The sequence below is a fragment of the Carcharodon carcharias genome, chromosome 1 (genome assembly GCF_017639515.1).
Source record: "Carcharodon carcharias isolate sCarCar2 chromosome 1, sCarCar2.pri, whole genome shotgun sequence".
In the NCBI taxonomy this organism is placed as follows: Eukaryota; Metazoa; Chordata; class Chondrichthyes; order Lamniformes; family Lamnidae; genus Carcharodon; species Carcharodon carcharias.
Window position 1 is genome coordinate 86837588 of NC_054467.1, and position 288358 is coordinate 87125945.

The 288358-nt window shown below is 45.4% G+C and overlaps 2 protein-coding genes across 8 annotated transcripts; one reads left to right on the plus strand and one right to left on the minus strand.

Moving 5' to 3' along the window:
• Window positions 1–2649: 2649 nt before the first annotated feature.
• LOC121284649 (protein ZGRF1-like) lies at window positions 2650–130423 on the minus strand. Its single transcript, XM_041200211.1, has 31 exons — window positions 130304–130423; window positions 125196–125284; window positions 124503–124583; window positions 122894–122953; window positions 122561–122746; window positions 120928–122434; window positions 120751–120840; window positions 117474–117553; window positions 112246–112338; window positions 107361–107496; window positions 103128–103795; window positions 102787–102925; window positions 99840–100024; window positions 98518–98717; window positions 96446–96591; window positions 94609–94755; window positions 90392–90506; window positions 87920–88164; window positions 87096–87255; window positions 75719–75796; window positions 57923–58064; window positions 55757–55884; window positions 50933–51056; window positions 49144–49320; window positions 47801–47935; window positions 36832–37096; window positions 34403–34560; window positions 13590–13678; window positions 6829–6987; window positions 6155–6672; window positions 2650–3438 (listed from the first exon to the last, which is right to left on the minus strand). Exons 2-29 carry the CDS (start codon window positions 125214–125216, stop codon window positions 6855–6857), a joined length of 5688 nt encoding a protein of 1895 aa, XP_041056145.1. The 5' UTR covers window positions 125217–125284; window positions 130304–130423; the 3' UTR covers window positions 2650–3438; window positions 6155–6672; window positions 6829–6854.
• A 328-nt stretch (window positions 130424–130751) lies between these two features.
• On the plus strand, window positions 130752–165185 carry larp7 (La ribonucleoprotein 7, transcriptional regulator). Of its 7 annotated transcripts, none has more exons than XR_005943644.1 (13): window positions 130752–130858; window positions 135849–136073; window positions 136172–136272; window positions 138959–139042; window positions 139861–140025; window positions 140723–140828; window positions 140922–141269; window positions 141442–141580; window positions 149078–149232; window positions 157498–157622; window positions 159125–159331; window positions 163717–163808; window positions 163968–165185. XR_005943644.1 is itself a non-coding variant. In XM_041192707.1 (13 exons), exons 2-13 carry the CDS (start codon window positions 135872–135874, stop codon window positions 164046–164048), a joined length of 1758 nt encoding a protein of 585 aa, XP_041048641.1. In that variant the 5' UTR covers window positions 130752–130858; window positions 135849–135871; the 3' UTR covers window positions 164049–165185. The 7 variants fall into 7 exon arrangements, 6 of the variants coding, with proteins under 6 accessions (XP_041048641.1, XP_041048689.1, XP_041048649.1 ...); XM_041192707.1 differs by having other exon boundaries at window positions 159125–159284; XM_041192715.1 differs by having other exon boundaries at window positions 130835–130922; window positions 159125–159284.
• Window positions 165186–288358: the final 123173 nt, after the last annotated feature.

Here is a 288358-nt window from a genome sequence, read left to right on the forward strand (position 1 = left end):
AAACACCATTCCATGCCGTATAATCCCCTGGGTCATAATTTAAAAGGGGAAACTAAATTCTTAGTGCTTCTTCGCATAATAATGCTTTGAAATTTTGCAATATATATTCATTTCAGCTCCTACATCATTGTTCTTCTAGTCCTAGTGACAACCTAAGACTATTCGTTGGAAGAAAAATTAAATCCCCACCATTGCCCCCGTATTTTGTTGCTATGGATTTATACTTTTCAATTGGGAAGAGGAACCATGTGGCAGCATTATAGAATGTTTCACCCATGCAGCCTCATTCCAAAGAAACTGCTTAATAATAGATAGAACAGGAAATAAATAATGTTTTGAGCCAAATATTTATATAATAAATTTATGGGAATATATTAGAGCAGACAGCAGCATCCTAGAAATATGGAGTTTTAACATTAAACAACATTTACACTTTTTTCAACTTTTCTTTTTGCCAAAAGCACTGACCAATATTCAATTTAAGGAATTGTTTGCCTTGCTGACTTTTTTGAAGGTATTATAATTTAAAATGAGTTCAGTTGCAGAAATTAATAACATATCAAGGACATTACTTATGTATGGTGAGGGTCTTTTAGGATGAAATATTTTCTAGTTAAAAAAAGGTGGCAAAAGGCACTGTCTCGTGTTTTTGCAACTTCCAGGATTTAAATAATGTGAAAGTTGTCCCAGTTCAACTGTTACACAAAAGGGGGATTGCACAGCAACAGGGGGTTGAAGCGTGCAACCAACGTCCAGGGTATCAACTGTCCTCAGAGAGACAAATTGTTTCCCTAGAGCTTTTAAATGTTCACTTTTGCAGCAGACAGCACCTAGCGACATAAACATTAAATAGAAACTTTTTTTATTAAAAAAAGAAAAAAAATCAACGTTCTGACCTCTCCAGATTATTCAGGGTATCTTTCCTAGAAACGAGGAGCTGCAGAAATTCTTTGTTCTGTAAGTAGCTTGAACCCTAAGGTGACATGAAAAGTCCTAGAACTTTGGAGTAAGATGTTGCTATGAAACCTGGGATCAGGGATGAAATGAGGTTTTACGCTTGGACCCCACAAGTTGTGATCATGCATTAATGGGTCCTGGTGTAGGTGAAAAGATGAGACCAAACTGCAAACACGGAGCTGAAGAGTTAACTTCAGAGTGAAAGGGAACACAGACTCAATAAGTCGTGATTTGCTTCTACATTAAAACAGCATCATGTTACTGATACAAAGTAGAATTGTGTAGTTATTGTCAAGCATTTTGTACTATGTTGGTCCAGTATATTGATTGTCTTTCAAACCGTTTTGAAAAACCTTTGAGCTGTTTAGAAATAAATGTCCACGAACAGGGTGGCTCAATTCAGCACGGCCACTTTTCCGCGGAATGCTGGGGTGAGTCCATTCTGAGTAAACAATTCCTTCATCGTGTTTAACTTTAAATTGTATGACCGTCTTTCCTTTGCTATCCCTGACCTCTCGCAATGCTTGTTACAGAGGTGTATTTTCTTAAGTATTTGATTTTTTTTGCGAATCAGGAGTACTATCGGAGATTTGGGGGTGAATAGATAGCGCTCATGGTTAAACTAATCCCGGAACAATATAATCAAGATGTGTACCTGTTTATCTGGTTTGAACCTTTACACATGGACATACAAACTTCGATGTTGTTCTCTATTTATAAGAAAAAGACTAATTCTGATCACTCAGTGGCATGAGAAAGACAATTACATATCTCAAGGGTTTGAGAAACATGCCTAACGAAATTCATGGTGAACTATCCCATATCTTTCTTCTTTGGGCAGAAATGAATTCTCCTCCTCACATTGGCCATCTTAAGGTTTCGTGCATTCATATTCTTCCAATTTTGCATGACAGGTGTTGGAGTCACATTATGCCTTTTCGTAGCATACTTAATAAGAATTAAATTACTCCGAATTGTAGAAATACAGAGCATCAAAGAATGGAGTCACGTTTGATGTTAACTCCAGTCACGCCTTGAAACTGGAAACAAAAAAACCTGGTGCAGGAGCTTCTTTTGCCATTTGTTGTTAATATTCTGTTAATATACATTTGAGAATGAGACAGGGTTCGATTTTAATCGTGACAGTTTTTTAAAAACTGAGATTCCCTGCACACCAAGTGATGTGAAAGTAAATGACGGAGCCACTAATCGCTGAGCCGGGAAACAAATACGATTACTAGCAGAGAATCTTGAGTCAGAAAGTCTCATAGACTTTAAGATGTTAATCCTGAACGTAATCCTTCCTTTGCCGTGTAGAAATACTGCAGCCACAAGAGTTGTTTTGTTATTTATATTGGCGTTTAATAAAACTCAGCCAGGGTTGAATAGGACCCTTACTCTTTGGATGGTAATTAATTCCTTATTTCTGTGACCCAATTGTGCTGCTATAGAGCAGTGGACAGTACCAGTGCCCCCCTCTATCTTTGTCCAAAGACACAGCTCTCGTGCTTCAACAGCTATGGAAACCCATTCGTTTGATGTCATTCAAGAGTTTTTTCTTGGGCATCTTCTACTTCAAGGGCTCCTGTTTTTTTTTCTCTTTTCTGTTTTTTTTAATTCGTGAAAGCCTTCTAGCTTGGCCACCTCAGTAGAATTTAATGATTTGTTGAAAGCCTTTTGAGGAGTGTATGAGCATGATAGCTTGGCACTCAGCTGCCAAAAACCGGAGACCATCAAACTGCCAATGTTTTGCGCGATTACAGACTCCCAACTCTACGACTAAGCTTTAAATCTGGGCCATAACGCTCCAGACAACTGCCACATTTTCTACTCTCGAAGGTGTTTTTTCGAAAGAATCTTGTGCCTCCGTATAATGCACGGGCATTTGTTTTACGAATAATTATGTTGGTAGTTTAAAGGTCATTAAAGTAGCTCACATTGGCTACAGTGGTTTCGAGTAAATCGGTGCGGTTTTATGCAGCGCTCCGTCCCTGGCCCTGTCTTTGTTGGAAATCTCGCTACACAAATATCTGTATTTTGTTCAACTGTAATGAATCTTGTTTGCAGCATTTTTGGAAGAGAGACCCTCAAATGAACCATATGGCCAGGGTGACTCGAGCTGGCCGTGTTTCGCAAACAAAGAGGGGATTGAGAAGCTGAAGGAAGGCAGCAAACTTCTTTCCGGCTGATGAAGCTGTTGTCTGGAGCCAATGATCCCAAATCTACAGGCTTTATTCCCAGATCAGCCTGGGACGTGATGTGTCATATGATTAGAATCTTTCATATTTACTACAAGTGTGTAGACGGACAGTCTGCAGAGAGAAGGGCACATATGTGAGGTAGACTTAGCATCTGAAAAAAAAATCGGATAAATACACTTGAATGAGGATTTGTTAGCTCTTGCTGCAGCGAGGTTCTAATCGATTGTTGATTGAGGTTTTGGGGACAACAGCGAGGAGCTGACGTCTTGAGTTACAAAATCTGAAAGAAGTGAATAGATTTTTTAAAAAAATACAAAGCAGTGGGACCTCTAATTTAGATTTAATTGCGCACCGTCAAAGCACGAGCGCAAACACACATTATCAGTAAACATTTCCGTGCATGTGTATAGAAATTATATTTCAACACTGGTTGAACAGTGTATTTGAAAGTACGGATAAACAATTCAACGGCTCGGGAGAATTATTGTCTAGAATTCCAACTCGGGCTGCTGCGGAGAGCTATTGCATCTCACGCTTTCATGTATGCAGTAACATATTTTGGATGTTAACCCTTCCAGTAAAGTTCTTCCATAACTGGCATTCCGAGCTAAAATCCAGCCAAGTGCGGTCTATATTTTACGAACTTGCAAGGAGATAAAGCGACGCCTATTGGAACAAGGAAGTCATTCATTAATGTATGCGGACATCAAGTGAATTGTGATGTGCACCGGCCCCTAATATTCAGCCTGGAATGGAAACGTCTGCCCGACCAGGGCTACAATTAACGATCCCTGCTGCAACAATAATACATTTTATCGCGAATCACAGAGGCATTTGTTTAACATAGAAAATACAGTGCAGAAACAGGCCATTCGGCCCAACTGCTCTCTGCCAATGTTTGTGATCCACACGAGTTTGTTGTCGACATTAAAGTTTTCTATCTGCTGTTCATGTTTATTACTAAACCAGTGGAATGTTGGGAAAGATTAACTATCAGTTTTATTATCTAAAAATTCGTAAGATAATGTAGCCTTTCGTGACTGTGTTGGGGAGGCGGGGTTGTAGTGCGAGGAGGAGGTGAGCCTCAACTGCGTTTCGTATGTTTCTTGTCCTTTCATGAAACTAGTGTTGAGGGGAATACCCTGGAAAAAATAAAAATTGTCAGGAGCATAAACGGAAAAGTTTAAAAACTCCATCAAATGTTGCGTTTTAGTAGTCATCTAGCTGTTGTTACTGTGTTTCTTAAACCCTACTAGGAGTTCTGTGGAAAAGCAATCGAGAACAATATTTTTATTCATTTTTCATCTATGCATCACTCACGCAGAGTATATTGGCCTGGAATCAGTCCTAAACAATAAGGGCGAATGCTTGAATAAATGGAACAGCAACTCCCAGCATCCGCACATGCGCAATTTGACGTAGAAATCAAGAGCTTGCTTTCTGATTTATCTAGCCCTTCCACAAGTTTCACTACACCAGTACATAGTGGAGAGCTTCAGCATTAAAGGCGTGAAATTGCGATACTTGCCCACTAAGCATGCCGGAAAAAGTTAGTCCATCAATTATGAGTGATTTATTTAATGGCACCATAAGCATTCATAACCTCCCTGACACTGAAAATTAGCTTTGACAGATGTGGAGTCTCATTCCTTCAACTTTTAATTATTGTTGGAAACTTTTTCAACTTTATTTATTTTAGCTTTCCCTTAATCCCATCATCCGAAAATGGCAAAGATGGAAAATGTCAAGGTAGCAATATTTGATAACAAGAAATAATTGTATATTTTAGTTTATTAGAAAATACTTAAGGTAATATTTGGCCTCAATCTCAACAGAGGCAAGTTGCATAGATGGAATTTCAGACAGGAAATCTGGAAGTATGGGTTTCCCACATGCTGTGGAAATTTCACTCCTGAGGTGGGTAGGGCAAGTTGGGAAATTTCTCAGCTGGGTGAACCACCTCAGGAGAAACTCCCCCAAATGGAAGGATCTTCACTCTGGGACAGGTGTGTGCATGTGTGTGTGTGTGTGGGGGGGGGGGGGGGGGAGAGTTGGTATGGGGCAGGATAGAGTCAGGCCCACCACCCCCATATGCAGGTTGGAGGCTGCCACAGGGGCTGCTGAGGAGCTGTTTAAAAGCCCCACCTCAGTTCTCTAGGACCTTGCCTGTTATTTTGTTAAAATTTTAGGCACTCTAGTCCTCACCCTTCACTCCCCATCAACCATCCCCACCCACTCCCTGCCAAAAAAAACCTCCAAAAATTGCCACACCTATAAATAAATGCAGGGACAACCTCAGTAATGGGGTTAGGAGTCAGCTGTTGTGCCTCTATCAGAGGGGTCGCTGGGAAGGGTTGTGACCTTGGGCGCCTTGAGGAGATCCCTAACATCATCATCCCTGTATATTCCTTCCCCTCTCAAGGCTGACCAGTACCTTCCTCCTAAGTATGAGTGAGGACTTGGCTGAATTTGAATGTGGCCTTCAAGGTGACTATTTGTTCAATGCTTTTCAAGGTAGTTGCCATCATGTGGAGGCCATTGTTACAAACCTGCATTCACCCATTGGCCTAACATGTTTGACTATTCATGAGGTTGGACATTCTTTCAATAAAGGTGCATGCCAAAGACATAATGGCACTTTGGGCTGCGATAGAGTCCTCCTTTGTAAGCACAAGGGACTGCACTGTCTTTGGGAATTCTGACAGATGACCACACATTTACTCTTTTGAGCAGCCAATTAAACTAAGCTAAGAAAACGAGGGACAAAGAGGCAGCCCCTTAAAGGGGTATTGCAAAAAGAAAAACTAATCTTAAAGGAAAATTATAAACATCAAATTAAAATGTGGTTAAAAGGGTCAAATAAAATACTCGACCCCGTGGTGCCCAGTGGACACAGAAGGCCTCAAACAGCTGGCAGACGCCACGTGGTCCTGCCCTAGGGACACCCAGCCGCAAACGTAGCCACGGAAGGGGGCAGACAGTCAAGCTGGACTTACCCCCTCAATTGCTCGCTGCCAGGACTTGTTGATAGCCAACTTGGCCAGACACAGGAGCAGGTTCACAAGGCCTTTCTCCCTCCATGCTCCCTCCACACAGGGGGCCTGTAGATCAGGAGAGTGAGGCTGAAGTGCAAAAAAACAAAAGTAAAAGGTTTTTTAAAAAACTGAAAAGGGAATGCAACCTACAACACCCTCACACATTTACCTTTGCTGCTCCACAAGCGCACGGTTAGTATATGATCGCTGAAGCTCAACATCTGTGTCTAGCTGAGAATAGTTGAATGCTTCCTCAGGCCTCCAATGGGGATTTCCCATGGCTGTCTCTGCCTTCAGCACCTGTTCTTGTTTGCATGTGAAGTGCTCCTCACCATTTGCCACCCTATCAACCTGTGAACCCTCCTGGTCTGGTAGAGAGTGCACAAGTCATGTGACAGTGCTTCCTCAGAGTGCTGCTCCTCCTCTGAGGACTGAAATGCCTTCTCCCCTCAACTCTTACTGTGCCTCCAGCAATACCCCTGTGGGAGATGAAAGACAATAGTCAGAGGTACATGTAGGTGACAAGAGAGATCAAGCTCTTGCATTTTGCTAATCATTATATTTTTCGTATTAGTGAACAGAGTTCCGCAAGAGATGATGGAGCCAGCTACAAGTATCATATGTAATGCTTTCACCTGATTGCTGTGCCACTCCTATCTCTTCATTGGCAACAGCCTGCACCGATGCCATCCTGCCGACTTCCAGGATATCCTCCTCCATTGCTGAAGGATGGCCAAAAATGGAACTTCATCCTCACTTCTGCACCTGTCTGTGGAGTTGGCCACTCTCTTTTCCTGCAATGAAAAAATTTAGAGTATTCCAATGAGTTCAGTCCCTGCTTAGGATGTCGGCACAAAATTGAGGGGGTTAACTATTGGGTAGGGAGTGCTAGGTCAGCACATTGAGAGCGAATGCCATTGCCATATACGGAGATAATGAGTTAAAGTGGAGACTGGGCAGACATTCTTATGCGTGGTCACAAATAATAGTACTTCTAAGGATTTGTATGCTGGAAAAGACTACAGAGATGAGGGAGTGATGGCTGCCAGCTGCAAATTGCATGGCACTCACCTTGTCTGATCTCAAGCTGTCATTGAAGCATTTCCTGCATTGGATCCTCGTTCTCTGCACCATATTGTGACTGTTCACTCTCTCTATGATCTCCAGTCATTCTGTTCTTGAGGCTGGCTAACCTCCTCCGGAAAGAGCACCTGCCTGTGTGTTTTCACAGCTTTAAACAAAACCTCAAGTGCCCTCTCTGTGAATTGTGGGGCTGCCCTTCTTCTGGCATCCATTTTTCTCCTCACAATGCCATCTGTAAGTTTGCCGTCCACAACACTGTGCTGAGTGCTGCTCATATCGCTTGACATATTCAGCCCTCATTCGAGTTTAACTCTTCATCCTGCCCATGGCACCTAATTGGACACCAAGGCCTGGATTTTTGCTCCTGACGCAGGTAGCTCAAGTTGGGAAATCTCCCTGCTCGGCCCACCTGCCCCGAATGACATGATTATCACTCCAGGGTTGAGGGGGTAGGGGGTGGAATCAGGCCCGTTGCCCCTGGATGCAGATCAGAGATAGCCACAGGAGCTGCTGAGTGCCAAGGCAGCCTGTTTAAAATGCCCGCCTTGGTTCTCTGGTACTTTGCCCCAGTTATTTTATTAAATATTAGGCCCTCTAGCCCTCATCACCCCTCTCAGCCACTCCCTACACATCATCAATGCCAACTTATATCAGCCACCCACCCCCATGGCCCCTCATACCCTTCATGCCAACACATACACCCTACCCACCTCCCTTGGCCCCTTATAGCTCCTATGCTAATGCACTGCCAACTCAAGCCCATCACCCACCCCTTGGCCTCTTACAGTCCCATGCCAACTTAATACCAACTTATGCCTACCCATGTCAACCCACACACCACACTTTTCTCTTGCACTCTCCATGCCAACTCACTCAGTCTCTACCATGAACAGACCTCTGGAACCATGTTGAGATGAGACAAAATAAAGATCTAGATATCTATTTCAGCCTGGACTATAAAAAAAAATCCCATTCATGGAAGCTCAAAACTTTAAAAACCTCTCAAGTATTTAATCCCTTATCAAAACAGTGTTGCATTCATAACCCCACCTCCAAGACAGCTAATCCTTTAATAACTTCTTTGAGCTGTCAATCAAACTGCAAACTTAACACCCCCAGGATAATTAGAGTAGTGAATAGCAGCCAAGCATTAATTATGATATAATTGCAGCCTTTGGGGTCATGTCAACAAACAGGTATTTAAACTATTAGAACAATTTTTTTTCAACTCTGACATATGCAGGCTGTTTTTTCCCCAAGTAGTTTAAGTTGGGGATTTAAATAACTTTACAGTTTGCGTTTTTTAAAACTCTCACTGATACAGGCAGGCTTTCTTTATTTTAAAGGGTTGGGATTTAAATAACTTTACAGCTTGACAACTCTACATACCTTATCTACCAATTATGAGCATTTATGTCTCTTCCATAAATTTATGACTCCCACCTTGCGGGATAAAGCCCTTGCAACAGCAAAAATGGGGTATGTTTGAACTCAGCACTGAGTTTAAATGGCCCTGCTGAGTTTGGGTTTCCAATTGTGTGAATCATTTCCCAACGCCTTTCCATACAGGAAAAAATTGGATCTGTCAACAATGGGGACAGAACTTCTGGATCCTGTCTGTCATTTTTAAATGTCCATGGAGGCTCCACGACTCAGTGAGTATCCGGTTCCATGCCCAGAGATGTTCTCTTAATTGGCTGGCACTTGCAAAACTCACCTGGAAGGCTCGCAAAGTGGAGAGTCAGGTTGCTGACCTGGAAGTGCTCCGTCAAGTAAGATTCCCACCCACTATTTCTGGCAAACCCCATGATCTTCTTATCTCCCCTCCTTAGGATGAGTAAATGCCAGATATTGCTCTTCAGCTTGATACATATTATCTACCATCTTTCTGTGTACCATAATGTTTAAAACATGGTTGAGATAAAACTGATTTTTTTTAAAAAATTCATTCACAGGATGTGGGCTTCGCTGGCTGGGCCAGCATTTATTGCCCATCCATAGTTGCCCTTGAGAAGGTGGTGGTGAGCTGCCTTTTCTTGAACTGCTGCAGTTCATGTGGTGTAGGTACACCCACAGTGCTGCTCAGAAGGGAGTTCCAGGGTTTTGACTCAGTGACAGTGAAGGAACGGCGATATATTTCAAAGTCAGGATGGTGAGTGACTTGGAGGGGAACTTCCAGGTGGTGGTGTTCCCATCTATCTGCATATATAATACATTATACATATATAATGGAACGTAGGATAATAATCAAGACCACCGCTTTACAATTTTCATGGGAGAGGGACAGAATTGCAGAATTTGATGTAGAAAATACCAATTAAAATTCCAGAATACCATGTGATAATAAAATTATTTAACTTGCTCCATCTTGGTAAATCACTGGCACTAATATACATTATACATTAAATGACATAACTGCCCAAAATATAAAAGAGCATAATTGCCTGATTCACTGCGAGCAATGATATGTGAGATCCATCAGTTACATATTAGATATGTTGAACATATACTGATGTCATACTTTGTTATATCTGTACTAAGCTGGCATTTATAATTATTTTAGTGTGTCTTGTCTAAGTTAAACACCACTCAAAATAATTTGAGCACAAAATTTATCTTGGTACTTCAGCTCAGTGCAGAGTGTGGGGTTATTGGAGGTGAAGTCTTTTGAATAAGATGTTAAATCAAGGTCCTGTCCACCTGTTTACATGCATATAAAAGATGCCATGGTACTTGTCATAGAAAAGTAGGGGTTTTCTGTCCATCACATACCCATCAGTCAACCTCTCCAAAAACAGATCAACTAGTTATTTATCACGTTGCTGTTTGTGAGACTTTACTCTGTGCAGTTTAATGACTGTATCTGCCAATAAGGATCCCTGACCAACCAACAACCAAACCACAAATGATCTTACTTAACAAATAAGGTTTTGTGACTTAAAGGTACACAGTTCCACTTAGCAGAATAACACTTGAACATTACATGGTACAAAGAGCATCCTTAGAAAATAACATATCTTTCAATTTTCTCTGAGCAACACAAGAAATTAGTCTAAAATACATAACATCTAGTAGCTTTTTGCACGTTACACTTCACAAATTAAATGTCAGTTGCCTCACTTGATACGCAAAACATGCATCACACTTGGAAACAACTAAAGAAGTATGAAAACGATAAATGCTGAATGACCATAAGTGAAGGGTTTTATTTCAAACAAAACAAATGATTGAAAGTGATAACAGAAACAAATATTTAATCCATTTTTATTTCTTAATAAGTTCTGTACAACTCATATAATTTATCATTTTTGTTGATATATTTTAGAACATTTATTATACTTTATATCATAGTAAGTTTAGATCATTTTCTTAATCATTCTATACAATATGATCAAAGATATTCTGCTATTTAAACAAATAATAAAGAAAATGTGGAGGCAGAGGAGTGTGGGGGTTTGAAAAGATGGCAGTAAAATTGGGGAAAGGAGAATGAGTAATAATAAAGGCTTCACTTTCCAATACAAGTGAAAGATTGTTATGGGTACCAACTGCTTAAGTTACAAACCCCATATTGCCTTCTTTTTTCATTGTCTGGAGTGCTCTTGAGTTGTCAACATTTTTCCTGAAGCTGTTGGTCACTTTATTAATTTTCTAGATTAACAATTATGGCAAATCATTGGCAATGGTTTCTGTCATTCAGCCCGATTCAAATCTGATTTGAAGTTGTTTAGGACTGGATGATATTCACAGTGAACTGAGTAAGTTCTCTCACTAAGACAGTGTTTAGGCAATGTTATGTTCATTTTATATTATAAGCCCTGAAAGTTGAGCCTTTCCTGAATCCATCAATGTTATATATATTTTGTTACATATATATATATATATATTATATGAGTATTAGAAGGTTATTATTTGAGACTTCAGACTGCATAACTGTCTGCTCATCAAGTTGAATGTGTCTTGTGCTGGCTACCATATCTACCTGTTCTGCTGGGATAAAAACCTTTGCTCCAACAGAGACTCATACTTTCTTCTGTCAATGCAGTAATCTGAATCAATGCCTGAGTCAACACCTTCACAATCTGACCAACTGATGCTGAAGTTGCTAAACCCCTGCACCAACTCCAAAGCATCCATTTATTATTTTTACAAGACCCAAGCAGTGAATGGAAATGCCAAGGGAGGTACAAAGCTGTTGCTCTATAAAGATATCCGGAAAATGGAGTCTGTATCTCTTGACCCTGACAGTGTTTAATTATGGATAACCCCAATGCTGCATTGTGTGCCAAGTCATCTTTAGCAGCCTATTCATGGGGAAGGAGATCTTGAACAGAGTCTTGCATTGATTAATTACTGCAGGTTTCCCTGTTTCCAACTTTGAAATACTGCATAATGTTGAAAAATACATTGGAAAACATACTTCCATCATTTTAATATCATTACAATATATCTGTCCATATAAGGGCAGGTGCATCACCTATTATTGCCAGCAAAAAAATGGGACAACTGTAAAAATGTCTGGTGGAATGGGTTTCTGATCCATTTCCTATCTGTTCTGCCATGAACTCAGCTGAGGGAAGGGTAGAAAATCCAAGGCAGAATGACAATCAGGAGGCCACTGTCTTGAACTACTTTCTCAGAAGACAGTCCAAATAGCGTGCAGTACAGTGGTTGCATCCAGGGCCCAACTTGTTTATTCAGAAAGGCAACCTTTTGGTTAAATGCAGATAAACTGAAATATGTTTGAACATATTGTGTCCATTTCTGATCACCACACTATAGGAAGGTTGCGAGGGCCCTTGAGAGGGTGCAGAGGAGATTTACCAGAATGGTTCTAGGATGAGTGGTTACAAGTACAAGGTTAGGTTGGAGAAGCAGAGGTGGTTCTCCTTGGAGCAAAGGAGGTTAAGGGGAGATTTGACAGGTTTAAATTAGGTAGACAAAGAAAAACTGATGTCATTAGCTGGTGGCCTAAGGACTAGGAGACACAGATTTAAGGTTTTGGACAAGAGATGCAGTGGGGATGTGAGGAAGAACTTTTCTATGCAGTGAGTGCTAATGACCTGGAATTCAACACCTACAAGTGTGGTGGAAGCGGAGACCAAGAATGATTTTAAAAGAAAACTAGATGGGCACTTGAGGGAAATAAACTTGTGGGGTTATGGAAATGGGAATGGGACTAACTGGGTTTCTTTCCAGGGAGCTGACAGGTTTGATGTGCTGAAAGGCCTCTTTCTGTGCCACAATGACACTGAAAATGATTTAGAAATGAAATCATGCAGCATTCATTTTTCAGGCAAGCAACGGGCACTGAAGAGTCCAATGTGGCAGGCAGTATGCATGTGTTCACTTCGCGCTGCTCTCCATATTGCTGAGGTTGTGCAGTCATTACGCAAGAGCATCTGCCTGAAACCATTAAGCAATTTGAATATGCAAATCAAATATGCAGTTAACACCTATTTCAGGGTCCTTTACAAAACTGGATCCCGACTGACCATAACATGGGCTGTGAATGCTGCGGCTTGTTTTCTCAGTAAAAAGCTGTCCAATACACTCTTTAAAGGGACTGCCTAGAGGTTGCCAGCAAAACAGTTTTTTGTACTAATTTGCCTGTGGGAAGAAGAGGAGCTTGAATGCGCCTCCTGGCTTCACATTAAAGCTGTGGGTCACATGCAGACAGATGCTCTTGGTAACTACTGCATACCCCATGCAATATGAAGTACAGCACATATCCAGTGTGGAATAAGCATATACACACCATCTGCCACATTGAATCTTTCAATGCTTGTTTCTAACCTAGAAAATGAGCACTGTGAGATCTACGGCACAAAAAGAAGCCATTCAACCCATCAAGTCCATGTCGGCTCTCTGTAGAGCAATCCAGTCAGTCCCATTCCCCATTCTATCGGAGTAGCCCTGCAAGTTTATTTCTTTCAAATGCCCATCCAATTTTCTTTTGAAATCATTCATAGCCTACACCCAAAGCCTTCCCCACAACTCAACGAACGCACGGTGCTGGTATCCCTGCCCACAGATGTTCACCCTCTTTAGGACTGTCACATGGGCTCTTGGGGCACGACTGGCATCCCCAATATACACCCTGCAAACAGGGCTCTTTCACATGTTTCTATTGTGTATCCCTTTCAGCGCAGTGGTTCATGGGTCTCCATTAAGTTTACCCCTGACTTCAGAGGCAAACCAAATTTCCAAGCCAATAAGTTTGATCGACAAAAGATGGTATCTGCTCTCAACTGGAAAAGAAGTGATTGGGTGTATAGTGATGGTATACATGTGCAGTTATGAATTAAATCACCTTCCAGTAGCCTGTGGACTTGGATAATTTGTGCAATCCTGCACCCCAGGTGTTTTAATTCCTTCAGCCCTTTCTCTGGTATTAACAGCCTGTGAAGTAAAAAAAAAAACCTCTTAAATTAAAATAGAAGCTAGGTTGTACTTAAAAATATTAAATTGATAAGTATTGCATTTTAATAATGGTTTTAAGTTTAGATTAATCTGTCATAACTGTTCAAAGATAAAAGTTTACTGCACTGAGTTTAACGCTGCACGCCTCCAGAATTTTTACTGAAAAAGGCAGTAGTACTACACTTGTAGTTATGAGTTCCTGAACAAAATGTCAAGTGACAGTGCATTAATGTATAAACAGAAAAAGCTGGAAATACTTAGCAAGGCAGGCAGCATCTGTGGAGAGAAAGAGTTTATGGGCTGAATCTTAAATCAAAAGAAACGGACAGTTTGGTTCAGGTTAAAGTCTGAAAAATCTGTTTCCTGACCAAACCACCCATTTCCAGCTTTAACTGAGCCTGGAACTTGGGCAGGCAGCCAACCCTCTCCGAGGAGATGGGTTGGAATGTAAAATATGAAATAAGGCTTAGTATCTTATTGTCATTCAGATTTTAAACTTTAACGCTGGTTGGTCAGGTTTACCGAGTGGAAGAGAACCTGGCAGCTTCATTGAGGTGAGGACTTGGTGAATTTACTCCTCCCTCCTGGGCCCAGATGCCTGCTTGAGAAGCCTCCACAATCAGGCATCCCGACAGTATAGCGCCTTCCGCTTCCCACCTTCTCTGAACCTCTGCACACCCCATCCTGCTCCTCAGGCCTCTGATTTCACCATGAGGCACCCAATTCCCGCCCACCATCACCAGTACCACCACAAGGCCTCTTACCTCCACCCACAATCACTAGGTCTCTGATCCTGCCCCTCAGCTTGAGGATTCCAACCACCCCGCCCCATCCATCCCCCAACGGCCTCTGAACTCCCATTTCTCCCTGCTCCAAGGTCACCTCTTCCCCCAGGTGCCCAATTCCCAGCCCCCACCCCCAACACCACCAGGCCACTGATAACCCTGATCCAGACCTCAAGCCTGTAAATGAACTCATCGCGAGGCCTCCTGACCTTCCATTACAATGCGTCGCCCACCACCAACCAAACAGGCCCCCAACCCCATTCCCACCACCAGTATTTGTAGCCCAAATAATTGACACTTTATTTCCCTCCTAAAGAACCTCTCTTTACCCCCTCCAATCCAAGCCCTTCCCCTCTTATCAAGCCGCCAGTCTGATCAACAGCAATCCTTTCCCTCCAACTGAAAGTCATCTGATCAACTCCCCCACTCTCCCCAATTGGCCCTCCCCTTCTCACCCCACGGTCGATGAACCCCACACCCCGTCCCTGATTTAAAGAAGTGGCCCTAGAAATAGTGGATGCATTGGTGGTCATCTTCCAAGATTCGACAGACTCTGGAACAGTTCCTACAGATTAGAGGGTAGCTCACGTAACCCCACTATTTAAAAAGGGAGGTTGAGAGAAAACAGGGAACTATAGACCAGTCAGCCTGAAAACGGTAGTGCGGAAAATTTTGAGTCCATTATAAAAGATTTAATAGCTGAGCACTTGAAAAACTGGCAGAATCAGACAGAGTCAGTATGGATTTATAAAAGGGAAATCATGCTTGACAAATCTGCTGGAATTTTTTGAGGATGTAATTAGTAGAGTGGGTGAGGGGGAGCCAGTGGTTGTGGTTTATTTGGACTTTCAGAAGGCTTTCGACAAAGTCCCACAAAAGAGATTAACGTGTAAAATTAAAGCACATGGGATTGGGGGCAGTGTATTGAGATGGATAGAAAACTGATTGGCAGGCAGGGAACAAAGAGTAGGAATAAACGGGTCTTTTTCCGAATAGCAGACAGTGACTAGTGGGGTACCACAGGGATCAGTGCTGGGCCCCTAGCTACTCACAATATATATTAATGATTTAGATGAGGGAACTAAATGTAATATCTCAAATTTGCAGATGACACAAAGCTGGACGGGAGGGTGATCCGTGAGGAGGATGCTTCGGTGTGATTTGGACAAGCTGAGTGAGTGGGCAATTGCATGGCAGATGCAGGATAATGTGAGGTTATCCACTTTGGTAGCAAAAACAGGAAGGCAGATTATTATCTGAATGGCTATAAATTGAGAGAAGGGAATGTGCAACGAGACCTGGGTGTCCTCGTACATCAGTCGTTGAAGGTAAGCATGTAGGTGCAGCAGGCAGTAAATGGTATATTGGCCTTCGTAGCCAGAGGATTCGAGTACAGGAGTAGGGATGTCTTGCTGCAAGTATACAGGGCCTTGGTGAGCTCACACCTGGAATATTGTGTGCAGTTCTGATCTCCTTTTCTGAGGAAGGATGTTCTTGCTATAGAGGGAGTGCAGCAAACGTTTACCAGACTGATCCCTGGGATGGTGGGACTGACATATGAGGAGAGATTGAGTCGGTTAGGATTATATTCGCTAGAGTTCAAAAGAATTAAGGGGATCTCATAGAAACCTATAAAATTCAAACAGGACTAGACAGGGTAGATGCAGGAAGGATGTTCCCGATGGTGGGGGAGTCCAGAACCAAGGGGTCACAGTCTGAGGATACTGGGTAGACCATTTAGGAATGAGAGGAGGAGAAATTTCTTCACCCAGAGAGTGGTGAGCCTGTGGAATTCGTTACCACAGAAAGTAGTTGAGGCCAAAACATTTTATGTTTTCAAGAAGGAGCTAGATATAGCTCTTGGGGCAAAAGGGATCAAAGGATATGGGAAGAAAGCAGGAGCAGGCTTTGAGTTGGATGATCAGCCATGATCATAATGAATGGCAGACCAGGCTCGAAGGGCCGAATGGCCTACTCCTGCTCCTATTTTCTATGTTTCTATGATTTACCTGCTGCAGTAGCCTTCATCCACTGGTCCTCCATTCAAATGGATGTCGGAGAGGGTACCAATCATTGACATCATTCACACGCTGTGAAGTTAAAACCCCACAGCGTGTCAGAAAATCCTAGATTGCGGATTCTCTACAACTTCCTGACCAACCAATTCCCGGTGGATCAGTTAAGTAAAAAATGCCTTCCAATGTTTCCAGTCTGTGACCTTCTGTCAGAACTGGCAAATGTTACAAATGTTCCTGGTTTTAAACAAGTACAGGTGCAGGGCAAGTGGTGGATTGGGAAGAAAGATCAAAAATGAAGTTCTGTGATAGGGTGGAAGACAGGAATGATAAAATAAACAGCAGAATCATTAGCAGTACCTGCTGTGCATTATCACTGTTTTGCCACAGTGAATGAAATACATGACAGTCTAGCAATATTACCAAATAAAACTGACAGGCCAGGTGGATTAAGAAGCAGTAGCTACAACTACGTGCCCCATTTTAAAGACAAATACCTCTTGAAATAAACTGCGCTGGATAATCCATTAATATAGGAAGTTAATAAATTTCAATTTGAGTAACAATGTACTTCCCAATTCCTTCCAAGACATTTTAATACAACTGTAATTATGGACAGTGTAAGCCAAAGAATGAAAAAAAAAAACATGATCTAGATTAGAGAAAGTGGTGGCAGCCAATTTTCCACCTCAATTGTGGATAAACAAAGTTGTATGAAGTGAAAAAGTGGATCGGTATCTGTACATTGGGTTTCTGCACATTTTTGCCATGCAATTCCTGATGCTTGAAGTGTACAGGTGCTTCACTGTAATACTGAAATTGGGAGGTAATGAGATCATTTTATCTTGCATACTATATCCCAATGTCATGTGAGCACATCACAGAGTGATCTTCATACCCTTGTGTGACAGATGCAGCCATATGGGGAAGTTTTATTTAAACGGCAGAGTAAGAGGGTTCAGTGGTGGGAGGCAATGGGTCCTGACAATATTCCAGCAACAGTACTGAAGGCTTATGCTCCAGAACTTGCCGCACCCCTAGCCAAGCTGTTCCAGTAGAATTACAACACTGGCATCTACCCAGCTATGTGGAAAATTGTCCAGGTGTGTCCTGTACACAAAAAGCAGGACAAATCTAACACAGCCAATTACGGCCCCATCAGTCTACTCTCGATCATCAGTAAAGTAATGGAAGGGGTCATCAACAGTGCTACCAAGTGGCACTTGCTTAGCAATAATCTGCTCACTGATGCCCAGTTGGGTTCCGCCAGGGCCACTCAGCTCCTGACTTCATTACAGCCTTGGTTCAAACATGGACAAAAGAACTGAACTCCCGAGGTGAGGTGAGAGTGACTGCCCTTGACATCAAGGCATCATTTGACCAAGTGTGGCATCAAGGAGCCCTAACAAAACTGGAGTCAATGGGAATCAGGGGGGAAACTTTCCACTGGTTGTAGTCATACCTAGCACAAAGGAAAGTTATGGTTGTTGGAAGTCAGTCATCTCGGTCCTAGGACATCACTGCAGAAGTTCCTCAGGGTAAAGCCCTTGCCCAAACATTTTCAGTGCTTCATCAATGACCTTCCTTCCATCATAAGGTCAGAAGTGGGCATATTTGTTGATGACTGCATAATGTTCAGCACCATTTGCAACTCCACAGATACTGAAGCAGTCTATGTCCAAATGCAGTGAGGCCTGGACAATATCCAGGCTTGGGATGACAAGTGGCAAGTAACATTCACCCCACAAGTGCCAGGCAATGACCATCTCCAAAAAGAGAGAATCGCCCCTTGATGTCCAATGGCATTGCCATCACTGAATCCCTCATTATCAACATCCTGGGGGTTACCATTGACCAGAAAGTGAAGTGGACAAGCCATATAAATACTGTGGCTACAAGAGCAGGTCAGAGGTTAGGAATAGTACGACTAACCCACCTCCTGACTCCCCAAAGCCTGTCCACCATCAACAAGGCACAAGTTAGGAGTGTGATGGAATACTCCCCACTTGCCTGGATGAGTGCAGCTCCCACAACACTCAAGAAGCTTGACACTGTGCAGGACAAAGCAGCCCACTTGATTGGCATCACATCCACAAACATTCACTTGCTTCACCACTGATGCACAGTAGCAGCAGTGTGCACCAACTACAAAATGCACTGCAGGAATTCACCAAGGCTCCTTCGACAGCACCTTCCAAACCCACAACCACTACCATCTAGACAGACAAGCGCAGCAGATAGATGGGAACAGCACCACCTGGAAGTTCCCCTCCAAATCACTCACCATCCTGCTTCGAAATATATCGCCATTCCTTCACTGTCACTGGGTTAAAATCCTGGAACTCCCTTCCTAACAACAGTGTGGGTGTACCCACACCACATGGACTGCAGTGGTTCAAGAAGGCAGCTCACCACCTTCTCAAGGGCAACTAGGGATGGGCAATAAATGCTGGCCCAGCCAGCGAAGCCCACATCCTGTGAATGAATAAAAAAAAAAATCAGGCTGTTTTGGTACTTATTTTTTCTGCTGCCCCTTAGATTTTCAGCTGCATATTCAGTAATTGTTCTACCGCTGCCTCTTTTCACATACTATACCATTGAAGCAACAAGTTGTTCAGCAGGAAATCCCCAACACTTCAGGTTTCAGGAGGCAAAGGAGGATAGCATGAAGGAATAAAAGAAAAATACTGCAGATGCTGGAAATCTGAAATAAAAAGAGAAATGCTGGAAAAACTCAGCAGGTCTGATAGCATCTGTGGAGAGAGAAACAGAGTTAATGTTTCGAGTCCATATGACCCTTCTTCAGAGCTAAAGAGAAATGTGATGAAATTTATACTGTTTAAGTGGTCGGGGAGGGGGGCGGGGGGGTTGTGGAGCAGGTGAAGCAGGATAGGTCAGGGATAGGTGGGGGTTAAAGAGAGATTGACAAATAAGTCATGGGCACAAGACAAAGGGAGTGTTAATGGTAGAGGTAAGGGCTAAAGAAGGTGCTGATAGTGGCCTAAAGATAAGAAAGCAGAATGTGTGAACAGTAGAACAAGAGTTAGCACTATGAAAGAGCAACATGGAACAAGTAAATATGGCCCTTTTGGGGGTGGGGTGGGGGGAGAGGGCGGTGGTTAGGAAGAAAGGATAGAAAACGGGATAAAAAAAGGTAAAAAGGGGAATAAAACAATGAATAAATGAATAAAAATAAGTAAATAATAAGTAAAAATAAATTTTAAAAAAGGGTTAAAAGAGGGGTGAAGGTGGAGGAGACAGTTCATGATCTGAAGTGGTTGAACTCAATGGTAAGTCCGGAAGGCTGTGAAGTGCCTATTCGGAAGATGAGGTACTGTTCCTCCAGTTTGCATTGGGCTTCACTGAACAATTGCAGCAAGCCAAGGACAGACATGTGGGCATGAGAGCAGGGTGGTGTCTTTAAGTGGCAAGTGACAGGAAGATCTGGGTCATGCTTGCTGACAGACCGAAGGTGTTCCACAAAGCGGTCACCCAGTCTGCATTTGGTTTTACCAATGTAGAGGAGACCTCAATGGGAGCAGCGAATGCAGTAGACCAAATTGAAGGAGGTGCAAGTGAAGCACTGCTTCACCTGAAAGGACTGTTTGGGCCTTTGGATGGTGAGGAGGGAGAAGGTAAAAGGGCAGGTGTTGCACCTTTTGTGATTGGAAGGGCAGGTGCTGTGGGAAAGGGATGAGGTGTTGGGGGGGATGGAAGAGTGGACCAGGGTGTCACAGAGGGAATGGTCCCTATGGAATGCTGAAGGTGGGGGGGGGGTGAGGAAAAGGTGTGTTTGGTGGAGTTGGTGGAAGTGGTAGGGAATGATCCTTTCAATGTGGAGACTGGGTGGGTGAAAAGTGAGGACAAGGGCAGTTCTGGGAGGGAGGGGAAGTGTGAGGGCAGAGGCAAGGGAGATGGGTCAGACACGGTTGAGGGCTCTATCAACCACATTGGGTGGGAAACCCCGGTTAAGGAAGAAGGAAAACATTCAGAAGTGCTGTTTTGGAAAGTGGCATCATCAGAACAGATGCAGAGGAGGCGAAGGAACTGAGAGAATAGGATGGAGTCCTTACAGGAAGCGGGGTGTGAGGAGCTGTAACCGATGTAACTGTGAGGATCAGTGGGCTTGTAATGAATATTGGTGGATAGTGTAATGAATATTGGTGGATAGTCTATCACCAGAAATGGAGACAGAGAGGTCAAAGAAGGGAAGGGAGATGGATCATGTGAAGGTGATAGAGGAGTGGAAATTGGAAGCAAAATTGATAAATATTTCCAGGTCCAGGCAAGAGCACGAAGCAACACCAATACAGTCATCAATGTACTGGAGAAAGAGTTGTGGGAGGGGGCCTGAGTAGGACTGGAACAAGGAATGTTCCACATGCCCCATAAAGAGACAGGCATAACTGGGGCCCATGTGGGTACCCACAGCCACATCTTTTATTTATAGGAAGTGAGACAAGTTTAAGGAGAAATTATTCAGTGAAGGAACAAGTTCAGCCAGGTGGAGAGTGGTGGTGGATGGGGATTGTTTGGGCTTCTGATCAAGGAAGAAGCGAAGATCCTTCAGGCTATCCTGGTGAAGAATGCAGGTGTAGAAGGATTGGACATCCATGGTGAACAGGAGGCGGTTAGGGCCAGGGAACTGGAAATTATTGATCTGATGTAGGGCGTCAGAGGAAACATGGATGTAGGTGGGGAGAGGCTGGACAAGGGGAGAGAATGGAGTCAAGATAGGAAGAAATGTGTTCCTTGGGCAGGAACAGGCTGACATGATGGGTTGAACAGGACAGTTCTGTTTGTGGATTTTGGGAAGGATGTAGAAGTGGGCTTTGCAGGGTTGGAAGACTATGAGGCTGGAAGCTGTGGAGGGAAGATCTCCAGAGGAAGTGAGGTCAATCACTGTCCTAAAGACAATGGCTTGATGTTCGATGGTGGTGTCATGGTCCAGGGGGAGGTAGGAGGAAGTGTCTGAGAGTTGGCGCTCAGCCTCTGCGAGGTAGAGGTCAATACGTCAGACAACAACAGCACCGCCCATGTCGGCAGGTTTGATAACAAAGTCAGGGTAAGACTTGAGAGAATGGAGTGCGGCAAATTCAGAAGGACACAAATTAGAGTGGGTGAGAAGAGCAGAGAAATTGAGATGGCCGATGTCATGCCAACAGTTCTCAATGAAAAGATCAGGAGCAGGTAAGAGGCCAGAGGGAGGGAACCAGGTGGAGGGAGTATACTGGAGCTGGGTGAAAGGGTTGAACAGGGGGAGATTGCTGCCCAAAGAAGTGAGCACAGAGACAAAGGTGGCGGAAGAAGAGCTCAATATCATGCCAAGACCGAAATTCATTGAGGTGAGGGTGTCAGGGGATGAAACTGAGTCCTTTGCTGAGTACTAATCATTCAGCATCAGAGAGGGGAAGGTCAGAGGGTATGGTGAATTTACGGCAAGGGTCGGGATTAGAAGAAGGGATGGGGTCAGGCAGATGGGAAGGGGCGGAGAATCCTGGATGGGCATTGGTATCAATAAGTTGTTGAAGCTTGCATTCCTTAACACCTGAAAGGAAGAGAAAAAATATTCTTGTTAAGGCGTTGGATGGGACAAAGAATAAAATGAAACAGGGGACAAGGACAACTTTGAGATAGGGTGAGTCAGTGCTGCTGGAGGGAGAGGTCGAGTGTGTACATATGGTGACACATGGCACTGAGTGTGGATCTCAAAATGAGGCTAGAACAGCGGTCTGAGGATATACCTGTTATCCTGGGTGGATTTGAAACATGAGGGATGGAATTTCAATTGGAATCCACATGGGGTAACTGGGAGATGGAGACATTCGCTGTGGAAGGAAATATGGCTGTGAAAGCAAGTTTTGGTAAACACCTTGTCAAACACCAGGAGGGAAATGGAAAGCAATTAAGGTGGACAGGGCAAAAGAGACAGATGGAAATTCTGTCGGAGAGAAGAGCAGTACTTCTTCAAGGTAGACATTCCAGGAAGAGAAGTGGCAGTGAATTAAACAGTTCAGATAAAAGCAAAATAATGTGGATGCTGGAAATCTGAAATAAGAACAGAAATTGCTGGAAAAACTCAGCTGGTCTGATAGCCTCTGTGGAGAGAGACACAGAGTTAGCGTTTCAAGTCCGCATGACTCTTCTTCAAAGCTAACGAGAAGTAGAAATGTGATAGGTTTATACTTTTTAAGGGGGGTTGAAGCTGGTGAAGCTGGATAGGTCAGCAATAGGTGGGGGCTAAGGGGAGATTGACAAAGATGTCATGGACACAAGACAAAGGTCAATGGTAGTGGTAAGGGCTAAAGAGGGTGCTGATAGTGGCCTAAAGGTAAGAAATCAGAATAAACATATAACATAGAGGGATGTCAGGGCAGACAGGCTGCACCAGAAGTGTTCTGTGCCCATGCATTGATAGCCTCACACCCTTGACTACAAACAGAAGAGCACATACCTTCCTTGGGCATACATAAGCTCTAATTCCCCAGCCAAAGGAGGACCATGACAGAAAATGTGACGGAACAACTATAATATTTGAAGGACTAACTAACCTTAGTTCTGGATGGTTCGGTGAAAGTGTCGCAGTAATGCAGTGTAATTCTTAGTATACTGAGGATTGTTTAGCAAATGTTGTCCAATTGCAGAATCACATCTCATGTTGGACACTATGTTCTGAGTTTTTCAAGCACGGGCTGGTTGGGTACGGTCTGTACCTTGCCGACTGCAAACAGCGACTGGGACATGCTGTTTGATACAATCCACCAGTCTTTAGGACATACGGCCTACTTACCGAGCATCACACTGGCACTGATATACGCTAACAACCAATTTAAGATTGTCAGTCGGGCTCACGGTGTGGCGCATGTGTGTGTACTGGAAGATACATATATTAATACACAGGACCCTGTTCTTTGCAGACAAGAAAGAACAAGTACACACGTTGTGCCTGTTGCAGCTAAACAAAATAAGTGACAGCCATTTGCTGACTCATTCCTCAGGGCAATGCCTTGACCAATCAGGGTCAAGCTGCCTGGTTTAAATTTCAAACGTTTGGCAATTAACTGTCAGTCACCATCACTCCGCGCATTCTCCGTGGCAAGGCCTCTATCAGTCAGAGTCCACTTGCCAACCAATCAGCACACTCTTCTCATACAGTATAAATTGTTTTCTCCTTATATTGGTATTCTTGCGAAGTGTCCTGATAAGTGCAAGACAAAAAGCTTTGACATATCTCCTTTTTCAGCAATACTCAAGTTCTGTACTACCAAACAGATTAGAAATTATTAGAAATTCACTCAAAGGGTTGTGAATCTTTGAAATTCTCTATCCCACAAGGTCATGGATGCTCTATCATTGAATACATTTAAAGCTGGGACAGACAGATTTTTAGTCTCTCAGGGAACCAAGGGATTTGGGGAGGGGTTGGGAAAGTAGAGTTGAGGCCCAAGATCAGACATGTTTGTATTGAATGGCAGTGCAGGCTTGATAGGCCATAAGACCTACTCCTGCCCCTATTTCTTGCGTTCTTGTGGTCTTCTATTCCATTGAGAAAGAAAGATTCTACAAGATAGATGTACCATCTGAGGCTAACAAAAGAGGTTCAGGATGGTATCAAATTGAATGGGAAGGTACACAATGTTGTGAAGATTAGTGGTAGGCCTGAAGGTTGGGAAAATCTTAGAAAACAGCAAAGGATGACTAAAAGAAGAACAGTGGGAAAGCCAGTGCAAACACGACAGGCCAAATGGCCTCCTCCTGTACCATAATGATTCTGAATAACCAGCATATTCCAATTGGCTCCACCTACCAAGATGTCACCAATCATAACTGCAGTTTCTGGCACATCTACCTTGAACAAGATTGGAATGCTGACTTCACAGCATTTGGGCCAGCAGAGACCAGCAGTTTTGTCATCTGGTGCAAGGTCACCTGCAGCTAACATATAGCATAGGGCTGGCACAGTCAGTGACAGTAAGGGCCAACTGCAGGTTCAAACCTGCCTCCTTCACTTATGGAGATAGCACTTAGAGGGGCAAAAAAAAAGGGCAATCCTCTTATAACCACCTCCACTGCACTACCCATCAAAAAGAGGGGTAAGTGTTTGGTCATTTGCTCTCAGTATCTGGTTTGTTTCTCCAACTTTGTTGTTCCTTTCACTTCATCTTTTAGTGCTTAGCCCTTCCAGCCTTTTGAACCTTTTTAAAACATTATCACATTAAATGACCATTTCTCTTTAAATTACACATTCACCACAATTTCCTAGTTCATTAAGCTAGTTTCCTACAACAATCCTGAGGTGTACATGGAGCTAAAGAATAATTATGCAAATTAAATTACATAAGAAAAGCATACATGCTATTAACACATTAAGGGGCTACATTTCACAAGATTCTCTTGATCCTCTTCCATAAATACAATGGTGGACCCTGGAAACACAGAGAAATGGTGAAATGATAAAGAAGAATTACAAGGAGACAATACAGAGAAGAACCATGAGGCTAGTCCCTACTGTTAGAGGAAAGACTTCATTAACTTGGGCTTGAAAGAAGACAACTAAGAAGTGATCTTATTGAACTATTATAACAGCTAATGGTACAGAAAGATTAGCTTGGAAACTGTCTGGCCTGAATTGTGACAGTAGAGCAAATTCAAATATTGTAAAAGGCAAACTGAAGACTTATATCACAACATTAGCCTTTGTCAAAAAATGATCACTTTTTGATAGAATACTGCGTTAAAACTGAGTAACACAGAAATGGGTGTAGCGAATATTAATCTTTATAAAACATCCGTAATTGTGATAGTGATGTAATTTTTTTAAAAATTGAGATAAATGTTACGTTTGTAAATTTGTCATTTGCTCTAAATGTGCCAGGTTCAGTTCTCAAAGAAACCTATTAATCCTAGCAAGTAGCCTTGGCTATTATGTTGTCGTAAACAATTAGAAACTTATAAATTGTAATGTTGTCTTAAACAATTAGAAACTTATAAATTGACATTAAGCTACTCTTGGTAGTAAATGGAAAGAAATTTCCCTCTCCCACATTGATTATTGCATTTAAACAATACAATTTTATAATCCATAACAAATTAGCTTACCATGAATGGCAAATCAAACAGTCAAATCAGAATACATTTCCAATAGTTTTCTTTTAATTGCCTTAACAGGAATGCAACCTTTATCATACAAATTACCATGTAAAGTCATCAAAAATATATTGAACTGCAAAATGGCAACTAGCAAAAGAAAATACATATTGAAACCCCTGATTCACAAAAACAGAATTGTCTTTGTTAAGGAAGTAAATAAACAGTATGGACTATGGGGAAAATCTTACTGTTTTCAGTCTCTGGTGCAATGGTGGAACAATTTACAGCTCATGAACTGGATTAGTGGGCCACCCAGTTGCTCTTTATCAGAGCAAACCAATTAAGAGCCTGTTTTCAGGGTGCCCAACTAATTAGGGAGAGCGGGCAGATGATGTAGTAATTCTGTCAGAGGAAGGACTTCTGTTTAAAGGGACCATGGCGTGTTTCAGAAAAACTCAGCAGCACTTGGATTTTTCAGTCTGCAGCACACACAGGAATGGAGAGAAGACTGGGAAGACTCTCTCACTCTTACCTGGAGGTCCAGCTGAAGGGCTGCAGTGAGGTAAGCTCTCCCGAGGACCGGAGAAGCAGGACAACCTGTCCAATCAAGAAAGTGTGAATAGAAGTAGCCGAAGAGGTCTGCAGCTGGAGTACTGCATGTTCCCTCCAACCTGGAGATCAAGGAATCAGGATCAAGGGGAGGAAAGATGAATGTTTTAACACTCTGACATGCTCAGCATTTTCCTGCACAGCAAGCCTCAGGTCAACACATTTTGCAGCTCTACTCATTCCTCTTGCTGAAGGCATCTCACATCCCCATCTGAGCAGCCAACAATCACATTTTCCCTCAGCCTATTGCCCTCATGCCCCATGCCTCACAGCAACCCTGCACAAATGCCATCCTTCTCTCCTCTGCATACAAGCCATTACCAGTACTCACACATGCTTGCTTTCTCTCCTTGCAGGAGTAGACAGCTCGCATCTTGCTGAAAGGCAGAGACACAGGGCAGAGGAGGAAGCAGCAGCAGTTTGAGCCGTGAGTAACAGGGCCCTTGTCAGTTACTATGAACGTGTGCCCACCTGATTCACTGGGAAGGAGGTCTAGTTCCATGAAGATGCAGGTATCAGCAGTGACTTGCTGCGAGAGCTCAAGTCTCCTGAGGCAGTGGTGCTCAGACATGTCAAGAGAGCTGGTCTTCTGCCCGTAAGCACTGTGTTGGGGGCTTGCTCCCTTCCAGGTGGGTCTCATTATCCATCCCTTTTGTTCCGCGGTGGGGCATGGGGCTGAGGAGAAGGAAGCTGGTGCTTCTGCTGGTGTTGTTCCTGGTTCTGCTGGAGATGTTGCGGTTGTTGTGCCCCTGCCCTTCAGCTTCAGCACAGGTGGATGGTGGAACTGCATAGCCTGTTCATGTGCCGCTCTAAAGGCTGGCAGCGGGGAACAGCAGCTGAAGGTGAATGAAGTGCAAGACAGGTAAAGTGCCTTCAGAGCAGTTGGCAATCACCTACCGAAGTCTCTGCACTCTCTGACAGAAGGAATGCTTTGAGCAGCAGTCTCTCAATGGTCATGGTTGCAGCTGTTCAGTGTAACTGATCAAAGCATTCACAGTTTGTCAATTTCACTGAGGAGGTCCTTCGCACTGTGCAGTTGCCCGTTCCAACCTGCTGTGTCACAGACACAGTGTGAAACTCCTGTGCTGCTGGGAAAGGAGGAATCTATGTGCAAAATTGCTCTTAATTACTTTTTTAAGTACTGCAGCCATGGGGGTTGGCAGGAGAGGGGGGTGGGTTCCCCTGCTGTATTCCCAACCTGCCCCTGAGAAAGACAAAAGGGGGTGGGATCACATCAGGATTCCAACCCAATATCATTTTCTGCAGTGTTCCTGGTCACCCCATTTCCTGAACTCACCTTCACTGGCCTGGGAAAATGCCGCACTATAGGTGGAATTTTACGGCCCCCACCATGGCGGGGCAGGGACAGAGCCAGAAAACGCAGCAAGCCATTCAAAGCTCGACGGGACCGGAAGATCCCACTGGCGGGAGGGGCCGTAAAATTCCGCCCTATACTTTTGAAAGTTTCAATTCCTCAAGCCCCTAGTCACACAGACGTTAGGTGTTTGGATACTAGAAATTTACATGATGGAGGAATGAACGTGTGGAAATGTTTTAGCTATGAATAAAAGATGCACTAAAAAAAAGAGTTCAACCACCAAGAACAAAGAGTAAATGGAGCAGGAACCCAGCCTGTTGGATTCACTCAATAAACAGTTTTCACTGAAATTTTGAAGTAGTTGAAGATTTTGAGATTGCTGGCATGTTACAGATTGGGATGTTCCAGCCCATCCACTGATAGGCTTGCAGTATTGAATACTGTCCAAAGTGCACATACCTCCATTTGATACAGTGCATGTGGAGGTTCGATTTCCCAAGGAAAACCATGACATAAGACTCGATAGCACAATTTGAAGGCCCAACTAATTCTAGAATATTCTTTGAAAAGACAGTAATCAAAGTTTAAGTAATACTGTGTGGAATAAGGTATTCCATGGTGATCAACAACCAGCATATTTTGATTGGCTATACCTATATCTAACCACAGATCCCTGGGCTAAATACAGCCCGCACCACAGGCCAGAATCTTCGGGTTGGCGAGCGGGGCCTTTGCCACTCGCCGACACATAGAATGAAGCATGTCATGGCACGTCATTCAAATCTTCAGTTCAGTGGCATGCACCGGAGTCAGCTGCGCGCCTGCCGAACTATCAAAGGCCTATTAAGGCCATTTAAATACCAATTAAAATAATTTTAATTAATTAAAATAACTGAGCTGCCCGTTCAACCTTAAGGTTGGCGGTCAGGCGAAGAACCCAGGCGGCCTGCACATTTATCATGAAACCTCATCCACAGATGGGATGAGGTTTCATGAAGGCTTTTAAACTTTGAAGAAAATTTTTAAATAAAATTCATAGACATGCCCCAGCTCATGTGACACTGTCACATGAGGGGACATGGCTTAAAAATTTTATTTTTCCTTTACTTAAATTTAAAAAAAATCAAACTGATCTCTCTGAGACAACTCTGTGCCTCAAGGAGATTTCTGTGCTCTTTTGCGCGCGTGCCCATCCAACCCTCACCGACAGGGATTGGGCGGGCATGCGAGCGAAAGAGCGCAGAAAGGGAAAACCTAAGCTTTATTTGATAGAGGTGTTCAAAATCATGAGAGGCCTGGAAAAAGTAGATGGGGAGAAATTGTTACCATTGGCAGAAGGGTCAAGAACCAGAGGACACCAATCTAAAGTAATTGGCGAAAGAAGCAACAATAGCATGAGGAAAAAATAAGTTGTTCGGATCAGGAATATACTGTCTGAGAGTGTGATGGAGGAAGATTCAATCAAAGCCTTCAAAAGAGCATTAGATTATTATCTGAACCAAAAATATTTTCATGGGTGCGGGAAATAGTCAGGGGCGTGAGACTAGGTGAGTTGCTCATGGACAAAATGGGTCAAGCTGCCTCCCATTGTGCTGCAATCATTCTGTGATTCTATGTGCACCAATGAAAAATTACCATGGATTTATGACATTTTTCTACGCCAAAGCACCAACTAAAAATATAGTCAGCACAGCACTGTATCTGTATTTGTATTTAAATACAGGCATAGACCTCATTTAAAATCATCTGGTGCCAATTCATCAATTAATCAATGTATAGAATGGTTGGAAACACTTACAATTTCTTATGAGCTCCTTCCCATATCTATAATTTCCTCCAGCCTCACAACCCTCCAATGCATATGCATTCATCTAATTCTGATCTTTTCAACCTTCTGCCCAATTTTAATTGCTCCAAACTTCAGCTGACTAGGTCCTAAGGTCTGGAGATCAGTCCCCAAACCTCTCCACTTCTCTATCTCACTTTCCTCCTTTTTGATGCTCCTTAAAAGCTACCACTCCCACCCAGCTTTTCGCCATCTTGGTAGGAAGCAGAGTAATGGTTTATGGGTGTTTTTGCGATTGAAAGGCTGTTACCAGTGGGGTTCCACAGGGCTCAGTATTCGATCCCTTGCTTTTTGTAATTTATATGAATGACTTGGACTCAAAAGTAGGGCGCATGGTAAAGAAGTTTGCAGGTGATACAAAACTTGGCCATGTTGTTGACAGTGAGGAGGAAAGCTTTAGACAGCAGGAAGATATCAAAGATCTTGTCAGCTGGGCAGAAAATTGAGAAATGGAATTCAACTTGGAGAAGTGTGGACTAATGCATTATGGGAGGTGCAACACGGAAATACACAATAAAGGGAAATGAGTAATGTGAAGGTACAGAGGGACCTGGAAATGTATGTCCACAGAACATTAAAGGTAACAAGTCAGGTTGATAAGGTAGTTAAGAAGGCATATGGCATGCTTTCCTTTAATAGTCATGGTACAGAATACAAAAGCAGGGAGGTTATGCTAGAGCTGTATACAACACTAGTTAGACCACGGCTTAAGAACCATGTACAGTTCTGATCACCTCATTACAGGAAACGTGATCGAACTGGAGATGCTGCAGAGAAGATTTACGAGGATGTTGCCAGGACTAGAAAATTTTAGCAATGAGGAAAGATTGGATAGGCTGGGGCTGTTGTCCTTGGAACAGACGAGATTGAGGCATGACTTAACTGAAGTGTATAAAATTAAGAGGAGCCTAAAGAGAGTAAATTACCTTGGCAGAGGGGTCAAAAATCAGAAGGTACAGATTTAAAGTAATTGACAGAAGGATTAGAAAGGAGATGAGAACACATTTTTTTCACCCAGAAGGTGGTAGAGACCTGGGACTCACTGCCTGAAAAGTTGGTGGGTGCAGAAACTCTCCATATATTTAAAAAAAAACTTGGATGTCGACTTGAAGAGCCGTGACCTGTAGGGTTACAAACCAAGCGCAAGAAGGTGGGATGAGGGTGGGTGTTTTTTCTCAACTGGCCAAATGACCTCGGAAATTTTCTATGGCCAGAATTTTTCCCTCGTTGGATGGGAAGCGGACCCGGACCGCGATTTCACACTAGCGGGCCAATTACTGCCTTTCCAGCATGAAATGTGCACAGCAGCGCTCAGCGCTACCTGTGTGGCGTGGGTAGTGGGGGGGAAGGAGGGCGAGCGCGCAACTTCATGCTTGCGTGCGGGTGGGCACTGGAAAGGATCCCTGAGGCACAGAGCTGCTTCAGGGAGATGAAGAGTTCATGGATTAAAAATAAACAATTTTAAATTGTTAAAAAATATGTCCCATCATGTGACTCTGTCACATGAGCAGGGACATGGCCTTAATGAAATGTTAAAATTTATATTTTATTTTTAATTGCTGTTGGAAACCTCATCACACCCGTGGATGGAGGTTTCCTAAAAGTGCAAAGTCGCTCGGCCTTTCTGCCTGCCTGCTTAAGATTGGACGGGCAGTGAAAAATAACATTTAATTAAACCTTCAATGGCCTTAATAGGCCTTTCAATTGTCAGTGGGTGCGCTGCCAACTCCCGTGCACACCCGCCAGCCGAAATATCACGCTTTTTATGTCCATTTGGGTTAGGCGCACCCCCACCCGACAAGCATTATATTCTGGCCTGTAATCCTATGAACTGTCCTAATATTGCCTCATGTGGCTCAGTGTCAAATGTTGCTTTATAACATTCCTGTGAAACACCTTAGGATATTTCATTCTGTTAAAGGTGCCATATAAGTACAAGTTGTTGAAGCTGTTGTATATCATTTGCTGTTCTTAAGATAAGTTTTTGGAGATTCTGTTATCAGCAGAGGGTGTATGGATTTATAATCAAGCACAGACCCATTTTGTAGAGCACCATACTTGGCCATCTTTTGCAGAGTAGTCAGAAGTCGTCTCTTTTTGTTTCACTAAATGCAGCACACCAAACAACTTCCGATATACTTGTTCTGAATGCAAAATCCTCAGAGCCACTTCAAATGTTGCACAAGATAAAAAAAATGTCAACGAGATACATTTTAAAATAGCCTAATTGTTTCTTTTTTACCATCAGAGTATTTCAAAATAGGATAGAATTAAATACCCCTGTACAATTGGTTGGTATCTTATATTGCAAAACTGGAAGGAAGCCCGTTGACTTTTGACAGCTTGCAGTGCCACCACTAGGAATGTAATGAAACTGCAGCTCTTTCTGTAAACCAAATCCCTTCTTCAATGTGAAATACCTGGATATTTAAAGAATTTCATTACCTGATTTAAACAGCAGGCAATGACAACACAGAAGAGAGTCAGGAAATTTATCAAAAATCTATAACATTGCTTCATCATCAAAAAGAACCAACTTACATTTCTACCGCATTCCTCACATTTAGAAAATCAACTTTCTATGCTTTGATAAGTGGAACAAAGTGGATACCAAGCAGGAAAAACATGGTAACAAAAGATAAGGGTTAAGACCAAAGGTTTGGTGGATGAAGAGGAGTTTTAAGAGGCATTTGAAAACAGGGGAGGGAGGTAGGAACATAGGAACAGAAATAGCCCCTCAAGCCTGTTTCACCATTCAGTAAAATCATGGCAGATCTGCAACTTAGCTCCATGTACCTGCCTTTTCCCCATATCCCTCAATACCCTTGGCTAACAAAAATCTATCAATCTCCGTTTCATAATTAACAATTGATCTAGGATCAATTGCTGTTTGCGGAAGAGAGTTCTAAACTTCTACCACCTTTTGCATGAAGAAGTGTTTCCAAATTTCACTCTTGAAAAACCTGGCTCTAATATTTAGAATATGCTCCTTGGTCCTAAACTCCTCAAACAGTAGAAATAGTTTCTCTATCTACCCTTCCTTCTCTTCTTAATACCTTGAAAACTTCAATCAAATTGTCCCTTAACCTTTTAAATTCCAGAGAATTTGTTTGTGTAACCTCTCCTCATAATTTAACCCTTGAGTCCAGGTACCATTCTGGTAAATCTACGCTGCACTGCTTCAAGGCCAGTAAAACCTTCATAAGGTGTGGTGCCCAAAACTGAACACAGTATCCAGGTGTGGTCCAACCAGGGATTTGTATAGCTGAAGCACAACTTCAATCCCTTTGTACTTTAGTCCTCCAGATATAAATGTCAGCATTCTTTTAGCCTTTTGATTATTTTCTGTAGCTGTTCATGACATTTTAATGACCTGTGCACCTGAACATACAAGTCTTTTTGGACCTCCGCTGTTTCTAGCTTTTCACCATTTGACATCACCTTAGCATCAAGGCAGCATTTGACCATATATGGCATCAAGGAGGCCGAGCAATACTGTATTCAATGGGAATAAGAGGAACACTCTCCCCAGAGTCATACCTAGCACCAAGGAAGATGGTTGTGGTTGCTGGGAGCCAATCATGTCAGCTCCAGGACATCGCTGCAGGAGTTACTGTGGGTAGTGTTCCAGGCTGAATCATCTTCAGCTGCTTCACCAATGACCTTCTCTCCATCATAAGGTCATAAGTGGGAATATTTGCAGATGAGCTTTTAAAATTCATTTGCAGGATATGCACGTCACTGGCTTGGCCAGCATTTATTGTCCATTCTTAATTGCCCTTGAGAAAGTGGTGGTGAGCTACCTTCCTGAACCGCCACAGTTTCTGTGGTGTTGATCCACCCACTGTGTTGTTAGGGAGGGAGCTCCAGGATTTTGACCCAGCGACAGTGAAGGAACAGCAATATGTTTCCAAGTCAGGATGGTAGGTGGCTTGGAAGTGATCTTCCAGGTGGTGGTGTTCCCATACATCTGCTGCCCTTGACCTTCTAGGTGGTAGGAGTCGTGGGTTTGGAAGGTGCTGTCTAAGGAGCTTTGGTGAGTTTCTACAGTGCATTTTGCAGATGGTATACACTGCTGCCACTGTTCGTCGGTGTGGAGGGAGTGAACATTTGTAGAAAGGGTGCCAATAAAGCAGGCTGTATTGTCCTGAGTGGTGTTAAACTTCTTGAATGTTGTTGGAGCTGCACTCATCCAGGTAAGTGGGGAATATTCCATCACACTCATGGCTTGTGCAAATCCTGGATATTGCACGATGTCCAGCACTGTTCACGACTCCTAGATACTGACACAGTCCATGTCCAAATGCAGCAAACCTGGACAATATCCAGGCTTGGGCTGACAAGTGGCAAGTAACATTTGTGCCACACAAGTGCCAGGAATGACATTACCAACAAAAGAGAATCTAACCATCGCCTCATGACATTTAATGACATTACCATGAATTTTCTACTGTCAACATCCTGGGGGGGTTACCATTGACCAGAAACTGAACTGGACCAGCCATATGAGTACTGTGGCTACAAGAGCAGGTCGATTGTTTGATTGTTGTAAAAACCCATCTGGTTCACTAACGTCCTTTAGGGAAGGAAATCTGCTGTCCTTACCCAGCCTGGCCTACATGTGACTCCAGACCCACAGCAATGTGGTTGACTCTTAAATGCCCTCTGAACTAGGGCAATTAGGGATGGGTAATAAATGTTGGCTTGGTCAGCGACACCCACATACCATGAATGAATTAAAAAAAAGTCAGAGGCTAGGAATCCTGCAGTGAGTAACTCACCTCATGACTCCCCAAAGCCTGTCCATTTCTGAATTCAGAGTTGCATCTCAAACATACCAATTGAAAATATAGGTTATGACTGTTGTTTAAAATTTCCCTCTGGGATTTTAAATACCTCAGCCTTTACCAACTGCTGTGTCATAACACTTCTCTAAGCAACACTCATTGTGACAGAATAACAACGAGGAGCTTCAGAAAGGAATTCAGTCACTGGCCAATTCATCAGAAAAATGTAATGACATTACAGTAAATTACTTACTTTGTTGTCCTCTTCAGGAAGGTTAGACTTGCTTCTGGTGTTTGGAGTGTTTTGGCCTGTTTGACCCTTTTCTGCCAACTTCTGGTCACTATGAAATTTCATGATCTTTTCCAGTTCTGGCTCACACTGACATGCATGTTTCAAGCCATTTTCTCTCACTGGGAACAAATACATATTTCACTAATATCAGTTACCCGTCTGCACAGATCAGGATTTCCTTCTTTGAAAATATTGTTTTGATTCAAGAACTTGTAAAATTACCTCATTTTATTCCATAATAACAAATGATTACAGATATTTTCTGAGAAGAAATATCACACCATTTGCAGAGATTTTTACTTTTATACAGAACTCTGATTAAGAACAAATATTTTGTACACCCTAAGCTACAGGGGACATGATTAACAGGATTCCACAATGAACATAAGAAGCAGTGCAATTCACAAATATATCTTGTACATAAAAAGGCAAAACAAAAAAATTGTCCCACAATACTTCTATTGATGAACTTCAACTTGTTAATGTTACAATAGAGAGAAAAAGTGATCCTGTCAGTGCTGCATTAGAACCATGGCTGCTCTATAATGTGACATTAGCCTATTTGAATATTTTAGTAGCGCTGACCAGCTGACAACAACAGGCTTAAAAACAGTAAAACAAAATAGACAAGGTGATCCTGAAATTCCTTGAGAGTTTTGGTGGCCCCAGCTATAACTTTGGTAGAGACCAATTGAACCCTTAAGAAAAATTCATCAACAGCTGTTTCTCCAAGGATTCTGCCAGTCTCCCAACTAAGTTACAGCAGGAAGTCAGAAAAACCTGTGCAGAATTTTGCAGCATTTCAGGAGGTGGTAAGTTTAGGTGATGCTGAGATTGGATTTTAAAAGCCTTAAGGATATTAGATGGGAGAAAAGGCTGAGGGTGGTAAGGAGGTCCATGGTTTTGAGATCTGGGAAAGAATGAGCTTATGTCAGAGGCTATGTGAAGTCTATATAACTCTGGGGGGTGGCGAGAGTGGGGGGCATACAGAGAAGTAACATGCAGCCTGAAGCATTTGAACCTCAGAAGGAACAGAGGGGTCCATGATCACAATAGCATTGAAAAAGTACAACATGGGAAGGAAAGCCATGATTGTGAACGGTTGGAGATTCTTTTTGAGGAAATAAGATATAAAGTAGAGGGGAGGTTTTCAGAGGCCCCTGCCACTGTTGGACCTAGCACACATCAATTGTTCATCAGAAAATCACGGCAAGTGTTGTCTATGGTTTTCAAACCATTAATGAATTTCAATAAACAATGAAAAGCTGGATGACAAATATATTTTTAAGATTTCAATTAAAGCCTTTGATAAATGGTAACAGAAAAGCTGCAACTTAAAGTTAAAGCATTGTGCATTCACAGAATGGACAAGAAACTGGAAGGTTAGGATACAGTGGGTATACGTTAGGAAGTGATATCAAGGCCGGGGGAAGGAATTTGTGGATTGCCCTGGCAATCTTGGTTGAGGACTTCACTGTTGTGTTTTAACCAGTTGGATTAAGGAGCTCAATGCAAACTCATTAAATTCACATATAATACCAAACTAGGAGGGGCGCTTTAATTCTAGAAGGTTGCTTCAGAGCTTAAAAAATGGATTCAATAAAATATGTATCGGCAAGTTCAGTGGTGGATTAACTTTAATATAGGCAGGGCTTCCCAAACTGTGGGTCACGACCCCCAGTGGGGTCGCAAGACGAGATTTTAGAATTGTGAGCTCCAAGGCAGCAATTGCTGCCGCAGCGCTACGAGGGCCCTTTAAGTCCTCATGTTTATTTTAATGGTGGGCCTGGCCTAACTGACTGATCTTTGAGGCCTGCTCCAAAAAAAAGGGAAAGGGTAGATTTTTTTTAAAAAACCCTGCAGTTTAAACACTTTGTTCTCAAAAATCTCTCCCCCCTTAACTCTCACAGCTCAACCCCCCACCCGTCTCTCACTCTGGGACCAGGGCAACTTTCAAGCCTCAAAACAGGGTCACAGTGGAAAAAGATTTGGGAAGCACTGATACAGACAAAGTAAAAGCACCACACACAAGAATACTTTGTGAATTAAGATAAACAGTATTATCTGAATGGATTACCGAGGCAGTAGCTATAGTTAAGGGAAATTCCCCAACACGGCAGGTTGGCCTCAGTATAAAGGGCCCGGTCACAAGCAATTTTCCCTCTGCGGAGGTGGGATCAAGACGGGCCCATCAATCCCGGAAGAAGAGCAGAAGCAACCATGGGAGTGGACAAAAGCCAAAGTGGGCTAGTTAGAGGACTCACCTCAGTTCTCTGGAGCATCATCCCAGTTATCTTAAAAGTTGTTATGCCCTCTAGCCCACACCCCTCACACTCCCACCCGCTCCCCATGCCACCTCCGTGCCCCCTTGCCACATCCATGCATCTTACCTTCACAGTGATGAATAACTCTTTTCCACAGTCTGTTGTTTCTAAGGCAGGTCAGACTGCCTACTATCAGCAAATGTCTTTTCCCTCTGGTAAGTGCAACGTTCATCCGCTTCTCAGAATCTATAAACCCAACTTGACGAGTTCTCACACAAGACAATATAATAATCTCCTTCTCTGCTCCCTGGAAAGCATCCACTGTTGAAACCTGAACAGCTTTAATCTCGGCTAGGTCACATTGAGCAGCATGGTTAAGTAATCCACATAACTGTGAGCATTCAAAAAATAAAAAAAATTATGAACGAGTGCTTCTTTCATTGATATAGGCATTATTGTGCACAACTTCTTGCAAAGAATACATGCTTTCATGAAACAAACCTTTAAAACAAACAGAAACACATGCACTGAAACAAGCAAAGACGGTTGAGAGATGATAAAACCCTATTTCCAATGTCCATAATATTAACATTTAATGTTGATAGCTAAAAACCATTTTCTAAAAATCAAAATGTTCAGGGGAAGAAATGTGAAAAGTTTGCACATTCATTGCACTGATGCCACAAGAAATCCACAGGAGGAAATACAAAAAAATTACAATTATCACAAAAATAATAATCACATCCAACGATCCCTGTAATCATTTTTCTGTTGTGTGTGGCCTATTCATTAACGCGCACTTGGCCTTTAAATATTTTTGCGTGGCCATGCAGGGACATTAAAGGGTTGATTTGTACTGGGCTTGTGTGGGAACTTAAAAGTTACTGCACGGCTGTGGAGCTTAGAGGGAACATTGCTCACATCTTTCATGCAAAATATCATGCACAGTTATGCATGTTAATTGGCCAGAAATAAAACTCAGAAACAGAACTTAAAATCTAAAAGAGAACTAGGGTCTTCTGATTGCTCAATGGGTAAGTTGCATTTCCGACTCAGAGTCATGGGGGAGGCTAAATCTGATAGCACCCAAAAACAGGCAAGGGATCACAATGAATCACAATGGATCACACCTGTGCCCTTTTGATATAATGCAGGTAGCACAGCATCTTCGTGCTCATTGTTTTGATTTTTTGTATGCAGTCAGTACTAACCGTTAATTGTATGCACATACCAGCAGGGGGCTGAAAATCTTAACTTGCTGGCACCACTTAAAACTAGCCTGCGTCTCTTAAAGGATAAATGCAATATAGATGGAGAAGTTGCTGGGAGTCCACTGTGAGCTGAATCAGGCCTTAGACTGACAAACATAACGGTTAACCATGAAAGAGAATGGGCACAAAAATAAAAACAAAAAAACTGCGGATGCTGGAAATCCAAAACAAAGTTCTGTTGAAGGGTCATGAGGACTCGAAACGTCAACTCTTTTCTTCTCCACCGATGCTGCCAGACCTGCTGAGTTTTTCCAGGTAATTGTTTTTGTTAAAGAGAATGGGCACCCTTGGTTTTCTGAAGTTCCATTGAAGGTCTTGGTGGAGGAGGTGGAAAGGAGGAGATATCCTGTATCCACAGGAGGCCAGTTGGCCCTCCACACTATGGTGAGAAGGCAGTGAGAACAGATAACCACAAATGTCAATGCCCCCCAAGGACCTGGATGATGTATTACAAAAAGTGCAATGACCTTACAAAAGTGGTCAAGCTCAGTTAACACGTATTCAAACGCAATATCCAACCAACTGCATCACTAGCCTCAGGCTCAAATCGCTACACTCCTATCAATAACCTATGAACAATCTCTATAAATCAGAACCATTCATATGCTACACTGCATCCTCACACATTTACAACTGCTGCAAGCCACATACCCACATCTCAGTTTGCACATGCTACAAGCTTTTCAACAAAGTCTGCCATATCATCCAAGTACATTGCACCACACTCACTGATGTATTTCCCTCTCTCTTGCATGAGACTGCGGCATACAATTGGAGGCAACAGGAATTAACCAAGGGAAGAGGCATGCCCCCTACATGCTCTAACCCCATGGCTGACCATTACTAGAAAGGCCATGGCTGAGGCCATTGCCACCAGCAGGGATGAATCCATTGAAGATCATGGTACCCTCATCCTAATCATTCTTCTCACATCCCATAATCTCTTCTGATCTACAAGCTGCAGATGATGTAGTAATGCACCTTTTACTTCTTCCTTCCCTTCACCACAACCTTACCTATCTGCCTTTTCTTTCAGATACTCAAGAAGTGTAGCCTTCCAGTCACTGAAGGAAGACCAAGGAGTGAGTGATGTTGAAGACACACTGTCACTTGCTCTCAAACTCACAGCCATCAGCTCAGATACTGACATTGCTCATCTCTTACAGGAAAGCATAGAGGTGAGGTCTGCATGTGGTAAGACACAGAGTGGGCTGCAGCCACAACAGGGGCAAGGATAACAAGGGTATTAGGTTGCCAGTGGGTGAGGTAGTATATTGTTCTGTTGCAGAGAACTCAGATGAAGACTTTGATGGGCCAGGCTGCAGAAGAAGGCTGATGGTTGTACACCGGAAAATGCCTAGTTCTTTGGGTCATCTGTCAGAAAAACTGCATCCAATATCAAAGAGGATGGAGGAGTCTAGCATCAACTTGGTACTTTGCGCAGAGTTGGAGCTCATTCTTTGTGAGCATACATTTGGTGGCCAATTTCACCAAGACACTTGTGGATCAAGCATGATGCAGCATCCAACGGCCCATGTCGCCATTTCCATTACTGAACAATCAGCTCCCACCAAAAGACTGAGTGCTGCAGTGGAAGATCAGAATGAAGTCATGTAAGCTGAGCTGCTGCCATCATGGCTGTGGATACCAGTGTTCAAAGGGACATGCAGGAGCTCACAACAGTCCAGCAACCAACCTTCGAACAGGTTTCTAGGTTTGCGTTGGGGCTGTCCCGAGGGAATGGCACTGGCTCCATGTAGTGTAAGCTGGCATCCTTTCTGAATATGACAATATTTTTGCTCGCAATCCTGCCACTCCAGTCCAGGTTGCTGTTGCCCAAGCTGAGATGGTGCAGTCTAAAGCTGGGCTTTGTAAGCTAAGAGCTGCTTGAGGTTGACCTCCAAGGCCATCTGCAGTTTCTCCACTGAAAATCAATAGCCTTCCAGCAGCTAAGGGAATTCACAAGGGTAATTAGTTAATATTTGTATGCAATATGGTATAAATTCATTATAAACTTAGTTTGGAATGTTTATTTTGTGTTGGCTCTTATTTTTGCATTGCGGCCAAGAGGACGATATGATGTTCAGTGACGGGGGAAGCTATGATGAATGGAGAATTGGGGTTGAGGTTACTGATATCGCACCCAAAATAATTCTTCATATGCAGCATTAGACAGAAATGGAATGTCTGGGTTGGTGCTTCCCTTCCTCTTCCACAATCTCCTCTTCCTCCTAGTTCTCCTGTACCTCAGCTTCTCACATGACAGGTGGTGGGAGGAGCTGTTCCCTCATCATGGTAAGGCTGTGCAGCATTTCACCACAGATCTTGAGACCCTCTCAGCTGAGGATGTCGGCCTCCTCTGGAATCATTGGGCAGAATTCTCCCAAAACGAAACGAAGTGCGGTGGCGGGTGGTTTCGGCAGCGTCCAGCCCGCCGTCCGTAATAGCGGCAGCTCAGCTCGATTCTGCACTTGGGAGCCTCATTAATTATGCAGAGGCGCATTTCGCTGCGAATCCCCTGTTGGGTCGGAAATTGATTTGTCCGCCCGCCATCAGCTGGTGGGTTTGAAGGTCCGGGCACCATAGTTAAAGGCCAGTCCAACACACAATCTCTCTCCAGCCCACCAGAGATGTCTGCAATCCATAAGAGAAAGGCTGAGAGCCTCAAGACCAAGTCTGCATCCCGTTTCACCCACCAGGCTCTCCAGGCCTTGGCCAAAGGGGTACAGGAACAAAGGCATGTGCTCTGCCCAATAGGCAGGAAGCACAGCAGCCTCACCTCTCCGGCCTGGAACACCGTAGTAGAGTAGATCAGCGTGGCTGACACCCGGGCCCAAAGTGCCTCCCAGTGCAGGAAGAGGATGAATGATCTCATCCGCTTCTCCAGGATCAGTCATCCTTCAACACCCTCCAATATCAAACTCTCAGCGTTGCATCGTGCACTCAAACAGCTACTCTCTAGAGGGGTTTCATGCAACCATTAGCAGGGAATGCGTATCAACACTCGTTAGCTTACCGAGATGTACACAACACCACCATCCCATCTATCATGTTGTTCACACTCCATCCTCTGGCCCTTCTGGGGAGGGCTCACCACACACAGGGGACATACATCTCACCCAACCTCTGCTCCATCTCGTCTCATCACCTGCCTCTCTTTCTTCTTCATAAAGGCCAAGCTGAGGCACAATAGGCACGAGAGATCGCAGACCTGGGGAAGGGAAGCCGAACATTCTCGCCCTCAGTGAATTTGAAGAGGCTGCAGCCAAGCTGGCTGGGGAAGACAGGTTTCGCTCCTGTGGGGAAGGAGAGATTGGCCCCTCCATCTAACCTACTACAGATCACAGCTCCATCACCTCATCAAATCGTAACGTTCACAGAGTCATGTGAAGTCTTATCTAGCTCATGCTCATTAATTGAAACTCTATTTTCTATTTTCTAGGCACAAGTACATCAAATCCCCAAGCCATTCCAGCACTACCAGAACGAGCCCCCGGACCTCATCAGAGGAGGAAGCTCCAGAGGAACCTTCACAGCACTCACAAGCACCATTTTTCAGCTCAGAGTCACACACATCAGTGGGGCACAGAGGTACATTAGGCTCAGGCTCTCTTTCTGGGGCAAAATTCACTTACACATCTCTACAGCAGTCGGAGGCAGGGACAGCCCATCACTCGGAGGGGTCGAGTCGGATGATGAGGCGGCTGGCAAATCTATTCTGGAGATGCACTGACAGGTGGCAGAACATGAGGCAGAGATTCAGCAGTCACTCAACAGAGTAGAGCAAACGATGGAGGAGTCCGTCTGTATTCTGTCTGATGTCGTGGCTCTGATATGTGAGTGCCTCAAGGTCATCATGGGAAGGCTGGCAACTGCCATGGAGACCTTGGTCCAGCGGGCCTTGCCAGATCTGTGCTCGGCCCTGCACTCGATGGCCACACACCCTGGTAGGCACCATCAGGATGTAGACGACATGGCGATGAGGCACCTTGACCTCCTTCTAGTTGCACCATCTCCTGTAGGAGTCAAGGTGGAGCCCTTGGGCACCCACAGGGAGGATGAGCATCAGACGGACACCCCAGGGGTCTCCTCTCAGGGCGCTCCAAGGCTGTGCAGTCGCTCACAGCCCCCTCAGACCGTGAGCCACATCCACTCCAGCTTCTCAGGCCGCTGAGGATGCTTCTGCCCCAGAGCAGGTGACCCTTATCAGGCTGGGGCCCGTCAGACCAGGGGTCACCAGAGGACATCTGCCAAGGTCATCACAGACATCAGGATGTAGCATCAGCAGGCTGCCTCCGCTTCTGCTGCATATGTCGGGGCTGCACCCAGGCTAGAGTTAGGAAAGTTAAGAAAAACTGATGTCACTTTTGGGTCACAGGTGTGCTAGACATGTAACTAAATTGTACTTTTGTTAATACATTTGATGGTTACATGAATGTTCCTGTCAACTGAAGGCATTGTGATTTTGTACTTTGGAGTTCTCTTATTTTGAGGTTTAACCTTCCTCCCACTCGGTGATAGTGTCCCACTGTCAGATTCACATTCCTGTGATGTCAACCTCAGTTAAACTAGTATCTGCACCCCTTGTGTGATATCAGGGAGGTGTGTTTGAATCTTTATTTGAAGTGTATGATGTAAGTGTTTTTCACCCTCCTTCCTCAAGGAACACCATTGAGTGAGGGCAGCTCATCAGCATTGATAAGCTAGCGGCATGTGTGTCTCCTCGATGGTAGTGGCTGAAGAAACAACATGCACAGGAGAGGGAGATCCCTAGGCATGTCCACATCTCAGTCACAGCAGTGTTTACATCATTAGATGGCAGCAAAGGCTTCAAGTCTTCTCTTGCATTGCTCTTGTTCCTAAGTGGGCTCTCAGTTCCCAGAGTGAGCTCACCCACAGGGCCCCCCGGACCAAAGCAAAGATCATGGCCTGGTGATTCACGAGGCAAGTATGAATGTGGGACTTGTTCTCGCTGCATGTGGGTGGACATCCCCTAAGTTGAAAGAAAATGGCATTGGGGGCGAGGAGAGATGTGGCCATATTCCCGTACTTGTCTTTACTCTTCCTAGAACCTGTCAGCAATTAACATATCACAGGCACATCTCCCACATCTTCCTCCACGGTCATACTGACTCTCAGCAGCCTCCTGAGGTTCCTGGGCCTCCTGATCTTCATCCTCTAATGAGTTCTCATCCTCCTCCAGGTCATTCTCTGGCAGGAAGTCACCTCTTTGCATAGCCAGATTGTGAAGGGTGCAACACACTGCGATGATGCAGGGAACCTTTTGGGAGTGTATTGGAATGAGCCACCTGAGCGGTCCAAGGATCTGAAACACATCTTCAGTAGCTCTGTGGTCTGCTCTATAAGCGAGCATGTGGAGCTGTGAGTAGTGTTGTACCTCTCCTCAGAATGACTCTGAAGGCAACGCATCTGTGTCATCAGCCAGTGTTTCAGTGGGTACCCCTTATCCCCAAGCAGCCCCTCAAAAATCTCAGGCAACTGGGAGTGACTCAAGATGTAGGAGTCTCCCTGGCAACTCCCAGGGTACCGTGCACAAACATGCAGTATGTGTTTCCGGTGATCACATTGATGGAATGGTAGCCCTTGTGGCTTATAAACATTAGGGGCTGCTGCCATGGAGCCCATATAGCCACATAGGTGCCGTCTATTGCACCCTGCACTCTAGGGAAGCCCAAGATAACGGCAAAGCCGGTGAATCTTGCAATCTGGCTATCTTCATCCTGAGCAAACCTGACAATGATAGGTCTTCCTGTAAAAGGCATCTGTGACCTCCTTTACACATCGATTGTTGCAATCTGAGATGCTGCAAAGGTTGCCTGTTGATCCTTGGAAAGAACCAGAGGCCAAGAAATTGAGTGCTGCGGTCACCTTCAAAGCCACTGGCAGGGGATACCCTCCAACTCCACGTGGCGTCAGGTCTTCATGAAGAATGTGGCATATGTGATGTACCAGATCGCAGGACAAGTGCAGACATGCACAGCATTGCCTCTCGCTTATTTGTAAATAGGAGACTCTTGGACGATAAACCCTAGGTCTGGCAAGTCTCCCCCCACCCCCGTTGTCTAGGTCTCTCCTCCTGACCCTCCTAATCATTCTCTGGCTCCACTTGACCATGTCCCTCCTGCTGCAGCTACACGTGGAGTCACCTCCTCTTTTGCATTAGGACCATGACAAAGGCAGCATTGAGCCCTGGGTCCATATCTGCTTTTGCCTTCTCTCTGAAAAGGAAGATTGAGACATTAATGATTCAAGGGGCAAGAAAGCGAAGCTCAGAGGCTGAAACGTATGGAAACTGTAAGTGTCCATAGTTTTTCCTGCCTGACTTGCATGGTGGCTGATGCTGTCTTGTCCCTGAGACACTAGCACACACATCGAGGTGACCAAGATAGCATTGCAGATATGTAACATCTTGAGCCCTGCATGGGATACTAAACTAAGTGAGATGATTGACCCAATCTAGCTCTGCACTCCAATCTCTGATGTGGCATTTAATGACCAATCAGTTGCCCTTGATCAACGAGTGGATGCCTTTGGTCCGTTAGGAGTATCACATCTGGTAAACACATGACAGGTCTTCACTGATGGAATGCCATATATGATACAGCTGTGTCTCCTTCACTGTTGCCTGTATTCCCAAATTCTACATTCCTATGTGTTACTCTTAAGATACAGTGACTGTTACATGAAACCACTGAGTTCTGAGTAACCCTTTACCTGTGCTAATGAAGCCATTGGCTTTCATCGCAAGGAGGTCTTCCTCCTTTCTTTCTAAGCAGACTCCTGCTCACTCTGGCAGCTACAAGGTTAGAGGGCGACTCAAGAAAGATCCCCCTTGTGTTCACCCTTCGCCCTGACTGCCATTCCACAGCCTTCCCTCCCTGTTGCACCCCGCATATTCACCCTTCCTCCCTGGCTGCCATTCCACAGAACTTCCCTCCCAGTTACTCCCCTCAGGTTCGCCCTGCCCTCTCACTGCCATTCCACAGCCTTCCCTCCCCATTGCCACCCTCTTGTTTGTCAGCCTGAACCCTTGCCTCACAACCCGCCCCAGGTTGAAATGCTAGCCTCTGATAGTGAAGGCCTGCATGAGTACCACAGCACAGTGGTGTTCCTTGCAACAATGAAAGCAAACAGAAGGAACATTCCAACCCTACAGCCCCCATAGAGTGGTGTTGTTCGCAACAAGACCAACACAGCACTATGGCAGATATGTTCCACTCACCTCAAAGTTACCAGCGAACTGAAGTCCGACTTGGACATGCCACCCCTTTTCAAATGGGTTCGACACCGACTTACTTTCCCGCTGGTGTGACAGAAGATTGGAAGGCATGACAAGATTCCAGCGAGCAGCTGTTTTAATGAGCATTCAGGACATGCTAATTAATGCAAATGGCGTTCACGCCACTAGTCAGCGGGATAACCGACCTGCCATGGAAACACCGTCGGGAGAATTGTGACCTGTTTTTACAATGCAGGTTTCCGATTTTTTTGCCTCCCACAAAACCCGCTGCAGGCAGGATGGGAGAATTCTGCGCATTGTTTCAGTATGCCAATATTCTGCTCTATTACTTTTCTTGCAGCAGTATGGCTCTCTTTGTATGCTGCTGCGCACATGCAAGTGAGTTATGAACTCACGTGAGTTGAGTCATGAGCCATATCATCAGCCAGTAACCAACCTTTGGTTTGCTATGGTGGAACAATGAACTGCTGCAGAACGAAGGCATCATGACCACTGTCAAGGTACTAGCATTAACCTGCACGATTCTCAGCAAATGGTTACACACCAGCTGTACGTTAAGGGAGTGGAATCTTTTTCAGTTCCACTACATGTCAGAGTTGATGTGCAGTACCTATAAAGCAATGTACATGCAATCAATACCATTCTGCACAAGAGTGGCGGTGGGGGGAGTAGTATGCAAACATTGCACGCCCTTGTACTCATTCAGTCAGCTTGTCTTTTGCAAGGGGGAGCGGAATGAAGTTATCGTCCTTCAAATTAATGGTCCAAGTGACTTTGTGACCTTTCTTATGCAACACTGGACTGAAGACCACAAGATGATACTAATATCACCGGCACTGGACTGGAAGATGCCAGTTGCATGAAAGTTCATAATTCCATCACCTTCACAGCCACAGGCAATAAGGTCCTTGTCCTGCTCTGAGGTTGCATTATAGTTGCAGCAGCTTGCAGATTTCAGTGATGACATTAATAAAGGGCAGACGTCGCTAGCATTGGCCATCTCCTTCTCTGCACCCGTCAGTTACAACATACAAACATATGAACTGAAGGGTCACCTCCGGCTCTCTGGCTCTTCCTCCTGTTCTCTGTTCTCTGCTACTGTAAGGAGGGAAAGAGCAGACCTATAGCTGAGAGCAATGGCATGTATTGTACAAATGTTTGGACAGTGTTTGTTCAGGGTGACTATGAGGGAGAGGCATGACATTGCATAAAAACGAGGGTAAGTGTCAGTGGGGTTGGTCAGATTGGGATGTGAGGAAATGCATTGACAGAGACAGAATGGCATACCTGCAAAGAAAGTTGGTGCAATGTGTAATGTCCTGGAGTAGGCTTGAGAAGACAGGGCTGGGGCGGGGTTGGCATGATATTACAACAGGACCATACTGACCTTTCCTGCCTTCCTTAGGACATTGAACCACTTTTGGCATTGAACTCACAAGCATGATACCATATTCCTGCTGCTGAGCTTTTGGTCAGCCCCAGCCATGCCTTCTGGGTTTCACTGGCAGGCTTCTTCCTCCCATCAAGGAAGAGAATTTCCCTGTGGGACCTTACAGCCCCCCAGCATCATATCCAGGGAGGCATCACGAAAACAAAGCTCAGCCTTTGAATATTGTTATTATCCCCATAGAGGCCGATAAAAAGAGATTCAAACTTCCAGTTGATAGCTGAAAGAATGACATGACATGCATTTTATTCTGTCAATTCATTCTGTTCCCTTCCCAACTTCAGAATCCATCAAATTTCATTTTTCGAATGTCCCTTTAAATACTGGAGCTGAAATTGATTCATACAGGTCATCATCACACTCATGCAAGCTAACTGGTCAGGAAACTGGAAATAATGTTGTAAAAGCGACTGGGTTAAAGGCACTGAGAGATGCATTTTATTTACTTCTGGGTTTCCCATGCACCGCTGAAACCTCCTCCCCACCTCACCCCTGTGTCTTGGGAACTTAAAATCCAACCGTACTGAGGTGATCTTATTAAAACGTATAAGATTCTGAGGGGGCTTGACAGGATAGATGCTCAGAGAATGCTTCCCCTCATAGGGGTGAGTGGGGGTGATGTTCGAATCTACAATTCGGTGGGGGGGGGGGGGCACAGTTTAAAGCTAAGGGGTCTTCCATTTAAGACAGTGATGAGTAGGAATATCTTCTCCCAGAGGGTCATTAGTCTTTGGAATTCTCTTCCCCAGACAGCTGGGTCATTGAATATATTCACTGTTGAGTTAGACAGATTTTTGATCTACAAGGGAGTTAAGGGTAATGGTGGGCAGGCAGGAAAGTGGAGTTAAGCCACAATCAGATCAGCCATGATCTTATTGAATGGTGGAGCAGGCTCGATGGGCTGAATGGCCTACTCTTGCTCCTGTTTCTTATGATTCCTAAAACACTTAGGGCATTCATGTATATTCATGGCTTCTTATATATTTATCTCTGTTAGAAAAATCACAACCAAAAGATAAATTTACCAGGAACAATGCTGCAGAAGATTCATTGGTACAAGTGTAAACATAAAATACAAATTGTAAAAGAAAATGTGAAGAAAAATATCTTAAGCACCTTGTGCATCTGAGATTTGTATAATGTTATCACTCCAATCATAGATCCTTTAATTCCGCTGGCTATCAGGGACTGGATAAGTTTCATAGTGAATGTTGCTTCTTCTACATTATGGCAGCTGCCATCCATGTCCAGCTAGACAAATCAGAACATAAATTACATTATAATGAGATTATACAACATTTATATTCTGTAAACTCCATGTGAATTGTCAGTGCTTATGTCCTCTTTTTGTTTAGTAATATCATGATATATAGCTGGCATGTTACATTGATTTCTTTTAGTATTAAGTACTCATTCCTGGGAAGTAATTAATCGCCCACATATGGATTAACATGACAGCATCCAACTTGTGGAAAAAGTGTTAACACTGTCCCTTCACCACTGCATTCACTAGATGAGCTATGTTCATCTTGCACAGCAGTGAAGGCTTTATTTTAGAATTTTTTGACAGAGGAAACTGAAGAAGTGACCAAATAAACACAAAGTAACCACAAACCCAGGAATTGATGAGGCACCTAGCAATCTAAGTTGGAGAAAATGGAACTTTGATGTGAAAGGTTAACTAGTTTCAAAGAATGAAGAAACTCATAATTTATCCTCATTCCTTTAACCTTCACTGCTTTTCAGTAAAGTTTACCAATATATGACAACAAAGATAAATAACTTCATGGCTCAGTTTAACTTGGCCATTCTGGAGCAATGATATTCAACAGTTCTCAATACCATCAAACCATACAGTCAGAGCCGCGATGCTTAGTAAAGAATAATTCTATGTAACCCCTGTGTATTTAAAGTCGAGAGTAGGATATAACAGGATCTTTACTTTCTTAATAAATTTAAAATGATCAGAACTAAGAACTCCTTTCTCCTACCCATTTGGTCAAACTCTACTTGGTAAGAAATTTACCTAATGTTTTATTTCCAAATATTAAAAAAAGACAAATAAATAAATAAAGAGCATGTGTTGATAAATATCTTTGGTTGCCTATGTTGACGGACAGCAGTGGAAACATCAGCAAAATAACAATTCCACTTCAAAAAGGAAGCAGCTGTGGGTAAAATGTAGAAGCCACATTTTCCTGCAGCAAATAAATACCTCTAACAATATTCAGCAAATGCCACAGATGTAATGTTGGGAATGTCTGGAAGGGGAGGTCTGTTGCTGTAACAGCTCCCAGCAGAACTATCACAGTATCCACTGGTAGTAACAATGTCCATGGTCTTCAGAATGGGGAAAAAAACCGCTTCTGCTTGTATTTGCGTAGCATAAGTCTACTCAAAAAAACTTTGTTCAGTCAATAAAAATCATTAAAATTGCTGTGCCCTTTGTGGGTATTTACCTGGTCACGTCCTTTAACATTATAAAAGCAAAGAGTAGGCAACCAGTCCAACAGAGGATTTAGATTTGAAGCGGAAAGTCCATCTCTAAGATTCCCGTTGTAGAAGAGTTCATTTGTTATAGCACTTATAGTAGGATGGCATCTGTACTGAGTTCTAAGCATAATGGGATCATGGCCCTGGGGGACAAAAAAATCCAGAAGGATTATCAACACAAACAAAAGGCATTCATATGGATGGTTCATAGTTGCTTTCAAAGAAAAGTAAAACATTTCTGTCTGACCAATACTGAATAATAGTTTTACTTTCAGATGTTTGAATGTTAACAAAGAGCTTTTTTTAAAAATGAGCTTGGAAGGAGTACTTACCAAATAAAGTAAGGCAAAGCATGGATATCATTAATGCTGAACCTGTGCACCTTCTAAACAGAGTTCACATATTCCTTTTGTGCTTAATGTGCATTTGGCACAACTAGCATACATTACAAATACAATGTTGGGTGCAGCTGGTGTCGCTGCACAGATTCCACAGCTAAGACAGTTGGCACAGATGGCAGACTACATCGATAAAACTGTGAATCTGAACGGGAGTTGGTGCAGATTGCACAAAAAAACATAATTGGGATTGCAGAGACAATTGGGACAGTTTGCACAGATTGTAACACATGGGCAACTGTAGGACTCACAACTGTACTCATAACTGGTGGAAGTGAGTTTTATCATTTAATACAATAGGTGCAAGGAGCATGCAACTTTCTTTGAGTTATTTTACTAATTATTCATAACTGCAAACTTGATTAACTGGAAAATTTTCTTATGCAATATATTTATCAGAACATGCAGATCAGTGACTTCGGAATACTGTAAAATCCAGGGTAGGAATTGCACTTTCATGTAGGTTTTCATAAGTGGCTGAAGTGAAAAAACTTTACAGTTATAACCAATACACAGGATTTGACGGTATTAAGTTGTTTATGTGGTTCCCTAGCATTCTATAGGTTTTCCTATTTTTTTAAATTAAAATAAAGATCCACATTCTGTATCGTCTTTATTTGTATCATATTTAGGGGGATCTTCGAAAACATTAGTTTGCAAAACTACTTTAAAATATGGAATGATCAAATATGATAGTGATTCTAAGTGGACAATTCAATAATCAAAATACTCAATCAATATTTATAAATAACACGCTGATCAATATGAAACAGTAACCCCTACTACCTTGCCAGTAGCATTATGTTTGCAGTGGGTGGAAAGTACAGCTGCACAGTTCTGACCTGCTGGAGGGTGATTTTACCGCACGGACATCACACGGGTACAACGTAAAACACACCAGCCTCACTATTAAGAAAAAAGTAAAACATTGCTGATGCTGGAAGTTTGAAATAAAAAGGAGTGTTGGAAATACAAAGCAGGCCAGTCAGCATCTGTGAAGGGAACAGAAAAGTAAACATTTTGGGTGCAGACCGTTCTCATAACATCCTAAGAACTGACTTTTCTGTTCTCTCTACGCTTGCTGACTGACCCATCAAGTTCTCAGCATTTTCTGTTCTTGTTTTCACACATACAATGATAGTCGCCTGATCCTGTGGCACGACAGAGAGCTAGGAATGGCAGAGGCTGTATGTTGATAGAAATTAATCATATACTTTGCTGAAATGCTCTCCTCTGAAGGGGTTCATTAAAGTTAAAAAGATTAAGGATGAAATATGCTTTGCTACTTCTTTAACTTGCAGATAGCTACAGTTTACAGCTGTTTCCCTTAAACATGTCATTAAGATAACTGCTGTACCATCAGGCACATTCTGTCAAAGAGAGTTTGTTCTAGGCCAGCGTCATGAGCACTTTCGGAGCCTTGAATTGTAGGTGGCAATTGCTTAGGGTCTCCAACAAGAATCAACTTTTCACATCCAAACCTGCAATGAAAAAGCCAGCTTTAAAAGTTTAAAAGTTTAGAAGTTCAAAATTACTCATACTGTTAATATAATTCTTCTGGTTATTTTTCTCTCCCTGTCCCTGTCAGAGCACTTATATAGGATGGTATCTCTACTAACACATGAACTCTTCTACACTGAAAATCTTATAGATGGACCTTCTGCTTCAAATGTGCATTCATATATGCATAAATATGTTGCATATTTCTAACTCAGACAGTGAAGAAGTTTTGATTCCTAACATCTAATTCATCTACAGCAGGCCAGTTAGCCAAAACTTAGCAGTGGGTAAATTATTGGAAAATATTCTAAGGGACAGTATAAGTCGCCATTTAGAAAGGTAAGGTTGTGGACAGTCAGCATGGATTTTTTAAGAGAAGTTTGTTTCTGATTAATTTGATTTAATTTTTTGAGAAGGTAACAAGAAATGGCAATGATGGTAGCACAGCTGATGTATTCTATATGGATTTTTGTGAAGCTTTTGTCAAGATCCCACATGGCAGACTGGTCAGAAGAGTAAAGGCTCATGGGATCCAAGGGAAATTGGCAAGCTGGATCCATAATCAGCTCAGTGGCAGGATGCAAAGGGTAATAGTTGGTGTGTGTTTTGTGACGAGATGGTTGTTTGCAGCAGGGTTTTGCAGGGCTCAGTACTAGATCCTCTGCTTCTTGTTGTACATATATTAATTAGACTCAAATGTAACGGGTGTGATTAAGAAGTTTGCTGGTGATACAAAAATTGGCCCTGTGGTTGATAGTAAAGAAAAATAATATAGACTGCAAGATGATACCAATGGATTGATCAGGTAGGCAGGAAAGTGGCAAATTCAATTCAATCCTAGGAAGTGCAAGATAATGCATTTGGGGAGGGTAGAGACGGCAAAAGAATACATACTAAATGGTAGGATACTGAGAAGTATAGGGGGACAAAAAGATCTTGAAGATCATGTCTACAGATCCATGAAAGTAGAACAACAAGTAGATAAGGCAGTTATGAAGTCATACAGGATACCTTCCTTTATTAGCCAAGGCAATAAAAGCAGGGAGGTTATGCTAGAACTGTATAGAAATTAGTTGGGCCATTGCTAGAGTACTTTGTTCAGTTCTAGTCACCACATTACAGGAATGTGTGATTGCACTACAGAGGAGATTTACAAGAATATTACCAGAATGGAGAAGTTTAGCTATGAGGAAAGATTGGATAGGATGAGGCTGTTTTCTCTGGAACAGAGGAAGCTGAGAAGCCTAGACACAGTGAATAGGAAGGACCAATTTTGTCAATAACTAGGGGGATAGATTTAAAATAATCAGTAAAAGGATTAGAGCAGAGTTAAAGACTAATTTTTCACCCAGAGGGTGGTGGGGGTCTGGAACTCACTCTGTGAAAAGGTGGCCGAAGGAGAAACCCTCATAACATTAAAAAAAATACTTGGATGTGCACCTGAAGTGCTGTAACCCACAGGGCTACAGACCAAGGGTTGGAAAGTAGGATTAGGCTGGGTGGCTCTTTTTCTGCTGGTATGATGAGCTGAATGGCCTCTTCCTGTGCTATAAATTTCTATAATGCACTTGCTACTACAGGATAGTTTAATCACTAAGTTATCAACAAGATTGGAGAACATGCCCTGATCTGATAAATAAACAGGTCAGCATAATTTGTTACCAAGAAGGGGCTGTGTCAGTTTAAGTATCACAGAATCTTTACAGTGCAGAGGGAAGCCATTTGGCCCATCGAGTCTGCACTGGCTCTCTGAAAGAGCATTCTACCTGGTCCCACTCCCCTGCCTTATCCCTGTAACCTTGCACATTCTTTCTTTTTATAAAGTAATCCAATTCCCTTTTGGAGTTGTGTCTATAAGGGTCTAAAATTTTGTAATCATTGTTGGGCAATCAGGATATATATTTGGGAACAATGCTGATGATTCCTATTAAGAATTGTCCAACCTCATGATTTTTGTATCGTGAAAATAACGAGAATCTTCATCTGCACTGAGGATTGCATATCACAAAGGTTCAAATGTTAATGATCACTGTTTGTACTCCTCATCATAGTTGAAATCTTAGAATTTACATTATTTTATAAACTTCTCAATCTTCCTCTATGAACTTTTTGAGGTCCCAGAATCTCCCAATCATGCTGCTTCTTTGTAACACACTGAATGCTTTAAGGCTTACATGTGCATTTATTTAACATGAATGGAATGGAACTCAGTAACTACTTGCTCCACATGGAAAGAAATCATTACCCATGTTATGAGTTTTTCATGGAATCTGGAAAATCAGCTTGTTCAATTTTCCCCAGACCTAAATATTTTCTCCAGTGGATGTAAAACATCCCTTCTGGGTACGTTTGTCATATCATTTGTGCCCTCTCCTCTCGGCAATGACTATTACTAGGGCACAGATTCTCTATTATCTCTCTCAGCTGGAGTCTGGATTTTCTTTATGTGTTCTTTATTGCCCCTGTACTCATTCACCTACAGTGGTTCCTGGTCTTGTAAGCAGCTTTTGACCTGGATGACCATGAAGTTCTGCTCCAATGGCACTGCACCATTATCTGACTGGGTGGAAGTACACTTGCCTGGTTTAATTCTTATCTATCCAGTCATAGCCAGAGAATCACCTGCAATGATCCTCATTGTTTCTCATCTATCTGCTGCCCATCAGCAAAATCATCTGAAAATACAGCATCAATTTCCACAAGTACTCGAACAATGCCTAGCTCTTCCTCACCTCCACCTCTCTTGACTCCTCCAATGACTCTAAATTGACAGAAAGCAGCACTAGATCAACAGCAATTTCCTTCAATTAAAAATTGGCAAAACAGATGCCATTCTCGATGGACCCTGCCACAAACTCTGCTCCCTCCCCACCTCCACCTGGGCTGGATTTAATGCTCCTCTGCTGACTGGTTTGAAAGCAAAGGACTGGTTAAATCCAGCAAAAGGCTTGCCCACCACCTGCCTGCCCACCCCTGCTGCCACTGCAATTTTACCAGTGGTGGGTATGGCAAGTGGCTCGCTCACCAGTGGACCAACTGAGGCCATTAAGTGGGAAATTAATGCCCACTAAAGGGCCTCATCCCACGGTGCTTGAATTAAACTGGCAATGGGAGAGGTTCACACCAGGTGGCCAACCCAGCAGGTTTCACTGTGTGGGCTGGTGGTGGACAGTGGGCAGGGGGCAGCCCCCACCACCCCCAACCCATGGTGTACCCCCTGCAGGTTCCCCTCCCCCATGGCCTCTCAAACCTTAACCCCTACCTCTCACCCTGATCTCCAAGTACTTAGAAAGTTCCAATCCATCACAGCTCATCTCCTCATCACCCGGGTGCAGTACCAACAATGGCCACTGCTTCTGCTGGTGCTACGAGCCCTATAGAGAGCTGCTGGTCTCCAGTGGGGCTTCCTATTACTGAGCGACAGAAATCCCATCTCCTGCCTATTGCGGGCCATCGTTCTCCCCCCATCCCCATCCCTCTGACTTTTTAACCAGGGATTGTGGGGGGTAGGGTGGGGCAAGGACCACGGCACCCCAAATAATTCAGCTCCATCTCTCTCCCTGTCTACTGTCTGAGGCTGAACCAGACTGTTCGCAATCTTGGTGTTGCTTTTCACCCTGAGATGACCTTCCAACACACACCGACACCATAAGGAAGGCCATAACATCACCCGATTCCACCCTTGTTTCAGCTTATCTACTGCCATTAGCTCTTAAATTTGACAATTCCAACACACTCCTGGTCAGTGTCTCATGCTTTACCCTCCGTAAACTTAAGGTCATTCAAACTCTGCTGATCATGTCCTAACAAACACAAAGTCCAGTTCACACATCCCCCCTGTGATTAACATTGGTTCCCATTTAAGCAATGCCTCGATTTTAAAATTCTCATCCTTGCTCCTATAAGGTACCTTGAGACATTTTATGATGTTAAAGGTGTGATATAAATGCAAATTGGTGTTGCTGTTCCACTGCACTAAAGGTGCTGTATAACTGCAAGTATTTGGCATTGTAAGTTAAGTTGAGACACTGATTGTGGATAATGTCATAAACCAGCCCAATCTTGTCCTCAGCAGTGCACATACATGCATACACACACACATGCGTTGATACATATCCCTTCTTCCCACCACCCCCCAGCCTTTCCAGCAGAGTTTATTGGATACCCTGTGATTTTTTTTCTCCTGCCTAGGCCAAGGACAATGAGTCCAATTGTGGCCTACTTAATGTTACCTCACTGAAGATCAGCCAAATGAGCACAGACCCGTATTAGACTTATGGCTTCTTAAGTTGTATGGTTATGTGGCAAAGCAACAATGTGCAATGGGATCACTTTTCTGGCTTCATTTTGTAATGGTTAATGATTGGCACATCAGCTAAATCTGCTCTCGGTTCCAACCTCCAGCACATAAGCTGCTCAAATATGACTAAGTTTACAAATTATGTTTTTCTATAAAGTTCCCCATTTTAGATCTACAAAAACAGGAACATATGTGAACTACTAAGCAACAAAACAGACATCTGCTGCAAGGGGCGTTTCTTCCTTTTGTTGTATGTGACACTTTGCATTGATACCTGTGAATTAATACTTGGGAGTCAGACAGACAACCAGCACTTTGATTTGTGAAGAGCGCTGTGGGAACTTATACACAAAACAAGAGCTTGCTATAAATCAGCAGTACCTTGCAATAGGAAGAAGAGAAACTGGTTCTGTGATTTGACTGCATTCATCCAGTAACACCAATGGAAAGCTCAGGTTGTTCATACACTGGAAAGGACATGCAGCACAAGTGGCTCCTACCACTCGCACCTACACAAAGACAGAAAGCAAGAAGGAAATAAAGAGAAACAAACACAGGGTTCTATTTTTCTGTATGAGCACTCAAATAACTGATACAATCCTCAGCATTTGCACCACCCCTTCCATCCCAGAAAGCCAGGCAAATGACGCTAACCATCTCCCATTACTTCAGGCACCACAATTACAAAGATTCTGTTTAAACTGCATTGGGATGGTTTGAGGGGGTGGGGTGTGTGTCCAAGCAGTCATTTGGGGTCACTTTCTGGATAGCCCTGTCCATTGCTTTAGTGTAATAAAAACAGAAAGTGCAGGAAAAACTCAGCAGGTCTGGTAGCATCTGTGGAGACAGAAACAGAGTTAATGCTTTGAGTCCAATATGACTCTTCTTCGGAACCCAAGTTCATCAAGTAGTAATGGACTACACTTGCGCCCTGGAGATGGTGGGCTCCAAGCTCTGTGCAAAGCCCTGTGCCATGTTGGTACTGGATTCCTCCATGCTCCTTGACACTGATCACAACGGCAGGTTTTTCAATACACCAAGCACTTCATTGTCTGTATTCATCAGCCTACTTTTGCATACTGCTCCACTGAAGATCTTATCTGAATTTTCTGCAACTAAAAAAAAATAGGAAGGGTTGTTGCTTCTGATCATTTTCCAGTTTCCCATCCTGGAAAAAGAATGTGTATGGATGTAGGGTTAGGGCAGGTTTGGACTTAGCCGTGAAATCCTCTATGGTAGAATATTTAGTTAAAACATAGTGAGTTGGCACCTGTGCTACATTTGCCCTCTGCCCTGGTTGCAGACCAGAGAGGCTAGAGATGTAGTTGATATGCTATTGTATGTGAAGATACATTTACTGACCTTGATCACTTGTGTGAGGTAATTGAACTTCTTGCAGCTCTGCATCAAGGTCCTTGGGGCTAAGCTGGTATTGACTGCCACAGCTACCTGGTCCTACTGCCTCTTAGCCCCCTGTGGATAAATTACATTACTCTTCCTCTACAACTCCTGCACCAAGGCCGTCAATGCAGCATCTGAAAATCATGGAGCCCATTCTCCACCATTCTAATGTCAAAATCCCTTTTAGGACTTCAAGCACCTCCTTCAGCCAAAACACACCTCCCCTTTAAGAAGTGCAGAGTTGCTTGAACCTATCACCACTTTGCGGCCATTGCTCAGACACGCAGTAATTCAACAGTGTGCTTACAGCTGGCTGCACAATGTAATCATTTAAATAACAGGCAACATGAAGCAACAGGCATCGCAATTGAGTACTGGTACAAAAAACTAAATGTGCCTTCATTGGTTAAATGGTAACAGTCTCACCTTTGAATCAGAAGATCATGTGGTTCAAGTCCCACTCCAGGGATTCAACACTCTATCCAAGCTGACAATTCAATGCAGTACCGAAGGAGTGCTGCACTGCTGGATGTACAGTCTTTTGGATGAGACATTAAACCACAACCCAATCTTCCCTCTCAACTAGGTCTAAAGTATCCCATGGTCGAATTAAAAAAAAAGCAAGTATATTCTCCAGTCCTGGCCAATGTTTATCGCTCAACCAATATCACTAAAACATATTATCAAGCCATTTATCTCAATACTGTTTGAGAGACCTTGCTCTACAAGTATTGGCCTATGTGTTATCTGACATTTCAACAAAAATACTTTATTTGATCATGACGTGCTTCGGGACATCCTGAGGTTGTGAGAGGTACAATATAAATGCAAGGTTGATGACTAGTAATGTAAATACAGGAATGATCTCAGAGTAAGGGCTTGATGATGATATTATCTATATAATTCCCCCACTTCCACTGACAGTCTGTGTCAAAGTATAAGTTTCTTTGTGCATAAATTTGGTATTTTGTGAAAATGTCTTAATATAGTGTATCAGGAAAAATAATCCACTAAACCAGATTACAGAACAAGTCTACTTTTGAGTGAGAGTTCGGCAAACAAACTTTGTGCTCCAATTCATGAAGGCCTGTTACGCCAGAAGGATTTTATTTCAATAAATATTACTTGCTAAAACATAACTCTCACCTCCTTGAGCACAGTTCTGTTCCTACCCAATTTGTGTTGTTCAATACTCTTTCTCACATGCATCTTTTCTACGAGTGTCAGATCTTCTTTCAGGAGTACTTGCAGCTCTCGCAGTTCTTCACTGTCACCACCTGCATGTAAACTAATAAAACACAAATATTTCACTTTTCTGTTAAACAAAACCCATAATAACAAAGATTTCTCAACACTCACCTCAACTGAACAGAGATGAGTCAGTTCACAGAGGGAATGTAAATGGAAGTGTACTTATTCCTAAATCCCAAGTGTAGCTGACTTGGTTCTAACATGTTACTGACAAGAGCATGGGAGCAATCTCTAACAATCCTCGACCACAGAAAGTACATGCTACAAGGAAGAAAGCAAACTAAATGGTCATTTAAAAAAAACATTTAATCTTCAAAATGCTTGTCAAATCATTTGCTAAATTAACTGAAGTGCTTTGGCGAGGAAACGCTGCCCCAAGAACTTTGTTGCCTAGTGTAATAATGAATGTTACATTTCACAGAATCATAGAATGGTTACAGAACAGAAAGAGGCCATTTGGCCAGTCAGGTCCATGCCGACTCTCTGCAGCAGCAACACAGCTATTCCCATAACCCCACTTTATTCCCTGTTGCACCGCAATTTCTTTCTCTCTAGATAATTATTCAATTTTTGAAGGCTTCAGTTGAATCCGCCTTCACCACACTGTCAGACAGTGCATTCCAGATCCGAACCACTCAATGCTTAAAAAAGGTTTTCCTCATGTTGCTGCTGCTGCTTTTGCCAATCACCTTCCTGGATTTAAAACTTGATCTTAACTGATCTCTGCCAGAACGACAGGACCTGGGGGTGGGGGCGGTGGAAGAATTGAGAATTTTTTTTTATTGACTCGTGATATGTGGGCAATCTGGCAACAAAAGCATGTATTGCTACACCATACATAATTGCTCTTGAGAAGGTGGTGGTGAGAGTCTTCCTTGAACTGTTGCTGTTTGTTAGTAAATTTATTCCCACAATGCTATTAGGGAGGCTATTGCAAGATTTTGACCCAGTGACAATGAACAAACAGCGATGTAGTTCCACATCAGGATAATGTGTAATTTGCAGGTGGTGACGTTCCCATGTGCCTGCTGTCCTTGTCATTTTAGGTGGTAGAGTTTGTGGGTTTGGAAGATGCTGTCACAGAAGCCTTGGCAATTGCTGCAGTGCACCTTGTAGATGGCACACACTGCAGCTATGGTGTACTGGAGGAGGAGGGAGTGAATGTTTAAGGTGGTGGACAGGGTACTGATCAGGTATGTTGCTTTGTCATGGGTGAAGTTCTTGAATGTTGTTGGAGCTACAATCATCCAGGTAAGTGAAGAATATTCCATCACACTCCTGACTTGTGCCTTATACCTGGTTAAAAAACTAGGGAATCAGGAGGTGAGTCATTCATTACAGATTAGCGAGCTTCTGAACTGCCCTTGAGCCACATTATTTATATGGCTAGTCCAGTCAAGATTCTGGGGCTGAGATGATTGTCCTCCAATAATCATATGCATTTTACTCTGTGCTAGGTATGACTTCAACCACCGCTGAGTTTTCCCCGAATTCCCATTGATGACAATTTTATTAGGGCTCCTGATGCCACACTTGAACAAATACTATCTGATGTCAAAGGGAGTCACTCTCACCTCATCTCTGTAATTTAGCTTTTTCTTCCATGTTTGGAGCAAGGCTGTAATGAGATCTGGAGTTGAGTAGTCCTGGCAGAACCCAAACTGAGCATCGGTGGGTAGTTTATTGACGAGTAAATGCCGCTTGATAGCACTGTCGACAACTCCTTCCATCTCTATGCTAATGATTAAGAGTAGGCCGATGTGTCAGTCATTTGCCAGATTGGATTTGTCCTGTTTTTTGTGGATAGGATATACCTGGATATTTTTCAACTTTTGCCAGGTAGATGCCAGTGTTCTGGCTGTACTCAAGTGGCTTGGCTAGAGGCGCAGCTAGTTCAGGAGCACAAGCCTTCAGCACCATAGCTGGGATGTTGACAGGGCCCATAGCCTGTGCAGTATCCACCGCACTCAGCCAGCTTTGATATGTGGAGTGAATCAAATTGGCTGAAGACTGGCTTCCATGATGGTGGGGATCTGGAGGAATCAGAGATGGATCATCCATTCGACACTTCTAACTGAAGGTGGCTGCAAATGACTCAGCCCGGTCTTTTGCATTTGTGATGGATTTTGTGAACCATCCTCCATCCATTAATTGTTTAATTGTCCACGACCATTCACAAATGGATTTTTTATAGATGTCTGGTGCTGCTCCTGCATGCTCTTTTAACATTCATCATTGAATCAGGGTTGATTCCCTTGTTTTGATGGTAATGGTAGAGTGAGGAAAATGTCAGGCCATGAGGCTACAGAGTTTGATGGAATGCAATTCTGCTGCTACTGATGGCTCAAGAGTGCCCCATGGATGCCCAGTTTTGAGCTGCTGGGTCTGTTCCAAACCTATCCCAATTTGCACCATGGTACAGCCACAGCCAGATTGACGGTGCACTCACAGTGACGTCACCTCTGGTGTGTCGGTCTCACAGGGGTAATGGAGGAGTCTGGAACATTGGCTAAAAGGTTTGATTCTGTGAGTATGACTACGTTAGCTTGCTGTTTCACTAATCTGTGGAACAGTTCTCCCAAATTTGGCAAAATTCCCCAGATATTTGTGAGGAGGAATTTGCAGGGTGGACTGGGCTGGGTGTGCCGGCATACCCAATTCTGATGCCTAGGTGAACATTAGATGATCAGCCCTGCTTTACTCTTATTACACTTTGTTTTGATGGTTTCCTACAATTGTGTGGCTAGGTCATTACAGCCATATGGTGGTCATCTTCTGAAATTCTATAGACTCTGGAACAGTTCCTACAGATGGAGGGTAGCTAACGTAACCCCACTGTTTAAAAGAGGAGGTAGAGAGAAAACAGGGAATTATAGACCCATCAGCCTGACATCGGTAGTGGGGAAAATTCTAGAGGCCATTATAAAAGATTTTAATAGCTGAGCACTTGAAAAACAGTGGCAGAATCAGATAGAGTCAGCATGGATTTACACATGCTTGACAAATCTAATGGAATTTTTCAAGAATGTAACTAGTAGAGTTGATGAGGGGGAGCCAGTGGATGTGGTTTATTTGGACTTTCAGAAGGCTTACGACAAAGTCCCACATAAGAGATTAGTGTGTAAAATTAAAGCGCATGGGATTGGGGTTAGTGTATTGAGATGGATAGAAAAATGGTTGACAGACAGGAAACAAAGAGTAGGAATAAACGGGTCTTTTTCCAAATGGCAGGCAGTGACTAGTGGAGTACCGCAGGGATCGCTACTGGGACCCCAGCTATTCACAATATATATTAATGATTTAGATGAAGGAGCTAAATGTAATATCTCCAAATTTGCAGATGACACAAAGCTGAGTGGGAGGGTGAGCTGTGAGGAGGATGCAGAGATGTTTCAGGGTGATTTGGACAAGCTGAGTGAATGGGGAAATGCATGGCAGATGCAATATAATGTGGATAAATGTGAGGTTATCCACTTAGGTAGCAAAAACAGGAAGGCAGATTATCTGAATGGCTATAAATTGAGAGAGGGGAATGTGCAACGAGACCTGGGTATCCTTGTACACCAGTCGTTGAAGGTAAGCATATAGGTGCAGCAGGTGGTAGAGGGCAAATGGTATGTTGGCCTTCATAGCCAGAGGATTCGAGTACAGGAGCAGGGATGTCTTACTGCAAGTATACAGGGCCTTGGTGAGATCGCACCTGGAATATTGTGTGCAGTTTTGGTCTCCTTATCTGAAGAAGGATGTTCTTGCTATAGAGGGAGTGCAGCAAAGGTTTACCACACTGATTCCTGGGATGGCAGGACTGACATATGAGGAGAGATTGAGTCGGTTAGGATTATATTAGCAGGAGTTCAGAAGAATGAGGGAGGATCTTGTAGAAACCTACAAAATTCGAACAGGACTAGACAGGGTAGATGCAGGAAGCATGTTCCCGATGATGGGGGAGTCCAGAACCAAGGGGTCACAATCTGAGGATACGAGGTAGACCATTTAGGACTAAAATGAGGAGAAATTTCTTCATCCAAGACCCTGTGGAATTCGCTACCACAGAAAATAGTTGAGGCCAAAGCATCGTATGTTTTCAAGAAGGAGCTAGATATAACTCTTGGGGCGAAAGGGATCAAAGGACATGGGGAGAAAGTGGGAGCAGGCTTTTGAGTTGGACGATCAGCCATGATCATAATGAATGGCGGAGCAGGTTCGAAGGGCCAAATGGCCTACTCCTGCTCCTATTTTCTATGTTACAGAGGAAAGCTAAGAGTCAATCACATTGCTTTGGGTCTGGAGTCATATATAAACCATATCAGGAGAGGACAGGAGATTTTCTTCCCTAAAGGACAATGGATAATTTCTGTTCACTTTAGAATGGCAGAGCTGTGGAGAAACGTCAATCAGATCTTGGTTACAGTACGGGTCACTGAATTGTCAAGAGTAGGAGAATAGGATCAGATTCGGCCATGATACTCTGAACCGTGAAATAACATTAGGCTTTGATATTAACCCAGCCATGAGTGGTAGGAAAGAGTCAGTGTGGGGATTAAAAGTGGAAGACAGGGCAGCACATTCCCAACCTGCTGTTTATGCACCTGTTGGCATTTTTATGGCAACGGTGTTCGTGGTGTGTGAGGGTCTTGCATTCAAGGGGCGGGACACTTCATTATCATATTTAAATCAGGCTCACATAGTACAATTGGGAATTTAAGTTTAACAGTTGCCTCATTAGTTTCCCCAGAGTTGGAAAACCTGGCAGTGAAAAGGAGAAGGGAGACAGGAGATGCCAGGTCAAGAAGGTAAGTGCCATTTCCAGTACTCCTTGTGGGCAAGGACAGGTAGTTATTTCACCACCACCAACACACCCCCCTGCGCACCACCCCCCTTCCCTCCACCTCACAACCAGGAATTCCTGTGGCATCTATCTCCCTCTTACCAGTCAAATCCCTCACAACTACTAATGTCTGACCTTCCCTGATCTCAACTACCAGGTATCGCCTTTAACTGCCGCAAACTCCTGTCACCAGTTTTCTTGGCCACTAGCCAGGCTGTCAAATTATTGAATCATAGAATGGTTACTGCACAGGAGGCCATTTGGCCCATCTATTCTGAGCCAGCAGCCTACAAGAGAAATTCAGCCAATCCCACTCTCGTGCCCTTTCCCTGTAACTCTGCATTTTTTTTAAACTTCAGGTGCTATCCAATTCCCTTTTGAAAGTCAAAACTAAGTGTGCATTCATCACCCTCTCAGGCAGTGCATTCTAGATCCTAACCACTTACTGCACAAAAAAATGTTATCTCATGTCACCTTTGTTTTTTTACCCAATCACCTTAAATCCCCGTCCTCTTGTTCTTCAACTCTCCACCAAAAGGAACAGCTTCTTTCTATCTACCCTGTATAGTTCCCAATAGACTTTTAAATACCTCTATTAAATCTCCTCCTAACCTTCGCTTCTCTAAGGAGAACAGCAATAGCTTCTCCACTCTAGCCTCATAATTGAAATCCACCATCCCTGGAAGAATTCATATATATGTTTTCTGCATTCTCTATAAAACCTTAACATCCTTCCTAATGTGCAGTGCCTAGAATTGGGCACAACACTCCAGTTGAGGTCGAATCAGTGTTTTATACAGGTTCATCATAACATCTTTGCTCTTGTATTCAATGCCTTGCTTTATAAAGCCCAGGGTTCCTAATGTCTTTTTAACCACTTTCTCAAACTATCCTGCCAACTTCACCAAATTGTGCACATTTACCCCCAGGTCTTTCTGTTGCTGCACTCCTTTAGAATTGTACCCTTTAGTTTACATTATCTCCCCACGTTCTTCTTACCAAAATGTATCACTTCACATTTCTCTGCATTAAATCCATCTGCCAAGTGCTCATACATTCTTGCATCCCATCTATATCCTCATTTGCAAATTTTGAAATTGTGCCCTGCACACACAAGCCTAGGTCATTATATCAAGAAAAGCAGTGGTGCTAGTAGTAACCCCTGGGAACATCATTGTGTGTACCTTCCTACAGTCTAAAAAACAACCATTCACCATCACTCTGTTTCCTTTTACTCAGCCAACTTTGTAGCCATGCTGCCACTCTCCCTTTTATTCCATGGGCCTCAACTTTGCTGACAAGTCTATTATGTGGCACATTGTCAAATGCCTTTTGAAAGTCCAGATACACTATATCAACCGGGTTACCTTAATCGACCATCTCTGTTACCTCATCAAAAACACTCAAGCAAGTTAGTTAAACATGATTTGTCTTTAACAAATCCAGACGGGATTTCCTTAATTATTCTATCCCTGTCCAAGTGATTTTTAATTTTATCCCAGTTTATTGTTTCTAAAGGCTTTCCAACAAAAAAGGTTAAACTGACTGGCCTGTAGCTGCTGAGTTTAGCCTTACACCCTTTTTTGAACAAGGGTGTAACATTTAAAATTCTCCAGTCCTCTGGCACCACCCCAGTCTCTAAGTAGGTTTGCAAGATTATGACCAGTTCCTCTACAATTTCCACCCTTACTTCCCTCAGCATCCTTGGATGTATCCCTTCACCTTGACTTTCGCAGCATCTTTTCCATAGTAAAGACAGATGCAATGTACACATTTAGAACATCAGCCATGCTCTCTGCTTCCATACATAGATCTCTTTTTGCCGTTTTACTATTCATATGTCCACGGTAAATTTCTGGATCCATCTCGCTTAATTCCTTTTTCACTGCCCCTCTGAACTTTCTACAGTCAACCTGATTGTCACTTCTATTATCGACCTGACATCTATCATGTGCCCTTTTTTCTGCTTTGTATTACTCTCTATTTCTTTCATCATCCAGGAAGCTCTGGCTTTGGTTGCCGCACCTTTCCTTGTAGAAATGTACCTTGGCTGTATTCGATTCATCTCCTCCTTAAACACAGCCCATTATTCTGTCACAGTTTTGCTTGTCAATCTTTCATTCCAACTGGGATAGGTCCGTTCTCATTCCGCTCAAATTGGCCCTCCTCCAAATAAATATTTTTATTCTAGATTGCTCCTTGTCTTTCTCCAGAGATAATCTGGATTTTATGACGCCCTGACCACTGTTCCCCCTAAATGTTCCCCACCTGACCAACTTCATTTCCCAGAACCAGATCTAGCAAGTCTCCTTCCTCTTTGGGCTAGAAACATACTGATTAAGAAAATGCTCCTGAACACACTTCAGAAGCTCCTTTCCCCCTCTGTCCTGTATACCAGTTTGTATTAGGATAATTAAAGTGCTACATTATCAGTACCATATAGTTCTTGCATCCTTATAATTTCCCTGCAAATTTGCTTCTCTAGATATTTCCCAATAGTTAATGGCCTACACAACACACCCAGGAGTGTAGTGGCACCTCGATTGTTTCTCAACTCAAACTAAATAGGTTCTGACCTTGATCCCTCCAGGATACACTCTCTCCAGCACTGTAATACTCTCCTTAATCAACACTGTAATCTCTCCTCCCTTCTTTCTTTCCCTATTTTACTTGAATACCCTGTATCCAGAGATATTCAGAACCTGGTTCTGCCCTTTTGGGTCTCCATTATCATCACATCATCATATTCTCATGTGGCTATTTGTGCCTGCAGCTCACCAACCCTATTTACCTCACTCTACATTTACCTACATACATTGTAAACCTGAATTAGATCTTACTGTACGGCCTCTTAATCAGATCCCACATAACACCTTCCTGTATCACTCTCTAGTGCAGGGTGGGGAACCTACTGCTCATGGGCTGGATCCAAACTTTTGCTCAATTTCATCTGGTCCACAGCAAGATTTCTAAAAAAAATGTTAGCTCAGATTTTTTGTGTAGAGTCTGAATACAGGACTAGATCTTTCTATGGCCGAAATGACTATTTTTTGTTGTTTTAGACATTATTTTTAGTGAGATGTGTACAAACACATCATGACAGCATGGCTGCTCATTTGTATCTGTAACTGACCACAATGGTGTGTGAAAACAATTTAGACCTGGGTGAACTTTAGGTCAGTGTTAGACTTCTGGGTTGGGAAATTTGCCATCTAATTTAAACAAAAGAATGACACAAGGAATGCTGAGAAACATTGGGCAGAATTTTTCCATCGGTGAGCAGGGGGCGGGGCCCGCTCGCCGACACTTAAAATGACACGGGATGATGTCGTGCGGAACCCCCGACGTCATCCACCCCATTTAAGTTTTCAGGAAGGCGGGGGCGCAGCAAAATCAGCTACGGGCCCGCCGACCTGTCAATGGCCAATTGAGGCCATTGACAGGATCATTTAAACAATTAAAGGAACTTGTCCGTCCAACCCTAAGGTTGATGGGCAGGCCAGGAGCCCCGGCGGCAAATAGAGAAAACATGAAACCTCATCCAGCGGTGGGATGAGGTTTCATGTAAGGTTTCAAAAATTTTAATAAAATTATTCTGTAAATTATGAACATTTCTCATCTCATGTGATATTGTTCCATGAGGGGACATGTTATGGAATTTTTCTTTGCTATTTTTAATATTTTTCAAAATGGAAGCGACCTCCCTGCACTTAGCCTCAAGGAGATGTGCACTCTTTCGTGCGCATGCATGAAAGAGCGCACTCTCGCTTTTGGGGAAAATCCCCCACCCACACAGGAAACGCATAGCTCCCCACCCACCAGAGATTGGGTCTAGCCCGCCTGCCCGACAGGCAGAAAATTCTGCCCATTATCTTTGACTATGGTTGTTGGTCTGTGGGAAGAGCTCAAATCAGCAGATTACAAGTTAGCAATGCAGCTTTATGTACTAAAGCTCCCCCCACAATGTTGATTTGTTTGTGTGTGTGTGTGTGTGAGAGGCCGCAACTGATTTTGTCCATATGTGAATGGCCCTTGATAAGAAAAAGATTCCCCACCCCTGCTCTCTCTCACTCCAATCTTTTGTGGACCTTGTTTATTCACCTAATGCTACATCATCCTGGCTCCCATAATCCTACTAAATTAGTTTAAACTCAGTCTAATAACTCTAGCAAATTACCCTAGTAGGAAATTGGTCCCAGTTCCGTTGAGGTGCTATCTGCCTGGCCTGTATAGATTGCGCCATCCCTGGAACCAGTCCCAGGAACTAAAGCCCTCCCTCCTGCATTATCTCTCCAGTCACACATTATCTGCTCTAACCTATTTTAATTTTCACAAGCAAGTAGCAACCATTGCCTGATAGTGTTTGCCAGGCTCACTCACAGACTTTGGAAAGAGCATGGAGTTTCTCTCAGAACAAAGATCAAAGTCTACCAGGTAGTGATTTTTAACACCACTTCTTTATGGGTGCCAGACTTGGGCAGCCTACTAGCATCGCATAAAACAACTAGAAGCATTCCATCTTTGCTGTCTGAGATCTATTTGCAATATCAGATGGCAGGACAAAATCTCCAACACAGAGGTTCTTGCAAAGTGCAGTACACCTGGCACCAAGAGTATGCTCATCAGAGCTCAGTTTCGCTGGGTTGGTCATGTGGTTCACATGAAGGATTCCCACATGCCAAAGGCAGTACTATACAGCCAGCCAAGCACGGGGACCCAGACCACAAGATGTCCCAAACTGATATATAAAAGTCAATCTGAAAGTTAACCTCAGAGCTTGAAAGCTGGATCCCAATCATGGGAAAAACAACCAAATGAATTAGCATCTGTCCACAGAGATATTAAATGCTGAGCAAACCAAATTCCAGAGGGAAACTTAGCTTACGGGGCATACCCTTTTTTTTTGCATTCTTTTCTGAAAACAAGAAGAAAACGTATTGATCTCAGCAGCAAGAAGTCCAGTGACACTTTGCGATTTTAAAAATTAAAAGTTAAAGTTTTATTAACAAGAAGAAAAGAAAACTTAAGCACACAAGATTACAGTTAAAATTCGTCTTACAAAACATGCCCCAAAAGCCTCGCTACTTGGTCAGACGTACAAGTAAATACCTTCCAGGCAACACTCCCTTATAGACGTTTAACTATAAAAATCCAGTAATATTACTCAAGGCAAACTTCTGCAGCTTTAATAAGGCATGCCACATGACTTCTTAAACTCTTTTCCACTTTATTGTGGAAATCCAAGACTTCAGAACAAGGCTGCTTTTTGAAGCCCAAGACTTTTCTGGCTTGACTAGATGGCTGATTCAAACTGCATCTTCTCCCTGTCTAGAGCTGTTTCCAGGAGATCTTCATCACATAGCCAACAGCCTACAACCAATAGCACCTCTAAAATATCTTTCTCCCCCCCTTCATTTCAGGTTCCATCGTTCTCATACCTCTTTGAAACTCAAATCCTTCCAAATATAAAATCTTTCAATCTTGTCTCTGCTTTCAGGCCAATAAGATGTAATATACCCTCTTTATTTACCCATAGAACTCCTGTATGACACAAAAATGTTTCTTGTCATCTCTGACTTCCCTTTTGATATTCAAACGAACTCTCAATTTATCTTAAAATGCAAATGTTAAATCCAACATATTTACTTGTACCTCAAACCACTATAATATCTCATTACAAATGCACATCGAATGCCTCTATCCTTTCATGTCTTAACCTCCCAGACAACCTGTGTCTAGTCACTTTTCCCCAGCTTAATCAAATCAAATACACACCCTTCTTCAGAGAATAGCACAATATTTCCCAAGAATATTTTTTAAATATAAGATCCATTTTCACAAATCAAGCAATTTCAGTATTTGAGAACACAGTCATGCGCCTTCAGGATAAGTGAGCATGGTGCAAAGCCTCGCTCCATCCATCTGTCAAACACTGACTTCATATACAGCATTTAAAATCGGTTATCCAAATTGAGACTTGGTCTAATGTCACACATGAGATGACATCAACCTCGACTGTAAAAAGTTTTTTTCATTTGCTGAACTTTCATCCATTGAAGTGACAGGAGAGTCCATCACCATCATCAGCAAGTGGCACCAGGAGTAATCTAAAGATTGCGACTGCCTTTGCTACCTTTGAGGCCTTGCTTGCTAGTCTCCTTCCTAGCTCCCTAAAATCTTCCTGCAGGACCTCATCTGTCTTTCTACCAGTATCATCGATACTGATAAGGACCATGACCTCTTGCTGTTCACCTGTTTCCCTTTGGCTGGCTATCAAGCAGGAATCAAAAGAATAAACTTATAATGACATCATTTAATGCAGCAGGATTTCCACATGCACCAGCTGTTTCTTCCCTCCCCTGTACCCTCCTTGCCTCAGGGCCTCAGTGCCTAGGCTCAGACATGGAGAATGGCCACTTGGTGATGGCAAAGATCAGAATTATAACTAGCATTGATATCATACTTGAATGTTCCAAAGCGCTTCACAGTGATAAGAAAATAGCTGGTTAAATGATCAATGGCACAGTCAAAAAAGCAGATTTACAGGAAACTTTTTTTAAAGGAGGGAAGACGGTGGGGGCAATTGCTCAGCTGGCTGGACAGCCAGCATGGATCAGATTGGTGCCAATAGCACAGGATTTGATCCCCATTCTGGCTGGGGGGATTTGGGACCTGACTCCTTCTCCTATCCATAGTGGAGGTTGTGGTGCTGTGGGTCGGACCTACCTTTAGGCAGAGAACTCAGGAAGAAGAAGAAAGTTAACAAAATTAGTTTTTAAAAAGAGAACTTGCCAGAATGTTCCAGACTTAGTTTGAGAGATTGGGTCAGCAGAGCTTTAAATGAAAACAAGGATTTTGAAAACTGGATTATAAATTAACCATTTCAATTTGTTAACCAAAAGATAACTAATGGGGTTGTGAGGTTGAGAAATCATGAAATGTAGTCAATAAATGCCAGCAGTAATCAAATTTTGCTTGTGACCAAATTAATTAGAAAAAACTTGCATTTATTTGGCTGCTTTCCTGACCTACGGATGTCCCAAAGTATTTTGTAGCAAACGAGTGAGGTTGTTCTAAACTGTAGTCACTATTGTAATATTGGGAAGCTCGCCTGCCAACTTGTGTAAAGCTAGAAACAGCAAAAGAACTAAATGACCAGATAATCTGTTTTAGTGATGTTGGTTGAGGGATAAATATTGACAATGACACTGGAGAACTTGATCTTGTGCCTGTCAATACACCCATTTCTTCTACACAATTTTCTATCTGCAAAACGATGAAGGATGTCACAATTGGGATAAAAAGATAGATGGGAAAAGCAGTAGTTGAGGTTACATAAACTGAGTAAAGCAGTGGAAGCTTGCAGAGAGAGAGAGCCCATAAAGCAGCAGGAGTTCAGAGAGAGAAGCCCATAGTCCAGCAGGTGTTTGGAGAGAGAGAGCCCATAAAGCAGCAGGAGTGCAAAGAGAGAGAGCCCATAAAGCAGCACGGAGTTCGGAGAGAGAGAGAGTGCATAACAAGAGCGGACCTACCTGGGAAGGGCAGCGGTGGCGGGAGATAAAAACTGGCGGCAGAGAGCCCCTTCAACCTGTTTTTACCTGTCAGAGCCGAAGTCTGACATCAAAGGAAAACAGGTAAGTGATTGGTGGGTATCTCTTCCTTGTCTCTTTTGATTGGCCAAGTGGTTTAAATCAGGAGACCTTATTACAGCTGAAGAGCACAGTTAAGAAATTGACTTTTAAAATATTTAATGTCCAAATTAATTAATTAAATAGAATAGAGGTGGCTGGGCAGGCAATGTGTTGCAGCTGTAGTATGTGGGAGCTGGTGGACATCGGTGTGATCCACAGTTACCACAGCTGCAGCAAGTGTTGGCTGCTCAAGGAACTTCGGCTCAGAGTTGATGAGCTGGAATCCGAGCTGCGGACACTGCGACACATCAGGGAGGGGGAGAGTTACCCGGACACTGTGTTTCAGGAGACAGTCACACCCCTTAGATTAATTACTTAAGATTAATTACCTGGACCGTGGCCAGGAACAGGAAGGTGTGACTGCGAGTGAGACAGGTATGGGGATCTAGAATTTAGCTTTGGAGGAGCCTCAGCCAATGCCCTTGTCCAACAGGTGCGAGGTTCTTGCTCCTGGTGTGGAGAAGAGCAAAGGCTGCAGGGAGGATGAGTGAACTGACCACAGCACCGTGGTACAGAGCACCATTCAAGTGGGGGAGAAAAGCGAAATGTAGTAGCAATAGGGGATAGCATAGTTAGCGGAATAGATACTCTCCTCTGCTTCAAAGACAGAGAGTTCTGGTGCCAAGGTTAAGGACATCTCTTCTGGGCGGGAGAGGAATTTGGAGTGGGGGGGAGAGGGACCCAGTTGTTATGGTTTACATAGGTACCAATGGCATAGGTAGGACTAGGAAAGCAGTTCTGCTTAGGGACTGCGAACAGCTAGGGGCTGAGCTAAATTAAAAAGCAGAACCATAAAGGCAATAATCTCCGGATTACTACCTGAGCCATGAGCAAATTGGCACAGGGTAAATAAGATTAGAGAGGTAAATGTGTGGCTCAAAGCTTGGTGTGGGAGAAATGGGTTCCGATTCATGGGGCACTGGCACCAGTACTGGGGAAGGAGAGCTGCTCCGTTGGGACGTGCTTCGTTTGAACCATGCTGGGACCAGTGACTTGGCAAATTGTATAACTAGGGTTGTAGATAGGACTGTAAACTAATTAGTGGGGGGGGGGAATGTTCAATTAAAGGAAAGTTTTAAAAAATCAGTAAGAAAATGAGAGAGCAGAGGTGCAGAGTAGTGAAGAAGCGAACAATAAAGTGTGACAGGAAGGGCAGAAAATATAAGCAGAAGAGTGCAGTAGAAAGCAGAACCAGAATGAGTAATAATGATAAAAAAATCAAAGCTTAAGGCTCTTTAGCTGATCGCACGCGGAATTTGTAACAAGATAGATGAGTTGACGGCACAAATAGAAATAAATTAATAGACTTGATAGCTATTACAGAGACGTGGTTGCAGGGTGACCCAAGAGTGGGAACTCAATATTCAAGAGTGTTCGAATTCTGGAAAAATAGGTAAAAAGGAAAAGGAGGTGGATTTGCTTTATTAATTAAGGAAGGTATCAGTACGGTGATGAGTAGTGATATAGGTGCAATTGATTGTGCTGTGGAATAAATTTGGGTGGAAATAAGGAATAGAAAAGGGGAAGAAGTCATGGGTGGGAGTCGTCTTTAGGCCCCCGAAGAGTTGCCTCACTGGAGGACAAAATATAAATCAGGAAATAATGGAGGCGTGTAAGAAGAGCGCTACAATTGTCACGGGTGACTTTTATCTGTATATGGACTGGACAAATCAGATTGGCAGAGGTAACATAGAAGATGAATTCGTGGAGTGCATCAGAGATTGTTTCTTAGAGCAATATGTTGCAGAACCTACCTAAAACAGGCTAATTTACATCTAGTAACATGTAATGAGGTAGAATTAATGAGAAATATTGTAGTTTAGGATCCTTTACTGAGTAGCGATCACAACATGGTAAAATTTCAAATTCAGTTTGAGGGTGAGCAACTCAGGTCTCAAACCAGTGTCCTCAACTTAAATAAGGACAATCATAGAGGTATGAAGAAAGAGTTGTCTAAAGCGGGCTGGGAAAATAGACTAAGGGAAGGTCAATGGATGAGCAGTGGCAGAGGTTTAAGCAGATATTTCATAATGCTCAGCAAAAATTTATCCCACTCAAAAAGAAGTACTTAATGAGAAGGATGAATCATCAGTGGTTAACAAAGGTGGTCAAGGACAGTATCCAATCAAAAACTAAGGCACACAAAGCGGCGAAAAATAGTAGTAGGCCAGAGGATTAGGAATTTTTTAGGAACCAGCAGCGGGTGACTGAAAAGCTAATAAAGAGGGAGAAAATTGATTATGAAAATAAATTGTTAAGAAATATAAAAACAAACAGCAAGAGCTTCTTTGGGTATATAAAAAGAAAGAGAGTGGCTAAAGTGACCGTGGGACCATTGGAGGATGTGACTGGAGAATTGATAATGGGGAACAGGGAAATGGCAGATAATTTAAACCAATATTTTGCATCGCTCTTCATGGTGGAGGACACTATAAACATCCCAAAGATATCAGATAAGCAAGGAGAAAATGGGAGGAAAGATCTTGTAACAGTTTCTATTACAAAGGACAAAGTATTTGACAAACTAATAGGACTAAAGGCAGTCAAGTCACCAGGACTTGATGACCTACATGCAAGGGTTTTAAAGGAAGTGGCTACAGAGATAGTGGAGGCATTGGTCGAAATTTTCCAGAACTCACTGGATTCCAGGAGGGTCCCAGCAGGTTGGAAAACCGCTAACGTGATGCGCCTGTTCAAGAAGGGAGGGAGACAAAAAGCAGGAACTATAGGCTTGTCAGCCTAATATCTGTCATTGGGAAAATGCTAGAGTCTATTAAGGAAGAAATAGCATAACATTTAGAAAAGCTTAATATAATCAAACAAAGTCAACATAGATTTGTGAAAGGCAAATCATGTTTGAATAATTTGCTAGGGTTCTTTGAGGATATAACAAGCAGAGTCGATAAGGGGGAACCGGTAGATGTAGTGTATTTGGATTTCCAGAAGGCATTTGATAAGATGCAACATGAAAGGTTATTACACAAGATGGGAAGCTCATAGTATTGGGGGTAATATATTAGCATGGATTGAGGATTGGTTAACCCACAGAAGACAGAGAGTCAGGATTAATGGATCTTTTTCTGGTTGGAAAGATATAACTAGTAAAGTGCCACAAGGGTCAATTCTAGGGCCTCAATTATTTACTATCTATGTTAATGAGTTGGAGGAGGGGGCAGAGTATAATGTATCCAAATTTGCTGACAACACAAAAATAGGTGGGAGGGCATGTTGGGGTTAGGACATAAGGAATCTGCAAGGGGATATAGATAGGCTAAGTGAGGGGGCAAAAACTTGGCAGATGGAGGTTAATATCAGGAAGTGTGAGGTTATGCACTTGGTAGAAAGAATCAAAAGGCAGACAATTATTTAAATGGAGAGAGACTCCAAAAAAGTGCAGTGCAGAGGGATCTGGGCGCTCTTGTGCATGAAACGTAAAAAGTTAGCATGCAGGTGCAGCTAGTAATTAAGAAGGCTAATGGAATTTTGACCTATATTGCTAAGGAGTTGGAGTATAAAAATAGGGAAGTTTTGTTACAACTGCACAAGCTGTTGGTGAGGCCGCACCTGGAGTACTGTGTCCAGTTTTGGTCACCATATTTGAAAGGATATGCTAGCATTGGAGGCAGATCAAAAGAGATTCACTAGGCTGGTTCCTGGGATGAAGGGGTTGACTCATCATGAACAGCTAAACAGATTAGGCCTTTATTCCTTAGAATTTAGGCGAAAGAGGGGTGATCTTATTGAAACGTGCAAGATTCTGAGAGGGCTTGACAGGGTAGATGTTGTAACGATGTTTCCACTAGTGGGAGAATCTCAAACTAGGGGACATAGTTACAGAATAAAGGGACACTCATTTAAAACTGAGATGCGAAGGAATTTCATCTCTGAAGGTAGTGAATGTCTGGAATCCTCTACCTCAGAGAGATGTGGAGGTGAGATCACTGAAAGTATTTAAAGAGGAGGTAGATAAGATCTTTGAAATATCAAGTTGAGGGCTATGAGGAGCTGGCACGAAAGAGGAGTCGAGGCCTGGGGCAAATCAGCCATGATCTTATTGAATGGCAGGGCAGGCTTGAGGGGCTGAATGGCCTACACCTGCTCCTATTTCTTATGCTCTTATGTTCTTATGTGTAAGATACAAATTAAGTGTCTTAACTGCCTTCTCAAACTCAAAATGATCTACATCAACATTTTATGCATTCATTTACTGACAGTGCAGAACTCAAGAATTGCTAAAAAATAAAAAGACATAGGGCAGAATTTTCCTCCCATTGGTGGGGGGCGGGGGGGAGTTAATGGGCTGGCGTGTGCGGGCGCGCTTCCAATCGGCGCCCCCAATCGGAGGTGCGGCGCCATTTTACATGGGCAAGCCAATTAATGCCCGCCCAGCGTGATGTCCACAGGGGAGCGCTTCCCTGTGTGGGCGGGGCGGAATCCCTAAAATTGAGAGTGCGCTCTTTCGCGCATGCGCACAAAAGCACACTCATCTCCCTGAGGCTAAGTGCCTCAGGGAGATCGCCTCTGCTTTCAGCAATATTAAAAATAATAGAAAAAAAAAATTCCCTTACATGTCCCCTCATGTGACATCGTCACGAGTTGGGACATGTTCATAATTTCCATAACAACTTTATTAAAATTTTTAAAACCCTACATGAAACCTCATCCCGCCGATGGATGAGGTTTCATGTATTTTCCAGTTGCCACTGGGGCTCCTGGCCTGGCTGCCAACCTTAAGGTTGGACGGGCAGGTCCTTTAATTGCTTAATTGATCCTGTCAATAGCCTCAATTGGCCATTGACAGGTTGGCGGGCCCACAGCTGATTTTGCTGCGCCCCCCCCATCTTCCTGAAAATTTAAATGGGGCGGTGTGACGTCGGGAGTTCCGCCTGACATCATTCTACGTCATTTTACTCGTCAGCGAGCAGGGGCAAGGCCCGCTCGCTGACGGTAAAATCCTGCCCATTATGTCGAAGATTTTCATGTTGCACTCAGGAAGACACACATTATTTATTGCTACACTTATTCAGATTACTACCAGAAGCTGAATGGTACTGGTGCTCAGAACTGATATTAACCTGTGGTCCTGTAATCTATTCCAGAGCCACAGTACAAGGATTCTACTGTAATACAGCTTCATTAAGGTCAAATATAGGTAATCGAGGTTATGCTTACCTGTATGGCAAAATGGGTTTGGCAATCTTCCGAATGCTTCCAACTCTGATAAATCTATTGAAGCCTAGTTCCAGAAGCCTAATTAAAAGAAACAAACCACATCAATTTATTTTTAAAACTGAGTAGTTGATTAAACCAGCAATAAAGCCGGTTTGTACACAGTTCTACAAATTCTTTTAAGGGATTAGCACACCACCATTCAATGGAATGGAAAACTCCAACCCTGGCATTAATTTTTAATGGCTCTGCAAAAGCTGTAAAACTTTTATGGACAACAAACAAAATTGCACCTTTGTGTGTATGTTTGTTTGGATTCATGGGCATGTTTCCCATCTGCAAGTAGATTTTCCTTAATTCTTGCACAGAAAAACACCAGAGGTAAAGAAGTCAACTCTCAAATACAAGTCACACTAAAGCAGTTATCAAGTACAATATTTTCGTTTGTGTAAAGTGATGCTTTAAACAGCCAGTGGCAATGACGTTAATTGAAATAATGAGTTGGCCCTGAGATACTATGCTTAATAGCATGAGAGAAAAGAGTTGATCGTGGAATCCATATACATTAAGGGCAGACGCATTCCATTGAAAGAACATGGAATTCTTCTGAATTCCCACTGAAAAAAGAGGGTACCAATAATACAATGTCATGGAACTAGTGCAACCAGGGCCTTCCAGTTGCACTTTCGGGATGCAACCAACTAAAAGCCCACCTCAGGGGCTGGTGTCCATTTAGGGAGAGCGGGTGGGTGACATGGCCATTCTGTCAGTGGAAGGGTTTCAGAGGAGGTGGTGGTGAGCTGCCTTCTTGAACCACTGCAGTCCATGTGGTGTAGGTACACCCTCAGTGCCATTAGGGACAGAGTTCCAGGATTTTGACCCAGCGTCAGCGAAGGAACGGTGATATATTTCCAAGTCAGGATGGTGAATGATTTGGAGGGGAACTTCCAGATGGTGGTGTTCCCATGTATCTGCTGCCCTTGTCCTTCTAGATGTTAGTAGTCGTGGTTTGAAAGGTGCTGTCCCAGGAGCCTTGGTGAGTTCCCGCAGTGTATCCTGTAAATGGTAAACACTGCTGCCACTGATCGTTGGTGGCGGAGGGAGTGAATGTTTGTGGATGTGGTGCCAATAAAGTGGGCTGCTTTGTCCTGGATGGCGTCGAGCTTCTTGACTGTCGTTGGAGCTGCACTCACCAGGCAAGTGGAGGGTATTCCATCACACTCCTGACTTGTGCCTTGTAGATGTTGGACAGGCTTTGGGGAGTCAGGTGGTGAGTTAGTCGCCGCTGGATTCTTAGCCTCTGCTCTTGTAGCCACAGTTTTTATATGGCTAATCCAGCTCAGTTTCTGGTCAATGGTAAAACCCAGGGTGTTGATAGTGGGGGATTCAGCAATGGTAATGCCATTGAATGTCAAGGGGTGATGGTTTGGTTCTCTCGTGTCAGAGATAGTCATTGGCTGGCAGTTTTATGGCATGAATGTCACTTGTCACCCCAAGCCTGGATATCGTCCAAGTCTTGCTGCATTTGGACATGGACTAATTCAGTATCTGAGGAGTCGCAAATAATGCTGAACATTGTGCAATCATCAGCAAACATCCCTACTTCTGACCTTATGATGAAAGGAAGGTCATTGATGAAGCAGCTGAAGATGGTTGGGCCTAGGACACTACTCTGAGGAACTCCTGCAGTGATGTCTTGGAAATGAGATGATTGACTTCCAACAACAACCACCTTCCTTTGTGCTAGGTATGACTCCAACTAGCGGAGAGTTTCCCCTCAACTTTGACTCCAATTTTGCTAGGGCTCCTTGATGCCACTCTCGGTCAAATGCTGTCTTGATGTCAAGGGCAGTCACTTTCACCTCACCTCTGGAGTTCAGCCCTTTACTCCATGCTTGAACCAAGGCTGTAATGAGGTCAGGAACTGGGTGACCCTGGTGGAACCCAAACTGAGTGACAGTGAGCAGGTTATTTCTAAGCAAATGCTGCTCCATAGCACTGTTGATGACCCCTTCCATTACTCTACTGATGACTGAGAGTAGGCTGATGGGGCGAAAATTGGCCGGGTTGGAGTTGTCCTGCTTTTTGTGTACAGGACATACCTGGGCAATTTTTCACATTGCTGGGTAGATGCCAGTGTTGCAGCTGAGCTGGAACAGCTTGGCTAGAGGCGTAGAAAGTTCTGGAACACAAGTCTTCAGTACTATTGCCAGAATATTTTCAGGGCCCAAGGCCTTTGCAGTATCCAGTGCCTTCAGCCGTTTCTTGATATCATGTGGAGTTAATTGAATCGGCTGAAGACTGGCATCTGTGATGCTGGGGACCTCTGGAGGAGGCCAAGATGGATCATTCACTCAGCACTTCTGACTGAAGATTGTTGCGAATGGTTCAGCCTTATCTTTTGCACTGATGTACTAACCTCCCTCGTCATTCAGGATGGGGATATTTGTGGACCCTCCTTCTCCAGTGAGTTGTTTAATTGTCCACTGCCACTCAACCCTGGATGTGGCAGGACCGCAGAGCTTTGATCTGATCCAATTGGTTGTGGAATCACTTTGCAGTGTGACTAATCAAAACCTTCACAGCTCATCAGTTTGACTGAGGAAGTTCTTGTTGCTGTGCATTTGCCTTCTCTAACCTGCTAGGTTACAGGAAGAGTGTGGAACTCTTGTATTGTTGGGAAAGAGGGAATCCTTACACAAATGTGTTCTTAATTACCTTGAGTTCTTCATTTGGCTTCCCTTCTCGGTTACAGGGACTCCCCATGCACTCCCAACCATCCCCTGGGGAAGCCAGATATCAGGTGGAATCATATTAGAATCCTAACCCAATGGTAATTTTTGCAAATTTCTTAGCCTGCACATCACCAAACCCACTACACCAGCCTGAAAAAAATTTATGCAAGATTTCTGAGGAAACAGCAGTGATGAGCCCCAAGAGATAAAAAATATCCAGCTGTGTGTCCATAAATGGCCTTATCTAATCCACTGAACTCACGAAGCAGACCTGAAACTGATGAGAATTTATTGGCAATTCTTTCTAATCCATCAAATTTTGCCTCATCAGGCCTAGTTTATATACAAATACACATTCTGTTGGCTTTAGATGTGGAGACTGAATGAATTGTACTTGAACCTAAAGCAACTAATTGTGAATTTTGTTGCTGTGAAGTAGGTTTATGATCAGAGCAACGGAATAATTAGATGTATGAGCTCAGGATTTACTTAACTCCTGAAATATTCTCAGGTTAACAGGAAAGCTGCATGAACAGTATACTCAATAAATATATTTTCTGTGATTAAGCAATATATATTTTTCCCATGGGTCTGTAAGTCAAAGGCTGCAACAATGGAATAGTCAGCATATGTGCCAGTTGAGCTGTGAAGAGTCAGCAGCAGATGCTGAGAAGGTGAAGTAACGCCTCAGGCACATTCTCAAAACACTTCACATGTCACTAATTATTGTCACTCATGTCAAAGTTGTCAACTGTGCACCAAAAGCACAGCAGAATTATACGATTCCAGTTTATGAGAAACTCATAATGATTTTTCTTTTCAACCAATTAGTTCTATTCTTTCCAGACCCTATTGGTAAACTATTATCGAATATTGAGTTCTTTTCAAAGCTGTATTCAGATAAACATTTTCCTTTGAATATGGCTGTAGAAGAGATAGTGATACTGCCACATGATCGGCATCCTGCAATGTACAAGACTCAATAGTTCACTAACTTAAATGGAGAAAGAAGGTTGTGAAAAAATTTATTGCTTGATACTAAATTTTTGAACTGACTTATATAATGCATCCACAATCCAAAAGGTTAAAACCATAATCAAAGTAGTAGTTTTGTAACGGAGTTTCTTATACAACCAATAGATTATGGGTGGGATTTTCCGGCCCCACCCACTGCCATGATTGTCTGCTCCCGCCGAAAGTCAATAGACTTTTGACTGGGCTGCTGAATCTCCCGCGGCGTGTCCCACTGCGACGGAGCCAGAAGATCCCGGCCTACGTCTTGTCAGATACAGAGGAGACGTTACCAGTGTCTGTGAAGCTAAGAAACTGGGCATCAAGGACCGCTGTAGTTGCTGCAGCACCATGAAAGAGCTTTTTGCAAACTATGTATGCCCTAAACTTTTGAGTATCGTGGTTGAAAATGAAGGTAAGCAATAAATCATCAAACATGTTCTCTTTATGACTAAATGAGTGAATCCATTGTTTAAAAGATGTTTTACCATAAAATATTACAATGGAACTTTTCAAAATTATTAAGGATTCCAAGAGGATAAATAGTGAAAGATTAATTTCAATGATTGCCAAATTGGAAGGAGGATAGCACGGGAAAGTGGGGTTGAGGTAGATGATCAGCTATGATCTAATCTAATGGCGGAGCAGGCTGAATGGGCTGAATGGAATACTCCTATTCCTATGTTCCTATGAGATAGGTTTAAGGCAATCATTAGGGAACATTAAAGTAAATGTTATCACACAGGGGGTTATTGTAACATGGAATGCTTTATCATTAGAGTCTCTTGAGTCAGAACCCATAACATAGTTTCAAGGGAAATGGATAAATATTTCAAAAAGACAAATCAAAAATGACGTGAGGAAATTGCAGGGGAAGGAGGTGGAGTAAGCAGCTCCAGCTGAAGAATTAACATCGCCACATGTGCAACAGTTAAAATGGCCTCCTTCTGAGCTGTAAATTCTACAATCCAATACTGCTGAGGTTATGTAGACCAGGAGGGTTTCCTTTTAATGTTTACTTTTGTAGGGTTTTCAATTTTTTTTTTACTGTTTCCAAGTAACTTGTAAGTGATCATTAGGTTTTATGACCAATGATATATCCATGCTAAAATTAGGAAATTCACTCCTGTTAGAGCTTGGATTTGGAAACAGCCACATTCTGTGTCCAGTTTTAAGGAATCTATTAGACTAAAGGGGAAGAATTTTGTGTGGAAGCAGTGGTCCTGCTCCCTGGCTTAAAAACTAGGGGCAATCCCTGCCTTCAGTTGGCTGGGTTGCCCCAAGCCAATTTTACGGCTGTCGACCTGTTAATTGACACAGGGCGAGACTTCCACTCCCATCTGGGAGGGAGTCTGCCTTTGAGTGCTGCCTGCCAATCAACTGGCCGACATGAGGTAGAAGCAGTTCAGAGAAGGTTCACTCGGCTGAAACATGGCTACAGGATGGCATACATTGGGACCTGAATATTGAATGGTGCATGACGTTTAGGAAGGACAGGAAGTTCAGAAAACATGGAGGTGTGGCTCTGTTAATTAAAGATGGTATTAGCACAGTAGAGAGGGGTGACCTAAGTTCAGGAAATCACGATGTAGAAGCGGTTTGGGTTGAAATGATAAATGTTAAAGGCAAGAAGTCACTTGTGGGAGTGGTATACAAGCCTCCTAATTGTAATTACACAGTAGGATGGAGTATATAAGAAGAGATAATGGGTGATTGCCAGGAAGGTACAGCAATAATATGGGGGATTTTAATCTACATACAGACTAGAAAAATCAGATGGGCAAAGGTAGCATAGTTGATAGAATGTTTTCGGGGTAATTTCTTAGAAAAGCACGTTCTGGAGTCAAACAGAGCAGGCTATACTAGATCTGGTATTGAGCAACGGGATAGGTTTAATTGATAATCTCCTAGTGAAGACACCCCTAGGTAGCAGCAATCATAATATGAGTGAATTTTACATTCATTTTGAGGGAGAAATGAGTGTGTCCAAGACTAGTTTTTTAAATAAGGGCAATTAATTATAAGGGCATGATAGCAGAGCTAGCTAAAGTGAACTGGCAAATGAGATTAAGGGATAGGTTAATAGAGATACAATGGCAGGATTTTTTTTATTCATCCACGGGATGTGGGCTGCGCCGGCTGGACCAGCATTTATTGCCCATCCCTAGTTGCCCTTGAGAAGATGGTGGTGAGCTGCCTTCTTGAACCGCTTCAGTCCATGTGGTATAGATACACCCACAGTGCTGTTAGGAAGGGAGTTCCAGGATTTTGACTCAGCAGCAGTGAAAGAACGGCAATATATTTCCAAGTCAGGATGGTGAATGACTTGGAGGGGGACTCCCAGATGGTGCTGTTTCCATCTATCTGCTGCCCTTGTCCTTCTAGGTGGTAGTGGTCGTGGGTTTGGAAGGTGCTACCTAAGGAGCCTTGGTGAATTCTTGCAGTGCATCTTGTAGATGGTACACACTGCTGCTACTGTGCGTTAGTGGTAGAGGGAGTGAATGTTTTTGGATGTGGTGTCAATCAAGCGGGCTGCTTTGTCCTGGATGGTGTCAAGCTTCTTCAGTGTTATGGGAGCTGCACTCATCCAGGAAAGTGGGGAGTATTCCATCACACTCCTAACTTGTGCCTTTAAAGGGATGTTTCAGAATATATACATTCCAATGAGAAAGAAAAATTCCTAGGGGAGGGCCCACCATCTGTGGTTAACTAAAAAAGTTAAAGATGGTATCAAACTTAAAGAAAAAGCATATAATTACGCAAAGATGGGTGGCAGGTCAGAAGATTGGAAAGAATATAAAGAACAGCAAAGAATGACAAAATGATTAATAAGGAGAGAAAAATTAGAGTACGAGAGAAAGCTAGCTCGAAACATAAAGCCAGATAATAAGAATTTCTATAGATATTTAAATAAGAAAATAGTTAATGAAGTGAGTGTTCGTTGTGGAGAGTGCGTTGGGAGAATTGGTAATGGAAGGAGGGAGATGGTGGATGAATTGAACAGGTATTTTGCTTCGGTCTTCACTATAGAGGACACAAGTAACATCCCGGTAAAAGCTGTAAATCAGGAAATGGAAGGGAGGGAGGAACTCAGGAAAATTACAATCACCAGGGAAGTGGGATTGAGCAAATTGTTGGGGCTGCGGACTGACAAATCCCAAGGTCCAGATGGACTTCACCCTAAGGTCTTGAAAGAAGTGGCTAGTGAGATAGTTGATGCACTGGTTTTAATTTTCCAAAATTGCCTAGAATAGCGGAAAGTTCCATTAGTTTGGAAAATAGCACATGTAACTCCTTTAATCAAAAAGGGAGGGAGACAGAAAGCAGGAAACTATACGCCAGTTAGCCTTACGTTTGTCATAGGGGAAATGTTAGAAGCTATTATTAAAGATGTTATAACAGGGAACTTAGAAAAAAAGCAAGGCAATCAGGCAGAGTCATCATGGTTTTGTAAAAGGGAAATCATGTTTAACCAATTTATTGGAGTTTATTGAAGGGAATCACATGCGCTGTGGATAAAAGGGAACCAGTGAATATACTATACTTAGATTGCCAGAAGGCATTTGATAAAGTGTCACATCAAAGGTTATTGCAGAAGACTAAAGCTCATATTGTAGGGGGTAACATAGTGGCATGGATAGAAGATTGGTTAGCTAACAGGAAGCAGAGAGTTGGAATAAATGGGTCTTGTTCTGGTTGGCAGGATGTGATGAGTCGTGTGCCACAGGGATCAGTGCTGGGACCTCAACTTTTTCAATTTATATAAATGACTTGGATGAAGGGACAGAAAGAATGGTAGCTAAATTTGCTGACGACACAAAGATAGGTAGTAAAGTAAATTGTGAAGAGGATATAAGGAGGCTACAAAGTGACATAGTTAAGTGAGTGGGCAATGATCTGGCAAATGGAGTATAATGTGGGTAAATGTGAAATCATTCATTTTGGCAGAAAGAATAAAAAGGAAGCTTATTACCTAAACAGTGAGAGATTGCAGAGCTCTGAGATTCAGAGGGATCTGGGTGTCCTAGTGCATGAATCACAAAAGATAATATGCAGGGACAACAGGTAATTAGGAAAGCTAATAGAATGTTATAATTTATTGTGAGGGGAATTGATTACAAAAGTAGGGATGTTATGCTTCAGTTATACAGGGCACTGGTGCGACCACATTTTGAGTACTGTGTACAGTACTGGTCTCCTTACTTAAAGGAAGATGTTAATGCCTTAGAAGCAGTTCAGAGAAAGTTTATGAGACTAATACCAGGAATGGGCAGGTTGTCTTATGAGGAAAAGCTAGACAGGTTAGGCTTGTATCTACTGGAATTTAGAAGAGTGAGAGGCGACTTAACTGAAGCCTTTAAAGTCCTGAGGGGTCCCAACACGGTGAATGTGGAGAGGATGTTTCCGCTTGTGGGAGAATCTAGAACTAGGGTCACAGAGATGAGGAGGGGTTGTGAGTCTTTGGAATTCCCTTCCTTAACAAGCAGTGGAAGCAAAGCCTTTGAATATTTTTAAGGCAGGGCTAGATAGATTCTTGATTAACAAGGGAATCAAAGGTTATTGGGGTAGGCCACAATCAGATCAGCCATGATGGCTCGCCGCATTTTCCAGCCCCACCTCTGCTGCGACAGGGCCAAAAGTGTCCATTTTTGTGACCACTTGTGTCAACATGGTTTTGCAAATGAGAAATCAGATTTAACAAATTGATTAAGAGTTTTTTTGATTATGTAACTAGTAAGGTAGATAAAGGGGAACCAGTAAAGGTAATATACCCGGATTTCCAAAAGGTATTTGGTAATGTGCCACACAAAAGGATTATAGACCAGCTAAGGGTTCATGCAGTTGGGGGTATAATATATTAACATGGAAAGAGGATTGGCTAACAGCAGGGAGCAAAGAATTGGCATAAATGAGGCACTCTCAAATTAGCAGACTATAACTAGTGGGTTGCCGCAAGGATCAGTACTGGGGTTTCAGCTATTTAGAATTTATACGAATGACTTAGACAAGGAGATAGAGAGTAACATATGCAAGTTTACTGACGATGCAAAGCTAGATGGAAATGTAAGCTGTGAAGAGGCCACAGAAGCTGTGAAGAAATATAGACAGGTTAAGTGAGTGCACAACAAGATGGTAGATAGAGTATAAAGTGGGTAAGTGTGAAGGTTATTCATTTTGGTTGTAAGTATAGAAAAGTAGATATTTTTTAAAGACATGAAACCTGTAAAAACGTTCATGCTCATAGAGACGTACAAGAAGCTCAACGTTTTTTTTGCAGTTATTGTAAGCAATTAGTAAGGTAAATGGCATGTACTTTCTTTGGAATTCTATACCCTAAGACAGCAGTGGAGGCTGGGTCATTGAATACATTTAAGGCTGAAACAGAATTACTGGGAAAAACTCAGCAGGTCTGGCTGCCAGACCTGCTGAGTTTTTCCAGGTAATTCTGTTTTTGTTTTGGATTTCCAGCATCCGCAGTTTTTTTGTTTTTATCTCTACATTTAAGGCTGAGTTAGATATACTTTTGATCTACAAGGGATTCAAGGGATATTGAATTGGGGGGGGGCGGGGGAGAGGAGTGGGGGTGTGGCATGGAACAGATAGGAAAGTGGGGTTAAGACCACAATCCAGTCAATCAGTCATGATCTTATTGAATGGCGGAGCAGGCTTGAGAGGCCAACTGCCCCCACCCGCAGATGCCAAACCACCCCCACTCCCCCACCAACAATTAGCATCCATCAGATTGGGCTGTTTCCTTGAACATCTGTTCTTGTTTTTCACACTTACCAACGTTATACTCCATCTACCATCTTGTTGTGCACTCACTTAACCTGTCTAAATTTCTTCACAGCTTCTGTGGCCTCTTCACAGCTTACATTTCCATCTAGCTTTGCATCGTCAGTAAACTTGCATATATTACTCTCTGTCTCCTTGTCTAAGTCATTCATATAAATTCTAAATAGCTGAAACCCCAGTACTGATCCTTGCGGCAACCCACTAGTTATAGTCTGCTAATTTGAGAATGCCTCATTTATGCCAATTCTTTGCTCCCTGCTGTTAGCCAATCCTCTTTCCATGGTCTACTCCTGCTCCTAGTTCTTATGATCTCTTGTTGGCTTTTATTGCAAGGGGACTTAATACAAGGATAAGGAAATTTTGCCAGAGTTGTATAGGGCTTTGTTGAGACCACACCTGGAGTACTGTGTGCTGTTTTAGTCTCCATATCTAAGGAAGTATATACTCACCTTGGAGACTGCACAGCAAAGATTCATTAGATTGGTTCCTGGGATGAGGGGATGTCCGACAGTGAAAGGCTGAGTAAATTGGACCAAATATCTGGAGTTTAGGAAAATGAGAGGTGATCACATTGAAACATACAAAAGATTCTGAAGGGGTTTGACAGGGTGGACACTGAGAGGTTGACTCCCCTGGCTGGGGAATCTAGAACACAGGGGCAAGCCTCAGGATAAGGGATCAATCATTTAGGATTGAGATGAGGAGAAATTTCTTCACTCAGAGGGTCGTGAATTTTTGCAATGTTTACCCCACAGTGTTGTGGATAGTCCATTACTGAATATATTTAAGGGTGGGGTAGATGGGTGTTTATCTCTCAGGGAATAAAGGGATGGGGAGTGGGCAGGAAAGTGGAGTTGAAGCCCAAGATCATCCACGAGCATAATGAATAGCAGAGCAAACTCAAGAGGCTATATGGTCTACACCTGCTCCTATTTCTTATGTTCTTATTCATATAGGCCAGGATTTTGCGCTCAGCGTGCGACTGTGTGCCCAACATGCTCAAGCGTAAAATGACGCGCGATGACATTGGGTGAGCATCCCAATGTCATCGGGACTTGTGGAATATTTCGGATGGCGGGTGCGCGCGGGAGTCGGCAGAGCACCCGCCGACAATTAACAGGCCAATTGAATGCAATTTTTCACTCTCTGTCCAGCCTTAAGGTTGGCAGGCAGGCAAATCGGCCTGACAGCCTTTGTATTTTTTACGAAACAACATCCACAGGAATTAAAAATAAAAATGCTTAATCTCATTTATAACATGTCCCACATGAGGGGGCATGTTTAACTTATTTTTTGAATCTTTAGCTCCCTGAGGCAGTTTTGTAGCTTTAGGGGGCTTTTCAGTGCGCGCCCAGTGCATGCACAAACTTCCACGCTCGCCCTCCTCCTGCCCCCACCCTGGAAGCGCTGAGCGCTGCAGCGTGTGATTCATGCTGGCTGAGCCATTAATTGGCCAGCCAGCATGAAATCTCATACAGGGGCCAATTGCAGGCAGTGGGCAGTTTTGCAGCCACTCCCGATCTCCCCACCACCCCTGCCTGAGGAGGTAAAAATCCTGCCCATACCAATAATGGGTGGGGGGTGTTCAATTCTAATTGCAACAGGCACAGCAGACAACTTTTCTTCCTGCTTAGCTCGGGACTAATTTTACTACCAATTTGTCTTAGATTAGTAATCTATCACAGGCTACGGACTGAACTTGAGACCTTCAAGGTCTTTTAAGCTCAATGCTGCCCTTTGTGGTGGGAGGGATTCAGAAAAGCACTTATGAAGAGTCAAATTAAATAACTGCAAGAATGGATCCACATTTGCTTTGGTCACACTGAAATGTCACTCACCCAAGCAGGACTCTATCCACTGCAACATTAGTAGATGCAGCGATGAGAAGTTTCCAGGGGACCTTCCTAGGCCCCTCAGCTGCTTCACTTTCTTCAAAAAGTTGAACAAGAAATAAAATCACAACAGCCAACAGATAGCTCTTCCCAGCTCCATAGACACCTGATTGGAAAAGTCACAAAAATACAATATATTAAAGAAGCATTTTCAACTAGTTTTTGAAAACAGAATTTCAGCCAAATCACCTCCCTGGCACTGCAGTCTTATTCCTTCAACTTTTAACTGATAGAGTTTTTCTAATTACATTTTTAAAAATTTTTACTTTCACTCTTAATCTAATCTTTCTTTCTCTCTCTTTATTTCACTTTCAGTACATGATTTGCTGTTGGATTCACTGTTCTACCATTTCCTGTTTCAGTCTCTCACACTGCTCATTAACAATTCTTCAATCTGGTTAGTTAAAGAGACACAAGTTGATTGCTATCTGTGCTCAGGTCCCAGATACTCCGTAGACTGATGCTGCTGCACTGTTTTCATCACCCTCTAACAGCAATTTGCAGTGCAAAGTCTCATAGAAATTTAATGTGCAACAGCGTGTCTAACAAACAGTATAGTGATGTTTGTTTGCCTGCTACGGTATATTCTGGTCCAATGTAGATCTGCCCAAAAAAGAATTCAAGAAGCATAATTGTCCTGGCTGAGTTGGCAGATTTTTAACTGGAGCATACTGAAAATATAAATGGAATATAAACATATAAAATTGTGATGGAGAAAGGCAAAAAACCACAGGAATAAAAGATTCTAAAGAGCATTTATTTGTTTTTACCATGTATGACTGTGACTGGCAGAAGGAGATCCTGGGGGCTCTGGGACTTAGCCATCATTACAGCTACTTGTCTGAATGCAGCTGCCTGATCTGTATTCAGGTGAAACTTCGGTATCATGTCTGTCGCCAATGCAACTGTCCTTTCCTTACACAACAATCCAGTCGATACCAGTGGCATTTTTAACGCAGGAGGAAAAAATCTTCCTCTTGCAGACTGGACTATTGCTTCATCGTTACCACAAGGCCTACAGATTGAAACAAATATTAGATCTTTTAAAGGATTATGCAGCTTTTTAAATAACAATACAGAAGCATAGCCTTATAAAAAGGTAACAAGAAAATTAATAACTTGCCACTTCTTAGTACCATGAATGTTCAATAAAATCACAGAATACAGGTTAACAGCTATTTACTTTCAATATGTTAAACTGCGAGATTGATTTTAATTCTTCTTCAATTGTCAATGAAAAGAAAGTAAACAAAAAGGCAGATTCTAATCTCTGCCCTGTAATCGACATTTCACCTGGTCCCGCGCCACTGATATTATGTGTAATTCATAAAACACAAAAACAAGTAAAACTGAAAACTATACAACCAAGATTAGTGTACATTTTTGCTTCCAACAGAGATTGACCTGCTCGTTAAATGCCAGTGCATGACATTTCATGCAAGGGTAGGTCCCATGATACTGTAGACCTAACAGGAGGGAAAAAACATGTCTCTAGCACTGACATTCCACCTTAATGAAAGCAAAAGCATGCCAAGGTCTTATAGTAATTTGTGTTTAATTTTAAGTCCTATGACCCAGTTCTTGCTGACAAATATATACATTTGTAGAACTGCCAGAGAAGCTAAATTAATTAAATGTAGACTTTCAATACATAACATAGGTTTATGTGAGAACAGAGTTTGATCAGTTAATTTCTGGTTAATCATTTCCTTTATCACCTTGCTTCAATTATAGTTGATTATTTATGAGAAAAATCTGAGTATAGTTTTTAATTAAAAAAAGTATGGATTGCACTTTCTGGAAGTGCTGAAGTTCTTCATACTGAGTATGAGAGCTGAATTTTCAGTTGTCGGTGGGGGCAGGACTGAAGCAGGTGGACCTAGAATTTCCTGCCGCAGGCCAGCATGCTGTTTGATACCCAAACTGGCTGGGTGGGGGATAAATGAGTATCTGCCCTTAAGTAGTCTATTAAGGACCCTCTCCCAAACTGACTGGAATTTTCCATTTGGCATTGGCCAAAACACAGCCGGTGAAAGGAGACAGCCTCCCAGAAGCAGACCAGACCCACAATGTTGCAGAAACATTTAACCATCGCCCTCCTCTTTCCCAGTGATGTTGAAAGATGGCCACAGCTTCAACTGCAGCCCATCTTGTGGAAGGGTTCCCCCTCCACAATGGCAGTCTAGCAGCTGTGGGCATTTTAATTTTTTTTTTAAAGTTTCCTAAGTGCTGAGGGGGGCACCAGTATTTTGAAGTGTCCGCTCTCTCCTTTACCTGCATCAGCAGGCTGCCATTCTCTTAGTACTGCAGGGTCTCCTAAAAGCCCTCCTGCTCTGGAGCCCACCTGTTGCCCTTAAATGGATGGCAAGCATGCCCTATCTGGTCATTCCTTTGAAAACCATATCGGGTCACTATTTCCGACACAGAATGGAGTTGGGGCTTGGCTTTGATCCTGATGCTGGGGTCCTGACCTCAAAACAAAAATCCTGCCCCATCGTGTCCTTCACATACTAGACACATACACGAGCGCCCCCAGTCAGTCATGAATTACTATAAATGATTTAAGACAGTCGAGCCAGTCGTGTCAGTTGAGGCACTACAATTGGTCTCAGTCCCCATGATTAGGCTGGGGTAAAAAGAGCAGGTCAGCTTCTAGCCTCAGATTGCAATCTAGTGACTCTACTGGTTAAAAATGCACACGCTGCTTAACACAAGGTGGTTTGAATTTTCGCTGGCAACTTTGCGACAAGATTAGTGAAAACCCCTAAATAATGCCAGGTAACCCCAAATTTATTTCAGGAGATTAGGAAAATTCTTGCAGAAATTCCTATCCCCATGTGTCTGGGGCCTTGAGGTCCCCACCCCACTTGGCTGAAACCCCCCGCATCCATCACCACCGCTCACACATGAAGAATGCCTGCGAGGGCAGCCCACTGACTTTGAAACCAGAGATCAATGGTCTCAGGTGAGAGTGGGAGAAAATAGTACTAAAAACCCACAAAAAATATATCATTTTAAAAGCTCATAGAATAATAATGTTCTAATGTCAGAGAAAATGCTGCAACAATGGACTTAAGTTGAAATGTTACAATCAAAACTGGCACTTTTAATTAAAAACTTTTATAATTATAGCTCCACCTATCAATAAAGGTTTAAAAGACAACTTCGGAATTGTGAGCCTGTAATTATTAGTTATCAGCTTGAAGATATCTCTGTGTTTAATACAAAACTGAACAACTTACATTTTGAGTAAGTGTGGTAGCAGAGGAAGAGAAGCTGGATTGACATGCTCCTGCAGATTTCTCAGACAGGTAAGTTCAGTGCTGGCATTACCAACAAACAAGGCATGAACAATCACTGTGAGAACAAAAGAATTCTGAGAATTAGTTGCCTTTAACTTCTAAATAATTGCAATAATTTGAAACAGTGAAGTTATAAGCACTGATTGACTCTACCTGCTCTTGATTTACAAAGTTAGTCATACATTTTTTTTGATGGCCCAAAAATCCAGAGCTCTAATGGCATTGAAAGATCTAGTCTCTTCAACAAGACCCAGTGGAACAAGTTTAGCGAAGCCAGGCAAAACATGGTGTGCATTTAGCGAGCAAATTGTCCTTTCAGTTTTGAGGCATGGGCTGGGATTTTCCCTGCCTTCCGGCGTCAGGCGTGTTCAGTGGCGTGAGCAGGCAATATGGCGAGAAGGCCAAAAATCGGTTCCACAATATCGTGAAGCCAGTTTGTGATTGCCCACTCTGCCCACCAATGGCAAGCTGCATTCCCCGCCATTGGACGTTGGGAACCTCATTGCAATACATTAACAAATCATTATAAGGCCAGCCCGCCAGACTCAACGCACCCCCCCCCCCACCCGCTGGATTGTCCACCCACATCAGCAGGAAAACACACCAACGTGTTTCACAACAGCATATACAAGACGTGCATTTGGCAGGCTGCACTTCACTCGGGACTTTGTTTGCCTACCTTGCTTTGGTCAGCACTGGCAGTCATCAGCGCCAGGCTTCACAGACAGCACCATATCACCTTTAGGCGGAGGTTCACAGGTAGGTCTCTGCCTCCAGATCAGCCATATGTGGGTAGATTTTCAATGGTTGCAGGGAAAGGTCTTGCATGGGGAAGGGGGAGAAATGGCATCAGGCAAGAGAAGAGGCTGCAAGACGAAAGCTGTACTGGAGAAGGAGGGTATCACAGGGTGTGTGGGCGCAAGTGGCCTCAAGATGCTGATGCCCGAGGTGGCCATCTCCAGAGGAGATGAGGCCAGATGGACATGTGGGGGTGTGTGTGAGAATGCGTGGTGATGTCCCTTGAACTGGCAGTGAGTGAGGTGCCAGAAAATGTGTGATAGGATTGAGTGTATGAGTTTAGAGTGATGAGATGATTGCCATACCTTGGCTGCACAGATGAGATCATTCATCGTCTTTCTGTATTGGATGTCCAACCTCTTCTGTGCAGCAGTGGCATTGATCACGACTGCCATCACCTAACAAGCCGGAGTGGTAACGTAGCTACCCCTCCTGAGGCCAGAGCAGGGGTAGAGGACATCACAGCAAGACTCCACAGTGTCCAAAAGGCGCTAGAAGGCTGAAGTCTTCTTGCCTTTCGGGGCCATATCTTCTTTGCTGCAGTCCAGCGCCTTAAATGGCCTTAATAGGCCTTTGACAGTTCTGAGCGCGACTGTACTTTAAATGCGATGCCTGGTGTGATGAAGCTGCGAGGTGATAGCGTGGCGGGTGAATGAGAGCCCACCCGCCGTGGAAACAGCCTGTTTCCTAGGAATGCATAAGTAATGTGGCGAGTTTGGGACGATACCGCATGTAAACCTATCACGGCCAGTGGGTAAAACATCATTTCACCTGCCCGCTACCACACTTTGTGCAAATCTGGAACAATACTGCCCATGGGTTCAAATTGAGCCCAGACTAATGGAATGAAGAATCTTCCTACCTTACCCCACTATCAGCTGAAAAGTCCTGTGCCAACTCAGTTCCAAAGTTTCCAAATAAACATAAATGCATAAAATATTTGAGGCTACTTTTAACCTCCAGGACAGGTGGCAGAGAAACAAGGTTAAATATTTAAAAATGGGAAACCCAACCCGATCCGGTGCGAAATCACCTACTTCTGGTTTAACTGAGGCAGGTTGGAGTTGGGCAAGAAATCCCTTCCTGAAAGGTGGGACCAGTAGTTTTAAAATGTTAATAAGGCTGCGTGCCTCAGATTTTGGCAGCCAATCAGATTTAATGGTTGTGGGATGGGTTTTTCCCAAGGCTCAAGACAGCCAGAAGCTGAAGGAAGGTAAGAACCGCAGAATCCATCAGGTAAGTGCACTTACCACAAATTTTTGTGGGCCAGGAGGAGTAGGAGTGCAACCCGCTCCCCAACTCCACAATGATTCAATGCTGCACACCCCAGCACACCCCACCACACCCCAGACCACTGTAATCCGATGCTGATCTGCTCTAGCCCCCTTCCTCTCTGGTCTCTGGCTGGAACCCCCTTTAGTAGACCTTCCCATCAAACAGACAGCCAATTGCCAGGCAGAAAACAGAGAAAGAGAAATTCAAATGAGGTCCTTGCCATTAAATTTGTCAAGGACATGTTGTCCCTGAACCCCACTGTAAATACCAGGGCCATAGTGTTTCTATACAAACAAATGAAAAGCAATTAGAACTTGCCCCCATTGGCATATTGGTACCACATAAAATGAGGATAGAATGTTATTTGAAACTACACTGTACACAAGTAACTATATTCCTGAAATCTACTGCAATGGAATAGTAGGATCCTGACATTCTTGCCAGATGTCTAGGGAAACAGTGACCAAAGATTAACGACATTTTCCTTTTGCTATCTTTAATAACTAATTTACTTTTTTTAAAAAAAGAATCTGTACTGTTAATGTATCAATTGTACTTGATGGGGAGAATTTTCTCCCCATTGTGTAGGGGGTGGGGTTTGGGCAGGAGCGGGCACGCAGCCGATCGCCACCCGTGGGCGGGCCAAGTAAGGTCTCAGAGCTGCCTCAGAGAGATTAGTTTGAATTTTAAAAATTTTAATAAAGAAAAAAAAATTTAAGACATGTCTCCTCATGTGACAGTGTCACATGAGCTGGGACATGTCAACGAATTTTATTTAAAATTTTTATTAAACTTTAAAAACCTTCATGAAACCTCATCCCAACCGTGGATGAGGTTCCATGAAAAATGCGAAGGCCGCCTGGGCTCTTCGCCTGCCTGCTAACCTTAAGGTTGGATGGGCAGCTCCGTTAAGTATTTCAATTACTAGTTAAATGGCCTTAATAGGCCTTTGACAGTTCGGCGGGTGCACAACCGACTCCAGTGCGCGCCCACCGAACTGAAGATCTGAAGACGCACGGTGACATCGGGATGCATGCCCAACGTCACCGCACGTCATTTTACGCATCAGCGACAGGGCCCGCCCCCGCGTGCCGACCCGATGTCTTCCTTGAACAAGAAGAGAAAACAAATAACAAAAAATAAGTCAAATAGGTTAAATTTAAAATAGCATTGCCAAAGTGCAGGAAAGGATAGGTACTGTGGCTATTTCTCACGTTGACCCAATCCCAAACTGCTTCATTTAAACAACAAGTAGGTGATTTTGCAGTGGATTAGAGTTGGATTTAAGTCTAAAAATATGCACAATACTAATCTTCTTTAGTTCATCCCTCCCAAACTCTAACTGGATGAATGCAATGGAACAACGATTAATCAAAGTGATAGTCATTCACCTGGGCAAAGTCCGACTCTTCACATGGTGACTCAAACACTAACTTTAACCCGCCTGCCCTGGTGCCTTGCAGCATCTATGATCATTCTTTATTTGTTCCCAAGAGTCAGCAAGCTTTTCTACACTACGGAGGAACCACAGCTGCACCTGAGTTTTTCTTCATCTGGAGCTCACACATATATACTTTCAATATTGACAACAGGATAAGCACCAACCCCCACCCAACCCCTACCAACCCCAATAAATTTGTACGCATTACTTGCAGCAAATGTACATTTTATTGGCCAAATAAAACGTGGATACAGCCCGTTGCCCTTTAATTGCCTTTCCATGTTGGAATTCAACGCATCAAAAGTAGCTGCAAAAAGCTGTGTGTGAAAGCATAGGAAGAAGAAAAAGAGAAAATCTTGAATAATCAGAGAAATGTTAATGACACATATGCCACAATAGATAGTGATGGAAGAATTACAGAAAAAAGGGTTAAAATACATTGCTCAAATTGCTTTGAGTGCAAATAGAAGGCTCTTGGTCAAGGACTCTTTCCTGCACAAATGAATTTCCTGTTACAAGTTAATAATAAAGAGATTTACAACCTAGTAATAATTACTCTTGGTGCTCAATGTAAAATTTTGCAAAGCAATTATGCCAAGGAAGGAGGGGTGGGAAACAGAAGAACACAAAATAAAGAACTTACTGTCCGAAGGCCATTTGGAAGGAGAATAGCCTTTCAGTGGCAAAAGCTCGACTTCACTGGTTGAGGATGGTCCATAGAAAACACTACATGCAATGAAAGTGTCCAGTGGATCAAACATTAAGGTTTTTGATACAACCCAGAGGTCATCTGTCACAAATTTAAAAAATTAAAAGAAGAAAACATAAAACCAGGACAGCTGGTGACATAAATTCCAACGTTTTGTTTTATTATTCAGCTTGGCGAAATTTTCAACAATCATTACTAATAGATTTCTTAGATTTAACTGCACCAAATCACTAAAAGTAAAGTTTAATTTGAATCTGTTATTTTTTAGTAAATGACTTATTTGATAGACTTTGATTTCTAAGGATATTACAAGACAATGAAAAGAAATTCTGTTTTTCTCTCCAACAGAATTTCTATTTGTCTCTTTAACCTTGTTCACCTTTATTGCTTTCCATTTTTCTCCAAAGCAGTTCTAAAGAAGAGTCATATTCGACTCAAAATGTTAACTCTATTTCTCTCTCCACAAATGCTGCCAGACCTGCTGTGTATTTCCAACACTTCCTGTTTTTATTTATGGGAAAAGCTTCAGTAGTTTCATGGGCATTTTACAGCCACTGACGCTTTCAAATAGCACCCATAGCTAAACCATTCCAGTACAGCTTACAACACTGCCATCTACTCGACAAAGTGACAAATTGCCTAGCTATGCCTTGTCCATAGAAAGCAGGACAAATCCAACTTGGTCAATTACCACTCTATCTGCTGCGTTTCAATCATCAGCAAAGTGACAGAAGGAATCACCAATGGTGCTATCGAATTTTATTTACTCACCAATACTCAGTTTCAAGTATAGATGCACTTTGTCCATATTGACCATTCAGCTCCAAATCTCATTACAGCCTTGGACCAAACATGGCCAGAAGTGCTAAGTCCAAGGGTGAGGTGAAATTGATTTCCCTTAACATCAATACAGCTTTTTACTGAGTGTGGCACCAAGCAGCCCTAGCAAGATTGAATTCAATGGGGACCTGGGGGCAAAATACCCCTGTGGCTTCAGTCATACCTAGAAGAAAGGAAGATGGTTGTGGTTGTTGGAGGCCAATCATCTCAGCCCTAGGACATTGCTTCAGGATTTCCTCTGGGCTTTATCCTAGGCCCAACCATCTTCAACTGCTTCATCCATGACCTTCCCTCCACCATAAGATCAGGTGTGGGACTGTTTGCTAAAAACTGCACAATGCTCACCTCCATTCACAGTGGCACTGAAAATGAAGTAGTCTATGCCTGCATGCAGAAATACCTAGACGAGATCCAGGTATGGGCTGTTATATGTTTTCTGCTACCTGTACTCCAAGAATACTGGGTGCATTGGTTGCTTGTTAGGCATTCCAAATTAAACAGGAGGCACACTAAGGCTAGAATACACACACTCCAAGAGCATAGGCTTCCATAGTCTTACTGGAATATTCTCAATTTTGGTTAAATTGTTGGCAGGTAGCACACTGGCTACCTCTTTTTGTTACACCAGCAGGCCCATAGGGTCTATCGTTGCATATCTCCATCCCAAACCAGCAAAACTCCCCAGCAAAGGGTATGTGGTATGGGAATAACTCCTGAGCAAAAGGTTAGACACACACCTGAAATTATGTATCTGTATATGTAATAATCTTATAGCTCTTAACAATATATAGAGGGTAGCAGTGAAATATATTTCACAAGTGAGGTTGACTAGATAATTTATAAACAATAAATGTAGTCTGTTTTGATACAATCTCAGTGTTTGGTTCAGCCTTAATTGTGAGTGCTCTAAATTGGAACATTTTAAATGTACCTTTATTGTAAGCTGATGAACTCTCTTTCCTGCTTAACCCAAGGTACAATTTGGTCTTACAACAGCTTTCTAAATCCCCTTTCTCATTTATCTGTTCTTTCAACTTGCCACGGTAGAACCTCTTTCTTTGAAAAGCAGATGTTTTCCTGAAAACAATGATGATGAAAATAAGTTCAGGTTAAATATCTAAAAAACATATCCAACAGAATCAATTTTCAAAATAAGGGGAAAAGCATGATAAGCAAAAAATAAAATTCTATTTTAAAAAACCTACTAAATCCAGTAATACATATTAAAACATTTTAAAATATTATACAAATGTACAGATAGCCCAATAATATTTTCATGATTTTAAAAATTAAAATAAGTGAAAGGTTTAATGGTGACTGATTTAGTTAGTTATTATTCATGCACTTAATTCATGAACTACCACTTCAGCTGTCAGTTTTATGATCAATCATTGGTAACTGGATCATATTAAAGCCACCAAAACTACAAAAACATTTAAAACATGCCTGATGAAGTCAGACTGGAACTTTAAAAACGTTACACCACATAACAGGGGAAAACAGAAGATAACATTAAAAAAACTGACCTCAGTGGAAAAAGTTGTTCTTATCAAAGGATTTTGCAACAAAACTAAGGAGGTTGGCACATAGTCGGTAATGTTGCTGGCCAGCCGCTAATTGGCTAGCTGTGCTTAATGCACATAGGAACAGGAACAAGTGGGCTGCGCACTTCCCATTCCATTTCCCTTACCCTGTTGGAATCCATAAAATCCAACCCGCCCCTAGAAATCAGTATATTTTAAGCATCATACACCAAAACCAGGGGGCTATTTAAAGGTTACCGGAAAATTGCATAAGGCAGGCCTTAGGTGTCAATGGAATGTCTTTATCATCTCTTTGCTAACTCCAAGGCCAGGCATGTGCTCAGCCCCAGCCCAGGAACTCACTGTTTCCCTGTATGCCCAGTTAATACAGGTGTACCTGTTAATCCATGATTGCTAATTTCTCTGTCCAATAAAATCAAGCCAAATCCTTTCTAATCTCACTGAACTTTGTCTTTATCCAGTCCTACATCCTTGTGCTCGACTCTTCATCATCCTTTCTATTTTCATATTGAGCCTAGGTATGGTGAAGTGGTTATTTCTCAACAGTACTCTTTCTCTCACATCACTTATGTATCCCACTTCACTTACCAAAACTAAATCTAGCGATGTTTCTTTATTTTACTAAAAACATACTGATTTGGAAAGCTGTCCTGAACGTAACCGAGAAAGTGTCACATCCACAATGACTACATGCATTACCTTTATTCCTATCTAACGTGGGGTAATTTAAATTACCTAATATTATTGCCCTGTTGCTCTTTCATATCTCTCTGAATTGTTTGAAAATTTAGCTCCCCCAAAACCCCCCAACCCATCTTTATCGTAGTGTTCAATGCCCTATAATTTACAATCGGAAATGTACCATTTTCCTTCCTATTCCTTAATTTTATACGTAGAGATTGTGCCTCCACAACCCCTGTACATTTTTATATTCTGGTGCCAAGATAGAATTCTTTATTAACATTGCCATCCTGCCACTTATCCACTTCATAAAAAGGTGATGGCCAGAAATATTAAGTTCCCAATCTTGTCCAACCATAAACCACACTTCCATTACAACTGCTGTATCGTATTCCTCCTTTGCTACTAATGCTTCTAACTCTCTAATTTTGTTTGAATACTTTGTCCGGTCACTTACATATCCTCAACAGTTCTACCTTTTCCAGTAACAATGACATAAAACATGATACTAGCAACACTAACATCTATACATGTTCAATATGGTTTGTGTGGTTACTTTCCATAATCGTTAAGCATACTATAGCTGGAAAAAAAAAAGGCCATTTGTGCACACTGCTTAATTATCCAGGAAAATAATGCTTTCCATTTCAAAAATGACTAAAAACTTTAATGGTGATTCTGAAATATAAACATACACTGAATTCCCCGCAACAACAAAAAATTAAATCATAACAAGTTGTATTACTACCACTGAAAAACAAACAGAAATAAAGCGTACCTTACATGAAGCACACATTCACTGTACAGAGGTATGTACTGACTTCGAATGAAGGCACCTAAACTCTTGGCATCGGACAACATTAACTTAGACTGAGGCTCCATTTTCTGCTCCAAATCAACATGCTGCATGTGATCTAACCATTTGAAAAACTTACACTGGTCAGTTTTTGAGGCATCACAAGTGTAGAATAAACGGCCCTACAAGAGGGAAAAAAAGGAAATGCAATTCAAATTGCAGAATTATATTCTTTCAAATAGAAGAAAGGAAATACCTGGATAGTGACTTTGCTGCCTTAGTTATAGAGAATGCCACATATTTCTGAGTAGAAGATTAAAATATATTATGAATGAATGCGATTCTCTGTAAATCTTTTATACTCTTTTCCAAAATTAATAATGTAAAAATATAATACTTAAGTTTTCATTGTATCAGCTTTAATTATTTTGAGTTATCTACCCATCGTTTTTTAAAAAATTAAATGTTGAAAATAGCATATTTAACTGACAACAATGCCCTGCCAACACCTCAGTGGGTGAATGCACTGCACAACTGCAAAACTGAGCCATAAAGGTCAGGGACATCCAAAGTTCAAATACCTTGTGCTGGGTTAACTGATCTCAGCCATGGGAGGAATAGGATTACTCGAACTGGACTCAGCATTCATAGACAATAAACAGAAACAGCTCAGTCAGAGTTCCCAGACCTGATTGCTATTTCAGCTGGAAGTTGATTTTATTTGGCCCAAGTATAATGGTCCTCATGGTCAAATAATCTGCAAATACTGCTATCTAGATAAAAATGTGAAAAATGGTCGCTCGGGTGAAATACAAGAGAGTTATGCAGCATTAACAGGCCTCTGATAACTCACCTGTATGTATATTATTCACTTGTAACCTAGGTAATGAATGTCAGCAGCTTATTTAACGATTTGATGGGGGCAGGGGAAGGACAATGAAAGTGGACATGATGGAGACACAATATGGGCAAAATTGCATTTGTCAACCGTAATAAGACATGCCTGATATGCAGTTCTATTAAAATCAATGGAACAGAATATCAGGTGGAGCGTACATGTGGCCAATGCCATACCAATTGCTTTGCATTTGTACCTGTGTCTAATTTAACCCACCCCCCCCCCCACAACCCAACATCTTAAACTAACATCCATATGCCAATGCTTTCCAGCTAGGGTCAAGATAGTAATCAAGTGTGAAATTTTGGCTAAATTCCTCTCTCATCAAGCAGGAACTGGGAGCTTTATTTTAATTATAACAGAAGTATTGATACCTGAAAAACTGTTAGTTTGCTGAAAATATTACCTTATTTGGACCTTCCTTTTTAACCATGACAAGCTTTGCAGGCTGTTGATGTTGGCAAAGTGGGACAAAATTTTGCTCTTTTCCAGCAATTCCTGCTTTTTCTGAAGAATACTCAAAAAAGTCAACTTTTGATAAAGCTTTGTGAAGTTTTTGAGACAGTTCAAAGAGCCAAACATTGAGATGTTCTGAAAAAAGACAAGTATTGTGTGATACTGATTTCACACTGAAGAGATTAACATTCTGTGTTAAAACCTAATCTTAGAAATTGCAGAATTGGCAAATAGTCATATATCATGCATAATAATAAGTTGTCTTACTTTGCATTCTTAATTTTCTAAGTCCAAATTTTATACTTTAATTTTACAATACACTAAAGCCCGATGTTTGTAAATATAAGCCTCAAAGTAGCCCATTGTATTGAGGAACGTCTTCAGTAGGAAGAGTGGGATGGTCCAGCCAATAACCATCTCCGTGGATGTCATCAGCAACAAACCCAAATCAAGTATCAGTTGTCAAACTTAAGCAATGTATGAAGAGCTCCCTCCTCAGATAGTTCTCACTTCTTTGTCCCAAATGACCTGGGGAAAGTCATCAATTTTAGGCTAACTATGAATACAGAAACAATTGGGAACTGAACCATGTTCAATCCAACAAGTGTCATTTCTCAAAAACAAGCTTCCAATTAATGGTTCTAAATCTCAATTTTCAACAAATGCCTAATCCATTTGCCTTAATATTGCCATATTAGTATCAAATCTGATCTATAAATTCTTCTGCAGAGATACTTTGTAATTTCCTTATCAACACAAACAATGATGCAGTGCTAGATCTGATTCAAGTTAGTGTTGCAAAGAATATAAATGACTTGAACATAGAAGGTCACTTTTGCTAATGTGAATGTAACTTAATGAGGCTCACATTGAACGAGGAGCCAAAGATAAAGATATTGGCCCAAAATCAGCTAATTTCAGTGCCATAAAGGTGGACCAGATTAGTTGGTTGGGAAAAAACAGCAAACCCGCATGGGAAATATTGAAATAATGATGGATAAAGCACAAGTTTTGACTAAAACTAAAGGAATAGGTCAAAAGGATAGAGCAAAAATGACGCTTTTAAAAGAGGCACATGATAAATTTGGGAGGTAACATTGAAGAAGCTATGTAAATTATTCAAGTATAGAAAGGAAATAAAAAGAGACATCAGGAAGGCAAGAGGGAGTATTAAAGAAGACTGGCAGCCAACATAAAAGAAATAACAAGGGCTGTCAAAGAAATGATCTTTCAACACTTAAGAGAGAAAGTAAGAGTGAAGCTTTAGGAGAGACATTTAATAAGTATTTAAATATGATATGCTATACCACAAGTGGTTATTGAGATAGAAACAAATAATTTAAAAGTTTTTTGGATCAAGATTGTTGTATTATGTGCCTTCCAGGATAATAAAAAGCAAACTACATAGCCCTTGGTCTTTTTAATCAGCTGGAAAGCTCTATGTCCCTAATTCAAAATAAGTTAATAAAAAGGGTGCAGGGAAAAGTCAGAGAAAATGGGATTAGATAAACAGATTCAGTTGAGCCAGTATGCAGGATGGGCCAAATGTGATCCACGTTCTATGATTTTATTGGTCAAGCATACTTCATTTGTCATGAAAGAATGTTTCAATTTAAAGTTTTATCATTCTTCCTGCAACTTTATTCCCCATTCCTCCTGCAATTTTATTCCCCATTCCTCCTGCAATTTTATCCCCCATTCCTCCTTTCTTGAAGCTAACAACTCAAGTTAAGTACAGGACCTGTCAGGCGGTAGCTCTTTAGTAACTCACCCAACTGAGCATGCTTCATGTCCGTGCCAGTACAGCAAGCACTGACATGCTATTCAACTTTAGGGCTGGATTTGGTGGCCTCCTGGGCAGGGGAGGTAGTAAATATATTTCACCCCTCTCCTTGGATTCACCTAGTTCTGTTGAAGGGTCATGAGGACCCGAAACATCAACTCTTTTCTTCTCCGCCGATGCTGACAAATCTACTAATAGTTTTGATAAGCACAGGACTTGTAAACTAAAAATGACAGCACTTGGCTGCAGTGCAGCCAACTAATCTACAGCAGACATTGCATAGTTTTAGTACCAACATCAAAGCTTTCTGAATGACTTAAGAACATAAGAACTGGAGCAAGTGTGGGCCCCTCAAACATTCATTATGATCATGGCTGATCGTCTACCTTAACTCCACTTTCCCGCCCTATTTCTGAATCATTTGATTCCCTTAGGTCAGCATCTTCCAGTCGGTGAGCAGGGGAAGGGCCCATTCACCGATGTGTAAAATGAGGCAGGGATACATCAGGCGTGTGTCCCGATATCACTCCACGTCATTTAGATTTTCAGTTCTGCAGGTGCGCAGCCAAATCGGCTGCGTGCCCGCCGAAATGTCAACGGCCTTAAGGTTGGCGGACAGGCCAGGAGCCCTGGCGGGCTTTGGAAAAAACATGAAACCTCATCCACGGGTGGGATGAGGTTTCATGAGGGTATTTAAATTTTTATTTAACATTTAAATAAAAGTTATGGACATGTCCCAACTCATGTGACAATGTCACATGAGGGGACATGGCGGGGAAATTTTTTTTTAATCACCATTATTGAAAGCTTTAAATCGGAGCCAATCTCCCTGAGGCAGCACTTTGCCAGGGAGATCTGTGCGCTCTTTCGTGCGCATGCGCAAAGAGCACACTCCCGGCTTAGGGAATCCCCCCACCCTGCACACAGGGAGCACAGAGCGCTTCCTGGCGGATGTCATGCTGGGCGGACCTTAACTGGCCCGCCCACGTAAAATGGCAGCACGCCCCCCCCAACTGGGAGCACCAATCAGAAGCACGCCCGCCCACACCCGCACTTCCCCCCCCAACAGCAAGAAAATGTTGCCCTTAGTGTCCAAAAATGTTATTATTTATACCTGTTATTGCTGCTGTGAAGACCTGTCTGTAATGAGTAGGACTGAGGAAGGTAGCTGGGATGGTTACTTGTCTCTTAACAACCTTTGTTCCTTGTGAAACATCTGTTCTGGGAAAGCACAACTCTGACAGACCGATACCCTGCAATAAAAAACAAAAAACTGAACTCTCTGAACCAAACCAGTGTGTATTTTATTGCTGACATGCCTGAAGTTCCTTTTTATTATACTCCTCTTATAATTTTACAAGCAACCTTTTAATCACTGGATATTTAAAACAGAGAAAATACATAGAAAAACATTGTCCAATGTTAGTATAAAAATTACATTCCAGGGACACTTACCTCAGAATCTTTCCTGTTATAATTTGTTTTGCTCAGTACATTGCGCCCTTTATGGATAGAACTGATAATTGGCAAAGAGCACGTTTCATTTACTCCTAAAATACTTTCATGCTGTTTGATCAGTTTGTCTTTTATCAGCTGCACAGGAAAGGAATCATTTACATTTTCTGGGGTTGCAAGCGCCTTTCCACTTCTTTCCCCAAATGATGCCACTTCAAACGTTCGTTCTGTGTCAAAGCTATGATCTTGTTCACTCCGGTCACCAGCGTTTGAAGATATTGGATTGGTTGCAATTTGATACTTTAGCCATTTGCTAGCCTTTGTCTGTAAAGCTGCTTGAAGGCTTATTGGGTTTGCAAGTTCTCGGGTGTAAGCATCAGCATTATGAGCAGAAGTTTCACAGTTCCTGCTCACGCACTCAGACCCGACTTTATTTTCTGAACGTTCATGCAAAACTCCTTGTTGGCTATTCATTGAGTAAATAGCTGAGTGCTGGATAAGTTGATCTGGTTCAATTATACCTGAAAAATTCTCAAAGGAACTTGAAGCAAGACTCTGGTCGGCGCATTTGCCTGTTGTTGGCATAGTAATAATTGGAGTTCTTAGTCTGAAAGCTGATTGGATTCTTGATACTGCATTATTCACAACATTGTTTGGCCTTTCATTTCCTGTGAAGGGCAAGAATATGAACATTAGACTGTCTGCAAGAATATAACCAACATAGGTTGTGAACACAGTTAAGCCTTTCATCATTCACTCGGTACATATAATAAAAGCAAAATACTGCGGATGCTGGAAATCTGAAATAAGAACAGAAAATGCTGGAAAAACTTGGTAGGTCTGGAAGCATCCATGGAGAGAAAAACAGAGTTAATGTTTCGAGTCCAATATGACTCTTCATCAGTCATATAATTTTGTATGTTTGCACATCAGGGTGACATAACCTCAGCTTTTTCCTCAATTATCAACCATGTCTTTAAACCCCTCTCCACCACTCTCTCCACCCTCATCTCTAATAGTAAGCGTGAAGAGCGCATGGAATACTTATGACACCATAATAGACATCATCCATTCAACTGCCTTTTCTGCTTTCCTCATCCCCTTGCCTACCAAGCCAAACCTTCCCCCAGGCTCCCTCCAATGTAGCTCTAAACGACCAGCTCACTCAAAATTACCTCCCATCTCCTACTACACATTCTCCAAATTCATTTTATCCCTAAGATGGCCCTACTGCTCCATTAACTCTGTGCTCACTTCAAGATTAATCACCCAACTTCCCTTCCTGGATCCCATGTTGGCTGATATTGTAAATGATTCTGTCACTTGAGTAACTGTTCCCAAGCTATCAAAACTGCCATCATCACCCTCCTCAAAATACCCACCTTCGACCCCTCTGCCCTTGCAAACTATCACACACTCTCCAATTCCATTTCTTTTCAAAGATCTTGAACATGTCAGCTCCCAGATCTGTGTCCATCTCTCACACAACATCCTGTTTAAATCTCTCCAATCAGGTCTCTGCCCCTTCAATAGCAACCCTCAAAGTGATAAATTACAGTCTCTGTGATTCTGACCATAAGGCATGTGGCTTGTCATTACAGTTATTGAAGTGTGAAGGAATGTCAAGCTTCGATCCTGCAAGTTCCTCCCATTATGATGTTGCATGAGAAGATGGTGGTCCGCTGCTCAAAATGGTTTTCAATCAAGGTAGAACTAGAATTTCACACAAGTCAAGAGGTAATAGCATTTCATTCATCCTTTTTTCAATCTAACACTAGCACTGCAGCTGTGGTTTCAGACAGTAACACACAAAGTTTTGAACTTTGTGCTCATACATGGAACTTCACAACATTTGTCTATCCATACCAGCATTAGCCAGTGTCACTACAAAAAAAAGTCCCATCAACCAAACTACTCTGTTACAGGTGCCCACTGTCATTTAGAGACCAAGGTCCTCAGAGAATAACACAGGAAACCATTATGTGTTAAAAATAAAAGAGATAAGGTAAATCAGAAATAGTGATTAGCTGGTTTATTTATTTTGTCATTTAACTCTTTAGAATAGAATTCATGGATAATCATAACTGAGAGCAGGGCTATGAAGGGAACAACAAATAATCATCTGATACTTTATGGTTAATGACCATCAAATAGTCTTGGCCTGCACTTGAACAATGGAACTTGTTCAAGAGAACAAAGATTTGGTTGAAAGGGTTGCACAGGTTTTCACAAATAGATCAAAGGGGGACGGTGACATCACTTCCATTCTCAGCGGTACAATTTGGCAGAGATTCCATTCCGTTATCCAAAATGAACATCCACTATGGTGTCAGGAAGCACGTGAGACCATGTGAAAATTATCAACTGTATATTTACAGTGATCTTTTCATTTAGCTATCTTTGTTTTCTCTCACTAAGGAAATACTGGATCATTAGGTTGATGGAGGAAAAAATTACTCTAAGTGTTTGGAAATGGTCTTGCAGGGAAGAGCTACCAGTCCGATTGGGCAAATTTTCTAAGTAGGCTGATGCTACTACTTGGGCACCTAGGATGTGTAGGCACCTATTAAAATCAAGTACCACACTTGTATTCTCATGTTCTTCAATCATTATGTATAACCTATACATGATTACAAACTTGTCTCACGTTATGCTGGGAATAGTTTTAATACAGACCAAATAGGGTGTCGGTTATCCAAAGCAAAATCTGGTGGCACCACCACCCACCCAATCGCTGGGAGCCCTGATGGAATAAAGTTCCTAATTGATAGCAAGAGCCCTCCGCCAGGGCTCCCAGCTCCACAGGGGACATTCAATTACTGCACTTCCTACTGTGGGATGGATGTCCCACCCCTGGGAGCTCTGGCCAGAGGCTGGCATCTCTCCAGAACCAGCAGCTCCACTGGGAGCGGTGGCCACTGCCAGTATTGCACTGTGGCTGACCCAGATGAATGCAGATGGATCCTCAGATAAAGAGGAGTGTGGACAGGATGGGGTCACAGGGAGGGGGTTGTTGGCAGGGTGGGGCGAGGGGGATCAGCAGCATTGACAGAGGTGTGGGTTCCTGTGGCCCCCCCCCTCTCGATGCCGGGTCCCTTGATCGTGCACAGACAGCCTGATAATGAGGCCACCCCCCTCCAGCCCCCGCATCACAAGGACAGAGGCTAACACAACATGGCTGGCTGGGTGGCCTCCCTGGATGGCGAGTCCCCTGCCTGCTGCTGGTTGAATACCAGCAGCAGCAGGATGGGGTCCTTAAGGGACTCATTTGGCTTCTGGGTGGGAAGGCCACCTGCAGCCTTCACACCCTAGATTTAATCAGAGGAAGGGAAGATGGCAGTGGGATCTCCAGCCCACACCCTTCTGCTAAATCACACAGCCTCCAACCTCGCTTCCAGGGGAGGGAGTGTTCATTAAATTCTGTCCAATGAGAAAAATGACAACAATAATCTTTAATAATATTATGCTTTAATGTCTCAAAACATTTCAGAGGCAATTAGCCCATTGGGAAGAATTCCCCCCACCCCATCGGGGAGGGAAATGCAGGAGCAGGCGTGCCTCTGATCAGCGCCCCCAATTGGGGGCACATTGCCATTTTACATGGGCGGGCCAATTTTTCACCCGTGCACATGAAAGAGCGCACTCATCTCCCTGAGGCTAAGTGCTGCCTCAGGGAGATCGGCGCCAAATTTAAAAATGGTAATGGTGCAAAAATAAAATTTCTCTGACATGTCCCCTCATGTGACACTGTCACATGAGGGGCATGTCCATTACTTTAAAGCATACATTTACTAACATTTTAAAAACCCTCATGAAACATCATCCCGCCTGTGGATGTGGTTTCATGTTTTTCCTGAAGCCCGCCAAGGCTCCCGGCCTGCCCACCCAAGGTCCATTAATTATCTCAATTACTTTTTAAATGGCTTCAATATGCCCTTGACAGGTCAGCGGGTGCACAGCTGATTCGGCTGCGCCCCCACCAACCTGAAAGTTGAAATGACGCTGGGTGTCGTCGGGAGTTCCGCATCAGTGAGCTGGCCCCACCCTCTGCTCGCCGACCTAAAGATCCTGGCCATTATACATGTACAGATGTTTTGATGGCTATTGTACACAATGACACTTCTGTACTTGATTATAACTTGTAGATGTTTTTATCCCCAGCTTTTTAGAGTTATCCTCAGATTTTTATCCCCAGTCTGAGATTTCACTCTCTTTTGATAACAAGCGACTTACCACTGGCACTCGGTTGGTGGGTTTGCACTGAAAACTCAAGTTCTCCCACACTGCTACATAGGTTATCTCTGGAACATCTGAGAACATTATCCATAACTGTGTCTCCTGAAGGCACCTGTTGCATTGGAGAGTTTACCTTGTAATAAACAAAATCCAAAACATTTGAACAGAATTGAGCTACATACAAAATCAAATATTATAAATTATAATTAAAATTGAATTTTATTTAATTTAGAAAAGTGTTCAATTGGGGCAAAGAACAATACAGTGTGGTGAGAAAAGCTTTTGAATTCAGCTGCAGACATGTGGACAGTTTAAAATAATTGAAGTGTTCTATCTTAAAACATAAATATTAGTTATTTTTTACACCATTAAAAATTATAAAACAAGTAATTTACTCAGTCAAAAGATATGGCATAGCATCACTAGTTGTCACCTCTCAACTTATATTGTTCATATTCAATAGAAAATACTTCATCAATCAGCTTCAGAAATAATCCATCAAAAATAACCCATCAACATCAGCCTGCGTGACATGAACTATTTATATCCACTGTAGATTAACATTAGACTGTGAGATTAATGCATTTCCTTTACTGAAAAACAGGATAATCCCTGTTTCTCTCAGCAATGAACAACTTGTAATAAAATTGCAGGAATGCACAGGGTTGATATTTGATTTCTGAGAATATGATTTTGTCAATATTAATTTTGAAGAAAAACAGGAATTCTCCCTTTCTGGTTGAAATAGGAATTGCAGGCCCAATAATGATTAACCGATCTGGTCTCTATTGTACATACAATGACTGTATCAATCTTAAATTAATTTAGCCTTGTGAAAGTCCAGCTGTGTCAATTCAAATTCAGAGTGTGAACCAGAAGAACTCAGCTAGCCAGGAATGCTTATCAGTAAAACAGGCTCCACTGGGATTGGAAAAATAAAAATAAAAGCGATTTACCAAAACAATGAAGTTGAGGAGAGGAAGAATTTAACATGGGGCAGAATTTTCAGGTCGGCGAGTGGGGGGGGGCCTGCTCGCCAACGCGTAAAATGACGTGGAGTGACGTCGGGCGCGCATCCCAACGTCACCGCGCGTCAATAAGATTCTCAGTTCGGCATGTGAGCAACCAAGTCAGCTGCGCACCCGCCAAACTGTCAAAGGCCTAATAGGGCCATTTAAAAGCTAATTAAACCAATAAATTGAGCTACCCGTCCAACCTTAAGGTTGGCAGGCAGTCAAAGAGCCCAGGCAGCCTTCGCATTTTTCATCGAGCCTCATCCATGGGTGGGATGAGTTTCATGAAGTCTTTATAAATTGAATTTAAATTTTTTTTTAAATCATTGATGTGTCCCAGTTCATGTGACACTGACACTTGAGGGGATGAGAGAACATGTCTTAAATTTTTTTCTTTTCTTTATTCAGCTTTTTAAAACTTAAACTAATCTCCGAGGCACCTCTGTGCCTCGGGGGGGGGAGTTCTGCACTCTTTTGAGCAGGCCCTGACTCAAGGAATTCCCCCCCCAGCCCACATAGGGAGCGCACGGCACTTCTGGGCGCTCATCACGCTGGGCGGGCACGTACCTGATCGGGAGTGCCAATCGGGTTCGCGCCCACCCCTGCCCACCCCAGCACAACCCCCCCTGACAGGGGGAGAATTCTCCCCATGGGCATTGGTACGCTTAGCCATATACTTATTTAAACAGAGATGAATATTAATTAAAGAAAAAAAAACTTGATCATCTTCAGCCCAGGCACATCAGCAAAACTGAAATTTATTCACTTATCATGCATCAATTGGTGGATCCAAAATCTTTTTAAACTTGTGCACACATAAATCTATATAATTATGTACACTTTGTGAGAGGCACTGCATTTGAAAACTCAGTTGTTCTCTTCTTAACTTTACCTGAAACAATGCAGCCAGCACTGAATTCCTTGCTAAAGGTGGAGATACAAAACTGCAATCTGTAGTGAGGCTTCCTGGAACTTGATGAAAAGCATCAAAACGTTCTTCAAAATCTAATTCTTCCTGAGAGACCCTGACTACTGTGTCACTGGATGCAGAGCCCTTCACCTGGTACCCTCTAAATTCAGCTGCCTGCAGGAATATGTCAAACTCTTCAAAATACCAGAACAATTATCTGATTTTAAGGGTACTTTCTCTGAATCAGTTAAAGCTCATCAAACCACGAAAGGAAACTGCATGAATTAGTTTCTACAGCATTCTAAATTTTAAAAGCACGTAAAAACTGCATCAAGCCTTCTTGATATCAAGGGAGTGACTATGCAGTTGTCAGGGCATAAAAACCCATGGAGCAGAACCTCGATTCAAAGCCTTTGCTTAGTTGTTGATCCCATTTGGGGCACCTGTTGGTGCTGCAGTTGTTCTCATTGCCCCTGAACCAGGGAAAGGGAGAGAGAAAAAGAAAACAGCCAGTATATCCAGAGTCCCTTGTTGAAAAGTGTGAATTTGGACACCAGATAAGAAAATATTGGGCAGAATTTTCCCCCCGTGTGGGGGGGGTTTGATGGATGGGCACTGGCGGGCGCGTTTCCAATCGGAGGCGCGGCGTCATGTTACCTGGGTGGGCCAACTAAGGCTCACCCAGCGTGACGTCTGGCGGGAAGCACTATGCGCTCCCTGTGCGGGTGGGGGGGGGGGAACCCCTAAAATCAAGAGTGCGCTCTTTTGCGCATGTGCACGAAAGAGCGCACTCATCTCCCCGAGGCTAAGTGCTGCCTTAGGGAGATCGCCTCTACTTTCAACAATATTAAAAATAGAAAGAAAAATTCCCTTACATGTCCCCTCATGTGACATTGTCACATGAGTTGGAGCATGTTCATAATTTCCATAACAACTTTATTAAAATTTTTAAAACCCTACATGAAACCTCATCCCACCGGTGGATGAGGTTTCATGTTTTTTCTAGTTGCCGCCGGGGCTCCTGGCCTGGCCGCTAACCTTAAGGTTGGACGGGCAGGTCCTTTAATAGCTTAACTGATTCTGTCAATGGCTTCAAGTGGCCAATGACAGGTCGGCGGCCGCCCGCAGCTGATCTTGCTGCACCCCTGCCTTCCTGAAAATTTAAATGGGGCAAGGTGACATTGGGGGTTCAGCCTGACATCATCCCGCGTCATTTTACGCTCGCCGACGGTAAAATCCTGCTCATTGAGTCTCTCCGTTGAAATTGCCTACTATTCACCCATCACTCCTGCGTTCATTAACTTGGCTCCCAGTCCCCCAGTGCCTCAATTTTAAATTCTTATCCTGGTGTTCAAATTCCTAAAGGGCCTAGCCCTTCTCTTTCTCTGTAACCTCCTCCAGTCCTATGATCCTCTGAGATCTCTGCCTTCCTCCATTTTTGGCTTCTTGCACATTCCCAATTTTAATCACTCCATCATTTGCAGACATGCCTTAAGCTACATAGCCCCTAAGATCTGGAATTACCTCCCTACATCTCTCTCCTCCTTTAAGATGCTCCTTAAAGCCTACCTCTTCAACCAAGCTTTTGATCACCTATTTTAATATTTCCTTTTGTTGCTCAATGACAAATTTTGATTGATAATGCTACTGTGAAATGCTTTGGGAAGCGTTACTATGTTAAAAGCACCATGTAAATACAAGTTGTTGCTGTTGCTAATATTAATCCTCGTCCATTACGAATGTTTTTCCTTTGGGTAAGGCCCACTGAAACCCCAAATTAATTTACCTCAAAAGAACAACGTCATTACATCAAGATTTTTCATCACATCAATCCATCAATGGAAAGGAAATTTGGGAGAGGTGTAGAATATGTGGTCAATCCAATATCAATTGTTTTCCAATATCACCAAAAGTTGAGAGGGGAGAAAAAGCAGAAAATGGACCAGAATTAAAGGACGGCCACTTGTTAAAGGTACCAGAGCTTTCTGGTATGTGTGAGAAATTACAACAAAATAAAGGCCTCTTCTGAAGAGTAGGAAAAGAAGAGTTAAGTGGAAAATAAGACATTTTTCTATCTTAACTAATAATGTAATACAGGATTTTACTTTAATGCTGTCTTCTTTATACTTATTTTACAGTCAAGTCTTATTTCAGCTATTCTCTCAGATAGAGCTGTGCTGGTCACTCCTATAAGCAGTCTGAACATCCTACCTTCAGGAGTGTAACCATACAGCTCAATATTTAACTTAAATAGCAAAACAACTTGCATTTATATAGCACCTTTAATAGAGTAAATTTTGAGCTACAGATGTAACAATACAACCACCTTATGATCTAAACTGGATATTTGTGTCTTTTGCATATGTCCTCACATGTGCCTCTCCAATCATTTCAAAGGTGGGCGTGGTGTATTGAGGTTAGACACAAATCATTAAGCCGCTTTATTTCTCAGATGGCAAGTGAACATACAGAATAACAAATGTGATTAAACTCAATTCAATCAGTACAACCTGTTTTCAGCTATTAGTATGAAATAATATGCTATGTTTCTCCAAATCAGTGGGTTATCTTGCTAAACTTAATCAAGATAACTTCAAACTACACGCCTGCATTTTAATCTTCTGTGTCTGGCAATTGCCTACCCTAGAAACTTTGTTTAAATCCTGACTAACAATGGACCCAATTTTAACATGCTAAAAACCCATTCACTTAAAAAGAGTTAAAATCAGGCCCAATGTATGTCGTTATCTCTATTTTTAACCTCCCATGTACACATTTCGAGGAGAGGGTCAATGCCAAGTAACCTCAGCCTTCTGATAAACTGAGTACAAAATGTTTATCGATTACCTAATTGATAATTGTTTTCGGTCTTTAATATTTTAACAAGATTAAAGATTTTTAAGGATATGAGCTTTGACCTTTTAATGTAACAAATAAATATGAAATATTATTGTTTTACCTGCAGTGTTCGGAGTGGTCTGTCAGATGCTGTAATTTTTTCAAGCCAGTTGTTATCTATATGTTCTTCAAATGTTTCAATGCATCCTGCAGTCTGTTTTAAGTTTGCAGAAAGAAATAAAGAACATTTCATGCAACTAATTTGCTTCCAAAGTTTAGCTAGGGCACTGTTATCCAATACACTAGTCACCATCACATGTGGCTAATTGAATTTCGGATGAGTAAGTAAAACAAGAATTAGACACTTTGTCATTGGCCATATGATCTCAAAACTCATTAACCTTTTTTGCATGTTTATTGGTAAAATACTAAAAGAGTAGTATGCACATTTTTGATCTTCAGTGCTTTATGTCCATGGTTAATAAAAGATGGTTATTAAATTTGAGAAGATTTACATATGTAAAGTACATTTACCTGTATTCTGTGAGAGTATGTATGTTTTTGCTGATAAAATTAATGCATGTGGCTGAAACGGCGTCAGTGTTGCCATAGTCACATCTGTGGATAGTCAGCAATTTCTGTTGGACAACACTGGACTAGGATATGGAGCTAATCATGAAAAATTTGCAGGATAATATTACAATACAAATTTCTTAAACATCATTCTATTTAGCATGAATGAAAGAAGGAAGAAAAAGAAATTATCTTAAAATTACTATGATGTGCCATATATTCTTTTGGTTGTCAATACCCATGCAAATGGTCACAAATTTTCTCTTAGCCTTCTTTCAGTCTCCTCACACCAGGTGCCATTCCCTTAGCTGGAAGAACTAGAAGGTGTCTTACATGAGGCTTCCTGTTAGCATCGTTCAAAAGCAGGTAGGTAAGACCATCCTCCAACTTACTGCCTTTGAGGAGAAATCAGATAGGCACTACTAAATGGCATTACCATGTGAGAAAAAAGGAGGATATGCCCGTGAATTTCTACTCCATTGTATTGTTAGTCGCTGCTCGGATATATTGAAATCCTCTTTTTAAAATGCAATCATTTACATGGGAAAAAACAAAATGACAAGACAACTCAGTGAAATTTATTCTTTGAGTTAGTTTTAATTTTTAAAATGTGCCAGATTTTCTATGCACCTTTAATATCAGCCTTCAATTCATTCAAGTAGGCTCAATGACAGCTTCATATTAGGAAAAATAAAAACAGATTTGGAATAAACTACAATTTTAGAAATTTAGATTTAACAATCGAATTTATGTTGATTGTTCCCAGACCTGCCTTCCAGATAGAAACACAGGCCAGAATTTTTCCGTCGGCGAGTTGGGTCGGGGCCCGCTCGCCGTGAAAATGGCGCAGGATACATCGGGAGGAACCCCTGACGTCATCCTTCCCCATTTAAATATTCAGGAAGGCGGGCGGACAGAGAAATCAGCTGTCCGCCTGCCAACCTGTCAATGGCCAATTGAAGCCATTGACAGGATAATTAACCCAATTAAAGGCCCTGCCCGTCCAACCTTAAGGCTGGTGGGCAGGCCAAGGGCCCCGGCGGGCAGTAGAAAAAAAGAAACCTCATCCACTGGCGGGATGAGGTTTCATGTCCGTTTTAAAAAACTTTAATAAACTTTATGTCATATTTATTAACATGTCCCATCTCGTGTGACATTGTCATCTGAGGGGAACATGTTAAATTTTTTTTTATTTTTGAGGTTTTTTAAACTGTCACCAATCTCCCTGAGACAGTGCTTAGTCTCAGGGAGCAGCGCTTCCTGTCAGGCAGCCCGCTGGGAGGGCCTTAATTGGCCCGCCCACTCAAAATGGTGGTGGGGCCCGTTTCGGTGGTGGAGTTCGGCTTCCCACCCGCCGCCAAGCCGGTGGGGCCGCCTCACCCATCAAGGGCTAAATTCTGCCCACAATAACATTACAAATACCGAACAATGCTAGTTCTTTAGCTATTGTATCAATGGCTTTTGGAGGAGATAGGAAAGATACACTAGTGCAGCAGGGTTGCTTTTTTGAAATTTGGAGTTATGATGCATTGTTGGGGCAAAGTAGTTGGAGCTTTAATTTGAATCTGGCCCAGCATTATACATTATCAGAGAGGGTTTGGTATTGACAACCAGTGCAAAAATGTTACTGATTCATTCCTGATGACACCTGTCAACCCTCAGCTTTAATCAATTTAAATATCTTTCATAAACAAACAAAGCCAAAAATATACATTAGAAGGCCAAAACTATATTAAATGCAACTTGCTCCTTGTCAGTTCAAGTGTGTCCCAAACAATCTTGGCTATTCACCACCAGAGGGCTCTCTATTCTGTGCAACAACTCATGTACCATTTAGGACAACCATAATGAAAAGCTGAGAATCTCGTCAGGCCTGCGTTCTGTTGCTATATGTTTTACAGGAAACCTCCTTGTCAGCATACTTCCAGCAAAGCAGGAACAGCTTTGAGAAAATTCATAACCAATAACTTTAACACTGACAATAGCTCCATGCTCGAAAGTGACTGTTTAATTTCACTTTTAAAAAGAAAACACAAAACACTCTTCGAAACAATTTTCTCTCTTTCTCCTCTGAAGACAATAGCTTTCTGGGATGCAAGTAGCTCTCTGGCATCCTGACCAACAGACTACTCTTCACCTTAGACAGTATGTTATTTGACAGTATAAGATACCATAGCCAAGTGCTATCACCTTAGTCACATTTTCCGGCAAGGATAAGGAGACAGCAAATAGGATGGCCCTATCTGATTTTTTCCTTTTTCCAAGTACACTAACATCAAGGTCAATTGCAGCATTCCACTCATTCCCATGGGTAAAAGGCAGCTAATTCAGCAGAATGGGAACATGGGACATTCCAGTCTCTATGACAAACATTGCCCTCTACCTGCTACTCCAGCAGGAACATTTGAAAGAAATTATTAATCAGATATTTTAAAATTCATTCAAGGGATGTGGACAAAGATAGCAAGGCTAGCATTTATTGCCTATCCCTATTTGCCCGCGAGAAGGTGATGATGAGCCCCCTTCTTGACTACAACCGAGTGGCACTCTAGGTCATTTCAGAGGGTGATTAATAGTCAGCCAAACTGCTGTGGCTCTGGACTCGCATATAGGCTAGACAGGGTGAGACGGCCAACATCTCTCCTAAAGGGCATTCAAATGGGCTTTTATGACAATCTTGTGGTTTAATGATCGCCCTTACTGATAATAGCTTTTTATTCTAAATGTTATTAAACTAATAATAGCTTTTTATTCTAAATGTTATTAAACTAAATTAAAATCCTGCAGCTACCATGGTGGATTTGAACTTATGGCTCCGAATCATTTGCCCATGCCCTTGGTTTACTAATCATGTAACATAACCAGTATGCTATTATACTCCATCTAAGAAATTTATGAATTCCCTCTGTTGTTATTGTGCTGCATGATATAGTACTAACCCATACAGACTAGGAATCATCCTGGTTTGGTCTCTAGTCCATGGTTAATTGAAGTTCCAGGTCTCTCTCAGTTCAGCACTATATCACCTGGTGGATGTGTCCACTAGACTATCAGGGGCCCAATATTGTCACTTGAGGATTGTGATCTGTACTCTGTTTCCCCAATACAAAATTGCTTAATTCAAATAATCTGATAAGTCAAAAATTTAAAACATCAAATTCCCACTTTATAATGTTATTTGCATTAAGTAATCCAAATTAGTGAATAATTTAAACTATTTATTGCAAAAATGACTTATGAATTAGGCAGAAACATTCCCTCACCTTGCATGCAAGTTGAATGACCATGGGATCTCCTTTCCTTTGAACATATGGGGCCTTCAAAGCTGATGAACTTATTTTGCAAGTTTGCTTTTTAAGCAAACTACTAGCCCACAGGACTCGTTGATAAATCCTCTCAAACACTGCCATTAACAACTAAGAATGAATTACACAGGCAAGTTTTCTTTTGTAATTTACTTCATTTTTTTTAACCCCCTCAAGTTCACCTACCCATCCACCTTTCCCAGCTAGCTTGTCATATGCTATGATACAGAGCAGGCAGGTCATGCTTTAATGCTAGAATTTTATTTCACAGAACTTTGCAGGGGGATTGCATGCTTTGCTTATGTTATAGACTTGTTAAAATGTAACGTTCATGCTACTAAGTCCACCAAGAAAGAAGATATTCCAATAGTTTTATCATGCTAGTTTACATTACATAACAAAAGGGTGTTTTACAAAATCATTGTGGTACTCCTGGTATAAGGCAAGGAGGCACCAAGAGGAATAGCTTTGGAAAAATAGGGTGGTCTTATATGCTGGATCAACTCATATGTTATGATTTATGGTAATATGTTTCATTTAAAAATTTTGCTTGATTTACAATGGTACAGAATTCTTAGAGTAGAAAATGTGAAGCTTCAACTCCAAACCATTCTACACACAGCTACTGTGTTAATTGTATATTAATTGAATGTTTAATTGTATTCAGGTGGTAGGCATTAATTGGGGATTTATTTGTGTTCCCATCGGCTGAACCTCTTGTCCCTTTAAGGGGCTGCATCTTGTTTTGTCCCTTGTCCTGCAGGGGGTGTCCTGGAGTGCATTTTCAACCCTGGGAATGCAATTTTAATTTGAGTTCCATAGATGTAGAAGTGTAAGTCAACTTTTGAAACTTCCAAAAGTCTCTCCAACAAAAATAGGGAATGGACTTATGTATTGAGTATAAAAGTGAACTGCCAGCGTAGGTGTGGGTCGTCGCCAATTTGAAATTTCATCATCATCCCACACAGAGTGGCTGTGCCTTAAACTCCTGTGCATCTTTGCAACACCACCCATATTGCCAGCTTGATCCCTTGTGCCCAGTTATAAGATACTAGTAAGTAAAACATTCATTTGACGGTGAAAAATTGCAGCTGAGTGCTAATGTGAGTGTAGCATGCCGTGGCCGAAAAGGGGCTTATATGCCGAATATATACAAAAACATGATTTTGGGGCTGGAAAAATAGGGTGGTCTTATATGTTGGGTCAACTCATACATTACGATTGATGGTAATATGTTTCATTTAAAATTTTTCCTCGTTTTTGTTACAGCGGGATGGTAATGCCCCTTTCAAATGGGGCACATAATTGGTTCCATGTGCCACAAAACAGATATAGACTGAAAAGATAGTTGTTGGGTTTGGAAGTGCATGTTTGTAATGTGTCTTCGTCAATAAAAGTTTATAAGTGTACAAAGATTAGGATCCAGTTCTATCTTCCACTCTCTGGCTATCTAGAGTGTAGCATACTGTACCTTAGCTGGGACACAGCTGTTCTCTGTGGGTGAATTCCTCAGAGCAGGCAAAGAATGTTCAGTTGCAAACATTCTCAGAGCTAAAAGACAAAAAGCGTCAGCAATTATTAAGATAACAATCGTTCAGATGTCGAAAAGTCATTGTAGCAATGAAAAGATGTAAGTTTCATGAAAAGAATCAAGATACACAAATTTCACTCCAAGGTATTGAACTTCTGGGGCAAAATTTTGCCCATGGTGGGCCTGCGGGCCTCACCGGCTCGGCAGCGGGCTGACAGCCGACCCTGCCGCTGAAACGGGGCCCACCGCCATTTTGAGTGGACTGGCCAATTAAGGCCCGCCCAGCGTCCTGCCCGACAGGAAGCATAATGCGCTTCCTGTGCAGGGGGGGGAGGGAATCCCCAGCTGTCAAAGTGCGCTCTTTCGCGCATTCGCACGAAAGAGCGCACTGCTCCCTGAGACAAAGTGCTGTCTCAAGAAGATTAATGATAGTGCACAAAAGTTTAAAAAAAGAAAAATATTAACACGTCCCCCTCATGTGACAATGTCACACGAGATAGGAAATGTTAATAAAAATGACATAAACTTTATTACACTTTTTAAAAATGGACGTGAAGCCTCATCCCGCCAGTGGATGAAGTTTCATGTATTATCAGGAGTCCGCTGGGGCTCTTGGCCTGCCCGCCAGCCTTAAGGTTGGACGGGCAGGTCTTTAATGATCTTAATTAGCCTGTCAATGGCCTTAATTGGCCATTGACAGGTCGGCAGGCAGACAGCTGATTTCGCTGTCCGCCCGCCTTTCCAAAAATTTAAAGGGACCGGGATGATGTCGGGGGTTCCTCCCAACGTCATCCCACTTCATTTTCCCGTCGGCGAGCGGGCCTCGCCCCCTGGCTCTGGTGTAACACCAAACAGCCACTGCAGTTGCAAAAATTTTTACAACACAGAATTTTAAAAACATCAGTTTCCAAAATAATTTATTCACACAAAACTACATTCACGTATAGAACATGAGATATGATGAAGAGTATAATGTAGATAATAGAGAGAGTATAATTAGGGAAAATGTGAACTTGTCCACTTTGGCAGGAAGAGTAGAAAAGCAGTATATTATTTAAATGGAGAGAGACTGCAGAACTCTGTGGTACAGAGGGATCTGGTGTCCTGATACATGAATCACAAAAAGTTAATATGCAATTGCAACAAGTGATTAGGAAGACGAATGGAATGTTGTCATTTATTGCGAAGGGAATGGAGTATAAAAGTAGGGAAGTTTTGCTACAGTTGTACAGGGTATTGATTAGATCATATCTGGAGTACTGCGTACAGTATTGGTCTCCTTACTTAAGAAAGGATATAATTGTAATAGAAACAGTCCAGAGGTGGTTCACTCGACTGATTTCTAGGATGATAGATTAACTTATGAGGAAAGGTTGGACAAGTTGGGCCTGTATTCATTGGAGTTTAGAAGAATGAGAGCTGATCTTGTTGAAATATCTAAGATCCTGAAGGGGACTTGACAGGGTGGATGCTGAGAGGATGTCTCCTTTTATGGGAAAGACTAGAACTAGGGCACACCGTTTAAAAATGTCTCCCATTGAAGGCTAAGATGAGGAGAATTTTGTTCTCTCAGGAGGGTTTAGTCTGTGGAATTATCTTCCCCAGAGAGCAGTAGAGGCAGGTCATTGAATATATTTAAGGCCAAGTTAGATAGTTTCTTGATTGACTCAAAGGTTAATAAGAGGCAGACAGGGAAGTAAAGTTAAGGCCACAATGGGATCAGCCATGGTCTTATGAATTGGCAGAACAGGCTCGAGGAGCCAAATGGCCTACTCCTGCTCCAAATTTATATGTTCATAGGAGAATGTTCTGAAAATGTTAAAAGGACAAGTGAAGTAAGTTACAGTGAAACTACTCTCACAACTGCACAAAACAAGTTTGTTTTGTTTCTAAAAATCAATTTAATAGAAAATCTGTTTGAATCTTCTGTATATATTACTAACAGTTTTGTTGTACAATGCCGTGAAGACTCTTATTTATTATCACTTATGAGGCTGAATGTTACACTGACATAAAAGTAGGGGGCAACCCTGCTTCCACTCAGCTAGCTCGCACCATAGCCATTTGGCAGCTGAGAGCTGCCAGCCAATCAAATGATCAGCAGCTTTCCAGTCCCAACAGTGCCACAGGCAGGGGCACCCACTGCTGGGACTGCAGTTGGCCCCGAAGAAGAGGAACAATGGAGCCCGGTCTAACAGACAAGTCTGGGGTCTCGCTGGAACAAGGTAGTGAGGGAGGTGGGGGTCTGAGGTTGATGGGGTGGGGTGGGGTTATATGCACATAATGCAGTCCACCCAATTCCCTGTCCCCTCATTTAAATAGACGGCATATTGGTCGTACACCCATTACGGACATCTCCTCCCAATTCAATTTTTCTGTTTGCAATGCACCCATATACAGTCAGTTAGACCCAAGCTCAATCAGATTAAAATTTGCCCCATCAATAACTTAATTATCTTGTTCTCATCATATTGCTGTTGTGCACAAACTGAATGCCACATTTCCTACATTACAACCGTTACCACACTTCAAATGTACTTCTTTAGCTGTTAAGTGCTTCAGCACATCTGGTGGTTGCGAAAAGCACCAAATAAATGCAAGTTTTTTTAAGCAAACCACGCATGCAATCCATCCTCCCTATGCCCAGCTATAATTCCGCTGGAAGATGTTAATGTTAAAACCGATATTTATTTCAGTTTGCCCTTCAGAAATATTTCACTGCATCATCAAAAGTAACTTGGACGTACTGCAAGTGCAGAGCTTTAACTGTCCTGGTGATTAACAGCTATGGTCAAATTAAGCCAATAAAGACCAAACCAAGTGCCAGAAAAGTACAGAGGAGTTTAATCATGCAGCAATTTTGTGCACTTTATCAAAACAATACATTATTTATACATTCTGGCATTGTAACATTTTCCTGGTTTTTAGTTTGTGGTGAGATTGTACAGTTAAACAAATATTTGCACATTATTTTTTCTCTCTTAACACTATAGATTTTTTCAAATAAAAACTATGATCAAACATCTTTGTTTTCTATAGCTTAAAGCTATGGTAACTGTAAATCAGCTTTTCAAAGTTTCATATCTGCGTCATACATGCACTCACATATACACATACTCATCATATATACACTCACATATACCCATCGTCATCATATATACATACACACTAAACACATATTTTCTACTACTTAATCAATTTTATTTTCAATTCTCACCTCTATCTGCATTGCAATCCATAGAACCAAAGTCAGGATTGTGGCCCAAATTGTAAAAGTGTTTTGAATTAACATTCTTGAAAATCATCCCTTAAAATGTAAAATAAAAGGTCAGTCAGCAATCACAAGATATTTCACAGAATAACTTCTGAATAAATCACAATTCAAAACTCTTACACCCAGAGGTTCCTTCTCGCCTATCATTTGCTTGTTCTAGATCCCTATTAGTTGTAGCTTCTTTAAGAGGTTTTTGGACATTTAGCTTTTCTAAGCTTTCAATTGCAGTGCTATGTTCAGATAAAGATTTCAGCAGCGTGATGGTATGTCTCTGGGCAGGAAGCCAAGAATACTCATCAGCATTTGCTCTGCCTTCTTTTACTTCCAATGCAGGTGTCTCTCGGGCAACTGAGGAATGTTTCTCTGATAAAGATTCAGCATTTGGGACAGCTCTAGATTTAATTTCAGTTTGACCTTTTCCATGCAAAATCTGATCCGAATCCTCTTTTTCAGTAAGAGGTAATTGAGTTTCCAATTCTAAATGGTTGTGTTGATGGATATCTTCAAGTGAGGAAGGCACTTTAATGGGATTTGAAGAGGAACTACTGATGTTCAATGATGTTTGTGGTAGCATTTCAATTTCACTTTCATACAAATTATTCATCCCCATTTCATCCAGATTAAATTCACCAAGCAGATCAAAGTTTACACCAATAAAATTGTTAGTATCCACGGTTTCTGATTCTACTGGCATGACAGACTTTTTGGAATGTCCAGCAAGAGAAAACAACCTCATAGGTAGGCTATCCATTTTGCTAGAACATTCTTTTGCTTTGCAAACACTATTGTCTAATGTTTCTCTAACAGTAGTAGTTGTGCAAGCCCCCTGAGGCATAATCTGTGCTTTTGTTGCTGGAATGATTGAATCTTCCTCTTCCTCACACTGCTGCTGGATTTCTTGAATGTTCTGGGAAGAACCTCCTCCACTTATACTTTTCGACAAATTCACTGTTAAACTACGATTGGTCAAGTAAATCGGTAATTCTGTACTACAATGCTGTATCAACCTAGAATCTGTCTTTTCCACAAGATTGCCGTCACTAGGGTCAAAACAGCTTTCCCATTGATGGCCAGTGACATTATTTGCAACATAAATACTGCCACAGTCAACTAGAGGCCGCTGTGGCTTAAGTTCAGAGGATTCTAAAACATGACCGCTGGACGCTGTTTTTGTGTCAAGTAGTGCTAAAATCTGAGCTTTGCTCCTTTTATTCTCACATATTAAGTTAGTATGAGAACAGACTCCTGGATTGGAAGTTGGTGCAGTAGACTGAGATATTTCTTCATTGTAATCTCCATGAGTAAATCCGGTATCTATAGAATGAAAAGGCGTCATTTCTTCACAATGTCTCAAATTCTTAGAATGATTCTGTGCTGGTGCAGGCAGTAATGATAAGCTGGGCATAGTTTCTCTTGTTAGCTCTTTCCTGTATGTACAAGAGGAAACTTCAGAAACAGGAGCAGAGCAAGTTAATGTTTCCTTTGTGCATGAAGTAGAAAACAAGGGTGAAGTAGCATAAAACTGAGGGAATGAAAAGCTTGGCTTCTGAGATCTAGTCATTGCACATGTTGCATCATTATCCTCTGTTGTTGGTTTCTTTGATATCTCCCGTGGTCCTTGGAAGCCCTGTAACATTGACATGAAACAATATTACAATATATACCCAATATAATAAATCAGAACTATGTGGATGTTTAAATGCATCTAAAGCACATTTAATAATTACAAAACTACATCAAAATTATTACATACAGTGTGCTTCCTTTTTAGACCCACAGGCAAGTGGCATCGAGTCAGATTTGCAGGCATTATATTAGATGTGGCAAGCTTCGTAGCCTCCTTCTGACCAGAGTAATTGGAAACCTCATGCTTAGATGTTTTTTCTTCTTCCACAGTAATCAAATATCGATCGCTTTCAAAATCATTGCCTGATTGTATCTATTAATACAGAAAACAGTATTAAACAATATTAAAATCATTGACTCAATGACATTGATTATTTTTAAATCAGAAAGTAAATCAAGTGCATGCTCATTATTCCATTAATACAACATATCCATAATGGAAGAAAACAATATACATTACCTCTTCAAATTTAGCATATATGTGATCCAGACAGAGACCTTTATCATCATACAAAGTTACCTAAAAGTTAACAAGAGAAAAAGATAAAACTCTCTTTGCCCTTCAAAGTGCCATCCTTCCCATTTCAATACAGGAATGGATAAATTATAAAACAATAATCCAGTCAAAGGACACCAATAGAAGTAAGTAAGCCATGGAAACAAAGAAAGCTTGGATTGAAGACACTGGGGTACTCATTACTAATATATCGTACCACATACATTTGCAATACTGCATCTTTGTTTTGAGATTTAAGCATGTCAGAACTGAAGGAATCTTGAAACCATAACTTAGGAACTGCAGTCCTATCAAATTATTACTTATGAAAGAAGATCATATTCTGATGAAGATCAAAACATTAACACATTTTTTTTGTTTCAAATGCAAAGGGATTTTTTTAAATTTCACTACTACATATAGATATACTACATAGATATATATATTATATCATATAAAGCTCCAAAAGGTGAATATTTAATCATAAACGGGTTTCGATAAAATCCAGTGAGGAACAGCATGTGCCTTAGCGTTGATTCATTATATTATTACTGATACAATAGGGAACATGTATCCTTTTAAAATTGCGACTTCTGCTGTTACGTCATTCACCATTTAAGTGTATTGATGAAATCAGCCTCACTTTTTATTGAATTCAGTGGTCAGAGATTTTAAAGGACAGTATTTAAATAATAAATTACCATCAGTGAATAATAGATTCTGTTATGATTATTTATTCAGCCTGTAAGTAAGGAAAAAGAACATTCTCCAAAACAAACCAAGGGCATGACAGGGATAAATAATAGACAGCAAGTCCAACAATAAAACTCATCCTAACAACCTAATAACAACTTCAACTCAAAACTCTCTCTCTCCCTGCTCCTTCCATTCCCCTTTCAGTCACCTTTTCACTCTGCCTAGAATACTCGCTCTCTGCAATCTCTCAACAATCCTTTTCCCATCGGATTTTATCCTAACATGCTGCATCTGTATTCTGTTCACCAGCCCCTTGTTTAATGATTCTATTCTCACTGCCAACTTGTTCAATGGTGAAACCTTTGTGAATAGTTTAAATATCTAAAAGAACCTAACTCCAGTTTATACAGCAGTTCTTAAGGGGAAATCAAACCTGCTTAACAATGTTTCACCTAAACTCGCATTTTCAGGAACGCAACTACAACATTAAGTGAGATCTTGATGCCTCTGTTAATAATGTCATAGATTCCAATGTTAACTCTCATATTTAATTCACCACCTGTGTTAAGTGATCTCAGCTGAGATGGGAGTTCGAATGCTATATCTGGCCTTTATGAGTGCTAACTACCAATGCCTGCTGGAAGAGTTTGGGTGTGAACATTGAGGCTTAGAGGTGATGCTGCTGTGCTGAAAAATCCTACCAACACTTTCTGAATCTAAGTCACCAGTAGCTATAAAATTTCCAATCTATTAGTCCACACAGCAGTAAAACAAAACACCCAGAAATGTACTTAATCTACCATGACTAAACCATCCTTGTATTCACAGAAGTTACATCTCATAGGTCATGTAATATTTCACTACTTCTTAACCAAACCTTATTTCCAGAGGAACTGGTCTTCAAAACACCATCATGCCATTTCTTTGCTTTTTTTGTTTTCTGATTTGTATACAGCACCTGAAATTGAAAAAAGCAAAGAATGACTGTTCAAATGATGGATGTCCTCACAGCAGTCAAACAACAGGTTTTTAACTCAGAGATAAAAACAAAAAAACTGCGGATGCTGGAAATCCAAAACAAAAACAGAATTACCTGGAAAAACTCAGCAGGTCTGGCAGCATCGGCGGAGAAGAAAAGAGTTGACGTTTCGAGTCCTCATGACCCTTCGACAGAACTTGAGTTCGAGTCCAGGAAAGAGCTGAAATATAACCAGCTTATATTTCAGCTCTTTCCTGGACTCGAACTCAAGTTCTGTCGAAGGGTCATGAGGACTCGAAACGTCAACTCTTTTCTTCTCCGCCGATGCTGCCAGACCTGCTGAGTTTTTCCAGGTAATTCTGTTTTTGTTTAGGTTTTTAACTCAGATGTTTGTAAATTTCACAGTAACTGAAACTACTGCATGTGAGTGTGAGACAAGAGTGGGAGATAAATCTTAGAAGCTGGTCTGTAAAATAAATGTTGCAACTGACACATTTCTGTATCTTCTGTAAAAGACACTTTTAAAGTAAACTAAAAAATAAATTGCAACTCATCAAACGAACGAAAGCAAGTAAAATTTGGTTTACTTACAACAAACTCGCGGCAAGACATTTTATTTTGTCTTTTCCGATAACCAGGTCATTTGCAGCATGGTTTAATTCCTAGTTTGATCCTATCTGCTATAAATAAACAAAACAGGAATGTCATGAGCATATACATAATTATTAAAGGCTGACTAGTGTCAGGTATAAAACAGACCATTACATTTATGAAATTAACCTTTTGTGTTTAATAAAATAAAATTTAATATGGGGTATACTGTAGATTGTGGCTTATAAGTCAATGTTTGAAGCTTTGAAAAATCCTTCAGAAAGCTTTTGATTAAGTCCCACATAAGAGGTTAGTGTACAAAGTTAAAGCACATGGGGTTGGGGGTAATATATTGGCATGAATTGAGAAGTGGTTAGCAGACAGAAAACAGAGAATAGGAATACATGGGTCTTTTTCAGGATGGCAGGTTGTAACTAGTGGGATGCCACATGGATCAGTACTTGAGCCAAGCTATTCACAATATATATCAATGATTGGATGAGAGAACCAAATGTAATATTTCCAAGTTTGCTTATGACAGAAAACTAGATGGGAATGTGAGCAATGAGGAGAGTGTAAAAGCAAGTATTAGACAAGTTGAGTGAGTGGGCAAATACATGGCAGATGCAGTATAACATTGGTAAATGTGAAGTTATCCACTTTGGTAGGAAAAACAAAATGGCAGAGTATTATTTAAATGTTGATAGATTGGGAAACATTGATGTACAAGGGGATCTGGGTACCCTTGTACACCAATTACTGAAAGCAAGCACAGGTGCAGCAAGCAATTAAGAAGACAAATGGTATGCTGGCCTTCATTGCGAGAAGACCAAAGTACAGGAGCAAGAATGTCTTACTGCAGCTGTACAGGGCCTTGGTGAGACCACACCTGGAGTAGTGTGCGCAGTTTTGGTCTCCTTACCTAAGAAACGATATACTTGCTATAGAGGGAGTGCAGCGAAGGTTCACCAGACTGATTTCTGGGATGGCAGGATTGTTGTATGAGGAGAGATTGGGCCAACTAGGCCTATATTCACTGGAGTTAGAAGAATGAGAGGGGATCTCATTGAAATGTATAAAATTCTGACAGTGATGGACAGATTGGATGCAGAGATGATGTTTTCTCTGGCTGGGGTGTCTAGAACAAGGGGTCACAATCTCAGGATACGGGGCAGGCCTTTTAGGACTGAGATGAGGAGAAACTTCTTCACTCGGAGGGTGGTGAACCTATAGAATTCTCTACTACATAAGTTTGCCGAGGCCAAGTCACTAAATATACTTAAGAAAGAAATAGATAAATTTCTCAACTCTAAAGGCATCAAGGGTTATGGGGAGAGCGGAAATACGTCGTTGAGATAGAGAATCAGCCGTGATCATATTGAATGGCGGAGCAGGCTCAAAGGGCCGAATGACCTACTCCTACTTCTTTTTTTCTATATTTCTATGTTTCTTCTAAAGATGGGGTCAACTTATATGCCAAGGATGAAATGTGAACTACTGATGTGGGTTTGGTGGTCATCATTTTGAAATGCAAAAAAAAAACACCAGTAATTCAAATTAAATCAGTGTGTCACATTTTATTTAAAGAAATAATGGGAATTCTGTGATGGGTAACTCACCTACTGACTTCCCAAAGCCTGTCCATCACGAGGCACAAGTCAGGAGTGTGATGGAACACTCCCCACTTGTCTGGGTGAGTGCAGTGTGGCTCAACAACACTCAAGAAGCTCGACACCGTGCAGGACAAAGCAGCACCTTTGATTGGCCCTCCACCACTGATGCACAGTGGCAGCAATGTGTACCATATATAAGATGCACTGCAGCAACTCACCAAATCTCCTTTGTCAGCACTTTCCAAACATTCGACGTCTATGAATTAGAAGGATAAGGAAAGTAGATGCATGGGAACACCACCATCTGCAAGTTCCCCTCCAAGTCACACACCATCCTGACTTAGACCTAAATCACCATACCCTCACTATGCGTTAAAATCCTGGAACACCCTTCCTAACAGTCTTGTGGGTATTTCTACAACACATGGACTGCAGAATTTCAAGAAGGTGGCTCACCACCACCTTCTCAAAAGCAATTAAGGATGGACAACAAATGCTGGCCTTGCCATGAAAGAATATTTTAAAAATTACGGAGATGGAAGTAAGTGGTCTTTGCGATGGAGCAGATATGGGGTTGGTACCTCATATAGGAGAGAAACAAGAGACAGGAGAGAAAGAGAAATATATAAATTCTGGATTAGTGCAGGGAGTGGGAAAGATTGGGGAAAGGGCAGGAAGTAGCAGAGCCAGCTGATTGGATAGTCTTAGTCTTCATGACAAAGATGTCCATGAGCTCCTCGACTACAGAGAATAGCAAGAACTTAAACCCTTGAAACAGTGACTGAAAAATTAGTCTGTGATATTGCATTTGGGCTCATTTGAGTTTATTTTTATTTCTGGTGGAGCCTAATCATAGTTTGCAGATTGAAATTTACAGTTTCAAAGATCAGGAAGTTCACAGTAGTTTGTATTATTTCATATGTACATCATTGGTAAAAGGACAAACTTGAATAGTATAATGCCTTATGTCTTCATGTCTTCAATAAATCCCAAACGCCTCCTATTCATGCCATCACTAAAACCGCCTACACAAGAACATAAAAAATAGGAGCAGCATTTGCCCCCTCGAGCCTGCTCCACCATTCAATAAGATAATGGCCGGTCTGATTAACACTATTTTGCTGCTTGCTGTCTCTCATAACCCTTGACTCCCTCATAGATCGAATGTCTACCTAACTCAGCACTGATTACATTCAATGACCTTGGGCCATCACTGCTCACTAGAGTAGAGAATTCCAAAGACTAACAACCTTCCGAGAGAAGAAATTCCTCCTTATCTCCATCTTAAATGAGAGGTCCCTATTTTTGAAACAATGCCCCCTAGTTTTCCCCAGAGCAGGGAAACATTCTCTCAGCATAAGCACCCCCAGCATTCTATATGCTTCAATTAATCACCTCTCATTCTTCTAAACTCCAATGGCCCAACTTGCTCAACCTTTCATCCCAGGAAGCAACCTGGTGAACCTTCCCTGAAATGCCTCCAATATCAAGTATATTCCTCCTTAAATAAGATCAAAACTGTACACAGTACTGTAGGTGCAGTCTCACCAATTCCCTGTACAGTTGCTGCAAGACTTTCCTACTTTTTATACCCCATACTCTTTTCAATAAAGGCTAACATTCCATTTACCTTCCTGATTATTGCTGTACCTGCATGCTAGCCTTTTTATAATTCATGTACAAGGACGTCCAGATCCCTCTGCACCGCAGCAGTATCTTTCCATTTAAATAATACGCTGTGTTTCTATTCCTCCCACCAATAGATAACCTTAACTTTTTCCACATTATGCTCCATCCTCCAAATTTTTGCCCACTCACTACAGCCTATCTGTATACCTTTGCAGATTATTTGTAACCTCCTCACAATTTTCCTACCTCTCTTTGTATCGTCAGCAAATTTGGCTACAACATACTCGGTCCCTTCATTCAAGTCATTAATGTAAATCGTAAATAACTGAGACCTCAGCACAGATCCATATAGCACTACACTTGTTACAGTTTGCCAAGTTGAAAATGACCTATTAGAAAGTATTATATTATTATAATTGTTATTAAATTATATTACCAAATTACATTAGTCCAGTCTCTGTTTCCTGTTAGTTAGCCAATCCTCTATCCATGCTTATATATTATCCCCAAAACCATGAGCTCTTATCTTGTGTAATAGCCTTTCATATGGCACTTTATCAAATGCCTTTTGGAACTCTAAATACACTACATCTATTGGTTCCCCTTTATCCACCCTGCTTGTTACATCCAAAAAAGTACTCTAATAATTTTGTCAAATACGATTCCCCTTTCATAATCTGATGTTGATTTTGCTTGATTGTATTATGATTTTCTAAATGGCCTGCTGCTACTTCCTTAATAATAGGTTCCAGCATTTTCCCAACAGCAGATGTTAAGCTATCTGACCTATAATTTCCTACTTCCTGTCTCCCTCCTTTCTTGAATAAAAATCACCTTCATAACGTCACCCACCCTGTCTCATCTCATCTGCTGCTGAAACCCTCATTCATGCCTTCATTACCTCTAGACTATTCCAATAATGCAGTCATGGCTGGTCTCCCATATTCTACACTCCATAAACTTGAGGTAATCTAAAATTCTGCTGCCCATGTCTTAACCCGCACCAAGTCCCATTCACCTATCCCAACTGTGCTTGATAAACTACATTGGCTCCCGGTCAAACAAAGACTTGATTTTAAAATTCTCATTCTTGTTTTCAAATTCCTCATGGTCTCTCCCCTATCTCTACAATTTCCTCCAAACCTACAACACCCTGATATCCCTGCATTCTTCTTATTCTGCCTCTTGAACATACACAATTTTAATAGTTCCACCTTTAGCAGCTATGCCTGAAATCTGGATTTCACTCCCAACACCTCTCCCATTCTCTACCTTGCTTTCCTCCTTTAAGACCTACCTTAAGACTTTCCTCTTTGACCAAGCTTTGGTCATCTGACCTAACATCAACTTATGTAGCCTGGTGTCATACTTTGTTTTATAACGCTCCTGTGAAATGCCTTGGGATATTTTATTAACTAAAAGGCAGGATGTAAGTTGTTTGGTCACTATTGTTTTAATCATGACAGCCAATTTACAGGTAACAAGGCCTCAAAGAGAAGAGATCATCTGTTTTTGGTGGTGGTGGTCGGGAAAGAATTTTGCCGGACACCTGAACGCCTTGTCATCTGGAAATACTCTTTACCCTGTATAACTATCCAAACAAACTTAACGTCATATTTGAATTACAGTGTAAAGAAATGCCACGTCACAGAATCAAGCTTAAAGGGCCACAATCAATTGTGTTACTGTTCACCAACAACTGGACTTTATTCTGAAATCAAGGTGGCAACATTAACAAAGTGGGAATCTAAACCCCTGGGGCATCCCCCACCTGATGAAACTTAAGCTTCAGACAATTGAAGAAACTCGGTCAGAACAAGGTTCAACCGTCGGAAACGATCAAAGACATGATAACAAATAACGTACATTCCAGAATTAGCGTCCCAAATTCACTTTCTCCGTCCCGAGAAATAATTTTTAAAAAAATGTAAATAATACGATGCGGGGGCTTAAGTCCAAATTCTTCAGCGAAACCTCGAATATTCCCGCTGCTGTACGTCATCAAACCGCGACACAATTACCCAAGCACCAAACATTAAACAAATTAAAAGTGCAATTAAAAGCCTGCAATCTTTGCAGCTTAATCAAACAGAAAAAAACAACTAATCCAAAATTAAAATATTTTTAATAAGTTTAAGTCGCAAGTTGCAGAATTGGGACCATAAGGTATTTTCCCTGTGTGTATTTGAATTGATAATGAACAGTGCAGCATATTTAATTGGATGCAGCGTGGTGTGTATCTGGTTTGATATAGTGTGTTATTTATTTGATCTGATACATTGAGTTGATGCACCTTTTTTGGATTGTGAGGTTTGGAACGTTGTGCAGGCGGTAAGAACGCGGGTCCTTCCGGGTTTGGGCGTCGCGCGCTCTGGGCCGCGTTCCAATGCCATAGACGCAGCAGCTGCGGGAGAGACGCAGGTAACTGACTGAGCACTGTGGGCTATTTTCACTAAAACATTTCTCAGGGTTTTATACTCAGTGGGTAAGGAACAGTACGTTTCTATGCATTTGTCTCTATGAGGGTCTGCATATGCATAAAGAAAAGTAATATCCCCCCTCCCTCAAATATCGTACCCACCAAGGGTGACAACGCCACATATTTCATTCGTATGATGTTTCATCGTTAGGATTACTTTAAAACCCTCAGCATGTTTTGTTTGAGGCTCGAATGCGACCTTTGTTAATTCCTCTCCTTGCCACTGTTCCATAGTTCTACACCGGAAAATTGAAACGGATTTGGTTTTGAAAGCGGCAAAATTCTGGTCTTTGGTGTAGGCGGGAAATGGTAATATTGCTAAAGAGTAACTACTCATTACTGAAATTAGAATCCCCAATCCAGTGATTAGCCACCAAATTGAGATTTTTGCACTTATGTCTATGTTGATAACAGACACAAATGGTCGATTTTCTGGTAGTGTTGATTGAAGGATAAATATTGGCCAGGTCGGAAGGGGAGCTTTAAACAATGCCACGCGACCTTTTATGAAGGCTTGGACCCACAAACTCCTGATTTGGAGGTGAGAGGACCACCACTGTGCCAAGGCTGAGATGGTGTTATTGTGGACTGTTAAACCATCTTGCCAGAAAAGGTTAATGACAAGACTGACTGAAAGCATTGTTCGGAAGGTGTGTTGCCAAGTGAACCAGCTGGTCCTCTTAGCCCCTAGATTTAGAGCTGTCATTATCAAACTCCATATCTGCTATACATGGTTGTAAGATAACAGCTTCTGCTATATTATGATGTGCTGGGCAGTCTTAAGTTTTTGAATATGTACACATTTATGCATACTTTTGAAAATGAACGGTAACAGACCCTTAAACATCAATTTGATTACAAGAGCACTCCTGCTTAGAGCAGAGATTTGATAGAGGTGTTCAAAATCATGAAAGGCTTGATTAAGCAAATAAGGAGAAACTGTTGTGAATGGCAGAAGGTCGGATACCAGATGGCACAGATCTAAGGTGAAGGCAAATGAACCAGAGGCTCTTTTGGGAACATTTTTTACACAAGTTGTGACCTGGAATGTACTGCCTGAAAAGATGGTAGAAGTAATGGAAATTAAGGAGATAGCAGATGAATTGAACTGGTATTTTGTATCAGTCTTCACAATGGAGCATACAAATAACATCCCAGAAATAGCTGTAAATCAGGAAATGGAAGGGGAGGGAGGAACTTGGGGAAAATTACAATTGCCAGGGAAATGATACTGTGAAAATTGTTGGAGTCTGGGCTGACAGGTCCCTGAGCCCTGATGGATTTCATTCTAGGGTCTTAAAAAAAGTAGCTATTGAGATAGTTGATGTGTTGGTTTTAATTTTCCAAAATTCCATAGATTCAGGGACGGTTCCATTAGATTGGAAAATAGCAAATGTAATTCCTTTTATTCAAAAGGGGGAGCAGACAGAAAGCAGGAAACTACAGGCCAGTTAGCTTAACATCTGTCATAGGGAAAATGTTAGAAGCTATTATTAAAGATGTTATCGCAGAGCACTTTGCCTTGAATTTTTCTATCAAGCAGAGTCAACACTTTTTTTGAAAGCAAAATTATGTTTAATCAATTTATTAGAGTTCTTTGAAGATGTAACACGTTCTGTGGATAAAGGGGAGCCAGTGGATGTGCTGTATTTAGATTTCCAGAAGGCATTTGAAAAGTTGCCACATCAAAAGCTATTGCAAAAAATAAAAGCTTATGGTGCAGGGGGTAATATATTGGCATGTATAGAATATCGGATGACTAACAGAAAACAGAGGATAGGCATAAATGGATCTTTTCCTGGGTGGCAGGATATAATGAGTGGTGGGCCACAGGGATCAGTACTGGGGCCTCAACTTTTTAGAATTTATATAAATGACTTGGATGAAAGGACAGAAGATATGGTTGCTAAATTTGCTGATGATATAAAGATCGATAGGATAGTAATATGTGAATAGAGCACAAGGGGGCTACAAAAGAATATAGATAGGTTAAGTGAGTGGAAAAAGACCTGGCAAATGGAGTATAATGTGGGAAAGTAAAATCATGCATTTTGTCAGGAAAAATAAAGCATATTATCTTAATGGTGAGAGATTGCTGAGCTCTGATCTGAGATGCAGAGGGATATAGGTGTTCTAGTACATAAATCACAAAAGGCAGGTACAGCAAGTAATTAGGAAAGCTAAGCAATGTTATTTATTGCAAGGGCAATGGAGTACACAAGTAGGGAGGTTATGCTTCAGTTATATGGAATTGGTGAGACCACATCTGGATACTGTGTACAGCATCGGTCTCCTTATTTAAGGAAGGATGTAAATGCATTGGAAGCATATCAGAGAAGGTTTACTAAACAAGTACTTGGATTGGGCAAGGAAAAGTTGAACAGGCTAGGCTTGCATCTGCTGGAGTTTAAAAGAGTAACACGCGACTTGATTGAAACAGAAGATCCTGAGAGGCTTTGACATGATGGAATTGGAGAGGATGTTTCCTTTTCTGGGAGAAACTAGTACTAGGGGCCAGCCACTGTTTAAAAATAAAGAGTCACCTATTTAGGACAGTGATGAGGATAATTTTATTTTGAGGGTTTTGAGCCTTTGGAACTCTCTTCCTCCGAAAAGCGGTGGAAGCAGAGTCTCTGAATATTTTTAAGGCAGAGGTAGATAGATTCTTGATAAGCAAGGGGGTGAAAGGCTATCAGGGGTGGTAGGAATGTGGAGTTGAGGTTACAATCAGATCAGCTGTGATCTTACTGAATGGCAGAACAGGTTCAAAGGTCTGAGTGGCCTACTCCTAATTCATATTTTCATATTTAAGTAGATTCAGTCGTAACATTTGAAAGAGATTTGAATGATTACTTGAAAGGGAAAACATTGACAGGACTGGAGGGAAACATCAAGGAGTGGGTTTGGATAACTCTATTGTAAGCACAATGGGCTGAATGGTCTCCTGTGCTGCATCATTCAGTGAGTTCTGGTAGAAGTTGTGAACCTGTAGAATTGTTTTCAGGGTGGCGCAGTATTCTGTGTTGAAAATCATGGTAGGAAAGGGGCAATTGGAAAGCAGAATTGACAAGAATGCCTTATTTTCTCCTGTTACCATATGCTTGTCTCCCCATCATGGTTGACAGTTGTTCTGCTTGCTATTGGCTCTCTGTTTGTAGCCTATCAGAAGTGGGGAGGAAGAGAAGTCAGTCAAAAGAGTCATAGTGACCCTTGACATAGGGCAGGAAAAAGAAAGGCTCTTAACAAGATTTCCGTATCTCTCTTTTGCCTTGTTATCACTGCTTGCTTGTCCCTGCAACCACACCCCACCCCCACCTTAAACCAGCTTATATTTCACCCCTCTCCTAATATTCACTCAGTTCTGTTGAAGGGTCATGAGGACTCGAAACGTCAACTCTTTTCTTTGCCGCCGATGCTGCCAAACCTGCTGAGTTTTTCCAGGTAATTCTATTTTTGTTTTGGATTTCCAGCATCCGCCGTTTTTTGTTTTTATCTCTGTGATTAATTGACTGCCACTCCTCTTCAAGAAATGCCTACCTTGAAGAAGTTTTGCTCCTCTCTGAGACAAGATTTCCGGATCTCTCTTTTGCCTTGTTATCACTGCTTGCTTGCCCCTACAACCACACCAACAGCGCCTTAAACCAGCTTATATTTCACCCCTCTCCTAATATTCACTCAGTTCTGTTGAAGGGTCATGAGGACGCGAAACGTCAACTCTTTTCTTCTCCGCCGATGATGCCAGACCTGCTGAGTTTTTCCAGGTAATTCTGTTTTTGTCTTAACAAAAATTTGTTAAACGCACAATGGAACTATGGACCTCCTGTGTACATGATGGCAAAGCCATATTAGTAATTAACTGCTTTTTCAACAGAGTCGAAATATTTTCTTAGTTGGAGTGGATAACTTGAATTGTTGTTTTTTGGTATGTTTTTTTTAAAAGTACAATTGAAAGTGTACATATTCCCACTTCCCTTGGGTCTGTATGTTTATAAGTCAGTATGTTTCCTGGCCTCTAGTAATGTTCTTTTTCTTTTCCTTTAACTTCGGTCGAAAAGAAAATTGGGCCGAGTCCAAAACAGGAACAAACCTATGCCATTCAGCCCCTCAGATCTCTTCCAACATTCACTTAGATCAAGACTGATCTGTACCTGAACCCATCTACCTACCTCATTCTGTAACCCTTAATACCATGATCTAACAAAAATCTAATCAATCTCAATTTTGATTTTTTTTAATTGACCTAGCCTCCTGGGGGATTTCCATTAATTTTTATGCAGAAGTATTTTCTGATATCACTCCTGAATGGTCAACTCTTCCTTTAAAGTTAATGTGCCTTGTTCTGAACAGTCCCACTCTATCTACCCTGTCAAATCCTTTAATCATCATAAACACTTCAATTAGATCACCCCTTAATCTGAATTAAAGGGAATACAGGCCCAGTCTTCTAGCTCTGGTATCATTTTGGTAAATTTGCTTTGCGCCAGTTTCAAACCCCTTCCTATGGTGTGGTGTCCAGAACAAAATGCAGTGCTCCTGATTGGGTTTAGCTAGAGCTCTGTACAGCTGTAAACAGCTTGGGATTTGCTATTGGCTGTTTTGCATTATTGCCCATTACTAACGTATACCCCTCTTTCAAGTGACATGTCTGCAGAGAATACTGTATTTTTTTTGTATTAAATAATTTCAAAAGTTTAGCTGGTTACCCTGATGGCCTGGTATGTGGAAAGATCTTTTGGTGTGGTGGTATGCTATACAAGCTAGAAGATCTGATCTTAGCTAGAGCATTGGTGATTGCCCTACAGTGAACAGTTTTTTTTTAAAAAAATCCCCTAGCATTCTTAATGTACACCATCACTGTCGTCTTTGAATTTGTGTTTCATAATTACTTGTAATGTAATAAATTTAACATCCAAGTATTTTCTCTGTCTATAGTTTGTTGCCTTGCTTTGCTGAATATGGGAGAGACAGAGAAAGCAATGAGTGAGACAGCGCGTATGGAAACCAGCATCCAGAAGAAGGAAAAGGAGAAAAAGAAAAGGTCGAGGGTCAACAAGGTGCTTTCTGAGATTAAAAAACAGGTTGAATTTTGGTTTGGCAATGTGAACCTCCACAAAGACCGATTCCTTCAAGAACAGATTCAGAAATCCAGAGATGGATGTAAGTAATAAATCTCTCTTGATATTTACCCATGGTTTAAATGTTTGAATCTTTTAACTGTGTCAATGTTCTGTCTCATTATTTTTCTTACTCCCCAGATGTTGACATTTCTGTGCTGACAACATTCAACAAAATGAAAAAGCTAACAACAGATGTAAAATTAATAGCAAGGGCATTAAAAAACTCAGCTGTCATTGAGGTGAGATTGAATACTTTCAATTACATGTTATGATTAAAAGCTAACTGATGTCATCTGTACAAGCTATGCAATCACTTACTATTTATTGACTTTCGCTTTTATGACCAACTTAACTTACAGAGCAAAAAAAAGTACCTCAAGGTGCATTTGAGGGGACCAGAAAGGGGGAGATTAAGAAATGGGATAGAAAGTATGGCTGAAAAGATGGATTTTGAGACAGGATAGGAAGGGGTTGCAGGCTCGAGCAGCATGCAGAGATCAGATGGAGAAAGATGTGCAGAGATTTATGAACAAAAATGAGAATTTAAAATTCAGCACATTGAAGGATAGGGAGCCAGTGATAAGTGAGGACAGATTGATGGGAATTATAATAAGGTACGAGGAACGTTGTTTAAATCCTGTAACTTTTCTTCAAACAGTGCATGAGATTTTTTTTGCATCCACCTTGTTCATTGATGGCAACTCTGACAGTAAAGGACTTCCTCACTGTTGCACTGAAGTGTTAACCTATGTCAAGCATTCAAATACGCTTCATGATAAAGCATTAGAAAGGACAAATAAGCTGAAAGACAAATAGCACTAGAGCAAAGGAAAGCTCAGAAGTAAGAGGGATTAGACAATTGGCAAATTTGAGGCAGCCTAAGATCAGTTGGGGTTCCTGCATATAAAATGTGGTAAATGAGATTGTCGAGCTGGAGGCACAAGTCGTATATACTTGCAATTACAAAACCTTGGGTCAAAGATGTCAGGGATTGAGAGTTTAATATTCTTGGCTACGAGGTATTCAGAAAAGAAAGGTGGGTATGTGACAGTATTAATCGCAGAAACTTTTTTAGAGGGTTGAGGCAGTTGAGGGGTCAAAGACTGACACTGTTTGGTTAGAATTAAAGAACAAAAGAGGAGCTGTTGTGCTGCTGGATGTATGCTACATGCCAAATGTGCTGCTGGATGTATGCTACATGCCAAAAATTATCAGGAAGGAGATAGAAAAGCAAATTACAGAAAGATGCAAGAACTCTAGTGTCATAACAGTGGGTTTGATAATCTCGCAGCCTCTTAGGATAATCAGTACAAAGGGCAAAGAGTCATAGAAATTCCTAAAATGTTTATCAGGAAACTTACTTTCTTAATCAGTGTGATTCTAGCCAATAAGAAAGGAAAGTGCTGGTGGTTCTGGGCAACAAAGATGGAGCATATTTCCTTGCGAACAGATTTGGGGAACAGTGAACACAATATCAGGTTTAGAATAGTTACATAATTGGACAAGGTGCAGTCAAGTATCAAAATATTTAACTAAGGCCGAAGATCTGGGAATCTCCAAGATCTTCGGCCTATGTGTTTTGCAGAATAAAAATTAATTTTCCAGACTACTGAAATTTGTATGAATTTGTGTGAATCAATGGCAACTTCCTCTTTTCCAGTCAACAATGTAGCAATAAAGGATGAGGTGGTAATGATATTGGAAAAGATAAAGAGGAGGTACTTAAAAGTCAAGAGTTTACATACAGCATAGCTACATCCTGTAACATTTGACCAATGAGGAGCTTTGATATTGACAATATGTCATTTGTACTTAAAACAGTGAGTGTTGCTGAAATTAGGAGAATTGGATTTGAGGAGTTCAGGAGCATGTAACAAAGCAATTGTTATCTGGGTGCTAATCAGTTGAGGGTTTAAAGCTGATGGCAAACATCCTTGATTACTGCTGTGACTGGAAGATATAGGCCTGTCCCCTTTATTCATTATGCAAAATAAATTATTTTTAAAAAGACATGTTCACTAATAGCTCATTTTGACTTATCTACTCACTAACATTTTAGAACTCCATTAATAAAATCTCAAAATGCAGACCAGAAGCTTCTCCTTGTGCTTCTAGCCTCAACCTATGGTACCATTTTAAAAGTGCAGTCTTCAAATTTTCCAGGACAAAGCATCCGAATTCTCACAATTGGAACAGTATTTTGGCTCAGTGTCTCATTCTTGCTTTAAAACACAACGTTGTGGGTTTAAGCCCACTTATATATTATGATACAACAGGAGATAATTCAACCTATCATGCATGTTCTGCCTCCTGGGTAACACAGTCCAATTAATTCCAGTTTTCCCTTCAAGTATATACCGAATTGACTTATATTAAAGTTACTACTGAATATGCTCACTGCATGCATCCCCTGGTGCTTTTTGCCAATTTCAATCTGCATCCTGTTTACTAACTCCTAACACTAGGAGTCAGTATTTATATTATCACAACCATCAATTACTTTATTTTAAAAAAACAATTACCTGGAAAAACTCAGCAGGTCTGGCAGCATCAGCAAATAAAAAGATGTTTTGAGTCCTTTTTAATGACTTTATTAATCCATACTAGTGCCAATTTCCTGCCCACTTTAATTGGAAGATTGTGACCCAGAGCCTCCGCAATTTCCATCCTTTGCTCAGTGACCCTAGGATACATTTCATGTGAACCTCATGATTTTTCTACCTCGAGTCGTGGCTGCTAATCAGGACAAAGGAGGGTGATTTCTCACCAACAGAAATGTACTACTCAGATGGCAATTTCAAGATGCAAAGTAGCAGCTTAATAAATCAATTTGCAATAAACAAGGACAAAATGTTATATTTCTGGTGCTCAAGTGTAGTAACTTTTCCCCTTTTAAACAAAATGCTTTTCAAATATTGCCTTCAGCTGAACGTAGAAGGAACAAAACTAAGGAGGCGTATGGCCTTGGGAGTTCAGCCACAGGATGTTGATGACCGTACAGTTTATGTGGTAAGTGAGTAACTTTCACCCTCAGAAAATTTAGCCAAAATATTCCTCTTGGAATCATTTTATGAATATATATGCAGGTCTGAATTCTCAGGATAGTTGGATTTGAGCAGGGAGAATAATTCAGTGAGTTATTGTGAGCCCCGCACAAATCACTACACGGTTTTCCACCCTTGTGGCCAAGGGTATTGTGATATTACTGTTACACAGTATTGCTTGCCCTTTTTAAAACCAACGCAGTATTGCTTGCCCTTTTTAAATCCATTTAAAGGAATGGAATCATAGGGCACTTCAAAATGGCACTCCTTTGTACTGCCCCCAACAGGCTAGCTACATTGCTGCAGCAGACATTTTCCTATTCAGTACCAGGATTAAAAATACTGCAACAAAAACAGAATTACCTGGAAAAACTCAGGTCTGGCAGCATCAGCGGAGAAGAGTTGACAATTGACATTGAGTCATCATGACCCTTCCACAGAACTCTGTAGTTCAAGAACAAGTTTTTGTTTTGGATTTCCAGCATCAGCAGTTTGTTTTTAAAAAATACTGCCCTTTTCCAGCACCCATTTTTCCAGCAACATGGTGTATGTTTTAATATCTATTAATTCCTAGTCAAGTTAGCAAAGTTGTATTTAGAGTGGCAGCCATAAAAGCAAAAAACTGCAGATGCTGGAAATCCAAAACAAAAATACCTCAAAACTCAGGTCTGACAGCATCTGGAGAGGAAGTTAATGTTTCGAGTCTGACTCTAAACAGAAGTTTTTCCAGGTATTTTTATTTTGTTACAGGAATTTTAAATCCAGTCTCATCTTTGTTTTTAGGAGTTGCTACCCAGAAATGTTTCACATGGTTGGATAGACAGAGTATTCAGTAAATGTGGAAATGTAGTCTACATCAGCATTCCTCGTTACAAAACAACTGGTGACCCAAAAGGATTTGCCTTCGTGGAATTTGAAACTACATCAGGAGCCCAAAAAGCCATAGAGGTAAGGACATCAAGTGGTTTTAAGGTGAAAATCATTCCCTACCACTCCTGCCCTTTCTATCTTGACCCCTACCTTACAGGGGCCTGCCATCTTGGCACCAGCAAGACCCCACTCATCTACCAGGCTTGATCCAATGCCAGGTGCCTTAACTGTTTTTCAATGTGGCCACCAACCAAACGATGGTGGCCTTCAATCGTCTATTCTAAAGATCTTTAGATGTTTTTCTAACAATTTATGAGCCATGTCCAGAGGCTGGTTCCCAGCAAGTTAATCTTAGTTTTGAGCCCTTGTTTGGGCAACAGGAGTATGTAATTTTCCTCATGATAGCTCACAAGTTATTACCACATTCAACCTATATCCTACAGCAGTTTGCACTGTTCATTCTGCAACCTAACATGACACCCTGGATATGAGCATATCATGTAATTTGTAAATTTCTTGCTTTAAAAATCCCAAGTGCTGAGACCAGTTGTAACATCCCTGCAATACCTCAAATTTTAAATAGGCTATCAAAATTAGTGGAAATGGTGGGGGGGGGCATTTGGGTATGGCAGTATCTTGCTACCACTTACTTTCAGCATCCAATGAAGTGTAATGTAATTTTTTGGGAATTGCAATAAAGTAGCAAAATATTTTCATTAAAATATTTTTATTAAGTTTGTACATTGAAGTTACAGAATTCATTTGTTTTTCCAAGCTGTTAAATAATCCCCCAGAAGATGCACCACGAAAGCCTGGAGTTTTCCCCAAAACTGTAAAGAGCAAACCAGTTCCAGTGTTTAATTCCAGTGACTGCAATGTTGGTATGTAGCAGCAGCAGCTTTGTGAATTGTGCAAGATTCTATGTGGGCTATAGGAGTTTCTAATAATTTGCACAAAAAATTCCATCCTTTCAGATAATAAATGCACAGACGAGAAAAAGAAAAAGAAAAAAAAGAAACCTCGAAAATCAGAGAACTATAATCAGTCAGCTGCAGAGCCAATGGAACAGTCTCACACAAAAAATGCTGACAGTTTAGAAAAAGGAAAGAGCAGCAGAGTGACATCTGACTGTCCAGAAACTGATGTGCTAGATCCGTGCAAAAATAAATCAAAAGGTGAAACAAGGAAAAAGGATAAAGCAGAAGAGAGCAGTCGGAGGAAGCGGAAGAGAAGTAGTCCTGGAAAACTGGAAGAAGGGTCCTCTGCAAAAGTAAGAAGAATTAGTGAAAAAGAGAAGACAGATAGTGAAAAAGACATTAAAGGTATTGGAAATTTCAAAACTCCTTATCCAGAGTTTAAATGACTGCATACCAATCAGAAGTCAAAAGGCTGTAGAAAATTCTGGAACATTTTTGGCATTTGCTATTTCCAGCTTGTTGTATTAAATTTATGACATCTACACTATTTTAAAAATTAATAGTCAAATTTTTACAGATGTTTCGACAGAAGATGAGCATGGTTCTGGAGATAAGAAGGATGAGTCCCTGTCAAAAAGCAAGAGAAAACGAAAAAAAAAACACAAAGATAGGCACAAGGTGGAAGAAGAAGTCATTCCACTGCGAGTACTTTCCAAGTAAGTGGATTATGATGGACTAGTTTTAAAAAAAATTTTCAACTACTATTGCAGGACGATAGTGGCAATCACTAGACACTTGAATGCTGTGGGGAAATGGGGTTCCCATCCTGACACTGCGGCTGGAATTTAAATTCAAATCAATAAATCTGAAATTAAACTTTACAGGTGACCATGACAGCAATGTTCATCTCCCATGAAAGAATTAACACTTGTATATAAACACACCAAAGTGGTGCCCATTGCCCTCCCCTCATTACAAATTGTGCGTTTGATGAGCAAGGACAGCAGTCTTCCTTCCCTAAAGGGGCATTAGTGAATTAGTTGGCTTTTGCCAATAATCCATTGACCTCATGGCCACTTTTATTTATAAAAGTGGCCAATTCAAATTTCAAATGCAGTGAGATGAGTTCATTCCTTGGATTAGTAAATCGTGTAGTGCACTCAAGAATCCATTAATTCCCACGTAGGTAGCACCTCTAAATGTGATGAAAGTCACTAGAATTGACATTCTGATTCTTGCTACAGGTTTGTACATTTAAAAACACCAATATGAAGCACTTACTTAAGAAAACAACAGCAAGTTTTCCATGTTGGTGCTTCAAAACTACATAATCCTCTGGTTCAATTTATGTTCCGGTTCAATTTATGTTCCAAAATCTGTTGTACTATTGAGCAGTAGAAATCCCAACAAGCGAGCACTTACTTTAAATGATAGCAAGTTCTCACATGTTAAAAGGTTCCACATCACAATTAATTCCATTGGAAAGACATGCTGGAAATAAGGCTGTAGTGGATGCATTGAAAGTTAAATTGTAGAACACACACTGGAAAAAAGTTGCAACAATATTTCTTGAAATATGGCATGAAGCAGCAATGTTGAAGAGTTGCTGCTTGGATTTCTTTTGCTTCTAATCGGCGCAAGTTGTGTATTGAGAAATCCCAACATAAAAGCACTTACTTTAGCAAGTAACAGAAAGTGCAGGCATGTTAGGAGTTCCTTACCACAAATTTCCAATTGAATAGTCTTTGGTGTAAGGATTTGGGTCATTCATGCTTCTATGATTAACTGGAAAGGAACCAAACTTAAAAAATTAAAATATTCACATTTCTAGTAACATTTATTGGCAGTGCTTCTGTGCAGTAGAAATCCCAACATGAGAGCACTTACTTGAACTTGAGAAAGGCAAGAACTCACATGTTAGAGGCTCCAAAAGCAACAGTTTTGGATAATCTTCCTTGGTACTATGAAAGTCTTTCAAATTTATATTTATATATCTTACAACCTTGGGATATCCCAGAGCAATTTGAAGTCACTTTTAGGAAACAACCCAATCTACATAGTAAGGTCTTATAAGCAAGAGATAATGGTCCAACTGAATTTTATGGTGTTAATATTTGAGGGCTAAACAGTGGCCAGGATACCAGAAGTCGCTTGCTAAAAGACTTATGTCCACCTTGAGTGAGCAGCATTAAGAAGTCAGTGTTAGTCCCAACAAGAAAGCCTTTTCACACAAAAGCCTTTATGGGTAGTTGATGGGCTGCAGTTGGGTGTAACAGAAATCCCAATATGATAAGCACTTATTTATATAATACACAGCAAGTGCTTGCATATTAGGATCTCTAAAACATCAAAAAGTCCATTGATAGTGGGTTGTTTCTAAAGTTCCATGTTTCTAAATTGGAACTGTAAGGGTAAGTAAAATTTTCAGGTCAGCATTGTCAAAGTATACCTCTGCATTTATATTGAACTTTCAGCCAACGCCTCAACAGTACACTTGAAAGCTTCCCTTCTTAATAGGGCCACTGGCTTATGATGAATTGCATGAGATTACACCAAATCTATTTTGTTCTGCAAAACCAGAGGCCACATTATGATGAGTCACTAATCTTTATAGTTAAAAACATTTAAATTGCCCTACGTGTAGAATCATGCAAGTTGAAATTGAAATAAAAGCCTGCCCTAACAAAAAGGCACTAACTGCTTATAAAGAGGAAGGCTTTACTGAGCAGAACACCAGCTTCTGACAGGTTTTATATTTTTGTGTATTAAACCTGTATGCTAGAGATTCCAACATGTGAGTACTTACTAATGAAACTTGACAGCAAGCTTCACTTGTTGGAGTAACTAGCAACAGTATTAACTTGGTACAACTAAAACTTGCGGGCCACACAGGGCAAGCCAATCAAAATTTGATTCAGACCCTTGGATTTAATGAGCTGAGAGGGTAGGCAGAAACACAAGCAGGGCTGCTTTTACAATGTGGTCAAAAACTAGATTTTATGTATAAAATATTAAACTTCCAAATCACAAAAGCAAGCTAGGCATCAATGACGATTTTTTTTAAGTTGCAAAAGTTGATCTATGAGCAGCCTCCATGACGGTACTGGACAGTACATCACCATTGCTGAAGTGCAATACCAATGTAAGAAAAAACAGCATTGCACGATCGCAGTGGTGGTACACTAGCTGCTATCCTTTTTTTCAGATTCCTTAAAACTGCTTTTCTCTTGCTCTAGTGCCCCTAACACAGAAGCACTTCTTTTCAGTTACAGAAAGTTTCCATGTTAAAAGCATTAGAGTAGACAATTACTCCCCAATGTAGCAGCTTTTGTATGAACCCATTTTTAGCAGTCTTGCCATTACAAAAGTTCCTTACAGAAAAATGAAAATCCCTATTAGTTCAATAAGAGCACTTGCAGAAATAAAAGCTTTTCCTGAAAAACAGTTGTGAATGCCAATGTCGGCTCTTCCACAGCATTTTAAGAAATTTTTAAAATCACAAACAGTGGCAGAGAATGAAGTGTCCACTACCACTTCAACATAAAAGCACTTACTCAAGTTCACAGAAAGGCTTCCATGTTGATGTAACAGGAGACACATTTCACAACTAACTGAAATTTCACGACGGCAAAAATTACTTTCAATGATTGGAAGCAAACCAACTTAACACCAAGAGAAGTTAGAAAAGTCAAACATCAGAATTGCCAAAGCTTGTATACTTGCACTCAAGTCGTCCTTGCTTCCATGCTCCTGCTTTTTCTTCTCAGGCCCAGCTAAATGATTCTTTTAGCTTCTCACTTGCTGATATTTATATTTCTTCCAGGTAAAGTGATTTTAATGAGGCACCTTTTCTAAAGGGGCTGGGCATTTGAATTTCTATTGTTTAGGTGATGTATCTAAACCTGTTTGCCTCAGTGGGTGGTGCCGGCGTGTTAACAAGCTGTAAATGGCAGCATTTGGGCCATCACCAGAAGACTGACTGTTCTTAATGCAGTATCTGCTTTTGTTTAATGGTATTAAGATAGTCTGCACAATGAAGTATTAACACACAATTTTTTCTCTAGACAATGTGGCTCTGTTGGATATTGTTCTGAACATTTGCAGTTAATTATTGAAAGCAGGGGGCTGTTTTGAGTTTGAAGATTCATTTGTAATCTTTTTAAAGTACAAACTTTAAACATTTCTGAGGAGAAACCTTTTTAACAGCTGTTTTTAAAATAATTAATTTGGAATGAAACCGTTTTGTGGTATCCTGATATTTTGTGAAATGAAAACTTGATCAAAATTGTTATCTTATATAAATTAGAAAATTGGTTAAAGTTAGTTATGCATTACAATTAAAGTTGAGTAAGGTTGTTACTGTTGAGGTTTGTAAAACTGCGTATGGTTTTACATTCAGTGAATGTTAGTCCAGATGATACAGTGAGGGAGAGTGACATCTGTGACCCAGCTCCTTGCATTTATATACCCTAAACCATTCAATTCTTTGTGCTGCAATTGAGATACAGGAGTTAGCTTTAGCAATATAAAACATGAGGAAACTGGACCATTGCTATCCTGCAATCCAAGTTACAGAAGCACCAAAGGTAAGACCACCTTTTAGGTGTCAAAAATAATCAAGGCTGCTATAAACTGGTGGTGGCCCAGGATTTGATTTTATCTTTTCTTAGTTTTCACCCCACCATCACCACCTCCCTCTGCCTCCCCCCACCATCTCCTCTGTGATAAGTGGGTCAGTATCTTCCTTTACTTCACTAAGTGGCTATTTTCTTATGCCAGTGTCGTCAGTTGGTGCCACCAGTCTATTTGACTGCAGAAGCATCACAGCTGAGCTAAATTCTGTTCTCCCTTCATGTTCCTGTTCACATGCCCCTAAGTTCCCCCAGCAGTGGTGATTAGATTGGGAGAACTCCCCATCCAGAAGGGTGTGGAAGCCAATTCTTATATCTATTCCCCTGTCCCAAATTATTTGCATTAACATGGACTAAAATTCAAACCTGGGATCTGCCAGTTCATTTTTTTTAATCTTTAAATTTTCAATTTTGACACAACTAGTTTTCAGCAGGAGCAGGTAACATACATTAAAAATATGGAATTCAAGTTGTTAGTTTCAAGAATTGTAGATTAAATTAAAAATAAGTAAACAATGCATTAATGATGAATATCAAAACAAGGGCACTCCATAGTACTGATTAAACAAATTGTATTGTCCAAAAGCTAATCTCTTTTTGAAAGATCAATACCTGGTGTAATCTAGTGGAGGCCTACTGAGTCACAGCAGAGTATCACAGGTTGAAATGAATGATTTTTCATATGATGTTGTCAGTTTCCTTCATGGTGCTATAAGGAGACAATAAGCAATGACCAATCTTTTTTTATCAGATGGACAGCAGTCTTGGAGTCAGCCCCAGCCATTAGAATGATAGAAAGCTTACAGCACAGGAAGAGGCCACTTGGCCATCGTATCTGTGCTGGCCAAGAAACGAGTCACTCAGCCTTATTCCACATTCCAGCGTTTGGTCTGTAACCCTGCAGATTACAGCATTTCAGGTGCATTCTTGTGCATCTTTAGAAGAAGAGATAGCAAAGTAGTCTGACAGTGTAAATTGCAGAACGGGTTCTTTCTAAACAGATGTTGGCCGTTCCTAGGCCGTCATGCTCAATGTTTTCTAATAATTTTGTTGTAGTTCATATAATAAAGTAAATGCATGTTTCATCAAAACATTGCAATATATTTCCTGCACATCTCAATTTCTGATCAGTTATACAAGTGGTGTGGCGCAAAGGACTATATCACTGAAGCCTGGCAGTGTTTTCAGAATTTTTGTATGTAGGTGCATTCCAAACTCATGGATTAAATTTTCACTTCCTAGCATGAACACAGTAGCATTGTCCGACTGGTATAAATGGAGCAGGTAAGCCGGGTATTCTGCTGCGAAGCACTCACTGCTTGACTACCCTAAAGCCTATATTGTCTATTAGGCATGTTAGCTGTGTGATGAAATACTCTCAACTTGCATGGATGGATGCAGCTGCAACAAAACTTGAAGCTCAATGCACCCTGGATAAAGCAATTGGCAATCCATTCTGTACCTTAAACATCCACTCTCACCACCACCAGAAAACTGTATCAGGAGTGTGTTCTATCTTCAGTATGCACAACAGCAAGTTGCCAAAGCTTTTTCAACAGCAACTCGCAAACTTGCAACTTCTACCAGGCAGGACAAGAGCAGCAGGTGCATGGAAACACACATACTTCCAAATCAGTTACCATCCTGACTTGGATATATATTGCTGTCCTTTCATTGCTAGGTCAAAATTATGAATACCCTTGCCACGCTGACTGCACTGTTTCAGGAAGATGGCTCATCATCACCGCCATATGTGTGATGGAATACTCCCCACTTGCCTGGACGAGGGCAGCTCCCAAAACACTCAAGAAGCCTAACACAATCCAGGAAGAAGCAGCCTGATTGATTGGCACAACATCCACAAACATTCACTGCCTGCACCACTGACGCACAGTAGCAGCAGTGTGTACCATCTACAGGATGCACTCAGGAATTCACCAAGGCTCATTCGACAGCACCATCCAAACCCATGAACCACCTAGAAAGACAAGGGCAGCAGAGAGATGGGAACACCACCATCTGGAAGTTCCCCTCCAAGCCACACACCATCCTGACTTAGAAATATATCACCATTCCTTCACTGTCACTGGTTTAGAATCCTGGAACTCCCTAACAGCACTGTGGGTGTACCTACAGCACATGGACTGCAGCGGTTCAAAAAGGCAGCTCATCGCACGTTCTCAAGGGCAATTAAGGATGGGCAATAAATGTTGGCCGAGCCAGCGAAGCCCACATTCGGTGAATGAATAGAATAAAACAAAACATGGCCATGTAAGCACAGGCTATGAATGGCGACTTTGCCAGTAATGACATTCTCTGTGAATTATCTTTAAAAAAAGAAAACTTTATTATCTTAGTTCAGTGGTAGTACTTTTGTCTCTGGATTAGAAGGCTTTTCCGAGATTTGAGCCCCCCATATCTAAATTGCATTTTCATATGTACTGTATCCTGCTGAGATATCGAATCAGTGTCCCAATAATCTGTTCTCATGCTCTGATGGACATTAATTATAGTATTGGACTATTTGGAGAAAGCCAGGAAGCTCTCCTGGTGGCCTGTTCCATAATTCTCACTCAGCAAATCCCACGGAGGATATTTTAAACTCATTATTAATCTTGTTTCTGGTTTGTGAAATGATGTGTGAAAAATGTCTGCTGTGTTTTCCGACATGATGGAAGCTACTGAATTCAATAATTTAAGTGAAATATCTTGAGATACTTTTGTGCTGTGGCATATATAAATGCAAGGATGTCATGTTCTTGCAAAAATATTCATGATGATTATTTATCTAGGTATCAGACTTTGAAACATTACAATTGTCCTTATTTGTCATGTTTTCTTTGCTTTGCTTTTGCCAATCCTTATTTCAAAATGAATTTCCAAATATATTTGTGATGGGAAGCCTCCCAGTAGGCAAAAGTTCTTTGTGACTTGATGCAATGCTGTATAAGTTAAGTGCACACAAGCGAACAGTAATTTTTTTTTTTAGTTTGCTACATCCCAGGGCACCAAAGCATAGGAAAATGGCCATGCTTAAGAATTGCCAAATACCCAGTTTTAAATGGTTTTTGACAGTATGTTGACTAGAAATTACTCAAGTTAATCAGTCACCAAACACCTTTTTTAAAAACTGAAATAAGTTTTTCCATTTTCCTATGTGTCCTTTTAGGTGGAGGCATTAGGCGTTTAGATTTTTTCAGTGAATTTTACCAATTAGCAAAGAAAAGGTTAGAACTTGACTCGCTTTGTCATTCCCTGTTCTCCCCCTTTCCCTCTTGCATATTTTGAACTTAGAAAATGATGGCAACCTTAGTAAGGGTTCTTTCTGCTTGTCGTTGTCTGGATCCATAGGTATCAGTTGCCATCTTGACTCTGCCCGGTCAAATGGTCCACCATTGCTCACTCACAAGATTTATCCATTAAAACAAAAGGGGATGATGGGTGAGAAACTAAAACTACAGCTATCCATGGAGCAGTTCAGCAGAGAAGGTATAAGGGGATGTATTTCACAGTAAAAGTGTTGTGACAATCCATTGTTAAGACGACCGATAAAATATCCACATAACTGTTCTGTTTTGTTAGAAAAGATTGGATGGATTTGAAACAAGAGTACTTAACACTGCAGAAGTCCAGCATGTCCAGCTTAAAGAAAACTATGTTACAAATCAAACAGCAAAATGATGGAGAGATTATGGAGGTGACTGACAAAAACAAACAGGAACTTGAAAACAATAAAGGTTAGTTTTGTGAATATATTAATACAAAAACATGTGTCGTCATAGAAACTTTAATCATATTTTAAAAATCTGGAGCGATTATTTGTACATTCTTGAATTTATTTTCATTCTGGAAAAACATGAGAGCAGAGCGTAGTGTCAGGTTAGCTATTTATGCCTGTGGCTTCGTTAGAACAGTGACTACACTTCAGAAGTACTTCATTGGTTGTAATGTACTTTGAGAGATCTGGTGGCGCTATTCCCTCTGTACTGGGTTCCCCAAATTTGCCAATAACACCTGGGGAAAATAATGAGTCATGGTGAAGCACTCCCCACACGAAGGGAAAAATCACGATAATGGACTATGCCAGGATGAGGACAGGGCTGAAAGGCAGGAAAGTGTTGGGATGGCGCTTGAATTCTTCCTGCTGCCATGCCATTTTGCCAATGACAGGAAGGTTGGCAGATCGACTGCTTGTCAAGAGGCAAATGGAGCCATTTAAGTGACCAATTAAGGACCATTTCCCACCTCCCAGCCCAGGATTTGACCAAAATAAAAGCCCACTTGGTAAAGTGATCACCAGTGCAGTATATCATGCACACTGCACAAAGTATGTTATATGATTAACTCTAAGTATCAGGATATGAAAGCAAAGACTTTTCACAATAGGAAGAACTAATGAATTAAATCACAAGTAAATACTGGGATGTGTTAATCAAATTGAAACATCTTTCTGCATTTATAATGCAACTTTGCTGCTATAAGTAGTACTGGCTGTGATGAGACCCATCTCAATAGGTACCTCTGTTCACTTTACTCAAGGGAAAGCACTTCTGATGGTGAGGCTAAGCAGCTACTGCTGGCAGTATTTGGACAAACTGTTGGTAGATAGATCTTGGGCCACCCAGTTAGGGAGGATTGTATCCAGAAACATAAAGTCACCAAATCGGTGTAATAGGTGTAATTATGTTCATGTGCAGTGATTTACTATTGCTAATGCTGCCCTGCCTGCGTTCTGCCAAAAGAACATGAGTTCAGAGGGACCAGTGGCCTCTGATTGCCAAGTGACTTCAGTTGCACTGCATAAATCTGTAACTTATTTAAAGTTTCTATAATTTATTGATTTACTATGAGACCCAATTTTACGGAGGTAATCAGTGCAGCAGAAGCCATGAGCCTAGAAGCAAATTTGTAGTCCAGCCCATCTGTGCTCAATTTCTTGCAAACACTTGGTTCATTCCTCTAATCTTTCCTCCTGTTTTGAGGGGTTATCTTACCAATAAGTGACACGTCCATATGAGCCCAGTCTGTGTTGTAACATAACTCCAGACTGTAACATGGAATGCTAATCCTCCCACAAGGATAGCATTTCCATACTTGTCATGAAAGTCAGGACCAGTTTTGTAGTGAGCTCGTTGTTACAATTTGATGGATCTTCTGACCGGACTGGGAAAGCAGACTCTTGGTTAAAGGCACCATTTCCACCTCATGCATGTTTACCCTTCAGGAAAACAAAATGGGGCCGCAGCAACTGAAATGCTTTATTCCCATATTCAGGTGTTAGTCTGTTTGCTTAATTTTCAGCATAAATCGATGGCATGCATAGCTAATATTTAGGTGTTTATATTTACAATGTGTCTCCTGCCAACACAATATGGCCACGCAAGATGGCCACCGATACCCGCCTGCGCACTGGTCCACACATGCACAGAAACCCAGTGATGCCACTGCTGGAGCCTGCAACCTGGAACTCCGAGTGGAAGAAGGGGAAAGAATGAGGAGAGGCAGTATAGTCTTAACACTCACAGCAACCCACAATCTAATTGCATTACTGAGATTGTGAGACAGAGTTTGGAAACATTGACAAGCACGACTGCAGTAAAATATCTCAGCCCAGGATAGAAATTCACAGCATTCTGTCCTCCTGCTGCCAGTGATAACCACACATGCACCTTGCTGCTCATTGCCCCTTATAAACATGGCAGTCGTTAACCCAGGCCTGTCATCAGCATACTACTACACATGCATAGCATTGCCAGCAAACACAGCCTTAAAATTTAAGCTAGAGACCAATATCAAGACCATAAGACATAGGAGCAGAAATTAGGCCATTCAGCCCATCGCATCTACTCTGCCATTCAATCATGGCTGATAAGTTTCTCAACGCCATTCTCCCACCTTCTCCCCATAACCTTTGACCCCCTTACCAATCAAGAACCTATCTATCTCGGTCTTAAATACACTCAATGACCTGGCCTCCACAGCCTTCTGTGGCAATGAATTCCATAGATTCATCACTCTCTGGCTAAAGAAGTTTCTCCTCATCTCTGTTCTAAAAGGTCTTCCCTTTACTCTGAGGCTGTGCCCTCGGGTCCTAGTCTTTCCTACTAATGGAAACATCTTCCCCACGTCCACTCTTATCCAGGCCTTTCAGTATTCTGTAAGTTTCAATCGGATCCCCCCTCATCCTTCTAATCTCCATCGCGTGCAGACCCAGAGTCCTCAAATGTTCCTCATATGTTAAGCCTTTCATTCCTGGGATCGTTCTCGTGAACCTCCTCTGGACCTTCTCCGGGGCCAGAACATCCTTCCTGAGTTATGGGGCCCAAAATTGCTCACAATATTCTAAAGGTGGTCTGACCATTTTCAAAAATCCGCATGGGAAATTAACTGGATTGGTTTTGTTTAGTGGCAGGATACAATAGTTAACATATATTAAACTGTGAAAGTCTTTATCAAAAGCCAACAGATCGCAACAACTTAATTAAAACTGCAGTAGTTTAACTTGAGTGATGAATAATTCCAGCTAATTTAGAAGTTTGAGGAATGTGAAATAGTGCCATTATCTCTCTAGACAGTGAGAGAAGTGTTAAGGGAGGTGTTAACTAGAATGGTAATTGTGGTGCAATTTTACAATTGCCTTTACTGATGGAAAAACTAAATCTTGAACGCAATCTGTAGAGTGAACACTCAATTTCTTTGGAAATTGCCTCAATGTTAGTATTTTGATATAAGTTTGCAACATTATATTCATATGCTTGAGGACCTCTTTCAACTAAGGGAATAACAATAAATAAAAAATACCTGGAAAAACTCAGCAGGTCAGGCAGCATCGGCGGAGAAGAGTACAGTTGACGTTTGTTGAACTCTGTCGAAGGGTCATGAGGACTCGAAAGGTCAACTGTACTCTTCTCTGCCGATGCTGCCAGACCTGCTGAGTTTTTCCAGGTATTTTTTATTTTTTGTTTTGGATTTCCAGCATCCTCAGTTTTTTTTGTTTTTCAGGGAATAACAATATCCTCTTAGTGATGCCCAGCTGCACTTTGTTTGAACAGCTTGTGGTTCAATGAGGGAGTTGTAACTGGCATTGAGAGGGGCACACTGTAAGATGATAGAGCTATTCTTTCCAGAAGCAGTTGCTGCAGGGATATTTTTGTGCCATGTTAGTCCTGCTGCTGGCAATACACTCAGCATGTAAGATCTGTGATTCTGAAGATTCAGACCGGAAACTGTAAATTGTCTTTCCATGTCATAGACGTTGATTGACCAGCTGTGTATTGTCAGCATTCTCTGTTTCATTTTTAAGAACTGTGCTCTGCCCTAGCTCTGTAACAGATTGAGGGGACCTGGGCACTGGAATGTTTCCATCCTGTCTTGCTCCACTTGACAGAAGATGCCCGTTGGTATGAGACCCTGAAATCTCCCTTGCTCACCTCTGCCTCATAACCTGAGCTGTCTCTCAGAAATGCGTTCTCTCCATGGCAGCATTTCTTATATTAGTTACTGTCACACTTTGTTGCTTTTTTTTTTGCTAGGATGATCCCTCCTGCACTGCTGAGTAGACAATGTCACTCTGTTAGAAGGTTACAACCTCCGTTTCATTGTTTTGAAAGGGCTTCTCCTCAGTTTTGTGGCTTTTTTTCAACAAAGAAATAATATATTTAGTTAGGATCTTTAACATAAAATGTACCAAAGTGCTTCACACAAGTGAAAATATCCAAACTCGAATAGCTGTGGTAGAAGACTCAAGGTGGTGACGAAAGGCATTATTATTGGCTTTGAGTATTCTGAGAGAATACTCTGTCAGAAGAGAAAGAGAATACTCTCTCTTACTAAGTCTTAGTAAGAGAAAACTTAGTAAAACAAAGGGTTTGGGGAGGCAAAGCTGAAAGATCTGCAGTTTAAGCAGGATTTCGTGGAATGGGATTACAATGGAAATCAGAAGAGCAGAGCTTGCTTGAAGGAGCACAGAGATATATGGAGATGAACTACAAGTCCACCCCTCCACCCCACTTCAGCAACCTGAGCACAAGATTTTGGCTGACACTCCAACGTATTACTGAAAGGTGTGTTGCATTGCCAGCAATGCCATGTTTCAGGTGGGACAACAAACTGAGTCCCTTTCTGTCCTCTCGGGCAGATGTAAAAGATCCCATGCAATTATATGCAAGAGCAGGACGGTTCTAGTACCCTGTCCAACATATCCCTCTTGCTGCGTACAATGTTTTCTAACATTAACTGCTATGTTTTCTAACATTCAAATGGCGATATCTTAAAAATACTTCATTGGCTGTGAAACACTGACACACTAAAAAAAACACTATGTAGCCCCTTCCTTCAAATGTATGTTCAATCACAAAGAACAAGACAGTAGTTTTGTACATAGCAGATGATCAGACTTGCAGTGCATCACTAATCGCACATTTTGGTTTTAATCAGTGTCTGTGAATGGGCTTGTTTGTGCCACTCTTGCTGATTTTACACATTACTTGCAACATTTCTCCAATGATGGCTCTGGGTGAATTTTGTTCGATGCATTGTTTTTACCCTAAAAAAGCTAAATAAGTTCTCCTCAAGACTTAATGGGTAAAGGCACTGCATCATGTACGTCAAATTGATACAGTCAAGAATATCTTTTGGGTTAATTCCTGGTCTGTGCTGTGATAACTGGGCAGGAGTTGACATTGCTGTATTTGGCCCCTTGTCGGCCTGGGTGAGGGAAGGGAAAATCCTGTTTCTATTCATTCTCCAGTGAACCTTGTTGGAACCTACTTAAATTGCGAAAAGGGTGGGATCGAGCCCAGCTGTGATATCGCCGATGCAAAATAGCTTTCTGACACTACTGGACTCCTCAAACAATGCCCAGTGGGCCAAAGTACTGCCTTTCCTATTGTACCTCTACATTATGTCTTCAAGACAAATTTGGGAATCTTTTTTAGCCAGAAAGGAATTCAAACTTTTCATCTTATGTAATCACAGTTATCAAAGTGAACCTTTTTGGTTCCTTTTGAGGGAGTGTTGTGTAAACGGAATTTGATTAACCAACTGGTTACCAAAGGGGTAAAAAAAACTTTTCCTTCCTCTCGCTCCCTGTTCAAAGGAAAATACCATTGTCTTTCCAATCCCTATTTGATCTTAACTGATATCATCCAGGCAAATGTCCACAATACGTTGTTTACATGTGTACTCATTGGATTTTTGAAAGGCTGACAATATTAATTAACTGCTTTAATTGAAGAGGCTTTATTTAAAATTCAACCATTTATCCACTCCATTTGCACTACTCAGTCCCAGCTGCGAAGTCAACAGAAATGAAGCAACATCCCTGTAAAATGATGAGAAGAATGCTTACATTTTTTTTATTTTTAGTTGAGTTGCAATGTTTCATTTATTTGGCTCAGTAAACTTGCAGCAAGTTGTGTCTGGAATTTGAGGAATATATTGAGAAAGGAATGATAGGAAATCCAAAACTACTTAACTAAAATTGGCGAAACTCATCTCTTTTTGGTAGATTAAATTTAATTCCGGTTAGTTTATCTTTTGAACTCAGAGGAGTTATCTTGATCCAGGCTAAACATGATCACTTGTTTCATTTGCACGTCAAGGTTTGATAAGAATGTATCAGACAAAATTGAGCATGCTGTTATGTTGTACACCACTGGAGGTGATTCCAGAGATAGGAAGTAAACATCTACGTGAGGAGAGAAAATTAGCTTAATGTTGAATTTATCTAACTGCTGGTGGCACCCTGGATGCCAGCAGCAATGCCACAAAGCAAATAAGGCTGTTAGGGTATTTATGTTAGCAGGAGGCTGGGCATTGGAACATACACAATCATATTCTGAGCTTTATGTCTGCCATGGCTGGGTTGTAGAGGCAAGTACCTGCAAATGTTCAGGGCTGTAACTGCTGAATTTAGCTGCATTCACTATTAGAGACAAGGTTGTCCAACTTATTGCATACCTGCCAAAATAAATGCGAAAAAAAGCCTCAGCACATCAAGTTAAAGCTTCTGGGACGAACTTAATAAATATGGGAAGAGTTCTGGAGTAGTCAACATCAGGTCACGTTTATATAATGATTTAATCATAGAAAAATATCCCAAGGCACTTAACCAAGGCATTATGAGAAAATACTGACATCAAGCTAAATAAAGAGATATCAGCAGCTGTGAGCACAAACTTGGCCAAAGTGGCAGCTTTTAAGGAACTTCTTAAAGGTAGCGAGGTTTAGGCAACTGAAGTCACAGCAATTGATGGAAGATGAAAGGAGAGTATTACACAAAGGCCAGATTCTGGGGAAAAGAGATTTTGGCTGGGAGGGGGTTGGTAGAGCTGGATGAGTTTAGAGGGTGCCTTGTTGGAACCAACTAAAAATAAGCAAACTTTAAAAAAAGGAAAAGGATCAATTATTCAGCAATCCCTACGGATTCCAACCCTGTACATGGAATGATGTTCATCACTCCTAACAATATTTACCAAACTAATTAGTTTTCTACTGAGCATCCAGAAGCAGCTGTGGCAGAGTTTACCCATGTAAATTCAGATTCTGCTGATGCCAATTGCTGCTACACATGACTGCACTGTGTCATTTATGCAATTTTCTAATACTTGTCTGCATGGACCATTCCAAATTCCTAACTCAGAATTGAACTCCATGTTACATCGTTTTGCTGCTGCTTTTTTTTTGCAAACTGTGGTCGCTGTGTGTGCACAACAGCCTTATTTGCTTTGTGGCATAGCTGCTGGCATCCAGGGTGCCACCAGCAGTTATGCAGTTGGATAAATTCAATATTAAGCTAATTTTCTCTCCTCATGTAGTTGTTTACTTCCTATCTCTGGAATCACCTCCGGCCCCATTGCACTGAGATATCTGCACACCTCCAATTCTGACCTCCTTGAGTATCCCGATTTTAATCTCCATCAGTGGCCATGCCTTCAGCTGATAACGCCTTAAGCTCTGGAACTCCCTCCCTAAATCTCTCGGCCTCTCTACCTCATTTTCCTCCTTTTATGATGTTCCTTAAAACCTATTTCTTTGACCAAGCTCTGCTCTGATGGTGCCTTAACTAGCTGTATGTCATATTTTGTTCTATAATGCCCCTGTGAAGTACCTTGGGACATTCTACCACATTAAAGACAGTATGTAAAGCTAAGTTGTTGTCAACAACTCTTCGCTGGATTTTGGCTCTACAGATGACAATTGCCATCAGATACCTTGTCACTTCATGCATGAGCCTTGATAGTATATACTTTGAACATTGCCCAATTAGGCAGAGGGCACAACAAGCAAGCCTAAACCTGACCTTGCCTTATGTGTTTATATGTCTGCACACATACAGAATCACAGAATTGTTACAGTACAAAGTCATTTGGCCCATCATGTCTACGCCAGCTCTCCAAATGAGCAATTCACCTAGTGCCATTCTCCCCGTAACCTTGCACATTCTTCTTTTTCAGATAAGTCTAATTTCATTTTGAATTCTTCAATTGAACCTGCTCCACCACACTCTGGGACAGTGTATTTCAGACTTGAACCACTCGCTGCGTGAGAAAGATTTCTCATGCACATCCTTCTAAATGATTTCTAGATGGAAATTGGGACCAGTGTTATACCACCCCCCAAAAAATTCTAGGACATTGACACAAATTGCAGCACCGACACCACTGCTGACATGAGATCAGATAACTCTACATAGACCAGGGTCAAAACTGAGAACCCCTAGGCTTGTAAGCCTCCGCTATACTCACTGGTTAAATTAATTCAGAACCATGGGAGCATTCAAGATTAATTTTAAGAGTTTTAAGAATTTACATTCTCTAAGGGGGAATCAACTGGAAGATGTAAGTCAATTAGTATGCAAATTCTTTTGAAAGACAAAAGGCTTTGAAATTGTGCTTGGGATGGGGGTGGAATGTTAGATTTCCTTGAATGAATGTGTTAGTGTAAAATATCTTGAATTTCAAAGCTATTGATGCAGACTGTATTGTTCTCTAATACTAAAGCAAGGGTTAACGATGAAGGAGCCCAGTCCTCTTTGAAGGTTAACACCCTGGGGCCTCAGTTTGTGAGTGGAGTCATTGTGAAGATCACCAGTACTGAGCCCCTGCTGGGCAGGAAACGGATCAAGGTAAATGTGTGTCCTCGAGCTATTTTTTTTTTTTAAACCAGTTCTCGGGGCAGCCCGTCACACTGTAATATTCTGTATGTGCCAGCGTGGTTTTCTTGCTATTGAATCTTTTTTCCCTGGCTAAATGGATATTTCAATTTTTAGGTTAGGAGTTTAATGTGGGCTTCAGAAATATTCTTTCTTTCCAGTACAAGGAAAGTATATATTAAAAAACCCCTCCACCCACCATTAAGTCTGATTTACAAAATGCCCTCTCATTTGTATTTTGTCCCTTTAAAATGTCTGACCGAGAGCTAATCAGGCTGATGGTCAAAAAAGTAATTTCTGATTGTAAAGGCTATGCAGCCCTTTAGGTCAACCTTCTTTAGAAACCTATAGTCTAATTCCAAAGTTTTTTTGTTACAAATTAAACAAATTTTTCTTAAAATTAAAAAAAAAAGCTTTTAAACTCCATATCTTATCCTAGCAACTCTGTATAAATACAATGCCCACCCTACTGAACTACGTAGGCAGAGAAGGTCCTAGATGTTTATTCCCAGCTCTTTGAGTTGGTCAGTCTTGGCAAGGGTCACAGTTGTCGTAAAACAGATCTGGAAAATTGTCAGTATTTTCATTCCTGATCGCTCACCATTGACCTGTACTGAAAGTTCACATGTATAAATGCTGGTTGAGGGGAAAATTGAACTGAGATGTGATGCTTCCTGCAGTTGGATAGCTTACCAGTCCCTGACAAAGTTCACACGTGATGAATACCTGTTTGGGATATAACTGGGCATATCGACCAGAAAGTAAGAATTTTTTGATCTCAGCCAGATAGAAATGAGGTTACTGCTGTTGACCTCAAGGTCCCTGAGCTAGGAAGGTAGGATCAGGTGAGGTTCTTGCTGCTGGGTATCATCCCACCACTCCCTTAATTGAACATAATGGATATCAGTGCAAGGGTCGTCTGTGACAGCCTGATGATTGATTGTTTAGCCCACCAACACAAGGAAGAAGCAAAAACAGAATTATCTGGAAAAACTCAGCAGGTCAGACAGCATCGGCGGAGAAGCACTTGGTTTACTTAATGGAAGTCCACCATAGTAACTTCTCCAATAACTCCTTAAGCATTTAGAGCCCCAGGTGACAATACAGACAAAGTAAACTACAGAGCTTGATTCTAGTCTGGGATGGGTTAGCTAATATTAAGTGGGCAGCAGTAGCCATGTTTTAGCAGCACCCTGAGCTCATGACCTAGGGTGACGAAAGCTTCATTTAGATAACTGCTGTACAACTTGTCAACATTGACTGGCTGGATGAACATTTGGTACATGATCACTTGGTGAGATACTTCAGCAATAATGTAAGTCTCGAGAGAATAGGATAGAAAAAAGAATAAAATTGATGAGGGCGGGTGTGGGACAGAAAATATTCCAGTACTGTGATTCCATTGTTCAATGGTATCCTATTTCAAACATTTTTGATTGCTCCTGACTAATAAACTGTTTACTTTTTGTGTGAAGGATGCCTTGATGGAGACATCTGAGGTTTTGTATGTGGACCTCCTTGAAGGAGATACCGAGGGACATGCTCGGTTTAAAACCCCTGCAGATGCCCAAACTGTGATGAGGGCACAACGAGAGATACAGAGCAAGTACAACTGGAAACTTGACCTTCTCTCAGGTCCGTTTTCGTTAACTTTCAATATCTGTTCAAATATGGAACTACATGTAAGAAAATATCTTTGTTATTTTATTGTCATAAGTTGGGAGTTGTTCTCCAAAGTGCACTATAGTGTATTAAGGTATAATTTAGCCTTTTTCAAAGAATTTCTAATATTTTACTGTCTGACATAATGAAAAATACATAATTATGGAACGAATTGTCTGTTGGGGGAGCATGGGAGGTTGGGTCATAGAGAGAGGAGAAAGGAGGCTGCTGCGAAGTAGGTGGTTTAAACCACTTACTATGTTGAGGCGCTTATCTCCACTGTCTGCTGTGGGATCGTGCTGAATGGAAACTATGCATCTCTCCAGATGTATAAAGGAATATATGCTGTTGGAGAGAGAATTATCATGTGATTTTTAGCATTTATCTCGATTAAAGATGGTGGACAGCAACACTCAACCTGACCTCTCGTGCTGTATAGCTAGAAAAGTGGTGGCATTTATAAACATAAGAAAAATGACCACTGGCAAATGCTTTAGAAAACTTTTACCTGTGCCTAGACCTCTGACCATTTAGCTGTAAAAAATTTTGCTCATGGGTTACTGCACTGGTTATTATTTTAACCCACTTTTGCATTACAATCAGATTAATTTGTGTGGAATTTCCAATATCATATGGCGCAGTCTGCCCCAAAGAAAAGGCAGCAATTCAGTGATAACTTTCCACTATGCTATTCGGCGTGCTACTTCAGCCAAAGAAGGCTTACGGTAGAAAATAATATCATTTAGGTTCTGTTGAAACTAAGAACTTATCATTTGCTGAAGGTATGGAACCCAGTTCCTTCAGGATGTGGTCCTGATGAGTTTTTTTAATTTTTCAAGGAATGTGGGCTCCATTGGCCAGGCCAGCGTTTATTGCCCAAGTCTAATTGGTCTTGACAAGGGTGATGGTGAGCCACCTTCAACCACTGCAGTCCATGTGATGTAGTTACGCCAACAGTGCCGTTAGGAAGGGAGTTCCACGATTTTAAACCAGCAATAGTGAAAGCACGCGATATAATTCCAAATCAGGATGGTGTGTGGCTTGGAGGGAAACTTGCAAGTGGTGATATTCCCACGCGTTTGCTGGACTTGTCTTTCTAGGTGATAGAGGTTATGGGTTTGGTTGGTGCTGTCAGAGGAGCCTTGGTGAATTGCTGCACCTTGTAGACGATACACGCTTCTGCCACTGTGTATCAGTGGTGGAGAGCGTGTAAATTTAAGGTGGTGGATGGGGTCTCAATCAAACGGGCTGCTTTGTCTTAGATGGTGTCTAGCTTCTTATGTGATGTTGGGGCTGCACTCATCCAGGCAAGTGGAAAGTATTCCATCACACTCCTGATTTGTGCCATGTGGATGGTGGACAGGCTTTGGGAAATCAGGAGGTGAGTTACTCTCTGCAATATTCCCAGCCTCTGACCTCTGACTTGCTCTTGTAGCCACAGTATTTATATGGTTGGTCCAGTTCACTTTCTGGTTAATGCTAACCCCAGGATATTGATAGTGGGGGATTCAGTGTGGCAGTGTCAATAATTGTCAAGGGAGATGGCTAGATTCCATCTTATTGAAATGGTCATTGCCTGGCACTTATGTGGCATGAATGTTACTTGCCACTTATCTGCCCAAGCCTGAATGTTGTTTAGGTCTTGCTGCATATGTACACGGACTGATTCAGTTATTGGGAACAGGTGTTGCAGAATTGGCAAGATTTCCAACAGATAATGTTGTCTCTCCTAATTTGTTGTCATGATGTGGAAGATGGGGGGATGGGAGAGATTTCTCAAACATCAGGTCAAAAATATGCTGAGATTTGGCTCAATTAGTCCCTTTGCATAGTTCTGTGTCCAGTTCTATTTGCATTGCCTCTAACAATCTCTCCTCCTTTTGTCCCATACCCAGGTCCCATTTAATACATAGCCCAGTTGGGATAGGGTAGATAAAAAGGAGACAGTGGATATGGACTCTTTGGATTTTCAAAAGACATTTAACAAGATGTTGCATGAACTGTTGCACTAGATAAGGAATCATGAGGTGTGTTACAAAATGCAGGGGGGAGTTTGCACAGAAGATAGCTTTAAGCCTGCTTGCTAATGATAGTGGAGGAAGGGTTTAGGCTTAGTTGAATGCTCTGTTAACCACAATTCAGCGAGCAGATGGAGATATGGAGCTGGAGGAGAGTCCAGAGGTAGCAGGGACAAGATCATTGAGCAATATGAAAGCAGAGTCAAATATTTTGATATGAATGACTAATGCCAAAAAACACTTTCAAAGATCTGGATGATAGATGAGTAGGATGTTGCGCAAGATGTGAGAGCTTTGGAGGAGTTTATGTAGGTGCAATTTGGGAGGCCAGAAAGAAAGGAATTGTAAAGTCGAGTCAAAGAACAAAGATAGAGTTTCAGTGACAACAGGAGTTAAGTGGAGAGACAAATGATCTGAGTGATGGAAGCATGCAATTTTGGTGAAGATCTGGGTGTTTGAACTCAGTTTGGATGCAACTGCAGCTCCTGGGTTATGCTTTATTAGGCTGAGATTGATTGTGCACCTAGGAAGGGATGTGGGATTTGGAACTAAATTCCAAGAATATCGGAAGAAGGCAAATTGGATTGCTCTGATCTATCCAATTTTATGCTTCATGTTATTCAAGCTTATCCATCACTTAATGGCAGAAGACCTTGGCAACAGATAGTAGGGGATTCATGGGTGACACATCAGAGGTAGAAGTAGGTAACACCCACATATATATAAAGTTGGCTCCACACTTATGTATATTGTCATAATGGGCAATATATATTGAAGAATTGGAGCGTTTGTGGCTGGGGGATATTTCTGGTGCAAAATACTGCTTGCATTTTCCTGTGTAAAAGTCACTGTAGTTTACAATGTTTTATTGCAAAGGGCACTACACAGCTGCAATCTTTTAAAATGGAAAGGTTATTTTTTAACTGGGAACTGGATGCTTTTTTCCCTTCTTTCACAGGATGTGGATGTTGCTGATGAGGCCAGCATTTATTCCCCACCCCTAGTTACCTTTAAGAAACTGGTGGTGAGCTGCCTTCTTGAACCACTGCTGTCAGTTTGTTGAAGGTGCTTCCAAAGTCAATCAGGCAAACGCCAATAGTTCCCAAATTAGATTAGATATTAACATGAAATATTTTCTTCTTTCTGCTATCTTCATGTTTTTTGTCTTAACACCCTCTTAAAGGAGTACAAGGAAGCAGTCCTCACTAACACCTTCATTTTGCTGTTCCATGTATTGATGACAAAAGTAAAACTTCCACATATCCAGCCTGACTCCTTGCTTTTTCCATTTAAATGGGTGGTTCATAAATTTTCCCAGCCCCATTGCTTCAAACAATCTTATCTACTTGGAGATTATTGATGTCCTTGATAATTTTAAAATCATGAATCCGACCACAAATCTAAGTCTACACTTCTAGTGAATCCAAACCCAAGGAACAAAATCTGTGTCCATAGCTCAAAGCACACAGGATCACCTTCGTGTTCTCCTCCTGTAGGTCCTTCAGAGGCAATATCTCATTTTTGAGGTGGGGGGATGAAAATAGTACACCATAGGCTGCACTAAACATAGAAATCAACATTTGCAAAGTTACTGAGATATGTTAATAAAAAGCTATGTTGTAAAACCCTATAATTAAAATGTAAAATGTTCCCAAGTGGAGTAGCTACTTAAGGCAATAAGTAGTGTAATAATAAAAACAGAAAATGCTGGAAAAACTCTGCAGGTCTAGCAGCCACCTTCTTCAGATTTGAAGAAGAGTCATACGTATGGACTCTAAACCTTAACTCTGTTTCTCCCTCCACAGATGCTGCTAAACCTGCTGAATTTTTCCAGCATTTTCTGTTTTTGTTTCAGATTTCCAGCATCTACAGTATTTTTCTTTTATATGAGTAGTGTAATAACTCCTGGTCTATACTGAGTTAGCTTAGTTCTCAGACAAGCCATAGGGACTGCAAATAGTGCCAGTACCCAAGGGCAGTTTGAGTGGAAAATGAGTAATGTTTCCAACACTTGGTTTCACTGGCCCCCCATGGAGTAAGTATGACTGTGTAGATAGACCGAAGGCCACTGAGTGAGGACCAGATGAGGAGAAACTATAACTTAATACTCTTGTCACCTGCTGACCTTCACTATCCAGGGTCGCACAAATAAAATTTGGTCGGGTATGGGAAGCAAGCCAATAAAGGCTATATCTTCAGCTGAAAGAAAGATAGAAAATTGCCCAACAACCAAAGAAAGAATTTAATTCGAATATAGAACAGAAAATAATGGAAACACTTGGCAGGTCAGGGAGCATCTATGTAGAGAGAAATGTTCAGTTTGATGACCTTTCAGCAAAACTGAATTCTAATATGATTTCTTGCATTTGTTTTCATTCTTTCAAAAGGTGACAGTGAACAACGCTATTGGCAGAAGATTTTAGTGGATAGACAAGCAAAACTAAACCGACCACGGGACAAAAAACGGGGCATGGAGAAGGTAGTTGTCAAAAATATAGTTCTTTTCAGCATATTGAGTGCATTCAAAAGAAAAGTGCTCAACCCAACAATTGTGATATTTTGTTTTTAAGTCATTTTTTTTTCTTGCTAACTGAACTGAGAAAAAGAAATAAGCTGTTAAAACCTCTTTGTGTTGCAGTTGATTGTCAAGGCTGAAAAAATAATCGTGGCCAAGATGCACAAAGCTGGGAAGCATATACATTTCTCTGACGAAGACTGAAGATGCTCATACCATTTCGTATATTCTTTCCGTTTCCGGGTTTTTTTATACTTTGAAGAATTTTAATGGTTTTATACTGAATATAGATACTGTTTGCTGTTGCCAGAGAGATTTTCACAATCATACTTTTAAATAATACAGTGATGTGTGTTGACTTTCTGAACTTTCTATGAATTGTGTAAATTAGGGTTTGCAGTATATTCTCATTGCTTTGATGTAATGATTTAAAAGCCATACGTCTACTTCCATGATTCTCTTCTGACATTGGAGCTGCTTAGATGCATTGAAATAAGTGTGGTTGGATAATCATTTTAAGTGTATAATTTTAAACATAGACCCAGAATTTTGGTTTGTGAAACTGTTTAAAGTAGAAACTTGGCAAAGTTTTTTGTTCATGTCCACAAACAATTTTCAAAAATACCTTTTTGAATTTTGTCAGATTGTTACAAATGTTTGTAAGTGGTTTGTGAATATGGATGATTGAACCTGTCCTTGTTGGATATGAAAATTCCAACAAAATAGGAGAGATGTGATTTTTTTCATAATTCACATAGGCAGGTTCTATAAGGTGACAATTAGACCCTAGACTGCACTGAGTTACATGATCTTAGTTGGGGCAATAGTAAGCGCTGGGGTAGAGAAACATCATTCCAACTTTCTGTTCTTATCGCAATGTCCTAGCTTCTGCTCGAAAGCGTGCCCATGTAGTCATGAGGTGGGAACAGTAGTGAGCTGCATTATGATCTCCTCCATAGTCAGCTGCCCACATGGCTCAAACATGGAAAATGGCCATATGACCAAGATACTGGAGGCTCATTAACCTGCACCGAAACCTGTGAGAGGAGAAGAAAACTGGCTCATTTTGTATTGGTATTCTCACTCAGCTTCTCTAAGTTGTTAAGAAATTATCTCTGATGGCATTGTAATGGTGTTAGCACAGGATGTTACTCGGGCTAAAGTAAGATTTTAGTCTCCAAATGTTTACAGGTATGCCAGATGCCCACAGAGTCACTTATCACTTATGTTTTACTTAAATGTTGAAACAGTTACCCAAGTTTGAATGTGGTTCTATTTATTTTTAGTTCACATAATTATTGCTTTTACTCTGATTTAAGAGAATAAAATTGAATGAGCTTTTGAGGCAGTTGTGCTTTTTGGCCATTTGCAATCTGCATAATTCCTTCTACCATTGCAGCCCGTTATTTGCTTACATGCCAATGTTCGCCATTGTTTGGGCAGCCATGAAAATTATCCAATGTATAAACGGGGGTGGTTTTTACAGTATCAAGCATCTGAGCCAGAATTGCTTCCTAAAGTGGTTCTTGAATATAAACGTGATCTGTTTTTAGAGGTAGGTTTTGACCTTGCTTTTTCCCAAAGTCACTTGACTCTTTTTATTGTGGTACAAGTTTATATATTCTTGCTATCCTTGAGTGCTTCCATTTTATCTGAGCCTAGTGTTGACGGCTTATTCAATCAAATGGGGGGGGTGGGGGGTGGTGGAGGAGGGAAATGTCACACATCAGAATCTAATATTGTCGAGCCTTCAGCATTTCCTATAGAATTGCTGGATCGTAATCAGGTTTATGAATCACTATTTTCTCATCCTTAATTGCAGCAGTTTTTTTTTGTTGCTTTAGTTGAAATCAGTTACATAACACAAATCTTCCTGGCCTGAACTGCTCAACTCACTGCGTTAATTGACTGAGCCTGTAGAGAAATGGGGACAATACATGCTGATCTTTCTGCTGCAGGAGTAGTCAGGTGCTGCATCTCCCCACTTTTGAGTAACCCCCTGCCTGTAGTGGCCAGCAATGTGACGTCTGCAATGCTGTCATACAGTGCAGAAGGTCCACACCTATAAGCAAAATGCAGTTATTATTTCTGGACAAACTACATACGTTACTTTGGTCCTCTGAAAACAACCCAAAAATGTTAAGCATCTTGAACTCCTTACAGGCCAACGGCCTCAGGACACTCTGGCAAACCACTTACTGGATATAAATGTGACAGAAAGGGAAGCAGTGGGGGAAGTTGCCTAAGGCTGATTGGGGTGTTTTGCTGTGAATATTTTGAGAGAATGGTACATGCTCTTTCCTGTAGGTTTTTAAATATGCAAGACTTGTCTCTGCATGGGGTGGAGACTTCTCCTAGGCAGAATTGACACACAGCATGTGGTCGACCTCTGCTTGATGAATGAGGACCACTAGCAGTTCAGTGACCATTCTCCTTTCATAGGATACTTAATTGTGAAGTCTTTTTAGAATGTCTTTGCAGTTCAACAGGCAACTGGTTAATGTGTTTTGTATTCAGTGGGTTATTCACAGCTCACAACTACTTTCCTTTCTCACACCTTCCACATCAAATTCTAGATTCATGTGTGAAATTACTTGTGAAATCAAAATATAAAATCTAGAAAAATGCATTTATTTACTGTCACTGTAGATCTCAATTCATTTAATGCTAAACTGTTAGCTTTTAAAAATGCTAGGTAATTGTCAATCCAAAGTACAGCAGTTTGTAGAAATGCAACTGTTTAAAATTGAATGTATTTTTTTAATTAAAACTGGTCTATATGTGATTCTTTTGAGTTACACTCCCTTAACCACTTTATTGTGAACCGAAAGTCTTTTTTCCTTTTGCTGCCATTCTTGATGTTCCCTACTTTCCATGGTTGTTTTAAGTGTACTGTGGCACCTAGATTCCATATTACCACAACACAAAAGCAAAAATGTTGCAGATGCTGGAAATCGGAAATAAAAACAAAACACTGGAAATATTAAGTCAGTCTGGTAGCATCAGTGTAGAGAGAAAGTTAATTTTTCATATCGATGACCTTTCATTATTGTGCGTTTTCTGATGCAGCAGCATATACCGGATCAGAATAGCAACAAGTGACAGGCTCATGCAATACAACACATATCAAAGTGGCAAGTGCCTCACTGCAAAATGTCACTGAACTGATTCAATGGATTTCAGAGGTCAATGTGAATGATTGTAGTTCCAGCAAAACAAAAATTGGGTCACCTCTGCTACCAAACGTACAAGTCCAATAAGCTCACGTTTGTCACTGCATTTAGCTCCACGGTGAGTGCGTGCCAGGATTCAGTAGCTCTGGAGGGCAGTAAACATACTTACAAATTGCCCAGATGTCTGTGTTGGGAGCTCCAAATCTAATTTAAAATAACATTTTTCCAGAATGTGAGTGACCGCAGGCAAATTGAACTTGCCAATTGCCCACACTCAGTAATAGCTCATTAATTAATGGATTCCTCGGATGTATGGGAGCAGGTGACCTGACCACCATGATGGGGGGTGGTGGGGGGGAGAGGCGGGGGGGTGGGGGCCAAGATTGAAGATAGCAGCAGAAAGTTTGTGTCAAAGGAAATTAGTTATATCTTAAAGATTCCACCCAAAGCCCAACAGTAAATCCACAAGAATGTGACCATCTGTTTTCAGGGGGAATAACATTAGTACGATATTTTATTTGTAAGACACTAAAGGGCAATTGATGCTTTGAAATATACCTTACCACTGCAAAAACATCATTCTATTCTTAGACTCCTGTATTGATCACATTCAATTTTCCTGCTCAGGCATGAAAATGTCTCTTCAAAGCTGATCTGTAAATTCAAACGTGTAGAAGCATCTGATTCCAGGTTATATATGTACCTCATTTAAAAGGTTTACCAGATAACAGTTTTGGCATGAATGAATCATGTCCCTCATAACTGTTTTTGTAGCTATGATTCAGCTTCCATAAACGTTCTTTAATGGTTTATTTAATAGAAATTTGAAGAAAAAAAGACTTATCCAAGTACTTGTAAATAATGGAACCCTGAGCTACACAAGATGACCATGCAGGGAGGAGAAGATATCGGACAGGATAAAATGTCCATGAAACAACATTAGGAATGGGTTCACATTTCAGCAGTGCCACAGGGTAGATTTTGGAGATACGTTGAAGGAAGATGGAGCGGTCAACCCATGTTAATGGCAGGAAAAAGCGCAAAGTCCTGGAGCAGTCATAGCTAGTATCTTTGACCAGCATAGGCTGAACAAAGTTTTGATATAAAAGAGTTCAAACAGTGGAAATGCATGTGAACAACATATTCCAGGGTTTAAGTATAAAACAAGAGTTGGAGATTGAGCAGCAGAGAGAATGAAGGGATGATATAAGTCTTTTGAACTTAAGATTTCCAGCAGCATTGACTAGGTTAGATTAGTGAGAACAAAGCAGAGATGCGATATGAAATCCATGGACTCCATATAATTGGTGTCCAAGGTAAGAATAGGAAGTGAGGTGGAAGATGGAGGAAACTACTAGTAGTGGAGAAAATAAGCAAAATAATCTTACATTGTATTATAGCACAGGAAAAGGCCATTCAACTCAGCTGGCTGGTGTTTATGGTCCACATGAGCCTCCTCCCACCTTTCTTCATTTAACTTCATCGACAAATATCTCATTCCTTTTTTTACTTGTGTTTACGTAGCTTCCCTTTAAATGCATTGATGGTAGTCACCTCAACTACTCACAGATTTCCACATTGTACCACTCTGAGTAAATAAGTTTCTTCTGAATTCCCTATTGGATTTATCAGTAATTATCTTATGGCCTCTAGTTCTTATACCCTGTAAGTGGAAACACTTCCCTGCATTTACCTTATTAACCCTTTCATCATCTTAGTGACCTCAGTCAGTTCACCCCTTAAATCTTCTCTTTTCTGGACAAAAGAGCCCCCCTCTTTAATCTTTCCTGAAGGGTCCTCTCATTTCTGGTATCATTCTAGTAAATCTTTTCTGCACCTTCTCCAGTGCTTCTACATTGTTTTTATAATATGGAGACCAGAACCAAGCTCAGAACTTCCAAGTGTGGCCTAAAACCAAGAAACTACAAGTTTAGCATAATGTCTCTGCTTTTCATTTCTATCACTGCACTAATAAATTCCTACAGTTAAACCTTAAATCACTACTTTTAGTGATTTGCACATGTGTACTCCAGATATTTTTAAAAATATATACTTTATTCACAAAATTCATAAAACTTATAACAATTACAAAAATACAAAGTTAGTATTTACAATATTCAATGCACATCAAACATACAGTCTGACTGCCGGAGGGGTTTTACACAGTTTCCAGCCCCTTGGTGCATAGCAGGAAGGCCTTAGATGGCCCTTTCCCTTTGAGCCTTGGCAGTGGCTGCCCCAAGTTTTACTGCTTCCTTTAGCACATAGTCCTAGACCTTTGAATTTTGCAGTCAGTCACATTCCGTCATTGACAGCTCTTTGCACTGGAAGACCAAAAAGTTTCAATCAGACCAAAGAGCATCTTTCACCAAGTTTATGGTCTACCAGCCATAGTTGATGTTTATCTCAGTGTGCGTCCCTGGAAACCGCCTATAGAGTACAGAGTCCTGCATTACGAAGCTGCTCAGGATGAAGCTTGATAAGATCTACCGCATTTTATCCAAATCTGCTTTGCAAAGGCACATTCCAGGAGGAGGTGAACTGTGGTCTCTTTCCCAGTGCAGACACCTCAAGGACAACGCGCAGAGTGCGTGAGACTCTGGCTATTTAGGAGAGATCTGACAGGGAGCGTCCTTCTCACCACCAGCCAAGTAATGCCTTGGTGTTTGTTTGAACGTTCTAGTGATGAAGTATTTTGCAAAATTTCTTCTTACAGTTGGCTCAGGGAACCATCCGACAGGGTCCACCATCCCCTTTTACCGTAGGTCCTCGAGGACATTAGGTGTGTACCACTGTCTGATGGAATTGACCCTGTTTTCCCCAGGGTGTTTTTCTGCATAAACATTTCCACAAGGGACAGGTAGTACAGTATGGTTGAAGGGAGTATTCTGCAGAAGACTAGCCAGTCCTATCCTATGCAACGCTGGGGACAGGGAAAATGTCAACACTTGGGGCAGAATCTTGCCCTTGGCAGGTGGGCTCGGCAGGGGAGGGTGGGGGCAGTCGGGAAGCCGACCACCACCAGCAATCAGGGCCAGAAAGCGATTTCATGCTGGTGGGCGAATTAAGGTTCGCCCAGCATGAAACGCGAGCGACAGTGCTCAGCAGTACCTGTGCAGGCTGGGGGAGGAGGGGGAGGGGGCAAGCGCGAACTTCACACATGCAGACAAGTGAACGCTTGATAATCTCCCTGAGGCACAGAGCTGCCTCAGGGGGATGAAGGGTTATATAAAAAAGAACTTAAAAATTTAATAAAACAAGTCTCCTCATGTGATTCTGTCACATGGGCAGGGACATGTTATAAATTAAGTTTTAAAATCTTTATTTCATTTTTATTTGCTTTAGTAAACCTCATCCCACCCATGGATGAGGTTCCCTAAAAAGTGCAAAGGCCGCTTGGCCTTATTGCCTGCCCGCCAACCGTAAGGTTGGACAGGCAGCGAAAAATTTAACTTAGTTGATAATTTATTGGCCTTAACAGGCTTTTTAATTGTCGACAGGCACGCTGCCGATTCCAATGCATGCCCACCAAATGAAATATTGCGCGACTGTCCATTGACGTTGGGACGCTTGCCCGATGTCAACATATGTCATTTCACACTCGAGTGGGTCAAACGCATGCCTGCTCATCGAGATAAAAATTTTGCCCTTGGTGTTTACGTACCATGGGTGTACGCACAATTAGATGCAGTTGCACATTAATGTGGCCATCAGGATGAGGGCAAAATAGGGTAATTCCACCGCCACCCCTTCTTTATCAAGATGTTTCTACTTGGTGTCCCTGTGGACACAGTCCATTTTCAATCTCCAGATAAAGTGGAAGATGGTTCGGGTGACCGCCACTGCTCAGGAATGGGGTATGGGCCAGGTCTGCACTACACAGAGCAACACCAAGAGCACCTTGCACCTGATGGCCTAGTTCTTAACCGCAATGGAGAGGGAGCATTGCTCCCACATTCCCAGTATTTGTTTTTCCATGGCTACAATCTCCTTCCAGTTTTTAGTGCATGACCTGGCCCCTCCCACCACCTTCAGATAGTCTGACCTGACAGCGAAGGGGACAGATAATTGATCAGCCAAGTTCCCAAAGAACATGGCTTTGCTCTTGGTGTGATTTACTTTGGCTTCCGAGGCCAGTTTCAACTGGTTGCAGATGTTCATTACTGCACACTGACATCAAATCTGAGCGGAAGGCAGCAAAGTCGTCCCTGCACAGGGAGGCTTTGATCTGAGTGTCTCCACTGCCTGGGATTGTCACCCCTCTTATGCCCACGTCCTTCCTTCCAGCAAAATGTTCGATACAGCACATGGACAACACAGGAGAGAGAAGACAGCCCTGCCTGACTCCAGATTTAATGGGAATTAAAAAGCTTTCTGATTCCCACCATTGATTGACTACTCATATACATTTACCCAAAATCACTCTGTTCTTTATTCATTTAAACATCTATTTTCCAAGGAGTATGTGATCCCTTTATTCCTCTTACCAAATGTACCACCTCATGCTTAGATATATTGAAAATAAAAGGAGGAAAACAATAGGTGCAGGAAATCGGAAATAAAAAAATGAAAATGCTGCAACAATGCAACAGATCATTCAACATCTGTAAAGGAAAATGGCAATATTGGGTGCAGACCATGCATCAGACTTGTGAATGATCACAGGCATAGCCCTTGATCATAACCCTTGCATATCAAGAAGCCAGTTTTAGAGTGGCCTAGAGGAAATCCTGGATGCAGATCATCAGCCTGCACTCTGGCATGAACAGTACTTAGAAAGGGCAGAAAAATTAGCTTACAGCCAATGTGAAATTTAAACATACAGTGGGTTAAATCTCTAAATGTTAAGCTCTGTGATGCTGACTAAACTGGTGTATTGCCAGCAATTTCGGTTTCAACTTCAGATTTCCAGTATTTATGCAGCTTTTAATTGTGTGCTCATGAATTGGTAAGAGGAAAACTCATCAGCAGGATAAGTCAATAATTTGAAGCCTGTTGCTGAGTGACGCTCCCATCTTGAAACCTATTTGTTTCCAGGATGTACTTCTTAACACCACCTCACAATTCAGCAAAACATATTTGAACAAAGTCTGTCTATCTTTATTTTACACTTGACAGCCCTCAAAGGTATGATTGCTGTGCACTTTCTTTTGAAATGCAGTCACTGTTGTAATGTAGGAGAATTTTTGAAAACTGGGAATCCTTGGAATATGATGTGAGTTGGTCAGCATCTGAAAAATAAAGATGGATTAATGTTTGTGGTTATAGTCCTTCATCAGAATTGTAGGTTCTTGCACCAATGTACACTGCATAATATTGATCTTCCAGAGGAGGATTCACAAACTTTCAAACTTAGGTAATGAGATTTCATTTGAAAAGAATCACTGCCTCACAATGTCTCTTGATAAATGTACTGCCTAGTGTGCAATTAATTTATGAAGATCAAGAAAGTCCCAGTCTCAATGTCTGAACTGTACTGAGTTAACCAATTTCAGATGGGCAAGGGCTGGGGTGTTTCAACTGGAGGAAAGAAGTGCCTACATCTACAATATTAGGGGGAATGTTAACCCTGTTTGTCCAGTAGAATTCAGATGGCGGGGCCATTAAAATGGAGATAGGACATTTACCTGCACCCCGATCCTACTGATCACAATTTTCAATTGGCCATTTAAGCATTTTGGTGAGGCCCTTGACTAACTGTGAAAAATGGATCTTGATATTGTCAATAAGGTTAAAGATGCTCCGGCCACTGACACCTCCTTGTTTACTCTATCAAGACCCTCATAATTTTGAACATCTCTATTAAATTTCCCCTTAAGACTTTTCTGCTCTAAGGTGAAGATTTATCTATCACCACATAACTGATACCCCTCACCTGGTATTATTCTGGCTCAAAGTTGCAAAATCCGGCTGCCAAGTGCCAGGCATGCAAGGCAGCTCAATTATCTGCCTCATCTTATTTTCAAGCAGGGAGTTGTCAGGATGTGGAATGTTCTATCTGAAAAAGTAGTGGAAGCTGATTCCATAATTAATCCTAAAAGGGAGTTGAACAAGCTCTTGAGGATGGAAAATTCACAAGGTTCGGACAAAAATTGTGGGTATTGGACTAAGCACCACTGTACTTTCAAAAAGCCAACACACATATGATAGGCTGAATGGCCTCTTTCTGTGCTATTAGTTTCTATGATTTTGATTTGGCTACTAATGCAAGATATATGGCTGTACATGTGCATCCATTATAAGCTCTGCTCCCAACAGTGCACCCACACTGGCTCATCTATTGACCCGATAGGAAACCCAATCAATACTATAAAACATGAAAATGCTGGTATAATCAAAGCTACATGTACTTGTAATAGCATCTCTTGCAAAATCACTTAACCACCAGGTTGCTCTTTTGCTGCAAGTTAACTCTAAAGAATTTAGACCCTTTTGCCATTTAAGATTTTTTAGTTCATCCATTCTGCCTCTTCCTGCTGCCACCCTCCCCCCCTCCCCTCCCCAGCCCACCACATCGAAGTTTGATCATTTTAAAACTAAAAGACTATTAGAGCAAGCAATATAATACAATACACACAGAGACAGAATTACACCAAACAGGTGCTTCTCTTCTTAATGCATACAAGGAGTTACTTTACCCATTTGATCTTCATTTAAAAAATGCATACTATGTACAAGATTTAAGTGCCTAGCATCTACTACAAACAGAGCAGCAATAGCATTGTGCAATTCAAAAACATAACCAAAGTCAATAGCATATAAGACCCTAAACCACAGACCTATGAGACAGTGTGGATGGTTAGCATGTGGATTAGCTGTTTAAGCATCTAACATTCCAGAATGAATTAATTGAGGCAAAACAATCAGTTATCATGTTTAGGCATAGCCAACAGATATAATTTTAATTGGTGCAGTTTACCACAAATAATTAATTATTTTTGCTTTACCACATTTACAAGTAAAATCAGATGCTAAATGTCAAATGTTGTCCATAAATGTGATGGTGGTGTTGTTTTTGACTCCACAGAGACCCACAACCCATAAGGTTTGGATTATTGTCAATGGAGGAAACTAGATTCCTGTGTTTGGCATTGGTGTAGTTTAAAAAATTAGAAGCTGAAGAAAATGCATGCAAATTATATTTGATTATTTTAATCATTTTAATTCAATTTACTAAGCCTGAATTCATGCTTGCATGAATGCACAACAATCACAAAATCACTCAATTAAAATCATAGGTACCTGGTGTTATCATTCTCACACAACTGCAAGCACATGGAGGTGTTGGTTATAGCGAAACAAAACAGCAACTCAGAATGAGATAAACAACTCAGCATCTCAATTACCTGGGAAAAAACTCAGCAGGTTTGGAGGCTCAGAACTCCAAGAAAACAACCTTCAACAGTCCACTTCTTTCTTTTTCTAAACAAACCTCTAAGACAGTGACTGTGAAGAAGTTGTTTCCCCCTACATAAAACTGTGCACTTAAACCCACCATGGTATCATATGTGCTATAAACTCATGATTATTCACATATCCATAGCCTTACTTATCACATTAATTACATCTCTTCTCATTTTCATCAAATGTGGAAGTGCAATTAAATGCAAACCAACCAATTTGGTTAAATAATGACAACCCCATTTTGGTTAATACATATGTACATACACGCCAAATTAATGCACATACATTGACATCATCCAGCTACATGATACAAATATTGTGATGTAAGCCTGATAGCAGCACAACCCACAAGATCATACCTAAATATTCTAAATGCCCTATATCCCCACCATGCCCATTTTCCTATCCCACCCCCCCATGCAAAGCTGCCCCAAGCTTTATGCGCCCCTCAAGCTAATGTGCCCACTTGCACTCATGCCACTTGCATGTCTGGTGTCACTCACTAGTTGGGACAACAAGGTTTGGGCAGACAAAGAGTAGCTTTCACCAAGTTGATGGCCTTCCAGAAGCAGTAGATTTTTTTCCTGGGTGTGCATCCCTGGGACAGCCTGTAGAGAACACAGAGTCCAGTGTTATGGAGCTGCTCAGAATGAACCCTGATAACTGCATCTCCTTCCAGGAATTCTTTACAAACACGCATCCCAGAAAGACATGGGTGACAGGTTCTTCCTCACCGCAGCTGCCTTGAGGATAATGTATGGTGGCCCTCCTCACCACCAGCTAAGTTATGTAATGGTGCTTTTTTGAAACATGTCTGGTATTGAGGCATTTGCAAAATGACAGTCGGCTCAGGGATTCATTCGATACAATCCATCTCCATTTCCCGCTGGGCCTCGAGGGCCAGTGCATGTTGATCATTGTCTGGTCAACTTGTGATCATAGGCCCAAAAAGAAGATGGCAACTTCAGCCATGAACAGCTAAGGAAGCCTTGATCTTATCTCCTCAGCTGCCAAGATCATCAGTGATGAACTGGGCAAAAAGTTTGATACAACACAAGAACAAGACAGAGAAGAGAGGACAGCCTCTCCTGACTCCAGGTTTGATTAGAAAATTGATTAAAACTGTGTCACTGATGTCTGTATAGCGCAGTGTGATCCAAATATAGATTCCCTCCCCAAAACCTACTTTTTCTATCAAGTACATGTGTGATATTTTATCAAAGACCTTCGCTGGCCTAAGCTGCTTAAGCAATTGTCCACTCCCTTGTCCTACACATAGGCGATTGTATCCCTGAGCAGCAGGCTATCAGAGATCTTACTGCTGAGCATGATGCAGGTCTGATCCATGAGGATTACCAACTCCAGAGCGGACTTGACCCAATTGGCAATGACCTTGGATAAAATTTTGTAGCACATATTAAGCAGCAAAATTGGCTGCCAGTTTTTGAACCCTTCCCTCTCCCCTTCCGGCTTGGAGATGAGGTTTTTTTTTATTATTTAACACAAGTATTGTAAAAATGTATTTATGTTCTTTACAAATTGTCTTTCAACTTCACATTACAGCAGAGCACTTTTTACAGTTTCAGGTTTGGTGAGATGAGGGTATTGATGCTCTTTCCTCATAGATTCTGACATGCCACTACCCAGAAGCATACTCTCGTACACTTCCAACAGATCTGAGCAAATCTAATCCCACGGAGTCAGATACAACTTGATTGGTAAACCATCACTTCCAAAGTTTTGCTCTTCTTGAAGCATCTGCGGCCTTTGTTAGCTTATTCAGAGTTAGCGGGTGATCCAGACCCTCCTCCTGTCCTCTAAGGCCTCGGAGATAGAGGACAGTAAAGACAGGGAGATTGTGCTGTCTGTGGGCTTCAGATCCAGGGTGACCAACTGTGGTTGACAAAAATAAGGGACATTTGCCATGGGGATTATTGACGAACCTGTTGGTGGGGGTGGGGGGGAGCGATGAGGGAGGGGTTCTGGCGAGACATGGGGGGGTGGTGGGGGGGGTGGTATATGGCTGACAAACGCAAAGCAGAATTCCGAAAATAAGTCACGATGTGTCGTGTCCAATTCGTGCAAATTAAAGGCTTGCTGAGACAACAGGAATCTGGGAAAAAGGTATATCACAAGAAGGCCTGACTCAGGACGTGGGGCGAAAGGGCGAATTATGTGATGATCCTGGAAAATCCTGGGTGGTTGGTCACTCTGTTCATGTCATACAGCCCAGCATAAAAGGATTTACTGATCCTTAGTATGTCAGGCTGTGAGGAAGTTACCAACTTGAGTTCTTTCTTCATGCTGCTGATTACAGAGCCCTGTGTGCCTTCTGGAAGAAGAAATACGAGCAGATCCCATTCTGCCCTACCGCATCGTGCAGGCACTGAACGGGTGGATAACATTCCCAATTATTGCCCAGGTTGCAATCGGCTAACACAACACAGTCTAGGTCTTAAACAAGGGATCTTCCTGATCTGCAAAATTATGGTAACACAATACACAGAATGGCTTGCTGCCTTACTGAATGCTCACCCTCTACTAACAGCCTGATGAAGGGTTTACTCCTGAAACATCATCTTGCCTGTTCTCTCCACAAATAATAGCTAACCCGCTGAATGTTTCAATTTTTTTCTGCTCCTGTTTCAAATTTCCAGCAAGTTTTCTATGGTCAATAGCTGTAGACTCACACAAGGAAAGCGTGAAACTGTACCCCATCACTGGTATAAACGATTAAAAGAGAAGAAAACAAATAAATAGAGACCTGTGGATATTTTTAAATTAGAAGATTTGTATTAACAGAAAAAATATTAAGCAGTAAAATAAAAACAAAATACTGCGGATTTTGAAAATCTGAAATAAAAACAGAAAATGCTGGATAAACTCAGCAGGTATAGCAGCATATGTGGTGAGTGAAACAGAGTTAATGGCCTAAACTTTCCAGCCCACCCCCGTGATGGGTTCCCCTGTGGCAGGGCCGGTGAGCCATTGAAATCTCCGTTCACATCGGTGGTACCTGAAGATCCCTCCGGCGTGAAGGCTGGAAAATTTCAGCCAATGTTTTAAGTCCACAGGACTCTTATTCAGAGTTGAAGAAGAGTCATACGGACTCAGAACATTAACTCTGTTTCTCATTTCACAGATGCTGTCAGACCTGCTGAGTTTTTTCAGCATTTTCTGTTTTTATTAAGGAGTAAAGTTCCCTTTGGGTGTCATTTCCCAATGACACCCAAAATTCGCTCGAAATTGCACTGATTAGGTTCAAGTTTGTGACTAACAGACATTTATATAATCACAAAATTAAAAACTTTTATGAACCTGTGCAATTAGGACAACATAATAGAACATAATTATTCCTTTATTTTCATTCCATTATCTTGAATTATTTAAGTGTAGCCTTGCATAGTTTTATTATTACAGCTGAAAACAGGATTATCGCCAAAAAATAAATATTTTTATAAATAGTAACCAGTATCTGCAAGTAGCTCGATTTTGTGGCCAAATTAAAGCCTGATTTGGCTGAACTGATCTTGGACCAACAAAAAAGATTATCAAAACTCAGCGGTGAATTTGGACAAAACCCAGATTTTGCACTGATTCAAATGATTCCGACCAGACTGAGTAGATATTACTGGTGTAAAAGTGAAAATTCCATCCCTCATTGTTATATTCAATGTATTGTGAGAATTGAAACAATTAATCATAATTTAGTTACATTTTTTCCATGGAATTATTCAGGATGTAAAGTAATAAAACACTAAATTTAAAGTTATTGGCCCTGAAATTTTGTGGGGATTTTCTGGCTTTTGGAGATTTAGTGAAATCCCCAACGGAACAACATAAAACGCTGAAAATTGAAACATCAGCATTCATAACCATACCAATTGTAGCAGCACTACAGACATTTTTTTGTCCCAATAAGTTTTGGATGATTTTGATTGATCCCATACACTCCTTTGCAGGTTAACCGAAAGCAGAAACTTCTGCTAATTTTCCCTCTCCCTAAACCATGGTTTCTACAGCCAATTATTGTCCAAATCACAGACTAGCAAAAAAAAAGGAAGACTTGCATTTAAGTAGCATCTTTCATGGCTGCCGGATGGTTGCTTTACAGACAATGAAATATTTTTGCAGTGTATTTGTTTTATTACAGAAAACACCAAAGCCAATTAGCAAGCTCCCACAAGCAGCAATATGATAATGACCAGATAATCTTTTTTTTTGCAAAGTTGAGGGACAAATAATGATCAGGACATAGAAGGGATAGAAGGGATGGAATGATTTCCCTGCTCTACTTTAAAATAATGCCATTGAATCTTTTACGCCCACCTGAGACAGGACCTTGGCTTAATGTCTGATCTGAATGTAACTGGCGTGGCAATTCCTCTGCAGCGTCAGCCTTGATTTTTGTGCTTAAGTTCCGTAATAAGTTCCTGACTCAGAAGTTAAGAGCTGTGCTATCTACTGAGTCACCGTTGAAACCAGCTAAAAGAATTCAGGCTGGGAATCAAGCGAGACCTTGGCCTGTATGGTTGAGCTTTTTACTGCTTTAGCTAGTTAAGTCTTGGGAGATTTTCTTTTTGAATGAAGAAACTCAGACATGCCAGTTAGATTTTATTTTGTTTGTACCAGCTGGGGGTAAATAAATATGTAATTGGCGGCGCTACTTAAAAAGGTGTATGTTTGATCATGAATTCTTCAAAATGGTGAACAAGAGCAAGAACAGGCTATTGTGTTCCCCATGGTCTAATTGCCTGTTGACATAAATGTGAAAAATAACTATTTAGGTGCCATCGAAACCAGATCTCAGCAAGGAAATAATGCTTTCATGAGACAGCACTGGAACAGGATAGGATAGGAGATTTTAAAAAAGCAAGCAAAAGAAATTTGATGGCTAATGTTGGAGACAAATAAAAGGAGGAAATTCCACCTGCAAACCATTGTTGCAAATATTAGCAGGCAAAAATTTTATGTATCCACTTAACATTCCTCTGACTGCTGTAGATCAATAGAGAAGCAGTGCCAGACATTTAAGGCAGTATTTCAGAACACTCAGAATAAGCATATTCTTACTATAAAGAAAAATTCTACAGGGAGGAACCCACCATCCATGGTTAAATAAAGAAGTTAGGGAAAGCACCAAACTTAGGGAAGAAGCATATAACTGCGTGATGAGTGGCAGGTCAGATGATTGGTCAGAATATAAAGAACAGCAGAGTAATGACTAAAAGGTTAATCAGGAGAAAGAAATTAGAGTATGAGAGAAAGCTAGCAGAAATGTAAAAACTGATAGCATGAGTTTCTATAGGTATTTAAACAGGAAAAGAGTGGGTAAAGTAAGTGTTGGTCCTTGAGAGAGTGAGAATGGGAGTTAATAGTAGATAATAAGGAAATGGCAGATGAAATGAACAAATATTTTGCTTCCATCTTCATTATAGAGGGTACAAAAACATTCTAGTAATAGCGGTAAATTGGGAGGTGGAGGTGGGAGAGGAACTTGGTGAAATTGCAATCACTAGGGAAGCAGGACTGACCAAACTGATGGAGCTGTGGGCTGACAAGTCTCTGGTGGACTTCATTCTAGGATCTTAAAAGAGATGGTTAATGAAGTCATCAACGCATTAGTGTTAATTTTCCAAAATGCCCTCAATTCTGAAAAAGTTCCATCAGACTGGAAAGTAGCAAATATAACTCCTCTTTTGAAGAAGGCAGGGAGGCAGAAAACTGGTAACTATAGGCCAATTAGCTTGACGTCTGTCGTGGGGAAGGTGTTAGATTCAATCATTAAAGAGGTTATAGCTGGGCACTTAGAAAAGTTCAAGGTAATTGGGAAGAGTCAGCATGATTTTATGAAAGGGAAATCATGTTTAACCAACTTATTAGAGTTCTTTGAAGGAGTAACATGTGCTATGGATAGAAGGGAGCCTGTACATGTACTGTATTTAGATTTCCAGAAAGCATTTGATAAGGTGCCATATCAAATGTTATTGCAGAAAGTAAAAGCTCATGGTGTAGGGGGTGACATATTAGCCTGGATACAAGATTGGCTCGCAGGCAGAAAACAGAGAATAGGCATAAATGAGTCTTTATCTGAGTGGCAGGATGTGACAAGTGGAGTCCTGCCGGGGTCTGTGCTGGGGCCTCAATTTTTTACAATTTACATCAATGACTTAGGTGAGCGGAGTGAAGGCATGGTAACTAAATTTGCAGATGACACAAAGATAGGTAGGAAGGTATGTTGTGAAGAAGACATAAAGAGTTTGCAGACAGATAGAGATAAATTGAGTGAGTGGGCAAAAGTCTGGCAGATGTAGTACAATGTCGAAAAATATGAAGTTGTTCACTAAGGCAGGAAGAAAAAAAAAGTAGAGCATTACTTAAACAGAGAACAACTGCAGAATTCCGAGGTGCAGAAGGATCTAGGTGTTCTCGTGTATGTGTCACAAAAAGTTAGCATGCAAGTACAGTATATAAAAGCTTAATGGAATGCTACCCTTTATTATGAGAGGAATTGAACATAAAAGTAAGGATGTTATGCTTCAGTTATAGAGGACATTGGTGATACCACATCTCGAATACTGTGTGCAGTTTTGGTCTCTTTATTTAAGGAAGCTTGCAAGTGCATGGGAAACAGTTCAGAGGAGGTTTATTAGATTGATACCTGCAGTGATTAGGTAGTCTTGTGAGGATAGGTTGGACAGGCTGGGTTTGTTTCCACTAGTTTAAAAGAGTGAGAGGTGACTTGATTGAAGTATATAAGATCCTGAATGGTCTAGACAAGGTGGACATGGAAAGGATGTTTCCTCTTGTGGGTGAGTCCAGAACTAGGGGGCACTGTTTTAAAAATAGGGGTCACCCTTATAGGACAGAGAGGAAGAGAAATTTTTTCTCTCAAAGGGCTGTGTGATTTTGGAACTTTCTGCCTCAGAAGGCAGTGGAGGCGGGGTCACTGAATATTTTTAAGGCAGAGGTAAGTAAATTCTTGTTAGGCAAGGGAATCAGAGGTTATCAGGATAGATGGGAATGTGGAACTCGAAACACAAACAGACCATCCATAATCTTAATGAATGGTGGAGCAGGCTCGAGGGGCCGAATGGCCTATTTCTGCTCCTATTTTGTATGTTCATATGTTCATATATTAATAGAAGTATTCAGCCATTTATCTTTAACATAATTAATGCCTCCATTAAATAGAATAATATCTTACAAATATTTTACATGTCTGTCTGCTAATACTGCTAACAGTATATGCCAGCCTAGAGAATCTGGATGTCTTCTGCTTCTGTTTCTTCTTCTGCAGAGGCAGAAGCTATCTCTGCTGGCAAATATAATACACAGTGTGGACAATGAGGAACCCAGAAGCTATCCATCCTGCAAGCATCACCCCAACTATCGTCCCTGCTCAGCCTTGCACAAAGAAACTCCTATGCCAGGTGATTTCAAACACCAACTCAGCACCTCTTTCTCATTCTCCTTTGAATTCATTACCCCAGCTGTCCTCACATATCTTTGCATAAAACTCATGTTCCCATGTTCACATCCATCCTCTTAACCTTTGGCCTCTGTATTCCTGGTTACAATCAATGACAGAGCGACCTCTAACTATTTGCTTATCTCTTTTACAGCTCATATCCCCCTACTCCCTTCCAACCTCACTTTCTTCTGCATTCTTCCTTGGAAAATGTGATTTGTAACTACGCTTTCAAATTCCCAATTACCTCAAATTTGATCCTCCTTTTGCCATGATATTATTGCAACCACTCCCTCGCCTCCACCTTTGATTCCCTGGTCGCTAGTAAAATTTTACTTTCCTTCATCCATAGAACGGATTTGGCCATTCATCAGAGGATCTGCCTTTGTGTTGTCAGACTTTTTATCTGACAGTCATGGACGAACAGGAATTTTTTCTGGTTCAACATCAGTAAGGCCAATGCTATTGTCTTTCGCCCCCATCACAGACTTGGTATCCTTATTACCAATTCCATCAACTTTCCTGGTGAGATTTGTCAAGTTCACCAGCTCAAACCAGTTAGAAACCAGTTCCACATCGAACTGGCCTATACTGGCATAAGCTGGTCCCAATCTGGTTTGAACTGGGCTAAACAAGAGACGACCAAAAGACTGGTGGATCTACTGGTCTCATCTGAAATCAAGTTCAAGCCTAGTTCCAGGCCCAGTTCCTGAGTTGGCACCAGTAGTTTGCAGTTAAGTGGACTTCAAGACCCTTTTTCTCCTCATGATTGTGCGTGTTCTCATGTTGAAATTTATTGCTTATTTTCATATTTTCCAATTTCTGTTAGATATTTCCCCTGGACATGGATTGCAGTGCCAATGTAGCCAACTTATCAGCTGCATGATAATAAATGCTGAGATCTGCACACCTCAGAATTGATGTGAATTGCAATACGCTGACTGAGTTAAAATCATGGCAGACTTCAGTATTCTTATTGTATGGACCTTGATTCAACAATGTTGCTGTTGCACGAAGCCCATTCCACTGATGCATAAATAAGTTTGACACCTACCACCTACCCCACCTCTCCCAACCCCCCCACCCAAGTGCAAGACAGGCCCCTCTTTCTCGGCCTTTATCCCCCCCCAGTAGTGCCCGTCATGTCTCTCTCCCTCGCCACCCCTGCTTAACTCACAGCCGCTTCAACCAAACCCCACTCACTACATTTGCAGCTCCTACCCACCATTCGCATCTTCCTGCCCCCGCACCACCTCCCTCCTTTCACAATTCCTGCACTGCCCCAACCTTTCTTTTCCTCTTGTTTCATGATTGTAATTTTCTGCAAATGAAAGTACATCAGAGCCACATGTTCAAATTACTGCATTTGTTCTTTTATTAGATTTTCAGTATTGAACTGAGTACAAGTGAGTATTCAAGTTTACATGTGTGGAAAAATCTATGTGCACTGATATGATTTGTAATGGTGCTTATTTACATAGATACATACATCTATATCAAAAGACTTGCCATGTATGTGTGGTGCAGTAACGTTCTAATGTCAAGGATCCATCTAAAAGACAATAAAGACATTTTGCATTGAGGTTGACTGTGTGTACTAATTATGGTTTTCTTTAGTGTGTAATGCACCTTGAAGAATCATACTTGTTAGGCAAGATCAGATGATCTCTAGTAACCAATAAGAGAGCAACACGGGCTACCTCCGCAGTTGGTGTAGATATGGAGTTAGACTTGAAAGCACACGGTAGTTGCTGCAGAGTATATTGTAAATAAACTTAATGTTTCCACCACAAGAAGTGTCTGCAGATTAACTCTATCACTAACAGTACAACTCGGACACCCTACGACAAACTGATGATGAGGATAAAACAGGATTGAAGAAATCAAGTTAAAAAGAAATCAGCACTGCATCTTGCCTAGTGACTGTAAGTAGCAAGCTCTATTAGAATTGAAGAAGTTATCCTCACTCAAAATGCCACATTTTGGGAAAATTGATCCTTTTGAACCTGCCACAGATGATTGGTCTCAATACATAGAACACCTCATGTTCTTTTTTCAAGCAAAAACGATTACAGGGGGAAAGACGAGTGATCCTCTTGAGTGCTTGTGGGAGAAAACCTACAGCTTGATTCAAAATTTGACAGCACCCAGTGCCCCAGATTCGAAAAATTTCGATGAATTGGTGGACCTCACAAAGGGTCACTTTCAACCCAAGCCCTTAGTTGCGATGCAGCGATCAGGTTTAATTCATGAAATAGATCACCGGGTGAGACAATTGCTTGCTGCATGGAAAATTTGAAGCAGCTCACAGAGCATTGTGAGTTTGGTACAACTTCCTGAATGACATGCTCAGAGATTGTTTAATGCGTGGTGTGAAAAAGGACACTATTCAGAAAAGATTATTGTCCGAAGTGAATCTGGATTTCAAGAGGGTGCTAGAAATAGCGCTGGCCATGGAAAGCGCAGTAAGAGATTCAAAAGCAAAAGAGGGTGCCCAAGATGACGCCGTCCTGCAGATTGGGTGGGGAACCTCAGCCAAAAGTGGCGCGAAAAAGAGAGGCTCTGCTAAGAAGTGGGAAACAGCCCCCCGCTAGCTGAAGAATAAAGAAAAATAATTTTGAAGCAAAATAGAAAAATAACTTCAATAGAGGTGGAAACAATCAGGCTTCTAACAATTGGCAGTTTTTAAAAATTGCTACTATTGTCATAGAAATGGACTAATGATGAGACAATGCAAGGAAAGATTCAAGCAGACTTGTAAACAAAAGAAGAAGCCCAATGAAATCTACAATGTAGAAGAGCCTGAAGCAACAAATTTAGATATTTACTTGTTGTTTAATCTGAAAGTTGGAAAGACAGACCAATATTTGTCACAGTGAAAGTAAATGGCAAACCTGTTAGAATGGAAGTGGACATGGGAGCTTCCACTACAGTAATTGGGGAACATACCTTCAGATATTTGAATAATGGTGAACATCAGTTAAGTTTAGAAGAAATAGCCACCAAGCTAAAAACATATACGGGCGAAGACATTCAAGTAAGAGGCATAAGCAGAGTAACTGTCTATTATGGAAGCCAATTGGCAAACCTATCAGTGTTAGTACTGAGAGGCAGAGGACCAAGCCTTCTGGGGCGAAATTGGCAAAGGGAAATCAAGCTTTATTGACCACTAAGAATCCAAAAGGAAGCTGGAAGTGTCCCTGTTCTGATAAAGGACTGTGTAAGGACTCAACAACCTGAAGAAATGAAAGCTGTCTTAAGCCAAAACCTGGGAGAACAGCAGAAGAAACTCAAAGAAATCCTGCTTACTGATAGACTTTGAGATGAGGTGAGCAACCTCCAAAGGGGGAAAGAAAACCTGTTGAAAGACCTTCACACGCTACAAGGTTCCCTCAGGTCAAATTTTGTACTTCTGGAAAAGTCTGAAGAGAAAAAGTAAGAATTCAACACCTCTCTGAACAAACTGAAGGCAGAGAAGACACATCAAAGGTAGGAGTCCATGAGATCCAAGGCAATTTGGCAAATTGGATCCAGAATTGGCTGAGTGGCAGGAAGCAGAGGGTGATGGTCGAGGGGTGTTTTTGTGACTGGATGCCTGCGTCCAGTGGGGTTCCACAGGAATCGGTGTTGGGTCCCTTGCAGTTTGTGGTATATATAAACGATTTAGACTTGAATGTAGGAGGGTTGATCAGTAAGTTCACGGATGACACAAAAATTGGTGGGGTGGTAAGTAGTGAGGAGGATAACCTTAGATTACAGGAGGATATAGACCGGCTGATAGACGGGCTGATCAGATGGGCTGATCAGTGGCAAATGGAATTTAATCTGGATAATTGTGAGGTGATGCACTTGAGGAGAGATTGGATAGACTGGGGTTACTTTCCCCGGAGCAGAGGAGATTGAGGGGGCTCATGATTGAGGTGTATAAAATTATGAGGGGCAAAGATAGAGTAGACAGGAAGGAACTTTTCCCCTTGATGGAAGGATCAATAACCAGGGGGCATACATTTAAGGTAAGGGGCAGGAGATTTAGAGGGGATGTGATGAAGAAATGTTTCACCCAGAGGGTGGTGGGAATCTGGAACTCACTGCCTGGAAGAGTGGTAGAGGCAGAAACCCTCAGCATTTAAGAAATATTTGGATGTGCACTTGCGATGCCATGGCATACAAGGCTATGGGACTAGTGCTGGAAAATGGGATTAGAATATTTAGGTACTTGTTTGACCGGCGCAGACTTGATGGGCCGAAGGACCTTTTTCTGTGCTGTAGACCTCTATGACTCTATGACTATAATGTTCAATTTACCAGGAGACAGCAAACAACTACAAAAAAGAGACAGAAGAGCTGAAGAATCAGCTAAATGAAGCCAATGAGTCTTTGGAAGCAAAAGTCACAGAATTTTCCAGGAAGCAGACAGATAATGAAATTTTGGGAGACTCAGCCACCAAACTTAGACAAGTGGAGCTTGCATCTGAGAGACGTCTGGCCAATAGTGAAGTCAAAAAGAAGGCATGTTCCAAATGAGGGAGGTAATCCATTTGGTCACCGGGTAGATTCACAGTGCCTCCGTCTAGTTGAGGAGAAAATGAGCGCTATAGGAGAGACACCTGTGCCACAGAATGCCTCAGAGCTCAAATCATTCAAAGGAATGATCAACTATTGTGGGTGGTTCTTACCTACTTTGTCTACAGTGCTGCCCCCCCTGCATTCTCTACTCAAAAAGAACCAACACTGGTCTTGGGAGACACCCTAGAAAGAAGTTTTCATAAAGGTGAAACAATTGTTGCTCTCATCCAATCTATTAGTGCATTATGACCAGACGAAAGAATTGGAGCTGACATGTGATGCATCTCTCGACGGAGTGGGAGCAGTGCTTTCTCATCGGATGGATGGTGGCACGGAATGGCCAATAGGTTACGTATCAAGAATGCTGACCACAGCGGAAAAGGGATTCTCACAGATAGAAAAAGGCCTATTCATCATCTTTGGTGTCAAGAAATTTCACCAGTACGTACACGGCCTCCATTTTACAATTGTTTCAGACCACAAACGGTTGCTAGGATTGTTTAGTGAGGACAAGGCTGTACCACCCATTAGCTTCGCAAGAATACAATGATGGGCCTTAATTTTGGCAGCATATGAATACACTTTCATACATAGGCCTGGCAATCAAATCAGAAATGCCAATGCCCTTAGTCATTTACCTTTACAAGAAAATGATGAGCATGTCCCAGTTCCACAGGAACCTGATTTACGGTTAAATTTCTTAGATTCCTCACTGGTATGCTCTTAACAGATCAGAGACTGGAGAAGTCGGGACCTATCTCAAGTATGAGAACAAGTGCTAAATGGTTGGTCACAGGAGCCTGTATGTGACGAAATGAAACCGTACTTCAATAGAAGGCATGAAATAACCAACCAGGGTGGCATCTTATCGTGGATAGTTCCTCTAAAGGAAAGGGAACCACTTTTGATTGAACTACACAGTGCCCACCCAGGAATTTCCCGAATGAAGACCATGCAACTATCTATGGTGGCCTGGGATGGATTGTGAAATAGAGAGTTTAGTAAAGCACAGTGTGCAATGTCAGCAACTGCACAAGTTGCCAGTGACAGCTCCATTACACCCATGGGAGTGGCCAGGTAGACCCTGGGTGCACATTGACTATGTTGGACCTTTGCTGGGAACAATGTTTTTGCTCATTGTCAATGCCCATTAAAAATGGTTGGCTGTATATCAGGTGAAGTCACCAACATCAGCTACTACAATTGAGAAACTACGTCAGAGTTTTGCCATTCACAGACTGCCAGAAGTAATCATTTCCAATAACGGCACAGCATTTATGAGTGCTGAGTCTCTTTTTTTTCATTCATTCATGGGATGTAGGCTTCACTGGCTGGGCCAGCATTTATTGCCCATCACTAGTTGCCCTTGGGAAGATGGTGCTGAGCTGCCTTCTTGAACCGCTGCAGTCCATGTGGTGTAGGTACACCCACAGTGCTGTAAAGGGAGTTCCAGGATTTTGACTCAGCGACAGTGAAGGAATAGTGATAGATTTCCAAGTCAGGATGGTGAGTGACTTGGAGGGGAACTTCCAGATGATGGTGTTCCCATACATCTGCTGCTCTTGTCCTTCTAGGTGGTAGAGGTCGTGGGTTTGGAAGGTGCTGTCTAAGGAACCTTGGTGAATTCCTGTAGTGCATCATGTAAATGGTACACACTGCTGCTACTGTGCATCGGTGGTGCAGGGAGCGAATGTTTGTGGATGTGGTGCCAATCAAGTGGACAGGTTTGTCTGGATGGTGTTTGGCTTCTTCAGTGTTGTAGGAGCTGCACTCTTCCAGGCAAGTGGGGAGTATTCCATCACACTCTTGACTTGTGCCATGTTGGCAGCGGACAGGCTTTGGGGAGTTAGGAGGTGAGTTAGTCATCACAGGATTCCTAGCCTCTGACCTGCTCTTGTAGCCACAGTATTTATATGGTGAGTTCAGTTCAGTTTCTGGTCAATGGTAAGCCCCAATAGATGTTGATAGTGGGGGATTCGGTGATGGTAATGCCACTGAACATCAAGGGGCGATGGTTTGATTCTCTTTTGTTGGAGATGGTCCTTGCCTGACACTTGTGTGGTGTGAGTGTTACTTTCCACTTGTCAACCTAAGCCTGTACATTTCCTCTTCACCATGGACGTCCAATCCCTCTACACCTCCATCCCCCACCAGGATGGTCTGAGGGCCCTTAGCTTCTTTCTCGAACAGAGGCCCGAACAATCCCCATCCACCACTACTCTCCTCCGTCTGGCTGAACTTGTTCTCACACTGAACAATTTCTCCTTCAACTCCTCTCACTTCCTCCAAATAAAAGGTGTGGCTATGGGTACACGCATGGGCCCCAGCTATGCCTGTCTCTTTATGGGGTATGTGGAACATTCCTTGTTCCAGTCCTACTCCGGCCCCCTTCCACAACGCTTTCTCCGGTACATCGATGATTACCTCGGTGCTGTTTCATGCTCTCGTCGGGACTTGGAAAAATTTATTAATTTTGCTTCCAATCTCCACCCCTCCATCATTTTCACGTGGTCCATCTCTGACACTTCCCTGCCCTTCCTTGACCTCACTGTCTCAATCTCTGGTGATAGACTGTCCACCAATATCCATTGCCTACCAACTCCCACAGCTACCTTGACTACAGCTCCTCACACCCCGCTTCCTGTAAGGACTCCATCCCATTCTCTCAGTTCCTTCGCCTCCGTCGCATCTGTTCCGATGATGCTACCTTCAAAAACAGTTCCTTTGACATGTCCTCCTTCTTCCTTAACCGAAGTTTTCCATCCACGGTCGTTGACAGGGCCCTCAACCGTGTCCGGCCCACCTCCCGCGCATCCGCCCTCACGCCTTCTCCTCCCTCCCAGAAACATGATAGGGTCCCCCTTGTCCTCACTTATCACCCCACCAGCCTCCGCATTCAAAGGATCATCCTCCGCCATTTCCACCAACTCCAGCATGATGCCACTACCAAACACATCTTCCCTTCACCCCGCCTGTCGGCATTCCGTAGGGATCGTTCCCTCCGGGACACCCTGGTCCACTCCTCCATCACCCCCTACTCCTCAACCCCCACCTATGGCACCACCCCATGCCCACGCAAAAGATGTAACACCTGCCCCTTCACTTCCTCTCTCCTCACCATCCAAGGGCCCAAACACTCCTTTCAAGTGAATCAAAATTTCACTTGCATTTCCCCCAACTTAGTCTACTGCATTCGTTGCTCCCAATGCGGTCTCCTCTACATTGGAGAGACCAAACGTAAACTGGGTGACCGCTTTGCAGAACACCTGCGGTCTGTCCGCAAGAATGACCCAAACCTCCCTGTCGCTTGCCATTTCAACACTCCACCCTGCTCTCTTGCCCACATGTCTGTCCTTGGCTTGCTGCATTGTTCCAGTGAAGCCCAATGCAAACTGGAGGAACAACACCTCATCTTCTGACTAGGCACTTTACAGCCTTCCGGACTGAATATTGAATTCAACAACTTTAGGTCTTGACCTCCCTCCTCCATCCCCACCCCCTTTCTGTTTCTTCCCCCTTCCTTTTTTTTTTCCAATAAATTACATAGATTTTTCTTTTTCCCACCTATTTCCATTATTTCTAAATATTTTTAAATCTTTTATGCTCCCCCCACCCCCACTAGAGCTATACCTTGAGTGCCCTACCATCCATTCTTAATTAGCACATTCATTTAGATATATATCACCAACTTCAACACCTATGTGTTCTTTTGTTCTGTTGTTTGTGACATCTTTTGATGATCTGCTTCTATCACTGCTTACTTGTCCCTACAACCACACCCCCCCTCCACTTCTCTCCTCCCACCCAACCACCCCCCCGCCCACCATCCCCCCCCACCCCCACCCCACACACACACACCTTAAACCAGCTTATATTTCACTCCTTTCCTATTTCTACTTAGTTCTGTCAAAGGGTCATGAGGACTTGAAATATCAACTTTTCTTCTCCGCCGATGCTGCCAGACCTGCTGAGTTTTTCCAGGTAATTCTGTTTTTGTTAAGCCTGTACATTGTCCAGGTCTTGCTGCATTTGGGAATGGACTGCTTCAGCATCTGAAGAATCGCGAATGGTGCTGAACATTGTGCGATCATCAACGAACATCCCCACTTTTGATATTATGATGGAAGGAAGGTCATTGATGAAGCAGCTGAAGATGGCTGGGCCTAGGACACTAACCTGAGGAACTCTTGCAGTGTTGTCCTGGAGCTGAAATGGCTGACCTACAACAACCATAATCATGTTCCTTGTGCTAGGTATGACAACCAGCAGAGAGTTTTCCCCCTGATTCCCACTGACTCCAGTTTTGCTAGGGCTCCTTGATGCCACATTCGGTCAAATGCTGCCTTGATGTCAAGGGCAGTCACTCTCACCTCACCTCAGGAGTTCAGCTCTTTTGTCCATATTTGAACCAAGGCTGTAATGAGGTCAGGAGCTGAATGGCCCCGGCGGGAACCCAAACTGGGCGTCAGTGAGCAGGTCATTGCTAAGCAAGTGCCACTTGGTAGCACTGTTGATGACCCCTTCCATCACTTTACTGATGATCAAGAGTAGACTGATGGTAATTGGCCGGGTTGGGTTTGTCCTGCTTTTTGAGTACAGGACATACCTTTGGCAATTTTCCACATAGCCGGGTAGATGCCAATGTTGTAGTTGTACTGGAAAAGCTTGGCTAGGGGCGCGGCAAGTTCTGGAGCACAAGTCTTCAGTACTATTGCTGGAATGTTGTCAGGGCCTATAGCCTTTACAGTATCCAGTGCCTTCAGCCATTTCTTGATATCACATGGAGTGAATCTAATTGGCTGAAGACTGGCATCTGTGATGTTAGGGTCTCTGGCAGAGGCCGAAATGGATCATCCACTCGGCACTTCTGGCTGAAGATTGTTGCGAATGCATCAGCTTTATTTTTTGCACTGATATGTTGGGCTCCTCCAGATTTGAGGATGGGGATATTTATGGCGCCTCCTCCTGCAGTGAACTGTTTAATTGTCCAGCATCATTCACCTCTGGCTGTGGCAGGACTGCAAAGCTTAGATCTGATCTGGAATATCAATGGTTTATCAGCCTCAACTGTATCGCTCATATGAAAATTGCACCGTACCCCGCCTTCCTCAAATGGACTGGCCTCAGTGGTATTCCACAGGGGTCCCCATGACTCTACACTTTTTGGAAGATGCGTCAGCAAATGCACTTTTTATATCATGGCGGCAGCACATACAGCATCTGTGTCCTTGCCGCAAATATATATCAAGGAGCGACACCTGCGCACCTCACCGGGAGCAACTGATTTCTGCAGCAGGATGAACGAAACTTGGTCAGGGACTGCCCAGTGCTCTAGATATTCATCAGGGAGAATCCCCCTTAGTCATGGCTGACTGTAAAACAGCAGTCACATGTACCATTCAGAGGCCTTCCAGTATTTTCTGTCAGCTAATAGTCCCGGGGCCCTCACGACAAAACTGGATGCCTAATGCACTGCAGGCATTCATTCAGCACAGCTACATTTCTGGGAGAGCCAATGTAAAATTCTGCGGTGGCTGGTGAGGAGACCAATAATTTAGTTAGCTGTCTGACAACTGCCAGTAGAAAGCAGTGCAAGAAATCATGGGGAAACCACCAAGCTAAAGGAAATATTGGTAATTTAACAAATGCACTGAGTCCCTTAACCCTCTAACTGGCCTATCCTCATCCAATGCCTTCACCATGTCGTGGACTATTTCTTGATCTGTCCTGCCTGTGTACCTGCACACATCTATTGGGCATTTCATGACCTGGCTCACTGTCTTCCGAGGATGGCAGCACAAGCTGCATCCAAGGTTTCCATTAAATCTAATCGTGTTTTGCATCCGCGCAGCAGCAAAGTGGAAACAGTCTGCTGGTCACCATCTCCCCCAATAGATTCCATTCAACACCTTCCTTATACAGTGCCCTCACTTCCATCACAATCTTCTCCAGGAATGTCTCCATTTTAGCCTCACATTTCCCAAACCATAACCCACCTAGAATGAAATTTGTAGTCCTTAGTTTTCAGGGGAGCTCGTTTATCATTAAATAAACTGGCCACGATGAGTATTTTGAAGAGATATATACTGGAAGGTCATCAGAATTAATAACGTACAAAAAGCTATTCCTGTCACTAAGTGGCTGTCCTCCCTTAACTAGCCCCTTGTAATACAGTCCATCATATATGTCTTCAATGTTTTCATTAGCCAATTTCTGATATGGTCCCAGACTGCAGATTCTCTCTTATCTCAGGTCTCTGGATCAGGTTTTGCCCTGTGCCTTCAAATCCGAGATGACAAAAAAGTTACCACCATTTAGAATCTTGACAGCACAAGGCTGTGCACAATGAGGGCATGGCACTCCCTCTTCATCAAGCGCTTTGAAATATGTAACATAAGTATAGCAATGCACCAGTAGAAGTGGAATCGTAGGCTTTTACTGCAAAGTATTTTTCTTAGAAATGCCTTCATTCTGTTGAATACCAACCTGCTATATAGAGTATTTACAAGTTCCACAAGATGCACCTCAGTGGCACATGATAAGCAGTGTTTCATGGCAAACATTAAAACCAACAGCATCGCATCTGTGGTTGTGTCCTGAGAACTGGGAAATAGTGGCTCAATCAATGTCTCATGGAAAAAGTTTCCCGCCATTCCCTCAGTCACCTGGCTACAACTTGTATCTCTATCCTCTGGCTGTAATCCTTCACCTATCCCCTGAGCATCCACCGTCTCTCCATGTTGCCATCCACCCATCTTGCCAGCATTCTGTTGAGGGGGAGAATGAACAAGAGATTAGCAATTGCTAATTATCTTATCTTGAGATGAAAACCTGCTGTTGGTCCATTATAATAGAGTTTCAAGCCTTACCGGACTGGAGGGCAATGCAGATTCATCTTCCCCAGTGGATCAGCAACCAGTTCCTCCTTCAACTGCTCCAGTGCCAAGGAGAGGATGGCACTCCATCCTCCAGGTCCAATACCTCACTGTTCAGAGCCTCATTCCACTGATCCTCCCCTGTTCTCCCAATACCTCAGGGCATCAATGCGGCCACTTGTGTGTGCCACTGTGTAGAGCTTGCTCATGCTGCTGACCTTGGTTTTCTGTCACTTCAGGTTCTAGCTGTGCTGCATCATATTGCTGACCGTGGTGTTGTGGGCTTCTGCAAGTGTTCTGCTGATTGTGACAAGTTCTGCTTGTGGACAGTGGATCATGGAGCTGAGTGGTCCAACCCATGTTCTAGATAGAGCCTGTACCTGCCCCTGTGCACATGAATTTTCAAGGCTGGCTCCATACTTGGTGAAAGAAAGTCTTGCTAGAGTGGTAGGAGTGCGCTGAGGGAGAAAGAAACGCAAAGTCAGTGACCGCTTCCATGCGTTTTCAAGTGGAGAGAAATTGGTAATTTAAATATTTCAAGGCGTTCTCAGAATGCTCTGCACATTAAGGTCAACACTAAAGGATGTGTCTAGTCATAGCTTTGAAGGCAGGACCATGGTCTGCACAGCCACGCTCTGTGTAATGCCTGCAGTGTCTGTTGGTGCTCAAGGGTCTGCCAGATGAAGTAGACGCTTCCATACGGGCATGAAGTAAGCTCACAGCGTGGCGGATTGCGCCAGCTACAAGCTGATCGGAGGCAAACACACAACTAGAAAGCCTAGCTTTGAGCCTCTTGGTGAGTTGCCATTTTGTTGTTCTCAGTGCTATGGAGAGTGCATCTTCATGTCGATACCACTCATTATAAAACCCTCTTGGCTTCCTCTTGGGCACGCTTCCATGATTGTTCAGGCAAATGGAATAAATAATGCTTAAAATGCACCTTACCATGGGAGAGATTTCTGCTGGAGTCTGACTTTTGCTCTTCCTCGGCCTGCCTCCTTGCTGTGGGTACCAGCCTGCCTGGAAATGCTCCAGTACAGGAAGTGGGGAGGGCTTGCACTTGACGTCCTGCTCCAGCAAAGGAAGTGTACAGGTTGTACCTGAGGGTGGTGGGTATTAAGGGTGTGGCCTCTGCACCTTCCAACCACTCAGCAGTGGACACATTAAAAAATCCTTTGTGCTCCAGAGGCCAAGCCCCCTTACCTGCGGCAGGTACATATGCACTTGCCTTGCTGGATCCCTTTTTCCCTGGATCTTGGTAAGTGCAGTGACACATGTGGCGTGAGTGAGGAGGGAGCCTATAACATGATAGGATCTAGGTGCTGAACTGGGAGCAGTCTTCTTAGCATGATTTGAATTTTCCACATGGGGCCAATAGCTCTCAGAAACTCCCTTTAAACCTTTTAAATTGCCCGCCCGGATTTCACGAGCGCACAGGTTCTTCAGACCTCAAGCATCCTTTAAACCTTTTAAATCCCCCGCCAGAGTTTTTTTCTGGGCCCAACTATTGTAGAATGTGTGTTTGGGGGGAGGGGTGGGGTTGGTGGCGGAGGGTGGTGGTGGGGGGACAAGGAGAACACCATTTGGGAGCCAGCCAAAGAGCAGAAGCAGGGAGGGGGATGTACTAATTTGCAGATAGGGGGAGATGGCAGATCAACTGGAATAGGGGGAAAAAACAAAAACAGAATTACCTGGAAAAACTCAGCAGGTCTGGCAGCATCGGCGGAGAAGAAAAGAGTTGACGTTTCGAGTCCTCATGACCCTTCTGCAGAACCGGAATGGGGGAAGCCTGCCAAGCTGGGGATGGGGTTCGGTCCTGCACTTAGTTGGGGGTAGGGGGGGTCGGGGCCAGCACAGAGATGTGCCGGGGGGCCCAGGCCGGTATGGAGATGTAGTAGGTGGGTCTGGTCTAGCACTTAGGTGGAGGTAGGTGTTCCGGACCAGCACGGGAATGTGGTAGGGGTTCCGGCCCAGCATGGGAATGTAGTAGGGGGTTTGGGCCAGCAGGTTGTGAATAAATCTTTTTCTGTTAAAAATGAAAATAACATGGATAAAATATCTGGACGCTGCAAAAGGATCACGCTCGAATATTTAAAACATATATAACACATGGTCAATCCACTCTAAATTTTACTTCTTTTCCCCCAGACTATTACATACAGGCATGCATGCAACCAACATTTTTTAAGGGGAAATATAGTGATCTCACAGTTTACTGCATATCCCATGAATGGGCAGGTTCACATTAAGGGGCTGACTTACCTGCTGCCTCATTTTTGGCAACTGAAAGAAACGTTCAAGTTCACCCAGATTCCAATTGGTGGACAGCTTCCTGTGCTGCTCACTGACTGGGTGCTTCACATGCCATTCAGCATCAGTTTTAAAGGCCTGGCTGCATTGAGCTGTGTTCATTCCAGCTTTCTCCAGGCCAGGTGAACACCAGGCCAGGTAAGAACATACAGTTTCATCTTGTTCTTCAGGGTTGATGCGAGGAGGAATACTGGTGATTGAATGGATGCGAGGAGGAATACTGGTGATTGAATCATTTGAATGCATAGTCAGTGCAGCAAAGTCAATGTAAAAGTGAATTTATTCTCTCCAATTTTAAGGCAGTTCTCTTGAACTTTCTCAGGCAGGTATACTATCCAAAATATGGCTGCTGCTGCTGTTAAGAATGCATACATCCACTTCCTGGATAATAAGGGGATCTATAGAATTGTCTCCATCAAGCAGGACATAAAGAAATTGGACCCAAAGACGCACCATTCCATGGTGGTGGGGAAGATCCGGTGGACTCAGGCAAGCAGAGGCATGATGATGACTATGACGGTAGTGCATATCCCCAGAGAAATGATGACCCTTACTTCAAAGCGCACATCATACTGCTTGGAGTTAATGGAAATGCTGATCATTTGTGAAATTGGGAACTGCCTCTGATAAGTTGAGTAATTATTTCTTCTGTTTCTGCAGAGTCCCCCAAGGCTGTACGAGCAAAAAGGGAGGAGGGCGGGTTTCTGCTGCTTCATGTTGTGGATAGCAGTGTGGAGGAGAGCTGCAATGAAGTACCTGGCCTGAGCAGGCCAACACTGAAGAGGATGCTTGATGCCTCTAGTGCGGCCAGCAAAGTGCTCTCCATCAGCAACTCATTTTGTCTCATTTCAAATTACCATTAACATCTTCCTTGAACAGGACTGCAGGGGCATTTCTGTGAACAGTATGTCAACTGTACATGGGCAGTGGCAAAACCATTCCTACCCGTTAAATTTTCACACGTTGACAGAAAGAGAAGTACCAGACAACGAGCGCCCGGAGAAAACAGCTCTGGAGCTTTCTCTTAGGGCTGCTAGAGGATATTTGCGGCGCTCCAAAGGCCATGATGCCATCAGAGGACATGGCAGACTCTCCCTCTATCTCATTAGTGGAGATAGAAAGGGACAGCCCTCCACCAAGTGTGGCCAACCCTGAGTGCCAGGAAAAGCCACACAGGGACATCCAGAGGCTTGTGGAAGGGAACAAAGTCCTGAGGCAGAAGGTGAAAGACCTAACCCGTGACCTGGAGGAGGCTACAAAGAGAAGCCAATGCCTCCAGGACCGAATGGACAAGATGCAGGACCTCAACTTGTACCTTCAGGAGCAGCTAAGGAGCCACTCACTGCGTATCCCCTTTGTTTTCTTAGCCTAAATGCTCATGTAAATTTGATGATTCAAAGGTGCAGTGCACCATCCGCACCGCAGTGAAATCACAGAAATCAGAATCACAGAAACTTAATGGCGCAGGAGTAGGCCATTCGGCTGATCGTGTATGCACCAGCTCTCCAAATGAGCGTTATGAACTGGTGCTATTGCCCCGCTTTTTCCCTGTATCCCTGCACCTTGTTTCTATTCAAATAATTACTTAATGCCCTCTTGAATGCCTCGATTGAACCTGCCTCCATCACACTTCCAGGCAATGCATTCCAGACCCGAACCACTCGTTGTGTGGAAAAGTTTTTTCTCACTTCACATTTGTTTCTTCTGCAAATCACTTTAAATCTGTGCCCTCTCATTCTCGATGCTTTACAAGTGGGAACAGTTTCTCCCTATCTACTCTGTCCAGCCCCCTCATGATTTTGAAAACTTCTATCAATTCTCCTCCCCAAGGAAAATAGTCCCAACTTTTCAATCTATCCTCATAGCTGAAGTTTCTCATCCCTGGAACCATTCTTGCAAGCCTCTTCTGCACTCTCTCCAATGCATTCACATCCTTCCTATAATACGGTGCCCAGAACTGTACACAATATTCCAGCTGAGGTCTAACAAGGGTGCTATATAAATTCAGCATAACCTCCCTGCTCTTGTACTCTATGCCCATAATAATAAAGACGGGATACTATATGCTTTATTAACTGCTCTCTCCACCTGTCTTGCCACCTTCAATGATCTATGCACATATACACCCAGGTCTTTCTGCACCTGCACCCTCTTCAAAATTTCACCCTTTATTTTATATTGTCTGTCCATGTTCTTCCCACCAAAATGCATCACCTCACACTTCTCCGCATTGAACTTCATCTGCCACCTATCTGCCCAGTCCACCAACTTGTCTATGCCCTTTGAAGTTCACACTCCCAAACTTCGCATCATCTGCAAACTTTGAAATTATCTCCTGCACACCAAGATCAAGATCATCAATATATGTCAGGAAAAGCAAGGGTCCCAGTACTGACCCCTGGGGAACTCCAATGCAAACCTTCCTCCAGCCCAAAAATTATCCATTGATATTACTCTCTGCATCCTATTTTTCAGCCAATTTTGTATCCACGTTTCTACTGTCCCTTTTATTCCATGAGCAATAACTTTTCTCACAAATCAGTTGTGTGACACTGTATCAAATGCCTTTTCAAAATCCATGTACACCACATCAACAGCATTACCCTCAATGACCTTTTCCATTACCTCTTCAAAAAACTCCAGCAAGTTTGTTAAACATGATTTCCCCTTTATAAATCCATGCTGCTCTTCCTTATCAACCCATATTTTTCCATGTGACTACGAATTCTATCCTGAATAATTGTTTCTAGAATCTTGCCCATCACTGAAGTTAAACTGACCGGTCTGTAATTGGGATTATCCTTACAACCTTTTTTGAACAAGGGCGTAATGTTTGCAATTCTCCAGTCCTCTGGCACCACTCCTGAGTCTTGGGAAGACTGAAAGATTATGGCAGTGCCTTTGCAATTTCTACTGTCACTTCCTTCAATATACTTGGATTCATCTCATCATGTTGCGGTGCCTTCTCAACTTTAAGTACCGACAGTCTATTCAACACTTCCTCCTTATTAATTCTAAACCCTTCTAGTGACAGAGTTTCCTCGTCTGTCACCATGGCCTGGGTAACATTTACCTCCTTGGTAAAGACGGATGCAAAGTATTCATTTAACACTTCAGCCATGGGCCCATTCGTCCATGTGTATATTCCCTTTTAGGTCCCTAATTGGCCCTACTCTTCCTTTTACCACCTTTTTACTATTTATATGCCTAAAGAAGACTTTGGGATTTCCCTTTATGTTGGCTGCCAGTCTTTCTCATAATCCCTCTTCGCTTCTCTAATATGTTTTTTCACCTCCCCTCTGAACTTTCTGTATTTCTCTTGGTTCTCAGTTGTATTTTCTACCTGACACCTATCATAAGCACACTGTTCCTTCTTTATCTTAATTCCAATCTCCATTTTCATCCAGGGAGCTCTGGGTTTGAGTGAATCCAAGAAAGGGGTGAAATATTTCACCCCTTTCTTGGATTCACTCAAGTTCTGTCGAAGGGTCATGAGGACTCGAAACGTCAACTCTTTTCTTCTCCGCCGATGCTGCCAGACCTGCTGAGTTTTTCCAGGTAATTCTGTTTTTGTTTTGGATTTCCAGCATCCACAGTTTTTTTGTTTTTATTTTTGAGCTCTGGATTTGTTTGCCCTGCCTTTCCCTTTCAATGGAAAATACCTTGACTGTGCCCGAACCATCTCTTTTTTGAAGGTAGCCCCTTGTCGATCAACAGCTTTTCCTGCCAATCTTTCATTCCAGTCTATCTGGCCCAGCTCCGTTCTTGCCCCATTGAAGTTGGCTCTTGTCTAGTTAATTATTTTTACTCTGGATTGCCTATTGTCCTTTTCTATCATCCTAAAACATATAATACATTGATACAATATATTGATACAATATATTCCCCCATTGACATTTGATCTACTTGGCCCACCTCATTTCCAAGAACCAAGTCCAACAGTGTGCCTTTTCTTGTTGAATTGGACATATACTGCTGCAGAAAATTCTCCTGAAAACAATCTAGGAGCTTTTGCCCCTCTCCCCCCGTTACACTACCACTGTCCCAGTCTGCCATAAGGTAATTAAAGTCCCCCATTATAACTACTCTATAATACCTGCATCTCTCTGTAATTTTCTTGCAGATTTGTTCTTCTGCATTCTTCTCACTATTTGGTGGTCTAGAGACTACACCGAGCAATGTAATTGCACCCTTTTTATTCCTTAGCTCTAGCCAAATTGATTCTGTCCTCTGGGACATCCTCTATCTCCAGTCTGCAATGTTTTACTTAACCAATACCGCCACCCATCCTCCTTTCCCATCTCTTCTAAACACCTTGTACCCAGGAATATTTAATACCCAGTTCTGCTCTTCCTTGAGCTAGGTCTCTCTTATCACCACAGATTCATATTTCCACTTGGCAATCTGCGCCTGTAACTCCACAATCTTATTTTTTATACTCCATACATTCACATACATACACAGTAACCCTGATTTAGATTTTGTTACTTTCTTACCCCAACTTTACCTGTTAACTTACTATTCTCTGTACTAGTGCTATCTGTTCCTCCCAGTATTTTGTGCACCTTGATACTACTCTCTAATATTTTTTCTTGGTTCCCACACCCCTGCCGAGTTAGTTTAAAGCCTTTCCAACAGCACTAGCAAAATACCCCTCAAGGAACTCAGTCCCAGCTCTGCTCAGGTGCAACCAATCCGATTTGTACAGGTGCCATCTCCCTCAGAGCCAGTCCCAGTGTCTCAGGAATATAAAGCCCTCCCTCCTGCACCACCTTTCCAGACATGCATTCATAGGTTTTATCTTCCTATTTCTGTACTCACTGGCATGTGGCACTGGGAGCAATCTGGAGATTACTACATTAGAGGTCCTGCTTTCTAATTTTCTACCTAGCTCCCTAAATTCTGATTGCAGTTCAATCCAGATCTCCCTGGATGAAAAAGCAGATAGGAAATGCAGCAGCTAATTTGTGCACAGCAAGTTCCCACAAAGAGCAATGTGACAACAACCAAATAAACCATCTGATTTCAGAGATACCCATTGGTGAATAGATATTGGCCAGGACACCGGTGAATATTCCCTGCTCTTCTTTGAAATAGTGCCATATGGGATCTTTAGCACCCACCTGAGATGGCAGCGAGGGCCTTGCATTTCAATCTAAAGACAGTCCTGACAGCTCCCCCAGTACAGCAGTGAGTGTCAGCCTTTGATTTTGTGCTCAAGTTTTCAAAATGTAACTTGAACCCAAAACCCATTCTAACTCTGAAGCAGGAGTGTTAACTACTGAACCAATACTAACAGCCCCTCAAGCCAAATAAATAAATGGAGTCCTGTCATTTCAGTTTACATTTCAAAAATCAATTGTACAAAATCAAAGAAACTATTTAAACTCATTGCACGGTGCGGGTACAGTTCCTGTGCATACTCTCTCTCACTATTCTCTTGTAAGGCTTCTGGATTCCCTCTGGTTGACTTTGTCAGCTGGATATGTCAATGCCTGATAAGGCTTCTGCTATTTAAAATACTTTGTTGATAACATTACTGCAATGGTCTTTGTCTGGCATTGTCTATTGCTACAGTGCCCAGGAAAAACCTGAAATGTCTTTTCAACCAGATACTGAGAACAGAAAAAAACAAATATTTGCAAGGGAAAATCAACATTGAGCCCAAATCTCTGAATACAATTGGATCTTTTTCAAACAAAAAAGGATAGATAAAGATAAATCTAGAATAATAAGCTGGAGTTTTTTTGCATTAGTTTGATGGTCACCTGGACATGAGTGGTTTGTGAATGATCAATTGACATAAAAAATGTAATACTGTGTATTACACTTGACACAAGCAAACCAGCTTGGAACCTGGCATATCTAGTCTTTTTGATTACATCATTTTGAAGAGTTTGGGATATTATCTGATGTATCACCACTTGTGCTCACTGATCTGCATTACTGGCTTTCAGTTAGGCAATGTCTCAATTTTAAGATTCTCACCCTTGTTTTCAAATCCATCCCTATCTCTATAATCTCCACTAATTCTACAGCCCTCTGAGACATTGCATTCCTCTGGTTCTCAGCATCCCTGATTTCAATTGCTCCACCATTGATGGCTGTGCCTTCAACTGCTTGGGCCCTAGTTCTGGAATTCCTTTCCTAAACCTCTCTGCCTCTTTAGCTCTCTTTCGCCTTTAAGATGTATCTATAAACTTACCCCTTTAATAGCTTTTGGTCATCGAATATTGCCTTATGTGACTCAGTGTCAAATTTTCCTTTCCTGTGAAATGCCTTGGGGTATTTTGTTATATTAAAGGTGCTATACAAATATAAGTTGCTGTTGTTGAAGGCAGTAAATAAATGCATGCTGTTGTTGTTGAATAGCCTGCCAATATTTCCCACCTTTGTTAGCATTTCCCAATGTTAGAATTTCTCCAATCAGTTTGAGCCAAAGTCACACAGGACAATGGTGTGAGTGCAGACATACTGGATGCCTGCATCCATTAAAATAAATTATGGGAACTGAGAAAGGACAAGATTAGAATTTTCCATAATTATGCTGAATTCTCTTCTCTTCTAACAGGAGTGAGATCCTGTTACTTTCCTTAGGAAACTTTTCTTGAGATAAACTGCAGCCCCATGACAAACACCAAAACCCCCCTCCACCCCCACACCACCAGCAGCCACCTATATTGGGAAAATGGCACAATCCATTTGCCTTTTCCACTGAAGCCAGTTACAAGGGTGCCACTTATAACACGTACATTAAGTGTATTGGGTATTTTAGGCAATTCAATTAGTTTCTCCCACTTTGTTATCATACTGTATTTTTATAATACTGCTCCTCTGTCATCCATGGGACTGTCCTCACCTTGTTCCATTTCTATTTCTACTTATCCAGTTTTAGTCAGAGAATCACCTGCAACGGTTTCTCTTCCCACACAATTATCTCTGGAGTCTATCATTAGCCCATCCTATATTCTCAACTGCATGTTGCCCATTGGTGACATCATCTGAACAACCATCAGGTTCCACATGTACAATGACGCACACCCAGCTTGAACTCACCCAACTCTTTCACTCGATCCACTGACTATTTGTCACACAGTTTCTGCAATGTCTAGGATAAGCAGAAATTTTCTCCAAGAAAATATTAGAAAGATAGAAGCTATTGCCTTCAGTCCTTGCCACAAATACCGTTCCCTATCCACTGCTTTTTAAAAAATATTCTTTCATGCAACACAGCCATCATTGGCAAGGCCAGCATTTATTCCCCATTCCTAATTGCCCTTGAGAAGGGCCCTGGTAAGGTTGAAATAGACATTCGCAACCTTTGGCATCTTATTTGACATGGAGCTGGGTTTTCTGACCCTATATCTTCTCCAACACCAAGACTGCCTGCTTCCACACCCATAGCACCTGTCTCAGCTCATCTGCTGCTGAAACCCTCACCCATGCCTTTGTTACTGCCAGACTCGACTATCCCAATACTCAGCCTCCTATCTTACATCCTTCCTAAACTTGAGGTCATCCAAAATTCTGCTACCCGTCTTATAACTCACACCTGATTGTATTCACCCTCCTGTGCTTGCTGACCTACATTGACTACCAGTCCAACACTGCTTCAATTTTAAAATTCTGATACAAAAGCAAAACACTGCGGATGCTGGAAATCTGAAATAAAAACAAAAAGTGCCGGAAATACTCGGCATGTCTGCAGCAAATGTGGAGAGAGAAAGAGAGTTAATGTCTCAAGTCCAAGATGACATTTTCTTCTTCATGTTCTTGCTATCCAACTTGAAACATTAACTCTGTTTCTTTCTCCACAGATGCTGTCAGACCTGCTGAGTATTTCCAGCATTTTTCATTTTTATTTAAAATTCTGACTCTTGAGCAGAATTTTCTGCCTGTCGGGTGGGCAGGCCTGCCCCAATCTCTGGTGGGTGGGGAGCCGATCCCTGCCGGAGAAGCGGGCCCCGCCGTCATTTTCCGTGGGCAGGCCTATTAAGACCTGCCCAATGTGACGTCCGGTGGGAAGCGCTAAGTGCTTCCTGTGCGGGCAGGGGGGGATTCCCCAAAAGCGAGAGTGCGCTCTTTTGCGCGTGCACACGAAAGAATGCACATCTCTCTGAGGCTAAGTGCTGCCTCAGGGAGATCACTGACACTTTTAAAAATATTAAAAATAGAAAAAAAATTCCCTAACATGACCCTTCATGTGACGATGAGATGGGACATGTTCATAATTAACATAATAATTTTATTAAAAATGTTAAAACCCTGCATGAAACCTCATCCCGCCGGTGGATGAGGTTTCATGTTTCATCTGTTTGTCTCTGGGGCTCCTGGCCTGCCCACCAACCTTAAGGTTGGACGGACAGGTACACTAAGTACTTTAATTGATCTGTCAATGGCCTCAATTGGCCATTGAAAGGTCAGCGGGCCTGCAGCTGATTTTGCTGCGGGCCCGCCTTCCTGAAAATTTAAATGGACCGGGATGACGTCGGGGATTCCGACCGATGTCATCCCGCATTATCTTACGCGTTGGCGAGCGGGCTCCGCCCCCTGCTTGCCGACGGCAAAATTCTGCCTCTTGTTTCTAAATTCCTTCATGAGCTCACCCCTACCTATCCCGGTAATGTCTTCCAGGTCCAACCTTCCAAGTTGTTTCCAACCACCTCTCCTGTTTCATATCTTCAATTTTAATCACCCCTATTATTGGTGGACATGTCTAGGCCCTACACTCTGGAATTGACTCCCTAAATCACTATGCCTCTCCACCTATCTATCCTCCTTCAAGAGGTTCCTTAAAATGCATCACTTTGATAAAATTTTCAGTAACCTATCCTAATGTCTATTTACATAAGCTTCGGTGCCCAATTTGTTTGAAAATTCTTCTGTGAAGAGACATTTTATTATTTTAAAGTTGCTATATAAAAGTAAGTTCTCATTGTTGTCCTACTTAAACAACTGAAGACATGGTCTCAAATGGCAGAACGGAAAGGAGAGAGGGTGCAAGTGAGCTCCAGAGTCAGTGGAATTGAGAATTTGAGGAGAGGGGAGCTTATAAGGCTGAAGAATGTTCCAGAGATAGGGAGGAGTGAAGACATGAAGTGCTTTTAAGCACAAGAATAAGAATTTTAATTTGAGGCATTGGCGGACCAGGAGCCAATCTGTCAGTGGGCACCAGGGTGATAGCTGAATGGGACTCAGGCTGGAATAACCATGCATAGCTTTGGCTACTGAAATTTACTGGTAGTAGGAGAATGGAAGGAGGTGGATGATCGAGGGATCAGAAACAATTTGGCAAGGGAAGGACTGAAGTGGGAGTTGAGGAGGTGGTATTATGCAGTTTTTGTGATAGAGAATGTATAGGTTTGGAAGCACAGCTCAGGGTCTGGTTGCACTTGACATATTTCACCGGGGAAGTCAAAAGAATTGGTAATAAGAATATCAAGTCGGTGATGGGGGCTAAAGACAATTGTCTTACCTAAAGTTTAACCAGAAAAAAATTGTCGTTCATTGAAGACTATCATATAAAAAGTCTGACAACACAAAGGCAGATGAATGGCCACATCAGTTCTATGGATGAAGGAAAGTAAAATTTTACTAGGGGCCAGGGCATCAAAGGTGGAGGCGAGGGAGTGGTTTAACAAATGAATAGCTGCAATAGTATCATGGCAAATGGAGGGTCAAACTTGAGGTAATTGGGAATTTGAAAGTGTAGTTATAAATCACGTTTTCCAAGAAAGAATGCAGAAGAATATGAAGTTGGAAGGGAGTAGGGGAATATAAGATGTAAAAGAGATAAGCAAATAGCTCTGTCATTGATTGTAACCAGGAATACAGAGGCCGTAGAGATGCAAAGGTTAAGAGGATGGATGTGAACATGGAAATGCGAGTTTTATGCAAAGAGATGTGAGGACAGTTGGGGTAATGAATTCAAAGGAGAATGAGCAAGAAGAGCTGAGTTGGTGTTTGAAATCACCAGGCATAAGAGTTTCTCAGTGCAAGGCTGTGCAGGGACAATAATTGGGCTGAGGCTTGCAGGGTGGATAGCTTCTGGGTTCCTCACTGTCCACACTGTGTATTATATTTGCCAGCAGAGATAGCTTCTGTTTCTGCAGAAGAAGAAACAGAAGCAGAAGATATCCAGATTCTCTAGGCTGGCATATACTGTTAGCAGTATTAGCAGACAGACATGTAAAATATTTGTAAGGTATTATTCTATTTAATGGAGGCATTAATTATGTTAACGAAAAATGGCTGAATACCTCTGTTGATATAGCAGTCAGAGGAATGTTATATGGATACATTAAATGTTTGCCTGCTAATATTTGCAATGATAGTTTGCAGGTAGAATTTTCCCTATTTAATTATCTTCAACATCCAGCTGGTTGGTCACCCTGGGTCACCACCCCAACCCCCATGCTTATGGTGAACAGCAGCACACATGCCGCCCACCCCCGACCACAGCACCCCCACCCCGCCAACCCCCACCATGGTTGAAGCCTCCTTACTTTAATTCATAAGAATTGGTCACTCTGCTACCATGCTAGTCATCTCTCTTGTGTGAAGTGCCTTGGAGCATTTTACTAAGTTTAAGGGGCTATATAAATGCAAGTTGTTGTGTGATGAGCAATAACCTTCATCAATCTTTATTCTGCTCTGAAATATTCTTATTGCTTCTTTGTGGTAGCTTTTGTGGATGACACCATGAATCAGTAATTGTGAGCTCTCTTGCCACTATGGTAGAGATGAATTCAGGTCCCTGATATCACTTTCATGGAAAGTTTACGATCCTAGCTGCATTATCATGCCTAAAACTGAAAAGACTTTTCCCTGATATATAAAGACAGAAAATTGGAAGGTTGATTACATAATCCTACTTTTATACAGCTCTCTTCCAGTCAAACAATGGCATGTGTAATGACCCTTGAGCAGGTCATAACCTTCTGTCTAAACCAGAACCTCAATTAATAAAGTAATCAATCCATCATATGGGACTAAAAAAGGAAGGTGATGTTAATTTAAAAAAAACTCTTTTTATGAACATTGCCCAGTAGACAACAATTGATGTCAAATATAACAGCGACCCAGCACTTTACAAATGGGGACACTTAACATCTTGCACATTAATCCTGCTGTAGAGAATAGAAGAGTGACCCCTTGTGGAGAAGTGAATAATGTTGGCTTTAAGATGCATTCAAATTTAAATTTGATTTTTTTTAATGTTTTTCTAATGCATTTAAGATCATTTATAATTCCTGTATTTTATTGTGGAACTGAAAATAATGTAATTTAATTTTATAGTATTTTCTATCAGTTTAGTCATAAGTTTTATATTTTGTTCTTAATTTAACCTTGTTCCTAGATTAATTGGGATACAATAATTATTGTTTATAATTACATTTTACACCCAGGTCCCAATTAAAAACAATCTCTTTTCCTTAGGTCCCTTTGTGCCACATATCATTCCATACTTGAGAAGGTGGTGGTGCTTTTCTGGTGGCTTCAAAGATTTACTGTGTGCTCTTATATCGGGTCCTGTGCAGAAATCCGCTTTCTCCCGCGCCAAATTAATTTATCTGCTGACTTTCAGTCTCTACTGTGCCTTGCTCTTCCACCCTCACCTCTGCTTTCTACTGAGACCATATTCTCTGCTGTATTGCCTCTATTCCAGTATCTTCTCACTAGCTGTTCCTCCACTGAGACTTTCACTCTAAGCTGAACAAACTCTGTTTCATTCCTGCTGGTTCTCTTTTACTCTGGATTCTGCTGCCATGCTGCTGAATGCTCTCTGCTTTGTTGCTATCTGCTTTCTTCCAATGGCGTTGACTCTGCTTTGCTTAACCTCAATGAACCAGGTTGGCTGTCCAAGCTCCTGATCTTGTGTGCTCTATGATATGTATGGTGCTTGCATGTTATTAACCGAACACTAGATGGCCTCAAAACAAAAACAGAATTACCTGGAAAAACTCAGCAGGTCTGGCAGCATCGGCGGAGAAGAAAAGAGTTGACGTTTCGAGTCCTCATGACCCTTCGACAGAACTTGACTTTGGGAATAAGAACATTGCAGCAATTATACTTAAAGGTTCCTATTGTATGATTTTTATTGACAGAAATATTATAGAAGCCCGTGGGATTGGGAGGGGCTGGGTGCGTAAGGCTACTTATTACCACACCAAAATGGATTTATTCAAATCTTCCAATCCTCCTTAGTTATGGAAATGGTGCCAGAGGATTGCAAATTTTACACCCTGTGAGGATAAATTCAGCATCTACTGGCCAGTCAGTTTAACCTCAATGGTGGGAAAGCTTTTAGTAATGATAATCTGAGACAAAATTATCAGTCACGTGGACAAATTTAGATCAATCAAAGAAAGCCAGCATGTACTTGTTAAAGGCAATTCATGCTTAATTCATTTGACTGAGTTCTTTGATGAGGCAACTGAGACTGTCAATGAGATTAATGCAATTGATGCGATGTACCATACATGGACTTCCAAATGACATTTTGATAAAGTTGTTGTTGTCAGCTGTCCCTCGATTTGAGGATGATACCTACTCAAGGTCGCGGGTTTCTGCAATGGGCCTTCATGTGACTGAACCGTCCGATTCTCAACCTGTGGGCTCATGGGACAGAATGTCCTATGAGTTAGTGGGTTCCAGGAGTGCAGGATTTGCTTCCTTTTCTTTCCTTCTCGGCTGCCAGTCTGCCTCATCATTAAGACATTGTGACACAAAGCGTGATGCAGCTTGATGGGCTAGTTGTCACCTTTTTGAATGATTGGTAGCAAGCTCCTCCCATGAGTCATTAATGTCAATGCTGCTGCACTTCAAAAGAGAGCCTCACAGTGTCCTTGAAGCGTTTTCTTGGCCCTCCTCTGGAACGTTGGCCATTTGAGAGTTGAGAAAACAGGACCTGATGGAGGATGCCTTTTGGCTGTCTGGGCAGTGTCCAGTCCATCATTGTTGATTCTACAGGAGTTTTGCCTGAATCCTTGTGGAGCTGGCTTCAAGAAGAACACTAGCGTTTGTTCAATGGTCCCTCCATTGAATCCAGAGGATTTGGTGGAGGCATTGTTGAAAGAATTCCTCTACCACTCTTATGTGTCGCTGATAGATAGTGCAGGTCTCAGTGCAATCCAGCACTGTGTTGATGACAACTGCTCTGTACACTAGGACATCTGTTGGCTTGCAGAGATTCTTGTTATCAAACACTTGCTGCCGTAGTTTGTAGAAAGCTGAGCTGCTGCAGCTGATCCAGTGTTGGATTTCGTCATCAATGGTGGCCTTTTGAGAGAGATGGCTGCCAAGTTGTGGGAAGTTCTCAGCATATTCTGGATTCTCTCCTTTAATGTATATGGGAAATGTGATGTTTTGCTGATCGGGTCTGGGCTGATATATAAGTTTTGTTTTAGCAACATTCAAAGACAGGCCGAGTCTCTTGTATGCAGAATTGAAGAGGTTGAGAGTGACTTTCAAATCTAGTACAGAGTGGGCAACGCCACCATAGTCATCTGCAAGTGTAAATCATGTATAACTCTGGTAGTAGTTTTGGCACTGAGGCGATGAGGTTAAGTAGTTTTCAATCTAGGCAATTTTTAATACTGACACTAGAGGGAAGTTGATCTTTAATGAGGTGAACAGACACTGTCAGGTAGATTGTTAATAGTATGGGGGCTACCACACAGCCTTGCTTGACACTGGCCCAGAATTTGAAAGGGACTGTTTTTAAGCAGCCACTCAAGGCAGTAGCAATCATAACATCATGAAGCAGTTGCAGGATTGTGATGAAGCTTCTTGGACATCATAAATCATAAATATAAATATAAAGGCAAATCATGCTGTGAAAGCTATTGAGGCATTACCCTCTTGCCAATGGCAGGGAAAATTATGACATGTATTCTCCTGAATCCACTACTTCCTGTGGCTGAGGAAATCCTCTCAGAGACATAGTATGGCTTGAGACTTTCCAGAGGAACCTCTGACATGGTCTTCGATGCCAGACAAATTAAAGAAAAATGTAGAGAACAACACCAGGAATTCTTCATTGCAATCATTGACCTGACCAAAGCATTTGATTCAGTAAATCGTGAAGCTTTGTGGATTTGACAAAGTGCCACATAACTGACTTGCCAGCAAACTTGAAACCCATGGAATAAAAGACACAGCGGCAGCATGTAAACAAAGTTGGCTGAGTGAAGGAAACAGAGAGTAGTGGTGAATGGTTGTTGTTTGGACTGGAGTCAGTATGAGGACTACTGCTTTTCTTAATAGATGTTAATGGCCTAGACTTGTGTGTACAGAGCACAATTTCAAAATTTGCAAATGATACAGAACTTCGAGGTATTGTGAACTGCGAAGTATTGTGAACTGTGAGAAGTATAGTGATCGGCTTTAAGAGGACAGACAATCTGGTGGAATAGGTGACACATGGCAGATGAAACTTAATGCAAAGAAGTATGAAATGATTCATTTTAGTCGGAAGAATGAGGAGAGGCCATACAAAACAAAGGGCTGAATTTTCCAGCCTATTCGTGACAGGCTGAGAGGTGGAAGGACTGGCAAGATGGCAAGGGAGGCATCTGGAGGGGAGCTGGCATCTTCCTGCCACCATGCCATATTGCCAGCAGTGGGAAATGTGGTGGTTCAGCCGTCCATGAGGTGGCCACCATTGAGGCACCATCTCAGCAATGGTACAGCTGAGGCTGCTGCGCTATCAGCCTCTGATTGTGCTGGCAGCTCTTGGAGGCAGGCTACGTCTTCCATCTGTTGGCAATATGCTGCCCTGGGTCCTACTGCCCATTGTAGTGAGGTTATCTGGGAATGGGACTTTCAAGTATTTGGCAAAATTCAGCTCAAAGGGTGCAATTCAGGAACAGGGAAACCTTGGGGTATATGTGCACAAATTGTTGGAAGTGGCATGGTAGATAGAGAAGTTGGTTGAAAAGATCTACGGGATCTGAAGCCTTATAAATAGAGGCATAAAATACAAAAGCAAGGAAGCTATGATGAACCTTTATAATAACTCTGGTCTGGTCTCAACTGGAGTATTATGTCCAATTCTGGGCATTGCATTGCTGGATGTAAAGGCATTACAGATGTTGCAGAAATCGTTTATGAGAATGGTTTGAGGGATGAGGGACTTCATTGTGTAGCCAGATTGATGAAGCTGGGTTGTCCTTTTTTTCATTCATTCATGGGATGTGGGTATTACTGGCTAGGCCAGCATTTATTGCCCTTCCCTTGTTCAGAGCACATTTTTTAAGAGTCACAGGTAGGCCAGACCAGGTAAGGATGGCAGATTTCCTTCCTTAAAAGATATTAGTGAACCAGATGGGTTTTTACACCAATTGACAATGGTTTCATGTGAGAATGAGAATCTTAATTCCAGGTTTTTATTAAATTTAAATTCCACCACCTGCCATGGTGAAATTTGAACCCAGGTCTACCAGAGAATTACTCTGAGTCTACTGGAATACCAGGCTAGTGAAAATACCACTACACCACCACCTCCCCATCTTGAGAGAAGAGAAGGAAATTTGATGCGGTGTTTAAAATCATGAGCAGCTGGGACAGAGTAGATAAAGAAAAACTTAAGGGTTGGGAATCAGAGGACACTGATTTAAAGTGATTGGCAAAGGAATAATCAATGACATGAGGAAAAATATAGATGCAGAAAATGGTTAGGATCTGGAATGCACTGCCTGGGAGTGTGGTAGAGCCAGATTCAATTAGGGCTTTCAAAAGGAAATTGGATAAGCGTGTGAAGAGAAAAAGGTTTGCAGGGCTATGGGGAAAGGGCAAAGGCATGATAGGTTGCTCTTGCAGACAGCCAGCATGGACACAACAGGCTGTATGGCCTTCTGCTGTTATGAAACCATGTATGATTCTGATTCAGGTATAACACTCCTAAGTTCCTCACAGCAGTTCCTTGGACAAGTGCTTTCATCTCCCCAAACCTGCAAGGATACTCCTCACACCCTTCCTTGGCTCTCTAGACTTCACTAGTCTTGATTCTCAAGTTTCACTCCCACTGCTCCTTGCTCCTTTACTGAAATACCAGATCTACTAGTGGGCAGTGCTAAGAACTGAGGCCACCTCCCCCGTCCACTGGCCCCCTGGATCAACTTCTGCTGCCTCATGGCTGAATCTCCACTCTTTGGGCAGAATCCAGAGGATGGGGGTCTGCGCATTGGCTGGAGAGCTGGTGGGAGCCTCACTTCACCTGATGCGATTAAAGTTTCCATTTTTATTTCAAGTATTACTGATCTTTCCCCCATTTACGCCACCTAAACCACCACAGTAGGGTCTGGCCTTTATCACCAATTCATACCCTGGCCTCTCCCTTATTCCTTGGGTATCTTATTTTTCTTCAAAGACCTCACCTTGTTCTGCCCCACATGTCTCTCCTTTAAACTTCTCACTTTCCTCTCTCCATTGCCTTTCATGCTGTCTCAAAGTTCTACTTGTCCATGAGACCCACTTTAACTCTACCCCCATAAAACTGCTCACCATCCTACAAGGCACAAGTCAGGAGTGTGATGAATTCTCTCCACTTGCCTGCATGAGTGCAGCTCCAACAACACTTAAGAAGCTCTGCCTATGCCATCCAGGATAAAGGATCATGATGATTGGCACCCCATCCACCATAAACATTCACTCCTTCTACTACTGGCAGCAATGTATACCATATACAAGAGGCATTGCATAACTTGCTTTGACAGCACCTTCCAAGCCCCTGACTCCTACCATGTCAAAGGATAAGGACACATGAGAACACCATTAGCTTCAAGTTCACCATTAAGTCACACACCATCCTGACTTGGTACTATATTGCTGTTCCTTCGATGTCACTGGGTCGAAATCCTGGCATTCCCTCCCACAACAGCACTGTGGGTGTACCCACACCAGATGGACTGGAGCAGTTCAAGAAGGCTGCTCACCACTACCTACTCAAGGGCAATTAGGAATGGGCAATAAATGCCACTGGTGCTCAAATCCCATGAATAAATTTTAAAAAATCAAATTTCCTCCAGGCCTCGTGCTAGTTTAAATTGTAAATGGTTCCCTTTCATCAGTCACTGCCCTTTTGCTTTCAAAACCACAGTCAGCCTTTTCTCCTCAACCCACCCTTGAACCACCTGTTCTTGCATACTGTCACTAACAAATAATATCCCTTCCGAAGACTATAACATGTTGTCATCTCCCAAATCCTTGCTTATCTCTCTTGTAACTTCTTGTTTGAATTTCTGCAAACAGCATTTTGTTCCTTACCAAAGCACCAAACAGTCCTAACCAAAGTCACAAGTTACAACTTCTCTGATTGTGACTGGTGCACCTTCCCCCCTTGTGTTCTGTAACCTCTCTGCAGTCTTTGACATGGTGTTGCCCACACCATCCCCCTCCGATGCCTCTTCTCTTTTGTTCTGCTCAGTAGGACTAGCCTTGCTAGGTTTCACCATTAGTTATTCAGTCATAGCCAGAGAATCTGCAGCAAACCTCCTCTTCCTGCCCCTGCACCATTATCTCTGGCATCTTTCAAGAATTCATTGTTGGTCTTCTATTTACATACTGCCTTTTGCAGGTATCATCCATAGGCATGGGTTCATTATACAGATTTATGGTGATGATATCCAGCTCTACCTTTTGAACATCTCTCTTAACTCCTCCACTGTCATTTGTCCGACTGCTTACCTGATATCTAATTTTTGATGAAATACAGTTTTTCCCTGGAGTTAAACATGATCTTTGGTTCTACCACAAAATCCATATTCTTGCCTCCAATTCCATCACCACTTCCAGCCTCTGACTTAAACTGAAACAGACTCCATAACTTTGGTGCCTTGAGCTAAGTTTCTGAATTCATATGCTCTCCACCGAAAACCCTAATCCATGCTATTGTCACCTCAGCACTCCACTGTTCCGGTAATCTCCTGACCAAACTCGCATCCTCTACCCTCCATTAACGTTATCACATCCAAGACCCTGGAAACCATAAACTATCTCGCACCAAATCCCATTCACCCATTAACCTTGTGCTTGCTGACCTACATTGGCTCTCAGTCCCCCAAATGCCTCAAATTTAACATTCCCAGACTTGTGTTCATATCTCTCCATTGCCTCAACCATCCCTATATCTGTAACCTCCTTCAGCTCTACAAGTCCCTCAAATTCTCCATTCATGTGACTTCTTCCTCTATTATATCCTTCTTCCCTTCATTCCTCCATTGGTTGTGCCTTCAGCCCCCTTGACCCCATGTGTTGTAATTTTCTTTAAATCTCACTCTCCTCCTTTAAGACCCTCCTTAAAACATACATCTGAACAAATTTTTGGACATCGTCCTAATAGCTTCAATCTGGCAAGTGCCCATTTTTTGACTTAACCACTATGAGTACCATGGGATATTTTTCTATGTCAAAAGCACTATATAGATGCAAGTTGTTGTTGTTTGCAGTGCCATTTTGTAACTGGTTGCGGGAAAGACTTAGATTGTTTCATCATCCAGTTCTTCCTCTTGGGCACTGAGACTGCTGAGTTCCACTTGGGCAGTGAGTCTGCCGAGTTCCACTTGGGCACTGAGTCCGCCGAATTCCACTTGGGTACTCAGTCTATCGAGTTTCACTTGGGCACTGAGACTGCCGAGGTCCAGTTGGCCACTGAGACTGCCGAGTTTCACTTGAGCACTGAGTATGTCGAGTTTCACTTGGGCACTGAGACTGCCGTGTTCCACTTTGGCACTGAGACTGCCAAATTTCACTTGGGCACTGAGACTGCGAGTTCAACTTGGGCACTGAGACTGCCGAGTTCCACTTGGGCACTGAGACTGCCGAGTTCCACTTGGGTACTGAAACTGCCGAGTTCCATTTGAGCACTGAGACTGCCGAGTTCCATTTGGGCACTGAGTCCGCCGAGTTCCACTTGGGCACTAAGTCTATCGAGTTTCACTTGGGTACTGAGACTGCCGAGGTCCAGTTGGCCGCTGAGACTGCCGAGTTTCCCTTGGGAACTGAGACTGCCGAGTTTCCCTTGGGCACTGAGTCTGCCGAGTTTCCCTTGGGCACTGAGTCTGCCGAGTTCCACTTGGGCACTAAGTATGTCGAGTTTCACTTGGGCACAGAGACTGCCGAGTTTCACTGGGGCACTGAGACTGCCGAATTTCACTTGGGCACTGAGTCTGCCGAGTTCCACTTGGGCACTGAGAGTACCGAGTTTCACTGGGGCACTGAGGCTGCCAAGTTTCACTTGGGCATGGAGACTGCTGAGTTTAACTTGGGCACTGAGACTGCCGAGTTTCACTTGGGCACTGAGACTGCCGAGTTCCAGTTGGGCACTGAGTCTGCAGAGTTCCAGTTGGGTACTGAGTCTGCCGAGTTCCACTTGGGCACTGAGACTGCGAAGTTTAACTTGGGCACTGCGACTGCCGAGTTTCACTGGGGCACTGAGGCTGCCAAGTTTCACTTGGGCATGGAGACTGCTGAGTTTAACTTGGGCACTGAGACTGCCGAGTTTCACTTGGGCACTGAGACTGCCGAGTTCCAGTTGGGCACTGAGTCTGCCGACTTCCAGTTGGGCACTGAGTCTGCCGAGTTCCACTTGGGCACTGAGACTGCGAAGTTTAACTTGGGCACTGCGACTGCCGAGTTTCACTTGGGCACTGAGACTGCCGAGTTCCATTTGGGCACTGAGACTGCCGAGTTCCAGTTGGGCAGTGAGTCTGCCGAGTTCCACTTGGGCACTGAGTCCGCTGAGTTCCACTTGGGCACTGAGTCTATCAAGTTTCACTTGGGCACTGAGAGTGCCGAGGACCAGTTGGCCACTGAGACTGCCGAGTTTCCCTTGGGAACTGAGACTGCCGAGTTTCACTTGGGCACTGAGTCTGCCGAGTTACACTTGGGCACTGAGACTGCCGAATTTCACTTGGGCACTGAGTCTGCCGAGTTACACTTGGGCACGAGACTGCCGAGTTTCACTTGGGCACTGAGGCTGCCAAGATTCAATTGGGCACTGAGTATGCCGAGTTTCACTGGGGCACTGAGTCTGCCGAGTTCCACTTGGGCACGAGACTGCCGAGTTTCACTGGGGCACTGAGGCTGCCAAGTTTCACTTGGGCATGGAGACTGCCGAGTTTCACTTGGGCACTGAGACTGCTGAGTTCCACTTGGGCACTAAGTATGTCGAGTTTCACTTGGGCACAGAGACTGCCGAGTTTCACTTGGGCACTGAGACTGCCGAATTTCACTTGGACACTGAGTCTGCCGAGTTCCACTTGGGCACTGAGAGTACCGAGTTTCACTGGGGCACTGAGGCTGCCAAGTTTCACTTGGGCATGGAGACTGCTGAGTTTCACTTGGGCACTGAGACTGCCGAGTTTCACTTGGGCACTGAGACTGCCGAGTTCCAGTTGGGCACTGAGTTTGCTGAGTTCCACTTGGGCACTGAGACTGCCGAGTTTAACTTGGGCACTGCGACTGCCGAGTTCCATTTGGGCACTGAGACTGCCGAGTTCCAGTTGGGCAGTGAGTCTGCCGAGTTCCACTTGGGCACTGAGTCCGCTGAGATCCACTTGGGCACTGAGTCCATCGAGTTTCACTTGGGCACTGAGAGTGCCGAGGTCCAGTTGGCCACTGAGACTGCCGAGTTTCCCTTGGGAACTGAGACTGCCGAGTTTCCCTTGGGCACTGAGTCTGCCGAGTTTCACTTGGGCACTGAGTCTGCCGAGTTATACTTGGGCACTGAGACTGCCGAATTTCACTTGGGCACTGAGTCTGCCGAGTTACACTTGGGCACGAGACTGCCGAGATTCACTTGGGCACTGAGGCTGCCAAGATTCACTTGGGCACTGAGTATGCCGAGTTTCACTGGGGCACTGAGTCTGCCGAGTTCCACTTGGGCACGAGACTGCCGAGGTTCACTGGGGCACTGAGGCTGCCAAGTTTCACTTGGGCATGGAGACTGCCGAGTTTCACTTGGGCACTGAGACTGCTGAGTTCCACTTGGGCACTAAGTATGTCGAGTTTCACTTGGGCACAGAGACTGCCGAGTTTCACTTGGGCACTGAGACTGCCGAATTTCACTTGGGCACTGAGTCTGCCGAGTTCCACTTGGGCACTGAGAGTACCGAGTTTCACTGGGGCACTGAGGCTGCCAAGTTTCACTTGGGCATGGAGACTGCTGAGTTTAACTTGGGCACTGAGACTGCCGAGTTTCACTTGGGCACTGAGACTGCCGAGTTCCAGTTGGGCACTGAGTTTGCCGAGTTCCACTTGGGCACTGAGACTGCCGAGTTTAACTTGGGCACTGCGACTGCCGAGTTCCATTTGGGCACTGAGACTGCCGAGTTCCAGTTGGGCAGTGAGTCTGCCGAGTTCCACTTGGGCACTGAGTCCGCTGAGTTCCACTTGGGCACTGAGACTGCCGAATTTCACTTGGGCACTGACTCTGCCGAGTTCCACTTGGGCACGAGACTGCCGAGTTTCACTTGGGCACTGAGGCTGCCAAGTTTCACTAGGGCACTGAGAGTACCGAGTTTCACTTGGGCACAGAGACTGCCGAGTTTCACTTGGACACTGAGACTGCCGAGTTTCACTTGGGCACTGAGACTGCCGAGATTCACTTGGGCACTGAGTCTGCCAAGTTTCACTTGGGCACTGAGACTGCCGAGATTCACTTGGGCACTGAGGCTGCCAAGTTTCACTTGGGCACTGAGACTGCCGAGTTTCACTTGGGCACTGAGGCTGCCAAGTTTCACTTGGGCATGGAGAGTGCCGAGTTCCAGTTGGGCACTGAGTCTGCCGAGTTCCACTTGGGCACTGAGACTGCCGAGTTTCACTGGGGCACTGAGGCTGCCAAGTTTCACTTGGGCATGGAGAGTGCCGAGTTCCAGTTGGGCACTGAGTCTGCCGAGTTTCACTTGGGCACTGAGACTGCCGAGTTCCAGTTGGGCAGTGAGACTGCCGAGTTCTATTTGGGCACGAGACTGCCGAGTTCCAGTTGGGCAGTGAGTCCGCTGAGTTCCACTTGGGCACTGAGTCTATCGAGTTTCACTTGGGCACTGAGAGTGCCGAGGTCCAGTTGGCCACTGAGAGTGCTGAGTTTCACTTGGGCATTGAGTCTGCCGAGTTCCACTTGGGCACTGAGACTGCCGAGTTTAACATGGGCACTGAGACTGCCGAGTTTCACTTGGGCACTGAGACTGCTGAGTTTCACTTGGGCACTGAGACTGCCGAGTTCCAGTTGGGCAGTGAGACTGCCGAGTTCCATTTGGGCACTGAGTCCGCTGAGTTCCACTTGGGGACTGAGTCTATCGATTTTCACTTGGACACTGAGAGTGCAAAGGTCCAGTTGGCCACTGAGAGTGCCAAGTTTCACTTGGGCACTGAGTCTGCCGAGTTACCCTTGGGCACTGAGACTGCCGAATTTCACTTGGGCACGAGACTGCCGAGTTCCAGTTGGGCACTGAGTCTGCCGAGTTCCACTTCGAAACTGAGACTGCCGAGTACCACTTGGGCACTGAGACTGCCGAGTTCCACTTGGGCACTGAGACTGCCGAGTTCCACTTGGGTGCTGAGTCTACTGAGTTCCATTTGGGCACTGAGACTGCCGAGTTCTAGTTGGGTACTGAGACTGCCGAGTTCTATTTGGGCACTGAGACTGCCGAGTTCCACTGATGCACTGAGACTGCCGAGTACCACTTGTGCACTGAGTCCGCTGAGTTCCACTAGTGCACTGAGTCTGCCGAGTTCTACTTAGGCACTGAGACTGCCGAGGTCGACTTGGGATCTGAGACTGCCGAGTTCGACTTGGGCACTGAGACTGCCGAGTTCCACTTGGGCACTGAGACTGCCGAGTTCCACTTGGGTGCTGAGTCTACTGAGTTCCATTTGGGCACTGAGACTGCCGAGTTCTAGTTGGGTACTGAGACTGCCGAGTTCTATTTGGGCACTGAGACTGCCGAGTTCCACTGATGCACTGAGACTGCCGAGTACCACTTGTGCACTGAGTCCGCTGAGTTCCACTAGTGCACTGAGTCTGCCGAGTTCCACTGGTGCACTGAGACTGCCTAGTTCGACTTGGGCACTAAGACTGCTGAATTCGACTTGGGCAATGAGACTGCCGAGATACACTTTGGCACTGAGACTGCCGAGTTCCACTTGGGCACTGAGTCTATCGAGTTTCACACGGGCACGAGACTGCCGAGGTCCAGTTGGCCGCTGAGACTACCGAGTTTCCCTCGGGCACTGAGTCTGCCGAGTTCCACTTGGGCACTGAGACTGCCGAGTTCCATTTGGGCAGTGAGACTGCCGAGTTCCATTTGAGCACTGAGACTGCCGAGTTCAACTTGGGTGCTGAGTCTACTGAGTTCCATTTGGGCACTGAGACTGCCGAGTTCTAGTTGGGTACTGAGACTGCCGAGTTCTATTTGGGCACTGAGACTGCCGAGTTCCACTGATGCACTGAGACTGCCGAGTACCACTTGTGCACTGAGTCCGCTGAGTTCCACTAGTGCACTGAGTCTGCCGAGTTCTACTTAGGCACTGAGACTGCCGAGGTCGACTTGGGATCTGAGACTGCCGAGTTCGACTTGGGCACTGAGTCCGCCGAGTTCCACTGGTGCACTGAGACTGCCTAGTTCGACTTGGGCACTAAGACTGCTGAATTCGACTTGGGCAATGAGACTGCCGAGATACACTTTGGCACTGAGACTGCCGAGTTCCACTTGGGCACTGAGTCTATCGAGTTTCACACGGGCACGAGACTGCCGAGGTCCAGTTGGCCGCTGAGACTACCGACTTTCCCTCGGGCACTGAGTCTGCCGAGTTCCACTTGGGCACTGAGACTGCCGAGTTCCATTTGGGCAGTGAGACTGCCGAGTTCCATTTGAGCACTGAGACTGCCGAGTTCTACTTGGGCACTGAGACTGCTGAGTTCCATTTGATCACTGAGCCTGCCGAGTTCCAGTTCGGCAGTGAGAATGCCGGGGTCCAGTTGGCCACTGAGACTGCCGAGTTTCCCTTGGGAACTGAGACTGCAGAGTTTCCCTTGGGCACTGAGTCTGCCGAGTTCCACTTGGGCACGGAGTATGTCGAGTTTCACTTGGGCACAGAGACTGCCGAGTTCCACTTGGGCACTGAGACTGCCGAGTTCCACTTGGGTGCTGAGTCTACTGAGTTCCATTTGGGCACTGAGACTGCCGAGTTCTAGTTGGGCACTGAGACTGCCGAGTTCTATTTGGGCACTGAGACTGCCGAGTTCCACTGATGCACTGAGACTGCCGAGTACCACTTGTGCACTGAGTCCGCTGAGTTCCACTAGTGCACTGAGTCTGCCGAATTCTACTTAGGCACTGAGACTGCCGAGTTCGACTTGGGATCTGAGACTGCCGAGTTCGACTTGGGCACTGAGTCCGCCGAGTTCCACTGGTGCACTGAGACTGCCTAGTTCGACTTGGGCACTGAGACTGCTGAATTCGACTTGGGCACTGAGACTGCCGAGTTTCACTTTGGCACTGAGACTGCCGAGTTCCACTTGGGCACTGAGTCTATCGAGTTTCACACGGGCACGAGACTGCCGAGGTCCAGTTGGCCACTGAGACTGCCGAGTTTCCCTCGGGCACTGAGTCTGCCGAGTTCCACTTGGGCACTGAGACTGCTGAGTTCCATTTGGGCAGTGAGACTGCCGAGTTCCATTTGAGCACTGAGACTGCCGAGTTCAACTTGGGCACTGAGACTGCCGAGTTCCACTTGGGCACTGAGACTGCCGAGATCCATTTGGGCACTGAGACTGCCGAGTTTCACTTGGGCACTGAGTCCGCCGAGTTCCACTTGGGCACTGAGTCTATCGAGTTTCACATGGGCACTGAGACTGCCGAGGTCCAGTTGGCCACTGAGACTGCCGAGTTCAACTTGGGCACTGAGACTGCCGAGTTCCACTTGGGCACTGAGACTGCCGAGTTTCACTTGGGCACTGAGTCCGCCGAGTTCCACTTGGGCACTGAGTCTATCGAGTTTCACATGGGCACTGAGACTGCCGAGTTCCATTTCGGCACTGGGACTGCCGAGTTCCACTTGGGCACTGAGACTGCTGAGTTCCATTTGATCACTGAGCCTGCCGAGTTCCAGTTCGGCAGTGAGACTGCCGAGGTCCAGTTGGCCACTGAGACTGCCGAGTTTCCCTTGGGAACTGAGACTGCAGAGTTTCCCTTGGGCACTGAGTCTGCCGAGTTCCACTTGGGCACGGAATATGTCGAGTTTCACTTGGGCACAGAGACTGCCGAGTTTCACTTGGGCACTGAGACTGCCAAATTTCACTTGGGCACTGAGTCTGCCGAGTTCCACTTGGGCACGAGAATGTCAAGTTTCACTTGGGCACTGAGACTGCCGAGTTTCACTTGGGCACTGAGACTGCTGAGTTCCATTTGGGCAGTGAGTCCGCTGAGTTCCACTTGGGCACTGAGTCTATCGATTTTCACTAGGACACTGAGAGTGCCGACGTCCAGTTGGTCACTGAGAGTGCTGAGTTTCACCTGGGCACTGAGTCTGCCGAGTTACACTTGGGCACTGAGAGTGCCAAATTTCACTTGGGCACGAGAGTGCCGAGTTCCAGTTGGGCACTGAGCCTGCCGAGTTCCACTTCGAAACTGAGACTGCCGAGTTTAACTTGGGCACTGAGACTGCCGAGTTTCACTTGGGCACTGAGACCGCCGAGTTCCATTTGGGCACTGAGTCCGCTGAGTTCCACTTGGGCACTGAGTCTATCGAGTTTCACTTGGGCACTGAGAGTGCCGAGGTCCAGTTGGCCACTGAGAGTGCCGAGTTTCACTTGGGCACTGAGACCGCCGAGTTCCTTTTGGGCACTGAGACTGCCGAGTTCCACTGGTGCACTGAGACTGCCGAGTACCACTTGGGCACTGAGACTGCCGAGTTCCACTTGGGCACTGAGACTACCGAGTTCCATTTGGGTACTGAGACTGCCGAGTTCCACTTGGGCACTGAGTCTGCCGGGTTCCACTTGGGCAATGAGTCTGCCGAGTTCCATTTGAGCACTGAGACTGCCGAGTTTCCCTTGGGCACTGTGTATGTCGAGTTTCACTTGGGCACTGAGACTGCCGAATTTCACTTGGGCACTGAGTCTGCCGAGTTCCACTTGGGCACGAGACTGCCAAGTTTCACTTGGGCACTGAGAGTACTGAGTTTCACTGGGGCACTGAGACTGCCGAGTTTCACTGGGGCACTGAGGCTGCCAAGTTTCACTTGGGCATGGAGAGTGCCGAGTTCCAGTTGGGCACTGAGTCTGCCGAGTTCCACTTGGGCACTGAGACTGCCGAGTTTCACTTGGGCACTGAGACTGCCGAGTTTCACTTGGGCACTGAGACTGCCGAGTTCCAGCTGGGCAGTGAGACTGCCGAGTTCTATTTGGGCACGAGACTGCCGAGTTCCAGTTGGGCAGTGAGTCCGCTGAGTTCCACTTGGGCACTGAGTCTATCGAGTTTCACTTGGGCACTGAGAGTGCCGAGGTCCAGTTGGCCACTGAGAGTGCTGAGTTTCACTTGGGCATTGAGTCTGCCGAGTTCCACTTGGGCACTGAGACTGCCGTGTTTAACTTGGGCACTGAGACTGCCGAGTTTCACTTGGGCACTGAGACTGCCGAGTTTCACTTGGGCACTGAGACTACCGAGTTCCATTTGGGTACTGAGACTGCCGAGTTCCACTTGGGCACTGAGTCTGCCGGGTTCCACTTGGGCAATGGGTCTGCCGAGTTCCATTTGAGCACTGAGACTGCCGAGTTTCCCTTGGGCACTGTGTATGTCGAGTTTCACTTGGGCACTGAGACTGCCGAATTTCACTTGGGCACTGAGTCTGCCGAGTTCCACTGAGAGTACTGAGTTTCACTGGGGCACTGAGGCTGCCAAGTTTCACTTGGGCATGGAGAGTGCCGAGTTCCAGTTGGGCACTGAGTCTGCCGAGTTCCACTTGGGCATTGAGACTGCCGAGTTTCACTTGGGCACTGAGACTGCCGAGTTTCACTCGGGCACTGAGACTGCCGAGTTCCAGTTGGGCAGTGAGACTGCCGAGTTCTATTTGGGCACGAGACTGCCGAGTTCCAGTTGGGCAGTGAGTCCGCTGAGTTCCACTTGGGCACTGAGTCTATTGTGTTTCACTTGGGCACTGAGAGTGCCGAGGTCCAGTTGGCCACTGAGAGTGCTGAGTTTCACTTGGGCATTGAGTCTGCCGAGTTCCACTTGGGCACTGAGACTGCCGAGTTTCACTTGGGCACTGAGTCTGCCGAGTTACATTTGGGCACTGAGACTGCCGAATTTCACTTGGGCACGAGACTGCCGAGTTCCAGTTGGGCACTGAGTCTGCCGAGTTCCACTTCGAAACTGAGACTGCCGAGTACCACTGGTGCACTGAGACTGCCGAGTACCACTTGGGCACTGAGACTGCCGAGTTCCACTTGGGCACTGAGACTACCGAGTTCCATTTGGGTACTGAGACTGCCGAGTTCCACTTGGGCACTGAGTCTGCCGGGTTCCACTAGGGCAATGAGTCTGCCGAGTTCCATTTGAGCACTGAGACTGCCGAGTTTCCCTTGGGCACTGTGTATGTCGAGTTTCACTTGGGCACTGAGACTGCCGAATTTCACTTGGGCACTGAGTCTGCCGAGTTCCACTGAGAGTACTGAGTTTCACTGGGGCACTGAGGCTGCCAAGTTTCACTTGGGCATGGAGAGTGCCGAGTTCCAGTTGGGCACTGAGTCTGCCGAGTTCCACTTGGGCACTGAGACTGCCGAGTTTCACTTGGGCACTGAGACTGCCGAGTTTCACTCGGGCACTGAGACTGCCGAGTTCCAGTTGGGCAGTGAGACTGCCGAGTTCTATTTGGGCACGAGACTGCCGAGTTCCAGTTGGGCAGTGAGTCCGCTGAGTTCCACTTGGGCACTGAGTCTATTGTGTTTCACTTGGGCACTGAGAGTGCCGAGGTCCAGTTGGCCACTGAGAGTGCTGAGTTTCACTTGGGCATTGAGTCTGCCGAGTTCCACTTGGGCACTGAGACTGCCGAGTTTCACTTGGGCACTGAGTCTGCCGAGTTACATTTGGGCACTGAGACTGCCGAATTTCACTTGGGCACGAGACTGCCGAGTTCCAGTTGGGCACTGAGTCTGCCGAGTTCCACTTCGAAACTGAGACTGCCGAGTACCACTGGTGCACTGAGACTGCCGAGTACCACTTGGGCACTGAGACTGCCGAGTTCCACTTGGGCACTGAGACTACCGAGTTCCATTTGGGTACTGAGACTGCCGAGTTCCACTTGGGCACTGAGTCTGCCGGGTTCTACTTAGGCACTGAGACTGCCGAGGTCGACTTGGGATCTGAGACTGCCGAGTTCGACTTGGGCACTGAGTCCGCCGAGTTCCACTGGTGCACTGAGACTGCCTAGTTCGACTTGGGCACTAAGACTGCTGAATTCGACTTGGGCAATGAGACTGCCGAGATACACTTTGGCACTGAGACTGCCGAGTTCCACTTGGGCACTGAGTCTATCGAGTTTCACACGGGCACGAGACTGCCGAGGTCCAGTTGGCCGCTGAGACTACCGAGTTTCCCTCGGGCACTGAGTCTGCCGAGTTCCACTTGGGCACTGAGACTGCCGAGTTCCATTTGGGCAGTGAGACTGCCGAGTTCCATTTGAGCACTGAGACTGCCGAGTTCAACTTGGGTGCTGAGTCTACTGAGTTCCATTTGGGCACTGAGACTGCCGAGTTCTAGTTGGGTACTGAGACTGCCGAGTTCTATTTGGGCACTGAGACTGCCGAGTTCCACTGATGCACTGAGACTGCCGAGTACCACTTGTGCACTGAGTCCGCTGAGTTCCACTAGTGCACTGAGTCTGCCGAGTTCTACTTAGGCACTGAGACTGCCGAGGTCGACTTGGGATCTGAGACTGCCGAGTTCGACTTGGGCACTGAGTCCGCCGAGTTCCACTGGTGCACTGAGACTGCCTAGTTCGACTTGGGCACTAAGACTGCTGAATTCGACTTGGGCAATGAGACTGCCGAGATACACTTTGGCACTGAGACTGCCGAGTTCCACTTGGGCACTGAGTCTATCGAGTTTCACATGAGCACTGAGACTGCCGAGGTCCAGTTGGCCACTGAGACAGCCGAGTTCAACTTGGGCACTGAGACTGCCGAGTTCCACTTGGGCACTGAGACTGCCGAGTTTCACTTGGGCACTGAGTCCGCCGAGTTCCACTTGGGCACTGAGTCTATCGAGTTTCGCATGGGCACTGAGACTGCCGAGGTCCAGTTGGCCACTGAGACTGCCGAGTTCCACTTGGGCACTGGGACTGCCGAGTTCCACTTGGGCACTGAGACTGCTGAGTTCCATTTGATCACTGAGCCTGCCGAGTTCCAGTTCGGCAGTGAGACTGCCGGGGTCCAGTTGGCCACTGAGACTGCCGAGTTTCCCTTGGGAACTGAGACTGCAGAGTTTCCCTTGGGCACTGAGTCTGCCGAGTTCCACTTGGGCACGGAGTATGTCGAGTTTCACTTGGGCACAGAGACTGCCGAGTTCCACTTGGGCACTGAGACTGCCGAGTTCCACTTGGGCGCTGAGTCTACTGAGTTCCATTTGGGCACTGAGACTGCCGAGTTCTAGTTGGGCACTGAGACTGCCGAGTTCTATTTGGGCACTGAGACTGCCGAGTTCCACTGATGCACTGAGACTGCCGAGTACCACTTGTGCACTGAGTCCGCTGAGTTCCACTAGTGCACTGAGTCTGCCGAGTTCTACTTAGGCACTGAGACTGCCGAGTTCGACTTGGGATCTGAGACTGCCGAGTTCGACTTGGGCACTGAGTCCGCCGAGTTCCACTGGTGCACTGAGACTGCCTAGTTCGACTTGGGCACTGAGACTGCTGAATTCGACTTGGGCACTGAGACTGCCGAGTTTCACTTTGGCACTGAGACTGCCGAGTTCCACTTGGGCACTGAGTCTATCGAGTTTCACACGGGCACGAGACTGCCGAGGTCCAGTTGGCCACTGAGACTGCCGAGTTTCCCTCGGGCACTGAGTCTGCCGAGTTCCACTTGGGCACTGAGACTGCTGAGTTCCATTTGGGCAGTGAGACTGCCGAGTTCCATTTGAGCACTGAGACTGCCGAGTTCAACTTGGGCACTGAGACTGCCGAGTTCCACTTGGGCACTGAGACTGCCGAGATCCATTTGGGCACTGAGACTGCCGAGTTTCACTTGGGCACTGAGTCCGCCGAGTTCCACTTGGGCACTGAGTCTATCGAGTTTCACATGGGCACTGAGACTGCCGAGGTCCAGTTGGCCACTGAGACTGCCGAGTTCAACTTGGGCACTGAGACTGCCGAGTTCCACTTGGGCACTGAGACTGTCGAGTTCCACTTGGGCACTGAGTATGTCGAGTTTCACTTGGGCACGAGACTGCCGAGTTTCACTTGGGCACTGCGTATGTCGAGTTTCACTTGGGCACAGAGACTGCCGAGTTCACTTGGGCACTGAGACTGCCGAATTTCACTTGGACACTGAGTCTGCCGAGTTGCACAAGACTGCCGAGTTCCACTTGGGCATGGAGACTGCCGAGTTCCCCTTGGGCACTGAGTCTGCCGAGTTCCACTTGGGCACTGAGAGTACCGAGTTTCACTGGGGCACTGAGGCTGCCAAGTTTCACTTGGGCATGGAGACTGCTGAGTTTCACTTGGGCACTGAGACTGCCGAGTTTCACTTGGGCACTGAGACTGCCGAGTTCCAGTTGGGCACTGAGTTTGCTGAGTTCCACTTGGGCACTGAGACTGCCGAGTTTAACTTGGGCACTGCGACTGCCGAGTTCCATTTGGGCACTGAGACTGCCGAGTTCCAGTTGGGCAGTGAGTCTGCCGAGTTCCACTTGGGCACTGAGTCCGCTGAGATCCACTTGGGCACTGAGTCCATCGAGTTTCACTTGGGCACTGAGAGTGCCGAGGTCCAGTTGGCCACTGAGACTGCCGAGTTTCCCTTGGGAACTGAGACTGCCGAGTTTCCCTTGGGCACTGAGTCTGCCGAGTTTCACTTGGGCACTGAGTCTGCCGAGTTATACTTGGGCACTGAGACTGCCGAATTTCACTTGGGCACTGAGTCTGCCGAGTTACACTTGGGCACGAGACTGCCGTGATTCACTTGGGCACTGAGGCTGCCAAGATTCACTTGGGCACTGAGTATGCCGAGTTTCGCTGGGGCACTGAGTCTGCCGAGTTCCACTTGGGCACGAGACTGCCGAGTTTCACTGGGGCACTGAGGCTGCCAAGTTTCACTTGGGCATGGAGACTGCCGAGTTTCACTTGGGCACTGAGACTGCTGAGTTCCACTTGGGCACTAAGTATGTCGAGTTTCACTTGGGCACAGAGACTGCCGAGTTTCACTTGGGCACTGAGACTGCCGAATTTCACTTGGGCACTGAGTCTGCCGAGTTCCACTTGGGCACTGAGAGTACCGAGTTTCACTGGGGCACTGAGGCTGCCAAGTTTCACTTGGGCATGGAGACTGCTGAGTTTCACTTGGGCACTGAGACTGCCGAGTTTCACTTGGGCACTGAGACTGCCGAGTTCCAGTTGGGCACTGAGTTTGCCGAGTTCCACTTGGGCACTGAGACTGCCGAGTTTAACTTGGGCACTGCGACTGCCGAGTTCCATTTGGGCACTGAGACTGCCGAGTTCCAGTTGGGCAGTGAGTCTGCCGAGTTCCACTTGGGCACTGAGTCCGCTGAGTTCCACTTGGGCACTGAGTCCATCGAGTTTCACTTGGGCACTGAGAGTGCCGAGGTCCAGTTGGCCACTGAGACTGCCGAGTTTCCCTTGGGAACTGAGACTGCCGAGTTTCCCTTGGGCACTGAGTCTGCCGAGTTTCACTTGGGCACTGAGTCTGCCGAGTTATACTTGGGCACTGAGACTGCCGAATTTCACTTGGGCACTGAGTCTGCCGAGTTACACTTGGGCTCTGAGACTGCCGAGATTCACTTGGGCACTGAGGCTGCCAAGATTCACTTGGGCACTGAGTATGCCGAGTTTCACTGGGGCACTGAGTCTGCCGAGTTCCACTTGGGCACGAGACTGCCGAGTTTCACTGGGGCACTGAGGCTGCCAAGTTTCACTTGGGCATGGAGACTGCCGAGTTTCACTTGGGCACTGAGACTGCTGAGTTTCACTTGGGCATGGAGACTGCTAAGTTCGACTTGGGCACTGAGACTGCTGTGTTTCACTTGGGCACTGACACTACCGAGTTTCACTTGGGCACTGAGAGTACCGAGTTGCACTGGGGCACTGACGCTGCCAAGTTTCACTTGGGCATGGAGACTGCCGAGTTTAACTTGGACACTGAGACTGCTGAGTTCCAGTTGGGCACTGAGTCTGCCGAGTTCCACTTGGGCACTGAGACTGCCGAGTTTAACTTGGGCACTGAGACTGCCGAGTTTCACTTGGGCACTGAGACTGCTGAGTTTCACTTGGGCACTGAGACTGCCAAGTTCCAGTTGGGCAGTGAGACTGCCGAGTTCCAGTTGGGCACTGAGTCCGCTGAGTTCCATTTGGGCACTGAGTCTATCGAGTTTCACTTGGGCACTGAGAGTGCCGAGGTCCAGTTGGCCACTGAGAGTGCCGAGTTTCACTTGGGCACTGAGACTGCCGAGTTCCACTTGGGCACTGAGTCTGCCGAGTTCCACTTGGGCACTGAGACTGCCGAGTTTCACTGGGGCACTGAGGCTGCCAAGTTTCACTTGGGCATGGAGACTGCCGAGTTTCACTTGGGCACTGAGACTGCTGAGTTTCACTTGGGCATGGAGACTGCTAAGTTCGACTTGGGCACTGAGACTGCTGTGTTTCACTTGGGCACTGACACTACCGAGTTTCACTTGGGCACTGAGAGTACCGAGTTGCACTGGGGCACTGACGCTGCCAAGTTTCACTTGGGCATGGAGACTGCTGAGTTTAACTTGGACACTGAGACTGCTGAGTTCCAGTTGGGCACTGAGTCTGCCAAGTTCCACTTGGGCACTGAGACTGCCGAGTTTAACTTGGGCACTGAGACTGCCGAGTTTCACTTGGGCACTGAGACTGCTGAGTTTCACTTGGGCACTGAGACTGCCAAGTTCCAGTTGGGCAGTGAGACTGCCGAGTTCCATTTGGGCACTGAGTCCGCTGAGTTCCATTTGGGCACTGAGTCTATCGAGTTTCACTTGGGCACTGAGAGTGCCGAGGTCCAGTTGGCCACTGAGAGTGCCGAGTTTCACTTGGGCACTGAGACTGCCGAGTTCCACTTGGGCACTGAGTCTGCCGAGTTCCACTTGGGCACTGAGACTGCCGAGTTCCACTTGGGCAATGAGACTGCCGAGTTCCACTTGGGCAATGAGACTGCCGAGTTTCCCTTGGGCACTGAGTATGTCGAGTTTCACTTGGGCACTGAGACTGCCGAATTTCACTTGGGCAATGAGACTGCCGAGTTCCACTTGGGCAATGAGACTGCCGAGTTTCACTTGGGCACTGAGGCTGCCAAGTTTCACTAGGGCACTGAGAGTACCGAGTTTCACTTGGGCACAGAGACTGCCGAGTTTCACTTGGACACTGAGACTGCCGAGTTTCACTTGGGCACTGAGACTGCCGAGATTCACTTGGGCACTGAGTCTGCCAAGTTTCACTTGGGCACTGAGACTGCCGAGATTCACTTGGGCACTGAGGCTGCCAAGTTTCACTTGGGCACTGAGACTGCCGAGTTTCACTTGGGCACTGAGGCTGCCAAGTTTCACTTGGGCATGGAGAGTGCCGAGTTCCAGTTGGGCACTGAGTCTGCCGAGTTCCACTTGGGCACTGAGACTGCCGAGTTTCACTGGGGCACTGAGGCTGCCAAGTTTCACTTGGGCATGGAGAGTGCCGAGTTCCAGTTGGGCACTGAGTCTGCCGAGTTTCACTTGGGCACTGAGACTGCCGAGTTCCAGTTGGGCAGTGAGACTGCCGAGTTCTATTTGGGCACGAGACTGCCGAGTTCCAGTTGGGCAGTGAGTCCGCTGAGTTCCACTTGGGCACTGAGTCTATCGAGTTTCACTTGGGCACTGAGAGTGCCGAGGTCCAGTTGGCCACTGAGAGTGCTGAGTTTCACTTGGGCATTGAGTCTGCCGAGTTCCACTTGGGCACTGAGACTGCCGAGTTTAACATGGGCACTGAGACTGCCGAGTTTCACTTGGGCACTGAGACTGCTGAGTTTCACTTGGGCACTGAGACTGCCGAGTTCCAGTTGGGCAGTGAGACTGCCGAGTTCCATTTGGGCACTGAGTCCGCTGAGTTCCACTTGGGGACTGAGTCTATCGATTTTCACTTGGACACTGAGAGTGCAAAGGTCCAGTTGGCCACTGAGAGTGCCAAGTTTCACTTGGGCACTGAGTCTGCCGAGTTACCCTTGGGCACTGAGACTGCCGAATTTCACTTGGGCACGAGACTGCCGAGTTCCAGTTGGGCACTGAGTCTGCCGAGTTCCACTTCGAAACTGAGACTGCCGAGTACCACTTGGGCACTGAGACTGCCGAGTTCCACTTGGGCACTGAGACTGCCGAGTTCCACTTGGGTGCTGAGTCTACTGAGTTCCATTTGGGCACTGAGACTGCCGAGTTCTAGTTGGGTACTGAGACTGCCGAGTTCTATTTGGGCACTGAGACTGCCGAGTTCCACTGATGCACTGAGACTGCCGAGTACCACTTGTGCACTGAGTCCGCTGAGTTCCACTAGTGCACTGAGTCTGCCGAGTTCTACTTAGGCACTGAGACTGCCGAGGTCGACTTGGGATCTGAGACTGCCGAGTTCGACTTGGGCACTGAGTCCGCCGAGTTCCACTGGTGCACTGAGACTGCCTAGTTCGACTTGGGCACTAAGACTGCTGAATTCGACTTGGGCAATGAGACTGCCGAGATACACTTTGGCACTGAGACTGCCGAGTTCCACTTGGGCACTGAGTCTATCGAGTTTCACTCGGGCACGAGACTGCCGAGGTCCAGTTGGCCGCTGAGACTACCGAGTTTCCCTCGGGCACTGAGTCTGCCGAGTTCCACTTGGGCACTGAGACTGCCGAGTTCCATTTGGGCAGTGAGACTGCCGAGTTCCATTTGAGCACTGAGACTGCCGAGTTCAACTTGGGTGCTGAGTCTACTGAGTTCCATTTGGGCACTGAGACTGCCGAGTTCTAGTTGGGTACTGAGACTGCCGAGTTCTATTTGGGCACTGAGACTGCCGAGTTCCACTGATGCACTGAGACTGCCGAGTACCACTTGTGCACTGAGTCCGCTGAGTTCCACTAGTGCACTGAGTCTGCCGAGTTCTACTTAGGCACTGAGACTGCCGAGGTCGACTTGGGATCTGAGACTGCCGAGTTCGACTTGGGCACTGAGTCCGCCGAGTTCCACTGGTGCACTGAGACTGCCTAGTTCGACTTGGGCACTAAGACTGCTGAATTCGACTTGGGCAATGAGACTGCCGAGATACACTTTGGCACTGAGACTGCCGAGTTCCACTTGGGCACTGAGTCTATCGAGTTTCACACGGGCACGAGACTGCCGAGGTCCAGTTGGCCGCTGAGACTACCGACTTTCCCTCGGGCACTGAGTCTGCCGAGTTCCACTTGGGCACTGAGACTGCCGAGTTCCATTTGGGCAGTGAGACTGCCGAGTTCCATTTGAGCACTGAGACTGCCGAGTTCAACTTGGGCACTGAGACTGCCGAGTTCCACTTGGGCACTGAGACTGCTGAGTTCCATTTGATCACTGAGCCTGCCGAGTTCCAGTTCGGCAGTGAGACTGCCGGGGTCCAGTTGGCCACTGAGACTGCCGAGTTTCCCTTGGGAACTGAGACTGCAGAGTTTCCCTTGGGCACTGAGTCTGCCGAGTTCCACTTGGGCACGGAGTATGTCGAGTTTCACTTGGGCACAGAGACTGCCGAGTTCCACTTGGGCACTGAGACTGCCGAGTTCCACTTGGGTGCTGAGTCTACTGAGTTCCATTTGGGCACTGAGACTGCCGAGTTCTAGTTGGGCACTGAGACTGCCGAGTTCTATTTGGGCACTGAGACTGCCGAGTTCCACTGATGCACTGAGACTGCCGAGTACCACTTGTGCACTGAGTCCGCTGAGTTCCACTAGTGCACTGAGTCTGCCGAGTTCTACTTAGGCACTGAGACTGCCGAGTTCGACTTGGGATCTGAGACTGCCGAGTTCGACTTGGGCACTGAGTCCGCCGAGTTCCACTGGTGCACTGAGACTGCCTAGTTCGACTTGGGCACTGAGACTGCTGAATTCGACTTGGGCACTGAGACTGCCGAGTTTCACTTTGGCACTGAGACTGCCGAGTTCCACTTGGGCACTGAGTCTATCGAGTTTCACACGGGCACGAGACTGCCGAGGTCCAGTTGGCCACTGAGACTGCCGAGTTTCCCTCGGGCACTGAGTCTGCCGAGTTCCACTTGGGCACTGAGACTGCTGAGTTCCATTTGGGCAGTGAGACTGCCGAGTTCCATTTGAGCACTGAGACTGCCGAGTTCAACTTGGGCACTGAGACTGCCGAGTTCCACTTGGGCACTGAGACTGCCGAGATCCATTTGGGCACTGAGACTGCCGAGTTTCACTTGGGCACTGAGTCCGCCGAGTTCCACTTGGGCACTGAGTCTATCGAGTTTCACATGGGCACTGAGACTGCCGAGGTCCAGTTGGCCACTGAGACTGCCGAGTTCAACTTGGGCACTGAGACTGCCGAGTTCCACTTGGGCACTGAGACTGCCGAGTTTCACTTGGGCACTGAGTCCGCCGAGTTCCACTTGGGCACTGAGTCTATCGAGTTTCACATGGGCACTGAGACTGCCGAGTTCCATTTCGGCACTGGGACTGCCGAGTTCCACTTGGGCACTGAGACTGCTGAGTTCCATTTGATCACTGAGCCTGCCGAGTTCCAGTTCGGCAGTGAGACTGCCGAGGTCCAGTTGGCCACTGAGACTGCCGAGTTTCCCTTGGGAACTGAGACTGCAGAGTTTCCCTTGGGCACTGAGTCTGCCGAGTTCCACTTGGGCACGGAATATGTCGAGTTTCACTTGGGCACAGAGACTGCCGAGTTTCACTTGGGCACTGAGACTGCCAAATTTCACTTGGGCACTGAGTCTGCCGAGTTCCACTTGGGCACGAGAATGTCAAGTTTCACTTGGGCACTGAGACTGCCGAGTTTCACTTGGGCAGTGAGACTGCTGAGTTCCATTTGGGCAGTGAGTCCGCTGAGTTCCACTTGGGCACTGAGTCTATCGATTTTCACTAGGACACTGAGAGTGCCGACGTCCAGTTGGTCACTGAGAGTGCTGAGTTTCACTTGGGCACTGAGTCTGCCGAGTTACACTTGGGCACTGAGAGTGCCAAATTTCACTTGGGCACGAGAGTGCCGAGTTCCAGTTGGGCACTGAGCCTGCCGAGTTCCACTTCGAAACTGAGACTGCCGAGTTTAACTTGGGCACTGAGACTGCCGAGTTTCACTTGGGCACTGAGACCGCCGAGTTCCATTTGGGCACTGAGTCCGCTGAGTTCCACTTGGGCACTGAGTCTATCGAGTTTCACTTGGGCACTGAGAGTGCCGAGGTCCAGTTGGCCACTGAGAGTGCCGAGTTTCACTTGGGCACTGAGACCGCCGAGTTCCTTTTGGGCACTGAGACTGCCGAGTTCCACTGGGGCACTGAGACTGCCGAGTACCACTTGGGCACTGAGACTGCCGAGTTCCACTTGGGCACTGAGACTACCGAGTTCCATTTGGGTACTGAGACTGCCGAGTTCCACTTGGGCACTGAGTCTGCCGGGTTCCACTTGGGCAATGAGTCTGCCGAGTTCCATTTGAGCACTGAGACTGCCGAGTTTCCCTTGGGCACTGTGTATGTCGAGTTTCACTTGGGCACTGAGACTGCCGAATTTCACTTGGGCACTGAGTCTGCCGAGTTCCACTTGGGCACGAGACTGCCAAGTTTCACTTGGGCACTGAGAGTACTGAGTTCACTGGGGCACTGAGACTGCCGAGTTTCACTGGGGCACTGAGGCTGCCAAGTTTCACTTGGGCATGGAGAGTGCCGAGTTCCAGTTGGGCACTGAGTCTGCCGAGTTCCACTTGGGCACTGAGACTGCCGAGTTTCACTTGGGCACTGAGACTGCCGAGTTTCACTTGGGCACTGAGACTGCCGAGTTCCAGCTGGGCAGTGAGACTGCCGAGTTCTATTTGGGCACGAGACTGCCGAGTTCCAGTTGGGCAGTGAGTCCGCTGAGTTCCACTTGGGCACTGAGTCTATCGAGTTTCACTTGGGCACTGAGAGTGCCGAGGTCCAGTTGGCCACTGAGAGTGCTGAGTTTCACTTGGGCATTGAGTCTGCCGAGTTCCACTTGGGCACTGAGACTGCCGAGTTTCCCTTGTGGCACAGTGTATGCGAGTTTCACTTGGGCACTGAGACTGCCGAATTTCACTTGGGCACTGAGTCTGCCGAGTTCCACTGAGAGTACTGAGTTTCACTGGGGCACTGAGGCTGCCAAGTTTCACTTGGGCATGGACGAGTGCCGAGTTCCAGTTGGGCACTGAGTCTGCCGAGTTCCACTTGGGCATTGAGACTGCCGAGTTTCACTTGGGCACTGAGACTGCCGAGTTTCACTCGGGCACTGAGACTGCCGAGTTTCCAGTTGGGCAGTGAGACTGCCGAGTTCTATTTGGGCACGAGACTGCCGAGGTTCCAGTTGGGCAGTGAGTCCGCTGAGTTCCACTTGGGCCACTGAGTCTATTGTGTTTCACTTGGGCACTGAGAGTGCCGAGGTCCAGTTGGCACTGAGAGTGCTGAGTTTCACTTGGGCATTGAGTCTGCCGAGTTCCACTTGGGCACTGAGACTGCCGAGTTTCACTTGGGCACTGAGTCCTGCCGAGTTACATTTGGGCACTGAGACTGCCGAATTTCACTTGGGCACGAGACTGCCGAGTTCCAGTTGGGCACTGAGTCTGCCGAGTTCCACTTCGAAACTGAGACTGCCGAGTACCACTGGTGCACTGAGACTGCCGAGTACCACTTGGGCACTGAGACTGCCGAGTTCCACTTGGGCACTGAGACTACCGAGTTCCATTTGGGTACTGAGACTGCCGAGTTCCACTTGGGCACTGAGTCTGCCGGGTTCCACTAGGGCAATGAGTCTGCCGAGTTCCATTTGAGCACTGAGACTGCCGAGTTTCCCTTGGGCACTGTGTATGTCGAGTTTCACTTGGGCACTGAGACTGCCGAATTTCACTTGGGCACTGAGTCTGCCGAGTTCCACTGAGAGTACTGAGTTTCACTGGGGCACTGAGGCTGCCAAGTTTCACTTGGGCATGGAGAGTGCCGAGTTCCAGTTGGGCACTGAGTCTGCCGAGTTCCACTTGGGCACTGAGACTGCCGAGTTTCACTTGGGCACTGAGACTGCCGAGTTTCACTCGGGCACTGAGACTGCCGAGTTCCAGTTGGGCAGTGAGACTGCCGAGTTCTATTTGGGCACGAGACTGCCGAGTTCCAGTTGGGCAGTGAGTCCGCTGAGTTCCACTTGGGCACTGAGTCTATTGTGTTTCACTTGGGCACTGAGAGTGCCGAGGTCCAGTTGGCCACTGAGAGTGCTGAGTTTCACTTGGGCATTGAGTCTGCCGAGTTCCACTTGGGCACTGAGACTGCCGAGTTTCACTTGGGTACTGAGTCTGCCGAGTTACATTTGGGCACTGAGACTGCCGAATTTCACTTGGGCACGAGACTGCCGAGTTCCAGTTGGGCACTGAGTCTGCCGAGTTCCACTTCGAAACTGAGACTGCCGAGTACCACCTGGGCACTGAGACTGCCGAGTTCCACTTGGGCACTGAGACTGCCGAGTTCCACTTGGGTGCTGAGTCTACTGAGTTCCATTTGGGCACTGAGACTGCCGAGTTCCAGTTGGGCACTGAGACTGCCGAGTTCTATTTGGGCACTGAGACTGCCGAGTTCCACTTGGGCACTGAGTCTATCGAGTTTCACACGGGCACGAGACTGCCGAGGTCCAGTTGGCCGCTGAGACTACCGAGTTTCCCTCGGGCACTGAGTCTGCCGAGTTCCACTTGGGCACTGAGACTGCCGAGTTCCATTTGGGCAGTGAGACTGCCGAGTTCCATTTGAGCACTGAGACTGCCGAGTTCAACTTGGGTGCTGAGTCTACTGAGTTCCATTTGGGCACTGAGACTGCCGAGTTCTAGTTGGGTACTGAGACTGCCGAGTTCCACTTGGGCATTGAGACTGCCGAGTTCGACTTGGGCACTGAGTCCGCCATGATCCACTGGTGCACTGAGAATGCCGAGTTTGACTTGGGCACTGAGACTGTTGAATTCGACTTGGGCACTGAGACTGCCGAGTTTCACTTTGGCACTGAGACTGCAGAGTTTCCCTTGGGGCACTGAGTCTGCCGAGTTCCACTTGGGCACGGAGTATGTCGAGTTTCACTTGGGCACAGAGACTGCCGAGTTCCACTTGGGCACTGAGACTGCCGAGTTCCACTTGGGTGCTGAGTCTACTGAATTCCATTTGGGCACTGAGACTGCCGAGTTCTAGTTGGGCACTGAGACTGCCGAGTTCTATTTGGGCACTGAGACTGCCGAGTTCCACTGATGCACTGAGTCTGCCGAGTTCTACTTAGGCACTGAGACTGCCGAGTTCGACTTGGGATCTGAGACTGCCGAGTTCGACTTGGGCACTGAGTCCGCCGAGTTCCACTGGTGCACTGAGACTGCCTAGTTCGACTTGGGCACTAGACTGCTGAATTCGACTTGGGCAATGAGACTGCCGAGATACACTTTGGCACTGAGACTGCCGAGTTCCACTTGGGCACTGAGTCTATCGAGTTTCACACGGGCACGAGACTGCCGAGGTCCAGTTGGCCGCTGAGACTACCGAGTTTCCCTCGGGCACTGAGTCTGCCGAGTTCCACTTGGGCACTGAGACTGCCGAGTTCCATTTGGGCAGTGAGACTGCCGAGTTCCATTTGAGCACTGAGACTGCCGAGTTCAACTTGGGCACTGAGACTGCCGAGTTCCACTTGGGCACTGAGACTGCCGAGATCCATTTGGGCACTGAGACTGCCGAGTTTCACTTGGGCACTGAGTCCGCCGAGTTCCACTTGGGCACTGAGTCTATCGAGTTTCACATGAGCACTGAGACTGCCGAGGTCCAGTTGGCCACTGAGACAGCCGAGTTCAACTTGGGCACTGAGACTGCCGAGTTCCACTTGGGCACTGAGACTGCCGAGTTTCACTTGGGCACTGAGTCCGCCGAGTTCCACTTGGGCACTGAGTCTATCGAGTTTCACATGGGCACTGAGACTGCCGAGTTCCATTTCGGCACTGGGACTGCCGAGTTCCACTTGGGCACTGAGACTGCTGAGTTCCATTTGATCACTGAGCCTGCCGAGTTCCAGTTCGGCAGTGAGACTGCCGAGGTCCAGTTGGCCACTGAGACTGCCGAGTTTCCCTTGGGAACTGAGACTGCAGAGTTTCCCTTGGGCACTGAGTCTGCCGAGTTCCACTTGGGCACTGAATCTGCCGAGTTTCACTTGGGCACAGAGACTGCCGAGTTTCACTTGGGCACTGAGACTGCCAAATTTCACTTGGGCACTGAGTCTGCCGAGTTCCACTTGGGCACGAGAATGTCAAGTTTCACTTGGGCACTGAGACTGCCGAGTTTCACTTGGGCACTGAGACTGCTGAGTTCCATTTGGGCAGTGAGTCCGCTGAGTTCCACTTGGGCACTGAGTCTATCGATTTTCACTAGGACACTGAGAGTGCCGACGTCCAGTTGGTCACTGAGAGTGCTGAGTTTCACCTGGGCACTGAGTCTGCCGAGTTACACTTGGGCACTGAGAGTGCCAAATTTCACTTGGGCACGAGAGTGCCGAGTTCCAGTTGGGCACTGAGCCTGCCGAGTTCCACTTCGAAACTGAGACTGCCGAGTTTAACTTGGGCACTGAGACTGCCGAGTTTCACTTGGGCACTGAGACCGCCGAGTTCCATTTGGGCACTGAGTCCGCTGAGTTCCACTTGGGCACTGAGTCTATCGAGTTTCACTTGGGCACTGAGAGTGCCGAGGTCCAGTTGGCCACTGAGAGTGCCGAGTTTCACTTGGGCACTGAGACCGCCGAGTTCCTTTTGGGCACTGAGACTGCCGAGTTCCACTGGTGCACTGAGACTGCCGAGTACCACTTGGGCACTGAGACTGCCGAGTTCCACTTGGGCACTGAGACTACCGAGTTCCATTTGGGTACTGAGACTGCCGAGTTCCACTTGGGCACTGAGTCTGCCGGGTTCCACTTGGGCAATGAGTCTGCCGAGTTCCATTTGAGCACTGAGACTGCCGAGTTTCCCTTGGGCACTGTGTATGTCGAGTTTCACTTGGGCACTGAGACTGCCGAATTTCACTTGGGCACTGAGTCTGCCGAGTTCCACTTGGGCACGAGACTGCCAAGTTTCACTTGGGCACTGAGAGTACTGAGTTTCACTGGGGCACTGAGACTGCCGAGTTTCACTGGGGCACTGAGGCTGCCAAGTTTCACTTGGGCATGGAGAGTGCCGAGTTCCAGTTGGGCACTGAGTCTGCCGAGTTCCACTTGGGCACTGAGACTGCCGAGTTTCACTTGGGCACTGAGACTGCCGAGTTTCACTTGGGCACTGAGACTGCCGAGTTCCAGCTGGGCAGTGAGACTGCCGAGTTCTATTTGGGCACGAGACTGCCGAGTTCCAGTTGGGCAGTGAGTCCGCTGAGTTCCACTTGGGCACTGAGTCTATCGAGTTTCACTTGGGCACTGAGAGTGCCGAGGTCCAGTTGGCCACTGAGAGTGCTGAGTTTCACTTGGGCATTGAGTCTGCCGAGTTCCACTTGGGCACTGAGACTGCCGTGTTTAACTTGGGCACTGAGTCTGCCGAGTTCCACTTGGGCACGAGACTGCCAAGTTTCACTTGGGCACTGAGAGTACTGAGTTTCACTGGGGCACTGAGACTGCCGAGTTTCACTGGGGCACTGAGGCTGCCAAGTTTCACTTGGGCATGGAGAGTGCCGAGTTCCAGTTGGGCACTGAGTCTGCCGAGTTCCACTTGGGCACTGAGACTGCCGAGTTTCACTTGGGCACTGAGACTGCCGAGTTTCACTTGGGCACTGAGACTGCCGAGTTCCAGCTGGGCAGTGAGACTGCCGAGTTCTATTTGGGCACGAGACTGCCGAGTTCCAGTTGGGCAGTGAGTCCGCTGAGTTCCACTTGGGCACTGAGTCTATCGAGTTTCACTTGGGCACTGAGAGTGCCGAGGTCCAGTTGGCCACTGAGAGTGCTGAGTTTCACTTGGGCATTGAGTCTGCCGAGTTCCACTTGGGCACTGAGACTGCCGTGTTTAACTTGGGCACTGAGACTGCCGAGTTTCACTTGGGCACTGAGACTGCCGAGTTTCACTTGGGCACTGAGACTACCGAGTTCCATTTGGGTACTGAGACTGCCGAGTTCCACTTGGGCACTGAGTCTGCCGGGTTCCACTTGGGCAATGGGTCTGCCGAGTTCCATTTGAGCACTGAGACTGCCGAGTTTCCCTTGGGCACTGTGTATGTCGAGTTTCACTTGGGCACTGAGACTGCCGAATTTCACTTGGGCACTGAGTCTGCCGAGTTCCACTGAGAGTACTGAGTTTCACTGGGGCACTGAGGCTGCCAAGTTTCACTTGGGCATGGAGAGTGCCGAGTTCCAGTTGGGCACTGAGTCTGCCGAGTTCCACTCGGGCACTGAGACTGCCGAGTTCCAGTTGGGCAGTGAGACTGCCGAGTTCTATTTGGGCACGAGACTGCCGAGTTCCAGTTGGGCAGTGAGTCCGCTGAGTTCCACTTGGGCACTGAGTCTATTGTGTTTCACTTGGGCACTGAGAGTGCCGAGGTCCAGTTGGCCACTGAGAGTGCTGAGTTTCACTTGGGCATTGAGTCTGCCGAGTTCCACTTGGGCACTGAGACTGCCGAGTTTCACTTGGGCACTGAGTCTGCCGAGTTACATTTGGGCACTGAGACTGCCGAATTTCACTTGGGCACGAGACTGCCGAGTTCCAGTTGGGCACTGAGTCTGCCGAGTTCCACTTCGAAACTGAGACTGCCGAGTACCACTGGTGCACTGAGACTGCCGAGTACCACTTGGGCACTGAGACTGCCGAGTTCCACTTGGGCACTGAGACTACCGAGTTCCATTTGGGTACTGAGACTGCCGAGTTCCACTTGGGCACTGAGTCTGCCGGGTTCCACTAGGTCAATGAGTCTGCCGAGTTCCATTTGAGCACTGAGACTGCCGAGTTTCCCTTGGGCACTGTGTATGTCGAGTTTCACTTGGGCACTGAGACTGCCGAATTTCACTTGGGCACTGAGTCTGCCGAGTTCCACTGAGAGTACTGAGTTTCACTGGGGCACTGAGGCTGCCAAGTTTCACTTGGGCATGGAGAGTGCCGAGTTCCAGTTGGGCACTGAGTCTGCCGAGTTCCACTTGGGCACTGAGACTGCCGAGTTTCACTTGGGCACTGAGACTGCCGAGTTTCACTCGGGCACTGAGACTGCCGAGTTCCAGTTGGGCAGTGAGACTGCCGAGTTCTATTTGGCACGAGACTGCCGAGTTCCAGTTGGGCAGTGAGTCCGCTGAGTTCCACTTGGGCACTGAGTCTATTGTGTTTCACTTGGGCACTGAGAGTGCCGAGGTCCAGTTGGCCACTGAGAGTGCTGAGTTTCACTTGGGCATTGAGTCTGCCGAGTTCCACTTGGGCACTGAGACTGCCGAGTTTCACTTGGGTACTGAGTCTGCCGAGTTACATTTGGGCACTGAGACTGCCGAATTTCACTTGGGCACGAGACTGCCAAGTTCCAGTTGGGCACTGAGTCTGCCGAGTTCCACTTCGAAACTGAGACTGCCGAGTACCACCTGGGCACTGAGACTGCCGAGTTCCACTTGGGCACTGAGACTGCCGAGTTCCACTTGGGTGCTGAGTCTACTGAGTTCCATTTGGGCACTGAGACTGCCGAGTTCCAGTTGGGCACTGAGACTGCCGAGTTCTATTTGGGCACTGAGACTGCCGAGTACCACTTGTGCACTGAGTCCGCTGAGTTCCACTAGTGCACTGAGTCTGCCGAGTTCTACTTAGGCACTGAGACTGCCGAGTTCGACTTGGGATCTGAGACTGCCGAGTTCGACTTGGGCACGGAGTCCGCCGGGTTCCACTGGTGCACTGAGACTGCCGAGTTCGACTTGGGCACTGAGACTGCTGAATTCGACTTGGGCACTGAGACTGCCGAGTTTCACTTTGGCACTGAGACTGCCGAGTTCCACTTGGGCACTGAGTCTATCGAGTTTCGCACGGGCACGAGACAGCCGAGGTCCAGTTGGCCACTGAGACTGCCGAGTTTCCCTCGGGCACTGAGTCTGCCGAGTTCCACTTGGGCACTGAGACTGCCGAGTTCCATTTGGGCAGTGAGACTGCCGAGTTCCATTTGAGCACTGAGACTGCCGAGTTCAACTTGGGCACTGAGACTGCCGAGTTCCACTTGGGCACTGAGACTGCCGAGATCCATTTGGGCACTGAGACTGCCGAGTTCCACTTGGGCATTGAGACTGCCGAGTTCGACTTGGGCACTGAGTCCGCCATGATCCACTGGTGCACTGAGAATGCCGAGTTTGACTTGGGCACTGAGACTGTTGAATTCGACTTGGCCACTGAGACTGCCGAGTTTCACTTTGGCACTGAGACTGCCGAGTTTCACTTGGGCACTGAGTCCGCCGAGTTCCACTTGGGCACTGAGTCTATCGAGTTTCACATGGGCACTGAGACTGCCGAGGTCCAGTTGGCCACTGAGACTGCCGAGTTCAACTTGGGCACTGAGACTGCCGAGTTCCACTTGGGCACTGAGACTGCCGAGTTTCACTTGGGTACTGAGTCCGCCGAGTTCCACTTGGGCACTGAGTCTATCGAGTTTCACATGGGCACTGAGACTGCCGAGGTCCAGTTGGCCACTGAGACTGCCGAGTTCAACTTGGGCACTGAGACTGCCGTGTTCCACTTGGGCACTGAGACTGCTGAGTTCCATTTGGGCACTGGGACTGACGACTTCCACTTGGGCACTGAGACTGCTGAGTTCCATTTGATCACTGAGCCTGCCGAGTTCCAGTTCGGCAGTGAGACTGCCGAGGTCCAGTTGGCCACTGAGACTGCCGAGTTTCCCTTGGGAACTGAGACTGCAGAGTTTCCCTTGGGCACTGAGTCTGCCGAGTTCCACTTGTGCACGGAGTATGACGAGTTTCACTTGGGCACAGAGACTGCTGAGTTTCACTTGGGCACTGAGACTGCCAAATTTCACTTGGGGACTGAGTCTGCCGAGTTCCACTTGGGCACGAGAATGCCAAGTTTCACTTGGGCACTGAGGCTGCCAAGTTTCACTTGGGCACTGAGAGTACCGAGTTGCACTGGGGCACTGACGCTGCCAAGTTTCACTTGGGCATGGAGACTGCCGAGTTTAACTTGGGCACTGAGACTGCCGAGTTCCAGTTGGGCACTGAGTCTGCTGAGTTCCACTTGGGCACTGAGACTGCCGAGTTTAACTTGGGCACTGAGACTGCCGAGTTTCACTTGGGCACTGAGACTGCTGAGTTTCACTTGGGCACTGAGACTGCCGAGTTCCAGTTGGGCAGTGAGACTGCTGAGTTCCATTTGGGCACTGAGTCTGCTGCGTTCCACTTGGGCACTGAGTCTATCGATTTTCACTTGGACACTGAGTGCCGAGGTCCAGTTGGCCACTGAGAGTGCTGAGTTTCACTTGGGCACTGAGTCTGCCGAGTTACACTTGGGCACTGAGTCTGCCGAGTTCCACTTCGAAACTGAGACTGCCGAGTTCCACTTGGGCACTGAGTCTGCCGGGTTCCACTTGGGCACTGAGTCCGCCGGGTTCCACTGGTGCACTGAGACTGCCGAGTTCGACTTGGGCACTGAGACTGCTGAATTCGACTTGGGCACTGAGACTGCCGAGTTTCACTTTGGCACTGAGACTGCCGAGTTCCACTTGGGCACTGAGTCTATCGAGTTTCGCACGGGCACGAGACAGCCGAGGTCCAGTTGGCCACTGAGACTGCCGAGTTTCCCTCGGGCACTGAGTCTGCCGAGTTCCACTTGGGCACTGAGACTGCCGAGTTCCATTTGGGCAGTGAGACTGCCGAGTTCCATTTGAGCACTGAGACTGCCGAGTTCAACTTGGGCACTGAGACTGCCGAGTTCCACTTGGGCACTGAGACTGCCGAGATCCATTTGGGCACTGAGACTGCCGAGTTCCACTTGGGCATTGAGACTGCCGAGTTCGACTTGGGCACTGAGTCCGCCATGATCCACTGGTGCACTGAGAATGCCGAGTTTGACTTGGGCACTGAGACTGTTGAATTCGACTTGGCCACTGAGACTGCCGAGTTTCACTTTGGCACTGAGACTGCCGAGTTTCACTTGGGCACTGAGTCCGCCGAGTTCCACTTGGGCACTGAGTCTATCGAGTTTCACATGGGCACTGAGACTGCCGAGGTCCAGTTGGCCACTGAGACTGCCGAGTTCAACTTGGGCACTGAGACTGCCGAGTTCCACTTGGGCACTGAGACTGCCGAGTTTCACTTGGGTACTGAGTCCGCCGAGTTCCACTTGGGCACTGAGTCTATCGAGTTTCACATGGGCACTGAGACTGCCGAGGTCCAGTTGGCCACTGAGACTGCCGAGTTCAACTTGGGCACTGAGCCTGCCGTGTTCCACTTGGGCACTGAGACTGCTGAGTTCCATTTGGGCACTGGGACTGACGACTTCCACTTGGGCACTGAGACTGCTGAGTTCCATTTGATCACTGAGCCTGCCGAGTTCCAGTTCGGCAGTGAGACTGCCGAGGTCCAGTTGGCCACTGAGACTGCCGAGTTTCCCTTGGGAACTGAGACTGCAGAGTTTCCCTTGGGCACTGAGTCTGCCGAGTTCCACTTGTGCACGGAGTATGACGAGTTTCACTTGGGCACAGAGACTGCTGAGTTTCACTTGGGCACTGAGACTGCCAAATTTCACTTGGGGACTGAGTCTGCCGAGTTCCACTTGGGCACGAGAATGCCAAGTTTCACTTGGGCACTGAGGCTGCCAAGTTTCACTTGGGCACTGAGAGTACCGAGTTGCACTGGGGCACTGACGCTGCCAAGTTTCACTTGGGCATGGAGACTGCCGAGTTTAACTTGGGCACTGAGACTGCCGAGTTCCAGTTGGGCACTGAGTCTGCTGAGTTCCACTTGGGCACTGAGACAGCCGAGTTCAACTTGGGCACTGAGACTGCCGAGTTCCACTTGGGCACTGAGACTGCCGAGTTTCACTTGGGCAATGAGTCCGCTGAGTTCCACTTGGGCACTGAGTCTATCGAGTTTCGCATGGGCACTGAGACTGCCGAGGTCCAGTTGGCCACTGAGACTGCCGAGTTCCACTTGGGCACTGGGACTGCCGAGTTCCACTTGGGCACTGAGACTGCTGAGTTCCATTTGATCACTGAGCCTGCCGAGTTCCAGTTCGGCAGTGAGACTGCCGGGGTCCAGTTGGCCACTGAGACTGCCGAGTTTCCCTTGGGAACTGAGACTGCAGAGTTTCCCTTGGGCACTGAGTCTGCCGAGTTCCACTTGGGCACGGAGTATGTCGAGTTTCACTTGGGCACAGAGACTGCCGAGTTCCACTTGGGCACTGAGACTGCCGAGTTCCACTTGGGCGCTGAGTCTACTGAGTTCCATTTGGGCACTGAGACTGCCGAGTTCTAGTTGGGCACTGAGACTGCCGAGTTCTATTTGGGCACTGAGACTGCCGAGTTCCACTGATGCACTGAGACTGCCGAGTACCACTTGTGCACTGAGTCCGCTGAGTTCCACTAGTGCACTGAGTCTGCCGAGTTCTACTTAGGCACTGAGACTGCCGAGTTCGACTTGGGATCTGAGACTGCCGAGTTCGACTTGGGCACTGAGTCCGCCGAGTTCCACTGGTGCACTGAGACTGCCTAGTTCGACTTGGGCACTGAGACTGCTGAATTCGACTTGGGCACTGAGACTGCCGAGTTTCACTTTGGCACTGAGACTGCCGAGTTCCACTTGGGCACTGAGTCTATCGAGTTTCACACGGGCACGAGACTGCCGAGGTCCAGTTGGCCACTGAGACTGCCGAGTTTCCCTCGGGCACTGAGTCTGCCGAGTTCCACTTGGGCACTGAGACTGCTGAGTTCCATTTGGGCAGTGAGACTGCCGAGTTCCATTTGAGCACTGAGACTGCCGAGTTCAACTTGGGCACTGAGACTGCCGAGTTCCACTTGGGCACTGAGACTGCCGAGATCCATTTGGGCACTGAGACTGCCGAGTTTCACTTGGGCACTGAGTCCGCCGAGTTCCACTTGGGCACTGAGTCTATCGAGTTTCACATGGGCACTGAGACTGCCGAGGTCCAGTTGGCCACTGAGACTGCCGAGTTCAACTTGGGCACTGAGACTGCCGAGTTCCACTTGGGCACTGAGACTGTCGAGTTCCACTTGGGCACTGAGTATGTCGAGTTTCACTTGGGCACGAGACTGCCGAGTTTCACTTGGGCACTGCGTATGTCGAGTTTCACTTGGGCACAGAGACTGCCGAGTTTCACTTGGGCACTGAGACTGCCGAATTTCACTTGGACACTGAGTCTGCCGAGTTCCACTTGGGCACTGAGAGTACCGAGTTTCACTGGGGCACTGAGGCTGCCAAGTTTCACTTGGGCATGGAGACTGCTGAGTTTCACTTGGGCACTGAGACTGCCGAGTTTCACTTGGACACTGAGTCTGCCGAGTTCCACTTGGGCACTGAGAGTACCGAGTTTCACTGGGGCACTGAGGCTGCCAAGTTTCACTTGGGCATGGAGACTGCTGAGTTTCACTTGGGCACTGAGACTGCCGAGTTTCACTTGGGCACTGAGACTGCCGAGTTCCAGTTGGGCACTGAGTTTGCTGAGTTCCACTTGGGCACTGAGACTGCCGAGTTTAACTTGGGCACTGCGACTGCCGAGTTCCATTTGGGCACTGAGACTGCCGAGTTCCAGTTGGGCAGTGAGTCTGCCGAGTTCCACTTGGGCACTGAGTCCGCTGAGATCCACTTGGGCACTGAGTCCATCGAGTTTCACTTGGGCACTGAGAGTGCCGAGGTCCAGTTGGCCACTGAGACTGCCGAGTTTCCCTTGGGAACTGAGACTGCCGAGTTTCCCTTGGGCACTGAGTCTGCCGAGTTTCACTTGGGCACTGAGTCTGCCGAGTTATACTTGGGCACTGAGACTGCCGAATTTCACTTGGGCACTGAGTCTGCCGAGTTACACTTGGGCACGAGACTGCCGAGATTCACTTGGGCACTGAGGCTGCCAAGATTCACTTGGGCACTGAGTATGCCGAGTTTCACTGGGGCACTGAGTCTGCCGAGTTCCACTTGGGCACGAGACTGCCGAGTTTCACTGGGGCACTGAGGCTGCCAAGTTTCACTTGGGCATGGAGACTGCCGAGTTTCACTTGGGCACTGAGACTGCTGAGTTCCACTTGGGCACTAAGTATGTCGAGTTTCACTTGGGCACAGAGACTGCCGAGTTTCACTTGGGCACTGAGACTGCCGAATTTCACTTGGGCACTGAGTCTGCCGAGTTCCACTTGGGCACTGAGAGTACCGAGTTTCACTGGGGCACTGAGGCTGCCAAGTTTCACTTGGGCATGGAGACTGCTGAGTTTCACTTGGGCACTGAGACTGCCGAGTTTCACTTGGGCACTGAGACTGCCGAGTTCCAGTTGGGCACTGAGTTTGCCGAGTTCCACTTGGGCACTGAGACTGCCGAGTTTAACTTGGGCACTGCGACTGCCGAGTTCCATTTGGGCACTGAGACTGCCGAGTTCCAGTTGGGCAGTGAGTCTGCCGAGTTCCACTTGGGCACTGAGTCCGCTGAGTTCCACTTGGGCACTGAGTCCATCGAGTTTCACTTGGGCACTGAGAGTGCCGAGGTCCAGTTGGCCACTGAGACTGCCGAGTTTCCCTTGGGAACTGAGACTGCCGAGTTTCCCTTGGGCACTGAGTCTGCCGAGTTTCAGTTGGGCACTGAGTCTGCCGAGTTATACTTGGGCACTGAGACTGCCGAATTTCACTTGGGCACTGAGTCTGCCGAGTTACACTTGGGCTCTGAGACTGCCGAGATTCACTTGGGCACTGAGGCTGCCAAGATTCACTTGGGCACTGAGTATGCCGAGTTTCACTGGGGCACTGAGTCTGCCGAGTTCCACTTGGGCACGAGACTGCCGAGTTTCACTGGGGCACTGAGGCTGCCAAGTTTCACTTGGGCATGGAGACTGCCGAGTTTCACTTGGGCACTGAGACTGCTGAGTTTCACTTGGGCATGGAGACTGCTAAGTTCGACTTGGGCACTGAGACTGCTGTGTTTCACTTGGGCACTGACACTACCGAGTTTCACTTGGGCACTGAGAGTACCGAGTTGCACTGGGGCACTGACGCTGCCAAGTTTCACTTGGGCATGGAGACTGCCGAGTTTAACTTGGACACTGAGACTGCAGAGTTCCAGTTGGGCACTGAGTCTGCCGAGTTCCACTTGGGCACTGAGACTGCCGAGTTTAACTTGGGCACTGAGACTGCCGAGTTTCACTTGGGCACTGAGACTGCTGAGTTTCACTTGGGCACTGAGACTGCCAAGTTCCAGTTGGGCAGTGAGACTGCCGAGTTCCAGTTGGGCACTGAGTCCGCTGAGTTCCATTTGGGCACTGAGTCTATCGAGTTTCACTTGGGCACTGAGAGTGCCGAGGTCCAGTTGGCCACTGAGAGTGCCGAGTTTCACTTGGGCACTGAGACTGCCGAGTTCCACTTGGGCACTGAGTCTGCCGAGTTCCACTTGGGCACTGAGACTGCCGAGTTTCACTGGGGCACTGAGGCTGCCAAGTTTCACTTGGGCATGGAGACTGCCGAGTTTCACTTGGGCACTGAGACTGCTGAGTTTCACTTGGGCATGGAGACTGCTAAGTTCGACTTGGGCACTGAGACTGCTGTGTTTCACTTGGGCACTGACACTACCGAGTTTCACTTGGGCACTGAGAGTACCGAGTTGCACTGGGGCACTGACGCTGCCAAGTTTCACTTGGGCATGGAGACTGCTGAGTTTAACTTGGACACTGAGACTGCTGAGTTCCAGTTGGGCACTGAGTCTGCCAAGTTCCACTTGGGCACTGAGACTGCCGAGTTTAACTTGGGCACTGAGACTGCCGAGTTTCACTTGGGCACTGAGACTGCTGAGTTTCACTTGGGCACTGAGACTGCCAAGTTCCAGTTGGGCAGTGAGACTGCCGAGTTCCATTTGGGCACTGAGTCCGCTGAGTTCCATTTGGGCACTGAGTCTATCGAGTTTCACTTGGGCACTGAGAGTGCCGAGGTCCAGTTGGCCACTGAGAGTGCCGAGTTTCACTTGGGCACTGAGACTGCCGAGTTCCACTTGGGCACTGAGTCTGCCGAGTTCCACTTGGGCACTGAGACTGCCGAGTTCCACTTGGGCAATGAGACTGCCGAGTTCCACTTGGGCAATGAGACTGCCGAGTTTCCCTTGGGCACTGAGTATGTCGAGTTTCACTTGGGCACTGAGACTGCCGAATTTCACTTGGGCAATGAGACTGCCGAGTTCCACTTGGGCAATGAGACTGCCGAGTTTCACTTGGGCACTGAGGCTGCCAAGTTTCACTAGGGCACTGAGAGTACCGAGTTTCACTTGGGCACAGAGACTGCCGAGTTTCACTTGGACACTGAGACTGCCGAGTTTCACTTGGGCACTGAGACTGCCGAGATTCACTTGGGCACTGAGTCTGCCAAGTTTCACTTGGGCACTGAGACTGCCGAGATTCACTTGGGCACTGAGGCTGCCAAGTTTCACTTGGGCACTGAGACTGCCGAGTTTCACTTGGGCACTGAGGCTGCCAAGTTTCACTTGGGCATGGAGAGTGCCGAGTTCCAGTTGGGCACTGAGTCTGCCGAGTTCCACTTGGGCACTGAGACTGCCGAGTTTCACTGGGGCACTGAGGCTGCCAAGTTTCACTTGGGCATGGAGAGTGCCGAGTTCCAGTTGGGCACTGAGTCTGCCGAGTTTCACTTGGGCACTGAGACTGCCGAGTTCCAGTTGGGCAGTGAGACTGCCGAGTTCTATTTGGGCACGAGACTGCCGAGTTCCAGTTGGGCAGTGAGTCCGCTGAGTTCCACTTGGGCACTGAGTCTATCGAGTTTCACTTGGGCACTGAGAGTGCCGAGGTCCAGTTGGCCACTGAGAGTGCTGAGTTTCACTTGGGCATTGAGTCTGCCGAGTTCCACTTGGGCACTGAGACTGCCGAGTTTAACATGGGCACTGAGACTGCCGAGTTTCACTTGGGCACTGAGACTGCTGAGTTTCACTTGGGCACTGAGACTGCCGAGTTCCAGTTGGGCACTGAGACTGCCGAGTTCCATTTGGGCACTGAGTCCGCTGAGTTCCACTTGGGGACTGAGTCTATCGATTTTCACTTGGACACTGAGAGTGCAAAGGTCCAGTTGGCCACTGAGAGTGCCAAGTTTCACTTGGGCACTGAGTCTGCCGAGTTACCCTTGGGCACTGAGACTGCCGAATTTCACTTGGGCACGAGACTGCCGAGTTCCAGTTGGGCACTGAGTCTGCCGAGTTCCACTTCGAAACTGAGACTGCCGAGTACCACTTGGGCACTGAGACTGCCGAGTTCCACTTGGGCACTGAGACTGCCGAGTTCCACTTGGGTGCTGAGTCTACTGAGTTCCATTTGGGCACTGAGACTGCCGAGTTCTAGTTGGGTACTGAGACTGCCGAGTTCTATTTGGGCACTGAGACTGCCGAGTTCCACTGATGCACTGAGTCTGCCGAGTACCACTTGTGCACTGAGTCCGCTGAGTTCCACTAGTGCACTGAGTCTGCCGAGTTCTACTTAGGCACTGAGACTGCCGAGGTCGACTTGGGATCTGAGACTGCCGAGTTCGACTTGGGCACTGAGTCCGCCGAGTTCCACTGGTGCACTGAGACTGCCTAGTTCGACTTGGGCACTAAGACTGCTGAATTCGACTTGGGCAATGAGACTGCCGAGATACACTTTGGCACTGAGACTGCCGAGTTCCACTTGGGCACTGAGTCTATCGAGTTTCACACGGGCACGAGACTGCCGAGGTCCAGTTGGCCGCTGAGACTACCGAGTTTCCCTCGGGCACTGAGTCTGCCGAGTTCCACTTGGGCACTGAGACTGCCGAGTTCCATTTGGGCAGTGAGACTGCCGAGTTCCATTTGAGCACTGAGACTGCCGAGTTCAACTTGGGTGCTGAGTCTACTGAGTTCCATTTGGGCACTGAGACTGCCGAGTTCTAGTTGGGTACTGAGACTGCCGAGTTCTATTTGGGCACTGAGACTGCCGAGTTCCACTGATGCACTGAGACTGCCGAGTACCACTTGTGCACTGAGTCCGCTGAGTTCCACTAGTGCACTGAGTCTGCCGAGTTCTACTTAGGCACTGAGACTGCCGAGTACCACTTGTGCACTGAGTCCGCTGAGTTCCACTAGTGCACTGAGTCTGCCGAGTTCTACTTAGGCACTGAGACTGCCGAGGTCGACTTGGGATCTGAGACTGCCGAGTTCGACTTGGGCACTGAGTCCGCCGAGTTCCACTGGTGCACTGAGACTGCCTAGTTCGACTTGGGCACTAAGACTGCTGAATTCGACTTGGGCAATGAGACTGCCGAGATACACTTTGGCACTGAGACTGCCGAGTTCCACTTGGGCACTGAGTCTATCGAGTTTCACACGGGCACGAGACTGCCGAGGTCCAGTTGGCCGCTGAGACTACCGACTTTCCCTCGGGCACTGAGTCTGCCGAGTTCCACTTGGGCACTGAGACTGCCGAGTTCCATTTGGGCAGTGAGACTGCCGAGTTCCATTTGAGCACTGAGACTGCCGAGTTCAACTTGGGCACTGAGACTGCCGAGTTCCACTTGGGCACTGAGACTGCTGAGTTCCATTTGATCACTGAGCCTGCCGAGTTCCAGTTCGGCAGTGAGACTGCCGGGGTCCAGTTGGCCACTGAGACTGCCGAGTTTCCCTTGGGAACTGAGACTGCAGAGTTTCCCTTGGGCACTGAGTCTGCCGAGTTCCACTTGGGCACGGAGTATGTCGAGTTTCACTTGGGCACAGAGACTGCCGAGTTCCACTTGGGCACTGAGACTGCCGAGTTCCACTTGGGTGCTGAGTCTACTGAGTTCCATTTGGGCACTGAGACTGCCGAGTTCTAGTTGGGCACTGAGACTGCCGAGTTCTATTTGGGCACTGAGACTGCCGAGTTCCACTGATGCACTGAGACTGCCGAGTACCACTTGTGCACTGAGTCCGCTGAGTTCCACTAGTGCACTGAGTCTGCCGAGTTCTACTTAGGCACTGAGACTGCCGAGTTCGACTTGGGATCTGAGACTGCCGAGTTCGACTTGGGCACTGAGTCCGCCGAGTTCCACTGGTGCACTGAGACTGCCTAGTTCGACTTGGGCACTGAGACTGCTGAATTCGACTTGGGCACTGAGACTGCCGAGTTTCACTTTGGCACTGAGACTGCCGAGTTCCACTTGGGCACTGAGTCTATCGAGTTTCACACGGGCACGAGACTGCCGAGGTCCAGTTGGCCACTGAGACTGCCGAGTTTCCCTCGGGCACTGAGTCTGCCGAGTTCCACTTGGGCACTGAGACTGCTGAGTTCCATTTGGGCAGTGAGACTGCCGAGTTCCATTTGAGCACTGAGACTGCCGAGTTCAACTTGGGCACTGAGACTGCCGAGTTCCACTTGGGCACTGAGACTGCCGAGATCCATTTGGGCACTGAGACTGCCGAGTTTCACTTGGGCACTGAGTCCGCCGAGTTCCACTTGGGCACTGAGTCTATCGAGTTTCACATGGGCACTGAGACTGCCGAGGTCCAGTTGGCCACTGAGACTGCCGAGTTCAACTTGGGCACTGAGACTGCCGAGTTCCACTTGGGCACTGAGACTGCCGAGTTTCACTTGGGCACTGAGTCCGCCGAGTTCCACTTGGGCACTGAGTCTATCGAGTTTCACATGGGCACTGAGACTGCCGAGTTCCATTTCGGCACTGGGACTGCCGAGTTCCACTTGGGCACTGAGACTGCTGAGTTCCATTTGATCACTGAGCCTGCCGAGTTCCAGTTCGGCAGTGAGACTGCCGAGGTCCAGTTGGCCACTGAGACTGCCGAGTTTCCCTTGGGAACTGAGACTGCAGAGTTTCCCTTGGGCACTGAGTCTGCCGAGTTCCACTTGTGCACGGAGTATGACGAGTTTCACTTGGGCACAGAGACTGCTGAGTTTCACTTGGGCACTGAGACTGCCAAATTTCACTTGGGCACTGAGTCTGCCGAGTTCCACTTGGGCACGAGAATGCCAAGTTTCACTTGGGCACTGAGGCTGCCAAGTTTCACTTGGGCACTGAGTCTGCCGAGTTCCACTTGGGCACGAGAATGTCAAGTTTCACTTGGGCACTGAGACTGCCGAGTTTCACTTGGGCACTGAGACTGCTGAGTTCCATTTGGGCAGTGAGTCCGCTGAGTTCCACTTGGGCACTGAGTCTATCGATTTTCACTAGGACACTGAGAGTGCCGACGTCCAGTTGGTCACTGAGAGTGCTGAGTTTCACTTGGGCACTGAGTCTGCCGAGTTACACTTGGGCACTGAGAGTGCCAAATTTCACTTGGGCACGAGAGTGCCGAGTTCCAGTTGGGCACTGAGCCTGCCGAGTTCCACTTCGAAACTGAGACTGCCGAGTTTAACTTGGGCACTGAGACTGCCGAGTTTCACTTGGGCACTGAGACCGCCGAGTTCCATTTGGGCACTGAGTCCGCTGAGTTCCACTTGGGCACTGAGTCTATCGAGTTTCACTTGGGCACTGAGAGTGCCGAGGTCCAGTTGGCCACTGAGAGTGCCGAGTTTCACTTGGGCACTGAGACCGCCGAGTTCCTTTTGGGCACTGAGACTGCCGAGTTCCACTGGTGCACTGAGACTGCCGAGTACCACTTGGGCACTGAGACTGCCGAGTTCCACTTGGGCACTGAGACTACCGAGTTCCATTTGGGTACTGAGACTGCCGAGTTCCACTTGGGCACTGAGTCTGCCGGGTTCCACTTGGGCAATGAGTCTGCCGAGTTCCATTTGAGCACTGAGACTGCCGAGGTCCAGTTGGCCACTGAGACTGCCGAGTTCAACTTGGGCACTGAGACTGCCGAGTTCCACTTGGGCACTGAGTCTGCCGGGTTCCACTTGGGCACTGAGTCTATCGAGTTTCACATGGGCACTGAGACTGCCGAGGTCCAGTTGGCCACTGAGACTGCCGAGTTCAACTTGGGCACTGAGACTGCCGTGTTCCACTTGGGCACTGAGACTGCTGAGTTCCATTTGGGCACTGGGACTGACGACTTCCACTTGGGCACTGAGACTGCTGAGTTCCATTTGATCACTGAGCCTGCCGAGTTCCAGTTCGGCAGTGAGACTGCCGAGGTCCAGTTGGCCACTGAGACTGCCGAGTTTCCCTTGGGAACTGAGACTGCAGAGTTTCCCTTGGGCACTGAGTCTGCCGAGTTCCACTTGTGCACGGAGTATGACGAGTTTCACTTGGGCACAGAGACTGCTGAGTTTCACTTGGGCACTGAGACTGCCAAATTTCACTTGGGCACTGAGTCTGCCGAGTTCCACTTGGGCACGAGAATGCCAAGTTTCACTTGGGCACTGAGGCTGCCAAGTTTCACTTGGGCACTGAGAGTACCGAGTTGCACTGGGGCACTGACGCTGCCAAGTTTCACTTGGGCATGGAGACTGCCGAGTTTAACTTGGGCATGGAGACTGCCGAGTTTAACTTGGGCACTGAGACTGCCGAGTTCCAGTTGGGCACTGAGTCTGCCGAGTTCCACTTGGGCACTGAGACTGCCGAGTTTAACTTGGGCACTGAGACTGCCGAGTTTCACTTGGGCACTGAGACTGCCGAGTTCCAGTTGGGCAGTGAGACTGCTGAGTTCCATTTGGGCACTGAGTCTGCTGCGTTCCACTTGGGCACTGAGTCTATCGATTTTCACTTGGACACTGAGAGTGCCGAGGTCCAGTTGGCCACTGAGAGTGCTGAGTTTCACTTGGGCACTGAGTCTGCCGAGTTACACTTGGGCACTGAGACTGCCAAATTTCACTTGTGCACGAGAGTGCCGAGTTCCATTTGGGCACTGAGTCTGCCGAGTTCCACTTCGAAACTGAGACTGCCGAGTTCCACTTGGGCACTGAGTCTGCCGGGTTCCACTTGGGCACTGAGACTGCCGAGTTCCACTTGGGCACTGAGACTGCCGAGTTCCACTTGGGCAATGAGACTGCTGAGTTCCACTTGGGCAATGAGTCTGCCGAGTTCCAGTTGGGCAGTGAGACTGCCGAATTCCACTTGGGCACTGAGTCCGCCGAGTTCCACTTGGGCACTGAGACTGCCGAGTTTCCCTTGGGCACTGTGTATGTCGAGTTTCACTTGGGCACTGAGACTGCCAAATTTCACTTGGGCACTGAGTCTGCCGAGTTCCACTTGGGCACGAGACTGCCAAGTTTCACTTGGGCACTGAGAGTACTGAGTTTCACTGGGGCACTGAGACTGCCGAGTTTTACTTGGGCACTGAGACTGCCGAATTTCACTTGGGCACTGACTCTGCCAAGTTTCACTTGGGCACTGAGACTGCCGAGTTTAACTTCGGCATGGAAACTGCCGAGTTTAACTTGGGCACTGAGACTGCTGAGTTTCACTTGGGCATGGAGACTGCTAAGTTCGACTTGGGCACTGAGACTGCTGTGTTTCACTTGGACACTGACACTACCGAGTTTCACTTGGGCACTGAGACTGCCGAGTTTCATTTGGGAACTGAGCCTGCCGTATTTCACATGGGCACTGAGACCGCCGAGTTCCCCTTGGGCACTGAGCCTGCCGAGTTCCACTTGGGCACTGAGAGTACAAAGTTTCACTGGGGCACTGAGGCTGCCAAGTTTCACTTGGGCATGGAGACTGCCGAGTTCACTTGGACACTGAGACTGCCGAGTTTCACTTGGGCACTAAGACTGCCGAGTTCCAGTTGGGCAGTGAGACTGCCGAGTTCCATTTGGGCACCGGGTCCGCTGAGTTCCACTTGGGCACTGAGTCTATCGATTTTCACTTGGGCACTGAGAGTGCCGAGGTCCAGTTGGCCACTGAGAGTGCTGAGTTTCACTTGGGCACTGAGTCTGCCAAGTTACACTTGGGCACTGAGACTGCCGAATTTCACTTGGGCACAAGACTGCAGAGTTCAAGTTGGGCACTGAGTCTCCCGAGTTCCACTTGGGCACTGAGACTGCCGAGTTTAACTTGGGCACTGAGACTGCCGAGTTTCACTTGGGCACTGAGACTGCCGAGTTTCATTTGGGCACTGAGCCTGCCGTATTTCACATGGGCACTGAGACCACCGAGTTCCACTTGGGCACTGAGTCTGCCGAGTTCCACTTCGAAACTGAGACTGCCGAGTACCACTTGGGCACTGAGACTGCCGAGTTCCACTTGGGTGCTGAGTCTACTGAGTTCCATTTGGGCACTGAGACTGCCGAGTTCCAGTTGGGCACAGAGACTGCCGAGTTCTATTTGGGCACTGAGACTGCCGAGTACCACTTGTGCACTGAGTCCGCTGAGTTCCACTAGTGCACTGAGTCTGCCGAGTTCTACTTAGGCACTGAGACTGCCGAGTTCGACTTGGGATCTGAGACTGCCGAGTTCGACTTGGGCACTGAGTCCGCCGAGTTCCACTGGTGCACTGAGACTGCCGAGTTCGACTTGGGCACTGAGACTGCTGAATTCGACTTGGGCACTGAGACTGCCGAGTTTCACTTTGGCACTGAGACTGCCGAGTTCCACTTGGGCACTGAGACTGCCGAGTTCCATTTGGGCAGTGAGACTGCCGAGTTCCATTTGAGCACTGAGACTGCCGAGTTCAACTTGGGCACTGAGACTGCCGAGTTCCACTTGGGCACTGAGACTGCCGAGATCCATTTGGGCACTGAGACTGCCGAGTTCCACTTGGGCATTGAGACTGCCGAGTTCGACTTGGGCACTGAGTCCGCCATGATCCACTGGTGCACTGAGAATGCCGAGTTTGACTTGGGCACTGAGACTGTTGAATTCGACTTGGGCACTGAGACTGCCGAGTTTCACTTTGGCACTGAGACTGCCGAGTTTCACATGGGCACTGAGTCCGCCGAGTTCCACTTGGGCACTGAGTCTATCGAGTTTCACATGGGCACTGAGACTGCCGAGGTCCAGTTGGCCACTGAGACTGCCGAGTTCAACTTGGGCACTGAGACTGCCGAGTTCCACTTGGGCACTGAGACTGCCGAGTTTCACTTGGGTACTGAGTCCGCCGAGTTCCACTTGGGCACTGAGTCTATCGAGTTTCACATGGGCACTGAGACTGCCGAGGTCCAGTTGGCCACTGAGACTGCCGAGTTCAACTTGGGCACTGAGACTGCCGTGTTCCACTTGGGCACTGAGACTGCTGAGTTCCATTTGGGCACTGGGACTGACGACTTCCACTTGGGCACTGAGACTGCTGAGTTCCATTTGATCACTGAGCCTGCCGAGTTCCAGTTCGGCAGTGAGACTGCCGAGGTCCAGTTGGCCACTGAGACTGCCGAGTTTCCCTTGGGAACTGAGACTGCAGAGTTTCCCTTGGGCACTGAGTCTGCCGAGTTCCACTTGTGCACGGAGTATGACGAGTTTCACTTGGGCACAGAGACTGCTGAGTTTCACTTGGGCACTGAGACTGCCAAATTTCACTTGGGCACTGAGTCTGCCGAGTTCCACTTGGGCACGAGAATGCCAAGTTTCACTTGGGCACTGAGGCTGCCAAGTTTCACTTGGGCACTGAGAGTACCGAGTTGCACTGGGGCACTGACGCTGCCAAGTTTCACTTGGGCATGGAGACTGCCGAGTTTAACTTGGGCACTGAGACTGCCGAGTTCCAGTTGGGCACTGAGTCTGCCGAGTTCCACTTGGGCACTGAGACTGCCGAGTTTAACTTGGGCACTGAGACTGCCGAGTTTCACTTGGGCACTGAGACTGCCGAGTTTCACTTGGGCACTGAGACTGCCGAGTTCCAGTTGGGCAGTGAGACTGCTGAGTTCCATTTGGGCACTGAGTCTGCTGCGTTCCACTTGGGCACTGAGTCTATCGATTTTCACTTGGACACTGAGAGTGCCGAGGTCCAGTTGGCCACTGAGAGTGCTGAGTTTCACTTGGGCACTGAGTCTGCCGAGTTACACTTGGGCACTGAGACTGCCAAATTTCACTTGTGCACGAGAGTGCCGAGTTCCATTTGGGCACTGAGTCTGCCGAGTTCCACTTCGAAACTGAGACTGCCGAGTTCCACTTGGGCACTGAGTCTGCCGGGTTCCACTTGGGCACTGAGACTGCCGGGTTCCACTTGGGCACTGAGACTGCCGAGTTCCACTTGGGCAATGAGACTGCCGAGTTCCACTTGGGCAATGAGTCTGCCGAGTTCCAGTTGGGCAGTGAGACTGCCGAATTCCACTTGGGCACTGAGTCCGCCGAGTTCCACTTGGGCACTGAGACTGCCGAGTTTCCCTTGGGCACTGTGTATGTCGAGTTTCACTTGGGCACTGAGACTGCCAAATTTCACTTGGGCACTGAGTCTGCCGAGTTCCACTTGGGCACGAGACTGCCAAGTTTCACTTGGGCACTGAGAGTACTGAGTTTCACTGGGGCACTGAGACTGCCGAGTTTTACTTGGGCACTGAGACTGCCGAATTTCACTTGGGCACTGACTCTGCCAAGTTTCACTTGGGCACTGAGACTGCCGAGTTTAACTTCGGCATGGAAACTGCCGAGTTTAACTTGGGCACTGAGACTGCTGAGTTTCACTTGGGCATGGAGACTGCTAAGTTCGACTTGGGCACTGAGACTGCTGTGTTTCACTTGGGCACTGACACTACCGAGTTTCACTTGGGCACTGAGACTGCCGAGTTTCATTTGGGAACTGAGCCTGCCGTATTTCACATGGGCACTGAGACCGCCGAGTTCCCCTTGGGCACTGAGCCTGCCGAGTTCCACTTGGGCACTGAGAGTACAAAGTTTCACTGGGGCACTGAGGCTGCCAAGTTTCACTTGGGCATGGAGACTGCCGAGTTCACTTGGACACTGAGACTGCCGAGTTTCACTTGGGCACTAAGACTGCCGAGTTCCAGTTGGGCAGTGAGACTGCCGAGTTCCATTTGGGCACCGAGTCCGCTGAGTTCCACTTGGGCACTGAGTCTATCGATTTTCACTTGGGCACTGAGAGTGCCGAGGTCCAGTTGGCCACTGAGAGTGCTGAGTTTCACTTGGGCACTGAGTCTGCCAAGTTACACTTGGGCACTGAGACTGCCGAATTTCACTTGGGCACAAGACTGCAGAGTTCAAGTTGGGCACTGAGTCTCCCGAGTTCCACTTGGGCACTGAGACTGCCGAGTTTAACTTGGGCACTGAGACTGCCGAGTTTCACTTGGGCACTGAGACTGCCGAGTTTCATTTGGGCACTGAGCCTGCCGTATTTCACATGGGCACTGAGACCACCGAGTTCCACTTGGGCACTGAGTCTATCGAGTTTCACTTGGGCACTGAGAGTGCCGAGGTCCAGTTGGCCATTGAGAGTGCCGAGTTTCACTTGGGCACTGAGACTGCCAAATTTCACTTGGGCACTGAGTCTGCCGAGTTTCACTTGGGCACTGAGGCTGCCAAATTTCAATTGGGCACTGAGAGTACCGAGTTTCATTGGGGCACTGAGGCTGCCAAGTTTCACTTGGGCATGGAGACTGCCGAATTTCACTTGGGCACTGAGGCTGCCAAATTTCACTTGGGCACTGAGAGTACCGAGTTTCACTGGGGCACTGAGGCTGCCAAGTTTCACTTGGGCATGGAGACTGCCGAGTTTCACTTGGGCACTGAGACTGCCGAGTTCCACTTGGGTGCTGAGTCTACTGAGTTCCATTTGGGCCCTGAGACTGCCGAGTTCCAGCTGGGCACTGAGACTGCCGAGTTCTATTTGGGCACTGAGACTGCCGAGTTCCATTGGTGCACTGAGACTGCCGAGTACCACTTGGGCACTGAGACCGCCGAGTTCCACTTGGGCACTGAGACTGCCGAGTTCCATTTGGGTACTGAGACTGCCGAGTTCCACTTGGGCACTGAGTCTGCCGAGTTCCACTTGGGCACTGAGACTGCCGAGTTCCACTTGGGCAATGAGACTGCCGAGTCCATTTGAGCACTGAGCCTGCCGAGTTCCAGTTGGGCAGTGAGACTGCCGAGTTACACTTGGGCACTGAGTCCGCCGAGTTCCACTCGGGCACTGAGACTGCCGAGTTTCCCTTGGGCACTGAGTATGTCGAGTTTCACTTGGGCACAGAGACTGCCGAGTTTCACTTGGGCACTGAGACTGACGAATTTCACTTGGGCACTGAGTCTGCCGAGTTCCACTTGGGCACGAGACTGCCGAGTTTCACTTGGGCACTGAGACTGCCGAGTTTCACTTGGGCACTGAGACTGCCGAATTTCACTTGGGCACTGAGTCTGCCAAGATTCACTTGGGCACTGAGGCTGCCAGGTTTCACTTGGGCACTGAGAGTACCGAGTTTCACTTGGGCACAGAGACTGCCGAGTTTCACTTGGGCATGGAGAGTGCCGAGTTCCAGTTGGGCATTGAGTCTGCCGAGTTCCACTTGGGCACTGAGACTGCCGAGTTTCACTTGGGCACTGAGACTGCCGAGTTCCAGTTGGGCAGTGAGACTGCCGAGTTCTATTTGGGCACTGAGACTGCCGAGTTCCAGTTGGGCAGTGAGTCCGCTGAGTTCCACTTGGGCACTGAGTCTATCGAATTTCACTTGGGCACTGAGACTGCCGAGTTACACTTGGGCACTGAGACTGCCGAATTTCACTTGGGCACTGAGTCTGCCGAGTTACACTTGGGCACTGAGACTGCCGAATTTCACTTGGGCACTGAGTTTGCCGAGTTACACTTGGGCACTGAGCCTGCCGAGTTACACTTGGGCACTGAGTCTGCCGAGTTACACTTGGGCACGAGACTGCCGAGTTTCACTTGGGCACTGATGCTGCCAAGATTCACTTGGGCACTGAGAGTACCATGTTTCACTGGGGCACTGTATCTGCCAAGTTTCACTTCGGCATGGAAACTGCCGAGTTTAACTTGGGCACTGAGACTGCTGAGTTTCACTTGGGCATGGAGACTGCTAAGTTCGACTTGGGCACTGAGACTGCTGTGTTTCACTTGGGCACTGACACTACCGAGTTTCACTTGGGCACTGAGACTGCCGAGTTTCATTTGGGCACTGAGCCTGCCGTATTTCACATGGGCACTGAGACCGCCGAGTTCCACTTGTGCACTGAAACTGCCGAGTTCCACCTGGGCACTGAAACTGCCAAGTTATGCTAGGGCACTGGAGTCTGCTTAGTTTCACTTGGGCATTGAAAATGCCGAGTTGCTCTTGGGTACAGAGGCTGCCGAGTTCTTCTTGAGCACTGAGACTGCCATGTTTTACTTGGGTACTGAGACTGCCGAGTTCGACTTGGGCACTGAGACTGCCGACTTCCACTTTGGCACTGAGAGTGCTGAGTTTCACTTGGGCACTGAGTCCGCTGATTTCCACTTGTGCACTGAGTCTGCCGAGTTCCACTTGGGCACTGAGACTGCCGAGTTCGACTTGGGCACTGAGACTGCCGAGTTCGACTTGGGCAGTGAGTCCGCCGACTTCCACTGGTGCACTGAGACTGCCGAGTTCGACTTGGGCACTGAGACTGCTGAATTCAACTTGGGCACTGAGACTGCCGAGTTCCACTTTGGCACTGAGACTGCCGAGTTTCACATGGGCATTGAGTCTGCCGAGTTCCACTTGGGCACGAGACTGCTGAGTTTCACTTGGGCATGGAGACTGCTGAGTTCCACTTGGGCACTGAGTCTATCGAGTTTCACTTGGGCACGAGACTGCCGAGTTTCACTTGGGCATGGAGACTGTCGAGTTCCACTTGGGCACTGAGTCTGCTGCGTTTCACTTGGGCACAAAGACGGCTGTGTTTTTCTTGGGCACTGAATCTGCCGAGTTCCACTTGGTCATGGAGATTGCCGAGTTTCACTTGGGCACTGAGTCTGCCGAGTTCCACTTGGGCACGAGACTGCCGAGTTTCACTTGGGCACTGAGGCTGCCAAGTTTCACTTGGGCACTGAGAGTACCGAGTTTCACTGGGGCACTGAGACTGCCGAGTTCCACTTTGGCACTGAGACTGCCGAGTTTCACTTGGGCACTGAGTATGTCGAGTTTTACTTGGGCACTGAGTCTGCCGAATTCCACTTGGGCACGAGACTGCCAAGTTTCACTTGGGCACTGAGTATGTCGAGTTTTACTTGGGCACTGAGTCTGCCGAGTTCCACTTGGGCACTGAGACTGCCGAGTTCCACTTGGGTACTGAGTATGTCGAGTTTCACTTGGGCACGAGACTGCCGAGCTTCACTTGTGCACTGAGTATGTCGAGTTTCACTTGGGCACAGAGACTGCCGAGTTCCACTTGGGCATGGAGACTGCCGAGTTCCCCTTGGGCACTGAGTCTGCCGAGTTCCACTTGGGCACTGAGAGTACCGAGTTTCACTGGGGCACTGAGGCTGCCAAGTTTCACTTGGGCATGGAGACTGCCGAGTTTCACTTGGACACTGAGACTGCCGAGTTTCACTTGGGCACTAAGACTGCCGAGTTCCAGTTGGGCAGTGAGACTGCCGAGTTCCATTTGGGCACTGAGTCCGCTGAGTTCCACTTGGGCACTGAGTCTATCGATTTTCACTTGGGCACTGAGAGTGCCGAGGTCCAGATGGCCACTGAGAGTGCCGAGTTTCACTTGGGTACTGAGTCTGCCGAGTTACACTTGGGCACTGAGACTGCCGAATTTCACTTGGGCACGAGACTGCCGAGTTCCAGTTGGGCACTGAGTCTGCCGAGTTCCACTTGGGCACTGAGACTGCCGAGTTTAACTTGGGCACTGAGACTGCCGAGTTTCACTTGGGCACTGAGACTGCTGAGTTCCATTTCGGCACTGAGTCCGCTGAGTTCCACTTGGGCACTGAGTCTATCGAGTTTCACTTGGGCACTGAGAGCGCCGAGGTCCAGTTGGCCACTGAGAATGCCGAGTTTCACTTGGGCACTGAGACTGCCAAATTTCACTTGGGCACTGAGTCTGCCGAGTTTCACTTGGGCACTGAGGCTGCCATATTTCAATTGGGCACTGAGAGTACCGAGTTTCATTGGGGCACTGAGGCTGCCAAGTTTCACTTGGGCATGGAGACTGCCGAGTTTCACTTGGGCACTGAGACTGCCGAGTTCCACTTGGGTGCTGAGTCTACTGAGTTCCATTTGGGCACTGTGACTGCCGAGTTCCAGCTGGGCACTGAGACTGCCGAGTTCTATTTGGGCACTGAGACTGCCGAGTTCCATTGGTGCTCTGAGACTGCCGAGTACCACTTGGGCACTGAGACCGCCGAGTTCCACTTGGGCACTGAGACTGCCGAGTTCCATTTGGGTACTGAGACTGCCGAGTTCCACTTGGGCACTGAGTCTGCCGAGTTCCACTTGGGCACTGAGACTGCCGAGTTCCACTTGGGCAATGAGACTGCCGAGTCCATTTGAGCACTGAGCCTGCCGAGTTCCAGTTGGGCAGTGAGACTGCCGAGTTACACTTGGGCACTGAGTCCGCCGAGTTCCACTCGGGCACTGAGACTGCCGAGTTTCCCTTGGGCACTGAGTATGTGGAGTTTCACTTGGGCACAGAGACTGCCGAGTTTCACTTGGGCACTGAGACTGCCGAATTTCACTTGGGCACTGAGTATGTCGTGTTTTACTTGGGCACTGAGTCTGCCGAGTTCCACTTGGGCACTGAGACTGCCGAGTTCCACTTGGGCACTGAGTATGTCGAGTTTCACTTGGGCACAGAGACTGCCGAGTTCCACTTGGGCATGGAGACTGCCGAGTTCCCCTTGGGCACTGAGTCTGCCGAGTTCCACTTGGGCACTGAGAGTACCGAGTTTCACTGGGGCACTGAGGCTGCCAAGTTTCACTTGGGCATGGAGACTGCCGAGTTTCACTTGGACACTGAGACTGCCGAGTTCCAGTTGGGCAGTGAGAATGCCGAGTTTCATTTGGGCACTGAGTCCGCTGAATTCCACTTGGGCACTGAGTCTATCGATTTTCACTTGGACACTGAGAGTGCCGAGGTCCAGTTGGCCACTGAGAGTGCCGAGTTTCACTTGGGTACTGAGTCTGCCGAGTTACACTTGGGCACTGAGACTGCCGAATTTCACTTGGGCACGAGACTGCCGAGTTCCAGTTGGGCACTGAGTCTGCCGAGTTCCACTTGGGCACTGAGACTGCCGAGTTTAACTTGGGCACTGAGACTGCCGAGTTTCACTTGGGCACTGAGACTGCTGAGTTCCATTTCGGCACTGAGTCCGCTGAGTTCCACTTGGGCACTGAGTCTATCGAGTTTCACTTGGGCACTGAGAGTGCCGAGGTCCAGTTGGCCACTGAGAGTGCCGAGTTTCACTTGGGCACTGAGACTGCCAAATTTCACTTGGGCACTGAGTCTGCCGAGTTTCACTTGGGCACTGAGGCTGCCAAATTTCAATTGGGCACTGAGAGTACCGAGTTTCATTGTGGCACTGAGGCTGCCAAGTTTCACTTGGGCAAGGAGACTGCCGAGTTTCACTTGGGCACTGAGACTGCCGAGTTCCACTTGGGTGCTGAGTCTACTGAGTTCCATTTGGGCACGGAGACAGCCGAGTTTCACTTGGGCACTGAGACTGCCGAGTTCCACTTGGGCACTGAGACTGCCGAGTTCCACTGGTGCACTGAGACTGGCGAGTACCACTTGGGCACTGAGACTGCCGAGTTCCACTTGGTCATGGAGATTGCCGAGTTTCACTTGGGCACTGATTCTGCCGAGTTCCACTTGGGCACGAGACTGCCGAGTTCAACTTGGGCACTGAGACTGCCGAGTTCCACTTGGGCACTGAGACTGCCGAGATCCATTTGGGCACTGAGACTGCCGAGTTTCACTTGGGCACTGAGTCCGCCGAGTTCCACTTGGGCACTGAGTCTATCGAGTTTCACATGGGCACTGAGACTGCCGAGGTCCAGTTGGCCACTGAGACTGCCGAGTTCAACTTGGGCACTGAGACTGCCGAGTTCCACTTGGGCACTGAGACTGCCGAGTTTCACTTGGGCACTGAGTCCGCCGAGTTCCACTTGGGCACTGAGTCTATCGAGTTTCACATGGGCACTGAGACTGCCGAGTTCCATTTCGGCACTGGGACTGCCGAGTTCCACTTGGGCACTGAGACTGCTGAGTTCCATTTGATCACTGAGCCTGCCGAGTTCCAGTTCGGCAGTGAGACTGCCGAGGTCCAGTTGGCCACTGAGACTGCCGAGTTTCCCTTGGGAACTGAGACTGCAGAGTTTCCCTTGGGCACTGAGTCTGCCGAGTTCCACTTGGGCACGGAATATGTCGAGTTTCACTTGGGCACAGAGACTGCCGAGTTTCACTTGGGCACTGAGACTGCCAAATTTCACTTGGGCACTGAGTCTGCCGAGTTCCACTTGGGCACGAGAATGTCAAGTTTCACTTGGGCACTGAGACTGCCGAGTTTCACTTGGGCACTGAGACTGCTGAGTTCCATTTGGGCAGTGAGTCCGCTGAGTTCCACTTGGGCACTGAGTCTATCGATTTTCACTAGGACACTGAGAGTGCCGACGTCCAGTTGGTCACTGAGAGTGCTGAGTTTCACTTGGGCACTGAGTCTGCCGAGTTACACTTGGGCACTGAGAGTGCCAAATTTCACTTGGGCACGAGAGTGCCGAGTTCCAGTTGGGCACTGAGCCTGCCGAGTTCCACTTCGAAACTGAGACTGCCGAGTTTAACTTGGGCACTGAGACTGCCGAGTTTCACTTGGGCGCTGAGACCGCCGAGTTCCATTTGGTCACTGAGTCCGCTGAGTTCCACTTGGGCACTGAGTCTATCGAGTTTCACTTGGGCACTGAGAGTGCCGAGGTCCAGTTGGCCACTGAGAGTGCCGAGTTTCACTTGGGCACTGAGACCGCCGAGTTCCTTTTGGGCACTGAGACTGCCGAGTTCCACTGGTGCACTGAGACTGCCGAGTACCACTTGGGCACTGAGACTGCCGAGTTCCACTTGGGCACTGAGACTACCGAGTTCCATTTGGGTACTGAGACTGCCGAGTTCCACTTGGGCACTGAGTCTGCCGGGTTCCACTTGGGCAATGAGTCTGCCGAGTTCCATTTGAGCACTGAGACTGCCGAGTTTCCCTTGGGCACTGTGTATGTCGAGTTTCACTTGGGCACTGAGACTGCCGAATTTCACTTGGGCACTGAGTCTGCCGAGTTCCACTTGGGCACGAGACTGCCAAGTTTCACTTGGGCACTGAGAGTACTGAATTTCACTGGGGCACTGAGACTGCCGAGTTTTACTGGGGCACTGAGGCTGCCAAGTTTCACTTGGGCATGGAGAGTGCCGAGTTCCAGTTGGGCACTGAGTCTGCCGAGTTCCACTTGGGCACTGAGACTGCCGAGTTTCACTTGGGCACTGAGACTGCCGAGTTTCACTTGGGCACTGAGACTGCCGAGTTCCAGCTGGGCAGTGAGACTGCCGAGTTCTATTTGGGCACGAGACTGCCGAGTTCCAGTTGGGCAGTGAGTCCGCTGAGTTCCACTTGGGCACTGAGTCTATCGAGTTTCACTTGGGCACTGAGAGTGCCGAGGTCCAGTTGGCCACTGAGAGTGCTGAGTTTCACTTGGGCATTGAGTCTGCCGAGTTCCACTTGGGCACTGAGACTGCCGTGTTTAACTTGGGCACTGAGACTGCCGAGTTTCACTTGGGCATTGAGACTGCCGAGTTTCACTTGGGCACTGAGACTACCGAGTTCCATTTGGGTACTGAGACTGCCGAGTTCCACTTGGGCACTGAGTCTGCCGGGTTCCACTTGGGCAATGGGTCTGCCGAGTTCCATTTGAGCACTGAGACTGCCGAGTTTCCCTTGGGCACTGTGTATGTCGAGTTTCACTTGGGCACTGAGACTGCCGAATTTCACTTGGGCACTGAGTCTGCCGAGTTCCACTGAGAGTACTGAGTTTCACTGGGGCACTGAGGCTGCCAAGTTTCACTTGGGCATGGAGAGTGCCGAGTTCCAGTTGGGCACTGAGTCTGCCGAGTTCCACTTGGGCATTGAGACTACCGAGTTTCACTTGGGCACTGAGACTGCCGAGTTTCACTCGGGCACTGAGACTGCCGAGTTCCAGTTGGGCAGTGAGACTGCCGATTTCTATTTGGGCACGAGACTGCCGAGTTCCAGTTGGGCAGTGAGTCCGCTGAGTTCCACTTGGGCACTGAGTCTATTGTGTTTCACTTGGGCACTGAGAGTGCCGAGGTCCAGTTGGCCACTGAGAGTGCTGAGTTTCACTTGGGCATTGAGTCTGCCGAGTTCCACTTGGGCACTGAGACTGCCGAGTTTCACTTGGGCACTGAGTCTGCCGAGTTACATTTGGGCACTGAGACTGCCGAATTTCACTTGGGCACGAGACTGCCGAGTTCCAGTTGGGCACTGAGTCTGCCGAGTTCCACTTCGAAACTGAGACTGCCGAGTACCACTGGTGCACTGAGACTGCCGAGTACCACTTGGGCACTGAGACTGCCGAGTTCCACTTGGGCACTGAGACTACCGAGTTCCATTTGGGTACTGAGACTGCCGAGTTCCACTTGGGCACTGAGTCTGCCGGGTTCCACTAGGGCAATGATTCTGCCGAGTTCCATTTGAGCACTGAGACTGCCGAGTTTCCCTTGGGCACTGTGTATGTCGAGTTTCACTTGGGCACTGAGACTGCCGAATTTCACTTGGGCACTGAGTCTGCCGAGTTCCACTGAGAGTACTGAGTTTCACTGGGGCACTGAGGCTGCCAAGTTTCACTTGGGCATGGAGAGTGCCGAGTTCCAGTTGGGCACTGAGTCTGCCGAGTTCCACTTGGGCACTGAGACTGCCGAGTTTCACTTGGGCACTGAGACTGCCGAGTTTCACTCGGGCACTGAGACTGCCGAATTCCAGTTGGGCAGTGAGACTGCCGAGTTCTATTTGGGCACGAGACTGCCGAGTTCCAGTTGGGCAGTGAGTCAGCTGAGTTCCACTTGGGCACTGAGTCTATTGTGCTTCACTTGGGCACTGAGAGTGCCGAGGTCCAGTTGGCCACTGAGAGTGCTGAGTTTCACTTGGGCATTGAGTCTGCCGAGTTCCACTTGGGCACTGAGACTGCCGAGTTTCACTTGGGTACTGAGTCTGCCGAGTTACATTTGGGCACTGAGACTGCCGAATTTCACTTGGGCACGAGACTGCCGAGTTCCAGTTGGGCACTGAGTCTGCCGAGTTCCACTTCGAAACTGAGACTGCCGAGTACCACCTGGGCACTGAGACTGCCGAGTTCCACTTGGGCACTGAGACTGCCGAGTTCCACTTGGGTTCTGAGTCTACTGAGTTCCATTTGGGCACTGAGACTGCCGAGTTCCAGTTGGGCACTGAGACTGCCGAGTTCTATTTGGGCACTGAGACTGCCGAGTACCACTTGTGCACTGAGTCCGCTGAGTTCCACTAGTGCACTGAGTCTGCCGAGTTCTACTTAGGCACTGAGACTGCCGAGTTCGACTTGGGATCTGAGACTGCCGAGTTCGACTTGGGCACTGAGTCCGCCGGGTTCCACTGGTGCACTGAGACTGCCGAGTTCGACTTGGGCACTGAGACTGCTGAATTCGACTTGGGCACTGAGACTGCCGAGTTTCACTTTGGCACTGAGACTGCCGAGTTCCACTTGGGCACTGAGTCTATCGAGTATCGCACGGGCACGAGACAGCCGAGGTCCAGTTGGCCACTGAGACTGCCGAGTTTCCCTCGGGCACTGAGTCTGCCGAGTTCCACTTGGGCACTGAGACTGCCGAGTTCCATTTGGGCAGTGAGACTGCCGAGTTCCATTTGAGCACTGAGACTGCCGAGTTCAACTTGGGCACTGAGACTGCCGAGTTCCACTTGGGCACTGAGACTGCCGAGATCCATTTGGGCACTGAGACTGCCGAGTTCCACTTGGGCATTGAGACTGCCGAGTTCGACTTGGGCACTGAGTCCGCCATGATCCACTGGTGCACTGAGAATGCCGAGTTTGACTTGGGCACTGAGACTGTTGAATTCGACTTGGGCACTGAGACTGCCGAGTTTCACTTTGGCACTGAGACTGCAGAGTTTCCCTTGGGCACTGAGTCTGCCGAGTTCCACTTGGGCACGGAGTATGTCGAGTTTCACTTGGGCACAGAGACTGCCGAGTTCCACTTGGGCACTGAGACTGCCGAGTTCCACTTGGGTGCTGAGTCTACTGAATTCCATTTGGGCACTGAGACTGCCGAGTTCTAGTTGGGCACTGAGACTGCCGAGTTCTATTTGGGCACTGAGACTGCCGAGTTCCACTGATGCACTGAGTCTGCCGAGTTCTACTTAGGCACTGAGACTGCCGAGTTCGACTTGGGATCTGAGACTGCCGAGTTCGACTTGGGCACTGAGTCCGCCGAGTTCCACTGGTGCACTGAGACTGCCTAGTTCGACTTGGGCACTGAGACTGCTGAATTCGACTTGGGCACTGAGACTGCCGAGTTTCACTTTGGCACTGAGACTGCCGAGTTCCACTTGGGCACTGAGTCTATCGAGTTTCACACGGGCACGAGACTGCCGAGGTCCAGTTGGCCACTGAGACTGCCGAGTTTCCCTCGGGCACTGAGTCTGCCGAGTTCCACTTGGGCACTGAGACTGCTGAGTTCCATTTGGGCAGTGAGACTGCCGAGTTCCATTTGAGCACTGAGACTGCCGAGTTCAACTTGGGCACTGAGACTGCCGAGTTCCACTTGGGCACTGAGACTGCCGAGATCCATTTGGGCACTGAGACTGCCGAGTTTCACTTGGGCACTGAGTCCGCCGAGTTCCACTTGGGCACTGAGTCTATCGAGTTTCACATGGGCACTGAGACTGCCGAGGTCCAGTTGGCCACTGAGACTGCCGAGTTCAACTTGGGCACTGAGACTGCCGAGTTCCACTTGGGCACTGAGACTGCCGAGTTTCACTTGGGCACTGAGTCCGCCGAGTTCCACTTGGGCACTGAGTCTATCGAGTTTCACATGGGCACTGAGACTGCCGAGTTCCATTTCGGCACTGGGACTGCCGAGTTCCACTTGGGCACTGAGACTGCTGAGTTCCATTTGATCACTGAGCCTGCCGAGTTCCAGTTCGGCAGTGAGACTGCCGAGGTCCAGTTGGCCACTGAGACTGCCGAGTTTCCCTTGGGAACTGAGACTGCAGAGTTTCCCTTGGGCACTGAGTCTGCCGAGTTCCACTTGGGCACGGAATATGTCGAGTTTCACTTGGGCACAGAGACTGCCGAGTTTCACTTGGGCACTGAGACTGCCAAATTTCACTTGGGCACTGAGTCTGCCGAGTTCCACTTGGGCACGAGAATGTCAAGTTTCACTTGGGCACTGAGACTGCCGAGTTTCACTTGGGCACTGAGACTGCTGAGTTCCATTTGGGCAGTGAGTCCGCTGAGTTCCACTTGGGCACTGAGTCTATCGATTTTCACTAGGACACTGAGAGTGCCGACGTCCAGTTGGTCACTGAGAGTGCTGAGTTTCACTTGGGCACTGAGTCTGCCGAGTTACACTTGGGCACTGAGAGTGCCAAATTTCACTTGGGCACGAGAGTGCCGAGTTCCAGTTGGGCACTGAGCCTGTCGAGTTCCACTTCGAAACTGAGACTGCCGAGTTTAACTTGGGCACTGAGACTGCCGAGTTTCACTTGGGCACTGAGACCGCCGAGTTCCATTTGGGCACTGAGTCCGCTGAGTTCCACTTGGGCACTGAGTCTATCGAGTTTCACTTGGGCACTGAGAGTGCCGAGGTCCAGTTGGCCACTGAGAGTGCCGAGTTTCACTTGGGCACTGAGTCTGCCGAGTTACACTTGGGCACTGAGTCTGCCGAGTTACACTTGGGCACTGAGACTGCCGAGTTCCTTTTGGGCACTGAGACTGCCGAGTTCCACTGGTGCACTGAGACTGCCGAGTACCACTTGGGCACTGAGACTGCCGAGTTCCACTTGGGCACTGAGACTACCGAGTTCCATTTGGGTACTGAGACTGCCGAGTTCCACTTGGGCACTGAGTCTGCCGGGTTCCACTTGGGCAATGAGTCTGCCGAGTTCCATTTGAGCACTGAGACTGCCGAGTTTCCCTTGGGCACTGTGTATGTCGAGTTTCACTTGGGCACTGAGACTGCCGAATTTCACTTGGGCACTGAGTCTGCCGAGTTCCACTTGGGCACGAGACTGCCAAGTTTCACTTGGGCACTGAGAGTACTGAGTTTCACTGGGGCACTGAGACTGCCGAGTTTCACTGGGGCACTGAGGCTGCCAAGTTTCACTTGGGCATGGAGAGTGCCGAGTTCCAGTTGGGCACTGAGTCTGCCGAGTTCCACTTGGGCACTGAGACTGCCGAGTTTCACTTGGGCACTGAGACTGCCGAGTTTCACTTGGGCACTGAGACTGCCGAGTTCCAGCTGGGCAGTGAGACTGCCGAGTTCTATTTGGGCACGAGACTGCCGAGTTCCAGTTGGGCAGTGAGTCCGCTGAGTTCCACTTGGGCACTGAGTCTATCGAGTTTCACTTGGGCACTGAGAGTGCCGAGGTCCAGTTGGCCACTGAGAGTGCTGAGTTTCACTTGGGCATTGAGTCTGCCGAGTTCCACTTGGGCACTGAGACTGCCGTGTTTAACTTGGGCACTGAGTCTGCCGAGTTCCACTTGGGCACGAGACTGCCAAGTTTCACTTGGGCACTGAGAGTACTGAGTTTCACTGGGGCACTGAGACTGCCGAGTTTCACTGGGGCACTGAGGCTGCCAAGTTTCACTTGGGCATGGAGAGTGCCGAGTTCCAGTTGGGCACTGAGTCTGCCGAGTTCCACTTGGGCACTGAGACTGCCGAGTTTCACTTGGGCACTGAGACTGCCGAGTTTCACTTGGGCACTGAGACTGCCGAGTTCCAGCTGGGCAGTGAGACTGCCGAGTTCTATTTGGGCACGAGACTGCCGAGTTCCAGTTGGGCAGTGAGTCCGCTGAGTTCCACTTGGGCACTGAGTCTATCGAGTTTCACTTGGGCACTGAGAGTGCCGAGGTCCAGTTGGCCACTGAGAGTGCTGAGTTTCACTTGGGCATTGAGTCTGCCGAGTTCCACTTGGGCACTGAGACTGCCGTGTTTAACTTGGGCACTGAGACTGCCGAGTTTCACTTGGGCACTGAGACTGCCGAGTTTCACTTGGGCACTGAGACTACCGAGTTCCATTTGGGTACTGAGACTGCCGAGTTCCACTTGGGCACTGAGTCTGCCGGGTTCCACTTGGGCAATGGGTCTGCCGAGTTCCATTTGAGCACTGAGACTGCCGAGTTTCCCTTGGGCACTGTGTATGTCGAGTTTCACTTGGGCACTGAGACTGCCGAATTTCACTTGGGCACTGAGTCTGCCGAGTTCCACTGAGAGTACTGAGTTTCACTGGGGCACTGAGGCTGCCAAGTTTCACTTGGGCATGGAGAGTGCCGAGTTCCAGTTGGGCACTGAGTCTGCCGAGTTCCACTCGGGCACTGAGACTGCCGAGTTCCAGTTGGGCAGTGAGACTGCCGAGTTCTATTTGGGCACGAGACTGCCGAGTTCCAGTTGGGCAGTGAGTCCGCTGAGTTCCACTTGGGCACTGAGTCTATTGTGTTTCACTTGGGCACTGAGAGTGCCGAGGTCCAGTTGGCCACTGAGAGTGCTGAGTTTCACTTGGGCATTGAGTCTGCCGAGTTCCACTTGGGCACTGAGACTGCCGAGTTTCACTTGGGCACTGAGTCTGCCGAGTTACATTTGGGCACTGAGACTGCCGAATTTCACTTGGGCACGAGACTGCCGAGTTCCAGTTGGGCACTGAGTCTGCCGAGTTCCACTTCGAAACTGAGACTGCCGAGTACCACTGGTGCACTGAGACTGCCGAGTACCACTTGGGCACTGAGACTGCCGAGTTCCACTTGGGCACTGAGACTACCGAGTTCCATTTGGGTACTGAGACTGCCGAGTTCCACTTGGGCACTGAGTCTGCCGGGTTCCACTAGGGCAATGAGTCTGCCGAGTTCCATTTGAGCACTGAGACTGCCGAGTTTCCCTTGGGCACTGTGTATGTCGAGTTTCACTTGGGCACTGAGACTGCCGAATTTCACTTGGGCACTGAGTCTGCCGAGTTCCACTGAGAGTACTGAGTTTCACTGGGGCACTGAGGCTGCCAAGTTTCACTTGGGCATGGAGAGTGCCGAGTTCCAGTTGGGCACTGAGTCTGCCGAGTTCCACTTGGGCACTGAGACTGCCGAGTTTCACTTGGGCACTGAGACTGCCGAGTTTGACTCGGGCACTGAGACTGCCGAGTTCCAGTTGGGCAGTGAGTCAGCTGAGTTCCACTTGGGCACTGAGTCTATTGTGTTTCACTTAGGCACTGAGAGTGCCGAGGTCCAGTTGGCCACTGAGAGTGCTGAGTTTCACTTGGGCATTGAGTCTGCCGAGTTCCACTTGGGCACTGAGACTGCCGAATTTCACTTGGGTACTGAGTCTGCCGAGTTACATTTGGGCACTGAGACTGCCGAATTTCACTTGGGCACGAGACTGCCGAGTTCCAGTTGGGCACTGAGTCTGCCGAGTTCCACTTCGAAACTGAGACTGCCGAGTACCACCTGGGCACTGAGACTGCCGAGTTCCACTTGGGCACTGAGACTGCCGAGTTCCACTTGGGTGCTGAGTCTACTGAGTTCCATTTGGGCACTGAGACTGCCGAGTTCCAGTTGGGCACTGAGACTGCCGAGTTCTATTTGGGCACTGAGACTGCCGAGTACCACTTGTGCACTGAGTCCGCTGAGTTCCACTAGTGCACTGAGTCTGCCGAGTTCTACTTAGGCACTGAGACTGCCGAGTTCGACTTGGGATCTGAGACTGCCGAGTTCGACTTGGGCACTGAGTCCGCCGGGTTCCACTGGTGCACTGAGACTGCCGAGTTCGACTTGGGCACTGAGACTGCTGAATTCGACTTGGGCACTGAGACTGCCGAGTTTCACTTTGGCACTGAGACTGCCGAGTTCCACTTGGGCACTGAGTCTATCGAGTTTCGCACGGGCACGAGACAGCCGAGGTCCAGTTGGCCACTGAGACTGCCGAGTTTCCCTCGGGCACTGAGTCTGCCGAGTTCCACTTGGGCACTGAGACTGCCGAGTTCCATTTGGGCAGTGAGACTGCCGAGTTCCATTTGAGCACTGAGACTGCCGAGTTCAACTTGGGCACTGAGACTGCCGAGTTCCACTTGGGCACTGAGACTGCCGAGATCCATTTGGGCACTGAGACTGCCGAGTTCCACTTGGGCATTGAGACTGCCGAGTTCGACTTGGGCACTGAGTCCGCCATGATCCACTGGTGCACTGAGAATGCCGAGTTTGACTTGGGCACTGAGACTGTTGAATTCGACTTGGCCACTGAGACTGCCGAGTTTCACTTTGGCACTGAGACTGCCGAGTTTCACTTGGGCACTGAGTCCGCCGAGTTCCACTTGGGCACTGAGTCTATCGAGTTTCACATGGGCACTGAGACTGCCGAGGTCCAGTTGGCCACTGAGACTGCCGAGTTCAACTTGGGCACTGAGACTGCCGAGTTCCACTTGGGCACTGAGACTGCCGAGTTTCACTTGGGTACTGAGTCCGCCGAGTTCCACTTGGGCACTGAGTCTATCGAGTTTCACATGGGCACTGAGACTGCCGAGGTCCAGTTGGCCACTGAGACTGCCGAGTTCAACTTGGGCACTGAGACTGCCGTGTTCCACTTGGGCACTGAGACTGCTGAGTTCCATTTGGGCACTGGGACTGACGACTTCCACTTGGGCACTGAGACTGCTGAGTTCCATTTGATCACTGAGCCTGCCGAGTTCCAGTTCGGCAGTGAGACTGCCGAGGTCCAGTTGGCCACTGAGACTGCCGAGTTTCCCTTGGGAACTGAGACTGCAGAGTTTCCCTTGGGCACTGAGTCTGCCGAGTTCCACTTGTGCACGGAGTATGACGAGTTTCACTTGGGCACAGAGACTGCTGAGTTTCACTTGGGCACTGAGACTGCCAAATTTCACTTGGGGACTGAGTCTGCCGAGTTCCACTTGGGCACGAGAATGCCAAGTTTCACTTGGGCACTGAGGCTGCCAAGTTTCACTTGGGCACTGAGAGTACCGAGTTGCACTGGGGCACTGACGCTGCCAAGTTTCACTTGGGCATGGAGACTGCCGAGTTTAACTTGGGCACTGAGACTGCCGAGTTCCAGTTGGGCACTGAGTCTGCTGAGTTCCACTTGGGCACTGAGACTGCCGAGTTTAACTTGGGCACTGAGACTGCCGAGTTTCACTTGGGCACTGAGACTGCTGAGTTTCACTTGGGCACTGAGACTGCCGAGTTCCAGTTGGGCAGTGAGACTGCTGAGTTCCATTTGGGCACTGAGTCTGCTGCGTTCCACTTGGGCACTGAGTCTATCGATTTTCACTTGGACACTGAGTGCCGAGGTCCAGTTGGCCACTGAGAGTGCTGAGTTTCACTTGGGCACTGAGTCTGCCGAGTTACACTTGGGCACTGAGTCTGCCGAGTTCCACTTCGAAACTGAGACTGCCGAGTTCCACTTGGGCACTGAGTCTGCCGGGTTCCACTTGGGCACTGAGTCCGCCGGGTTCCACTGGTGCACTGAGACTGCCGAGTTCGACTTGGGCACTGAGACTGCTGAATTCGACTTGGGCACTGAGACTGCCGAGTTTCACTTTGGCACTGAGACTGCCGAGTTCCACTTGGGCACTGAGTCTATCGAGTTTCGCACGGGCACGAGACAGCCGAGGTCCAGTTGGCCACTGAGACTGCCGAGTTTCCCTCGGGCACTGAGTCTGCCGAGTTCCACTTGGGCACTGAGACTGCCGAGTTCCATTTGGGCAGTGAGACTGCCGAGTTCCATTTGAGCACTGAGACTGCCGAGTTCAACTTGGGCACTGAGACTGCCGAGTTCCACTTGGGCACTGAGACTGCCGAGATCCATTTGGGCACTGAGACTGCCGAGTTCCACTTGGGCATTGAGACTGCCGAGTTCGACTTGGGCACTGAGTCCGCCATGATCCACTGGTGCACTGAGAATGCCGAGTTTGACTTGGGCACTGAGACTGTTGAATTCGACTTGGCCACTGAGACTGCCGAGTTTCACTTTGGCACTGAGACTGCCGAGTTTCACTTGGGCACTGAGTCCGCCGAGTTCCACTTGGGCACTGAGTCTATCGAGTTTCACATGGGCACTGAGACTGCCGAGGTCCAGTTGGCCACTGAGACTGCCGAGTTCAACTTGGGCACTGAGACTGCCGAGTTCCACTTGGGCACTGAGACTGCCGAGTTTCACTTGGGTACTGAGTCCGCCGAGTTCCACTTGGGCACTGAGTCTATCGAGTTTCACATGGGCACTGAGACTGCCGAGGTCCAGTTGGCCACTGAGACTGCCGAGTTCAACTTGGGCACTGAGCCTGCCGTGTTCCACTTGGGCACTGAGACTGCTGAGTTCCATTTGGGCACTGGGACTGACGACTTCCACTTGGGCACTGAGACTGCTGAGTTCCATTTGATCACTGAGCCTGCCGAGTTCCAGTTCGGCAGTGAGACTGCCGAGGTCCAGTTGGCCACTGAGACTGCCGAGTTTCCCTTGGGAACTGAGACTGCAGAGTTTCCCTTGGGCACTGAGTCTGCCGAGTTCCACTTGTGCACGGAGTATGACGAGTTTCACTTGGGCACAGAGACTGCTGAGTTTCACTTGGGCACTGAGACTGCCAAATTTCACTTGGGCACTGAGTCTGCCGAGTTCCACTTGGGCACGAGAATGCCAAGTTTCACTTGGGCACTGAGGCTGCCAAGTTTCACTTGGGCACTGAGAGTACCGAGTTGCACTGGGGCACTGACGCTGCCAAGTTTCACTTGGGCATGGAGACTGCCGAGTTTAACTTGGGCACTGAGACTGCCGAGTTCCAGTTGGGCACTGAGTCTGCTGAGTTCCACTTGGGCACTGAGACTGCCGAGTTTAACTTGGGCACTGAGACTGCCGAGTTTCACTTGGGCACTGAGACTGCTGAGTTTCACTTGGGCACTGAGACTGCCGAGTTCCAGTTGGGCAGTGAGACTGCTGAGTTCCATTTGGGCACTGAGTCTGCTGCGTTCCACTTGGGCACTGAGTCTATCGATTTTCACTTGGACACTGAGTGCCGAGGTCCAGTTGGCCACTGAGAGTGCTGAGTTTCACTTGGGCACTGAGTCTGCCGAGTTACACTTGGGCACTGAGTCTGCCGAGTTCCACTTCGAAACTGAGACTGCCGAGTTCCACTTGGGCACTGAGTCTGCCGGGTTCCACTTGGGCACTGAGACTGCCGAGTTCCACTTGGGCACTGAGACTGCCGAGTTCCACTTGGGCAATGAGACTGCCGAGTTCCACTTGGGCAATGAGTCTGCCGAGTTCCAGTTGGGCAGTGAGACTGCCGAATTCCACTTGGGCACTGAGTCCGCCGAGTTCCACTTGGGCACTGAGACTGCCGAGTTTCCCTTGGGCACTGTGTATGTCGAGTTTCACTTGGGCACTGAGACTGCCAAATTTCACTTGGACACTGAGTCTGCCGAGTTCCACTTGGGCACGAGACTGCCAAGTTTCACTTGGGCACTGAGAGTACTGAGTTTCACTGGGGCACTGAGACTGCCGAGTTTTACTTGGGCACTGAGACTGCCGAATTTCACTTGGGCACTGACTCTGCCAAGTTTCACTTGGGCACTGAGACTGCCGAGTTTAACTTCGGCATGGAAACTGCCGAGTTTAACTTGGGCACTGAGACTGCTGAGTTTCACTTGGGCATGGAGACTGCTAAGTTCGACTTGGGCACTGAGACTGCTGTGTTTCACTTGGGCACTGACACTACCGAGTTTCACTTGGGCACTGAGACTGCCGAGTTTCATTTGGGAACTGAGCCTGCCGTATTTCACATGGGCACTGAGACCGCCGAGTTCCCCTTGGGCACTGAGCCTGCCGAGTTCCACTTGGGCACTGAGAGTACAAAGTTTCACTGGGGCACTGAGGCTGCCAAGTTTCACTTGGGCATGGAGACTGCCGAGTTCACTTGGACACTGAGACTGCCGAGTTTCACTTGGGCACTAAGACTGCCGAGTTCCAGTTGGGCAGTGAGACTGCCGAGTTCCATTTGGGCACCGGGTCCGCTGAGTTCCACTTGGGCACTGAGTCTATCGATTTTCACTTGGGCACTGAGAGTGCCGAGGTCCAGTTGGCCACTGAGAGTGCTGAGTTTCACTTGGGCACTGAGTCTGCCAAGTTACACTTGGGCACTGAGACTGCCGAATTTCACTTGGGCACAAGACTGCAGAGTTCAAGTTGGGCACTGAGTCTCCCGAGTTCCACTTGGGCACTGAGACTGCCGAGTTTAACTTGGGCACTGAGACTGCCGAGTTTCACTTGGGCACTGAGACTGCCGAGTTTCATTTGGGCACTGAGCCTGCCGTATTTCACATGGGCACTGAGACCGCCGAGTTCCACTTGGGCACTGAGTCTATCGAGTTTCACTTGGGCACTGAGAGTGCCGAGGTCCAGTTGGCCATTGAGAGTGCCGAGTTTCACTTGGGCACTGAGACTGCCAAATTTCACTTGGGCACTGAGTCTGCCGAGTTTCACTTGGGCACTGAGGCTGCCAAATTTCAATTGGGCACTGAGAGTACCGAGTTTCATTGGGGCACTGAGGCTGCCAAGTTTCACTTGGGCATGGAGACTGCCGAGTTTCACTTGGGCACTGAGGCTGCCAAATTTCACTTGGGCACTGAGAGTACCGAGTTTCACTGGGGCACTGAGGCTGCCAAGTTTCACTTGGGCATGGAGACTGCCGAGTTTCACTTGGGCACTGAGACTGCCGAGTTCCACTTGGGTGCTGAGTCTACTGAGTTCCACTTGGGCCCTGAGACTGCCGAGTTCCAGCTGGGCACTGAGACTGCCGAGTTCTATTTGGGCACTGAGACTGCCGAGTTCCATTGGTGCACTGAGACTGCCGAGTACCACTTGGGCACTGAGACCGCCGAGTTCCACTTGGGCACTGAGACTGCCGAGTTCCATTTGGGTACTGAGACTGCCGAGTTCCACTTGGGCACTGAGTCTGCCGAGTTCCACTTGGGCACTGAGACTGCCGAGTTCCACTTGGGCAATGAGACTGCCGAGTCCATTTGAGCACTGAGCCTGCCGAGTTCCAGTTGGGCAGTGAGACTGCCGAGTTACACTTGGGCACTGAGTCCGCCGAGTTCCACTCGGGCACTGAGACTGCCGAGTTTCCCTTGGGCACTGAGTATGTCGAGTTTCACTTGGGCACAGAGACTGCCGAGTTTCACTTGGGCACTGAGACTGCCGAATTTCACTTGGGCATGGAGACTGCCGAGTTCACTTGGACACTGAGACTGCCGAGTTTCACTTGGGCACTAAGACTGCCGAGTTCCAGTTGGGCAGTGAGACTGCCGAGTTCCATTTGGGCACCGGGTCCGCTGAGTTCCACTTGGGCACTGAGTCTATCGATTTTCACTTGGGCACTGAGAGTGCCGAGGTCCAGTTGGCCACTGAGAGTGCTGAGTTTCACTTGGGCACTGAGTCTGCCAAGTTACACTTGGGCACTGAGACTGCCGAATTTCACTTGGGCACAAGACTGCAGAGTTCAAGTTGGGCACTGAGTCTCCCGAGTTCCACTTGGGCACTGAGACTGCCGAGTTTAACTTGGGCACTGAGACTGCCGAGTTTCACTTGGGCACTGAGACTGCCGAGTTTCATTTGGGCACTGAGCCTGCCGTATTTCACATGGGCACTGAGACCGCCGAGTTCCACTTGGGCACTGAGTCTATCGAGTTTCACTTGGGCACTAAGAGTGCCGAGGTCCAGTTGGCCATTGAGAGTGCCGAGTTTCACTTGGGCACTGAGACTGCCAAATTTCACTTGGGCACTGAGTCTGCCGAGTTTCACTTGGGCACTGAGGCTGCCAAATTTCAATTGGGCACTGAGAGTACCGAGTTTCATTGGGGCACTGAGGCTGCCAAGTTTCACTTGGGCATGGAGACTGCCGAGTTTCACTTGGGCACTGAGGCTGCCAAATTTCACTTGGGCACTGAGAGTACCGAGTTTCACTGGGGCACTGAGGCTGCCAAGTTTCACTTGGGCATGGAGACTGCCGAGTTTCACTTGGGCACTGAGACTGCCGAGTTCCACTTGGGTGCTGAGTCTACTGAGTTCCACTTGGGCCCTGAGACTGCCGAGTTCCAGCTGGGCACTGAGACTGCCGAGTTCTATTTGGGCACTGAGACTGCCGAGTTCCATTGGTGCACTGAGACTGCCGAGTACCACTTGGGCACTGAGACCGCCGAGTTCCACTTGGGCACTGAGACTGCCGAGTTCCATTTGGGTACTGAGACTGCCGAGTTCCACTTGGGCACGGAATATGTCGAGTTTCACTTGGGCACAGAGACTGCCGAGTTTCACTTGGGCACTGAGACTGCCGAATTTCACTTGGGCACTGAGTCTGCCGAGTTCCACTTGGGCACGAGACTGCCGAGTTTCACTTGGGCACTGAGACTGCCGAGTTTCACTTGGGCACTGAGACTGCCGAATTTCACTTGGGCACTGAGTCTGCCAAGTTTCACTTGGGCACTGAGACTGCCAGGTTTCACTTGGGCACTGAGAGTACCGAGTTTCACTTGGGCACAGAGACTGCCGAGTTTCACTTGGGCATGGAGAGTGCCGAGTTCCAGTTGGGCATTGAGTCTGCCGAGTTCCACTTGGGCACTGAGACTGCCGAGTTTCACTTGGGCACTGAGACTGCCGAGTTCCAGTTGGGCAGTGAGACTGCCGAGTTCTATTTGGGCACTGAGACTGCCGAGTTCCAGTTGGGCAGTGAGTCCGCTGAGTTCCACTTGGGCACTGAGTCTATCGAATTTCACTTGGGCACTGAGACTGCCGAGTTACACTTGGGCACTGAGACTGCCGAATTTCACTTGGGCACTGAGTCTGCCGAGTTACACTTGGGCACTGAGACTGCCGAATTTCACTTGGGCACTGAGTTTGCCGAGTTACACTTGGGCACTGAGCCTGCCGAGTTACACTTGGGCACTGAGTCTGCCGAGTTACACTTGGGCACGAGACTGCCGAGTTTCACTTGGGCACTGATGCTGCCAAGATTCACTTGGGCACTGAGAGTACCATGTTTCACTGGGGCACTGTATCTGCCAAGTTTCACTTCGGCATGGAAACTGCCGAGTTTAACTTGGGCACTGAGACTGCTGAGTTTCACTTGGGCATGGAGACTGCTAAGTTCGACTTGGGCACTGAGACTGCTGTGTTTCACTTGGGCACTGACACTACCGAGTTTCACTTGGGCACTGAGACTGCCGAGTTTCATTTGGGCACTGAGCCTGCCGTATTTCACATGGGCACTGAGACCGCCGAGTTCCACTTGTGCACTGAAACTGCCGAGTTCCACCTGGGCACTGAAACTGCCAAGTTATGCTAGGGCACTGGAGTCTGCTTAGTTTCACTTGGGCATTGAAAATGCCGAGTTGCTCTTGGGTACAGAGGCTGCCGAGTTCTTCTTGAGCACTGAGACTGCCATGTTTTACTTGGGTACTGAGACTGCCGAGTTCGACTTGGGCACTGAGACTGCCGACTTCCACTTTGGCACTGAGAGTGCTGAGTTTCACTTGGGCACTGAGTCCGCTGATTTCCACTTGTGCACTGAGTCTGCCGAGTTCCACTTGGGCACTGAGACTGCCGAGTTCGACTTGGGCACTGAGACTGCCGAGTTCGACTTGGGCAGTGAGTCCGCCGACTTCCACTGGTGCACTGAGACTGCCGAGTTCGACTTGGGCACTGAGACTGCTGAATTCAACTTGGGCACTGAGACTGCCGAGTTCCACTTTGGCACTGAGACTGCCGAGTTTCACATGGGCATTGAGTCTGCCGAGTTCCACTTGGGCACGAGACTGCTGAGTTTCACTTGGGCATGGAGACTGCTGAGTTCCACTTGGGCACTGAGTCTATCGAGTTTCACTTGGGCACGAGACTGCCGAGTTTCACTTGGGCATGGACCTTGGCACTGACTGCCGAGTTTCACATGGGCACTGAGTCTGCCGAGTTCCACTTGGGCACGAGACTGCTGAGTTTCACTTGGGCATGGAGACTGCTGAGTTCCACTTGGGCACTGAGTCTATCGAGTTTCACTTGGGCACGAGACTGCCAAGTTTCACTTGGGCATGGAGACTGTCGAGTTCCACTTGGGCACTGAGTCTGCTGCGTTTCACTTGGGCACAAAGACGGCTGTGTTTTTCTTGGGCACTGAATCTGCCGAGTTCCACTTGGTCATGGAGATTGCCGAGTTTCACTTGGGCACTGAGTCTGCCGAGTTCCACTTGGGCACGAGACTGCCGAGTTTCACTTGGGCACTGAGGCTGCCAAGTTTCACTTGGGCACTGAGAGTACCGAGTTTCACTGGGGCACTGAGACTGCCGAGTTCCACTTTGGCACTGAGACTGCCGAGTTTCACTTGGGCACTGAGTATGTCGAGTTTTACTTGGGCACTGAGTCTGCCGAATTCCACTTGGGCACGAGACTGCCAAGTTTCACTTGGGCACTGAGTATGTCGAGTTTTACTTGGGCACTGAGTCTGCCGAGTTCCACTTGGGCACTGAGACTGTCGAGTTCCACTTGGGCACTGAGTATGTCGAGTTTCACTTGGGCACGAGACTGCCGAGCTTCACTTGTGCACTGAGTATGTCGAGTTTCACTTGGGCACAGAGACTGCCGAGTTCCACTTGGGCATGGAGACTGCCGAGTTCCCCTTGGGCACTGAGTCTGCCGAGTTCCACTTGGGCACTGAGAGTACCGAATTTCACTTGGGCACGAGACTGCCGAGTTCCAGTTGGGCACTGAGTCTGCCGAGTTCCACTTGGGCACTGAGACTGCCGAGTTTAACTTGGGCACTGAGACTGCCGAGTTTCACTTGGGCACTGAGACTGCTGAGTTCCATTTCGGCACTGAGTCCGCTGAGTTCCACTTGGGCACTGAGTCTATCGAGTTTCACTTGGGCACTGAGAGCGCCGAGGTCCAGTTGGCCACTGAGAATGCCGAGTTTCACTTGGGCACTGAGACTGCCAAATTTCACTTGGGCACTGAGTCTGCCGAGTTTCACTTGGGCACTGAGGCTGCCATATTTCAATTGGGCACTGAGAGTACCGAGTTTCATTGGGGCACTGAGGCTGCCAAGTTTCACTTGGGCATGGAGACTGCCGAGTTTCACTTGGGCACTGAGACTGCCGAGTTCCACTTGGGTGCTGAGTCTACTGAGTTCCATTTGGGCACTGTGACTGCCGAGTTCCAGCTGGGCACTGAGACTGCCGAGTTCTATTTGGGCACTGAGACTGCCGAGTTCCATTGGTGCTCTGAGACTGCCGAGTACCACTTGGGCACTGAGACCGCCGAGTTCCACTTGGGCACTGAGACTGCCGAGTTCCATTTGGGTACTGAGACTGCCGAGTTCCACTTGGGCACTGAGTCTGCCGAGTTCCACTTGGGCACTGAGACTGCCGAGTTCCACTTGGGCAATGAGACTGCCGAGTCCATTTGAGCACTGAGCCTGCCGAGTTCCAGTTGGGCAGTGAGACTGCCGAGTTACACTTGGGCACTGAGTCCGCCGAGTTCCACTCGGGCACTGAGACTGCCGAGTTTCCCTTGGGCACTGAGTATGTCGAGTTTCACTTGGGCACAGAGACTGCCGAGTTTCACTTGGGCACTGAGACTGCCGAATTTCACTTGGGCACTGAGTATGTCGAGTTTTACTTGGGCACTGAGTCTGCCGAGTTCCACTTGGGCACTGAGACTGCCGAGTTCCACTTGGGCACTGAGTATGTCGAGTTTCACTTGGGCACGAGACTGCCGAGTTTCACTTGTGCACTGAGTATGTCGAGTTTCACTTGGGCACAGAGACTGCCGAGTTCCACTTGGGCATGGAGACTGCCGAGTTCCCCTTGGGCACTGAGTCTGCCGAGTTCCACTTGGGCACTGAGAGTACCGAGTTTCACTGGGGCACTGAGGCTGCCAAGTTTCACTTGGGCATGGAGACTGCCGAGTTTCACTTGGACACTGAGACTGCCGAGTTCCAGTTGGGCAGTGAGTCCGCTGAATTCCACTTGGGCACTGAGTCTATCGATTTTCACTTGGACACTGAGAGTGCCGAGGTCCAGTTGGCCACTGAGAGTGCCGAGTTTCACTTGGGTACTGAGTCTGCCGAGTTACACTTGGGCACTGAGACTGCCGAATTTCACTTGGGCACGAGACTGCCGAGTTCCAGTTGGGCACTGAGTCTGCCGAGTTCCACTTGGGCACTGAGACTGCCGAGTTTAACTTGGGCACTGAGACTGCCGAGTTTCACTTGGGCACTGAGACTGCTGAGTTCCATTTCGGCACTGAGTCCGCTGAGTTCCACTTGGGCACTGAGTCTATCGAGTTTCACTTGGGCACTGAGAGTGCCGAGGTCCAGTTGGCCACTGAGAGTGCCGAGTTTCACTTGGGCACTGAGACTGCCAAATTTCACTTGGGCACTGAGTCTGCCGAGTTTCACTTGGGCACTGAGGCTGCCAAATTTCAATTGGGCACTGAGAGTACCGAGTTTCATTGTGGCACTGAGGCTGCCAAGTTTCACTTGGGCAAGGAGACTGCCGAGTTTCACTTGGGCACTGAGAATGCCGAGTTCCACTTGGGTGCTGAGTCTACTGAGTTCCATTTGGGCACTGAGACAGCCGAGTTTCACTTGGGCACTGAGACTGCCGAGTTCTATTTGGGCACTGAGACTGCCGGGTTCCACTGGTGCACTGAGACTGGCGTGTACCACTTGGGCACTGAGACTGCCGAGTTCCACTTGGTCATGGAGATTGCCGAGTTTCACTTGGGCACTGATTCTGCCGAGTTCCACTTGGGCACGAGACTGCCGAGTTTCACTTGGGCACTGAGGCTGCCAAGTTTCACTTGGGCACTGAGAGTACCGAGTTTCACTGGGGTCACTGAGACTGCCGAGTTCCACTTTGGCACTGAGACTGCCGAGTTTCACTTGGGCACTGAGTATGTCGAGTTTTACTTGGGCACTGAGTCTGCCGAGTTCCACTTGGGCACGAGACTGCCAAATTTCACTTGGGCACTGAGGCTGCCAAATTTCACTTGGGCACTGAGAGTACCGAGTTTCACTGGGGCACTGAGGCTGCCAAGTTTCACTTGGGCATGGAGACTGCCGAGTTTCACTTGGGCACAGAGACTGCCGAGTTCCACTTGGGTGCTGAGTCTACTGAGTTCCATTTGGGCACTGAGACAGCCGAGTTTCACTTGGGCACTGAGACTGCCGAGTTCTATTTGGGCACTGACACTGCCGAGTTCTATTTGGGCACTGAGACTGCCGAGTTCCATTTGGGTACTGAGACTGCCGAGTTCCACATGCGCACTGAGTCTGCCGAGTTCTACTTGGGCACTGAGACTGCCGAGTTCCACTTGGGCAATGAGACTGCCGAGTTCCATTTGAGCACTGAGCCTGCCGAGTTCCAGTTGGGCAGTGAGACTGCCGAGTTCCACTTGGGCACTGAGTCCGCCGAGTTCCACTTGGGTACTGAGACTGCCGAGTTTCCCTTAGGCACTGAGTATGTCGAGTTTCACTTGGGCACAGAGACTGCCGAGTTTCACTTGGGCACTGAGTCTGCCGAGTTCCACTTGAGCACGAGACTGCCAAGTTTCACTTGGGCTCTGAGAGTACCGAGTTTCACTGGGGCACTGAGACTGCCGAGTTCCATTTGGGCACTGAGACTGCCGAGTTCCACTGGTGCACTGAAACTGCCGAGTACCACTTGGGCACTGAGACTGCCGAGTTCCACTTGGGCACTGAGACTGCCGAGTTCCATTTGGGTACTGAGACTGCCGAGTTCCACTTGGGCACTGAGTCCGCCGAGTTCCACTTGGGCACTGAGACTGCCGAATTTCACTTGGGCACTGAGTCTGCCGAGTTCCACTTGAGCACGAGACTGCCAAGTTTCACTTGGGCACTGAGAGTACCGAGTTTCACTGGGGCACAGAGACTGCCGAGTTTCACTTGGGCACTGAGACTGCCGAATTTCACTTGGGCACTGAGTCTGCCAAGTTTCACTTGGGCTCTGAGACTGCTGAGTTTCACTTGGGCATTGAGGCTGCCAAGTTTCATTTGGGCACTGAGAGTACCGAGTTTCACTTGGGCGCAGAGACTGCCGAGTTTCACTTGGGCACTGAGACTGCCGAATTTCACTTGGGCACTGAGTCTGCCGAGTTCCACTTGGGCATGGAGACTGCCGAGTTCCACTTGGGCACTGAGTCTGCCGAGTTCCACTTGGGCACTGAGAGTACCGAGTTTCACTGGGGCACTGAGGCTGCCAAGTTTCACTTGGGCATGGAGACTGCCGAGTTTCACTTGGACACTGAGACTGCCGAGTTTCACTTGGGCACTAAGACTGCCGAGTTCCAGTTGGGCAGTGAGACTGCCGAGTTCCATTTGGGCACTGAGTCCGCTGAGTTCCACTTGGGCACTGAGTCTATCGATTTTCACTTGGGCACTGAGAGTGCCGAGGTCCAGTTGGCCACTGAGAATGCCGAGTTTCACTTGGGTACTGAGTCTGCCGAGTTACACTTGGGCACTGAGACTGCCGAATTTCACTTGGGCACGAGACTGCCGAGTTCCAGTTGGGCACTGAGTCTGCCGAGTTCCACTTGGGCACTGAGACTGCCGAGTTTAACTTGGGCACTGAGACTGCCGAGTTTCACTTGGGCACTGAGACTGCTGAGTTCCATTTCGGCACTGAGTCCGCTGAGTTCCACTTGGGCACTGAGTCTATCGAGTTTCCCTTGGGCACTGAGAGCGCCGAGGTCCAGTTGGCCACTGAGAGTGCCGAGTTTCACTTGGGCACTGAGACTGCCAAATTTCACTTGGGCACTGAGTCTGCCGAGTTTCACTTGGGCACTGAGGCTGCCATATTTCAATTGGGCACTGAGAGTACCGAGTTTCATTGGGGCACTGAGGCTGCCAAGTTTCACTTGGGCATGGAGACTGCCGAGTTTCACTTGGGCACTGAGACTGCCGAGTTCCACTTGGGTGCTGGGTCTACTGAGTTCCATTTGGGCACTGAGACAGCCGAGTTTCACTTGGGCAATGAGACTGCCGAGTCCATTTGAGCACTGAGCCTGCCGAGTTCCAGTTGGGCAGTGAGACTGCCGAGTTCCACTTGGGCACTGAGTCCGTCGAGTTCCACTCGGGCACTGAGACTGCCGAGTTTCCCTTGGGCACTGAGTATGTCGAGTTTCACTTGGGCACAGAGACTGCCGAGTTTCACTTGGGCACTGAGACTGCCGAATTTCACTTGGGCACTGAGTCTGCCGAGTTCCACTTGGGCACGAGACTGCCGAGTTTCACTTGGGCACTGAGACTGCCGAATTTCACTTGGGCACTGAGTCTGCCAAGTTTCACTTGGGCACTGAGGCTGCCAGGTTTCACTTGGGCACTGAGAGTACCGAGTTTCACTTGGGCACAGAGACTGCCGAGTTTCACTTGGGAATGGAGAGTGCCGAGTTCCAGTTGGGCACTGAGTCTGCCGAGTTCCACTTGGGCATTGAGACTGCCGAGTTTCACTTGGGCACTGAGACTGCCGAGTTTCACTTGGGCACTGAGACTGCCGAGTTCCACTTGGGCACTGAGACTGCCGAGTTCTATTTGGGCACTGATACTGCCGAGTTCCAGTTGGGCAGTGAGTCCACTGAGTTCCACTTGGGCACTGAGTCTATCGAGTTTCACTTGGGCACTGAGACTGCCGAGTTACACTTGGGCACTGAGACTGCCGAATTTCACTTGGGCACTGAGTCTGCCGAGTTACACTTGGGCTCTGAGACTGCCGAATTTCACTTGGGCACTGAGTCCGCCGAGTTCCACTTGTGCACTGAGACTGCCGAGTTTCACTTGGGCATGGAGACTGCTGAGTTCCATTTGGGCACTGAGTCTATCGAGTTTCACTTGGGCACTGAGACTGCCGAGTTTCACTTCGGCATGGAGACTGCCGAGTTTCACTTGGGCACTGAGTCCGCCGAGTTCCACTTGTGCACTAAGACTGCCGAGTTTCACTTGGGCATGGAGACTGCTGAGTTCCACTTGGGCACTGAGTCTATCGAGTTTCACTTGGGCACGAGACTGCCGAGTTTCACTTGGGCATGGAGACTGTCGAGTTCCACTTGGGCACTGAGTCCGCTGCGTTTCACTTGGGCACAAAGATGGCCGTGTTTTTCTTGGGCACTGAATCTGCCGAGTTCCACTTGGTCATGGAGATTGCCGAGTTTCACTTGGGCACTGAGTCTGCCGAGTTCCACTTGGGCACGAGACTGCCGAGTTTCACTTGGGCATGGAGACTGCCGAGTTTCACTTGGGCACTGAGACTGCCGAGTTCCACTTGGGTGCTGGGTCTACTGAGTTCCATTTGGGCACTGAGACAGCCGAGTTTCACTTGGGCAATGAGACTGCCGAGTCCATTTGAGCACTGAGCCTGCCGAGTTCCAGTTGGGCAGTGAGACTGCCGAGTTCCACTTGGGCACTGAGTCCATCGAGTTCCACTCGGGCACTGAGACTGCCGAGTTTCCCTTGGGCACTGAGTATGTCGAGTTTCACTTGGGCACAGAGACTGCCGAGTTTCACTTGGGCACTGAGACTGCCGAATTTCACTTGGGCACTGAGTCTGCCGAGTTCCACTTGGGCACGAGACTGCCGAGTTTCACTTGGGCACTGAGACTGCCGAGTTTCACTTGGGCACTGAGACTGCCGAATTTCACTTGGGCACTGAGTCTGCCAAGTTTCACTTGGGCACTGAGGCTGCCAGGTTTCACTTGGGCACTGAGAGTACCGAGTTTCACTTGGGCACAGAGACTGCCGAGTTTCACTTGGGCATGGAGAGTGCCGAGTTCCAGTTGGGCACTGAGTCTGCCGAGTTCCACTTGGGCATTGAGACTGCCGAGTTTCACTTGGGCACTGAGACTGCCGAGTTTCACTTGGGCACTGAGACTGCCGAGTTCCACTTGGGCACTGAGACTGCCGAGTTCTATTTGGGCACTGATACTGCCGAGTTCCAGTTGGGCAGTGAGTCCACTGAGTTCCACTTGGGCACTGAGTCTAT

Bases quoted from the DNA above. Each gene is read 5' to 3' on its own strand.
- LOC121284649 (XM_041200211.1), bottom strand. From the start codon at position 125,216: ATGTCTTGCCGCGAGTTTGTT. The intron at 58,065-75,718 runs GTAAGCATAACC...GTGTTTTATTAG, and splicing joins AAACCCATTTTGCCATACAG to TTTACATGCAGGTGGTGACA. The intron at 6,988-13,589 runs GTGATTTAATTC...TTTTCATTGCAG, and splicing joins AGTCCACAGGCTACTGGAAG to GAAAAGAGAGTGGCCAACTC.
- larp7 (XM_041192707.1), top strand. From the start codon at position 135,872: ATGGGAGAGACAGAGAAAGCAATGAGTGAGACAGCGCGTATGGAAACC. The intron at 140,829-140,921 runs GTATGTAGCAGC...CCATCCTTTCAG, and splicing joins TTCCAGTGACTGCAATGTTG to ATAATAAATGCACAGACGAG. The intron at 149,233-157,497 runs GTTAGTTTTGTG...CTAATACTAAAG, and splicing joins GGAACTTGAAAACAATAAAG to CAAGGGTTAACGATGAAGGA.